The sequence below is a fragment of the Plectropomus leopardus genome, chromosome 15 (assembly GCF_026936395.1).
Source record: "Plectropomus leopardus strain MGB_pleo_1.0 chromosome 15, ASM2693639v1, whole genome shotgun sequence".
In the NCBI taxonomy this organism is placed as follows: domain Eukaryota; kingdom Metazoa; phylum Chordata; class Actinopteri; order Perciformes; family Serranidae; genus Plectropomus; species Plectropomus leopardus.
In genome coordinates this window covers 34,666,568-34,916,847 of record NC_142190.1, presented here as the reverse complement: position 1 = coordinate 34,916,847, position 250,280 = coordinate 34,666,568, and the positions used below count along the sequence as shown (strand labels likewise).

The 250,280-nt window shown below is 41.8% G+C and overlaps 1 protein-coding gene and 2 long non-coding RNA genes across 13 annotated transcripts; 1 reads left to right on the top strand and 2 right to left on the bottom strand.

Moving 5' to 3' along the window:
• Positions 1 to 59,392: 59,392 nt before the first annotated feature.
• On the bottom strand, positions 59,393 to 194,354 carry nrip1b (nuclear receptor interacting protein 1b). 11 transcript variants are annotated; one of them, XR_015779026.1, is made up of 8 exons: positions 112,629 to 113,110; positions 92,359 to 92,576; positions 75,407 to 75,501; positions 74,190 to 74,251; positions 62,243 to 62,319; positions 60,873 to 60,909; positions 60,683 to 60,765; positions 59,393 to 59,586 (listed from the first exon to the last, which is right to left on the bottom strand). XR_015779026.1 is itself a non-coding variant. In XM_088088949.1 (3 exons), exon 3 carries the CDS (start codon positions 153,073 to 153,075, stop codon positions 149,449 to 149,451), a length of 3,627 nt encoding a protein of 1,208 aa, XP_087945075.1. In that variant the 5' UTR covers positions 153,076 to 153,518; positions 174,700 to 174,766; positions 194,087 to 194,352; the 3' UTR covers positions 147,206 to 149,448. The 11 variants fall into 11 exon arrangements, 2 of the variants coding, with proteins under 2 accessions (XP_087945075.1, XP_042354910.1); XR_015779027.1 differs by lacking the exon at positions 112,629 to 113,110 and adding an exon at positions 96,567 to 96,903; XR_015779022.1 differs by lacking the exon at positions 92,359 to 92,576 and having other exon boundaries at positions 112,629 to 113,090.
• A 3,944-nt stretch (positions 194,355 to 198,298) lies between these two features.
• On the top strand, positions 198,299 to 215,448 carry LOC148187371 (uncharacterized). Its single transcript, XR_015778941.1, has 3 exons — positions 198,299 to 198,417; positions 213,747 to 213,952; positions 215,073 to 215,448. It is a non-coding gene; the product is annotated as an uncharacterized LOC148187371 (long non-coding RNA).
• A 15,506-nt stretch (positions 215,449 to 230,954) lies between these two features.
• On the bottom strand, positions 230,955 to 232,247 carry LOC148187370 (uncharacterized). The gene is made up of 3 exons (XR_015778908.1): positions 232,183 to 232,247; positions 232,031 to 232,095; positions 230,955 to 231,162 (listed from the first exon to the last, which is right to left on the bottom strand). It is a non-coding gene; the product is annotated as an uncharacterized LOC148187370 (long non-coding RNA).
• Between the last annotated feature and the right edge of the window lie 18,033 nt (positions 232,248 to 250,280).

The following is a 250,280-nucleotide window of genomic DNA, read 5'->3' as shown; positions in this document are numbered from 1 at the left end:
TCAGCTGACAGGTCATTTGACAGAATGGGGTTAGGTCATTGATGGGGGGTATGGGAATACAGGGTTGCTGGGGATAAAGCTGCATCTGTTCTGTTGACATCAGACCAAGGAAAAGTTTGATTAACGGCTGAAAGAGTAAAATGTATACAGAATTTTCAGTGCAGATATGAGCTAATTAGGGGAGCAAACGTAGCTGATTTCACTACAAACTAAACAGGTTAATTTCTACTTCTCATGGTGACCCACCTTTCTTTGTGAAAAACATACTGTCATTCTCTCTTTTCTCTTCCCTGTCTTTCTTTCAGTTTCTTGGTACCCAGACTTTTCTTTTGAAAGCTGACAGACTCATCTCCACCAACACTCCTCACTCTGCTCTGTTAGCAAGTACTGTATGCACCAGGTCTGGGGACACAAACAAACCATTTCACGAACATACAGGGGGGGAGGAAGCAGGTCAGAGGCTGTCTGGATGTTTACTCTTTTTTTCCCCCCCAAAAAACAGGAAAACGAAACCATTTGTATTAGTTAGCACGTTATAAAATATCAGATTCAAGATGACAGGTCAATAATCCTATGTTGAAAAAAAGTCTAATGTTCTCATATTTTTAGGACCCCTAAGGGCCTTAGAATCATCAGGACTTTTCTCTCCCATAAGGCACCCCTGCTCACACTGAGGCAGTTTGTCAGAACACTTCCAATGAAAAGGATGAGGTGTACCCAGTGTTATATGTTACCACAGACAGAAGTTTAAAGAAAGCTTACACACCTGTTCAGTATATGAATCTGAACAAAGACACTTTGCTCCTGCTTATAGTGTGGATGTGCAGACCCACCTCTTTAATTATTTCAGATGTAGACTGGAAGAACAGTGCCAACTGATGGTTGAATTGTGGATGACACAGTAAAACAGGCATCAACATTTTAGTCAATGGCATGCAACCCTTGATCCGCTTTCATTAACTGTACAAAAAGAACAACAAATCACTGCTTTCTTAAATGCATAATATTGTAGCCAACCTTTACTGCTCATATTTGAGTAGCCAAAAAACATGTCGTCAGTGTAAGTGTATGTTTATTATTTCCATTTTTTTTTTTTTTTAGCAAAAAAACAGACCCACTGCAGCACTTTCTTCCCAATGAGACCTAGTACAAAAAAGATGTTATTCAGATGAGGAAAAACACATATCAATGCAAGGTATCAAGGTATCATGTTTGAAAAGATTTGACTCACTATGTCTCAAGGTAGTCTGGCTCAATTCACACTTCATCCGTCTAATGTGCTTGCATTCGGGCCGTGCCTATACAACATCATCATTCTGCTCTGACCTTGAACAGTATACACCACTGAGCACTCCTTCTATTAGTTAGCTCACATGATGATAATTTTAAGAAAGTAGGTAGTATGACTGATTCATGTCCCTGGAGCCATCAGGAAACAAAATGCTTATTACCAGCAAAACTGGACACTTCCTTCAGAAATAGGTCCATATATAAAGACATATCAAGACAAATAGAAGGCATAAGGTACAAGGTAAAATTAATGAGTCATTTTTTGAACAAAGTTTTAAATATGAAATTAAAATTTGTCCCTGACCCTGCTACATCTTTGGAGTAGAAGGATGAGCTAATTAAAATCATTAGTTACTACGAAAATTCCATCCGGTTGCTTGGGCATGTTGCCTCTGACGGCATTATACAATTTCTGCTGTGCAGTATTTTGTCTTGTCAGCTCTGAACAAGGTCCTCCCATCCAGTGCAAGAGACCAATCCAGGATGTAGGGGGTTAACCATGTCTCTATGAAGATGTGCACAGAGCATTCTCTGATATCCCATTGCTGAGTGATCCTCAATCACAGCTCATCCACTTGATTCTCCTGTGACTGGACATTAGCCAGATGTAGGCTTGGTAGAGGAACGCTCTCCAAGTCGGGTCAGCTTCGCCCTGATGCTGGCTCTCCTCCCTCTCTTCCTCCGACACTTTCAGTTTCGTTTCTTCCCTCTGGTCTACCTGGCTGCTTGGCATTTGCTGTTGGTGGGGATCCTCTGATGATCTGATGCATTCAGTCCCAAACCCACACAACTTTTCCTAATGTTGATAAGTGCTTCTCTATTGTAGAAAAGTTGTGCTTCAGCAAAAGGGGCCATGGAGTCGAAAAAGAGAGGAGAAATATAGCAAAAAAGTAGCAAGGATTTGAGGAGCTTCTGGCTGCTGCATCTACATGCGCTGCCGTCATCATAGCAACGAACAGAACATTGCTAACAGAAAATAAAGCATCTAATGGCAGCTTATTATAAAGCCTTAAGGTAATAATAACAAAAGAGGGCTGTCAAGGAAAACTTTTCAGTTTTTGGATGAGTTGGACAAAGTAATGTCCAACCATACAATGTCACATTCTACTGTATATTAGCATTAGACAGTGCTGAGCCAGCCATCTAGCAATCTAAAGGATATTTTTCACTTTATTAATCCTCACAGGGACGGCTGTGGCTTAGAGGTAGAGTGGGTTGTCCTCTTATCAGAAGGTCAGCGGTTCGATCCCTCCTCCTCGGGGCAACATGTCGAAGTATCCTTGGGCAAGATACTGAACCCCAAATTGCTCCCGATGCTGCGTCATTGGAGTGTGAGTGTGTGTGAATGATTACTGAGTAGCAGGTGGCACCTTGTACAGTGGCCTCGGCCACCAGTGTGTGAATGTGTGTGTGAATGGGTGAATGTGACATGTAGTGTTAAAGCGCTTTGAGTGGTCAATAAGACTAGAAAAGCGCTATACAAGTATCGTCCATTTACCATTTACCATTCAAGGGAAACTGGTCTGCCACCATACAAATAAAGCACACACACACACACACACACACAAACAGCAACAGCTACAACAGAGCCACAAAAGACCAACAAGGTCGATAGTTAAAAGGGAGGGGTGTCATGCAAAGTGCAAAATACCATCATGTAAACGGCAAGCAGACAATAGCAACAAAAGCCATACCTGCATACACTGAATAAATAAATACAATAGAAAAAAGGAGGATTAAGAAAGGACAGTGCATCAATATTTTTTTGTGAAAAATCCTAACAGCTGCAGGCACAGATGATGTCCTGAACCTTTCAGTGGAGCACTTTGGCAGTAGGAGCCTGCTGCTCCTGTTGCTACTTATGAAGGCACTGTGTAAAGGATGGTCATCCCATGACAGGCACTCCTAAGTTTCTTCCTGTTCCTCTGCTCAGTGATGGACTCCAGGGAATCAGGAGTCAAGACAATAACTGATCCCACCTTCTTGATCAACTTATTGATCCTGTTCCTATCCTCAGCGGTAATGCTGCCACAACAGCATAGAAAAAAACACCTGCTAAAATGACACAGCGTGACTTCAGATGATAAAGGTGAGTAATCCTGCTTATACTAGCATTAAAATGTAATTGGGCTATTGGGTGGCAGAAGCTCAGTTCACAGGAACTTGGCTTGGGAACCGAAGTGTCGCCGGTTCAAGTCCCTGTCCGGACCAAGTATGGAGCATGAACTGGTAGCTGGAGAGGTGCCAGTTTGCCTCTTGGCACTGTCGAGATGTCCTCTGATGAAAACAATGAATCCCCAACTGCTCGGGCGCCAGTCCATGGGCAGCCCCCTCACTGTGACATCTTTCATTTAATGCATGTCCTGTTTAGTGGATATGTGTGAAAGAAATGTATTTCCCCTCAGGGATGAATAAGGTATATCTTCCTCTTTATCGTAACAAGATAACATTGCTAAAACAATATAAATACAAGTTTTACAAATTCTAATAGTTAAACTAAAAATGAATTATTGGAGTTGCAAAAACTATAATGACCTTATCTGAGTAAGGTTACCTTAACTACTCGAATCAGAGGATTTATTTACAATGCCAGAGTGATGTAAAAACTCTCAGGAGCATTGATGGCTGAGGAAATCACTGGCACAGAGCTTAATTGGATTCAAGTAACACAGAAAAAAAGTTTTCATGAGCAAAAATCCTGGTTGAAGAGGTCCAAATATAATTTTTCAGTCTAACATTCAACCTCTCAACTTTTTTGGATGAGACAGGGATGTTAAAGGTGAGAGGTCAACTACCAAATGTGAAGATGGAGCTTTGAACAAAAAGCATCCCTGTGTTCTTCCTGCTAATGAAAAGTTTTTTTACAGAGCCTCTGGTGACATTTGAAAATAAAAACAAATTTCATGGCCACAAGATAATAAGAAGGCATGGCCATAAGCTGATAATGGCCATGAGATAAAGTTTAGTTGTGGCCATGAGATAATTATTTCAGTCATGAATACATTTGAATTAATTTTGTCTTATCTAGGAATGAATTTCTATGACATACTTCAGTCACTTGTGGTTAGGCATGGAGTAATTCTTAGCAAATGACACTTAATTTGGCTGTTTAAAATCCATGGGCTTAAACACAAGGAATTTGCTGATTTTGGGGAAGTCGATGTCAGCATTCACCAGCTGGAAGGACATGGGAGACTACATGGCTGCAGGTGGATGTACAACTAGTGTTTGAAAGATGGCATATGTGCAAAAAAGGAAGATGTTAATTTGATTCTTGCATCTCTGTACCCTGATGCCTCAGCCATCCATCGTTCCAAGTGACTAAACCAGGCAAAATAAGGAGTATTTTGCTCAAAGCAGGGCCAGTTCTAGGATCAGACCTTTAGGGGGGCTCAGCCTCTTATGAGAATATGACATGCATACAGTGCCTATAAGTGTCCAATCACTCATGTGCCAAAATCCCAAATGTGAAGAATAGATTTTTATTCTGTTGCTTCAATCTTAAAGTGGCAGTTCAAGCCATGTTTGAATGTTATGAGGAGTTGGTGCTTAGACATGAAAAATGCTATTATACACATGCAACATCTTAGAGCTCAAACTGACTTGCCAATGTGCAGATAAGTAAAGGGACACTTCACAAAAACAACACTGATTTATTCTGGACATAATACCAAACATGTTCTAAAACTTCAAACTGAATTGCATGGTAAAAATTGTTTTGAGAGTTAAAGCTCTGAATTGTTCCAGTGATGTCATCAGGGTACACTGAATATTCATCTGTCATGTTGATGACAGTTCATCAATACTAAGCGTTAAACACTTTCACATTAATCTGTCATGTGTGATTTAAGATTTAGATTTGACATATAACATTTAGATTTAATATTTAAGATTTTGATTTAACATAACATTTAGACTTGACATTTAACATCTAATATTTAGATTTAATATTTAACATTTAGATTTGCATATAACATTAAATTTAGACAAATCTAAATGTTAGATTTAACATTTAGATATAACATTTAATGTTAAGATTTAATTTTAAACATTTTACTTTTTCAGTGACATTATCTTGAACATATTTTTTCACTGAAAAATAAATCTCTGTTAATCAGAGGTTGCAAATACTGCTCTAAATGTGATTAAAAGTGACTTTGAAAAATTTATGCTTCTTTTTAATCATGTTTTAGAGCTAAATGTGGAGAAATGTTGCTGTTTCTTTCAGAGTGGACAACTTTACAATCGGCGTCCCATACCAGACACAGTAAAAATTATAGCTGTAAATATATGAATAAGAACAATTAGAGAAACTGAAGAATTTGCTCCTACACAATCTTTAAATGAAATGGCAGTTTGTTTGTACCTGAGTATATGTTATATACTGAACAAATAATTGAAATATCATTGAAATCACGATATGGACTACTGCAATTCTCTAATCGCAGAAGGCACGATATTTGTTAAAGGAGAGCTGTGTCCATAGCATATTAGAGTAAATATTGTGTTGTTGCAACGATGCCCTGGCCTGCCACCACCTCTTTTTCTCAACAGCATCTTCCCCTTCTGTACCTCCTCTTGTCTCTACATCTCCTTCTCTCCTCTACCTACCCTCTCCTCTCCCTCTCTTCTCCTCTACCTCTTCTTCTCTTTTTCTCTCCTGTCCTTCTCTATTCCCTTCTTTCCCAGGAAAGAGATGTGTATTCTGCAACACTGAAGAAACTTCCTTGTTTGGTACAGATCTCAGCAACATTATGCCAGAATCGTTTTAATACATCTTTCAATTAAAATGAGAATGATGTAAAAAAAAAAAAAAAAAAAAACTCTCTGAATCATATCACAATTGCAGTATCTGTCAAAAATAATTGCGGTTAGATATATTTGTTAAATTGTGCAGCCCTATTACACAATTATGCAAACATGACTTTCAAACATCATGATTTGTAATCCAAAATAAAGAAATATTGTCATTTCAGTTTCTACCAACAATAAATATTTAGCTTTAGTAAGGTACAATTATACCAGATAACTACACCCTTTCTTTAGGCAAATAACTCTTATATTTTCTTACCAAATGATTACGTGTATTCTTCAGCACAGACAAACAAAAGGCAAACAAGTTGTAAAACTGTGCAGTCCCGGTGTATTAAGTGCTTCAGTGTGTCAATAGCTGTACACAAGCCTCTGTGACTTATGACTTATCTTGAAGATTTAAAAGACTAACACACAGACTTTTAGTCCACATATTTACAATTCTACAATTCTACAATTTCATTTAGCAGACGCTTTTATCCAAAGCGATGTACAACATAAGCAAGAATTTAGACTTAAGGAAAAAACCCTTAGTAAGTGCAAAAAGTGCTTCAGGTGTGATTGGTCACAGGTATTGCCGTCTAGTGGCAGAAGAAGTGCCGCACAGCCCCCCCATTTTTTTTTTTTTTTGTTTTTTGGAAACCAAAGTAATAACCAGTAGCGATCTCAGCATCTGAGATTCAACAATCTCAGTATCACTGTTTACGATGACAATCAACATACAACATCACACAACTTTGTCAGTGCTAGATAATCATTAAGTGCTGGGTTTTGGACCATCAGACTTACTCTACCCCAAAGGGCAAAGAGGAGAAGAGTCAGGTTAAGTGCCTAGGTGTTCTCGGAACAATTGAGTTTTCAATTGTCTCTTAAAAGTAGAAAGGGACTCAGCAGAACGCACAGAGTTTGGAAGTTTGTTCCACCATTTGGGAACAACAGAAGAGAAGAGTCTAGCTAGAGATTTAGAGCCGTGCTGGGCTGGAAGCACCAGGCGTCTTTCGCATGCAGAGCGTAGTGGGCGAGTAGGAGAGTAGACCTGGATCAGGGATTCCAGGTAGGCTGGAGCAGTTCTTGTGATTGTTTTGTAAGCCAAGAGAAGTGCTTTGAATTTGATTCTGGCTGCCACTGGAAGCCAGTGAAGAGAAATTAGCAGCGGGGTGACATGTGCTCTTTTGGGCTGGTTGAAGACCAGACGTGCTGCTGCATTCTGGATCATCTGAAGAGGTTTGAATGAGCATGCAGGGAGGCCTGCCAGAAGAGAGTTGCAGTAGTCAATGCGTGAGATCACAAGAGCCTGAACCAGAAGCTGTGTGGCCTGTTGGGTCAGGAAGGGTCTGATCTTCCTGATGTTGTAGAGGGCATAACAACAAGACCGAGAAACTGAGGCCACATGAGCCTTAAAGGTCAGCTGGTCATCAATCATGACACCCAGGTTTCTGGCTGAGTTTGTGGGCACAAGTAGGCTCGAGTCTAGTTGGACACTGATCCGAGGCTGAACAGATGGACAAGCTGGAAAGACCATGAGTTCGGTCTTAGACAGATTTAGCTGAAGGTGGCGTTCCTTCATCCATGTGGAGATATCAGCCAGACACGCTGATATCCGAGCTGAGACCGTTCTGTCATCAGGTGGAAAGGAGAGGAAGAGCATAGCAGTGGTAGGAGAAACCATGGGAGCGGATCACTGCACCGAGTGAGGTGGTGTACAGAGAGAAGAGTAGGGGACCAAGCACCGACCCCTGAGGAACCCCTGTCGATAGGCCATGTGACCTAGACACCTCTCCTCGCCATGACACTCTGAAGGATCTGCCTGTGAGGTAGGACTTGAACCACAATAGGACAGAACCCAAGATGCCGAGCTCAGAGAGTGTGGAGGATTAAAGGTGCAGGATTCAACAAGAGCAGAGCTTAATGTAATTAGGCTACAGCCCAGGCAAATGTTACTTAAGTTATTCAATGTTTTTGTCAACACATTAGTCAAATTTTCTCTGAAAACTAGCAGCCTTGCAACAAGTATTGTTACCATAGGCACAGCCTTTGGGTTTTGCCGTCTTGTGTCATCAACCCGCCGTAGGCTGGCTTCTTCCTTTTATCGTCATTCTGGTTGGTGCCAAGCATGTCTGTCCTGTTGACCTCTGCCACAGCGTCTATCTTCCTCTCAGCGCTGGGTGCACCCCACACACCTGTGTTGCATCTCCTTGATTGCTGTGAAGAGGGAGTTATAAGACCGCCATGGAGCCCCACGCACCAATCAGCAAAGCTGCACCCAGGTGTCTTTTTAGGTGAAATTGTCCCACGAGTACATAGATTGCCACAAATAGATAATAATTTCATGGGATTGTTTTTCTTTTCTGCACGTAGTATAGATTTCTTTTCTGGACGTAGTAATGATGTCCTCTGGATGTAGTATACATGTCTTCTCTGGATGTAGTAAAGATGTCTTTTCTGGATGTCATATACAATACATGTCTTTTCTCGACCTCGTATAGATGTCTTTTCTCAACCTCATATAGATGTCTTCTCTGGCTTACGTGCAAAATGAAGCAAGTGTGAGTTTTTTAGGTGTGAAATCTCATACTGTGGACACTTCATTGACGAGCATGGCCTGTACAAACCTCGAGAAAGGACTGAAGGGTGCTTCATTCCTTAAAACCAGAAACTGTGTCACAGCTAAGCTCATACTTCGGCCTTGTAAAGTACTTTCACAAGTTCCTCCCCAAGCTGGCTACAGCACTGCACCCACTGAACGCGCTGCTGTGAACAATAGTAAAATGGGAGTGGTCAGAGGACTGTTAAAGTGCGTTCAAGGAAACAAAAAGACTGATAACATTAGATGAACTGCTCACACACTATGACCCACCATGACCTATTAAACTGGCGTGCAACATTAGCCCCTATGGGACTGGTTGTGTCTTCTCACACATCATGAAAGATCAATGTGATTGCATTCGCTCCACAATCTCTGATGAACGCAGAATGCAACAAGATGCAGATTGATTGTGAGGCTCTCAGTCTAGTATGGGGTATCATAAAGTTCCACCATTACCTCTGTGAACAAAGGTTTACTCTTGTAATAGACCATCAGCCGCTTGTATAGGAACCAACTTGACATGATATGACATTGAGTTCAAAGGGACTAAACAACACTGCAATGTTGATGGCTTATCACGTTTACCGCTGATGATTACCGAGAAAGGAAAGATCTCCTCCATGTGGAAGTGTTTACTGCAGCTGCCTATTAAAAATGCTGAAATACAAGGTACAAGGTACAAGGTAGATTTATTGTCATTTTTCTTAAAGGTGGTTTAAGAAGAAATGGAATTGAAGTTGATCCTAAATCCTGCTACATCTTTTTGGCATTGGAGGAGTTGAGGGTGTCACAGCCTGGGAAAGAAGCTGCTCCGTAGTCTGGTGGTTTGGCATTGGATACTTCTGTATCTTTTTCCAGGTGGCTGCAGGGTGAACAGACTGTGGCTGGGGTGGCTATTGTCTTTCAGTATTCTTTGGGCTCTGTGCAGACACCTCACTTCACCGAGGTCACTGTTGCTTAGTAGATGGAAACCAGTGAAGTTCTGGGCAGTTTTAATCGACCGCTGTAGAGTCTTCTTTTCTTGGGCCGTGTACGAACCATGCCAGTTTGTGATATTTCCAGTCAGTATGCTATTATTCTATTGCTCCTCTGTAGAAGTTAACCAGGGTCTTGCTCGGAATTCAGCCTTCCTAAGTTTCTGTACTTATTTGACCTAGGTGGTGATGTGTGATGACCAAGATAGGTTCTCAGTGATAGTAATTCCAAGGAACCTATAGCTCTTCAGCTGCCCCACCTCAGCTCCACTGATGTAGACAGAGATGTGTGTCTTTGAGCCTGCCCCTTCTTTGTATTTGTTTGCCTGAACTGTGCACCAACTTGGACTGTCATTAAACTCTGCCTAACTCTGAGAAGGAGAACATTTCTCTAAAACATCCTTTTTGGACAACATCCTTTTTGTCTACTGAAACTCAATTCATGCAATAACCGTCAAAAACAGCTACAATGGTGCTCCTCAACAGAAACTTCAGATATATTCACCCTTTTCTTTATTAAGCCCCTCAGTAAGCTATGGTTCCATCAGTGGCCTTTAGAGGTCAGATAATTATATTAGGTCCCCCTGTAGTCAATCAAAGTGTCACGTGATCTGGGAAACTACCTCCAGCTGGGTAGATCTCTTATTCCGGCCATCTGTTGTGACCTCCTGTGGTTTAAAAGTTTGACGTGAAGTAAGACATGACATACCCTGTGCTACTTTATGAATTTCCAAACTAAAGTTCCCAATCTCTGTAAAATATCTCAAATACCCAATATCTTCAACTAAAGTAAAAAGAACTTTTCAAAATTTTTCCTGTCAGAACCTACTATGACCAACAATACTCAAGTCAAGTAAAATCAATTTTATTTATAAAGCTGTTTCAAAAAAATAATGATCATGACCTTGATTTAATTCATATGGAGGATGATCCTTTAATAAAGTAACTCTTTGATAATGTTTTTGCTGTCTGAATATCTCTTTAAATCTTGGGAAAGGAGGAGAAAACTCACTTATAACAGATAGATTTATCAGACTGTCCAATGTGAAATACTGGTTTATGAACTGGATCAAACGTACACCATTTGGAAGTGATGTATTAAGATTAGTCTATTTATTTTGTTATGTCTGAATCTGAGTTTTGTGTTTAGGGACTGTGTTGATATTTTGTTTGGTATTTCTGTCTGTATATATTTGTTGTTTCTTACCTCCTGGAATATTTTTATCTGGAGGTGGCTCATGCTTACTTGATGATGTTATTGTACTGTGATGTCCGATGCTGGCTGGATTCCGGAATGTTTACTGTTTTTCAGTTGATGTGTCCTAATAATTCCATGTGACATGGGTCATATAAGACACATAAATAACATATTTATTTATTCATTCATTCATATATATAGCCCATTATCACAAATCACAATTTGCTTCAGAGGGCTTTACATCACTGAAGAAACACTCCCCCCAACGGTTCATTGGTTGGGTGGTAAGGTGGTTGTCTTTCAGTGCAAAGGTTATGCATTCTATTCCCACTTGTGCCATCATGTAGGTGATTTGAATCGTTTTCTTTTTTAACCCTTTATGGTCTGTGTACGTTCAGGCAGTTTGTTTTTTGTGTTTAAACCACAAACGGAAAAACTGAAATACAGTAGATTTTTTGTTTCAAACCAAAACTGAAAACCAAATTCAGCTGATGTTTTTTTGCAAATTCTACTTTTCATTTTCCGGTTTTGAAAGGAAGAGTAAAGCAGACACAAGACAGATTAGTGACATCACCAGAAGTAGGAGTAGATATATCAAAATAAAAGCCTAGAAGAGTAATTCTTCCGAGCTCACACAGTGTAATGTTAGAAGAAAAATAAGTAAATATAGACCTGGAACAACAGAAGTAACAGAAGTATATATTCGAAACTGAGGGTGATTACATGCAGTTTAATACTGTCAAGTTTTCAATTAATGAGTGCACTTTTTTGTGCAAAAAAGTAATTAAGTCTATGGTACTGTAGTTTAACCTAAGTAATTATTATGTGTGCAGCGTTGTTACTGTTAGCGCTGATATTAAATTTGGTTTCCACCATAATGCCCCATAGCTTGAGTAAACGCAATGAGTATTTAAGCTGATGTTTATCCTTTCTACCAGTAGATGGCAGTATGAGTCTATTTAATTCAATTCAATTCAATTCAATTCAATTTTATTTATAAAGCCCATTATCACAAAAACACACTTTGCCTCGGAGGACTTTACAGCACACAACATCCCTCTGCCCTTAGACCCTCACATTGTCTAAGGAAAAACTACCCCCCAGAAAACCTGTAACCGGGGAATAAATGGTAAAAACCTCAGGAAGAGCGACTGTGGAGGGATCCTTCTTCCAGGATGGACAGACTTGCAACAGATGTCGTAAATAACATTTAATTACAGTAATGACAAAAAGGAAAGAGAAAGAGAGAGAGAAAGAGAGGGGAAGAGAGAGGGAGAGAGGGGGAGAGATGCACAGCAATAATGGTAACAATAGCATGTCATATAACAATAGTGATGGACGTAAAATTACTTAATGCAGTCCAATGCATATATTAATAATGGAGGCATGACTCATAATAAGCTTTAAACAGGACCACAGCAACAGCACAACCAAGACCACGATCAGGGTGCTGGAGGTACAGCATCAGTGCAGCCACAGCATGAGCACAGCCAGAGGCAGGGTCACAGCATCAGCACAGCAATCACCGTGATCCAGGTGCAGCCAAGACTGCAGCCAAGATCCTTGAAAACTACGAAACAAAGGAGCACGAATGTTCCAGAGAGGCAACCGAGTTAGTGTAACGCAGTAAAAGACAAGACGTTTGCAGATGGAGTAAGCAAGTGAAGAAAAGAGGAGCTCAGTGTATCATAGAAAGTTCCCTGGCAGACTTAACCTATGTCAGCCTAACTAGGGGCTACTGTCACTGCTCAGTGTGAATGGAATGGACAACTGTTAATTTTACTGAGACCATATTTTGTTATTTTATGTAACAAATGAATTGAATTGAATTGAATTGAATTGAACTGACGTGAATTGAATTGAACTTAATTTAGATTGTTCTCCATTTATAAAAGACTCTGAAAGGAGTGAAGCCATATAAAGAAAGGAGAGAATCAGTTGTATATTGTGGGTGTGGGTGTGAAGGTGGTAATGGAAAGGAACTGTTGATGTCCTCACATTTACCACAGGATGGCACCAGAGCTCTGTGGTAATAAGGCAGCACTGCAGGTCTTTTATCCAGTCAACTGACAGTAAGGTCTGCACATGAGCATCAGACCTGAGGATGATGAACTGTAGGGAAATAACATTCCAGAATCATTTTTATTGCAATAGTTTGTATTGTATGAAGCTGAGGAACATTTGAAAAGGTCAATTTTCAGAGGTTTACAAGCTGTGCATGTTATGTACATATTATATAGGCAGAAGAGAAGAGCTGTAAGTCACTTTTTAAGCCTGAAATGTTTACATCTGTGTTGAGGCTTGTACTAGCTTTTCACAGATGATACACCATCACTTGCAGTGGAAATGCTGTATCCTCCATCTCTACACTGATGGATGTCTGTCTGACAAGCTGTTGCCTGAGCAGCAGCAGTAGTGCTGTGTGTTTGCTGTCTTGTGTACAGGCTCCAGTGAGCCTGTGAGGGATGGATACATCTGTATATTCAAGTTGTCCATTCCTGCAATGTGCTGCTCAGTGTGCATGGCAGTACATGAGGAGATCTAAGCTCGCCTGGCTGTGTGGCGAGGCGTGGCCGACATCACTGTTGTGTGTGAAATAAAGATGAATCAGTAAACGGAGGTTGCATATATGTGTGTGCTAAATGTTGAGACTTATCGACTATATGTGGCCTAGTAGAGGGAAAAAGCCATTAAACATCTGAGCAAAGATCAGATAAAACAAAACTATATCCATATACCCATCACAGCCAGCCTGCTAAATGCTGACATCTTTATGCTTGCATGCTCAATGACAGAGCCATTATGCTGTTTAGCAGGTATGTTGTTTATTATGTTCACAATCTTAGTCAAGTCAAGTCAAGTCAACTTCATTTATAAAGCCCATTATTAAAAAACACAGTTTGTCTCAGAGGGCTTTACAGCCTATGACATTCCTCTGTCCTTAGACCCTCACATCGCCTTAGGAAAAACTCCCCCAAAAAAACCCTGTAACGGGGTAACCCTGGCTTGCACCTAAAATTTGCTTACAAACAAAATATGAATGGAATGGCATTAGCTGTGCAGGTATGTAGTCATAAACCATTGTCAAGTGTTGGACAAATTGAAATTTTGACCCCATGTTGGTGTACAATGAGCCACAAAACTATATCCATATATATCCACAATGAGCCAGCTAAAGTGGTTAGAATAGATCCTTAGACAAACATAAATGTACAAACTGTCATGGCATCTAATAGCCTCACTCAGAGCCGCAAACATTGCTATGGGTATAAGAGGTAAAGTCAGGTAATAATAGAGGTGTGGAGCATGGGTTGAGGTGTTGTCCTGCTTCCGAACCTAAGTTAGCAAATTAACTTCATTTCACTAGCAAGGACCACGCCACGGCAGTGAACTCTGGCATCCCAAAGCTACTCCCCCAGTGCCAGCTCTCAATGCTCCTATGCAGCCCAAACAGCCCTGCTGTCTTCAACAGACCCAGGCTCCATTTATGTGAGCTCCAGGTAGTGGCAGTGCCACCTAGCTATCACAGATATAAGGCTAAGCTAAACTACTAGAAAGCTATCACAGATACATGCTAAACTACTACAAAGCTATCACAGTTACAAGGCTAAGCTACGCTAAAATATGGCTATCACAGATACAAGGCTAAGGCTAAGCTATGCTAACCACATTAGCTAGGCTAGTTTTCACATGGCTATCACAGCCCAAACAGCATTGCCACCTTCAACAGACCCAGGCTCCGTTTATGCGAGCTCCCAGCAATGACTGTGCCGATGCTAGCTTCCCTAGCACATGCATCACACCTTCCTTACAGTTTGAGTTTGTGCAAGTTTCAGGTAGTCACAGAAACACATGGCTATCACGGATGCAAGGCTATGCTACTACTTGGCTACCACAGACACAAAGCTAAGCTAAGCTTACACATGGCTATCCCCCATGAGGCTAAACTGAGCTAGCTAAGCTAGCTAGGCTTACTATCATATGGCTATCACAGCCCAAACAGCAATACCACCTTCATGCTCCATTTATGCAGACACCAGGTAGTGACTGTGCCGATGCTATCTTCCCGTGCACATGCATCACAATTGCCAATATACTACAATTCACATACAAGACTCAAGCTAAGGGAAATAAGGATGAATCGGGTCAACAAACACACTTACTTGGATGGCAGCATGGTCTCACACAAAGAGCTTCAAACAGGCCAATCCCACTCCTAAATACCCTCACACTTCCTGGATTTTCTCCTGAGAGGACTGATTGGTGGATCTCTCCAACTGATCTCAAGGATTTATCCGTTCTGCTGGTCCCCAACTACCATTGTCTCTAGTGTAATTGATTTATACCGGAAATGTTAAGGATTTTGGCAAAATGTTTCTGGAACCAGAATCGAGTGGCCAGTTTCCCTGTTTCGGTAAGAAAGAGCGGATGTTGTGGTAATGCACTGGCTGCGTATCTTACGCTGATGTATCTGGTGAGTGGCTTGTACGGACTGAGATAGGTGTCAAGGCAGAAAATGTAGATGGGAGACGAAATGCCTGTCTGGTCTGTTTTACTCTGATTGAGCGTGTATAGTGAGTTGGTAGTGTGAATGGCAATGTTACAATCCGAGAACCGGTGGAAGAGGAAGGACCCAGGAGCAAACACACAGATAAAGGAAATTAGTGAATAAAGTGTTTAATGATAGTTGGTGGGGGAGGAATGGGAAATGTAAGGAATAGAAGCCGAGAGGGCGGTGAAGGCTGGCGAGGCTTGTGAGGCTGGTGAGGCTGGAGGGTGGTCTCTGGTTGGTGGGGCCCTGTGGCTGTGGGCTCAGATCGTGCCGGGGTTGGTGGCCTTGGGCTGGGCCGGGGGGCTTCCTGTCCCTTGTCCCTCTGTGGGCTTCCCCTGGCCGGTTGTTGATGTTGATGTTGATGTTATCCATGTCAAGGTTATTTTGGGTAAGTATTTATGCAATCTGTTTTTTTGTTTGTTTATTTTATTTCATTTTTTTTATTCATTTATTTATTTATTTTATTTTATTTTCCTCTTTTTTACTTACTCATTTTCTTCCTGCCTCCACCGTTAATACTGTGGTAAATATTTGCAGCTATCATTATTGAAGTTAGCATCGTTGTCATCGTTTTCATTGTCGTTGTTGTTGTTGTTGTTGCTGTTGTTTTTGTTGTCTCTTGTGTCTTCCCCTCCCTTCTGTGTCCCCCAACCTCTCTCTTTTCTCTCTCCCTATCCACTCAAACACTGTACTGTCCGGTAGCCTTGCCAATAAATCTCAGTGCAGACTGCAACAGGAAGAGGTATATCAGACTCCTCCTTTGCAGAGCAAATCTGTTATGGCACCTCAAGGCATCCAGACCTCTCATTCTGCATGCCTAAGCTGCGAACAGGACAGGTCATAAAACAAAAAAAGAAGCGTCCGCCGCAAACGCATCTCCATCTTGCAACCCTCATCAAGAATGAGATGATCTTGAAGAGAAGGGACAGTCGCAGCTGTGGCCAGGTGGTTGGACAAAAAGGGTTTAGCCTGAGGAATCACGTGGATGGCATAATTGAGGTGGCCAAGAAGGGCCAGAAGCTGGCGCTTGGTGCACCTGTCCACCAGGAGATAATTTGACAAAAGGAGAATGATGTGATCGACCTTCTCCAAAGGCAGAGGAAGGAAAGGCGATCAAGTCCAGGGTGATGCTCAGGAATTCAATGGAGATGCTGGGCCCTGAGATCTTCTCCTCGGAAAGGTGGATGTCTGAGAAGGCCCCTGTAAGGGTGGTTAGCCTGAAGCGAGGAGGCGAGGACGGTGGACCGATGACAAGAAAGTCATCGAGAAGATGGAGAACATAAGGTAGCCTGTAGTTGTTCACCAGGATCCAGCCCAGGGTATCAGAAAGGGACTCGAAGATCCTAGGACTGCTTCTTCAACTAAATGTGAGACACATGAAAAAGTAATAGGCACCTTTCCAGCAGACCCCGAAAAAAAAACGCCAGAAGTTGGGGTGAATAGGCAACACCTTGAATGCGCTTGTGATGTCCTCGTAAAGCGGATGAGGGTCATGGTATGATCGATCAATGCGTGCATCAAAAAACCTGGGCTGGGAATAAAGCTGTTGATGGAGGGGATGAGCGAGCCGTGCAGGGATGTCAGGTCAATGACCAACCTCCTCTTGCCCGAGTACTTCCATGGGGTGACGCTAATCAGGCTGATACGAAAGTGATACGAAACACTGGGAAGGGAGGACTGTCATATGGGCCAATCACTAAGCCATCCACGACTTCCTTAGCCAACAAGGCATCAACAGTGCAGGGTTCCGAGAGGGCAGACTGAAGGTTGGAGCAAACGAAGGAAGTGCCAGGAGACACGGCCAAGCTTGGATAGAAACAACTGTTTCAACAACAACTGCAGAACAAACCGTTTGTCTAAGTGGTGGTGCAAAGCAGTGGCAAGGACAGTTACCTTAATGGGCATGCCGAGATGCTGTGCTAGTCAGTCCGCCGGCGTGGTCGGATTGTGAGGGCAGACAGTCAAGTCAAGTCAATTTTATTTATAGAGCCCATTACCACAAAACATGGTCTGCCTCAGAGGGCTTTACAGTGTACGACATCCCTCTGCCCTTAGACCCTCACATCACCCAAGGAAAAAGGCATGATAACGGCATCAGTGCAACCAGGACCAAGACCACAATCAGGGCTAGTGGGGAGAATATTATCGGTGCTGCCACAGCATGAGCACAACCAAAGGCAGGGTTACAGCGCCAGCATAGATACCACCACAATCAGGCACAGCCAGGGTTGCGGCCAGGATCGGGGAAAGCTAGGTAGCAAGGGAGCAGGAATGCTCCAGATAGGCAACGGGATTAGTGTAGAGCAGTTTAACAGACCCAAGGTGGTGAGCAGTAAAAACGATAAGCACACTGAGGATCCTAGAGTCACTGATCAGCAATTAGCTGATTAGCAAGCAGTAATGCAGTGGCAGGTCTGAACGGACTCAAAACCACCCCTGCCGGATTGGGCCGAAAGCTTTGCCACCTCCCCCTCCTCCCCGTCACACGGACAGGGATTTCAACTGAACACAAGAAACTTGTGCTCCAGAAATATACACACTAACGAAACTAGGGTCACTAATCAGCTATTATGGCTAAAATATAAATTACCTGTAGAAAAGTCCCCCGGCAGGTTAAACCTATGTCAGCCTAACTATGGGCTGGTCCGGGCAACCTGAGCCAGCCCTAATTATAAACTTTATCAGTCTACCCTTAAAAGTGGAAATGTTGTCTGCCTCCCTGACCGAAACTGGAGGATGGTTCCATAAAAGAGAGGCATGGTAGCTGAAGGCTCTGGTTCCTATCCTGCATTTGGAAACTTTGGGAAGCACAAGTAATCCTGCATTTTCAGAGTGCAGTGATCTTGAGGGTTGGTAAGGAACTATGAGCTGCGACAGATAGGATGGAGCCTGACCATTTAGAGCTTTGTAAGTAAGGAGGAGGATTTTAAATTTAATCCTGGATTTTACAGAAATGTTTGAAGTCTAGATAGCTGATCAGTTTTATGTGGTTTCATAGATAGATACATTGCGTATCATCAGCATAACAATGGAAATTTATAGTGTTTTCTAATAATGTTGCCTAGAGGAAGCATATATAAAGTAAAAAGGACCAGTCCAAGCAGACCTTAGTATGCGCGAAGGATTGAACACTGATGCGAACAAATTGGGAACGATCTGAAAAGTAAGATTTAAACCAGGTTAGTGCTGTTCATTTAAGGCCAATTAACTGTTGCATTTTGTGCATCAAGATTTGATGGTCAATTGTGTCAAAAGCAGCACTGAGATCTAAAAGGATTAAAAAAGAGACCAGACCTGAATCAGAAGCATGAGCACCCCCCGCAGAAGGAGCAGACGTGCAGGAGGCGGCAGTTGGACAGGGCACAGCCGAGGTGGTTGAAGTTGTTGCAAACCATCCGAGTAGAGGATTGGCCATCCCTGCTTGTCGACCCTCTTAGGCACAGGAACATTGAGGGAGAGACGAACGTCCGCGGGCCGAGGGATGATGGCAGGAGGGGGTGCAGCAGTTGACAGACGGCTAAACACAGATGCAGTGTGTGAGGAAGAGGGGCGTGAACGCGGAGGCAGAGCGCTGACCGTGCATGTGGCGGCGGGATGAGGGGGCGCCGCACAGCTTGCAGGAGAGGGATGAGTGGACTCCCTTTTCACCACGAGCCCCGCTAACATTGCAGCAACAGGACTCCACTGTTCCCTGTGTGGATACAGTCGCTGGGCACATCGCTGACCACTTCAGCCAGCTCAAAGCTATGCTCAGGGTTCCTGTTAGCTCCACTCCGAGCCAGAAGGGGCCACGGGAGGTAGCTCGTAAGGGTAAACAAGGGCCACAGGAGATGATTTGTGCAATTTGTGGGATTTGTGCAAATTTTAAATTAGATCACTTAAAGATCATTTTATCACACACAAACCCTGATATGGCACAGCTTCCTCTCTCTGTCTTTCTTTTCTTTACTTTCTATTACTGCTCTCTGGCATTCATATTTAAGTCTGATGATGACTGATCTAACTGCTGATCAGTGAGTCTGGGATCCTCATTGAGTGCTTATCCTTTTTACTGCTCGACACCTTGGGTCTGTTGCCTCTCCGGAGTATTTCTGCTCCCTTGTTTCCTAGCTTTCCTGGATCCTGGCCGCAACCCTGGCTGTGCCTGATCGTGGTGATATCTGTGCTGGCGCTGTAACACTGCCTTTGGTTGTGCTCGTGCTGTGGGAGAACTGATAATGTTTCCCCCACTCGCCCTGATCGTGGTCTTGGTCCTGGTTGTGCCGATGCCATTATCATGCCTTTGGACACCTCCCTATCAATATATGCATGAGACTCTTATTAACACCCACAATATCATCATAGAGTGCATTTGATAATTTCACACCTATCATTATTGTAATATGACATGCATCTGTTTCCACTATTGCTGTGCCCCTCTCCCCCTCCCCCCTCTCTCTTCAATTGTATTTCATTTGTTATTTACGACATCTATTGCATGTCTGTCCGTTCTGGAAGAGAGATCCCTCATCATCCTCTGCCGCTCTTCCTGAGCCCCACCCCCCCCCCCACCCCCCTTTTAAGGGAGTTTTTCCTTGGGTGATGTGAGGGTCTAAGGGCAGAGGGATGTTGTACACTGTAAAGCCCTCTGAGGCAAACCATGTTTTGTGGAGATGGGCTCTATAAATAACTGTATTGAACTGTATTGATTGTACTCTCGACATCATTGGATATGAGGGCATGCCCTTAATGATATCCCAAGATTAAATAAAGGTTGAATGAAGGGACTGCCTTGACCCTTCAGGAAGTGCCCAAGTGTTGGGCTGGAAAGGAGGGCAGTCCATGGAAGCCCTAAGACCACGGGAAGGCTGTCGGCAGGACAAGTGATGGCAGTGGTTTCAGTGATTGCTCCAGTCCCTGCCATCGGCCCCACGGGAGAGGGAGAGGAGGCCGGAGACCCATCGAGAGTCGGGGAAATTGCAGTCAGTGAGGCCTTGCGGGAATGCCGATCAGACCGTTGCAAAGAAAACCACAGAGTGTGGGTGGCCACGCTGGGAAGCCTGGCTGTTTTCCGGCAGTGACTCAGATCTTATTAGATCATTCCTCATTTGTTCCTTTCACCCATTTTACTACTAACTGATTGATTGATTGGCTATTGCTAATCAATCAGTCAGTTAGTAAATCAATCCTATCTGGGATCCCACTGACCCAAGAGTAGAAGCTACTCCTAAGCCCCTCAACACCAGCCCGGTGCACCTTGTCTTGGCAGCGGGCTCGGAGTCATACAGACGTGACAAGGCGTCTGGCTTCGTGTTTTGTGACCCTGGCCTGTAAGACAAAACAAAGTTAAATGGATTGAAAAACAATGTCCACCTGGCCTGACGTGAGTTCAATCTCTTGCCCCCACGAATGTATTCCAAGTTCTTGTGTTCTGACCACACAATGAAGGGATGCTCAGCACCCTCCAGCCAGTGTCTCCACTCTTCCAGGGCCACCTTGACCGCCAGCAACAAGTAACAACTCAGTCATCACTAATTACTTAAACATTCCCGGTTTTGTTTCATGTCTAAGTGGTTACTGAGAGCTTGAACATTACTTAATTATTACCTTACCATTAGTTACCTGTTTTGTGTCAGCTAAAGTAAAGTGTAGCATCATAATGAGTATTTAATGAGCATGGAATCATTACTTATATGTAACGATGCATCATGGGGAAGTTAAAAATCAATAAAAAATGTATAAGATTCAAATCAGTGAGATGAAAAATGAACTGCGATATACTTTTTGAACAGCAGAGGGCGTAATCTACTTTTGACTTTGCTTGCTCGATGTGCCACGTCACTACGTCTTCACCGTCCTACATCATGTCCGAGACAGCTAGCCAATATAAGATGATGTAAAGGCTACATGAAAGGCATTATTGAAATAGATGAACCCTCCATTTCAAATTGAAGTGTGCCGGCATTTGAGCTTTCTACAATTATAAAGTAATGACAAGACTGAACTGGAATTGAACCCAAACACCAGGTATCAAAAAGTCAAAAAAACACTTTATTTTTAAAGGTAGCAGTGAAGTCTTTACAAAGGCAGAAGCCAAACTCAAAAAAACTCAGAGGAGGAATAGTAACAACAAAAAATCTCTCAGAAAAGGAAACAAAGTATCAACAAAAATTCACTCAAATGAGGTACATGAAAAAAAACTAGAGTTCAACAAAGTATCAAATGAAAATAGGTTTCAAACCTGAACAATGCAGTAGAGCGAGGAACAACAAAAACTTGACTTGGGCGTAAGAAAGGTGCTGGTTCACTGGCAGACGAGACAAGACGAACTGGCGCAAGACAAAGGGAGACGCGGACTATATATACACAAGGTAAGGGGAAACAGGTGGAGACTATCAGGGTGGGGCCGACAAGCACACTGGCGGGAAAACACACAAAGGGAAGAAGTAGGTGACCTGAAATGAGAGGAGAGTTAGGATTTCAAAATAAAACAGGAAATCACAAGACAACAGACAAGACAGAAAAACAACTTGACATAATTTCCTTGACATGACAGTACCCGCCCCCTCTAGGGACGGCTCCAGACGAACCAGGTAACTGAGGGTGACGGGCAAAAAAGTCTGAGATGAGGTCAGGGTCCAAGATGAAGCTGGCAGGAACCTATGAACGTTCTTCCGGACCGTAACCCTCACAGTCCACCAAGAACTGCCTGCCCCTGTTGCACACAGCCAGAAGCTGCTGCACAGAGTAAACAGGACCCCCATTGACCACCCGGGGGGCTGAGGGGGCGTGACGGCAGGAACCAAGGGACTCTCCTTGACAGGTTTCACCCGGCTGACATGAAAGGTGGGATGAACCCTCAGGGTCCGAGGCAGACGCAGACGAACAGAGGAGGGGCAGATGACCTTGGACACCACAAAAGGACCCACAAACCATGGAGCCAGTTTCCAGGAGAGGACATGGAGAGGCAAGTCCCGCGTCGAGAGCCAGACCTTCTGGCCTGGCCAGTAAGTCGGAGCAGGTTGGCGCCTCCAATCAACAGCCCTCTTCATGCGGTCCTTACTTCGTAGGAGGACCTTATGGGCGGCTGCCCAGATACGGCAGCATCGCCGGACCATGGTGTGAGCAGACAGGACGGTGATCTTCTCCGTCTCTGAGAAGACCGGGGGCTGGTAACTGAAGACACACTGGAACGGTGACACGCCGGTGGCCGAGGTGGGAAGCGAGTTATGGGTGTTTTCCACCCACACCAGATTCTTGCTCCAGGAGGCTGGGCGCTGGGACACCAAACACCGGAGGCAGGTCTCAAGCTCCTGATTAAGACACTCCATCTGGCCATTAGATTCCGGGTGGTACCCAGAAGTGAGGCTGACGGTGGCGCCGATGAGCTTGCAGAACTCCTTCCAGAACTGAGAGATGAATTGGGGCCCCCGGTCTGAAACGATATCTTTAGAAAACCCATTGATACAAAACACTTGAGTCATCATAACTTCCACAGTTTCTTTAGTGGATGGCAGTTTAGGCAGAGCAATGAAATGGGCCATCTTAGAAAATCTGTCCACCACTGTGAGCACAGTGGTGTTACCTGCAGAGACCGGGAGCCTTGTGACAAAGTCCAACGATATCTCGGCCCATGGACGAGTAGGGATGGGAAGTGGCTGCAACAGTCCCATATGAGCCCTTGGGGTGGTCTTGTTGTGAGCACAGATGGAGCATGCTTCCACGTATTCCCAAACCTCCCTCTCCATGGCCGGCCACCAAAACCTTTGGGAAATGACATAAACCGTTCTCTTGACCCCGGGATGGCAGGTGAGCAGAGACATGTGAGCCCAATGGATCACCTGTGGACGCATAGCAACAGGAACAAACAAGCGATTTTCTGGGCATCCACTATGTGTAGGGTTCTCACCATTCACTAGCTTCACCTCAGATGCTATTTGCCAAGTCCTACCACGCAGTGCAGTGGCAGGATGGGCTCAGGTTTCTTGGCAGCAGGCTCGGAGTCATACAGACGTGACAAAGCGTCGGGCTTCGTGTTCTGTGACCCCGGCCTGTAAGACAAAACAAAGTTAAATGGATTGAAAAACAATGTCCACCTGGCCTGACGTGAGTTCAATCTCTTGCCCCCACGAATGTACTCCAAGTTCTTGTGTTCTGTCCACACAATGAAGGGATGCTCAGCACCCTCCAGTCAGTGTCTCCACTCTTCCAGGGCCTACTTGACCGCCAGCAACTCATGATTTCCCACATCGTAGTTCCTTTCTGCCGGCGAAAGCTTCCGTGAAAGGAAGGCACAAGGATGGAGCTTGTTGTCCTTTTCAGATCGTTGAGGACTGCTCCCACCCCGTCGTTGGAGGCGTCTACCTCCACCACCAACTGCTGGTTGGGATCAGGCGCTGTGAGGATGGGCGCCGTCGTGAATCGTTCCTTAAGGTGCTGGAAAGCCTCTTCAGCTTGAGAGGTCTACTGGAATGGGGTCTGTGGAGACGTGAGGGCATGGAAAGGAGCAGCTATGGCGCTAACGTTTCTGATAAACCACCTGCAGAAGTTAGCAAATCCTAAGAATTGCTGCACCTTCTTGCGGCTATTAGGTGTGGGCCACTGAGCCACAGCGCTAACTCCATTTGTATCTTTCCAGGGGATATAACAAAGCCCAGAAAAGATACCGTGTGGGCATGAAATACACTTTTTTCTGCTTTTACATACAGTTGATTCTCCAGCAAGCGCTGGAGAACCTGACAAACATGGCACACATGGGAGTCTGGGTCAGAAGAAAAGATCAAGAAGTCATCGAGATATACATAAACAAACTGGTTTCAGTAGTCTTTAAGCACATCAATTATCATGGCATGGAAAACAGCAGGAGGATTGGTTAGTCCAAAAGGCATGACAAGGTATTCGTAGTGGCCACTAGGTGTGTTAAACACCGTCTTCCATTCGTCCCCCTCTCGGATGCGAATCAGGTGGTAAGCATTTCTTAAATCCAATTTTGTGAAGATTTTAGCCTGCTGAAGCTGATTGAAAGCTGATGACATGAGTGGCAGGGAGTAACGGTTCTTGATTGTAATGTCATTCAGAGGTGAGTAGTCAATGCAAGGTCTGAGGGAACCATCCTTTTTCCCCACAAAGAAAAACCCTGCCCTGGCAGGCGATGAGGAAGGACGGATAAGTCCTGCTTTCAAAGAAGAGTCAATGTAGTCCGTCATGGCCTGAGATAGCGTACAACCTGCCCTTAGGTATAGGGGCCCCTGGGATCAAGTCAATGGGGCAGTCGTAAGACCTGTGTGGGGGAAGAGATGTGGCCTTATTCTTACTAAAAACCTCTCCCAAGTCATGGTAGCTGTCAGGAACAGAGGATAAATCAGGTGAACTGATATCTGTGTCTGAAGTAACAGAAACAGTGTCGCAAGCAATTTTCTCACAGGTTTCTCGTTTTGACACAAAACATTGAGACTGACACTTTTCTGCCCAACTCAAGACCCTCCCGGTACCCCAGTCAATGTGAGGATTGCGTTCTCTCAGCCAGGGAAAACCCAAAATGAGGGGATGTAAAGAGGAGTCATACAAATAAAAACACATTAATTCATAATGATGTTCCACCAATACTCCCACAGGTTCTGTTTTATGTGTCACCTTGAAAATGAGCTCACCATTAAGAGCACTAGCCTCTAGAGGCTTATGTAGCAGTTCAGTTTGTATTTTGAGTCTGTCAGCCAATTTCCAGTCCATGAAGCTTTCATCAGCTCCAGAATCAATTAGAACCTGGAGTGGAAAAATAGTGTCGTGATGCTTTACCTTGACCTGGGTGGGTGCGCGGGGAGGAAAATCCACAGAGTAGAGACGACTCACCAGTATCCTCCCATTTACGGGTGAGTCTGCCCTTTTACTGGACAGGGGAGGTTTGAGTCGTGAGGTGTGTGAGAACCTGTTGGACTTGAGCAGACAGTAGATTCACTTGACTGGTCATGGCTGTCCGAAAGTCCTCCTGATACTTCACCATTTCCTGGACTCCGTGCCGCAGAGAGGAAATCTGATCCTCCTGTTGGTTCAGGCGAACACCTTGAGAATGAATGGCTGCCTTCAGGTTCTCTGAGTCGGCTGGGTTCATGCTGGCCAGTTCGTACTGACAAGACTGAACTGGAATTGAACCCAAATGCATGACACCAGGTATCAAAAAGTCAAAAAAACACTTTATTTTTAAAGGCAGCAGTGAAGTCTTTACAAAGGCAGAAGCCAAACTCAAAATCACTCCGAGGAGGAATAGTAACAACAAAAAATCTCTCAGAAAAGGAAACAAAGTATCAACAAAAAATCACTCAAATGAGATACATGAAAAAAAAACTAGAGTTCAAGAATGTATCAAATGAAAATAGGTTTCAAACCTGAACAATGCAATAGAGCGAGGAACAACAAAACCTTGACTTGGGCATAAGAAAGGCGCTGGTTCACTGGCAGACGAGACAAGACGAACTGGCACAAGACAAAGGGAGACACGGAATATATATACACAAGGTAAGGGGAAACAGGTGGAGACAATGAGGGCGGGGCCGACAATCACACTGGCGGGAAAACACACAAAGGGAGGAAGTAGGTGACCTGAAACGAGAGGAGAGTTAGGATTTCAAAATAAAACAGGAATTCACAAGACAACATAGACACAAGACAAAAAACAAATTAACATAATTTCCTTGACATGACAAGTAAAAAAGGCGAGAAGATAACAGAAAAGACATAAACAGTCTGCAAATATTGCAAGAGGAGGGTGTTGAACTATACAAACAGCACAACTAACATGATACAACATGTGAGCCGGCATCAGGCCCGTTTCATGCAGCATGTGTCAGGAGCACGAGACTTCAGCCTCGCTGAGCAGCAGCGTGTTTCATTCTTATGGTGTTCACACATGCTGCGTCGCTCCTGCGTTACTGCCCGCTGCTATTAGTACTGTATTTTCATATTTAGAAGCACAATATCCATTCATTTATGAAGTTGTGCAAGCTTCTGCACAGTCAACAACACGGTCCTGAAAATGTTTCAAAATAAAATGCATTGTATCAAATGATGGGATTCTGTTCAAAGAGATGCTTTCAGAGGGCTTTTGTTTGTTTTGAAAGGGAAGCAGAGAAGTTGGAGTAAAACCTCATCTCTGTGACAGAGAGAGACATATATACCGCAGTAAAAAGTGGTATAGAGTCAATAAAATAATCAAAACACCATCTTCACTGTCTATTTCTGCTGACAAACGCACGTGTTGTGTAAAAATTCGGCGAGCCACTGTTTCTCTAGATGTGCTGCAGCTGACATGCAGCCCAGATGCACCTGACAAGCGCTGCTCAGGGGAGCAGTGTACATGCTCTTGATAAAATGGATGCTGAAATAAAAAACAACACACTTGGCGCTGTTTACATGGTCCTGGTGCGCTCTGTGTGAAACGGGCCTCATAGTGAGAAGCTCTGATCAGCCCGCCCACACACGTTACTCCTTAAGGACAACTACAAGGCCAAACCACACTGACAAGTGCATTTACAACCCTGTATGCCCAAATGAGTAAGAGCCAACTTACTTCTTCAATCTCACCCTCTCTGCTTTCCCCTCTAGCAAAAGCATACGTTTCTACACCAGCTACATCTGTCCCAAGTGGAAGGGTCTGTTGTTGTTGTTTTTTTAACAGCAAGGGACACTGTGAATTCAGTATTTTGTATAATTTTTGTTTGGAATTATTAATAGAATATTTTCTGTCATACTTATTATGTAATCTCATCTTGCATTTTAAAGAATTTGTGAGAAAATCATATTGAGTGAGTTGAGCAAATCATTACATCCCTACTCAGTTATTAACTTCATTATGCCTTTTGTCAGTCTTAAGAGGGGCTACACCCTTATTCACAGCTAATTATTATCTTTCTGCCTTGACACATGGTTGGTCCTTCCAGTAATTACATGTCAATGTAAATCCGATTTAGATTTAGAAAGTAGACAAACAAGGTTATGGACTAGAGAGGCACACAAGACAGTAGATTCAGTTCAGATTCAGAGCCCAGTTATTCAAAAATAAATTAAAGAAATTCAAAACACAAATGTAGGTCTCTCAGTTTAATATGTTTCTAGAGTTCAGTGACTTTACTTCTCCTTCATTTCAGTTCCTTCAAAGTTCAAGTCATTATCCAAAGTTCCGTTCATCCTACCACACACTATGAAAGGAGCAGAATTCATGTGTTTTGGGTAGCACATCATCAAGCAAGATCATAGTATCATCACCGAAGTCCATCAAAGAACACCCTGACCTATGAAGAAGTCAAGTGAAATTGATATATTAACACATAGTAATTTTAGTTCTGTTGTGCAACATTCAGTCATTCATTCATTGTCCGTTACCGCTTGTCCTCGTAAGGGTTGCGGGCAGTGTGCGAACTATACTGCGGCTTTCAGGCTGGCTCACTTATATTGGGGTGGGGGGGGGCTTCAACAGCCCTTCTGTGTGCTATGCTATTGCGATGTTTATAATTTTTTTTATGTAACAGTTTTTGTGTGTGGCTGCTTACATCTCCATCAATCCGCTCTTCTAGTAAGTGCCAATTACCTTTTCAGAAAGCAGAAGAGTTTTTGTGTCTCTGCAAATTGTGCATCCCAAGTTTCCATCCTTAACAAACAGCCAGGTGTTGCGGGACTTCCATTCTCTCCACTGTTGGCTTGTCCAGTTAGCTGGGAAGAGAGAGGCAGGTGGAGTCACCGTCATCAGCGACCTCTGAGCTGTCATTAATCCCATCTCCTGCCTCTGTACTAGGCTCGACCTGTATTGTCACCACAGGCCCAGCTGTTGGCGGGCTTTCACCGGCAGCAGTCCACGCAGATGCAGCGGTGGTGTTGGTTGTCCTCAAGTTAGCATCTGCCGAAGAACTCGCCTGTTGCTGCTCCTCAGAATCACTCATCTTATTTTTCTTTGTAAATCCTTAATTTGTGAGTCAACTTCCCTGTTTTCTTTTAGACATGATGACTGCAAAACATGGCAGTAAAAATTATGCAGCACCGAAATTGAGCAGGTCCAGTGGCTCCAGGGCAAGTGGTTCAGAGCAGTATTTTTTTTTCGTTTCCGATGTCTGACTTAAAGTGATGTTTAAGACTAGCACCCCCACGCTTCAGTGGTGAGGACAAGAATTGCATTCAGGCCGGCATCTCTATTAAAGTGAAATAGTGATGCATCACCCTCATGCACAAAACATGCATTAAAAATAGCCTAATTTTACACATGATCCACGATTTAGACAATACAAAAAAAAAAGCGAACAAAAAGGAAATGCATGGGAAACAATTTTTTCCAATATTTTAGAGACCCCCCCCCCAAATTTCACAAATCATGTTTTCAGGTGAGCTCATGTCTCATTAAGGGGGCCTAAGACCCCCGTAGTTCACACCCTGGTGCGAGCCTATCCCAGCTGTCATTGGGCAAGAGGCGGAGTACACCCTGGACAGGTCGTCAGACTACCGCAGGGCTGTAGTGCAACAATAGAACTAAAAATAATCACTATATCCAAATAAAAATGATTGTACTGCTCTAATCTGAAACAGCAAGCTTAACTAATTTCCTTATGATCTCCTCCATTAAACAGGCTGTCTCCTATCGGGAGTCGATTGTAAAGTTGTGCAACATAATTAAAAAGAGATATGTATTTTTCAGTCACTTTTTAATCACATTTAGAACAATATTTGCACACTTTTTATTCTTTCATGACAAAATATGTTCAAGATAATGTCACTGTAAAATAAAAATGTTTAATATTAAATCTAGATGTTAAATCTAAATATTAAATATTACATCTAAATGTTAAATCTAAATGTTCGATATTAAATCTAAATGTTAAATCTTTATATCATGATTGTAAATATTTAGCTAATATGCATATTCACACTTCTGCTTGGCGGAGGTACCAAAATAGGAGCTATTGTATTGATGTTCCTTGAACATGGCAACGGACAGATTTTCAACTTGAAATTAGAAAATTAAGATCAATCAAGTTTTTATATCATGGTTCAACTCTGCTTCACTCCTGGCTTATGCAAGAAACTTTTGCTGTGAGGAGAGCAGCCCACACCTCGGGAGAGATGAAGAAGGACTCGCTGTAGCAGCTGAATTCAGCCAGAGCTAATCTGCTAACCCAGCGAGGGCTGTCACAGTGGGCGGCAGCACTGGGTGTAACCTGGGGAGATGAGGTCTGCACTGGCTGTATTCGAGCTGCTACTGCTACTGACTTAGGGACTGTCTTGCTGGCTCTGATTTCCCCTCTTTTTTAGCCCACTGGCATGCTGCTGTTTATGTGGTGAATCCTCCTGGGCTTTACGGCGTCCCACCTTTTGAAGACCATGCCTGGTGATCCAGCCACTACCTCCAAGCTAGTGTCCTTGTCCACGCTCCCCGGACGGATCCGACCGTCTATTTAATTACAATTTCACGTCCCCAAACTCCATACCCTCTGTATGGTCCTGCCACTTCCGCAATTTCCCACAACGTCATCACAACAAACAGCAAGTGAAAAAACACAGCCCCAACCTCTGTCACTTCCGCTTCATCCACAACTAATCAGAAAACAGTTGTTTCGTCTGGGGGCGTGTTTGTGTTTGTGTGCCCGATGCGCGTTCTCGTCAGGTCGCAGTGAGAGCGTTACTATTAAAGTCTACAGTCTACAGAATCATCTTGTCATCTGTTGGTTAAACTAGCAAAACCGTGACTTAACAAGTTGTTTATTAACCCATTATTATTCATTTGCCTTAACCCCAAGATTGAACTCACAGGAGACCTCACACCAAATATGACTTCAAACAGAGATGATTTTGAATTATTTTATAATCATCAATTTATGAAGAAAAACTAAGATTTTGGCTCCATGTATTCCATTTGCCTTTGTGCTTGACATGAATTAAATGAGCTGATCTCATATTGTACAGTAGATTTGGTGCAGCTCATATTTTACATATGTATGCAACGTTTTATTCAGTCTAATATTACCAAATTTTCAAAGCTTTACAAATTAAACAAGCCCAAACTTTGAAAGTTCAACTCTTCATTCTCATCAAACCAAAATGATCCTGAAGTTTTGCTCAGCATTCAGACAAATGTGCACACAGGTTTTCATGCAGCCTTCACTCAGTGCAGTGGTGGAAAGTAAACTACGTACATTTACTCAAGAACTGTACTTGGTACAAATTTAAGCTACTTGTACCTTATTGAGTATTACTGTTTTCTGCTACTGTAGTGAGTATGCTTTGTGTTAGGGGGGAGGTAATAATGAGGCAAAAGGGACGACCGCCAGTCCAGCAGCTCCACGGTCTTGAACCCCAAAAAAGCTAAGTGGTTTTAAAATGATCTTGTTAATTAAAAGTTGTTGGCTGTTGTCTTTAGTATTTCGCTGATAATTGTTAGGTTTTAAATAGCAGCTGGGAGCTGAGCACTGTGTGACCCATCAGATGCAGTCCACAGCTGGTCTAATACCCCGCCCAGTCTTATGGCTGAAACATTTACAGGTGCAGGCCGTGAGTGGTCTGATTGGTCCAAACAGTTTGACTTGGCGGCTGAGGTGAACCACTGGGATGAGGCACTTAAACTGAAGTTTATGTCTCGTTGGCAGGTCGTGCTAGGAACATGGATGGTGGTTTGCCAAGAGAGGCTAAGAACAACTACGTACTGTTAAAAGCAGCCATGACACAGCAGTTTGAGCCCTGTGACAGTGATGATTGGAGCAGAGCTAGCTTTACTGCTCATCGTTGTCAGCCTAATGAGACAGCTAGGGAGTCTGGGAATGCTGGGAATGCTTTGAGGAGGTTGGCCACTAGAGCATACCCCACAGCTGATGATTACACAGTTTCCGGGGTGCCAAGCCTAAAACACAAGAGGAGGCCATTGAGCTTTCATATGAAATGAAGCTGCTTAGAAACCTGGAGCAGTCTCATTTGGCTCTTGAGGCTAAGGTGATGGGGGTTTCAGTAGCTTAGTCTGACAGCAGCGGGCAGTTGGGAGTGTTGTTGGGGATGGTTAAGGTGTTGATACAGGAGGTGCGGTCTTGTCAATCTACCATTAAAAATATGCAATCTAGCCCCACAGGTACACAATACTTCCAAGCTCCCTGAAAATTCAGAAGGGGACCGCAGGGGCAGGGTTGCGCAAACAGCCATGGGCTTAGAGAAACAGGAGGGGGATGTTGGGAATGTGGGTCTAACAGACACCTCACATGTGAATTTACAGAGTGATTTCTAATGATGTTGCCTAGGGGAGGCATATACAAAGTGAAAAGGATTGGTCCAAGCACAGAACCTTGTGGTACTCTGAAGCAGAACTTAGTTTGCATGGAGGATTGAGGATTAATATGAACAAACTGGAAATTATCTAATAAGCGTGATTTAAACCAGCTTAGTGTCGTTCCTTTAAGGCCAATTAAGTGCTTACTGTGCAGTAAGATTTTTATGGTCAGTGGTGTCAACTGTGGCACTGAGATCTAATGGGATTAATACAGAGACCAGTCCTTTATCACAGGCAATCTAAGGTCTAACAGGCATGTTGATGGCTTGATTGCGGAAATCAATGCAGAGTTGGTGAAGGTCAATGGGGGAAAAACAGTCGAAATAAACTTTAGGCCCTACTGTTGGTTGAATGCCAATTTCAAATTTTCGCGATATTTGTTTTAATTTGCAGGTCTGGGGGTTAAACCATTGAACTAATTTTCAGATTTGTTTCATTATTTTCCTCTTAAAAGGTGTATCAGAGTCAAGAGCTGATCACAGTGAGCCGGTAGCACTATCAACAAGACAATCTATTTGAGAGTGACTTAAATTAGTAAAAGCGTTCTCAGTCAGATTGAGACATGGCAATGAGGTCATTGCAGATGGAATCAGTTCCTTAAATTTAGCTCCTGCACCATCTGACGGAGATCTAGAATAGTAACTCTTGCTTAGGGATGCATAATCAAGGAACAAAAAATCGAAAGTTATTAAATAACGGTCTGACGAAGCGGGATTCTCAGAGAAGACTCTTAAATCTTCAATTTACCATACACAAGGACAAGATCTAGGGTGTGGTTGAAGCAGTGGGTGGGTTTTTGTACACACTGACTGAAGCCAATTGAATCCAATAGTGTGAAAAATGCACCACTGAGGCTATAATTATTAATATCCAGCTGAATGTTAAAATCACCTGCGATAATAACTTTTTATGATTTAAGCACTAAACTTGATATAAACTCTGAGAATTCGGATAAGAATTGAGAATGGGCTGTAGAGTTTTCCAGGATGGGTGAGAAAGACTAAGAAAAAGGCTTTCAAATTTATTATGATTTAGTTTAGCTTGGCTGAAGCAATGTGAGTATTTACAGTATATGACCAGGAGGAGTGGACTCATTCAGGCTTATATAATCATCAGGACACAGCCAGGTCTCCATGAGACAGAATAAATCAAAATGATTATGTGATATTAAATCACTGACTAAAAGAGCTTTAGATCTGAGGGATCTGATGTTCAAAAGTCTGCATATAATTCTCCTCTCTCTCTTTTTTTTTTTTTTTTTTAGATTTTACAACTCCCCTTTTTCAAACAACAAGTTTGCATCAGTGTGGGCTAATACTGTTGTCTTTGTTGTTCTTGTTTGTGGAGGAGAACCAGGCTAATTGGGAAGTGTTGTTGCCTTAAATACAGGGTTTACGCCCTTTAAGGTTGTGTTAAGGCAGAAGATACTTCTCCCATTGGACATTATGTTGGGTCTCGGTGGGGGGAGGGATTCTCTGCAGCTACAGAGTAGGTGTCAAGGTCGGGTGACGCGTTGTCCACAGTGGTAGGAGCTTGTAAGGGCCCTCAGGTCAGGCAAGTGCCTCTGGTAGGCAAAAAGGAAGCCTTTGATGTGAGGGTCAGGTGGCAGTACTACTTAAAGAGGGAGCATGGGTCCACTCGAAGACTAGGAGAAGGGGTGTCTGTCCTAAGTTGCAGAGGAGATTGAAGGGCCCCTGTAGAGTGATTGAGAGAATCACAGAAGTCTTATATTGCATAGTGCCAGTTGAGGGAGGGACAGAGGTTACAGTGCATTACAACACACTCAAACCTTATCTCTCCCCTTTACAAGAGGCAAGTAACCAGGCGGGTCAACAGAGGTGGCTGGCTGTGTGTCAAGGAACAAGCAACAGCACTGGCTGGGTCTAGTGGGGAGTCCCAGGTTCTGCTGCAACATCTGAAGGTGGAGAGGCCTGTTAGACGGTACATCAAAGACCAGAGACTGTATCAGCCCCCAGCCAGGTGTTGGTGGAACGAAGACACCAGCACAGAGGACCAACTTGGAGTGACCAGCATCCAGCAGATCCAGGAACAGAGAGCGCAGGGACCCCCAGCTGAGGCTGCTGGGAAGGAGAGATGCAGATCAGGGGATCAACACTGACATTGCCCCCTCCCAGGTTGCCAGGGAGGGAAAGAGGCCAAGAGCACAACAGACATTGCAGGGGACACACCAAGGAAGGCAGAGGAGGCCACCTGTGTGGTCCAGGGACTGTGACATGTTTTGACTTGGGGACAAGGCACATTTCAGGGAGGAGTGAATGTAGTGAGTATACCGTGTGTTAGGGGGCGGGTAATAACTAAGCATGATTGATTGCACGTGTGGGAAGACGTGTTTGTTATTTGGAATACTGAAAGGAGCAAAGGAAGCGGGTGCATGTGTCTCTGGAGAGTGGAGTGCCCGGTGGACGTTACTGGGCAGAGCCTAGCCAAGCTAGCCGTCTTCGCACTCAATTCCTGGAGGGCAGGTGCTGTCCGCAGATCGGCTAGGACTGCCTGCAGTGAAGACAAGTAGCAGAGGTCAGGGTAAGGTTCCAGCGGGAGGCAGGGCGAGGGGTTAGATAGCAGGGAAAATAGAAGTGCCTTTGTTTACTCTGCAGCCTGTGATGAGGCTCTTCAGCCGCATGCAGAGAAACCTCACTGCGCTAGACCGGCGGTCGTCCCCACGGCAAAAAACATCGAAGCCAGATCAGCGCCAAAGCTGACACAATACAAAACTATCAATAGAACACATATCACCCAGGGAGATTTGTTTAAAATGGGATTAGCCAGCACAGACAAAATGCACTCTCCATTATCTTCTATAATTCTCCACTATCTTGGACTGCAGAATCCCATCATCCCCATTACTTTGCTTGCTGGGAGACTTAATACAACTCACCATCCCAACCAGATACGGACACCCATTACTCATTTCTCTAACTTTCGCCAAGAGAAAAGTCTTTCAAAACTGGAAATCTAAACAATCTTGTAATATTATGCAATGGATTAACTCACTTACAGAATACATTACAATTAAAAGAATGTCAGCATAACAAAAAACAATATACAAGTCTTTAATGAAACCTGGAATCCATTTATTCCATATCTAAACCTCAGTCACAATTAAAACCAAGCCATGTACATGTCCACAAATCCCATCCATAACAGACACCCATTACACTTCCACCATTACACATACACTATGATTATTATTATTAGGGTGCCTGCACTGTGTAGCAGTACAAGGAACCTGTTACAATTTGGCACAACACATGAAGTGCCTGGGCACATGCATTAGTGCAAACTAAACGTGTATACTAGTACCTCCAGACTGTCCCACTGCAACACAAGTGGCCCCACAGGGGCCACAAGTGGGCCATTGATTGGCCCTTGTGGCCCCTCAGGTGGAGAGGGCCCTTATTTGGCCCTTGTGGCCAATTGAAGATGCCACTTAATAATCAGTGGTCCACTTGTAGCGGTTATTAATAACTACGTTAGAATTTGGATTTTGCACTCGTTAAAGTAAAAGGGGCACCATTCTCCATTCAGGAGAAAATTAAATCTTAAATTGTGACAGTGTTAAGACATGTCATTACTTTAATCAATCTCACAATCTGTACCGTTTATCCTGTATACATTGATCGTGTTTCTCTCGTGAAATAATATCCACAGACAACGACTTGGCGATAAATGAGAATAATTTATTTAGGCTAATAAAATGATGAGTACATAGAGGAAATAGTATGACATATAAGGGACAGTGAACAAATGAAAGGGAACTTAAGTGATGTAAATGATTAATTATGGATGATAATGGATGGAAATACATGACCATCTAAAGCGTGGATGTGCACTGAAGGGTGAATTAGAATTTAGAAATTTGTCATTAAAGCTTCGCTATACGACATCAACTCTGATCACTAGAAAATGTTATGCCTACTTTTGCCGACTTGGCGGCAGCCGGGCAGGTGGAGTCAGTGTGCGGCGGTCTTTAGCCTTGGTGTTCGCCTTAGCGAACTGGTAAAAGTCTTTAAACAAAGTCCTTAAGGGCAGGCAACGGATGCTGATAGTTTGTGCAGCAGGTGTTGCTTCTAGATCCGTGGCAGAGTTGATGGCGAATCGCGGAGTGTCCTTCTCAATTAAAACTTGCAGAAAAAATCAAAAGTAGTCCCATTGGTCTGAGGGAGTCACTTTAAATTATTAATTTGAGTTTACTTAAAACGAATTACAAAAGTGTCTTTACTGACCAAAAACTGGTATAAAGAAAAGCGTCAAAGAGATTTAAAAAGAAAATGGTTCAGCAAAGCTCTGGTGAGCTGTTGCGGCTATGCTTATAAAATTGAAGAGAAAGAAAAAGTTGCGAGTGCGGATGCACGAGACGCGCTGCGGTAAAAGGGAGCGTAAAGAAGCACTGAATAGAAGCCTAAAGAGGCTTGAAGAAAAAACTTGAGAAGAGAGAACTGAGAAGAGAACTTGAGAAGAGAAAGCTGAGCTGAGAGCTCACTCAGTTTTTATCTTTCGATTTGGGGATGCGGATGGAAGGCGGAGTGAGCCAACTTTTGCACCGAGCGATCACACATCTGGCATTAGTTTCTAAAAGACCTAATGTAATTTAGGAGACATTTATGTCTCTGTACTTTATGACAAATTCATTTTCTAGTTATTACTGTTGTTACACAAATTTTTACTGAGAGGCTTCCTTGTTGCGGCGATAATAATGGTTATAATAATAATAATAATAACAATAACAATAATCATTCTTATTATTATTATCATTTTTGTTAATATTATTATCATTATCATTGTCAACATTATTGTTATTGTTATAGCAATGATTATTGGTACAATTGCCACTGTTGCTTCCAATATCACTGCCTTTGTTTTGTATTGGTCATGCTCTGTTGTCTCTCTCTCTCCCTCTCTCTCTCTTTACCATGTATGGTCATTGTTACTACTATCATTGTGTATTTATTTAATCATTCATCAGCATCCATTTGTGCTCCTGCCTCACAGGCATATATTATGCATGTATACACACACACACACACACACACACACACACACTTTTATCCTCCGGTTCTTCTGACATACACGCCAACAGCTCATAAAAACTGATTGCTAATTTAATCATTCACAATGGTGGTGGTAACAATCGCATTTATGGTATTATTTATTCATTATTGTTATATGTTATTATTATTAATATCTTATTAAGGAATGTGTGTGTGTATGGGTATATGTATATGTGTGTGTGTGTGTGTGTGTGTGTACAGTTACAGTTAAAACTGTATACATTTTGTTTTGTAAGGTATCTTCGCTATTTGTATGTGTCATTGTTTGTCTCTCTCTTTCACTTGTTTTGTTGTCACCACAATTCCCAATTTAAAAAAAAATTAAATTAAGTTAAAAATTTCTCGTATTTAGGCAAGGTTTATTACACTACTTTATACTCAAATACATTTCAGAGGGAAATATTGCACTTTTTTTTCTCTACCAATTAAATGTTAAGTGCTTCGTACGTTAAGGCCTCGTTCTAAAGAGAACTTGTCAGTGTAAAATTAGCTTGTTAACAGATGACATTGTTAGCTGGTAAATTTGATCAAATATTCTCATGGCACATGATACGGGGCGCATGTTACAACAGTTACATAAAAGTGAATGTGATGAATTGAATCGTTGAAAAAGAAAATTAAAAGAGGTAACCTATTTTGTTTGTACAAAAGTAAAGCAACTCCATTGCGGTAAAATCATAAGCATGCACTCTGAGCACTAGCTTAAAAGGGCTGAGACGGACACGGAGCTTGCAGACACTTACACTGCTCTGTCCTGCTAAACCACGCCCATTCAGGCGAATCAACACTTTTTTAGATAGTCCTCATCTCAGACTCGTCCTCCTTAAAACCCACCCCCTCAACAATAAAAGCCTCCTTCTAAATGAATTTATCACAGACATTAATTTAAATTTCCTGTCTTGCTGAAACCTGGCATAAACCACTGGGCTGTTTTACACTCAACCAGACCACTCCCACAGGATACTCTTACATGGAACAACCACATCCTGAGGGGCGGGGAGGTTGTGTTAATAGTATTTAAGAAGGATTTTAAAACTATCCCCAGCTGTTACTCCTGCTCACTCATTGGAACACCAGAGCCAGATCTCACTTCTTTTATTGTTCAGTTCCTCGCTCCTCGTTTGGACCGGGAGTCGGTTGATGCGTCTTCTTGAAGGACTACCAAAGCTCTTATTTGTGCTGAGGCCTGACAATCGAGGAGGGATCTCTGAGGAGTGATATGCAAGGAAACAGGACAGCAGCCTTTAGGGAAGTCTTTTATCGACCGACACCTCCGTCAGTTATTGATTGTCAGTTTCACACTGGAGTGAAGATAGATCAAAGATTAAACTCAAGTGTATAACTCACGTTTTATATTTCATTCATATCCTGATTCACCATCTAAAACATAATAAAATAACAAAAAAGGCCAAAAACAATTGTCTTCATTTATTTTTTCACAATCTGTTACTTTCCACCATCAAGGCTACTTTTGTAATGAAGACAGTTAAAGTCAGAGAGAGTCTGTCTGTCAGAAAGAAACACTTTTTACTCTAATACTCTAAACTCTAAAGCATGGTTATATGCGGGTGTTTGTTAAACAGAGAAACTCTGCTTCTCTGCTACTGATTGGCCGCACTTATTATTAGGCTGTTATTTATCTGCTCATTGTGCATGTGACATCAACTCCATCAAAAGTCTCTGCAGCTGTTAAAGCCAACTGACAGCTGATCCAGCTGTGATCAGGGCTGCCTGTCCACTTGCTCTGTGTGCGCGTTGTGTTGGGTTTTTTTTGTCTTACTATTTGTAGCCGCCTGTGTATATGTGGACTGTGGTGCTGTTGTCGTCTGACATGAACCACCTGTCATACCATGCAAGTTAGTGCCAGTAAACTTGCTTATTCGAGAGTTCCTCTGCTGGCGCTGAGGGAAGAGGGATAAGCCTGTAGACGCCATCTCATATCAAGGGAGCTAAGGAAGAAGTAATGTGGGTGCCGAGCCGGAGCAAAGTTTAAGGCTAAGCTAAAGGCTAAAGCACACAAACTGCGACGGTACAAGCCATCCATTCCCTCTGTTCTAATGGGGAATGTGAGCACGCTGTCTAACACAAATGGATGAGTTGACAACATCGTTCAAAAACCAGTGGAGGTACCAGGAGAGCAGCTTGATCATTCTCACGGAGACATGGCTAACCAGCTACATATTGGATGCTAACGTGGACCTACCCGCTTTCACCACTGTGAGTGCCAACAGGGACACTAAAGCTTGCAGTAAAGGCAAACAAATGGTGCAACCCCGTGCATGTGACTGTGAAAGCAATGATATGCTGCCGTGATGTTAAGCTGCTAGCTGTTAGCGTCCGGCCTTCTACCTTCAGAGGGTGTTTACACACATCATCGCTATCTGTGTTTACATCCTCCTGAAGGCTGATGCAGAGACAGCACTGTGAAAAAAACATCCTGCATCAGCCCTGTTCCCAAGAAGGGACATCCCAGCGAGTCCAACGGCTACAGGCCTGTGGCACTCGCCTACCATGTGATGAAGACACTGGAGTCACTACTGGTGCATCTTCTTAAACCTCATGCCCAGGATCCCCTCCAGTTTGCTTATCAGGAGAAGGTATTGTGGCATGATCAGGTGGTTAAAAGGGTTGTGACAACTCTACCTAGGGGGATTACACCCCCAGGAGAGTAAATTGTATTATGAAAATAATCATTAAGATCACACAAGGTTCATTGGATAACCATTGGGCAGAGACAATGAATATGTAAAGAAGAAACTTTATTTAACAGAAATTTAATCTTAACAAACAAAACAAATGTCAAGCACCAGGATAGCGAAACACAAGTCTAAAAGTAACACTCTGGATGAGGGACTGGGCAGTGCCAGGCTTACCGTGGCAGCAGAAACGAAAACGGAAAACATGAAGAAACACCACCACCAAGAACCGGGACCTGCCCAGAGAGAAGAAGAATTATTGAAACAAACCAAAGTGCAGTTATAAATCCTGATGCTGACAAAAATTACCAAAAATGAATGAAACAACTAATCAAACAATGTAATCAATGCAACAAACAATATTATAATAAATTGTTGATAGAATATAACTCAAAGAAAATAAATAACAAGAAATAAATTTCATATAATTCTCCTAGGAACCAGTCCTGTACAACAGTTCATTAGAATAGAATAGAATATTCCTTTATTGATCCCCCATTGGGGGAAATTCCAAATGTTACAGCAGCATGAAAAAAGAAAAGTGAAATGTAACAAAGAAAATAACAATAACAAATAAAAATAAATAAGTAATAAAATAAGTATGTACATAGAGGAAATAAGGTATGTACACATAATAATAAGTAAGTAATAGAATAGTATGTACACAAAAGATGGATTAGAGAATAGTACAAAAATTTGTTGTGCAAATTACTCTGGGATGAATTTTGGATGAAGCCAGTTTTGTTCCCATCAGCCAGTGATGCTGATGTTATAGTGTCTTATTCCAGATGGGATGAATGACCTGCGGTAGCGCTCCTTCTTGCAGGGTGGATGTCTCAGTCTGTTGCTGAAGGAGCTGCTTAAAGCCCCCACAGTCTCATGCAGTGGGTGAGAGGGGTTGTCCATGATGGATGTGAGCTTTGCTAACATCCTCCTCTCACCCACCTCCTCAATGGAGTCCAGGGAGCAGTCCAGGACAGAGCCGGCCCTCCTGACCAGTCTGTTCAGTCTCTTTCTGTCCCGATCTGTGCTCCCTGCTCCCCAGCAGACCACTGCATAGAAAAGAGCAGATGCTACCACAGTGTCATAGAATGTCCGGAGCAGAGTCTTGCACACTCCAAAGGACCTCAGTCTTCTCAGCAGGTGGAGACGACTTTGGCCCTTCTTGTACAGGACATCTGTGTTATTAGACCAGTCCAGTTTATTGTTAAGGTGAACACCCAGGTATCGATAGGTCTCCACCATCTCAATGTCCAGACCCTGGATGTTCACCTGTGTAGTCTGGGGTGTCTTCCTCCTGCGGAAGTCAATAACCATCTCCTTTGTCTTACTGGCGTTGAGCTGGAGATGGTTCTGCTCACACCAGTTGACAAAGTCCGTGATGACGGTCCTGTACTCCCGCTCGTCCCCCTCAGATATGCACCCAACGATGGCTGTATCATCGGAGAACTTCTGGAGGTGACAGCTCCCAGAGTTGTAGTGGTAGTCTGAAGTGTACAGGGTGAAGAGAAAGGGGGAGAGCACTGTCCCCTGAGGGGCCCCGGTGCTGCAGACTACCATATCCGACACACAGTCCTGAAGCCTCACGAACTGTGGTCTGTCGGTGAGGTAATCGATGGTCCATGCAGCCAGGTGACAGTCTACTCCCGCTCTTTCAAGCTTCCCCCTGAGCAGTGAAGGCTGGATTGTGTTGAATGCACTGGAGAAGTCAAAGAACATGACTCTCACAGTGCTGCCGGTGTCCTCCAGGTGAGTCAGGGATCTGTGCAGCAGGTAGAGGACTGCGTCATCCACTCCAATGCCCGGTTGGTACGCAAACTGCAGTGGATCCAGATGTGAGCTCACCAGGGGGCGGAGGTTTCTGAGAACAATCCTCTCCATGGTTTTCATCAGGTGAGAAGTGAGGGCCACAGGTCTGAAGTGGTTGGGCTCCCTGGGGTGCGCTGTCTTGGGACAGGAACCACACAGGAGGTCTTCCACAGCGCTGGGACCCTCTCCAGACTCAGGCTCAGGTTGTAGATGCGCAGAAGAACCAGGCAGAGCTGATCTGCACAGTCCTTCAGGAGTCTGGAGCTGATGCCATCAGGACCCGTGGCCTTTCTCGCCTTCAGCTTCTTCAGCTCACTTCTCACCTGATCAGCTGTTATGGAGAGGCCGAGGGTGGCGGAGGAGGGGCTGATGAGGGGTGGTGGTGGAGGTGATGGGGCTGACAGAGAGCTGAGGTGGTGTGAAAAAAGAGCCAGCTGGTCGGTGCTTTGATGAGTGGGGGGAGGAGTGGGAGTAGAGTCAAATCTGTTAAAGAACAGGTTCAGCTCGTTTGCCCACTCCTGGTCTCCTGCTTCAGGTCCCCTCACCTGGCCTCTGCTGTGACCAGAGATGGTTTTGAGGCCTCTCCAGACCTCCCTTGCGTTATTTTGTTGCAAGTAGGTTTCCATCTTGGTCTTATAGCTGGCCTTTCCCTCCCTGATTTTTCTCTTCAGCTCCTTCTGCACCCTCCTCAGCTCCTCTTTGTCCCCAGATCCAAAGACCCTCCTCTTCTCCTTCAGCAGGACCTTCAGTTCAGGGGTCACCCAGGGTTTTGTGTTAGAGAAACACCGTACCTTCCTGGTGGATACAGTGTTCTCAACACAGAAGTTAATGTAGTCTGTGACGCAGTGTGTAATGGTGTCAATGTCCTCATTGTGTGGGCCGCACAGTACATCCCAGTCCGTGGTCTCGAAGCAGTCCTGCAGCGCCTCAGTGGCCTCCTCAGACCACTTTTTCACATACCGTATGGTCAGGGGTTGTTTTTTCACCATAGGTATGTAAATGGGCTGCAGTCTCACCAGGTTGTGATCTGTGCTGAGCAATGCCTTCACTTACCTCCACTTCCGGGTGTGCTAGCTGTCTCCACCTCACCGAGAGGATCGCTGAGCTTGAGGAAAGAATCCACAAATTATACCAAATCCAAGACGCTGAAAGACTTCTGGATACGATTGTCTTTGGTGTGACAACACGAGTCAGTGCATCCCACTCAGAGGAGCGATCTGGTATAATCTCGTGCCCGACAGACGCTACATCCCCACCGGCTGCCGCCGGCTCACCGCTGGGTGCCGGTACCAGAGGAACCATCGCTGCGGAGCGGGCTGTTACTCCTCTCTGCCCGACTGGTACTGATTCACTCCAGGATTTTGTTGTTACACCGCCAGCTGCTGCTCCTCCACCTGTTGTCTCTGCTGTTGTTACATCTACCCCATCAGATCCATGGCTTCTGTGCGGGGCCAGACCGAAATCCCGGGCCACCAACAACAACACTTCATTACACCCGGAAAGTTGGCAGGTGGTTGGCGATCACAACAAAAAGAACCGAAGGCGCTCTGCTCTACACTCTCTTGCCCGCGGCACACAGTCCATCCAGCTGGGAAACCGCTTTGACATCCTGGACGAGGACTTTCCTGAACTAGCTGGAGTACATCGACCCTCACCTTCTTCCCATCAGACAGCACCGAAACACCGACACTGGTCTCCAGCCAACTTCACTGCACGCCCGATGTACAAGGAGGCAGCTGCAGCTTGCTCTCCATCCCGACTGGACCAGGCTGCTTCGGTGACCATGGAGGAAGAGCTGACAAACCGCTCCTCTGCAGGCCTGCGGAACAATCCAGCGGGTAAATCCGCCTCTCATCTCCGCGGGTTGGAGATGGAGGCAATAAAACGGTGCTGCGGTGGCCTTGCAAAATCTGTGGTAGTCTCCCCTCCAGGCTGTGCTGTCCCTGCTGCGGTGTCCTCAACCGGTGACTCCAACGCTCCATGGCACGAGAATTTCTGGCCTAACCTCCCCCGACAAAACATCAGGTGCACGGAGGTCAATCATCGGTCAGCTCTCCCACCGCTCCAGCCAGAACTCAGCTCGTCTCAGTCGCGCCCCTCAACGGTGATTATCGGGTGCTCCATGGTGAGGAACATCAGAGCAAAAAACTCCCACACTTACTGTTTTCCTGGGGCCCGTGTACTGGACATAATTGATAAAATACCAGCCATATTAGCGCGCCACTCTGACTGCTCCAATATAGTCGTTCATGTAGGCTCGAATGACGTCACCAATCAACAATCAGAAATCCTGCGTGCGGACTTTCGGGAACTTCTGTCTGCCCTAAAGGACACTGGGAAACGCAGTTTTATAAGTGGCCCAATCCCCACCTTGGGTAGAGGCTGTGGCCGCTTCTCCCGTTTGTTGTCCCTTCACACCTGGCTAAAAGGCGAATGTAGAGTAGCTCAAATGGATTTTATCGATAACTTTGATTTATTCTGGAACCGGAGACAACTGTACAGACCTGATGGTCTCCATCCTAACTGGCATGGAGCCAAACTGCTCTCTGCAAACACTGACTATGCACTGGTTCAACCACAGTGTCCCTACACCAAATTAAACAGAAGTTGTGACTCATTAAATGTAAATCAAGGATCAGGATGACTTATAGCTACTCATGATAGATTATTGTTCACCAACACAGACACTTCTTCCACAGCCACCATGTCAGCCTCACAAAACTCCTTTTGGCCCAGTAGTGCCCCCTTGCAACACCAGCTGCCCCCTACCCCAGATATCACCTCAGACACACCTCAGCCTACTGTTCTTAGCTCTAGTGCCCCCTGCTGTCTTCTTTCTGTTCAATCATCCACTAAACCCATCCAAACTGTCATTAGAAAGAGATCTCGCAGAAAAACCCACAAAAGTGGTGCAAATTGTCTGATTCCAGTGCCGTTACAGTCAGCTATGGAGTGCACTGATAGACCATCATCGATTCGGATCGCCCTGCTCAATGCCCGTTCTATAAGGAACAAATCCTTCGTTTTGAACAATCTTTTTATGGAGAAATTTTTAGACTTCATGTTCCTGACTGAGACATGGCAGCAAGACATGGAGTTTATTCATCTGAAAGAAATCAGCCCACCTGGTTGCTCTGTCATTGGAACCCCACGTCTTTCTGGACGTGGCGGAGGACTTGCTACCGTGTTTCAGGACAGATTTACTTGCAGACTGGTAAACTCTGACTCATTCTCTTCATTTGAGTTACAGATGATTAAGGTTGGTTACCCAAAGTTTTTCTACTGCATTTTGATTTATCGACCTCCTGGTGCTGCTGGAGCCTTTCTAACGGATTTTAATGAGTTTTTATCAGCCACTATTAAACTGGAGAATGTTTTAATATTAGGAGATTTTAACCTCCATATTGATAATGTTTCCTGTAATATGGCTGCAGAACTACTCACTATTACAGAGTCTTTTAACTTTAAACAACATGTCTCTGGCCCCACACGTAAGGGGTCATACGCTGGATCTTGTTTTCTCCTTGGGTTTAAACATAGATGGCGTATGTCTAGAGGATGTACATGTGAGTGACCATAGCTGTATTTATTTTAATCTATCATTTTACCTGGATCCTTTGCCACCCAAACCACTGATTCAAAGGAGAATCATAAACCAGGCTGCTGCTGAAAGGTTCTCAAACTTGTTTGATGCAAACATGGCTCATAGTGATGTCGATGTTTTGGTTTCATCTTTTAACAACCAATGTACATCTATTTTAGACAGAGTGGCACCTTTGAAACAAAACAGAGCCCAGCATTCAACTTACTGTCCTTGGATAAGTGAAAGTATCCGTCACTTTAGGAGATACTGTCGGAAAATAGAACGGTTATGGAAAACCACTAAACTAGAGGTTCATAGACTTCATCTTAAAGAATCGATTTTTTCCTTAAATGACATGATAAAACAGGCAAGAACACAATATTTTACAAATCTTATTGCCTCAAAAAAGAGAAATCCTAAAGTCTTGTTTGATACAATCAGTAATATCATCTCTCCTGATATTCCCCATGCACCAGTATACTCAAAGACTGAGTGCAATGAGTTTTTACACTTTTTTGTAAATAAGGTTGCTACCATCAGATCAGGTATTTCCCCTTTAAATCCTCAACATTATATCTGCAATTTGGTTACATCTGAAACTTGGTCTTCTTTTGCTCCTGTGACCCTACAGGACATCACCACTATACTTGGTCATATGAAACAGACTTCAAGCCCTCTTGACATCCTCCCTACTCCCTTCTTTAAAAATGTCTTTCACTCTATTGGGCCCTGTATTGTTGAAATCATTAATGTGTCTCTTCTTTCTGGCTCAGTTCCCAGCTTCTTTAAAAAAGCTGTTGTTGAACCTCTGTTAAAAAAAAACCTCACTTGGATCCATCTCTGCCAACCAGCTACAGACCAATATCCAAATTACCTTTCATGTCAAAGATCTTGGAAAAAACAGTAGCAGAGCAACTTTTATATTTTTTGGAAAAAAATAATGTGATGGATACTTTCCAGTCTGGGTTTCGCAAATTTCATTCTACAGAAACTGCTTTACTGAAGGTCTCTAGTGACATCTTGATGGCAGCAGACACTGGAGAGTACACAGTTCTGGTTCTACTCGATCTCTCCGCTGCTTTTGATACTATTGATCATGGTATCATGTTAAACAGGCTAAAAGATTTGTTTGGCATTACTGGTGTTGTTTTAGAATGGTTTACATCCTATTTATCTAAGAGATCTTTCAGTGTTTGCCTAAATGGAATAATGTCAGATACAGCGGACCTACCCTGTGGGGTCCCCCAGGGATCCGTTCTGGGTCCGATTCTGTTTTTATTATACATTTTTCCCCTTGGGCAAATTATAAGACGTTTTAATGCTATATCTTATCATCTCTATGCGGACGACATCCAGCTATACTGCTCTTTCAAAGCTTCTGAATTTCATAAATTATCTAGTTTAATACACTGCCTGACAGACATCAAGACATGGTTACAAAATAATTATCTACAATTAAACAATGAAAAAACAGAGACTTTGATTATAGCTCCAGACAGGGAAATCCCAGAAATCAAAAAACACATAAGCTTTTTAGGGTTTTCAGATAAAATATCAGTTAGAAATTTGGGTGTCCTCTTTGATAGATCAATGTCTTTTGAGCAACATTCTAAACAGCTGGTCAGAAACTGTTTTTACCACCTCAGGAACATCTCAAAACTCAGATTACTGGTGTCAAAAGCAGAACTTGAGATGATTATGCATGCTTTTATTTCTTCACGTCTGGACTACTGTAACAGTCTTTTTATCTGTTTAAATAAGTCAGCTTTAAATCGTCTCCAGACAGTGCAAAATGCCGCAGCCAGACTTTTAACTAGCACAAATAGAAGGTCACACATCACTCCAGTTTTAGCTTCTCTTCATTGGTTACCAGTACATTTTAGAATTCATTTTAAAATTTTAGTTTTAACTTTTAGGGCCCTACATGGTGAAGCACCACAATATATCTCTGACCTGCTGCAACCACATTCTTCATCTCGTGCTCTGAGGTCAGCAGGCCAGAATTTGCTGTTCGTCCCACGCACTCATTTTAAAACTCGTGGTGATCGGGTTTTTCAGGCAGTAGCACCGAGACTATGGAACTCTCTGCCACTGGCTCTACGCTGCACCAACTCCATTGACTCCTTTAAAATGCAGCTAAAGACACTTTTATACAGACAAGCTTTTAATTAACCTCTTTTATTAACTTGGTGTTTATATTGTATTTTCTTTTGCCTTATTTCGAAGAACTGTGTTGTATTTTATCCTTTGTAAATCACTGTTTATTCTGTTTGTGAAGCACTGTGTTTTTACTGTAAAGCACTTTGTGATTTCTATCTATGAAAGGTGCTATATAAATAAAATTTACTTACTTACTTACTTACTGAGCGACCCAGCGGGGGGAGGGGTGATGAGCTGTATGCATCCTTGGTGTTTGCATACAGTAGGTCCAAGGTGTTATTGTCTCTAGTGGGGCAGTCCACATACTGGCTGAATGTTGGGAGAGTGGTGGAGAGCGATGTATGGTTGAAGTCTCCTGAGATGATGATCAGAGACTGGGGGTGGGATGTTTGCAGCTTGGACACTTCACTGTGGATGATCTCGCAGGCAGCAGCAGCATCAGCCGAGGGGGGGATGTACACTGTAATCGCAATGACATGCGAAAACTCCCTCGGCAAATAATAAGGGCGCAAACTAACCGCCAGCAGTTCAACATCCTTCGTGCAGCGCTGCTCTTTAATGCTAACGTGTCCAGCATTACACCATCTCTCGTTCACATACATCGCGAGGCCCCCGCCTTTCTTCTTACCGCTCTCCCTCCAGCTCCGGTCCGCTCTGACAAGATGAAACCCGTCCAAAGTTATGAGCGAGTCCGGAGTGAGTTCGTTCAACCATGACTCCGTGAACATCATGAGGCTGCACTCCCGATACTCCCACTGCAGCCGGGTCAGCGCTGTCAGCTCTTCCATCTTGTTTGGAAGAGACCTCACGTTTCCCATGATGATGGACGGGACCGTCGGCTTGTAGCGTCTCCTCTTCTCCCGACGCTTCACTCCTGCCCTGCATCCCCTCGTCCTCCTACGGAGCTCGGCGGGGATGTCCGGTCTCTCCCAAGACGGTGTCCTGGCCTGGCACAGCGCCAACAGCTGTTCCCGTGTGTAAACAATGGAGCCGTGGCTGAACGGGTCTCCAGATGCGGACTTTAAAAGTCCGAAAACAAGTAAAAAACAGACTAATAGCGTGGCCATTTGTACATGCATAGTTGTGCTGTGCAAGTGCAGTACTACCAGTACTAAGAAAAAAATAAACAAGAAAAGAAAAACCACAATAATAGCTAAAAACACAGAAAGTGGGTAAGAGCCGCTGTAACTGGCTGCCGCACTCACAGCGCCATCTTGAATGCAGAGGGCCAGTTTCCGATGGCGAAGCTCCAGCACCCGGTATAGCTCTCTCTCTCCAGAAGAGTGTGTGCTGGGGTCCCAATAACGGACTGGTGTTCCCGCCTGAGGACGGCTCATATGTTTCAACTGGGAGAAAGAAAAACGGAAAAGAAATGTAAAAGAGCAAGAGCAAAAGATAAAAGAGAATCAAAGAAGATGACTAAAAGAAGTACAAGAGAGAGAGCCAAAACAAGTCAAGTCAAGTCAAGTCAATTTTATTTATTTTTTCCCATTATCACAAAACATGGTTTGCCTTAGAGGGCTTTACAGTGTACGACATCCCTCTGCGCTTAGACCCTCAACTCCCAAAAAAGAACCCCTGCAGACGTGCAATAGATGTTGTTTATAACAAATGAAATACAATTGTGGCAAAAGGAAAGAGAAAGAGAGAGGGGGGAGGGGGAGAGAGGGGGATAGAGGCTCAGCAATAATGTAAACAGACACGTCATAATACAATAATGATAGGTGCAAAATTATCAAATGCACTCTATGATGATATTGTGGGTCATTGTGGGTCTATGATGATGTTGATAAGAGTCTCATGCATATATTGATACAGAGGTGTCCAAAGGCATGATCACAGCATCGGCGCAACCAGAACCAAGAGCACAATCAGGGCGAGTGGGGGGTACAGTATCAGTGCAGCCGCAGCACGAGCACAACCAAAGGCATGGTCACAGCGCCAGCACAGATATCACAACGAACAGGCATAGCCAGGGTTGTGGCCAGGATCTGGGAAAGCTAGGGAACAAGGAAGCAGGAATGCTCCGGAGAGGCATCGGGATTAGCGTAGTGCAGTTCAGCAGAGCCAAGGTGGTGAACAGTAAAAAAGGATAAGCACTCAATGAGGATCCTAGAGTCATAGATCAGCAATTACAATTTAAATATGAATGCCAGAGAGCAGTAATGGTGACAAATGCATGTACTAATTTTTCAGCATCTGTCTGGGATAGGATATGTCTAATTTTTGCGATGTTGCGCAAGTGAAAGAAAGCAGTCCTTGAAGTTTGTTTTATATGGGAGGCAAAAGATAAATCTTGATCAAATAAAACTCTGAGGTTCCTTACTTATGTGCTAGAGGGCAAGGTAATGCCATCTAGAGTAATTACATTGTTAGAAAGTGAGTTTCTGAGGTGTTTGGGGCCAAGAACAGTAACTTCAGTTTTGTCTGAATTCAACATCAAGAAATTACGGCTCATCCAGGCTTTTACGTCCTTAAGACATGTTTTCTAGTCTAGATAGCTGATCAGTTTTATCTGGTTTCATAGATAGATACATTTGTGTATCATCAGCATAACAATGAAAATTTATAGTGTTTTCTAATAATGTTGCCCAGAGGAAGCACATACAAAGTAAAAAGGATTGGTCCAAGCACAGAACCCTGTGGCACTCAGAAGCAGACTTTAGTATGCACAGATGATTGGTCATTGATGTGAACAAAATGGGAACGATCTGATAAGTAAGATTTAAACCAGGTTAGTGCTGTTCCTTTAAGGCCAATTAATTGTTTCATTCTGTGCAGCAAGATTTGATGGTCAATGGTGTCAAAAGCGGCACTGAGATCTAAAAGGATTAAAACAGAGACCAGACCTGAATCAGAAGCAATCAATAAGTCCTTGTTCATTTTTACTAGTGCTGTCTCTGTACTATCATGAAGTCTAAAGCCTGTCTGAAAATCCTTGAATAAACTATTATCTTGGAGAAAGTCACAGAGTTGATGAGCAACCACTTTCTCAAGGATTTTAGAAATAAAGGGGAGATTAGATATTGGCCTATAGTTAGCTAAAATCTCAGAATCGAGAGTGGGCTTCTTTAAAACAGTCCTCTGTGTGTCTGCCAGTGACTGGCCAACTTAACACTAAAAATGAGAACAAATAAATTATTAATAAGTCAAAAGGCTAAGGTCACCGTGCCAGCTTAATAAGGATTTGTACCAAGCCCCCAGGAAGTGCGCCACCCTCTGAAGCAAAATTTACATAGTGGCCGAAAATGGAACTACAGCGTCACGTGATGCACACTGGCCCAGAAAGACTTTTCTCCATTTGTTAACATTGGGAAAGAGACCTCCTTAAATCACTGGATAATTTTTTTTGAGACATGTTGACTTTTCAGAACGCATTTATTTATAGTCATTATTAAAAAAAATTAAGTCCTAAAGACATAAAATGCGCTATTTTCCGAATCAAGATTTGGAATTCGGACATTTCTCCAGACATAAAATGAACATGTAACTCTAAGAGTTTCTGACAGCACAGGCTTCGTACCGGCCGTAGTAATGGATATTTTTGCTGTAATTCATCAGTTTTTAATCACAATTCATCATATTTAACATTTTACAACACATCCATACGCTGTTGGCTGTAAAATGTAGCGGTTATTAATAACTACGTTAAAATTTGGACTTTGCACTCGTTAAAGTAAAAGGGGCACCATTCTCCATTCAGGAGAAAATTAAATCTTAAATTGTAACAGTGTTAAGACATGTCATTACTTTAATCAATCTCATAATCTGTACCGTTTATCCTGTATACATTGATCTTGTTTCTCTCATGAAATAATATCCACAGACAACGACTTGGCGATAAATGAGGATAATTTATTTAGACTAATAAAATGAAGAGTAAATAGATGAAATAGTATGACATATAAAGGACAGTGAACACATAAAAGGGAACCTACATGATGTATGTTCAGGTGATGTATATAATTAATTATGGATGATAGTGGAGGAAATACGTGACCGTCTAAAGCGTGGATGTGCACTGAACGGTGACGTAGAATTTAGAAATTTGGCATTAAAGCTTCGCTATACGACATCAACCCTGATCACTAGAAAATGTTATTCTGCCTACTTTTGCCGACTTGATTAGACTTCTCCGGGGAGGTCCAGGTCCTTGCGTCACTCCAGGGGAGAGCTACGGCGCGTCTTCCAGACGAGGTGACACGCTGAAAGGCGGCGGCAGCCGGGCAGGTGGAGTCGGTGTGCGGCGGTCTTTAACTGGCCTCGGTGTTCGCCTCAGCGAACCGGTAAAAGTCTTTAAACGAAGTCATTAAGGGCAGGCAACGGATGCTGATAGTTTGTGCAGCAGGTGTTGCTTCTAGATTCGTGGCAGAGTTGATGGCGAACCGTGGAGTGTCCTTCTCAATTAAAACTCGCAGAAATAATCAAAAGTAGTCCCACTGGTCTGAGGGAGTCACTTTAAATTATTAATTTGATTTTACTTAAAAACGAATTACCAAAAGTGTCTTTACTGACCAAAAACTGGTATAAAGAAAAGCGTCAAAGAGATTTAAAAGAAAATGGCTTCAAAAGTTAAAGTTCAGCAAAGCTCTGGTGAGCTGTTGCGGCTATGCTTATAAAATTGAAGAAAAGAAAAGTTGCGAGCGCGGATGCACGAGACGCACCGCGGTAAAAAGGAGCGAAGAAAAACTTCAGAAGAGAGAAGAGGAGAAGCCTTGAGAAGAGAGAAAACTTAGAGAGAGAGAGACCACTTAGAGAGAGTCACTCAGTTTTTATCTTTCGATTTGGGGGTGCGGATGGAAGGCGGAGTTAGCGAACTTTTGCACCGAGCGATCGCACATCTGGAATAAGTTTCTAAAAGACCTAATGTAATTTTAGGAGACATTTATGTTTCTGAACTTTATGACGAATTACGCGATCTAACCCGTGGTGTATAAATTCACGTATCTCCTCACCACTATAGTCTCATCACAGTAACTTCAAATGCATGTTAGGAGACCTAAAGGTAATTTATAACGTAACACATGATTCTGAAGATCCTTTGCTCAATTTTGTGAAATGACCACACATAACATAACATTGTACCATGGATCCTAAGAAACTTGGTGATTACTTAAATATAGGATTACTTTTACTTTTAACATTATACAATGAATTCAAAATACAATGTAACCACAAAGTTGGTTACGAGCTTACTAAGACCACTAGATGGCAGTATAGCTCCATTATAACAAAGGGGAATAAAATGTACTTTACCTAACTCATTCAAATTACATGAGATGAAAAGAATGGGAGGTGCTCCTATCTGTTTACTGAAGCATGGAGACAACCTCACCCCCAGTCACAAAGATTAGGGAAGAAAGGGAAATTTTAACTTACAACCTTGGTCCAAGTCATTCTGTCAGATGTTAATCACAACACAGGGTTATATAATGGCTTTACCCAATGTTCGACCTTTTGTTATCTCAGCAGGGGAGGCAATACGATGGTTGCTTGGTATTGCCTGGGTGACCCCAGGAGGTCATTCAGACGCCTTACATCCTGTGATATGCTGATGGGGCCTTCGGAGTGCTTTACCTTCCACCATATGTCAGGATGGAGGGTGTCAGATACTGACACTTTCCTGTGGCTTAAAAGGCAGAGCGTGTTTGCAGACATCTACATGGAGTATCAGTTAAGTTGATTAACAACCCCCTGTTGGATGTTTTGGGTTCGTAAAACAGTGTCTCTTGATGTTTCCCCCACTTGCCCAGGGGACATTGAGCTCTGGAGTTCCTCAGAGGGAAAAATGTAATGACCACGCCAAGGCAGTCCACTACAAAAGCCTGTAATATGAATGAGGCCCCGCCCCCACAGCTGTATCCAGACTTCCATATAATACATCCATGATTTGTACATACCATTTTAATGGTGGAGTTATGCACAGCTGAGAAGAGCTGTGAAGGCCCGCAGCTCGGTCACTGCAGCAGAGAGGAGGCAATGAGCAGCCACGAATGCACACAGGACAAAATAAGCGGACAGCCACGACTCACCATTTGAAACGGGAACTGTACCCACTGGAGTCTGGTGGCTAGGCAGTGGATACTTCTGTATCATTTTCCAGATGGCAGCAGGGTGAACAGGCTATGGTTGGGGTGGCTGCTGTCTTTCAGTATGCTTTGGGCAGACACCTCACTTCAGCAAGGTCACTGATGCTCTGTAGATGGGAACGAGTGATTCTACTAATGTAGAAGGGGTGTGACTGCAAATTCGAACTCTCTGGGGTCTGCATGTAAGGAAGTCCAGTATCCAGTTGCAGAGTGTTGTACTGAAGCAAGCTTTGCCAAACAGCTTCATCGGAGAGATTATGGTGAATTCTGAGCTGAAGTCAACAAACAACATCCTGTTGTAGCTGTTCTTATTCTCTAGGTGAGTGAAGACTGAGTGAAGAGCAGTAGATATGGCATCCTCTATGGATCTGTTGGTTCTGAAAGTATACTGGTGAGGGTCCAGGCTAGCAGGGATGTTGTCTTTGATGTGCTGAAGAACCAGTTTCTGAAAGCACTTCATCAGGATGAGGGTAAGTACCACACAGCAGTAGTCATTAAGACTAGACACAGCAGACTTTTAGGTATAGGTACAATGATGGCTTTCTTGAGGCAGGAGGGAACAGTCTCTTGTGAGAGTGAGACGATAAAATGTCACTTGTAACATTAACAAGTTCATCAGCACAAGTTTTTAGTACATGTTCAAAAATGTTGTTGGGGCCGGCTGACTTGTTTATATTCATATTTATTTCTCACATCTGCTGTGGTCACTGATTGGCCAGTCCTCTTGAGGTAGAGAAGACGTCACAGCTGAGTCCTTATTGAGGAGGTCAAAGTAAGCGTAAAATGTGTTCAGCTTGTCCAGCAGCATGGCCTCACATATGATGGGGGCGCTCCTGCTTTTATAGCATTGAGGGGGTGGAGGTCGTTGGATCCTATAAGTACCTTAGGCTGGAGCTGGACAACAAGCTGGACTAGTCAGTGAACACCGACCGTCTCTTCAGGAGGGGACAGCACAGGCTGTACTTCCTGAGGAGGCTGGCATCATTCAACATCTGCAATAAACTCCTGCACATGTTTTACCAGTTGATGGTTGCCAGTGTCCTCTTATATGCCATGGTCTACAAGGGTGGCGTACAAGGAAGAGGGACACACAGCACCTAAATAGGATCATCAGGCGTGCGGGCTTGGCAGTGGGCTTGGAGCTGGACTTTGTGGAAGCAGTGGTGGAGTAGAGAACCCAGTCCAAACCTCTTGCAATACTGGACAATGACTGCACTTGGCACAATGGCAGTTTTTCACTGGAAATGTATTTATTATGAATTTTATTAGACTTTTATGCTTCTATTGTGTTTTTATTGTTCGCTTTTATGGAATGTGAGCAGCTGACTGCTGGAATTTTCCTTGGGATAAATAAACTGTCTATCTATCTATCTATCTATCTATCTATCAATCTATCTGTCTGTCTATCTATCTATCTATCTATCTATCTATCTGTCTGTCTGTCTGTCTGTCTATCTATCTATCTATCTATCTATCTATCTATCTATCTATCGCTATCTCCCACTACGCGCTGTGCATATAACACTGAAGGGTGCACCAAAACAGACCAGTCATAATCATAGTGAAGGCCCTCTCAGACCAAACGCTGCTGCTGGATCAGTGAACATAGCAGCTGCAGCTTGACTTCCATTTTTCAATTTATATTACTATAGTTATTTGGGCCTATACAGTCTGTTGCCTCTGCAGAGCAACGTGTTTTGAAACTAACGCTCATTGAAATCTACGTTCATCAGTGAGACAGAAACCTAAGTGGTCTTGCTGTCATCAGTGCAGAACTCTACCAGAAGCTGTCATATAATCATATAATGACGTCATTAATGACCTGGCAGCAGGTAATGCAGACATGTGTTCCTCTGCAGAGCAGCTGCTGAAATATGCCTGTTCTACAGTTCTACTGTAGTGGAACATATGCAGAGTAAAGTTTTGTGGCTTTTCTTCTGTTTTCTGTGAGCATCACATTATGCTTAGTGCACCCAAACGACCAGCAGTGGCCAGATCAGCTGATCAGCTGCTGCCGTCTTCAGAAATGTGTGCTTGTGTCCTCCCTCCTCTTGTGGTTTCCTTGTGTCTCTCCATGCATCCCTGTTGGGTGGATGTTAGACTCAAGGCAAAGAGGCAAGTGAGGGAAGCATGGATGCAATGTAAGGGATTTGGGATCCAGCCCTAGCCTTCAAACTCCCTGGTCCCACCCCCCGCTCACCACCATCATCTACCGCCCTCCCAACCAAACCCCTTACTTCTCCCACTTTGTCACCCAGTTATCTGCCATATCATCCTCTGTCCTCCTTCTTGGAGATTTTAACCTCTACATTGATGATTCAAACTGCCACCAACTTCCAGGACCTGCTACAATCCCTCAACCTCATTCAGCATATCAACTTCCCCACCCACAACTGTGGGCATATTCTGGATCTGGTCTGCTCCTATGGTCTCTCAAATCCCAAACATCTCTAGCCTCAATCTCCACAGCTCAGATCACCTGGCAATAATTATGGACATTAACCTATCCACACCTTTGCCCAAGGAGAAATGGACAATCACCTTCAGAAACATCATAACCATCTCCCCCTCAATCTTCACCAAATGAAATTCTGCAAGCAACTGCTTTTTTTAGTTCAAGAAGTGTATTTGCCATTTGTACATGTGCAGGCAGTACAGCTGAATAGGAATTAATTTTGTGCAAGCTCTGAGTGGTGAAAAAAGAAAAAGACAATACAAAAAAGAAAAACAAGAAACAGAGAGAGATACTAATACATATTTAAAAGAAAGAAAGCTACAGTGCAATTTAACACAGAACACATTATAAAATACAGTAAGTTAAAAATAAGTTACAAACTATAAAAAAGTATTGCTGTTGCTCATAATACAGTTTTTATTACACACTGCCTTGAGATGAAGAAGACATCCCCTCCCATGTCTTTTGCCAGAAGTCTGAATGTGGCTGCAAGGAAACTGTTGTAAAAACGTGCTTTGTGTGTTATGATACTGACTGGTCTCTGAAGTTGTTTGTGGAGTGTTTGTTTGTCCCTGAGGATGCTCTTTGCTTTCTTCCTGCAGCGTTGTGTGTAAAGTGTGTACATGGAGGGGAGGTCAGATCCAATGATCCTCTCTGCCACCTTTATGACCCTTTGGAGAGCCTTCCTCTCTGCCTGGGTGGTGTTTCCAAACCAGACAGTGATGCTATATGTGAGGATGCTTTCAATAAGTCCTCTGTAGGCCTGGATGAGAGGGCGACTGCCGAGTCCGGCCCTCTTAAGCAGTCTGATGAAAGCCCCTACACTTCCCTACTTCCTTTTCAAAACAAAAGCCCTCTGACAGTGTCTCTGTGCACAGAATCCCATCAGTTGCTCATAAAATGCATTTTATTTTAAAACATTTACAGGACCAGGTTGTCGGTTGTGCAGGAGCTTGTACAACTTCATAAGTGGAATTTGTGCTTATAAATATGAAAATACAGTACTAATGGCAGCGGGTAGCTGTGACGTTGCAACACTGATGTATGTGTGTACACCACACGCATGAAACGCAGCACTTCGGCAAGGCTGAAGCTTCGCGCTCCTGACGCGTGCTGCGTGAAACGGGCCTAAAACAGACATCTTTGCATTAATGTGTTAATAGCAGCTGGTAAAGGTAGAATTTATTTTAAATGTGGGCCTACTGCTGTACTTAAGTATAGAGTACTTGAGTAGATTACTTAGTTACATTCCAACACTTAACATGAATACAACTCTAGTTAATAAATGTTTAATTAAAGCAGTTTTGAAGTGCCCCCAGTTTTGACACTTTTTCAGGAACACATTTCAACTTCTAAAATTATGATGTGTACTTTTAATGTATATAAGGTGCCAGAGTGCATAAAAAAGCACCAAAATGGGGTTTGTTTATCAAAACCTTTTCCTGGGGGGGGATGCCCCCAGACCCCCCCATTAAGGTTAGGTCTTAGCATTAAATGTCCTCAAACTCTTATAAAACAAAACCAACTGGTTTTAAAGAAAAAACATGAAATGCCTTCGTCATAGCATAAAGTCTGAACTCATGTAACCCACCGACATCTCTCACTGTGCCCCCATTCAAAGCTGTCTAGAACCAGGCCTGGCACAGACAGTGGAACAGCAAGGAGCACAGGGAGAACAGACAAATTGACAGAATGGAGTACAAGAGAAGAGACAATACAGAGTAGAGAAGAAACTACACAGAAACTTTTGATATCCTTTACTATTTAGTAAGTAAAGGACAAAGACACAAAAATATTACCACATACCGCTAAGTATGTATAACCCATTGAGGCAACCTGTAAATAACATCGCTCCTCCCCTTACACACAAACACAGGTGTGAGTGCCACTGGCCTGAAGTCATTTAGTGTGGATGTGTCTGGTTTCTTGGGAACTGGTATGATGACGGAGGACTCGAAAATGTGTGGGACTACTGCATGGGTTAGTGATAGGCTGAAAATGTCTGTCAACATACCTGCCAGCTGTTTAGCACAGGCCTTCAGGACTCTTGGTGGTACGCCGTCAGGTCCCACTGCCTCATTGGGGTTTACCTGCTTCAGAGCCGTCAGGACCTGTGTGTGCGTCACCAGGAATGCAGGGAGATTTTGAAGGGGTGTCTGTGTTCAGTCTAACAAATTTGGCATAGAAACTAGAAACTGTAGTATAGTTATTCGTTCAGTTCCCTTAGTCACTATGAATAAACTACTTATTATCTAATGATTAGCTATTGTCATTTTCTTATTATAAAGTGTCCTTAAATATTTTTATATGTAGATTTTTACATTTTGGCAGGATAAAAGATCTACATGATATATACAGGTAGAGCGGGTCTTGCTCTAATTGGAAGGTCAGCGGTTCGATCCCTTGGGCAAGATACTAAACCCCAAATTGCTCCCGATGCTGGGTCATCGGAGTGTGAGTGTGTGTGAATGATTACTGAGTAGCAGGTGGCGCCTTGTACAGTAGCCTCGGCCACTAGTGTGTGAATGTGTGTATGAATGGGTGAATGTGACGATGTAGTGTGAAAGCGCTTTGAGTGGTCAATAAGATTAGAAAAGCGCTATACAAGTACAGTCCATTTACCATTTACCATTTGAACCCTCTAAATGGCTGCATCCTGACTGCCCATGAACATACCGCTGGAGAGCGAGTCGGCCTTTCTGTCAGCTGGTGCGTGCGTCTTTCAGTGGTTTCTTCTCATTATTCATCTCCTACTTATAAAGTCCCCCTTTCAAACCTGGTGTAGAAGTATTTGAATGAGTGTCTTAGCACTGCGTTGGAGGACAAAGATAGTAATCAGTGAAGGCACGTCATTTATTTCACCAGTTAAGAAGCTGAAATACGCATTCACCCAGGTGTTGCATTCCAATAATGCCGATCGGAGCCAGAGGCGATAAAAACCTGTGTCTACCGCAGAGTCATATGACCTAGGTGTAAATGCAGACTGTACGTACTCCAATTGCATTAAAAAGACAGATGTTAGCGGGTGATAGCAGGTTTTTTGTGAGGCTTTAGTCGGCCACAGATAGACTTACTCAGTCTGCATCTGAATGCCTGGTTTGATGAGGCTGGCTGCTAGCACTACCATCAGAGGCTAACTCAATCATCCAGGTTCACTGTTAAATGCTTGTGTTGAGATGATACCTCAGGCTTGACGTACTCCGATGGTACGAAAATTCGTGTTACAAAACCACTGTGGTCTACAATGCAAACTAGATCTAAGGGTGCAATTTATCAGCGTTAATTGTTTTCACACAATTAATTAATCAAAATTAATGCTTTATTTGGACAGACCCTATATATATATATATATATATATATATATATATATATATATATATATATATATATATATATATATATATATATATATATATATATATATATATATATATATATATATACATACACATTTCTTGAGGAGGAAATCATTTTACATTACCTTTTCTGTGTCTTTGGTTGTACTTCCAGCATGAACATTGCTGACAAGGAACAAATGTTTGTTTTGCAAAATTTGGCAATGGGATTAAAATTAAATTTTATACTGAAACTGTGTCAGTGAAGTAAGGTATCAGTTCAATTTCTGACTGAATGTCATGGGATGTCATATTTAAATAACACTAAGATCAATTAGCAAATTGAAATTGATAGAAAAAACAATACTCATCAAAAATATCCACTTACATAAATAATTTAAAATCAGTTTATGTTAATAGTTTCTCAATGTATATCTATATTACGTGAAAAAGTAAATGTAAGTTAACATTAAATATACTGTTTAACATGGGATATTTCAAGTCAAGTCAAGTCAATTTTATTTATAAAGCCCTTTATTACAAATCACATTTGCCTCAGAGGGCTTTACTGCATACAACATCTCTCTGTCTTTAGACCCTCACATCAACTAGGGAAAAACTCCCCCAGAAAACCCTATAACGGGGAAAAAAATACAAGAAACCTCAGGAAGAGCGACTGAGAAGGGATCCCTCTTCCAGGATGGACAGACCTGCAATAGATGTCGTAAAAAACAATTAAATTACTATTTCTACTGAAAATGTTTATATACATACCATACCTACTAATTTATATCTACCATTTCTCTATTATGATATATTCTGTTAGACTCCAATGAGTGTTCATTTAAAACAGAGAAGTATTATTTATGTTTATTCAACTTGAAAATGTGACGCAACACTTGACTTCATCTCCATGTCAGGAAAGATTTTTGATAGCTTTCCTTACTTTACTGAAACTACTAAATCAAAACAACAAGCAGAAACACAAGTTGCCAACAGTTACTCACGTTAATGAATACTATTTTAATGATCAAGGCCAACTTTATGTGATGTGGAGTACCAGGAATGAGAAATAGAAACATTTGGAAAGATGGGAAACGCTGGTTAGAAAATTAGGATGCCGCCTCTGTTGTCAGAGTCTGGGAGCTGTCTGCCAATTTCCCAGCAGCCCTTGGGCCGGTGACAGGGAGATGGATGATATCTGCAGCATGGCTGCACTGCTCCCCCAACACACACACACACACACACACACACACACACACACACACACACACACACACACAATAATGGAGTAGACAAAAACACAACTACACATATACACATATACTTTCTCCTCTCTTTCTAACTTCACCCCATATTCTCTTTTCCTCTGACACACATACACACACTTACAGAGTACGTTGCTGTTAGCAACAAAACCAATATCCCACATATCATGGGGAATAAAGGTTTGCTTACATGAAATAAATCTATATTTCTAAATAACCAAACACAGAACATATTCAACAGACATTTATTGAAGTCACTCTATTTACAATATGAAAAGCAGTTTTTTTTAAATTATTTTCCTCTGGGCCATAAAATACTGAGAAAAATATTTGTAAATATTGCATATCAGAAACTGCACAGACCAAGTACAATACAAAATATGTTTTTAACACAAAAAAACTGCATTACTTAACAGATAATGACAGTTATGTCAATTAAAGACAGCACATACTTTTACTGAAGTGTAGAAGGGTGTGTATGTGTAGGGGGTATTACATCTTTAAATTAAGTTGATCCCACCCATCACATTGGCCTTACCTGCTACCCGGTTGTCCACCACACCGCTGATGTTCCTGCAGTCAGGACCCAGTCCAGTGGCCATTTTAACTGAGCTTCTATTACTGACAGCAAGTAAACAAAACAACTTACTTACGCCCAAACACTATCCTCCACTCATATCTGCTAACAAAATGGATCATAGAAAAAAAAAACCAAAAGAAAGACTTACCTTCAAGTGCAGGGAAAGACAGACATTGTCAGGGCTCCTAAACAAAAAAGAGATAACGATATAAATTTAGAGTAAGTGTGGGTATTAGGAAATACAGGTGGGTTAAGCATATACGTTCACTGCCTTTTACAAGGATTGGAAACCCCTCTGGAAAACTCAGAGCAAAATTTTGCTGAATTTATCTCAGAAACATCAACTCTTTAGTGGTGGAATATTAAAGATGGCCCTGACAAAACACTGTGATTTTCCATGTGTCCTCCTACACAGGGGCTGAGCAGATGCACTTAAGGACACACTAGGAAATTGTGGTCATGTTTGAAGGACAAAAAAAACCCACCAGAATGTGACTTGTTTAGCTGAACATGTTTGTATGCCGTGACAAGTTTTAATTCTAACCATAAGTCAACATTTTTTTCTTAACAAAATAACCAAATGCAGCACTAATGCAGGACTGGTGTACAAAAGGAAGAGTCATAGAGAGGCTGAAAGTGTCATTTCTGGTTGGGCATATTGCCAAATGTACAACAATTCAACTGTCTGGTGGCCATAGGGTTGAAAAGCTTTTGCCTGTGGTGACCATGCTAGGCTAGTAAAAGGTCACAATCAAGTGCTAGCCACTGGATAGCCAACCTACAAGACACAGCATAATTATCCCAGTTACAGTTCAAGAACTCCATCAAGCTGCAGCCAGATAACAGGTTTCCCTGGCAACGCCTCCCGAGTCAATCACACATCAGAAAGAGAAAGGGCGATAAGACTGCCACCAGCGAGGACTGAGGGGGTATATATCCTGAAATACAGTGGACCTTCAAACAGACCACACATGTTCATACACAAACACACATACACACAGCAGTGGCTGCGCAGAAACCCGAGGCCTGCCAGACCGTCACTCTTCTCCCTTTGTTTTGTTGTTTGGTTTTCAATCATCTGTCCCACTTTCCAGACTGCTGCTCTGTGCCCACAGGCCTGCTGTAAAAATCTCAGCACTGCTTGACTGTCCTTTAGATAGACACTCCCACCTCCCATAGCACTTTCTATAATATAAAAAAGTTAATAGAGTTTATCTGTCATCCCCGTCTGCCAGAGAAACTTTTGTGCTGTCGCTGCACAAGGAGAATTACATTACGAGTGGCACTACATTTTATCCCCCTGATTGAATTAAAAACAAAATTGAATTGGGTTTGGGGGTGGGGAGTGGAGCTGTGCTTCGTGTATAAAATGTGCACCTGCGTATTTTTGCTTGACTGCATGTGTGTGTGTGTGTGTGTGTTCAGGTGACTATCTGGCCTCCTGCCGCAGTGTCTGGAAATTCAGACACCCCCCACCCACCCACCCCCAATTCCACTCTGCTCTGCTATCAGGCATACCTGACGCCTCCACCTGCTGCTCCTCCCCCCTCCTGCTGTGATAAGAGATCCTCCGCTGCTTCAGCTGACAGCACAACCTGGTAATCAATGCAGAAATAAAACAAGACCTCCAATTTACCAAATCCATCTGATTTCTGTGTTGGCTCCAGTCCAAATCCAAATGTGGGGAATAAATGTTAATCTGTTGTTATTACTTTTATCAGGGGGCAATGTGTGACAGCGCAGTGTGTTACACGACCACCTCTGAACAATGGAGTGTGATTGCTCACACACACTCGGGTCCATCAGCTGGAGTCTTAGGTTTATCGACACCTTTTCATGTCTTGAATCAATCTTTCCTGCAGGAACCTGAGTGTAGGAACCACACAGTGAATGCTGTTTATTTATTTTAGGACAAGTAATGAAAAAAGCCAATTATGCCATATTGACATTATTGAATACTTTGTTGCTGAGGCCTTGCAGTAGTTACACAAAATAAAGCATAAGCTGAACGTCTGCTTCTTGATCAGTTTCATGATTTCAGTTTTTAAGCAAATTTAACATCTCACTTTGATTTCACTCGGCCTTTTTTTGTCCAAATTGCCAACCAATTTATTGTTTTCATTTCAGTACAATAATTTGATTGGCTCTCTGTAAACACAATACATAAAGTGTTCTTATTGAAGGACATAAAATGTTGTTATTTCACTCTGCTGTTGAGTGAAATGACCTTGACCACTACTTCTGGATTTACTATGACTACATCATATTATATTAAAATTAAAAGAGTTTATCAAATTAGCATTTCCTGAATCAGACACTGCTTTTATTTTAGATGAACCCTGTACGTGTGTTTAATACAATTATTAGACAATAGTCACATTGGTAACACTTTCTATGAAGCAGATGCCTATAATGCATTATAAGGCATTATAATACCTCTATAGTCCTGTATAATCATAGTTATAAGCACTCATTATGATGCCAGTGTCTACAATGTATTATGGACATACCCATAATGTGTTATAGTGTGCATATAGTTTAGTATTTATAAATATTCAGAATACTTTATAACAATAGTCATAATAATGTATATTAGTTATTAATGTATAACTCAAGTAAGTGGTCATTGGGTGATTTAAGTAAAATAATGAAATTCCTGTGATTATAAGTCACTGTAAGTAGTCTTTGTTTTTAGTAAAGTGACAGTGAGTAAAGTGACAGTGAGTAAAGTGACGCTGATTCAGAGGCAAAACTACTTCTCAGCTCAACAATAAAATTGACTTGACTTGACTTAACTAGATAGTGGGAGACAGGGGGTGAGCGAGCAGCAGAATGAATGAAGAGAGCAAATGGCAGTCATGTCAATTAAGCAGTTATTAAGCAGTTACTTAAAGGAACAAAACAGTCTTTTCTAATTGTGTCACAACCTTAATAAATATAATATATTTATTTATATACTATATATTATAAATAATATAGAAATTATATAAATAAATAATATATATTATAAAACTTTAAAGCACAGAAACAATCCTGTATGAGGATGCCTTACTGCCAGATTTAGTGTGAATTCAGCCAGAATTTACACCCGTTTCATCCTGTTTACTGCAGGCTGCACCACCATGCCATGTTCAATCACACACAGACCTGTTACTTTTAGCAGCAGAGAGCTGGGGTCAAACCCAGAAACCCTGTATCATCTCATGTTGGAAAGAGTTTTCAGAATAAAAAAAAAATTCAGATTCAGAGAAACACTACTTTTAAGCTACAGAATGATGACTATTGTTGAATATTTAGAAATGCTTATAACTTTATGCACACTAAAACACATTATAAGTATGTTCATAATTCATTATGGACATTGGCATCATAATGAGTTATGATTATATTAATTAAGCATTATTATATGATATAATATGAGTGATACTGTAACATTTCTAATTCTGAATGTCCTCTAAAATGTTATTTACTTAGTAGGAAAGCAAACAAAACCTTAATCTTAGTATCAACATACTCAATGTACATTTTGCAGAGAAGGTCAAAAATGCAAGATTGAATTAAATAGCCAGTTTTTCCAAATAGGAGGGTTTTTTTTTAGAAAAAGCTTGCAGAATATCCCTGAAGGAGGTTTCCTTTTCTACTGCATAGATGGCACAAACATTATCAGCAATTGCTCATCAAGACATAGTTTGACTTTGAACAAACTTTGTATCCCCCATTCAACAGAGTTACAAACTAATAGGGAGCTGATTTTTACAGGGTGATATTTATTGGTTCCTTGGTGGATTGCTATGAGCAAGCTGCTTTGTTACTGTTGGGGAGCGGTGAGGGTTTCATCTGTGGGCTTGGGTTTTGCCAGACTTTGCTGCGTGTCAGACAGATCCTAATAAAACTGTCTGGCTGTTTTGTGGGCACCAGCTCTGCTCTGGCTGTGCTGCGTCTGACTGCTCAGCACTTGTCGCACTGTGCCTTGCTGTTTGGTATTCATGGGGCATAGCACTCCTTAAGCTGTTGCTGGGGGCTCTGTGGCATAGGCACAGACTGATTAGTTGGCATCGGCATTGTTCACTATAAACCAAATGGGGGAGACGGGAAGAGAAAAAAACATCATCAGGAAGAGAGGGAGACTGGAGACTGGGAGGGAGATGGAGAGAAGGGTATTAGAAAAAATCCATTGTTGGCTGTTGAACTGCATTCCATATATGGGTAATTTAGCAGAAATTAGGTTTCAAAAAAGCATAATGCTTTACGAAAAAACTGAAACTTAAAAAACCAGGTCAAGCTGTCCCGTTAAGTTACACCTTTTACACCTGCCATTTTTTAGCAGTCCTAATTCACTGTAAATGCACCTCTCAAGTCAGCCTCAGAAGAGACCAGTACAATATTTTCACTTTCTATTCAATGTTCCATCTTACCTTTTTACCAGAACTGTCTTACTGAATTTCAATGTCCATCTGAGTTGTCCTATACCTCCACTTTAAAAACTGATTTCAACCATTAACCAATTTGGTGGTGTCGTCTCATGACAATGGAAAATCTCAACAGAATGGTGCAATTAAGAAAGCAACAAAATTCCTGTAGAACTGATTAAATATTTGTTATGATTTTGAGTGTCCAGTTCTCTGATCAGCAACTTAATATAATATATTTAAAAAATAGAAAATGCATTTTGATATTGATTTCGACAAAATTGTCAAATACTTTTGCCCTCTCTGATTGTTGGATGTGAAATGTTAATGTTATGTAACTGAAATTAAAAAAAAAGATTAAGCAAAAAAGCAAAAAAGAAATAAGCAAAAAAGATTTTTTGTGTGTAAAAGAAACAAAAGGTACATAAATGTGTTAGCTGCTGTCAAGGTCTTCAGATATTGGGATAATATGCTTGGGCAACAAATGTCAAATGTCATGCCAGCCTAATGTATTGTATAGTGAAATACTAAAAGTAAAGGTGTGAAATGTGCGCTAGAATCATTAATTTTAAAATGTGTACAGAGCAGCAGATGTGGCAGGAGTCTCAGACTGCTTCTGTAGCGACTCAGTGAAGCTGTAGTGATCGCATTCACAGCAACTGCTTTAGTAATGAAGGATCAAATATATTGGCAGCTCTCTGTGATACTGTGCTGTGGTGTTGACAGGGGTTAATCAACGCCAGTGTGGGGTGTAGTGGTGTGGAGTGGTTGGTGTCCTCCATTTCCAATCAGATCTGGTGTTACTTGGATTGTATTCAAACAACATTGACACAAAGAGACATAGCGATGTCAGTGGACAGCACAGTGTTGTGTAGACCAGTGTTTTGATTATATAGTGATGAGACTGCTGCTATCATAAAAGGTGTTCATGATGGAATTAAAAAAAAACAAAACACAGCTATGCCAAACATGTCCATTCCTACATATGCAATCCTATCGGTGCTACAATCCACTTTCACCTTGTAAATTACGTGATAAACAAAAAACGTGACAACATTTACTCTTTATTACATTCAACCATTTCCTTTTCATGTCTCAGCTTCTCCTCCTTGTTTTACATTGTCCCTACCAAATATACATTTTTAACAGTGAATCATTTGATGGTTCATTCCCACTCCATCTCTGGAGCATTTGGTAGAAAGTTGATTGTGCCCTCCACCTGCGTCCCAAGAGCCTAACCTGTGATTTTTATTAAGACAGCTCACAAGTTAGGGTCTCAGGGAGTAGGTGAAGTACAACTGAGGAGTACTGAGGAGCCGCAGTCAGCTGCAGGGCACTGAGTGGCACTTACACTTTTCCCTCCCTCACACACTCACATACAAATGCACACACACTGTCTCTTACTCTATCACTGCCATTTGAAGTACATACTTTCTGCCCAAAGACATCCACAGCCACAGAGTGTTTGTAATTTATGAGACACGGGCTGCAATCAAAAATCAAAACAGTCCGTGTCCTGGACACATGTTTCTCCTTTCCTCCACTGCAGAAAACTCATTTTGTTCAAGAGCCTAAGCTTGGTTGTGCACACAAAGAAATGGCAAGGTAGAAACATTCTCAGACAAATGCTTACACAAGCAACACACCACAAGACAACCACTGTGGCAGCTAACAACAACAAGGATAAAAAAAAGAAAAACAAAGAAGTATATTTGTTGGATAAAGCAGTAAATTCATTGAAGGCGGCCAGACCTAAATTATCTTCATCGCAGCACTCAGACAGAAGCTGAAGCAGAGGCTCAGACAAACAGACAAGCCTGCACTGTCTGCTCTTTGCTAACTAGCCTTTGTGCTGGAGAGGGAAAAGCCCCTCAGCAAAGCAGTCCAACTCTTCTCTTTGTCCTAAGAGCATCGACTGACAGTCAGTATATATTTGTCTCTTCCAGAATGGCTGGATGCGGACCTGTCTGCTGGACTGTCGGTCTATTTGCACTGCCTCGTGAGCGCAGTGAGCCACCTAGCAGACTCAGCCTGTGGCTTATCAGCATAGGGGCAAGCACCAATAGTGTTAACTCGGATATCAAAAAAACACATAGCTTTGAGATACTGCTCTGTAGCTGCTCAGCATCAATGAGAACACAAGTGAGACTGCACGCTAACTGCAACATCATCACCACCAGACTCTACCACCTAACCGCAGGACTCTGCCACCAGCTTGGCAAGCTTGGCAAGCTTGGCATGTAATAAGTAACAACTTCAAAAGCAACAGTCAGACATAAAAGAGCTTTTATCAAACTCAAAAAAGCTTCAGACACAGTAATGAGCAAATAATCAATTTACTTAAAATACCAAACTGCAGTAAATATTAACAAAGTAATATTGAAAATATTTCCGTGAAATTTTTGCCTTTCATGTGCCCAACACATCACTGATTGCCCCCACCCTCTCCACCCCGTCCCCCCATACTGCCACCCACCTCACAACTCCTCCCCCTCAGACTCAAAAAAATTGGATAGATGTCTCTGACTGTCTCCTTCTCTCTGGGGAATGCCAGGCAAACTGGAGGCTTCCGGAAATGAATACTCCTCACCACCCGATGCGTTGCCTCACACACTCACTCTTCTGTCTGACATCGACGCCTTCTGCTATCCGCCTCTGAGATGAAGAAGAGGAAGAACAGAGGGAAAAAAGGGCAGTGGTAGAAGAGGGGCAAAAGAGGCTGAAAGAGAGATGTATGTGTGGGGGTGAAGCCAAGGTGTCCGCGGGAAGGAACAGCTGGATGCAGGTCAGTGAGGTGGTTTGCCCCAACCCACCCCCCTACACCCCCAGGAACAGAGCGTTGCTCCATCCCAGCGCTTGCATTGTCATCTCCATCTCAGCATCTTGAACCCCCACCACCACTCCTCATCCTCCTCCTCCCTGGTCCAGACACTAGGACATCAGCCATGTCGTGACACTGTCATTTACCCCCTGTACTTTTATTTTTCCACCTCTCCCTGTTTCCTCTTTCGTCACAGGTCCAACACGATGGGCTGCCATCACCGAAGAAAAAAGTGGCAAAAACATTTGCTTTCTCCTGCTGCCGACACTGCAATCCACTACCTTTCACTCTCACCCACTCCCCCTCCCACATTTGACCCTTCCGCCCCCCAAGCCCTGCCTCTCAGCATACTGCCCTCTACCACTGTCTCCACACTCCCAGCCCCCACCCATCCCCTCCCATCACATCAGGTCTGTACCTGTCTGCTTGTCTGGCTTGTCTGTTACTCCCTGACTGCAGCTGCTTGCCCAAAGTGAGATACTGCAGCAGGAGTCTGCAGCGACAGCCCTCGCTCTTTCTCTCCCTCTCTCTCTCACACCCTCCATCCAGCCTTTGCTGGTGAACACGTTCCTCCCTGTTCTGATCAATTTCTTGTCTTTTCCAGCTGCACACACACAAATACACACACACACACACACACACACACACACACACACACACACAACCACTGCAGTAAACTGGTTGGCCATGGGGAAGGATGTACTGTAGCGACCCCAGTGTAACATGAATTCAACACATGCAAACAAATACACAAACACTTACCAACAGATATAGCCTGGGATACAAAATTGTAAACAGTTATCTGAGTTGAACAACACACACATACACCCAAAACAGGTGGCACATGCACACGCAACAGCAAACAAGCTAACATGTCCACTCAGAAAAGACAGACACCCAACACGGCCAGAATGGAAAAGCAAGACAGAGGACACAGAAGGGCGCTACAGACACACACACACACACACACACACACACACACACACACACACAGACTTTGACACAGCCAGTGATGAGGTCACTATAAGCATGGACACAAACAGTCACTGTCACAATATTGTGACTGAGGCTTGAAAGCAGCAAGCCGTGGTGTAAGGCACATGACAGTCCCAGTTGAATGGGAAAGCCACAAGCCGTTTTGTTAAAACACTTTTGTTTGTCAACAAACATTTTCAATCATTAGTTCCAAACTTACAGTGCCTTCTTCTTAATGAGCTTACACACAAGTCCCTCCAGTTTAGCACCATTGTCAACGTGCCACCACACTATCACCTGCCACAATGTATACTTACAGCTATAAAATATTATACACATATGCTGATGATCTCACAGGATCACAAATTACTCTGGATGAATGAAATAGCGTGTTCATTTCAAGGCTGATTTACTTTTCAGGGGTCAATTTTCTTTTCTCATCAACTCAACATTCTTCAGATGGACTTCCCCAATAGGAATAATTTTTTTAATGTTCATCAAGTGCTGCACAATTGGACATGGCAAAAAAAATCCAGTTTTCTCAGAGACTGCTAATGTTATAAATGTCTGTATTTTTGACCGTGGGATATTTTATGTGACGATTGCCATTTAACTGTGGGGTAAGACTGCAAAAAGAACTACATAAAAAAAGAAGACATTTTCCTCATTCTCCTGTCTGAATGAGATGTGCCCTTGACAGCTTGTTCTAATCTCACTGTTTAATCACCCTCAACACTCTGGATAGATTAGGGTTATGACCCTGTGTGACACGGAGGGGGCAGGGAGAGTCTGCAAATGTTATCATTGATTGATTATGCCCTTTAAATAAAATGGAAAAGAGCAGCTTTGTAACTCCGCAACACAGAAAATGTCACTTCATCAAAGATGGCGAACGTGTTGGTGACTACTGAAATATATGTGAGCAGGGCGAGCCATGCACCAAAGAGATGTAGAGGTAAATCCTGCAGCCAATGTCAAAACCGTGGCCAGGTTGAAGTGTATGGGGGATGGTGGGTCTTTGCAGATTGGCTCGGTGATGGCAATGGCGACGTAAAGACGGGGGGTTGGGAGTTTGCTGTATACTAAAGCCAGCAGGGCCAGCAGGCATCTATATAGGTGATCAATCAGCTCCATTACAGCCGTGTCACTGCAGAGTCTGAAGCTGTGGCCATATCTCACCCATTACCCCTCCACACACACACACACACACACACACACACACACACACACAGACACGAAACCCCCCCCCCAAAAAAACAGTACTCGCTGCATTTCCATTCTAAATTGGGAATAAGACCTATTGGTGTGATTAAATTGTTCCCAAAGAGCAAATGGCATACAGTAGCAGATACACAATCCAGTCATTGTCATATACCAGTGACATATTTGCAGAGAAGCAGTGGGGATCGGGGGCATGTTGCAAGTTGCTGTGGCAGAGCTGAAGCAGATTCTAATTTACTCGCTTTCAATTGTATCAAGTAGAGATTTTCAAAGCACCCAATAATAGGACCGACCATTTGTGACTGGTAAGTAACATGCACAATGAGCCAAGAGACATTATGCAGCGACACTTCCAATGACACTGTTCATTTTTCTACAATATTCTCAAAATAGCTCCATGCAGCCTGGAGATGCATATCTGTGCCACAGATGCCAGGCAAGCATCAGACAGGTATCCAAACAATGGACTTATCTCAGTCACTGTAAGCAGCACAGAATGTGAACATGGAGCAGTCGAAGTAGGGAGGTAGGGGGACACCAAAGGAGGAGGAGGAGGTGGAGGAGGCAGCTGGTGGAGGGGGATGGGGACGGGAACAGGAGGCAGGAAATATGTGATGCACAGCGCCTTGCCAGCCAGCCAGCCAGCCAGCCAGCCAGTGGGACATTAATGACGATCATGTCTTGTCACACTAGCTGTCGGGCCAGTCAGCAGATCTTGCCCTTGTCCCTGCCCTTCTCCAATCAATGGCATTGATCCGTCCCAGGGGTCAAGGAGCAAGCGTATCAATAGGGGGAGAGTGGCTGATGCAGCAGGCGGAGAGGGGCTGACACCAGACAGATCAATGAAACCCCCGGTCTGCCATGGGTGTGTTATGATTATTCATTTGCCATTAACCTGAGCACATTAAGGAAATATGCTTCCTTGGGTAGAAATAGTGCTCGAGGCTGCTCGCTTGAATAGGGAAGTGAGATTTTATGAGTTGGGGAGCTAAAGTACTGCTCTGGCCAGAACTGTCAGTGGTCTCAGACAATTTGTTACTAAGGTATCCTCCTGTTGGTGACGTCAAGAGCAAGAAGCCAATTACTGCCTGCAAAGCAGTAAGAGATGTAAGTGGCAATTGGTTGATTTTCCAAGTGTTTGTGCCTGAGTGTCACTCCCCGTGATAGATCCAGATGGCACTTGAGGAAGAGAAAGTATCAGTAAGCAAGTGCCAGGTCAATTTCTGTGCATGTTGTTTCTATACAAAACAGCAAAAGTGTGATGTGATCTCAGTGTATACAATGGATCCACTCCACTGACACTGAATTAAATTGACATTGGAAACTGTGTTTTTGTTTTTCTAACTCAAGGGGATGTATCTTTAAATGGTGTTATAAAGTATTCTGACGCTTTTCAATGTCTTTTTCATTTAAACTGTACATACCATGGGAGACAATCCACTTTTTTGGCTTTGGTAGTCAGAGGCAGCAGGCTGACTAATGCATATTGAATTAACCAAGGAAGAAGAAGAGAAGAAGAATTTGAAAGGATTGAAAGCTTTGGGTTTTGTAGAATAGCTTTTATTTTTTATTTCATTTTTCTTTAATCAATGAGAAAGTGCAGTTGTAGCGTGTTGGAATTAAGGAAGATGTGATATAAAAACTAACTTTGTGCAATAGATATTATCTTTGTTGCTTGCCCTATATATATATATATATATATATATATATATATATATATATATATATATATATATATATATATATATATATCAGGTATCTGTTTTTGCTGTTTCTCATTAATGTAATTTGGTGTAAAGATGACACTGAGTGACTGTCGAGCTTTATAACATTGCCAGTACTTTCTGCTGCACATAATTTGGACTGTAGCATTCCTAATTCCTAATAAAGACAATCTTTATTTTATTCTTTCTTACAGTCAGCCGAAAACCTCCTAGCCAGATGACGTCATAAATGGGCTGTTATAGCTGTGGATTCCAAACTTGAACCGCCCATATCTAATCCAATAAATTATTTGTTCAACCATCCCATAAATGAAGGCCGAGCAGAAACCAATGACATTAAGCTGTGCTGCTGGGTCAACTGGACAGAGGAGTGCTGAGGCAGCATGATTCTCCGCAGTATTGCTTTCCTCTACACATCTGGAGGAATGACTGGGGCTCAGAGGTGAGAAAAGATCAGAAAATCACAGTTTTTAAAGTAAATTCTAGCAAGGCACATCTTGTCTCTCAATACTCTTAAATTTGTGAGAGCCAAGGAAGGGATGAGAATTTGTTATTGAAAAACTAAATTAATTATCTATTTTTCATTAAATGAAGCACTTATTCCAGCCTACATTCCCTTTTTAAGCTGAGTAGCATCGTGTTTTGTCTGTGTCACGATGTCTACTTTTCAGCATTTATTCTTACTTCTTTTCATGTGAGTGGGTCAGAGCAGCAGTGATGTGAACTGTGGTGACGTTGGGTTAATTGAGAAGGTGTGAGTTTCCTGACACTGAGGAAGCAAATAAGAAATAAAAGGAGTTCTTGGGTATCTAGGGATTTACCAGGATCAAATTCAACCACAGAAACTTGTTTGATGACCGTGAATTTAACCTAACCTTTACAAGCTACATTTCAAATGAAGTCCTCCTGAATAGTAACAAACTGTGGTAAATCTTGGGCTGATCTGCTGGGCCATTTTTTTCCTGTGTGCTGCTTTGGAGTCATTTTACAAGCTGTGGCGTAGTGCCAGGCAGCGATGAAGTCAGATGCAAGGGCCTCCTATGAAATGGCCATGCTGTTTTATCACTGCCAACATTTAGCCTAAATTTAGAGCATTATTTCACCCCCTAACTGAGGAGCTAGCATGAGATGGTTGATATCAGTGGTTTCCTCTGGTGTTCTTGTTTCATATGGTACCAGTATCATCACTTTGAAACTCAGCCCGGTACTCAAAGACAGGAATGTTGGCCAGCGATTAATGCAATTTGCAAAAAAAAAGTTAATTACGGACCTTCATATCATCGTCAATAATGCGTTAACACTGACAGTTCCTATATATATATATATATATATATATATATATATATATATATATAGAGAGAGAGAGAGAGAGAGAGAGAGAGAGGGGGAGGGGGCAGTGGATTGCAGTGTGGTTATTCCTAATTACAATATCTAAAAATTTAGAGTATGTCAAGTTTTTCAGAAGCAGCAGGTAGCCTGGCCATGGCTAAAGGTCAGCTCTGAACCTCAGGTGGGCAAAGGTTACATTAACACAGAGGCCTTTACCACTGCAGCTACAGAGGCATTATAACACGCAATGCTATTGAAAAATACCATGCTGTATTATAAGCAAAACTATTTTCTTTACACACTGATGTGATACATGTACTCCAAGGAAAGCTAGAAGGTTGTACAGTTAACTCCCAGGATGTAATTCTAAACCATACAACCTACTACCTCAACCCGGATGCACACATTTTCAACTGGGGCTGCTCTTTTCTAGTTACTAAACAAAGTTCATCATCCTGTAGCCAAAATGATTCTTTGTCCTTCTTATCTAACTTATCTTTGAGACAATGAAGGGAACAGTGATATTTAGTACTGCTGGAATGTCAGAGCAACATTTTTAATCGTAAATATATATACTGATATTACACATATTGAACATAAGTTATTAAAGCAAGAGGAAAACAGGTTAAAAGACGACGTTCACACCACAATGACAAAGACCCACAGAGGCGAGCTTGTGCTGTCAGATTTGCCACAAGATCGGATCTACGGGTTTGTGCCAAATGGTTATATTCAAAATATCAAAGTAACTGAATATAGGAAAGAACTCTAAAGGGAATGTGTTTGATTTGTCTAAGATGGTATCATTTAGAAAGAAATGCCAATCAAACAACAAGACCCGCCCTCAAAACTTCATACTGCTATATTGTAGAGCATAATGGTGACAGTGTGTTGAAAGTCTGGAGCTAAAAGTTTTTGAGTTCAGTTAAGCTGGTATGAAGAGACACAAGTTCATCAAACAGATAGTGAAAGGATTGTTGACTTACCCTTCATGAAAGCATCTTGCTCAGGGGCTTTTGCTGCTGGGGTCAATTTTTAGTTCACCTCTCTAAAAACAGGAAAGAGAAAGTGGTTACTATAAACCACAGCATGTGATGGCTGCACAGTTGCAGTGCTTATGAACAAACTACATAAGAAACCAATGTTACAAAACATGCCAGTGACTGTTCTGGCAACATCAGAGTCACATGGAGGAAAAAAAACATTTAAACACAAATCAATCTTAAGTTGCTGAGTCGGTTTTGGAACATCACATGCTTCAGCAGTTCCCACATATAGAATTAATTTCATAATAATAACTATCATAACTTCTCTGCTTTCCCAAACTACCCCTCAGAATTGCCATAGCAGTCCCTCTTCCTGACCAGCAGCAATGGAGCTGTGGTGAGAGGTTAGCTCGATTTAGTCAGGCCTGCAGAGAGCAGAGAGCAGAGCCTGAGAGGGATGCCAGTGTAATCAAGCATGCCACACTCAGCTACCATTAACTGTGCCAGTGCCAGAGAGCCACAACCAACAGAATATTCCTATAGCCGCAGTGCGACAAAGAGTGTGAAAAGGGAGCGAAAATGCCACTTCCCCAGATTTCTACTATCCTGTCTGACCATTATCTTTATTTTTCTCTATCCACACTTTTTACCTGGGTGTAAGAACTAATCAGCCAGCAGTACAAGCATTTTTGGGATTTTTTGCAATGAAAAGGATGATGATAAAAGTGAGAGACACTTTGAACTTGAGCTTACTGACAATACAGATTCAGAACTGGGACCTTGAGGTGAAGGAGTGGAGGAGTTTGAATTTGGAAGAGTTTGTTTAGTCCCCACCAGAGTTAACTCTATGGGTGTGCTGGTTGTTTGAAAACCACTGAACTATCCTTTTAAAGCGATGCACAAGGTACGCTGCCTCTCTTCACTTTTTTTAGATATGTGCTGCTTTCATTAACATGGATACTGTTTCACTTTCTGCTCCATAATGTGCGTAAAAGTTACAAGCCTGGTGGACCAGTCATGACGTAAATTTGACTTATTTTGTTTTCGTTTCCACGTTTATTTTCTTTTTCCTTTCAGGCAGACCATGAGAAAACAAACGTCTTTTTCCAATATGTAGTTTAAACAGAAAAACAAATAAATTAAATTCTCACCCTTTTTTTTTTTTTTTAGTTTTCCAGATGGAATTGAATAATTGAATGAACAGATTATACACTGACCCAACATCTTGGGGACGACCTTTCAGTGAATGCATGCTTTGCTCAGCATTTGGATGGGGGCGGGGCTTGGGGGGAACAGATCTCAACAGGCGCACCTGTACAGAGAAAAAACCATAGATGAAACAATCCAATTTATTGTTTTCCATTATGGATTTAAAGTTGAAAACAAAACAGAAGATCCCAATTTGTTTGTTTTTCTGTATTTCAGTTTTGTTTTTAAAACAGAAAATCAATATAACTAAGCTGTTTATTTGGGGTTTTTTTATTCGGTTTTGAAACAGAATAACCAAAGAATGAACCATACACAAATTGAATGACATAATGATGATATGATGACAGCGTTAACATACATCAAGCATCTCATATAACCAAATTACAACTGCTGAATGCACAGCAAGCCCCGATGGCTGAGACGTTCTGAAAACACCACACATTGCCCATATGTAGGAAAATAGACCGCAAGTCAGTACATCCTACATAGAGTGATGGTCTTTGTGTATATCTCAACAGCTATAGTTGTTTAGTGTTTTATAGTGAGCATAGACATCAATAAAGTAAGATAAGATTGTCTAGCTACTGCTCTAAATGCCACTTCACAACAAATACCATATGTATATACTGGCAGTCTGAATGGTTTTGAAATAAAGCAATTTTCATTATAATTTCACAATTAAAATAGAATCGTAGATCTCACAAACAAGTGGTCATGCAGCCCTCTGAGCTTATCTGCTCCAGCCTAAAGAGACCTATCTAAAGCAGTTCCCAACATTCTCCCACAGAGAGTGGTATTTCATATCCTGAGAGGCAGGAGAGGCCAGGGTCAAAGTTCAGCTCAGTATGGGACTCTCCTTGGGGATGGCATATACCATTGTACACCAGACAGGGGTGTAAAAATCAGACACAAGTGGACACAACAACCCATTAGATGTGAACAGAAAAAATGTGAAAAAAACATACAAAAAATCACATAAGTCTGAAGTGGGCTTCAAAAGTTTACCTGTGAATATATCATGGCATCAACATATATAACATAACATAAAACACTGCTAGAATAAATCAACAAATCTTAGGGAAACATGTTTTATGTCCTCATAAATAAAAACACCACCAAAGCTGAGACATACGTTGCTTTAACACAGGCAGATTGGTTAAATTCAGTTGATGTTGCCACTCAAGATAACAACACCAACCTTGGAGAATATGCATCTTCAGTGACATTATATATCAGCAAATGTGTTGATGACATAGTAGTAAGTAATATCATTCCCCAGCTAGAAGGCCTGGATGAATGGAGAGGTGTGGGGTCTTTTCAAAGCCAAAACAGCCTTTCAGTCAGTTGACAAGGACGCCAGACCACGACTGAGAGCTGGCATCAAGGAGGCAAAGTCGAGACATCAGCAGAGACTGGAGAGAGACTTCAACAGCAACAGCACAAAAGATATGCGGCAGATGATTCAACACAAGCAGGGGTTTCCCCATCATGTGTGAGGCCATGCTGCCGGATGAGCTGAACACATTTTATGCTCGTTTTGATCTCCTCAATAAAGACCTAGCTGTGAAGTCTAATCCACCTCCAGAGGACTGGCAACTCTCAGTCACCACAGCAGATGCAAAAAAATTCCTGCTGAGCATGAATTTAAATAAGGCTGCTGGTCTAGGTAATATTCCTAGCTGTGTACATGTGCTGATCAGCTAGCTGATGTTATAACTGACATTTTTAACATCTTACTTTCACAAGATAAGGTAAGGTAAGGTAAGGTAGATTTATTGGTCATTTTTTAAACAAAGTTTAAAAAACGAAATTTGAGTTGATTAGAATCAGCAGCTACTGTGAAGATTCCAGATGCTCTTCCCTCCTGCCTGAAGACAGCCATCATCGTTCCTGTACCTAAAAAGTATGCTGTGTCTAATCCTAATGACTATCACCCTGTGGTTCTTACACCCATCCTGATGAAGTGCTTAAAGAAACTGGTTCTCCAGCACATCAAAGACAACCTCCCTTCCATCCTGGAATCTCACGAGTGTGCTTTCAGAACCAACAGATCCACAGATGATGCCATATCTACTGCCTTTCACACAGTTTTCACCCACCTGGTGAATACATCACAGCTACATCACGATGCTGTTTGTTGACTTCAGCACAGCATTCTAACCCATGAAGCTGATCGGAAAACTTAACACTCTGGGTAATTCTTACAACACTCTGCAATTATATTATCGTTATATTGGACTTCCTCACATGCAGACCCCAGAGAGTTCAGATTGGCAGTCACACCTCCTTTTCATTAATGCACAACACCAGAGCCCCCCAGGACTGTGTGCTCAGTCCCCTCCTGTTCACACTGTACACCCATGACTGCACTCCCAGACATCGGGAGAACTCTGTTGTGAAGTATGCGGATGACACCATCATTAGCCGTATTATAAACAACATACCAGGAGGAAATCAACAATCTTGCAGAGTGGTGCACAGAGAACAACCTACCGCTCAACATCAATAAAACCAAGGAGCTAATTGTTGATTTTAGAAAGAAGGAGGCAAAGACACACACCCCTGTCTACATCAGTGGAGCTGGTGAACAGTTATAAGTTCCTTGGAATTACTATCACTGAGAATCTATCTTGTTCATCACACATCACGACCCAGATCAAAAAAGCACAGAAAAAGCTCTATTTTCTATGGAAACCTAGGAAGGCTAAATTCCAGAGCAAGACTCTGGTTAACTTCTACAGAGGAGCAATAGAAAGCATACTGACTGGTAACATTACAAATTTTAATTTCATCTTTTAAATGTAGTTTTAAAAATGACTTATACTGTATATCTTCCTTGTACCTTGTACCTTATACCTGAACAATAAGGTAAGAATACATGGAGCAAGTTATGATATTTATTATTGTTGTTGTAGTTTTTATTATTATTAATAGTATAATAATAATAATAATAATAATAATAATAATAATAATAATACATCATTATGAATTCCCCATCACATATTTTCTTCACCTGAAAATGTTTTCTATTGAGGTTATGGAAAATTGATTAGGAAAGGATTTTTTTTATTTTACTTTTCAACAGCAGCCAGGGTGACATTTTTGGCTCAAAGTTATTATCTCCATTAATTCAATGTTGCTTCATGCCATGACATAAAAAAAACAGTCAACAGGTTAATCCAGACAGAAGTTTATACAGCTGGGTATGATAAGAGCCATACCCACCCAGCCATTTCAAAGCATTACAGTGTGTGACATGACTTGCCAAGGACAGAATAACAAAGGTAGACCCCAGCAGAAATTTGTCATTTTGTAAATATTAATTTGGATAACTGTTTTGTGTATTGGAGAAAAACTACACAGAAGATTATAACTAATAATAATAGAGACAGAGCTGAGGCTGTTTCATCTGTAAAGAGTATTATGGTTTGGCCTTTCTTCCTCAGTGTTCAGCCATGAGCATACAGAATTCCCAAAAGAAGAGGTTGCATGAGATACATTGTTGAACCATTCACATAAATTTTGGAAATCTACATGTCATGCACAGCAAGCAGCATCTCATTATACAACCTTATGGTTCGTTTTGCCTTAATTGTCCTAGGCAAAACGGAATAATCCAGTCATGAAAGCAAATTAAGGTTTAATTAAGGTTTTTTCAGTGAGCATTTTCCTAAATCAGAGAAGAGACAGCTGCAGACATTCTCACAAATATTGACTAAACTGTTGAGGATGACAGAAATAATGTTTTGTGACCAGTAACCTAGAGTGTAATGTTGCTTTAAAAGCTAGCAGAGCTTTGCCGTGCAGCCAACCGCAGCGATGACTTTGTCTGACCCACCTGTCTGTTGATCTTGCTGCCTAGCACCAGACTAAACACTGAGATTTCCACCAGGGCTTATTGGCTACAGCTGACTAACTGGCAGCCAATCAGCACACAGGGAGGGGTGGATGGAGAGCCAGAATCAGACAATGAAAGCAGAAGAGAAAGGAAGAGGTTGTACAGAGACAACCAAACCTCATGCAAACTCCGAAGTAAGAAAGTCCAATAACACAAAAACTGCAGGAAAATTGCATCATTGTCTATCACTGAGCACAAAGGCTGATTTTTATGGCAAATATACAAAAAAGTTGCATCATCATTTAAAGAAACTCGGCAATAGAAATATAGACCTTTGGTGGGGTAACAAATGTTGATGCATAACAGTCACAAAGTAAAAGGGAAATCTGTTGCTGAATGGCACTGAATTGTTAGCTTGATTCCTGACAAGACAGCTATCAGACTGTGTTGCTAAAAGGGATCAATACCTAATGAATTCCACACAGTCAGAAACATACATGTATCCTGCACATGAGAGCAAAGAGTGAACTCTACAGATCAATGAATATGACATTACACACAGCCAGAGGAATGCATCTTCATTGACCTGAGCATTTTCAAATGAATTCAAACAACAATTCAAATGGTGGACTGTGTGGCACCTTTGTCTCCTATTAGGCTGCTCAGGCAATATGTAAAAAACAACAGAGAAACAAAAGGCTTAGTCTGAAATTTACGTGATGATGGATGGAATTAGCATACAAGAGAGATAAGGTTACAATTACCAAATCAAATTTAATCAAAAAGTACACAGTTGCTGCATAAGAATGTGTAGGAACTAGAGACATTACTGGAACCAGTGATGAATATCAGTCAGCATTCGAGATGTGTTTGTGTGATCTGTTGTTTATGTGCAGTATTTTAATAATTGAGTGTAAAAGATATCACATCAGTTTGAAAAATGCAGATGCCAAAACTGTCTCTTGGGGAACCGCCTACTTCGTTAGGTTTTTAGAAGTAAGTAACTGTTGTTTTAAGGTGCAATAATATTAGAATTTTCCATGTTCCTAACACCAAAATAACTATAAATTATAATTTAAGTTGTCACAACAGCTTCCATGATCATGACATGCACATGTGAGCAGGTAGGTAGATGGTTTGGATTTGCTGTTATTCATGTTTGTGGCGATAAATAACAAATGCTCTTGACATAAGCCTGACTGAAAAAAAGCCAAACAACATTAATTTCGAGGCTGAAACAGCACAGTGTTTTACTTCTATTAGTTCATTTTAGATCCACATAACATTGAAGAGGATAAAAAGCAGATGAGTTAAAACTCAAGGGGCTTACAAACACAGTTGTGTTTATAAAAACACAGAAGGAGACACAAATAGTTATGCCATCAAAAATATGATTTATAATATCTGTCTCTATTATTAAAAGGTGCACTCAGTTATTGTTGAAACTGCCTTACACAGTCTTCCATTTTAATCTGGTAAATCTCTAAAGGTTATTGGAGTAATCACTAGACATTCACCCTGTTTTCTGTTATTCTCCATATTAGTAATATTTTCCAATTCTTTCTGCAATAAGATCTTTGCAACGGGTGTATTTCAAAGAAACTCAGAACATTTCATAGCATAAAGTACTGTACGCAGACTATCTCCAGAGGAGTGGACCATATATGTCTATATTGAGATGACTTGTCATTTAGAGGGCAGAGAAGGCAGTTATCATAATGATACCTTTTCTCTGCGTGTCTTTACCAAATGCTTTCACAAAGATAATCCCTCTGCACAACCTCTCATTATCAAAGCAATCACCTGACAATGGGAGGAAGAACACTGGAAATTAGGTGAATTAGCATCGGGCTATGGGAAAATGATTGCCGATTCAAGAGTTTAATTAGGCTTTTGCAAAACAATCAGACACAATTAGGAGGTACCAGTCAAGAAGCTAAAATTCATAAGCAAGAGATGAAATCATATTCGCTGATTTTTAAATGGTTATTTGAGCTCAGATGCTGTTCGCTCACAGTCCACGGCTCTTATTGTGACTTGCAGGTGAATCAGCACTGCCTACCAACTAAAACCAACATTTGCTTGTAAATGACTGGCTAAGCACCGTCTGAGTGGGTCTGGAAAAATGCTCTGAATTCTTACGACATCCACAGTGCACCATGTAGATTTCACTAAGGTTAACTGAATAATTTCAACACTGAAATTTTTATGGAATCAAACATTTTCAAATTCTATAATTTTCCCTCATGAAACATTACCATCAATTCATTTGACAGGCCAGAGTCATTTTTCAATGATTTAACATTACAATTATTCAGGCATTTCTTCAGCTACACATTTGTAATTACCTTCTGTGAATTTGAACTGTCTACATACTGCCCTAAATTGTTTAAAGCCCTTTTACATTCATAAACTTTGATATTAATGAAGAAACCTACAACCACAGGTAGGTTTTGACAAATGCTGGAACTGTGTGGTTTTATCTGGTTATTTAGAAACATCACTTAAGTTTTGATTAATGCTTGATTTGCAAAAACATGTTGAAGAATGAGATTTGTTAATAAGCCTTCCAACGTCAGTGCAAAGCAAGCCTTCTTAAAAATATTATCGAAATATTTTGATGATTTTAATGATCATGTCCCCAGTCAGCTTGGACTAAATAAATGAAATATCCTCATAGAGCCTGTGTGTGTGTGTGTGTGTGTGTGTGTGTGTGTGTGCGTGTGCGTGCGTGCGTGTGTGTGTGTGTGTGTGTGTGTGTGTGTGTGTGTGTGTGTGTGTGTGTGTCTGTGTGTGTTTGAGCGAGGGGCTGGGAATTTCAGTTATAGTGTCTGTGTATTACTTAAATCTTTGAGGCCAGCTTTGCCTCAGGAGATCACATACCCAGACACTTGACCGTGAAAATACTGTGGGACATTTACACCACTGTCACAATCAGTGTTAATACTGATTAGTGTTGGTGTTACGTGTACACAGTTGCTGCCTTCACTGTGTTGTGTATGTGAGTGTGTGTGTGTGTGTGTGTGTGTGTGTGTGTGTGTGTGTGTGAGAGAGAGAGAGAGAGAGAGAGAGAGAGAGAGAGAGGTGTGCTCCAGTTGAAAACATGTGGCTCCTCTCACCCCAAAGCCATGGAGTCCATTACAGAGCACATGCCAGTCAACCACGATTGCAGACAGATCCAATGGGATGGGACTGAGCAGGGATTATAAGGAAGCCTGGTGTTTCCACCGGGGTCTCCCCTGCTGGGCTACATGGTCCCAGCTCCCTTTGTCTGCTGTTAACCCGTTAAATCCCATGGAAGAGCACATTCAGAAATGTGTCACACACCCCAGGGGGCCATTTTGTGTGTGGTAATGATCTTAAAGAGGTTACACAGCAATCCCCCACCACCACACACACTCACACACAAACACACACACACACACACACACACACACACACACACACACACATTTGTTTCCTGGCTTGTCATGGTTTCAATTATTGTCAGCTCTTAATATTCCTTAATTTCCTGCTAACGGCATCATACGGTGGATATTTCCATTTGTATTTTATGTGAGAATATTACGCCCCTTATTACTCAAGACATGGGTTTGCAGCATTTCCACAATGCTAGGCAGAGCAGGCACTTCTGCTCTCTCCTGTGCTGTGTGTTGAGAATACTTTGTAGCTGGCTGTGTGTGTATTTGCGTTATGGACAGAGATAAAGAGTGCACAAGCGGGTAATGTCACCAATACACTTAGAGACAGTGTAATCACACTGCAGTAATGCCCTCTGTGATTAATGATGTAGGCCTCTGAAACCAAACCATCGTGCCAATGGCAAATTACTGCTATAAAAATAAACCGTGATGTGAACAGGTCAGTGAGGCCAGAGCACAAAACGTCTTTCAGTGTGTATTTATACACAGTGTATAAGCGAGTGGGGAATGAGCTTTTGTAACCCAATTAGTGTTCATCCACTGACACAAACTGACTTCATCCTCATCAGTGTTATGCAGCTCTGCGATGTACAAAAATCTTTCTTTTCTGTGTTTTGCATTGAGATGTTTGCGAGTACCTGAGATGAGCTCACATGCACAGAACTAGAGGGAGAAAAAGCTGGAGCCTAACATCTGTTTGAGTCAAAGATAAGGTGAACACCTTTAGAGATAAGAGGAAAAAGAAAAACAGACATTGTCCCATCATCAGTGCTCTGGTAGGGAATTTGGTGAAATTTTTAACTGTATAACCTAATCCCTATGGTACAAATCATTCCCAGAAAAGAGGCAGCTTCAATTAAATCTGAATTAATTTACCACAATAAACCCAAAACTAAACTGCTCCATGTCAAAGTCCTGAAGGGTCTCTTAAGGATCACAGAGTCAAGTTCACATTTCTTGTCAAACATTGACTATACCGCTCTGCACACAGCTACATTTGATTAGTTCTCCACAGCCTCCTCAATCCAACAACACATGCACACCCTTCTCAGATGGAGAGCACTTGACTCTTACCCAGATTGAACTCTTGTGTAATCTACTTGATAATGCTTTTTTTGCAGCCAAACTGCAATAAAGTATTTCATTGAGAGCATGGTACTCAAAGTAGCAGAAAAGCATCAACATTTGGAGACACCTGGGCTGGTGTTATAAACGTGACAACTATGCAATTATTTGCCAGTGCACAACAAATGCTTGACAAATATATTTTCTGTATTTTTCACAGAGTCGGTACAGGGGCTTAATCTGAAGGAGCAATATAAAGGACTTACATTTTTTTTTTTTTAAATGTGTAACAGATCATGGAGGAAGTGAAAATTGTTGCATCTGCATAACATTGTCAACACACACACACACACACACACACACACACACATACACACACACACACAGAACACATACACACACACCATCCTCTGAATTTTAAAGATGAGTTACAGTAACAAGCCTTTAAAAATCATGTCTAATCCAAGCAGAATATGAAAGGATATATCAAGAGTGTAAGAGATGGTGTTTCATCTACACTCAGATCACAGAGGTGGGACTGCATGCCACACTGATCACTATCCCAAATACAAAAGTGATGTTTTGATAATTATTTTGTAGGACTGAAAAAGAACATTCACATTTGTCAACACACCTTTAAGTTGCTTCTCTATAATTTCTGACATCCACACACTAAATGAAATGAGCAAAACACAATATTTCTGTGCAGGCAATTCATCTCATTTTATTGCACATTCAAACTGAAAACTGATAATTAATGTTCCATTAAATGCAAGGCCTGTGGTTTCTGGAGTAAGAATTTGAAGTATGCATGCATCAGACAGAGCTTGACAAACAGTCCCATTTTTTTTAATAACAATAAATCAAAGCATGCACATGGTCGTCTCTCTGAGATAGAGATAATCAAAACCAGAGAGAGAGAGACGGTCAAACATCATGTCTAATGTCCCAACAAACTGAGGGTCAGCTGTTTCCAATTAGGATTACTAAAATACAAAAAAAATGAATGAACCCATCCACCCTATCACACAAAAAAGACGTTTCTTTTAAAAAGCCATGTTTTCTGTTCTTTCAAAATAAATGTAAATTCAAACTGTAAACCTCTGTTTCCCCAATTTTCTCTCTTTAACAAGATATGAGAAAATGCTCGCACTTGCACAAAGCCTTGTGCATCGTTGTCCTTGTTAGTTTTCCTTTCTCTCGTCTCTCATTGCTGTTTAATCCAGTCCCATCAGCTCCCCGAGCAGGTGAAGTCAGCCAAAGACTTTCCCACGGTCTGAGAGCAAATCCAACGCCCCGAGCCCTTCCTGAGGGCCGGCCATCTGTCCGTTCTGTTTGGAGTGTGTTAGAGGGTAAAGCGTCAGCTGCACAACCAGATTCAACGTTCCAACACACCCCTCCTTCGTGAAGAAAGTCCAAAGCATCCATTCAACTCAATGCACACACCAATTCACACACACACACACACACACACACACACAGCTTGTGCCCAAACACAAACAAATCAACAAACAAACAGACAGATGTGACTCCTCATATTTGACAGATTTGCAATTCAAAGCCCTCATACACAGGCTCTGTTATTGTAACAATTATGCACAGTTTGCTTCAACTGATCTATTAAAATGGCCTTTAAATGCTGATAAATACTGACATTTCTACCACAAATATAAATGACAATAAAGAAGGAATTCCAGTGAAAAAGTAAAAACACATTACTTAATTTCTCTCCTTCCTGTTTTTGTGCTTAAAACAGGAAAATTGCTGCTTGTATAAAATCCTCATTAAGATGATCTCTGCATTTCAACAAAGGAGTTCACCACATAAACCTTGACCTTTGCTCCCTTCGAAGATAAATCATCTGTGCCACTGACTTTCACAGAGAAAATACAATTTCACCACAAAAGCACCTCAAAAATTAGATCCAGCAAATTTCACAACATCAGTGAAGCTCGTGAAAATCTTACTTTAAATTAGAATTTGCCACAATCATGAGATGCATCCCCCTACTCCTTTTTCTCTCCTAAAACTGACATGCTATCATTTTATTTCCCCTCTCAAAGAGCGACTATACCGCTGGTGGATATGGTCTTCGCCCCAGCCTGACGCATTTTTAAAATGCGTGACATTGCCTCTGTGGGAGCATGAGAACGGAGCTTCCTCAATAGTAGAGTCCCCATACCCAGCCCGTAACCATGGAAGCAGATGCCTGCCCTCCCGGCCCTCCTTACCTCCTGTCGATCGCAGGCTGTGAGCTGCTTCGGCAGTGAAAAGAGGCTGTGCCTGCCTTTCTCCTCGCTATGACCGAACTTGCCCCACTCCTCAAAAGGAGCCATTGAACAGGTCACTGGTCTAGACTTGTTTGCACGGTCCAAGGAGCAGCCTTGATGTAACCCCTGCTCTCCTCTCGCTCTCTTTCTCTCTGTGCCTGCCACACCAGCCGCCCAGCGACTGCAGACTGTGGAGGGGTGGTGGGGGGGACATTGGAGACGTGGATTTGAAAAGGAGCCCGTCTGATTTTGCCATTGTGCCTTTTCATTCATCGATCGAATGAATATCGAACCTTCTGTCCCTGCGTATGTGAAACGGATAGCTTAGCAAGCATTTTTCCCTCTGTCTTCTCAGGTCTGTGTTGTGGGCCCAGAGCTGTATTTCTTTTCTCACTTATTGTAAGAATGTCCTTTTTATTTCTAACATATTTTCTCCCTTAATAATTTCTGCTAAGTTCAATTTTGAAGTTTCATGAGATTTTGAGAAGTGATTGATGCAGAAAAGAGGTGTGGTGGATTTTACCATTCTAAAAATATTCTGATGAATATGATTTTCACTGTATATTTTAGAAAAGGTATTTATTTGTTAAATAAACGTCTACATGTGTGCAAAGAAATACACTTCTTCTTTTCTTCTACTGAAATCAAGGAGGGCACAATCAGAGGAGTAAAGCTATACATTCCATTTCTTGCATTTGCTTCACATTAAAATAAATTGGGAAACCTTAGTATTGAATACCTAAAATAGATAAAAAACTTTAAACATAAGCTTGAATTCTAACAATAACTTCTTAGCAATATTTCATCATTTTCATCAAAGAGAGAGAATAAGGATTAATGCATACATATTGCATTATCTGACCCAACCAATTATTTTTAAAGTAGACAATATCACATGGAAATAAGCAGAATTATAATAGTATTCAAAATACACTTTTTCAATTCCTGGCATCAACCACCATCACTTAAATATAATCATTATTTTAGGTCTAGTACAATGATATCCATTTCTAAAACATTAAAGTGTGTGTCTGTTTGGACTCTTGCAGTAAAAAATGTATGGATGAGCATACATTAATTTGTCAAGTGATAAAGAGAGAACGCAAGCGAGAGCTTTAATGACAGCTTTAGTAAAAGGTGAGGTGATCAGTATCAACATATCAATATTGCTCAGTCAGGGCCGAGGCCCTGAAGAAGGTGACCATAAAGCAAAAGTCCATTTACGTCTATTACACAACTTTTTAAAATTCTATGACCTTCACTTCCTCTTAAACTGGTTTCTTTTCATGACTTTTCTTACACAGTCAATTTTGTAACATAAATAGGAAATATAATTTGCAAACACTTACTCATGACAACAAATAATGATAAAATATTTGTAATATTTTAAAAGAATATCTTACAGAGATCCAGTACATTGTAGGGATGAAATATATTTCAACTGTATTTAGATGCATAATGAGACTTAAAAACAAAACAGCACACGAGGTGAAAGAAATTGTAAATAAAGAGAAATAACAGCAAAGCCTGGAGAGAGGAACCGTTATTTCTTCCATGCTCCATGTGACAAGTTGCTATGCAGGGGCCAATGGAAGGGGGCAGACGGGGAACAAAACGGGGCAGAAAATGAGCAAATTCAAAGGCAGAGGAAGGAAAGCAAAGGAACCAGTGAAGTAAGAAAGCAAAGGCATTGTGTTCACACAACAATCGAGGCTGCTCCCACAGTGTGGACCAGGCCTGTCTCCCAAAATATTGCTACCACCACAAGCCAAATACAAACAGTACAAACGGTCTGCTACAGGTTCAACCAAATGTGGCTTGATGTGAAAATAAACGATGTTATTAAACATAAGGAAAAGCATTGTCAAAAAAGCAGCAAAAAAAATTTAACATTAGCATTTAATTACTTTGACTTTCATGTGATCAACATTTACTGAGATTATAATGTAATTAAAATCATCTTCACAGTCATAAATAATTCAGACAAATCTTAAGATAATAATAATAATAGAGTATGCATATGTGTGTGTGTGTGTGTGTGTGTGTGTGTGTGTGTGTGTGTGTGTGTTAAGTGATTATTTCATTTTATTATTCTTTGCAATCTCTTGTAGTTAAAAGGGGAAAAACTTAAAACTGGAGATGGAGCAAAATCTATGTAAAATACAAGAAAAGATACCCCAAAATACTGCAAAACATTATTCCTCCTTTTGGTGAAGACAAAGAGAAAGCTGTGATAGACTAACAGTAGAAGCACCATGTTGAAAATGAAGCTGGCTGATTTGAGCACGAACAATGGTGGAGATGGGGGGTGGAGGGTGAGGAGATGTCTCGACTGAACCAACATAAATCACAGCGACAGGGACAGACCTTCCTGTCTCATATTATGTACCAGCAGAAGGCCATGTTTTACTGTTTTAGATATACAATATTAAAAATACCATTATAAAGTGGTGGTCTTCATTTGAAATAAAATACAATAGGGCACAATAAGCATATTTCAATTATTTTTTAAGCCACTGCCATTTCCACATTGTGGTTAATTTTTTAACTTGTCCGACAATACAATGTGGCCATATGAATACAGGAAAGATAATCATTAAAAAAATATAAAAATCATCTCAGATTATTCCGGAGGGGCTCCGGAACTGACACTCACAGATCTAGTATTGTTCAGACTTGTAACAGTTGCATTTAGGTTGGAAGTGAATGACTGTAAGAATATCTACATCTAAATTGTCTATGCCACGCACACACACGCACACAAACACACACCAGAACAAGAGTTTTAGAAAATATTTCCTGGGACATGCAAGCAAAACAGCAGCCATCATCAATGCCATCTTTCCTGGAAACAGCAGCAGCCAAATGCCATGCAACTCCATTCCTCCTGCTGCCGCAAAGGCACAACCCCGTGTCAGCAGCACACACCCATCATTACAAGGCAGCGGAGTCAACCAAATGCATGGCAGCATTTGCAAGGACTACAAGTTTCAGCTCCCACTCTGTGATTTTTGCATTGCTTTCTTTTTGTCTCTGAACTGATCCACTTTCAGTTTCCTGGATGCAGATTGGGCAGCAATCTAACAAACAGACAATGTTGATTACTACTATTCTATTATTGATTAAATTTTAATAAGAATATAAAAAATCCCTTTAGTTACACATGATATTCAAAATTCCTCATGTATATAAATATATATGAATATATGTACATGTACAATATATGCAGTCCTCATTATTTCTTAATCCAGGGTTTGAAAAATGTTCAAAGTCTGTGAAACAGCATTTAGACCATTGTGAGACACAAAAACAAAGCTGATGTCCAAACTAATGAAATTCTGTTAGGGTTGTCAGGGTGACACACTACACCAGTTCAAAGGCATGAAATTCCTGGCAGACAGCATGTCTTTAAATAAAGAATTTAAAAAAACAACATAACAGAATGTGTGAGGACATGGCAAAATCTTAACAGCTTTTATGTGGCTGTGGTCAAAGAGGAAGCTCTAGATAAGATGGCAGGCTGAATTCTTATATTTATAAAAGGCAAAAGTCAATCCAAACAGCATCAGATCAGTGTTAAACACACACAAAGAAAGATCTAAGATGAACTAAAATTATTCATGATCTGTTGTCCCTTCTTGAGGCCAAAACGGCATGTGTCTCCATCGCTCAGGTCAAGCCAATCGGTTGCTACACAAAACCCAGACAGTCTCTTAATGTTCTCCTCACCCCCTGCAGTGCATCCTGCTCATAATCCATGATGCTAAGCACATCCCAAACATCTTCACTGCATCGTCTTCCTAACACTGTTTGAGTGCATTTGGCTTCTATGTTAAAAATCCTCCCATTTCAATTATGATCACTATGATCACACACAACATTTTGGAAAGTCCAACACATTTTGGAAAGTCCCCTGTAGATCACAGTGTGAAGAGCTGTGATCACCATGCAGAGAGACAGCTCCTGTATCCGTGCACCATCACTGTCAGCCGAGTCAAACACTAAGCTTTTGAAGGAGCTTCAAAAGGTGAATTGGAACAAAGCCCTCTCACCAAAACCACAACTCAAAGCACTGTTTAATTAGGTAGAGAGCAACAAATCCTCGCCATTCAGTGGTCGGACACTTGTGTATTTGAAGTGGAGTGTATTGTCTGTGAAAGACTCACATCATAACATTAGAGGAGTGTCCCCTCCCTCACAAAGACACACACTGATCTGCTAATGCATGTGTGTTAACAAGCCCATCGTCTGCTTCTCCAACTCATTGTCTTTTGAATGGGTGCTAATGGAGAGACAAAACAGTATACGCTCGTGCTGAGGCCCACCTGCAATGCACTGCTCTTTTTATGACACTTATGCCTGGAAGTTGAGGGAAGACATACCATGTTTCAGCTCGTCAGAAATTTTGCTCCCACTCAACATAACAGCAACCAGAAAAACTCTCAAATGATATTAAAATAATACCTAAAGCAGGCAACTGTGTCAAAAAAAAACAGAGTGAAAATCTAGTTTTTTGTATTATTTGTAAAATCAACAAAAATCTACTTTCTTGAAATATGCTCTCATTTTTAAGCAGCAGTTTGATATTTAATTAATTTTTTTAAGAAAAGCAATTCTGCAATTTTTATTTATTTCACAATATTTCTATTATGAATTTTAAAAATGGTTCGATCTATGAAATAGCCCAAATTGCCGAGATCATTTTAAAAAGCTTGGAAACAACAAAAGGCTATTTTTTTTCTATGTTAATTTAAAATACTTAAGGCCCATGTTAGGTCACTGTCTGTTTGTATCAAAGATAAAGTATCTCAGACTAACGTTGAATCTGGGTGGTGGGCTCTTATCCTAAAGGACAAAACTAGAATATCCACCGCGACAAATCTTGTTTGATGGAGCCCTGCTGCTCGATCTAGCCGCAGCCATCCGGCCTGGGAGGCCCATTGTATCAGCGACGCTCAAGAAGGAAGCACACTCAAAATTTATTAGAAACGGCACTCCAGAAACACAATATTAATTCACAGACAGCATGGTAAAGCAAATCATCTTGCATTCTCTCACACAATTATAATATACAGTATGTATCTACTAACACAAAACCACAAAATAACAAAGATTTTTTATTAAACTTCTATTTTTTTAATCGCAGCTTTTTACATAAAAAATAGAAAACTTTTTTGACATTATCCCAAATGTAGACAAACAGATAATTGTCCAATTGAATTGTTCAATGTAATGAAAAAATGTAATAAAAATACAAATGTACCATTCTTGGCTCTTTAAATGTAAGGTGCCTCCTTATATTGCATCTGGACAGTTTAACAATAAAACTCATTTAAAAACAAACAAAAGCATTAATTAAAACCACCAGTCAAACATACTAAAGGAGTACCATCATGTGTGTATAGAGCTGCTTTGGGTGGGCAAAAGAGAGAAGTGAGGGTTGATAAAATAAAGACAAGATCTGAGAGTGAGAGAGAAAAAGAGTCTTGCAACATCGACATCTCCCTGTCACTTTCTGTCAGAAAGTGACAGAAAATAAGGTTGTTCTCAGCATTCCCGAGTGCTTAAATGTATCTAATTGTGTGAGTGCAATCATGAGCATCTGCTTTTTCCATCTTTAGTGTGAGCATATTTATGTGAGCACAAACACACACGTGTGTGTAAATGCGCTGGGCTCTCTGCTCTGTGGTCTCAGGACAGAGGCTGGGCCGTGCCTTTAAGCCAGCTCTGGGTCAATCCCAACACTGGCAGCTATTCATGACTAGATCAAGTTGATGTGAGATTCTGTCCCTCCTCTGCCCCTCATCTCCATATGAATGTAGAATATAAACAGCACAATCCTTGTTTCAAAAAGCCTCTGCAGGGTGAGAAAACACACATTTGCAGGGACGGCTCTACATCTTCCCCCGTGGCAAAAAAGCCCCCAGAAATGTTGGTAAAAAGCACATTTACATAGAATATTTAATAAATATATAAGTTGGACTCTCTCTCTCTCTCTCTCTCGATATATATATATATATATATATATATATACCTCCTCTCCACACACATTTACACCCCACCAAGGTCAACACTGCAATCAGCCTAGCAGTTTAAAACTCAAAACACAAATGGAGGAACATATTTAGAAATGTTTTATCATGAATGGAGAAGCACACACATATACACACAAGCAGTGTATGCAGACTTCATCCCAGCCATCGCTTACAGACTTTTGCTAGGACAAAGGGTTTGTCTTGAAACACAAACAGCAACCTCAAGAAACAGCAATGAATGTGATACACATATACATGATGTTGGAGTAACAGCAGTGGAGTGAAAAAGACACGAGCATCAAAATGAGCAATTAGCAGAGATCTGCATACCATGGATGTCCCGTATCCTCTCTGCTGCCTAGCAGGCCCCAACACTATGCCATCACCTGCTTTCACGTGCTTCAGACAGACGCACAGGCAATGTCACACGCTCCCATTGTTGGCCGGAGATAGCCCGGGTCTTGTCTAGCTGCTTAAAGCTGGGCTTAAACCCGCCGCGATGAGGCCATCAATTACAGAAGGGATGAGGGGAGGGAAGACACAGAACCCTAGATAGGGAAAATGCTCAGTCAGTGAGGTGTATAACTACAGATGAGCCCGAGGACCCCAAAGCCTGCCTTCTGACCACCACAGTGTCCTCACACAATGTCCTCAACAGCGTTCTCAGACATCAAAACATCTTTAAAGGTATGATAATTTTTATTGCGCTGACACCTGAAATAAAAAAAGCAATAGAGACTTTTGGGTTTTTTGTACTTTGGTCATAGTTAGAGATGTTAGAGATGTGCTGAGTCATAGATAATATATTGCTACCTTTTAAAGCTTTCCCAAAGTCCAGAGTCCAGAGGAAAACATGCACATGTGAAGAAACATGGTTGTTTAACCCATGTAAGATAATTAATGAATAGATGTTTCATAGATCAATTTTCATTTAATCTAATAATTTTGTATTTCTGTTGTTGTTTCTTTGCATTGTGATTATCAAATCCATTTGGTCTGGTGATTGATTATTGTGACAGCAATAAATAAAAACGATACATATCTGGTTTAGGTGGGCAGGTAGGTTTAGGTAAAATGAGAATATAATTAACTGGCTGTATACATATTTCATCCATTTATTTAAGGAAAAGACCTTCTACTTTTTATGGTAAATGGACTGTACTTGTATAGTGGTTTTCCAGTCTTTTTGACCACTCAAAGTGCTTTCAGACTACATGTCACATTCACACACACAAGGTGCCACCTGCTACTCAGTAACCATTCATACGCACTCACACACAATTTGAGGTTCAGAATCGTGCCCAAGGATACTTTGACAGTCTATGTCAATCCCTTGAGGAGCCAGGGATCAAATTGTTGACCTGCTCTATCTCTAAGCCACAGCAATCCTCATTAAAAACATTTAACAATTTCCTTCATGTTGATGTTTTTTGTTTGTTTGTTTTTTCAGGCTTACAGGCAATAACTGGGCTCAAACTGGAACTTTTCAGACAACATGTAGATTTTTTTGTATTGTGTGTGAATGCAATCATAATGCACTGGTCAGCAATGTTGATAAAATAGTTATAAGACAAATGTGTTCCAGGCCATTCTTATGGCATACAGCTCAATACAAAAAATACTCATTCAATTGTAACCATCCCATGTGCAAATAAGTGCACAAAATTAAATTCATTTGGTGAATGTCCCTGGCAGGGGAATGACTCTCACTCTAGCTTTCCTTCATTATTTTCTTTTCCCTGACTCTGCACTCCATTTCACAACTACTGGGGTCTCATGAGTTTGATCATTTTTCATATTTATAAAGAGCCAGTCAGACAGCATGGATTCCCACCCCCCAATCCCACAATCACCCCTTGTAAGAAACAAGTGATATATGTTAAATTAACACTGTACACAGCCTGTGGAGTTTCACTAAGTTTGACTCTGCTGTTATGTTGTAGTATTATCTATTGTATGTTTTGTGATATTTGGGTGACCCTAATGTAGTTTTAAAGATAGATTTTTGCTTTCTGTTAGATTACACTAATGATTCATTTCGACATGCAGACATCAATTCGGTCTGGTTACCATCAGCCCAGTGCCAGCCAATTCGGTGTCCATATTAGGACATCCTCAGGTGTCAGGGTTCAGAGTCAGACCTTAGATGAAGAGGCATCAGGACTCAGGAAAACCGCCATCAGGTCTCAGAGAAAACACTGTCAGACTTCAGAAAAAAAAAAAAGTCATCAGACAAACAGCCTCAGAAAAAAAGTCCTCAGACAAAAAGTTGTCAAAAAAAAAGTTGTCAGACAAAATGGCCTCGGAGAAAAAGTCGTCAGACAAAACAGCCTCAGAAAAAAAGACATCAGACAAAACGGCCTCAGAAAAAAGTCGTCAGACCAAACGGCCTCAGGAAAAAAAGTCGTTTGACAAAACAGCCTCAGACAAAAAGTCATCAGAAAAAAACAGACTCCCGGAAATAACTGACTGGAGACAGTAAATACGTCACCCAGATGCAACTTCAACAGTACTGATGCAGGCGCCGAGTACATGGAAGAAACCGAGTGTAAGTTTTATTCATTCTCTTTCTTTTGTCTTATATCAGCCACAGTTGAGATATGTTCTTTCGTAACGCTACGTTTCTTAACGTTAATTATTACAGGAAATGTCCAGAAATATGTCCAGAGTCCAGTAATACGAGGATCTAAAAAAAGACCTCGAAAACGGTAAGTATTTTAACACGGTAACGCTAAGCACTAATCGCTTAGCTCATGATAGGTCACTTGTACTGATGTTACCAGTCTCACTATTGACATTTTGTTATTCGACAGTCCTATGTAATTTGCTGCACCATTACACTTCACATACATTTAAACGTTTACGTGTACTTTTGCTGTAGCCTTTAGAATTTGAGCTAGAGTTGTAATTTTTGAGGTGTATATTTTTTGGCAATCTCAACTGATCTAATTTTTCTCAAAAACCATGCTTTTCACAAAATCCATGCTGTTAGCGCTATAAGGCAGCACTTACATGTAACTGGACATTTCCTGTAATAATTAATGTTAAGAAACGTAGCGTTCAAAAGAACATATAATAAATAAAACTCATGCTAGGTTTCTTCCATGTACTCAGCGCCTGCATCAAGTCGCATCTGGATGACGTATTTACGGTCCGCAGTCAGTTATTCCCGGGAGTCCTTTTTTTTTTGAGGCCGTTTGGTCTGACAACTTTTTTTTCTGAAGTCTGACATTGTTTTCTCTGAGACCTGATGGTATTTTTTCTGAGACCTGATGTCTTTTCATCTAAGGTCTGACTCTGAACCCTGACACATGTGGATGTCCTAATATGGACACCGTACAGCCACCTGTGTACAGGCCCTCCTGTACACATGTTGGGATAATCACAAAAAAGGGATCTCAACCAGATTGTATTTACAGTAAGCACTCGTTGTAGATTACACACATATCTCTTATCTACAAAGAGCACTCACTCCCATCCAGATCAAAAAGTAACAAGAGACTGAAACAGATTAAAAACATGGAATGTTGGTGCAAGAATTCAAATCTTTCTTAAAAACAGAATCAGAAAAAAAATGAAACTCACAAAGAAATAAGTTGATTTTTTTTGGCAACAGGGACAAACAGGGTGATTTGATTTTATCCTAGTTTTTGGACAATGTCCTACTGGGCTGTTCTGGTCTCGACCGAGTCATAGTGCGCGACCCTCTCCAGCAGAACGCCGGCCTCTGCCAGCTACACAAACAGTGAGAGAGAACATGACATCACCCCTCTATCATCCACTAGATGCACTCGAGGTTCAGCCGGTTCAAATGCTCGATGCAGATGGAGGCTAACGTTAACTTACTGAGCGAGGAATTCAGTGCCGGTTGACTATTAATCACAGGGTGCACATCTTCCTTTTCCAAGTGACACTGAACCTCAAGTTGCTCTTGATAGCTCTGCTGTCATTGGTGTGTGAGTGTGAATAAAAGCAAAAAATGCTTTGTCTGTTTACGGAAGAAAAGTGTCATCTTAATTCCACCATTTTACTTTTTTTTTTTAAAACTTCCTGCTGAACAGACACTGAAAGTAATTCCGAAGGGAACGTGTGACAGCATGGCCCGAAGCACATTTCTAACTGCCCCTCCATCCTCCCCAAAACACACCAAATTCATAAAAGAAGGAGATAACACTTTCACCATACTGGATGTGGATGTAAAAAGAATCGGCTACAGTTTTTCTGCAGGCATTTGGAGGATGTTCCTTCCAGACAGTGCCCATTGTTATAAGCAGAACCAACCTAAGCAGGAGTGAACAGAGACACGGATCTAGCTGCCCTCTGGGTGGTTCAGCCAAGACACATCAATTCCCAACAATAACTGCATCTTATACTTGGCAAAGAGAAACAAGTGCATTGTTTTGTTTTTTTTGGGGTTTTTTTTGAGTCAAAAAATGAGGGGTCATTATCACAGCATAAAACAGTCATGACACTAAAGCGTATTTTTCAGTTTCCCTCACAATATGATAAACATCAGATTCTGACAGGCAAAATACCACCTTGTCTTAATGACGAAGCGTGAGGGCCGGTGAAGAAGAAGGAACAAGAAGAAGAAAAAAAGCATTCGTCCACCATTTGGCTCGGGATCTATTCGTTGCTCCCATTTAATTTCTTTTGGGTGCATAATCCTTTCAGTTTCAATAGCAAATTTAACAGTCCCCAAGGCCTAAGCACCAGACTGGTCAATACAAAACCAGACAACTAATTACTGAGTGCACCACACACTCCTCCCTTCTTCCTCTCTTTTCTCTCTCTCATTCCTCTCTCTCTCTCCAGCAGCTGTGGGGTTCATGTGCATAAGAGCAGCAGTCAGGCAGTATTAGGTTTCCACTTCCCAGATCTCCCTTAAAAGCCTGTCCCATAATGGCCCTTCAGTCACACCAACACGCATAGGGTTTCATACAAAAAAGGACATTGTTGGACAACCAAATGTGAATACATAGACATTCACCTCAGCCATTGTGAAGATTTATAAAATAAAGTTATGTTTGTCTTCATTTACTTTCTGGTCGCTGCTCTCTTTTCTTGTTTCTAAAGTAATTTTTCTTAATTCGATACAAAAAGTTTAATTGTTCTGGTTAAATTGTTTCCTTGAGGCATATAAACAAAAGTAAAGCAGTAGCTTTAAGAGCTTGTAATTACCATGTAATTAATGCCTTGTTTTCAAGTAATAAATTAGAGCACAACCTGACAGGCTGTTCAGCTAATAAAACAGAACAATAGCAGACCTGCATCTAAGGCAGTAAAGTGGTTAGTAGAGCTGAAATGAGTGGTCTATTAATGCATTAGTTGATTGACCGAAAATCCTTAAGCAACTATTTTGATTAGGGATTTATCACTTAAGTCATTTTTCCTCTTACACTAAACATGAATCAAAATTCTGAATAGAGAGTTAGCATCATTTTATGACTCATTTTGACTAATTTAAACAGTAGTGAATGCATATGGTGTGGAAACCCTCTGCTGACCTGTGACATATGGTGCTCATGGTGTTGTTAGTGAAGACGAAAAAGAACTTATCCTCTGCTTCCCATGAGTAAATACAGCGGCTGTGACAATCAAAACATGGTCATGATCGCACGCTCAGTGCTAACCCAGCCCCATGTGTCGTGTTGTGACTGCTGTCCTATGCTTTACAGCTGTCCCCTGGAAACACACACTCTCCAGGCTTTGATCATGACCCATCACACACAGCAGCTAGGCACAGCCCCTAATTTGCTGATGGGTTTAAAAAGTCCCTTAGTTAAAATAACTTTCATAGACAATGGGAAGAGACCTAAGTGGAGTGTCCTTTGTCTCACTCCTAATGTTTGCCTTAGCCCTTAGCCCTTTGTTTCCACATTATCCAGCATGTCCACCACTCCTCACAGCACAGCTTTGACAGGACCGAACCACACCGGACTGCTCTCATAGAGGAAATACTAAATGTATGGAAGTTATTTCCCAGTGTTCCCCTGAGCTCTGTAAAGTTGTCTGAAGATAGGTGGGGAGAGGGGTAAAAAGTATATATCCTTTCATCCACATTCCTTCTGTTTGCCTTACTCTTGTCCTTACTTTCTTTATCTCTGCTTTGTTTCAGCAAGGACAGCTGGACAAGAAATGGATCACTGGTAAATGGACACAATCTCCACCACAGACATGACATCACCCCCTTTATAAGCAACCCATTGGGAGCTATCTGTGCTGGAATTCTATGTTGTGTATGTGTTTGTGTGAATGCGTCCTTGTGCATGTAAGCTGCAACTTAAATGTCGTTGCTATATATTTTTATATCACTTTAATTTCAGACACCAACATGTTGTTTTATTTTACTTAATCATATTTTATTAACAGATTTAAGCAAATAGGTAGCCAAAGATATGGCACAAACTGGACTGTAGGTATATTCTGAATGCTGTTGGATCCAGCTGTCCTTGATACTATTAATCCAAGAAAGTAATGCTAATAACCAATGATGTCATGATGCCATGAGTGCTGTACAACATCAATGGGACTTTTAATTTATTTTTCTTAAAGATATTTTTGGGGCTTTTAATGGATAGAACACAGTTAGTGCGAAAGGAGGAAAGAGAGGGGACGACAAGCAGCAAAGGGCCAACACAGCCTCTGTCCATGGCATACCCACCCTATCAACTGAGCTATTGGGTGCCCCAGGGACTGTTAACTTAACAGTCTTAACTCTGCATGTATCACTCCGCTTCACAGCCATAGTGTAAGAGTGAAAGTGGGATATGTTTTAAAAGTGGGGTATGTTTATAGTATGGTGAAGACATAGGTTCAAAGAGCTAGTGAGCGTTGTTCACCTAGCTGTCAGTTGGTCAGGTTGAGGGAGGAGAGAAGAAGAGAGAAAAGAGGAGTTGGGGTCGAGTAAAGGACGGGAATTTTGAAGTGTGGTTTGAGCTGACTGGACATGCATTAGAGTTACTAAAAGTTATGAGGTAAACCGAGGAGGAGGGCAGCTATGACGGACGGGTTTTTGTAAACTTTGTTCACTGGGAGTAAACCAGCTGTTATAGATATTATAAGGATATGCAATGAGACAGGGACACACTCGTCTGATACTAACCACAGCCTGAGCGACACCGACACACACACATACGCTGTCTGATACAAGGTGATGGAGATCACGGCAGTGAGTGGACACACACTGGAGTGACGAATTGTCTGATCAAACTAACTCATCTGAATCACACACTCTGCCAAAGTGTCTGTTAACACACTCTGATTTCACTGAAAACACAGAGATAAATGTTCATGATACTAAGCGGCTGGTCTGTGCATAAAATGGAGACAGAGCTAACACAGATTGGCAAGCAGCGTGCAGGAAAATGTGTATGTGTTGCTAGGCAACAGCTGTCGCGTCCAGCGGCTGCGGAACTGTTTGTGTCGGCGGAGCCAAAAAAATCATTAAATGAACAATTTGTTGTCACTTGTTAATATTAACAAATGAAAGACGCTTGTAGAACTGTTGTATAAAAGCAATATCACACTCGAGGTCGTGTGTTGTGCTGTACATCATCACGGCTGTGATTATCTACGACCGAATCACAGCCGTGATGACATAGGAGCACAACATCACTCCCTCTCGTGTGATATTGCTTAAGTAACTCATTATGATTCCATTGTCTGTAATGAATTATTAACATACCTATAATGTGTTATAGTGTGCATGTAGTTATAAGTCACTATAAGTAGTCTTTGTTTGCCTTAAGTAAATTGACATAGAATAAGATAGTCAGTGCAAGAACAGTAAATTATATGCTGTCAAATTTATTGTTTTAAACAGGGATTAACATACAGAATGAACTTTGTGATGATGAACATTCGAAATAATGCTTATTGTCTCAATGTGGAGATAATAATACAGATATGAGCATGAAGAAGGACGATTGTCTTCTGTATTATTAAAATTTGATTCAGAGGCAAAACTTCTCCCCAGCTCAACAAGGGAGATAGAGAGAGACGGGGCGAGCGAGCAGCAGAATGAATGAAAAGACAGAGTGGTGGTAATGTCAAGTAAGCAGTTAAGTACAGGAACAAAACAGTGGTTTATGGTTGTGTCACAACGGTAAAACTCTAAAGCAAAAAAAAAAAAACAAAAAAATCCCATATAGCTGCCTTACTGCCGGATTAAGAGTTGTGAGCTGGAGTCAAAGTCATCACCCAGAAACCCTGCATCATCTCACGTTGGAAAGAGTTTTCAGAATAACAGCTTGAATTTTTCGGACACATTAAGTGTGTTCATAATTCATTATAGACATTTGGCATCATAATGAGTTAGGATTATTTTTATGAAGCATTACAAATAACCATGAGTGTTTATAACTATGATTATACAGCTCTATAGAGGCATTGTAATGCATTATAAGTGTGTTCATAATGTGTTATAATGCATTATAGACATGGGCGTCATAGAAAGTGTTACCAAAAGTTTTTTTTTTTCAATCATGTCTGTTCAGAACATGCTGGTTTATACTGGTTAATGTCATCTTTGTGTTAGTTTATAGTTTACACCATCAGTGAGTTGGCAGAGGTGGCTCAGTGCTGTATTAGCTTTTTTTTGTAGCTCTTTAATATGGATGGTATCAATCTTGTCAGTGAAAAACCCTTCTATTCTCACCTCCTCTTGCATCTCACCTCCTCTTGCATGTCAGTTCTCCTCAGTAAGCCTACACAATTTTAAACAAATCCGATCCTGCTGATAAAACCACAGTATTACTGTAACCTCTCTGACCATTCATTTAGCATCAAATACAAATAGAAAATAAGTAGGCTTATATAACTTGTGCATTTAGTCTGACAGTTTTTTCTCAGACCATCACACACGCTCTGTTAAGTATATACCAATTTATATTCTTCACCGAGCTCTATCAGCAGTTTTTTTTTTCTGCCACTGAGAAGAAGAGGTCAAAGTGCTCCAGCAAAACTTGTAGCTTGAGGAACAACTTTATTTGACCAGTGTGTTTCGGCTTGTGGCCTTCATCAGGGTCATCAAGAGACACATTACAAACAAACATAGGCAGACTGCCTATTTAAATGATGTTGGTAATGTGTCTCTTTGATCGCTCTAAGACTCTCTTCATTCTCCATGCACCTTGGAAGTTGGTGAAATTGTGCCAGAAACCTCCACTCTGCCTCTACAGTGCCACTGAGAAGAACAAAGCTCTCCTTATTCCCTTCCTTTTGTGACATCATATCCTCTTTTAGGAAATCAACTGTTTGGGACTGCTAATGTACTTCATGCATGCCCTGAGTTGAAGCTTTTCCAAGCCTGGCTACAGTTAACGCTGATTAGATCAGGCTGAACCGTGTTAGTGGACATTAAATAGTTTTTTTAGTTATTATAGTTACAACTAGGGTTGGGTACCAAAACCCGGTGCCAGCATAGCATGGTTCTCATAAGATCAATAAATGGCAGACAAAATCATAACACAGATTTCAGTGCCTAATTTCGGTGGCACATTATTGGATTAGTGAGACAGTGAGCAAGCATGAGCAAGAGCAAGAAAGATGGAGCGAGTAAGCGTGTGTGTGCGTCTGTATGTGTGTGTGCCAGTAATAGTGAGGCAGCAGCAAGCGGCGCTAAGAGTATTATGGGTGTTCCATCAGTGGCCTGGTTTGGCATTACCCGGTCCGAGACTGGCCTGGCCAGGGAAGCACTGCAGAGATTTGCATTTCCTTTACAACATGGCTAGCTTCTTGAAGGTGTGTTTTTAACTGATGAGGTCTTTCGTGATAATGTGTAAAAGCAACAGGCGTAAAGTCCCCCTTTGTTTTTGTTTATAGTATTTTTTTATGTCTTCATGTTTCACAGTCACACAGCAGGCAGGTAAAATAAGCTGACCTGTTGGAGGTGAGCTGTTTGCAGAGGTGCAATAGGAGCCTGTTGTCTGCAGCTCTTTACCTCACTGAAGCTGTTTCTGCCTTTACTCTTCTCCCTGAATAGGCCAGTAACATATTGCAGCTAATTCTGTGATAAACATATGTAATTTCCTAAAGACTCTTCGCAACAAAAGTCCACCATTATTTTGTTATGTAAACACTTTTATTGTGAAGTTGCAAAATAAGGAAATGTTGATTTTAATGGCTGCAACTTAAAAGACTTCTTTTATATTTAATATTTTTTTATGGGAATTGTTTCTTTATTTGATAGGACAGATTGTGTGAAAGGGGGAGAGAGAGGGAATGACATGCAGCAAAGGGCCAAGGGTGGAATCTAACCCACAACCACAGCAGCAAGGACACCGTCTTTGGTACATGGGGCACTCGCTCTATCAGGTGAGCCACTGGACACACCCTTAAAATGTTTTAATATGAACATGAAACAGTAAAATAAAGCATACACGCATGAGGCAGGAGAGAAACTAAACTCCAAGCTACAGAGAATCAGTAAGAAGTAAAAGTATTGAGAGCTGAAACCACAGACACTTTAAAAACATCTGTGCTCTCCTGCAGACATAAGTGAGTGGAGTCACACACGTTTTAAAGAGAAGGGGGCCTTCGAGGGTTAGCTGTGGTCCAAGAGACATCACTGCTACCTCCTTGAGGGCAGGCGTTTGAGTTTTTGGACCTACTCTGGAGAAGGTCCATCTTGGGCGTGGTGTGGCGTGGCATGGAATGTTGCATCAAAACTGACAATGGAGGGACGTCGGTGGCTCAATGGATAGAGCGGGCACCCCATGTGCAGAGGCTGGGATGGGGGTTAGACTCCGGCCTTGGCCCCTTGCTGCATGTTGTTCCCTCTCTCTCCCCCTTTCACACGTACACTCAAAAAACGGCCAAAAAATATCTTTGAAAAAAAAAAAAGGAAATGCAAATCGGCATTGCATGGATAAACAGCATCTGATGTTAAGTAGCAGTGCAATGTGTAAAAAGTTTAGGCTGTTTGTCAGTGAATAAATGCTACAACTCCTCAAGACCTGAGCCAAGCTCCCATACCTTGCTTGTCACCTGCTGATGTAGGTGAAGGTACAAGGTACAATGTAACTTAATTGTCATTTTTCTTAAACATAGTTTAAGAAGAAATTAAATTTTAGCTGATCCTAAATCCTGCTATATCTTTTGGCGTTAAGGGAGGAGTTGAGGGGTCTCATAGCCTGGGGAAAGAAGCTGATCTGTAATCTGTCTATCATATTACAATAACAATAGGTGTTAAATTATCAAATGCACTCTATGATGATATTGTAGGTGTTGATAAGAGTGTCATACATATATTGATAGGGAGGTGTCCAAAGGCATGATCACGACATTGGCGCAACCAGGACCAAGACCACGATCAGGGCGAGTGGGGGATACAGTATCAGTGCAGCCACAGCATGAGCAAAACCAAAGGCAGGGTCACAGCGCCAGCACAGATATCACCACGATCAGAGCACACAGCCCTGGGGGGCTCTGTTGTTGAGCACTAATGTAGAGGAGGAGTGACTACCAGTTCAAACTCTCTGGGGTCATCATGTAAGGAAGTCCAGTATCCAGTTGCAGAGTGTTGTATTAAAGCCCAGAGTGTTAAGTATTCCAATCAGCTTCATGGGAGAGATTGTGTTGAATGCCGAGCTGAAGTCAACAAACAGCATCCTGATGTAGCTGATCTCATTCTCCAGGTGAGTAAAAGCTGAGTGAAGAGCAGTAGATATGGCATCCTCTGTTGATCTGTTGGTTCTGAAAGCATACTGGTGAGGGTCCAGGCTGGCAGGGATGTTGTCTTTGATGTGCTGGAGAACCAAATTCTCAAAGCACTTCATCAGGATGAGGGTAAGAGCCACAGGGCGATAGTCATTAAGACTAGACACAGCAGACCTTTTGGGTACAGGAATGATGATGGCTGTCTTGTGGCAGGGGGGAACAGTCCCTTGTTAAAAATGTCAGTTATAACATTAACAAGCTGATCAGCAAGTTTTTAGTACCAGTACTGGTATGTTGTCTGAGCCTGTGGCCTTGCAGGAGTTTCCTCACGCCTGCTGTGGTCACTGAGAGTGGCCGGTCCTCTGGAGGTGGAGTAGACTTCACAGCTGAGTTAAGGATTCAGCGGAGGAGGACTCAGCAGAGGAGGTCTCAGCGAGCGTAAAATGTGTTCAGCTCGTCCGGTAGCCTGGCCTCACATATGATGAGGGCGCTCCTGCTTCTGTAGCCTGTGACATTTTGAATTGCCTGCCACATATCTTTAGTGCTTTTGCTGTTGAGGTCTCTCTCCAGTCTCTGCTGGTGTCTCCTCTTTGTCTCCTTGATGCATGCTCTCAGTCATGCTCTGGCGATGATGCATGCCTCCTTGTCCCCTGACTGAAAGGCAGTTTTTTTGCTCTGAGAAGAGTCTTCACCTACCCATTCATCAAGGCTTTCTGGCTGGGGAATGATCTCACCATCTTTGTGATCACCACGTCATCAACACATTTGCTGATATGTGATGTCACAGAAGATGCATATTCTTCAAGATTGCTGTTGTTATCTTCAGTGGCAGCATCTTTGAACATTTGCCAATCAGTGTGAGGAAATCAAATTCAGCTGACTGGCAGCACTTGAATGCTTATAGAGTATTTATATTTATTATCTTTGGTGTTGCAAAGAGCTCATAGAGAAATGATAAAACTAAATGTAGCATGTAGTTGTTTCTTAAGTAGCAATGATGTGTGGAAGATGAAGAAACCTCCGCGGACACTGACTTGGTTGCATAATAATCAATTTATTACAACAAAGTTCAGCATCCACCAGGCACCATGGTCTGCCCTGGAGAGGATTCAGGACCAATGCGAATCTCTCTCTCTTACAGCTCATGCAAGTCTCTTATATAGGTACAGGCATCAATACATTTGTCAGTAAAGCAACTTCTCACCAGCTGTGATCAATCACAAGACCCCACAAATATGTCCTTTTATGAAAGGAGCCTCATTCCATGTTACTTTTAGCCTGGTGCCAGTATTCTGCACACTTGGCTTCCAGGCCTAACCATCCCTAGACCTTTGACCTCAAGGCCTCCTTGCCTAACCGAAATAAGAACCTTAAGAAACGGAGCATAATACACTACAAGCACTATCAGGAAGCTACTATTAGACTGCAAATCGATCAAAAGTTATCTAGGTGAATGTGACTGCACTGTCTTAATTGCTTCTTTGTTATGCTCACACATTATAAAAGAAAAAAACACAAAATTTTATAAACTCTGCATATCAGTTTCATGACAGAAGGACAGGCAATTCTAGTAGCAGGGAGCTCTACAGAGGAACACATCTGCATAACCTACTGCCAGGTCCTTCATGAGGTCATTATATGACGGCTTCTGAGTAAGTTCTACAGTGATACCGATGACAGATCAGTTAGATGTCCCTGTGCAGCCCGTCTCACTCCAAAGTCATCATATAGCGCTTTCGGTGGACTAGTGTGATGCCAAAGCCACCTTTCGCATCCAACCCAAACACGGCTGGGTGGCGTGAGCTGACAACACGCTCAGACAGAACCTGTGGTGTTATTATCATACGCTGGCAGAAGTCTGGATGGCACTGGACATGTCCGCATGCCACGCGTACAGGCGGCATTACTTGAGAACATGGATGGACGGAACAGGTGAAGTGCACATGAAACCCTGTGTGCCCTCATAAGAAGGCGGGCGAACAGGGAGGTGGATGGGTCTGACTTTTGTGTGGGAGTCCGGAGTTAGCCTCTCTGTGGATGTGTGTGTTTATTTTCTTCATCTTATCATGTGCCTCTTTTGCTTGTGTAAATATAAAGACCATGCTGTTTCATCGCACCATGTGCATTTGTTGGCATCACCGTAAGGGCATCCAGGAGAGTAAATAGCTGCCAATGAAGGATAAAAATGTCATAAGTAGATGCGGAAGGTCACTGACAGAGTGGCACCATTTGACAAGTTGGGATGAAAACGAGTTGTATTGTCCTCCTTGTTGAATGCAGGTATGTTTCAATAGGCTTAAACTTTGAAAAACTTTCACAAGGCAGAGGCATCTGACTCTATTAATAACTAGTAACAACTATTAATACTACTACTACTACTAAGTAACAATAAAAGGGCATCTGCCCTGCTGCGCTGCTTTGCCTGCCCGTAGCTGGCCTTTATCAGAATCAATTATGACACCCCAGACAGATTTGCGATCAATAGGTGGTTTTGTTATTGGTTTAGCTGTTGAAATCATCATAATATCACATATCAGCTATCATGTATTTCCGTTGTTGGTTCATTTTCTTTCACAAACCACACCAAAGTGTGTTTGGGAGCAGGCTGAGACCCACCTTTTCAGGCGATATGACAGCATTCACACCAGCCCAAACGAGACATACAAAGCACACACCTAACCTGAGTTTGTTTTAATCAAACCAAACAGGGTAGGCCTGAAAGCACTTTTAGTCTTTACTACAAATACTCACCGGAGTGACTTTGCAACTTTCTGCAAGTCGATTTGGTTGTATGGAAGTTTATATCGAAGATAGTCTGCAACAACAGTTGCAATGGCAACTATACATCTGAAAGTGGCTGCTGTTCTGACCATCCAGCTACACTGTTTTGAATGGAAATATATGTTCTTCTGTCATTCTATTTGCAAGTTTCAGATCCATCTTGATTTTACTTCTAACTACGCTACTTCAGCATTTTTAGAATGTCATTTGACATATAAATTCAAATTGCAGCATCTCTATGGTGGTGTTACATTAAATGTGTCAACCTGGTAGTGATGTACTCAGAGGCTGTATGTTCGTTAGATCCACTGAGAATCTGCTCAGTATACAAAGAGGCTTCCATAGTTGTGCTGTGAGCACTGCTGTAGAGTCTTGACAACAGAAGCTTATAAAAATGTTGACAAGACAATGGAAAACACCCAAACAAGTTTCTTACCAGCATAGCACACAAAACTTAAGTGGTACCACATCCCAGAGTTTGGTACATGCTAGAAGAGCAAAGAGTTTTGACTGGGCATAAGGTGAGCAGAACCAGTTTCAAACTTACCATTTCTTCCCTAGCTTTTGGAAAAAAAGCAATCCAAACAAGACAGCTCAGACACTTAACCGACTAGAGAAGATGAATGGTTTCCTGACATCTCTGTGAATAATCTCAACCACAGAAGATGAGTCAAGCTTTGAGCAGAATAAACCTAGCGTGTAAAGGCACATCAAACTATAACACATCTCCTTTGCCATCCAAATTCTGGCTGGACCTCCTGCTTCAGTACAATAGACCAGATCATCCATATAATAATCTGGTTTGGAATACTTAAGTTTATTCAGGAGCTTCATTAACCACCTGAGGAGGTCTCTAAGGAAGTATTGATTGTGCCAGTCAGACCTGCCCAAGCACTGAAAAGCGACAAGGGCACTAGGACATATAATCAGCCAAGCGCCTGTTCTCCTGGACTCCAGGGTTATAACTTTTTAGGTTTAATCAGTTGCCTTGGTTGACCAGTTTTTCATAACTACTCATCATATTCCTTCCTGGTACTGGATGGATTCACAATCACTCTCTGTGTGCCTACAGTCAACAAAACTCAACTAGTGGCATATCCCTTTGTCCACACTCAAGAGCGTAACTTGTGTTTGCCAAGGTCAGGGGTGTCACACACACCCACACACATGACGATGGCAGCACATGCAGATGCAGCAGCCAGTAGCTCCTCAAATATTTGCTACTTTTTTTCAACTCTAAAGCCCCTCCAAGCACGACTTTCCTACGATAGAGAGGCACTCATCAACATCAGGAAAAGTTGTGTGGGTCTTGGACTGAATGCAGTAGACCACAAGAGGATCTACACATATGCTGAGCTGCCAGTCAGACCAGAGGGGAAAACCGAAAGCAAAAGTGATCCTTGATCCTTAACATCCCGGATCAAGCTGTTGCACTGGATGGGCGGACTTCAGAGCAGACAGGTTGTAAGACTCCGGTAAGAGGAGAGGAGGAGGTCTTTGTGTTTATATAAATGATGCTTGGTGCTCAAAAGCAGTTAAGGTAGATGAACTGTGCTCACCAGATGTTGAGTTTTTGGTACTAAGATGTCATCCTGATTATCTGCCCAGGGAATTCACAAGTGTTTTTATTGTTGCTGTATACATTCCCCCAGATGCAAATTAAAAAACAGCACTGCAGGAATTGTATGATACTGCCAGCAGCAGCATCACCAAGCAGCCAGATGGAATCATCATAGTAGCTGGTGATTTTAATCAAACAGACCTCAAATCATCTTACCTAAATTCTTACCTAAAAGCTTGTCAATGTAATAAAATGCTTTGAGAAACTGGTTCTCCAGCACATCAAAGACAACATCCCTGCCAGCCTGGACCCTCACCAGTATGCTTTCAGAACCAACAGATCAACAGAGGGTGCCATATCTACTGCTCTTCACTCACCTGGAGAATAAGAACAGCTACATCAGGATGCTGTTTGTTGACTTCAGCTCAACATTCAACACAGTCTCTCCCATGAAGCTGATTGGAAAACTTAACACTCTGGGGTCAGTACAATACTCTGCAACTGGATACTGGACTTCCTCACATACAGACCCCAGAGCGTTCAAATTGGCAGTCACACCTCCTCTACATTAGTGCTCAACACCAGAGCCCCCAAGGGTTGTGTACTCAGTCCCCTCTTGTTCACACTGTACATCCGTGACTGCACTCCCAGGAGAACTCTATTGTGAAGTATGCGAACGACACAACCATTATCGGCCGTATAACAAACAGCGATGAGAGTTCATACCGGAAGGAAATCAACATCTTGCAGTGTGGTGCACAGAGAACAACCTGCAGCTCAATGTCAGCAAAACCAAGGAGCTGATTGTTGATTTTAGAAAGAAGGAAACACACCCCTGTCTACATCACTAGAGCAGAGGTGGAGCAGGTGAGCAGGTTCCTTGGAATTACTATCACTGAGAACCTACCTTGGTCATCAAATCATCACTACCCAGGTTAAAATTGCACAGAAAAGGCTTTACTTCCTACGGGAACTTAGAAAAAGATACAGAAGAATCAGCTGCTCAACCACCAGACTAAGAAACAGATTCTTTCCCCAGGCTGGTAGGACTCCTCAACTCCTCCTTCGACACAAAAAAGATGTAGTAGGATTTAGGATCAACTTCAATTTAATTTCTTCTTAAACCATGTTAAAGAAAAATGACAGTAAATCTACCATGTACCTTGCACACACACACACAAACACACACACACAAATGACATAATGATGCATCTTAAAGTGAAAAAGTATTCAATTTTCCAACGCTCCTGAAAATAGGCAGCACTCACTGTCGACTTTATGTTTTTTTTGCTGTGGCCATGTCTGTTACCTTGCAGGAAAAATCTGGTGCTAGGTAACCATTCAATAGCTTGATACTGTCTGTTTATGAAACACACTAGTTTCGCCTATATAGTTCCTACTTGGTGCCATGACAAAATGAAATGTGCTCTTTGGGGCAACAGCAAATGTATTTGCAACTGCAAGTAGCACTGCAGTTAACAAAGATTGTGCTCATTTTACTTAAACATTCCTATGTTTTATTGCCCTGTAGGTCTTCTCAGATTTTTATGGCTGGTAGCTATCAAACAGCTCATGCGGAGTAGGGATTGGTACTATTAGTATGCTCTCTCCATGACAAAAAATTTCCTTGGAAGGAATACTAAAAGGTAAATCATACAATGTTTCTTCTGGTTGGGGCAGAAAAGAAAACCACCTCCTATTTCCAGAAGAAGTCGGATCCTGCCTATTTTCAGAGTCTCTCTTTTCATGGCACCTCTGTCATTCACAAGGCAGCAGGAGGCTAACAACTAATTAATCACTGCTACTAAGTAAGCTTTTCCTTTCACTGCTTGCAAACAGCAACTGGGCTAATTTATAACCAGAAGAGGAACAAGTGAGAACCTAAAATTGGCTATGAAGGTCAGCCAGGTTATCTTTGCGACATTTCGCCATCTGGCATATAGGACAACAAATGACTAACATCAAATATAAAAATGCATGACCTGAGCTTTATTTATACAACGTGAAATACCTCTTAGAATTGAAGAATCAAAGCTTCTTGGAGAGAAAGAGGATGGCATGTATTGTACCACCTGACTTCATGGTGACCCACAAAACACTGTACTCCTTTTCTGTACTCTTTTACCTCACCTAAAATGTGTTTGTTTTTATTAAATCTGATAAAAAACTGAATGAGCTCCTTGCGTAAAAATTGCATGTTATGATTTATGTAATGCAGTAGATGAATATTACATTGAAACATTAAACAATTTACACAACAATACATTCTGGTACTAAAAATTGACACAATTACCTACTACACAACATACAGAGAAAATATCTGAAACTCTAAAAAGCTTTTGATGAACAAATACATCCTCTATTTCCCAGTGCCGAGAAATAGGCCTATATGCTTCTTTATTTTGTCATGATATATGGCTGAGGTTGAACTCAGCAGTCAACCAACACTAAAACTTTTCGAATGTAATTTTACAAGTCCTCATTAAAAAGGTGCGTAGGTGCTGCTTCATTAGATTGTGACCCACATGCCCAAAATAGAGAACTAGATTCTGCAGCAGGCACACTTTGTGTGTATTTATAAAGGAGTGATCAAGAAAAGCATTGTTTTTGTAGTTAAAAAGACATTATGCTGAGCAAAGAGCAGGCTAACAAAAATTCATACAGACACAGCTAAACTCTGTAAGTTTTGCTTTTAATGCCACCATTCACAGGAAAAATTAGTCCAGTAATGCCGTTCAAGACACTTTCCCATGTTACTAAAGAACAGAGGGGGCAAGGGAGGCACAGAATGAGCCAAACAGAGTCCAGTTGTGAGTCCCTTAAAGAGACAGGAGAGTGAGGTCAAAACTTCCAACTGCCAATGAACCATCAAGGTGATACACATCAACAACAGCTCTCAAGTTCAATAGCTGCGAAAGTTCACCCACTCACTTTCTCAACTCAGCTGTCAACAGACTCACATACTTGAGTTCCTAAAGGATGCACATATATGATACCAACCCTAAAAATAGGTGACTAAATAGACTCTTTTCCAATTGCCAGTAGACCAGAGCTGTATACACAGCTCTGCAGCAGATGAGCATGCCTTTGTTTTTTCTTTACTTGCATGTCACATTCGATGTCACAGACAGGCCAGCAAGCAAGTTAGTAAACATTAGAAAGCAGCAAGAGGTTAGTATAAATGTTCCGATGGTTACTTCTGTGTTTCAAACTCGGTGCAGACTAATTTGAAATGATGTTTGAGCTGTTTAACTGCTGATTAGAGCTGGAGCCGATTAAAACCTGTGACTACTGCAGAGATATTTGACCCAGGTGGGAATGCTGATTGCAACCTTTTCCATTACATACAAAAGCCATATGTTGGCATGTGTGGGTGGGGGGCATTTTTGCACAGGAGAAAGCGGCTTAAGAATAGAATTGACTGTCCAAATTTGCAGTGTATTGGAATTGTAGAAAATTATATTTAATGTTATAGCATATTGTTATACTCAGCAAGGGACAAGCTTGTTGGGAAATCAGCATGGTCGGTTGTTAACCAGTTCTGTCTCATGTTCTGTGTGTGCAACCTAGTCAAAAACATTACAGGTAATGCTATATTATTTGTTAAATGATAAGATTTATTGGAAATGGTACTTGCAATAATGTATCATTACTGTACAATCTACCATAAATATTCAACTAGAACCAAATGTCAGGTCCAGTGGTCAAGAGGGATCTCTCTCATTTATGAAATAATGGAGTCATTTAGTTACCCGGCAGTAATTCATTAGTTTGCACTGCCAGCATCATCCACCATGCAGTTTCTACAGAGATGCACCAACTGCTTATAGCCTGCAACAAGCAAGCTTTTAACTATGCTATCCACAAAACCTGGATTCATGAAGCAATGTATCCTGTGCTGATGAAATCTGCAATGTGGGTTAGTAAGCAAAGCATTTTTCATCTTTGAATGTCATTTAATGCTGATATGCTGTAACTTCTGTAAAAAAAATTTATATATATACTGTGACATTAAAAGGGTGTGTAAAAACTTCAGTACTTAATGTCTCAAAACTGCATTCAATCCAGACTTAAAAATTCCAGGTTCACAAAAACATGAAACCACTGAGCAATTGAGCAATTTCATTAGCTAAGTTCAAGGCCTCGACAACAAAGCTCCTATGAGCCAGCTCAAACATGCAGTAGTTTCCAGGTTTTGAGGCAGGCACATGTTCCGCAGTGACAACGTCATACTGTAAAAGTGTTCAGAGCCAAGTGCCATTCCCTTCGACCCCTTCAAATTCCCTTCCCCCAGTCAGCCTCCACTCCACCTCCCTTCTCACTCTACCTTGACCCGCAAAACTTGGTACAAATTCAAATGCTCTAAGCCCCTCTTATCACCAGAGCTGATGAATCTCATGTAACAATGAAAAATGAACTCATCAACGCATTGAAGGGAAGTGGAAGATTGTTCTAAATTTTGATGCTAAAAAGCTGAACAATAAAACAATAAAAGGTAAAAAAGGTAACCAACATGGAATCAAAAGCACTAAGTGCTCAAACACAGAGAGAATTAAGATCTATATTAATTTTAAGAGAAAGAAAGAGAGGTACTTACCAGATAGATCGTGACATCAGAGCCCAAGAATGACAAATTCCTTTCTTGTCTATCTCTGATCCACTTCCATTTTTCTGAGCTCCCACATGGCACCCCCACCCCTCAGAGAGGCGAAAGCACAGAGTGTGCGACGGAGGAAGAGTCAAACACACGGGAAGAGGGGTGTGTGCGTGGGGGGGGGGCATTAGTCTGAGAGTGGAGATGGAGGGGATTGTTGCAGCTGTGCGTCCCCGTCACTATCTCCTCAAATCCAATTCTCTCCTCCATGTGTGTCTGCAGCAGCGCGGAAAAAGGCAACGGAAACAAAGTGATCCTTTTACAAACAGCCTAGAGAAAAAGGAAGAGCTACGGGGAGAGGGAACAGCAGGGAAAGAAAACAAGGGAGCTAGAGGGCCGAGGCAGCTGGAGAATAGCAGGTTCAAGTTTTCAGCTTTTCCCTTACTGTGTCGTAGAAGTGGGAGGGAACAAGCGGCATAATACAGGAAATAGTGCATAATACCTTCCAGCTTCTTTCTGCCCCCCTACACACACACACACACACACGCACGCACGCACACACAGTCTCTCTCCTCCCTCTCTCTATCACTGTTTCTCTCTGTCTCCCTCTCTGGAAATGTGCCTGGCTTCAATGACCCCCTCCTCCGGGCGCTGGAATGCAAGGAAAGAGTTTCAAGAGGCCCAGTTAGACAACCCTCAGAGTCACTGCACCTTGACCCCCGGGTCAGACGCAGTGTATGTGTGTGTGTGTGTGTATGTGTGCGTGTGTGTGTGCATGTGAGTGAGGGGCGGGGAATTTCAGCTGTGTCTGTGTATACTTAATTCTTGAGGCCAGCTTTGCCTCAGGAGATCACATAACCGTACCCAGACAGCCACTTGACAATGAAAATACTGTGGGACATTTACACCACTCTCATAATCAGTCTCAACACTGATTGGTGTTGGTGTTACGTACACACAATTGCTGCCTTCACTCCATAACAGGAATTTTAAAAAGCTGTCAGTCTCTGCAAATTTACTACACAGCAAAAATACTTGTGATTGCATTGAAATCAATGCACAGAAAGAAGAGCTGAAGACAAATTCAAACACTGCTTGTAAGCTGCTGTGTAAAAATAATAACTTAATGAGCCTGTTAGCAGTTCAGACATACTGACAGATTTCAAATCAGTGGCCAAAAACTATGACACAACGGGTCTTGGTTTTGTTTGGACGCTCTGCTGAAACAAGTTTTTGAATCCATTCAATCAGGCACATCTGCGTCATTTGAATCAGAAAAGATGGTCCTATCTGCCTGTCAGGGCCCAGTATTGTGGTCCGCTCTGCATGTAAAAACCTATTCTTCAAATTACATACACATTCTTTTATATAGTAGCGGTATAGTATAGTAGTGCATATATATACTGTATATATATACGTATATATATAAGTAGCGGCATTACCTGGAAGGGGAAACCTTTGATATAATCACTGACCACAATGCTTTGGCCTGGACCTTTAACTGTCCCAAGACATCATCCTGCCTTATCTAAAATCATGTTGCATATTTTGATGTTTAAAAGAGTGGGATTTTCTGTTTAGATTTGAAGATATAGCTCAGTATTCACTTTATTTAAATCAATTACCGCAAGACTAATCAGCCGTAAACTGTTTTGTAGCGTATGTATCTTTTTATCTTCCGTTGTTTTTTTTTTCAATTGTTACAAGTGGGGAACAGGATTGATTATTAATTGTCTGTGGTTTAAGCCAGGGTCCAAGCTGTAGGAGATATTTTGGGCTCATTTAGAAATGAGTTTGCAGCTGCAGTGGTGGCATCAACACATTTGTTGTGTCTTATTTATTCTTATTTTTTATTGGTCAGGGAGGGTATTTAAATACAGCCTGTTATTTTGCTGTTTTTTTTTTTCAATTTTATTGTAGCTTGCTAAAGTATATCTTGTGATTTCTTTTTGTTTTTCTATAGTCATTGTGAAGCGTGAGTGTACGTAGCGGTAGCCTGATACTAGGCATAGGCTGCTAGCGCATATACACATAACACATTGCCCTACCCATAAAACCTTCTCCTAAAAATCATGTCCAATAGTAGCCAGCAGGGGTCAGCCGTGGGCATCGACGAACATGAAGAAAGTCCTCTCCCTCTTGTGGAGTTGGCCTCAAACCCCATCCCTGACTCTGGCCCCCACTATCATGTCACCACCAGACATGACAAAAGAGGCGTTAGGGAGATAACCAGGCTGCTGGAATCCATGTATCTAGAACTACAGGAGGAGGACAAACAAATGTCGGGTGATGATCAAAATGATGTGGTAGGCACATTGACGGAACAGATACAGGAGTTACAATTGAGATTGGAGGCTTTAGAAAATATGCAAAGAAAACGCCTAAGAGTATATCCATGCAAGGCTGCAGGTCTTTGACCAGAGTGTCTGCAGTGGAGGGATGAACAGTGGGGAGACAAATAAAAATAGGTCCAAAGCACAAATCAGACCTGTTTGAGGTCCCCTAGTTTCTCCATTCCTGCAGAACCTTCCAGTCATTACACATCTGACGGTGATGCCACAATCCGAACTTTGCAGGCAGCCACAGCCAAGCCAGCCATTAAAAGTTGTTTAAGATTAAGAGTTTCCCCAGTTTGGTGAGTCAAGGAGTTCCACAGATGTCAATGATTTCATTGAGCAGTGCGAGAACTTTCTCATCCTCAGACCGTTGAGTGACACTGAGCTCTTAGGTACACTCAATGCTGTTCCAAAAGGGCCGGCCGGCAGCGGGTGCTTAGCTGCCCGAAACAAGATATCCAACTGTCAATGTTTAAGGAGGCTTTTCTGGAGGTATTGCTGTCCACAGCCTGTCAGTCAGAGGAAGAGGAGCAGCTCTGGTCAAATATCCAAGCACCCACACAATGCCTGGGGGATTTTGGACCAGACATGAAAGAAGAAGAGATTGTGAGGTAAATCCTAAATGCATGTAATCTAAGATATGCTAGTGGCTTGCATGGAATTGTGTTCACTGTTGACTAAGTGGTCGAAGTGGGGTCTCTGAAAAGAACTGGAGTAATTCCAAAGATTATTGGAGTTGTGTACAACAGACCAGCCATATAGACTGCACCACCTAAAGTCTAACACAAAAAACAAGCATGGTCAGGGGGGGGGCTCACTGTGGCTGCTTTTCTGTCCTTCCAGGATGCCGTGCACTTTTACATGGCAGTGATGGTAAATGGTAAATTGACTGCACTTCTATAGGGCTTTTCTAGTCTTTTGACCACTCAAAGTGCTTTCACACTTCATGTCACATTTACCCATTCACACACACATTCACACACTGGTGGCCAAGGCTACCATACATGGTGCCACCTGCTACTCAGTAACCATTCACATGCATGCACACTCCGATGATGCAGCATTGGGAGTAATTTGGGGCTCAGTATCTTGTCCAAGGATACATCCACATGTTGCCTGGAGGAGCTGGGGATCGAATTGCTGATCTTCCGATTAGAAGGATGACCCGCTCTACCTCTGAGCCACAGCCACCCTGAAGACCTCAACAACAAGCAGTCCTCAACCCCACTCCTGGAAGTTCAGCCTGAGGTTGTCAGGCCATTGCAGCAAAAGCAGCCCACAGTCAGGACAGAGTCCACCGGTGCCACTGAAATAAATAATAATAAAACATACAAAAATAATGTTTTATAAACATACAAAAATAATAATAATAAAACATACAAAAATAATAATAATAAAACATACAAAAATAATAATAAAACATACAATGAGCTGCCAGTGCGGAGGAGAGCATACAGAGTTTTGCCGCAAAAACAAGCAGTCATTGAGGAAGAACTAAAGGAAATGCTCAGGGATGGCAGCATTGAGCCATCTGTCTGCATGGGCATCCCAAGTGGTTCCAACAAAAGACAAGACTTCTGGCCTGGATTATTGGGGTGTCAATGCGAAGAAACACCATGACACATATCCCATGCCACTGGTGCATGAAATCCGTGAGTCCATGCAGGGAACCCAGTTCTTCAGCTCCCTGGATCTCAAAAGTGGTTACTGGCAGGTGGCTATGGATGAGAAAAGTAAACAAAAAACTGCAATGACCACCCATTTGAGTCTATTTCAATTCAAGGTCATACTGTTTGGCTTGCGGAATGCTGGCACCACCTTCCAGTGGCTGATAGAACATGTTTTGGTGGAATTATATGGGCAAAATATGTTTTGTCTACATCGACGACATCATGGTCTTCTTCAGGATTTGCCCATCTAACCTACAATGTCAAAAAATCCCATCTTTTACAAACACAACTTACCCTCCTCTGTCACTTGGTCTCTGGTAAAGGAATGGAAGTGGATCCAGAAAAAGTCAGGGCCATCGCACCTCCCCAGCTCAACAGATCTGAAAATTCTCCAGAGATTCCTGGGGGTGGTGGGCTGGTACCACAATTTTGTCCCCAGGCTGGCAGACATTGTGGGTCCACTCAATAACCTCAAGAGGAAAGGGGTGCAATGGGACTGGTCAGGGCAATGCCAAACCACTTTTGAACAGCTTATGGATTTGTCACAGGCACCACCAGTGTTGGCCTAGCCAAGGTCACACCTTGGCTTTCAGGTGAATTGTGACTATGACTGTAGCAATGTGGGTTTGAGGGCTCTCTAAGTACAGATCATTGATAGTGAAGAAAGACCCATTGCTCTCCACAGTGTTGCACTAAGGTATCCTACTTCAGAAAAGGAATGTTTGGCTGTCATGTGGGCTGTGTAAAAGCAGAGGTATTACCTGGAAGGGGAAAACCTTTGATAAGACATCATCCCAATTTACTAGATGATTTCTAAGGCTGCAGGGTTTTACCTTCTGGGTCCAGTATAAGAAAGGATGCCTTGACGTTCCCAGATGCCCTGTTCAGCAATCCCCCCCCTCCCACAAAAAAAAATTAAATCTTCACATGCTGGGGAGTCCCCACCTACCTGGTGTCTGACTGTTCACTATCCAACTAATGGCCAATCTGTGTGACACATGGGGCGTGACCCAAAAGCTCACAACCACATACCATCCACAGACCAATCTGATTGAGCGTGTAAATAAAATTTGGAAGACAATGAGTGCAGCAACCGAAAGAGTCCTCTGAAGCGTCTCATACACAAGGCTCCTGCAGCCAGTTCATCTTCAGGGATGTACACTTTGCAGTTGGGGATCTGGTTTGCATCCCGATGGTCAGGGAGTGTCAAGGTAGAAAAAAGGTAAGGTCCTATAAATTATGGTGTCTGGCAGTTAACTGATAACTAAGGTAGATACTGTGAATGCAGTAGACATGAAATCCTATTTGATAGAGAAGTGTTTAGTTTTTTTCTTGTTTTGCTATTACCTACCTCAGACTATTTAGTTGTCTATTTATTTAACAGGGCACAGTTGGACATAGATTTTATGTCATGTTGTAAAGTATTTCTGTTTATTCATATTATGTTTATTTGATTATTTATACTCACCTGAAGGGGAATTGATATGGAAGAGTGTGAGGTGTCTGTGTGAGGAGTCTGTGTCAGCAGTCTGCATTTGGGAGGTTGGCAATAGGAGCTCCAGATTGCTTCTTTTTTTCTTTTTTTTTTGTCAAAGACTTTCAGTGGCAAACTGGCAAATTGTGGATTATTCTTTAGAAGCAATTGTGGATCACTTTGCACCACGACCTGTGCTTTCAATAGGATATGTGATAAGACGGCGTGGCGCCATTATTTCTGAACAGTGACATCTCATCATGCACTGACCTGCCTCACCAAGAGGATTTTTTTTTTTTAATTGATGCCTCCTTTTCTGTCTTTTGCTTACTCGTGGCACAGTAAGAGAATTGGACTCATTCAAGTGACTGTTTTGGGAACTTTGGGGACTTTGGGTTCAGGAGTTATTGGGCTGAGTAATTGTATGAATGTTTGTTTGAAGTGTCCACTAATGTTGCCTGTTGTCTCCGCCTGTCAGCAGGCGCAATTTAATTTGATTCATTCATTATAAGGTGATTTAAGGAACAAGTTTTACTCTCTTTTGTGAATCTAAAATCATGTTGCATATTTTGATTACTGAAAAGAATGAGATTTTAAGTTGTAGCTGAGTATTCACCTTATTTCAAGCAACTAATTACCACAAGACTAATCCACTCGTAACAGTGTATGTATCTTTCTGATTGTTACTTTAGCTTCGCTGAAGCCGATAAGTGGGGATGCATTATCCATCTTTATATACAGTCTATGGTGTGTGTGTGAGTGTGTGTGTGATTGTGTGCATGTGCGTGTGCTTGTTATTCTTCTCAGTTCCATTCATCATGATCAGATCATTTATGTTACATTTGATATATCCTATTTGTTGGTCATAATAGATTATCAGAGTGTTTTTTTTTGTTTGTTTGTTTGGTTGTCTTTTTTTTTTTTTTGCCAGATTCACTCACGGGTCATGGAAAAAATAGACCAGACACATAGACTTTCGCTGCAGATTGCTAGCCAACCATGGACCTGGGGGCTGTGGCATGTAGTGTGTGAACAGTAAAATTGGTTAACATGAGTGCTGAAAGGGGGCAGAAATTCACTGCACTACATAGTGCCTCTGTGTCCAGTGTGGACAGAGCATGAAGAACAAAATTTAATATGACTTTACGAACAAAAATGTGTCAAACACAAAAATTTACTTCAAAAACCTTTATTTTAGTTATTTTGTTGTTGTAGTAGAACCCATTCTTCAGTCTCTCCTTTACAGACTCCTCCACACTGACACAGAACGGCATTTTATGGAAGCATCTTTTTTCTTTTACTTTTGCAATGTAGCTGGCATCATTTCTTGCAGCCGTAGCTTTAGAGTTCAAGGATGTGCTGGCTTACCTGTGGAAGAGTTTACTACAATGGTCTTCATTGCCCAGGTCCATCTGACCTCGGTCTGTTGGAGATTACATATTTGGTGCCACCTCAAGTGTTTTTTCCCAACAGTGTTTCCTTGGTACACTTATCTCTTGAGGTGATTCATCTGTGCATCCTTAGGGGGGTTAGCTCCACTCATGAAAAGGTATCTAAAGTTGTTGCCATGTAGTACCACAGCTCTTCAGTGACCATCTCTGACACATGTTTTGTGGTTGAGAGTGGATGAAAATTAGTATTAGTCAGTGTAGTAACCATTAACTGACAGTTAACGGATGTGTCAAGTAATGACTTAAAATGAACACCTAATGGCATTCATTTAAATTATGGTATGCATTACCCAACAGTTTATTAAAAGTAACCACCATAACAAGGACACATTAATAATCATTAAATGATGTAGTAATAACCATTAACTAATAGTTGACTGATGTGTCAAGTAATCTTTAACTAGTGGTATTCATGTTATTTAATGTGTTATTTCATACAGTAGTCAATAGTTTATTGACATTAACAATAATAAGGACATTTTTATCATGGTATCAAATAATGGAGAAATAACCATTACCTAGCCATTAATAAAATTAACTAATGTGTAAAGTAATAATCATGACTGTGTCATGTCAATTAGGCCTATTTCATACGTTATTATGTTATAATAATAATAACATTAAACGCTCATCCATTAAGTAACACATACTGATGCTGATAAGCATCACCTAACTATAATTAACCATTTATTGATGCTGCTTGTGACCCTTATTATAAAGTTGGCAACATTCATTGCTTAAGTAACACTTCATAGAGTAGAGCAGAATAGAAAGCTTTAAATTGTCATTGAAAATGATAGAATGACATTTTGACTACTACTACTGACAAGACATGTGCAACACACATTCAGCACAAATATCATAAAAACAGTACCCCATTCCCACCCACATAATTCCTAATAGCAAAACAGAGCAAATATATAATAATAGCAGTGCCAAGATAAACAGCAATGTAGATTGCACTGATGGCTCATAAACAAATACTGATGCTGAATAAGCATCACTTAACTATAATCAACCATCTATTAATGGTCCTTGTGACCCTTTTTGGAAAGTTTAAAACATTCATCCCCCAAGTAACACTTCATTGACACATACTGATGCTGAATAAGCATCAGTATGTGTCATGTAATTAACCACGTGTAATTAACCACTTATTACTGCTCTTTGTGCCCCTAATTGTAAAGTTGAAAACATTCATCCCTGTTATATTTGCACTGTTTTAAGGAATGTGTATATTATGTGGGGGAAATGGGGTACTGTTTGTGTAATATGTGATACTAGGTCCCTGCTCCTGATTTTTTTCCCCCTAGCCAGCTACACACCTATCCTGTATTAGCCTAGTTATTCCTTCCCTGCTTCTTAGTTTTCCCTGCCAATCAGTTCCCTGCCTGACTCATGACCTTATTCCCCTCACCTGAGCTTCCCTGCCCTTTTTCTCCACCTGCATGTCATCCCCTCGTAAGTCTAGCTTGTATTTAAATCCTGGTTTTCACTTCTGTCTTTGTTGGATCCTTGATTTATTTGTGTGATGTTTCAGTGATCTTTGGAGTTGCTGTCACCTTGCCGTGTCTTGCATTTCTGTTCCACATGATATGACAAATCCATTGTTTTCATTATAATATCAATTACAGTGGTGATTATTACTATTATTATTATTATTATTGTTATTATTGATGATTTAAATTTTTTTGATGATGATGATGAAAAAAATGTTATTTTTTATTATTAATTATTATTATTCATCATTGTTGTTACCATCATTGTTACATTTATATACTTCCTTTCCCTCTCATAATAGAGCATTAGCCCCACTCAGTGTTGCCCCTCAGAAATGATTTTTAATAATCTTTTATACTGCATTGTTGTTGCCACTGTTATTATCATCACAATCACGTTTTTTTTTTTTTTTGCTTTTAATTTTTATCTCATTTGTGTTTTGTTTCTCTCAATACATATGTACACTCTAAGTCACATGCACGCATACACACATACATACATATATGCATTAATGCATATAAGTATATGCTTACATACATACAAATACACACACATGCATTCACATACACAAGCATAGGCAAATTATGTCCCTGTTCTGTCTCTGTATATTGTTTAATTCCCTATATTTCTTAGATCTATATCATATCACCTTAAGTTTTTTTTTTTTAATTCAATTTTTTTTTCATTTCTTATAATAACTGATAATATTAACAGTATCATGGATATCATGGATATCATATCACTATCATCATGGATAGTGTTGTTATTATTATTGATACTAATATTAAACACTCGCAAACATACATCCACAACCTCCCCAACACTAACAACCCACTGTCAGTCCATCAACTAGTGTCTATCAATCCCTTTGTTTTCTTCTCCTTCACAATTTTTCCTATATTTTTTCCTTTTCTATTTTATTTTATTTTACTTTATTTGTTTTTTTTTAGCTATTTCATGATTAATCCCCTTTGATTTACCCTTCCACTACTCTAATAATATCAAGGCACACAGAAACTGTCAGAGTGGTGCAGCTTCTGTTCCCTGGCAGATGGAACTCATTGGGAAGTTCTGATGGATTTCATTGGAACAGGCAGCTTGAGAAAGGAAGGTTGGTCATCATATTCCCACCTATTATATATTAATTATATCATATGTCAAATGACTGCCATTCCCTTTTTGGGGATCAAGTCCACAATGGGCCAGCTCCCTCCAAGGGTCTGGGGGCAATCAAACACTGAACAGACAAGTCAAAATTAAGAAACAAAGAAACACCAACACAAACTTGGTTTATTCTGCTGGACTGTTCCTGCTGACCCAACAGGCCGGTACTCTCCCTGACTTCATCACTATAATATTTATTATTATCTTTACTGGATCTAGCAGATAATTGCAGAACACCAGCAGGCTCTTGGTAATAACATCTGCTTCTGATTTAAACATTTCTGTTTGAGATCTGTATCATGATTATCAAAACTATAGTTTTACAGGTTTATCATATCTTGCAAGACAATAATTTTTCCATGCATTTATGGATAATGTTGGGAATACAGAAATCATACAATAGCACTAGTACAGTACTAGCATGTAAGTATATATATATACATATATACATATATATATATATATATATATATATATATATATATATATATATATATATATATATATATATATAATATTTTCAAAAAAATATCAGGCTATCAATGAAATTTTCTTAAGAAACCAACTACAATCTTTAAGAATGTAAGCCTACCTAGACAGACCTAAAAGGCATATTGGAAAAACTGAATCTGAAAAGCATGTCACTGGAGGTTTACTAATTACTACCACTACCAATCATTACAATCATTGTTTACTCGCTCCCTCAGCCCTCTGAGAGTAGATTTCACCAAGTTCACGTCAGTTATTTAGACAACTGAAACAACACATCAGCATGCTGACCGATTATTTAAATGCAGCAGTAGTTGGTTTTTGTCATCCTTCTTGTTCTTCTTTTAACACTACATACAATGCGGCTGCATCTCAAGGCCACTGCTGCCCTCCACAGGAAGTAAACAGACATAGCTACTCAGTTATTGGTCAGTGGAAGTCAGATAAGTGTATGCACTCCTTATTATGCATTTTTTACATCTGTTTCAAAGAAGAACACACGCAGAACATCTTCAGTCCCATGAACGTGATTGGATGTGTTTATGTCTGGGAAGAGTTTAAATTTAATTTAAATTTAAATTTAAATTTTTATCTTACCTTGTCGAGCTTTAACATAAAATTATATTTATTTCCAGGAGAAATGAGGGCAGATTTTTTTTTAATTGCAGAAAGGCAGGAAGAACTTGCCTTTTTCTGAAGACTCTAACCTGTCTACACAAACCCATCCATCTGCATGACCCCAAAACCCCCTACAGTAGGCTCTGACAGGACACAGGACACGGTATGCAGAGCTGCACCATCAGGAGAGGAAAACCAGGAAAATGGCTGGGCCCTCCCAAACAAACTTGGGGAACGCGCCCCCTGACGGCTGCTAATAATGGCACATTTTGTACTGACAACTACTGTGCTGCGCTCACCTGGAATCAGGCAAACGGTAGACAGGGGACAGTAAAAACAGCCTCTGGACAGCAAAAACCAATAGTATGGACAAAATATATAAATACACATGGCGATAATGAGAATGACATCATATGATGTCAAAGAATGGAATAGAATGATTTCACTACTTTTATTTTATGTTTATTCTTATAATCAGAACCATGTTTTGTTTTTTTTTTGTGTATGTGTGTGTGTGTGTGTGTGTGTGAGGGAGCTATGAACATTAAGCTGTAATTCTGATAAAGAGTGGTGTCTCACTTTTCCAGAAACAATTCAGCATTATCGTGGACTCACTTGACATGGGAGGTATTAAAAACAAAGAAAAGCAGTGAGAGGGGGATACAGCAAGCTGAAACAACACACTGGAATACAGGGATTTCAACATGAAAGCAGTTACTGTGGAAATTGGATCATTTAGCAGCATCTGAGATACACAAGGAAAAATAAAATGCTTATTAACCCTAAAAGATGGGTAAGATGGATTACAAGATCAACCTCTCCCCATCATAACATGACCGGTGTCACGTCTTGTCTTTCTAGCTCTCGCTTCTTGTATTAAAGATTATCCAATAAAGTTTGTTAAACAGGTGGTTTAGAGGTGGAGTGGGTCATCCTTTAATCAAAATGTTGGCAGTTTGATCCCTGGCTCCTGATGGCTGTTCCATTGTGTAAAAGTGTGTGTGATTGTATAAAAAACCACAGCAAAAAAAATCTAAAAATTGAGTAGCAGGTGGCAACACGTGCCGTAGCCTCAGCCACCAGTGTATGAATGTGCATGTGAGTGGATAAATGTGAAAAAACCCTTATGTTCTGAAGAAGAGGTGCTTCTGCAGAGTGAAAAACAAATGTGATGTTATATTTAGTAGCATCAGGAGTGGATATAATGTCACACAAACAATTCATGGGATGCTGAAAATATTTTGTTCATCAATCATTCACCACCTGCAAACTGCAAACTTAGAGTAGCACAACTGCCACTCGAAGAAGTGCGCTGGGAGGGGGGAGGGACAGAGGGGGGAGGGCGCATTTTTTTTGCAAGATATTTACTTGATGACTTTGTGAATTTTTATCCAATCTGTCTGAACCGCCCAAGATATTTTCTAGTATGATCAGTCACAAATTATATACATAACTGATGTGAACTGAAGTGTTAAGGTTTTGAGACACCAAGTCAGCGGTTTGCCATCGACTCATGTTGGGCCTGACAAGCCCGAGGCCCTCATTGCCACAGTGTTCCCCACACCACTGACCCTCATCCACCCTGGTTGGCTTTTTTTTTGGCTGATTCAGCATGTTAAATTGGTGGCGTGGAAGCCTTCAGTAGATCACTTTGACTTTACTCAAGAAAGGCGTCCGAATGCAGCACAAGAAAAGTGATGCAAATCCAGGTTTCAAAGGGTTAAATAACACCAGAGAAATGTTCCTCAGATCAGTTCAAGTGTGAGGAAGGTCAAACTGTTTTTGGTGAGCATGTGAGGGAAAACCGTCAGCTCTTTTTTTCAATTCTGTCAGTATGAAATAATAAATAAAAATAGTTGATACACTTTGAAACCCGGAGCAACATCACCAATCTTGTGCTGCTTTCATATTACATCCATGAAATTACAGAAAATATTTAAACCTTTTGAAACTTGAGTGGCCACTCAGATTAGCATACAACAGAACAGAAGTGAAAAATGTAAGTAAACTGCTTAAGTTGAAAAGGAATGAGGTTAAAACAAACTTGGTATATGAGGTAAGATTGTTTTTTTTCTGCCAGTGTGTTTTTAACAAACATTTTCTGATGAGTTGTGTTGTTGTTCACTAGCGCACAGTAGATATACCTTTTTTTTTTATATTTAAGGCCCGAGCACCAAACGGTGCAAGGACCCACTTGGAATGTAAGGAATTATCAGGCCCGAACACCGAATGGTGCGAGGACCCTCCTGAAACTGAAGGAATTATTAAGGCCCGAGCACCGAATGGTGCAAGGACATAGTGGTAACAGGAAGTTATTTTTCTTACACTTTGATGTTTCCCCAAGAGCAGCTTAACCCCAGCAACCTCATATTCACTTATAAATATTGCAAAGACTTTCATGATACACATAAAAAAAACTGAGTTTTCATCAAACGCTGCTGCCATAGGCACGCACTATTTGCCATAAAATAGGAAGCACTTTTTGAGGGGCAAGGCATGCACAGAAACTCACCAAATCGGACACAGACATCACAAGTCTTAAATTGTTATATCTGATAATTTTTTTTGCATTTATGTGCCAAAATGGCTTTGTAGCACCCCCTAGCGAATTTAAACAAAGCAGCCCCACGGATCATTTAACTTAGAGCTACGAAACTTGGGAAATGTGTATCAGACCAAAATCTACAAAAAAAGCCTCTTAAAGCCATGCCCTAAACCTAACAGAAAGTCCGCCATTTTCATATTTTTTGTAATTTTAGCCTCTGTTTCAAAACGAACTAGTCCTACATATATCATCTGATCAAATTCACATCCGGACACCAGTATTTCCTAAAGTTGGTGATGTTATATTGCGACCAGTTTTTTATTTCATCTAACACTGTTGCCGTTCTTCGCCATTAGACAGGAAGTTGTGTTTGAGGGGCTTACGATGCGTAAGAGCTCACGAAACGTGGCATATACATCGAGTCCTAAAATGTGATATTTGATATACTTTTTTTTTAGCTTTGATGTTTAACCTAGAGCTATGAAACTTGGGAAACATTTGTAAAAGCTCAAGACCTACCAAAAGGCTTCATGGAGCCATGCCCTAAACCTACCAGGAAGTCCACCAATTTTAATTTTATTTAAGTTTTTGGGCAAATATTGTGCAATTTCTGACAGAGCCCGACTGATTTTTCAATATGCCTATATTATCACCTGATATAAGCCTTTTAAAGACGTGCCAAAATGGCTCTGTAGCCCCCTACAGATTTCAACAAAGCAGCCCCTGTGGTGCATTTCACCTAGAGCTACAAAAGGCATGTGTAACAGCCCAACACCTAAAAAAAAAGCCTCTTGGACCCATACCCTAAACGCAAAAGGAAGTCAGCCATTTTGAATTGAATGTGCAATTTTGGCATATTTTTGGCCATTTTCAGGGGTTGCAATTTTTTTGACTTCTAATACAGATTTCATCCAATTGACTTCAAATTTTAAATATCCTCTTAGAAGGTGTGGAACATCAAAAGTTAGTACATTTGTGAGTTTTCGTCACACCGTGTGGCCATTACTGGGCGAAACATTTCCATGTCTCGCCATTAACCAGGAAGTAGTTTATGGACATGACATGGTCCAATCCGCACCAAACTTCACATGTTTGATGACAGTCTTGCCCTGAACACATCTACATGACAACCGTTACCATCACTTATAGCGCCCCCTACTGGCAACATAAAATGTCATGGAAATTACATGCTTTCTTCTTTGATGGACTGCTCCTACAGATTTTATCCAATTGACTTCAAATCTGGTGACAAAACCTTTAAGACCTTAATGATGCCTCCCTCTAAAGTAATTTTCCCATGAACGCCATGGAGACCCAGTGGTTGCCGCCAAAGCAGAACTTGTTGTAACTTCACTTTGCAATGATTGATTGGCCCCAAATTCACAGTTGTGATCAGGCTGCAGCCCAGCCCTCAACATGTCATTGAACTATGATGCTCACTGTGCCACCTACTTCCAACAGGAAGTATGGCTTCTCACTCAATTATCCTTACATTGACATGAAGTTTACATGGTTTGGTCTATAAATGATGTAGACCAGGATGACATAGATTTTATGTGTCCAAAGAAAGTAATTCATCATGTGGAATAATTCACTCAAGGGTCCAAACTCTCTGCGTACTTTTTCCAACTTTCACTGAAATGGATAATTGCGTCACTCAGAATCCCGCCTGTAGCCTGGACTTGCGTGGGTATGCGAGGGCCTGTTCATTGCTGCTTGCAGCTTTTATTTGGGCCTGAGCACCTAACGGTGCAAGGACCCTATTGTAATTGGTCCGTTTATTATTATCATTATTAGGGCCCAAGTACCAAACGGTGTGAGGACCCTATTGTAATTGGTTTGTTAATTATTATTATTTTTAGGGCCCAAGCACCGAACGGTGCAAGGACCCTATTGTAATTAGTTTGTTTATTATTATTAGGGCCCAACACCAAGGGTGCGAGGACCCTATTGTAATTGCTCTGCTTTTTGTTAGGGCCCAAGCACCGAATGGTGCGGGGACCCTATTGGAATTGGTCCATTTATTATTATTATTATTATTATTATTATTATTATTATTATTATTATTATTATTATTGTTATTATTATTAGGGCCCGAGCACCAAACAGTGCAAGGACCCTATTGTAATTGGTCTGTTTATTATTAGGGCCCGAGCAATGAAGGGTGCGAGGACCCTATTGTAATCCAAAGGATTATTATTATTAGGGCCCGAGCACCAAGGGTGGTCCTATTGGGTGGCGAGGACCCTATTGTAATTGCTCCGTTTATTAGGGCCCGAGCACCGAACGGTGCAAGGACCTTATTGTAATTGCTTCGTTTATTAGGGCCCAAGCACCAAGGGTGCGAGGACCCTATTGTAATTGCACCGCTTTTTTTGGGCCTGAGCACCGAATGGTGCGAGGAACCTATTGTAATTGGTCCGTTTTTAGGGCCCGAGGACCCTATTGTAATTGTAAGGATTATTATTATTATTAGGGCCTGAGCACCGAATGGTGTGAGGACCCTATATTAATTGAAAGGATTATCAGGGCCCGAGCAACGAAGGGTGCGAGGATCCTATTGGAACTGTAGGTATTATTATCATTAGGGCCCGAGCACGGAATGGTGTGAGGACCCTATTGGAATTGGTCCATTTATTAGGGCCCGAGCACCAAGGGTGCGAGGACCCTATTGTAATTGCTACGCTTTTTATTAGGGCCCAAGCACTGAACGGTGCGAGGACCCCATTGTAATTGCTTCGTTTATTAGGGCCCGAGCACCAAGGGTGCGAGGACCCTATTGTAATCGCTCCGTTTATTATTAGGGCCCAAGCACCAAATGGTGCGAGGACCCTATTGTAATTGTAAGGATTATTATTATTGTTAGGGCCCAAGCACTGAGGGTGCGAGGACCCTATTGTAATCCAAAGGATTATTAGGGCCCGAGCACCGAAGGGTGCAAGGACCCTATTGTATTCTAAAGGATTATTAAGGCCCGAGCAGCGAGGGTGTGAGAACCCTATTGTAATTGTAAGGATTATTATTAGGGCTCGAGCACCAAGGGTGCGAGGATCCTATTGTAATTGCTCCGCTTTTTATTCTTATTGTTTTTCTTCTACCTAATGAATCGCTTTTTTGAGGGCTTTGTCATACTTGAAAACTCATGAAACTTGGCGTGCTTATGGGGACTTATGGGAAATTTTTGTATTTTATAGGTGTCGTGTATAGGTGTCAAAAAATGAGCTCAGTAGTGCCCCCTAAATACCAGCCCTGCAAACCATTTCATGTAGAGAGATGAAAATTTAGAGGTACATAAAACATGTCACAATGGACAAAAAAGCCTCTTGGAGCCATACTCTAAACCCAACAGGAAGTCAGCCATTTTTAATTGAAATGTCATTTTTTGCGATTTCATGGTGATGGAATTTCAAACAACAGTCCTACAGATTTCAACGGATTGACTTCAAAATTTGGAAATCCATCCTTCAGATGTGGGCGACCCTAGTTTGCAACCAGTTTTCGTTTTTGTGTAACAGTGTGGAAGTTATGGGGCCAAAAAGTTACATGTTTTGCCACCAAATAGGAAGTAGTTTTTAAAACTATTGTACATGATCCAAAATGCCCCAAACTTCAGATGCTTGATAAGAGTCCCGCCCTGAACACATCTATATGAGAATTTTCATCCATACTGAGAGCATCACCTATTGATACAGGAAAGACAAAGTTTTACACTAAGAGGTCCAGCTCCTACCAGGTTGAATTGATTGATCTCAAAATTGTGTCAAAAAATCATTAAGATGTTGGTGATGATGGAAAATGAGTCCATTTTTGTTGTTTTTGTATTTTTTTAGATCCATCAGAAATCCTAAAATGTGATATCTGATATGATTTTTTTGAACTGATGTACCAAAATGGCTCTCCAGTGCCCCCTACAAAAATTTCAACGAAGCAGCCCCCGCAGACCATTAAATCTAGAGCAATGAAACTTGGGAAATATGAGTACAAGACCAAGACTTACAAAAAAGCCTCTTGGAGCCATGACCTAAACACAACAGAAAGTCCACCAATTTTAATTTTATTTATATTTTTTGACAAATTTTTGCAATTTCTTCTAGAGCCCGACTGATTTTTCAATACACCCGTAATCACTTGATACAAGCCTTTCACAGAAAAAATGGAGCAAATCAGCCTCAACTCATATTTTTCCCAAATGCGCTGAGAGGAAAACTCTGTTCACACACCATATAATGCAGGAAATGATACTGGGGGTTTTTAGAAATAGCTGTCTTCTATAGCTGTCCACTAGATAGAGCTCTTACTCCATTGTTTACCCATTGTTTGACTCACACTCACACACACACAGAAAGAGAGAGAGACAGCGAGAGAGAGAGAGAGAGAGTCAAAGTGCTCTCTTACTTCATTGTTAAACTACTCTAAACACTCAAGGACATTGTGACAGAGCCTTGCAGAACAGTGGACGAGTTTTTATACAATACGCAACATTGAAGTACATACTGTTATGTTAAAAAACAATGGCTTCATCTTCCTAATCTTCCCACCAAATCAGAAACAATTACATTCTCACAGGCTCTGGATGTACAACAAAAGATCATTTAGAAATTAATCAGGTATTCAAACAATTTTATATTAAACTATACATCAGAATCGACAGAGGCTGACAAGCTTTTATGGGATTTTTTTGATAATCTGAAGATACCTCCCATTATCAGGACGACAAAAACTTGTCAGAAGAACCTATTACACTGGAGGAGGTTACTTTAGCAATACACAGCTTACAGAGTTCAGAAGCACCTGGTCCTGACGGGTACACACCTGAGTTTTATAGAATGTTTACTACAGAAATTGCCTCTCTGCTTATACAGGTTTTCAATTAATCATCTGAAAGGGGCCTTCTTACAACAACATTCTACCAGGCATCAGTTTTTCTGCTACATCAAAAAAGGGAAAGACCAACCTCTCATCATACAGACCAGTGAGTCTTTTGAATGTGGACACTAAAATTTTAGCTAAAATAATGACCACTGGAGAAGAGAACGTACTCCCAACAATAATTTATGAGGATCAGACGGGATTTATTAAAAATAGACAAATGATTTATAACATTTGCTAGATTATCTGATATTATATATATGTATGTGTAAATCAAATTCCCACAATAAAATATAGGCTCCAAATTAATTTCATGGATCAAGCTTTTACGCTTCTCCAGTGGCTTCAGTACAGAAAAATGAGCTTAGTTCTTTCTGACTATTTCAATTTAATGCAATCAACTAGACAGGGCTATCCGCTTTCTTCGCAGCTTTTTGCAATAGCAATCGAACCTCTTGCAGTCTCCTTACGAGGAGATGAGAAGCATATTGTCTCACTGTGCGCAAATGATTTATTTATTTTGAAAAACCCATCTAAGTCAATCACCATGATAACTTCTATTTTAAGTCAATTTGGGTGGGATACCTGATGGCTCAATGGATAGAGCAGGCGCCTCATGTCATGTACAGAGGCTTTGTCCTTGCCGCAATGGCCATGGGTTCAGTTCTGGCCCCTTGCTGCATGTCGTCCCCTCTCTCTTCCCTTCTCATGCTTAGTCTGTCTTACCAATAAAAGGCATGACCCCCCCCCCACAAAAAAAAATATATGTTTAAGTAAATTTGGGCGAATTCAAACTCAGTATTAAAGCTGCAAGCAGTGATGAAGAGTTTGGACCCTGGAGTGAGCTACTTCACATTGTGTAGTACTTCCAGCAGCTACTAGGTGGCAGTAGAGGAGAGTCAAATTCCACGTCATCTTTGTGTACATCATTTGTTGACCAAACCATGTAAATATCATGTAAATCACCATGGTACCCTAATAAAACCTGAGGTTTCAGGCAGATTGGACAATGTACACCAAAGTTACAACAATGTCCAGTTTTCTTGTGAAACATAAAAATTGTATGCCAGATAACGGGATAACCTTAAAAGTTTTGCACGAACCATTGATAACTTTCAGTTGGGAAGGTCTTAAGATCATACAGACAAAATTTCGACTGGATCCCATTAATTGTGTAGACCAAGTTGATAAAAGTATTTAAAAAAGTTATTTCCTGTGGCCACTAGGTGATGCTATCATGACTAGTGAATATTGTTATACAGATGTGTTCGGGGCCCTAATCAAACCTTTGAAGTTTCAGGCAGATCAGACAATGTACACAAAAGTTATAACAATTTCCTGTTCTACAGCAAGACATCAAAATTGTACGCCACATAATGGTAAAACCAGAAAAGTTTTGTGCAGACCTGTGATAACTTTTCATCACCAAGGGGTTGAGAATGGACACACCAATTCTAAAGTCAATTGGATGAATCCTGTAGAACACAATAGCAAAAGTAGGAGCCCGAAATGGCCAAAAACCAGCACAAAATTCAAAATGGCTGACTTCCTGTTGGGTTTGTGGGGTGGGTCCAAGAGGTTGTTTTGTGCGTCTGGGCATGATGTGTGTCGACTTTCATATTTGTAGATGAAACCAGCCAATGGGGCAACACATTAGGGGGCACTGTGGAGCCATTTTGCCACACCCATTTGCGAAACCACAAAAATACAAGTTTTTGCGAGGCCGGACGAGCATACCAACTTTCATGAGTTTTTGAGCATGTTCAGACCTGCAAAAATGTGATTCTTGGAAGAGAAAAATAATAATTATTAAAGGTGCAAGCCACGACGAACGGGCCCTCACACCCCCACTCAAGTCAAGGCTACTGTAGGGACTCTGAGTCATGCAATCATCCATTTCAGTGAAACTTGGAAAAAGTATATAGAGACTTTGGACCCTTTAGGGAGATATTTCACATGGTGAATTACTTCCTTTGGACACAAAATCTGTGGCATCTTGGTCTACATCATTTGTCGAACAAAACATGTAAACTTCATGAAACTCAAAGGACAGTTGTGGTACGAGGCGTCCTTCCTGTTGACAGTAGGTGGCTCAGTGAGTACCATATTAAAGGACATGCTGATGTGTTAAGGAGCTGCAGCCTGACCACAACTGTGAAATCTGGGGCCAGTTGGTCCATGTAAAGTGAAGTTACAACAACTTCCTTTTAGCGGCCACCACTGGGTCTCCATGGCAAGAGCGTTCATGAAAAACCTATACTTCAGAGGGAGGCATCATTAAGGTCTTAAAGGTTTTGTCACCAGATTTAATGTCAATCGTATACAATCCGTAGGTGCATTCCATCAAAGAAGAAAGCATGTAATTTCCATGACATTTTATGTTGCCAGTAGGGGGCACTACAAGTAATGGTAATGGTTGTCATGTAGATGTGTTCAGAGCAAGACAGCCATCTTCCATGTGAAGTTTGGTGAAGATTGGACCATGTCCATCAGAGTGATAAACTACTTCCTGGTGAATGGTGAGACATGGAAATGATTGGCCCAGTAACAACCACATGATGTGACAAAAACTTTTGATGTCCCAGGCCTTCTGAGAAGATTTTTATGGAGATTTTTTGGAGGTACTGGGGTGTTGCACAAGCCTCCAAAGTTTCACAGCTTTAGGTAAAACATGCTGAGGAGGCTGCTTTGTTGAAAATGAGTAGGGGGCGCAAATGATACATTTCCTCCCACCCACGCACGAGACCATTAAAATATCAGATTTTTCACCAGACCTGGTAAGTCTGCAAAGTTTCATGACTTCTTGAATAGGTTAAAGCCCTCAAAAGGCAATTCATTTGAGAGAATAATAATAATAATAATAATAATAATAATAATAATAATAATAATAATAATAAAAGCCTGCTACAGGCTTACTCACAGCAAAAAGCATGGGAAAAATTTACAGTATTTCTCCTTTTTCCCTGATGATTACAATAAGTCCCTAAATGTGTTTTCTTGTTGCTACTTAAATATAATTCTACTGAGAGATTCTGAAAAATTGCTAAGTACAATAAAGTCAGCATGTTCGTAGTCCTCTCCTCCTGTACCCTGGAACCTTAGATCAGTTTGTATCAATATCCTTCTGGCAAGTAATGCAGGATTCAGGAAGAGATTCTGCCTATTAGTGATCTAAGTCTGCGATTTGTTCAGTTAGTTTTTGTTTTTTCTCCCTATTGTTTTCTAGTCAATTGTCCACAGTGGGTGATAATTTGTCCCTGAATATAAGCCTTTAATGCTTCCCATAATTAACATTTTTGAAACATCTGGAGTTTCATTAGTTTGCATATAAAAGCTAATTGGGATTTTATGAGTTCTATGTTTTTCATCAGCTAGTAAACCATGATCCATTCGCCAGTTCTGGATGAATGTCTATTGGGGATATGTAGTTGCAGATTTAGTGGGACATGGTCAGATAAAACAATGGCCTCATTATCAATGTATTTTACTGCTATGACCAGTTTAGAGTCTATGAAAAAAATATCAATTCTGGAGAAGGAATTGTGTGGCTGAGAGAAAAAAACTATATTTTCGTTGACTTGGGTGTATGTATCTCCAAATGTCTAATATCTTAGCTGTACTTAAATCTGGATGAGTTTGGCTGATTTGGACATAGAATGGTGTTTGTTTGATGATCAATTTATTACTGGATCCTTGTGAGAGTGAAAATTGGGCAAGGAGGCTCGCACTGAACCCATAAACTTCTCATCATCATAGTTGGGGGCATAGATGTTTGCAAGCATTACTGGAGTATTATATTTATATTTCCCCAGTTACTATTTAATATCTACCATTTTGGTCTGAGATTATATCTGTTGGAGTAAAAGAATTATTTTTAAAATGACAATAGCAGTTCCACACAACTTGGAGTTAAAATGTGAATGAAACACGTATCCAACCCAATGTTTATGCAAATTCTTATGTGCTTGGTTTTTCATATCCCTATCCTGCAAAAAGGCTTGGTCTGGCCCAACCTCACCCTATCTCTAAGGCCAATATGTTACCTCATTTCACAGTTTCATTCAAGCCTTTGCAATTCCATCTGACAAACTTCATCACACTTTCTTCACTAGTCTTATTAGATTCAGTCAAATTCCTGTCAATGGTCTAGTTTAGTGAGGGATAGAATGATGAGTATCCTTGCATCCACATAACAAACAACCATCCAATACAATTACAAAGACATATATTATATAAAGAATGAAAACAAATAGGCTTACTCACATTGTCTGCTTGTATGAGATGCATCTGAACTCAATAACTCAACATTTAACTTTAAAATGTATACCAGTAATTAGGTGTGTAGCTAGAATTAAGAATTATCTGCAACTGATTTTTTTGTCATTTTTTACTCATGATCTGTAGAATCCATCCACGCATCCATCCATCCATTTTCTTCCGCTTATCTGCGGCCAGGTCACAGGGGAAACAGGTGGAGCAGAACATTCCAGATGTCCCTCTCCCCAGCAACGCTTTCCAGCTCGTCCTAGGGGGTCCCAAGGCGTTTCCAGGCCAGATGAGATATGTAATACCTCTAGATCTGCCCCGGGGCGGCCTACCAGTAGGATGTGGAATACTTTCAACGGGATGCGCCCAGGAGGCATCCTAATCAGATGCCTGAAGCACCTCAATTGGCCCCTTTCGACGCAAAGCAGCAGCGGCTCTACTCAAAGCTCTTCCCGGATGTCCGAGCTCCTTGGCTGCAAACTGCCCCAGTGCATGCTGAAGGTCACGGTGTGATGAAGCCAACAGAACCACATTACCTGCAAAAGCAGAGATGCAATTCTGAGGTCGCCAAACCAGACCCCTTCCTCCTCCTGGGTGTGCCTTGAGATCCTGTCCATGAAAATCACGAACAGGATCAGAGACAGGCCAACACCCACTGGGAATGTGTTTGACTTCACACCGAGTATGCGGACTCAGCTCTCACTTTGGTTATACAGGGACTGGATGACACGCAGCAGTGACCCTGGTGCCCCGTACTCCTGCAGTACCCGCCACAAGACTCCCTGAGGGACAAAGTCATAAGCTGTCTCCAAATCCACAAAATACATGTAGACCGGATAGGCAAACACCCATGCCTCCTCCAGCAGCCTCGCAAGGTAAATAGCTGATCCGTTGTTCCACAATCAGGATGGAATCTGCATTGTTCCTCCTGACAGTCATTGTACCCGACCTTCACGTGACACTGAAAAGGCGTGTAAGCCAAGACAGCCCAACAATGTCCAGAGCCTTTAGCATCTTAGGGCAAACCTCATCCACACCTCTGGCGCCTTGCTGTCAAGAAGCTTTTTGACTGCTGCCCTGCTTTCCCTTCCGGAGACGTCTCACGGTTTGCTAGAACTTCCTTGAGGCCGACCAAAAGTCCTCCTCCATAGCCTCCCCAAACTCCTCCCAAACCCGAGTTTTAGCTTTGGCAATCACCTCAGCTGCAGCGCTTCTGGCTAACTGGTAACTGTCTGCTGCCTCAGGAGACCCCTTGGGAAAATAATGCCAGAGATGCCTCCTTCATCAGCCTGACAGCCTCCTTTGGCCGCCACGGCAGGCACTGATGACCTTCTGACTACAGCTTCTAGCAGCCGCCTCCACAATGGAGGTTTTGAACAAGGACCACTTGGATTCCATGTCCCCAACCTCTCCCTGATGCACGAAAAGTTCTTTCGGAGGAGTGAGTTGAAGACCTGGTGGACAGGGGCCTCCGCCAGATGTTCCCAGTTCACCCTCACTACACGATTGGGTTTACCGGGTCTGTCCTTCAGTCTCCCCCGCCACCTGATCCAACTCACCACCAGGTGGTGATCTGCTCCTCTCTTCACCCGAGTGTCGAAGACATACGGCTGCAGATCAGATAATATGACCACAAAGTCGATCAACGATCTTTGGCCTAGGGAGCTCTGGTACCAAGTACAATTATGAACATCCCCACGCTCGAACATGGTGTTTGTTATGGACAGTCCATGACTAGCACAGAAGTCCAATAACAAAACACCACACGGGTACAGATCGGGCAGGCCGTTCCTCCCAATTATGCCAGGTCACTCTATTATTGCCCATTATTGAGCGTTGAAGTCCCCAGTTGGCCCCCTTTTCAGGACACCGCTGAGAGACTCCAAGAAGGCTGGGTACTCTGAACTGCTGTTTGTTGCATAAGCACAAACAGCGGTCAGAGACCAGACAGACTCCAATGTTATCGTCCATTAGCTTGTAGAAAAGCCTGATACAAGACGTTATCTTTGGTAGAAACAGTTGAGTTTGAGAGAGACTGAGAAGATGAGACAGAGAGGAGAGAGCTCCAGCTGCAGTTAAGTAACAGTAAGAGCGATGCGTGAGGTGCTCGCTGTCCCACAGCCGAGGGACAGAGTCAGGCTGCCAGTGAGAGAGACGACAGAGAGAGACAGTGAGTGTCACAGTGATGCAGGAGGGGCCCGCTGCTCCGTCGGAGGGTCTGAGCAGACTGGATCAGAGACTGATCAGACACTTGATTTCAGCGATCCTGCATTTTGGTCAAATAAAGTGACAGGAATAGCCAGCAGATGCAGAGGGCAGAGAATTCCCAAATTATTTGATATTTTCCACATCCTACAATGGATGGGAAAAATCGATAGGGACTGGAGAATATATAGCATCTTAAAAAAGGCCTTATTTTGCATACCATGCTTGCTCTTCTTCTGTGAAGTAGAGAAAAAGAAACTGGACTTTAAAGACATCATAGACAATTTTGCCACAGGGAAAGTTCGGCGCATGGCATTTGGAGTTCACAGGAACAGGAGAGGAGAGGAACAGGAGATGAAGAGGAGAGGAGAGGAATAGGAGAGGTCTGGGCATGGGGGTGGGGGGACCCATCTAAGATATCTCATCCTGGGCCCCAGCAAAGCTGTCAGCTGGCCTGCTGCTGCCTAGCACATAAAGCAGCCAACCCTGATTTCCAATCCTGCAGGTGGTGGGCCAACAGAGTGGTAGCAGCATGTCATTCCTTTGGGCTGAGCCCAACCAAGCCTCATGGCCAAAGGCCCAGCCACTAATATAGAATGATTTAATTTAATACAAGACATGTTCTTCACTGTCAGGTGATACCGAGACTATGTCAGTGCTCCATTCAATTCCAAATATTTTTAGTCATTATTTGTAAGTCACATGACAGCAGCAGGTAGAGAAAAGAGGACAAAAGCTCTGTCATGAATAGGTGTCAGTTTAAGCAATATGGGTTTTGATGTCTTCATATTCACCTGTGAAACAGCTGAGTGCTTGGTCACTGACCTCAGAAAATGTTTATTGGCTCTGTTGCCATTATCTTTTATTTAGTGTTGTTTGTCATAGTTTTTCCTGAGCCAGTTAGAGGCTATACTGTACAGCCCCACTGTAATGGCATGCTCAGCTATGACCTCCTGCTCTTTGAAGCCAATAACTGTCATTTGGCCTCCAGGAGGTGCTATAACAACAGTACAAACTTTCTCCACACCACTGTCATGTCATCGCTTTACCATTTAAATACATTTGATTCAGTATGGAAATACAGACCCAGTATGCAGTCCCTGATGATCATTTTTGTTAGACAGTAGTGGTAAGTAACTCAGACTATTTACTCAAGTACTTAATGCTATGTTATACTCCTACTTCACTTCATGTCAGAGGGAAAGGTTGTACTTTTGAGTTTCTATTGTTGATAAATTATCTGTAATTGAAACACTTTAGAAGCACAGTGGAGGTTTCTGGCACAACTTCACCAACTTCCAAGGTGCATGTAGAATGAAGAATGTCTTGAAGAGGTCAAAGAGCTCCAGCAACACTTTTAGTTTGAAGAAAAGTTTTATTGGACCGACGCGTTTCGGCTTGTGGCCTTCATCAGGGTCATCATCAGTCATTTCAACACTGCAAGAATTGTAATGTGTGTCTGTTAATGACTCTTAAAAGTATTTTATCACAAAACGATAAATATTCCACTGTTGTAAAATAATAATAAGTCTATTTTAAATAAAAAATAAACTAGTTTTATGAATTTCCCAGATTAAGGCGGCATCCCTTATTCTGTCTTCTTGCAAAATTCTCACTCTTATTTCTAAAAGGTTCTTGAACTGTGTCTATTTTAAAAAACAAAACAAAACAAAACAAAACAAAACAAAACAAAACAAAACAAAACAAAACAAAACAAACAAAAACAGGTTGAAATAATCAAACAACACTGGCAGATAAAACAACAACAAAAAAAACAAACTCATTGTGAGAAAGAAACACAATATGGTCATCATAAAGAATATTTCAAATCAACACCTTGATGAGCGATCATTGAAATGCTGTTTACATAACTGGAAATATTGAAACACACATTATAATACATAATGAGTATTTATTTTCAGCTGATAATTTAAATGCAGAACTATTTCTAATACTTTCATACTTGTAGTTGAGCATTTACACACAGCGGTTGGTACTGCCTTCTGCCACCACTGAATGTGGTGAAAACGATGAAAAGTGTTTCAAAGATAATTCAATGTAAATTTAATTCTCAAATTTAACACAAGCCACCATGTGCTCTGGGCCTATTTAAAGGTCTCAGTGTCATGAAACTGTGGCCCACTTGTGTCTGGATATCACATTGAATATGATGTGGTTTTGATAATCTTTAGTTGAAATGCAAACTGCTTTGAAATCTACTGACCAAACCAAATATACCTAATTCCAGGTGTGTCCATTTTGGGACAGCTTTACAGTGTGCACCCCAGAATCATCACTTGGCGTGGCTGTTCTGTACACAGTGCAAATGTAATATTTGGTTTAATACTTAAACAACTCAGGCTTGTCATTTGTTGGGAAAGGGAGTTTATTCAGTTGTTTAATTTCTGGCCTAATTGTTCCGACAGATAGAATAACACCTACATCCAAACACCTGGCCTTCAAATGTGTCAGCTGTTATTAATTCAGTGCAAGATGGAAGAGAACAGTCCTCTCACACAGAACTGGGTCATCCTTTAGATGTTCAGGAAGAGCATATTTGTAATAGTTATGACTGAAGCAGTCAGCATGCTTTGTTAACATGAACTGTGTCATCTAAGTAGTACATTTAAATATTAATGGCAGCAGTCAGAACTTTGTGGTGTTATTGGAGGAAGAATTTAGCAACAGCAACAGATGTTATGAAGGAAGATTTCATGAAGGTTTATTTTGCTATTTCTATACAAGCAGAATGGTTATGACAATCATGAGTGCCATTTTATTATATATAAAAAAACATGTATCAATAGATTTGTTTTATTTTGTGCAAACTTCAACTGCTCTGTGTTGCACTGTCGTTCAGCCTTTTTCCAGCAGATGGCAACATCCTCTTTCAGAGCACTAACTTGCAAAATAGACCTCCACAAAAGCAGCAGATATGTCTAAAATGAAATGATTAATGAAAATGATCCCACTTGGAAAACTAAGAAGCATTATAAAAAGTCATCTAACTAATTTCAAGTTGTCAGCACCAGACTTTCATCATTTTATACTTGTATGAGCAGTATGCTGAAATGTTGACCAGCCAAAAGAGAATGTGAAGGTTAACGTAAGCACACAGAACACCTCTTACAACAACTCTCTTGTTTGAGCAGACACATCACACAGTTTGACCTCAAAGGCAGGAAGTGGAGCTATCAGTCAGAGGATCTGGGAGGCTGTCAGGAAACTAATCAGAAAATAAGTTGATGAATCAATTGGCAAAGTCAAACAGTAGCTGCTACAGTCTGAATAGATCCTTGGCTGACAAGCTGACATAAAGAGCTCACAGTTGTTTGCTGAAGATCAAAATGGATTCTGAAAGCGAGCCTGAGGGCTGTATGATAATAGCTCCACTCACACCAGGACATTTCAAATCCTCCTGCTTTCTGTCTCATTCACTGATCCACTACAAATGCAGAGTAAATCATAATTGTACTCCCATGTAAATGTAGGCAATCAGTGATAATAAAAATCACAAAACAAACTTCATTTGTTACAAAAGTACTCTTTTGATAATTTCACATTACATTTCATGCAATGAGGGGTAAGATGACATTACTTGTTTAAAATGATAACCAAGATGGACGATAACCAGACTGTATCCTGTTGTATAGATGCAGCTGATCATTTCTTAACATACACATTAAAGGCACATACTTTATATTGTGATTCAAATGTAATGGTCAATTTCAAATGTATCTTCAGTGGCTGTATAGTGCCCCAAGACAGCTTTATCATGGGAGCAGGGATTTCTGTCTTGCATTAACAATTTAATTAGATACATGAGTTTTAGCTGATATTTGCTGTTTGATTTCCTGAATCCTGAGTAAGAATTAGTAGCTACAGAAATTGAACAGATGAAAATGTTTTGAGAGGCAGAGAATTCTCTTTTTTTTTTTGCATGTGACTAACCATGGAACCTGGTCTGTCACTATATTAGGACTCTTTCCTAATTGAGCAGGCTGAATTGGCTTCACACAGACTCTTTGTCTACACTTTATATTGTAACAGTGTTTTGCAAACAAAGACATGAAATGTATCCATGGTCATCTCCTTTGTGCTGCCCTCTTGAGTTTGTTTGTGCACTTGTCTGGTTTCTACTCACCATCTGTGTTTTACTCTGGGTTTTGAGAGACAGGCCAGACTCCAAGGCTGCAGATGGATAGTTATTGATGAAGAGTTATTGTGACTAAAGCCTTTAAAAAATAAATAAATAACTACAGGGTTTGCAGCAATTACATGTCTCTCAATCCAGCTGACAAAGCATTATCCATTATCATTCACTGGCTTTTAAGTAGACCATTGTGCTAGTCACTATAAAAATTGAGTTGTGATCATTTTTATGAATGTAGTCTGTCACATAATGGCTTAACGTCCAAATGAGTTGGCACAGTCACTATGAATTTGATATAATTGTTAGGAGCTCTTCTTGAAGCAGGCAGTTTCTCCAAGCACTGCTAAAACTCATTACCTTACACTAAAGGGCAACTGCTTAATTAGTAAATCTAAAAAATGATTATCCATTTACAAAATTCTGATGTCATATGCTCAAATACAAGGTTAGTTTATATACAGAAAATGAAAACATTAAGTATGTACATGTGGATTATAAGCATCACATCTTTAGAAGTTGCCTATGTATTACTCAAATTCAGCCACTTTCTCAGAGCAGACCCCAGTGGTTATTAGTTAAACTGCTGACCTTTCCCAACAGGATATTAATCCGTCATAATGCATGAAACCACAAAAACAGTTATGTCACCTGAAAACATGTTTTTCTTCAGACGACTGCATGGGACCACCTCTTAGTATAAGCAAGTTGAGCCTCAGTGTCTTTTGCGGCCCAGGGAAATACAGAGTTCAGCTAATCCTCATATTTACTATCAAACATAGACATGGACGTCTAACATAGATGTTAATATGTGATAGAGAAAATATGAGCACAACATACCTGAGAGGCATCACAGCATAGGAAGGATAATAATCAGTAAACACATATCAGTGGTTTTCATTGGAAGCAGTCATGCTAGCAATAATACAACACTGATTGCTCCCTTTTCCTTCGCTGTTGTTTTTCCTCTGAGGGCAATATGAGTATTAAATTGATGACAGTGTTAAGAATGAAGTAGCTGAACCCTGTGTGGCTGGATGTAGCACGTCCTGACAGGATTTTTCTGATGTTCCTGTTCTTTTAAGTGTAGACGTACAATTCTGAAAGCAATCCATTTTCAAAACGGATTATCAACAGCCTGAGATGTCTTTAGAAAATAAATGCATTTTAAAGTAGCAACGTCTCCATCAAGTCTTTTTCCCCCTGATCCCTATTTGAGTTATTTGATATTGAGTTTCTGCCAGTACAGAGTCCCTATCCATTTGTTGTATATACCTGCACAGAGCACACTTCAAGTACTTTAAAGTTATTAATATCAATCCAGTATTTATACCGACAGTTTAATAGCTCTGCAATTCAATACAGGAACAACTGTCTGCATCTACACAATTCCTACTTTTTGTTCCTAAACTAAAAATATTTTTATATAGCTCTTATCACAATTCCACTTAATGCAGCAATCAACGTTTTTTCAACAAAATGAGAAATTGCTCTCAAATCCATGTGCAGCATTGTACAGAGCACTATGAATTAATGACATAATCAAAGTCGTGTTATAGCTGAACTTAAATATTTCCTGTCACAACAAATAAGAATCGCTCACAGTTCAGCTTATTACAGCGTAATAGTAAAATAGTTCACCAAAAGTGAACAACAGAAATTTTAGTTCCACTTTTAGTGGTGAAGCAGCTTCATCTGAACATGAAAAAACAACAAAAACAGTTTCTACTTATTGGAGTTGCAGCATTACAATAAAACCTGAATATCTGCTGCAAATCGTGCTCTGCATAAACCACGTCTGTGTAATGTGGACATAAACAAACTATTAGTCAGGGCACATGTTTGAATGACTGATCCTGATCAATAAAAAAAAAGGAAATGTTGATCAGGCCCAATACCAATCCTTCAGTTCAGTGCCTAATTTAAACAATATGTATCAGTTTTCCATATCGAGTCAATCTGCTACTCACCGTCTTTACATGTGCATTTTTCCCATACATTTCTACCCCTGTGTAGTAGTGTTGGCCTTGTCACACCAAACTAAAGTGGACATTACTGAAGAAACAGGTTAAGAAATCCCCTGCCTTACAAACTATTTACAAATGTAAGGTTTTCACAGTTCCTCAGCAGCAGGGTCCACCAATAATGTCGAAGCAGAAGTCTGATACAGACTGTTTGTGGTGAAGCTGCTGATTGTCAATATTTTGTACAGTGTTCAATATCTTTAAACATGACCACAATAGGCATTCACTGTATTGTGGTCAGGGTGGAAAGCCCTGGAAGCAGCATTTTACATAAAGTAGGCCACTAACTGTTTAACTTGTTCCTGAAACCTGACACCTCTGAGCCTTCATGTGCTTCAGTAACAACAGGAGGCTACATTTCATAATTAATGCCCCAGAGCAGAATATGAATTTACGTTAAATACCACAGTGCTGAAGAGAAAGGGAAATAGCAGTGATAACACGTGGATGATACCTTATTATCTCTTGTATTTTGTATCATGCTTCTCACGTCGTCATCTGTGTTGAGATAAATTGTTAAAGGCAATAGATCCTGCATCCCTTGAACTAATTTAAAAATCACACAAAAAGTAATTTCAAGAATAAAATACACAGAAATCCTGTTTTTAGAAGCTAAGAGTCTCTAACCATGCTAATGGCTCTGTGAAGCTGCTGTGGGCTAAATGCTAAAAGCATTGGCAACATGCTTACATTATAACAAAGCTAACATACAGATGTTCAGCATGTTTACCATTTTATTTTAGCATGTTAGCATGCTAACAGTTGCTAATTAGCACTGAACACATGACATATCAGCTGAGGCTGATATGTCATGACAGGCACAGGTAACCTATTGGGCTATAAACCAAAGAAGAGGAATATTTGACAATTTCACCTATAGTTGTCAGATGAGGAGGATCACCATACCACAATGCATTCTGAAGGGAGCAATATTGTCCTCATTAAATGCCATGGCAATCCAGCCAACAGTTGTCAATATATTTCAGTCTAGACCAAAGTCATCCTTAGAGCCACACAGCTAGCATGAACCTCGGGCAAAAAAAGAGATATGAGCAATGCCAACAGTTACATGGCAACAACTGTAATAAGGATTTGTAGCTTCCATACTGCTTCTTAGCATTACAAACTGTAGGCTTATAAAACATATTTCTATGTCCTTCTCATGTCGTCCAATGTAATTGCTTAAATGTGTTGAGTGCTCTTAACACTGGCTTTAAGATATAGATTAATCCCTTGTGAATGCCAGATAAAGCTTTGTTTTTTTTTTTCTGTATGACTTCAAACTGAGTGGAACATAAGAGCAGAATCTCAAAGGAGTTAAATTTGGCATGCTTGGTTCTAAATGGACCTTAGCCCCCACAGCACAAAGTTGACATCCTAAAATGGTCTTAGCCAGACCATTTGACACTGAACTGCCCTTTCTCATTCTACTGGGGATTTTGAGAAATGTTTACTCTGAAAGTTCATGACCCTGTAGATCAACCGCAGTGTCATCATTTGTGATGAAACATACAGGAAATTAGTGGTAAATACATTTCCTGCAGAGGAGATTTTTGAGAGTTAGAATTTGGTGAAATGAACATTGCTCTCTGGGTCTAAATGAGTTATTGTCAGAGTGAAAACATCAAGTAGCACAGAAGAGATTTGTTGGATGAGCAAGAACTTAAGTGTCCTTTTTTTTTTACCCTGTTTTTTTGGAGTTTTTGCTTATGTGTATTGACAGAACTGAGGTTGTGATATTGGGCTGACTTGAAAAAATATGAGGAAAGAATGCCTCCACTTGTCAGGAGATGTGTCTAGGCAGAAGACATCGACATGGCTAGTGACCCCTAGCAAGTCTGTAAAACATTTACCCTTGTGCTCTGACATGGTAAATATCATCCATATTCTGCCAGTGTCAGCAAAGATCCCTGGTGAAAAGGAGACAGGCTGCACTGTGTGTGGACCACAGGGACACTCACTCGTCATCATAAATATTATATAGTCTGTTTACTTGGCCACCAGTGGGGAAGATGGACAAAACAGCATTCATTGATCTGAACTACTATTAAAAACTATGTATGGGTATGGTCTTTGTGTGTATATGTGGACAGGAAGGAGGGGGGTGCCACAGCTGCAAGCCAACAGTTGATCCTGTCCCGGGAAACCAGATGAGCCAGGTCAGGGCACTGGGCGGGGGGTGGGGAGGGGAAAAAGGTTGTGTCCTCAGGGGTTAAGGAATAGACTTTACAAAGAGGTACATCTTCAGAGCAAAAGCCTGACTGTGGGAACATGTATAAAAATGGAAAAAAAACAAAACAATTTGACCTCCTTTCTCTGAGCAGGAGTTTCTCCAGGTGTTTGCTTGAACCTTTTATTGTTGTGTGACTTGTGATGCTGCTCTGTTTGCACTGCAGCAGCGTTACTTTTTACACATATCTTTCAGGAAGAAAGTCTGGTATTTTAGCATTTTTTTAATATACTCTGCCTTCAAATGGGGCCATGTATTTACATAACATGAGGTCACACCATGTGCTCAGAGTTCAAACACTTGCATGAGGAGAGGGTGACTGAACATCTGTGAGGATATTGATCACACCAATCACCATGACTAGTGAGAAGTGTTTACTCTGTATGGCCTCCATGTGAACAAACAAAGCACTCTACAAGACAGTTTCTTGTTACCACTCCAGAGTAGTGGTGTTTGAAACAGTTAATCTGTTCCCATGTAGATAGGCTCTTGATGGAGCACATTAAGTGCCGCGATTAAGTTGTTTTTCAGAGAATGAATGTCTGTAAGACCAGGAAATAGTTTTTGGAGGCTTCATAGCTATGAAATGCCTGTCATGAGACTTCTGAGTCCTTGGCCTCTGGTTGAGTCATTGGTGGCCTGGTGTACAGTGCTCACATCCTTTTGGCCTCGTGCTGAGGTCAGGAAATCAAAGAGAGAAGCCACAGACAAACAGCCGATTGTCAAGTTTTACACCTTGACCTCAGCTTAAACTTGTGACTCCCTTCTGCATGCTTGCCACTGCTTCAGCAATCAGAGGAAATCAAGTGGCTACTGGCGGTCTAGCCTTGATATGAAGAAGTTCACGGAGGGGAAAGGTTACCAGGAGTTTAAAGAGTGCACTCAGTCATGGGGAGCATTAAATAAAAGGGAAGTCAGGGCTGAGGAACTGCTCTGCAATTTTAAAAGTGCACTGCAGACAAAAAGCCGTCTGTTCACCCACTGGACTTCATATTCAAATCCAGTGAGGGAAGTTTAACTTGAACTCATCTTCACCTTTAAGAGCTCTCACGCTACAGGCTATCTTTGTCAAGTCAAGACAATCATTACAAAATGGACAACTTTCAAGACTGAACACAAGAATTATGGTTTTGTATTGACTGAACAATGAGATCTATTTTGTGTTGGAATTAAAAGATTCACGTTAAATTTTGCACAGCAAATCCTTGGGCATCCAGTGTACATCTGCTGACCTCCGTGTGTCCTCTCTCCTTTCAGTGTCTTTCCTTCTTTTGTTAAGTCTTAGCACTGCAGGGAATGGCAGCCAACTCAGAGGCAGAAGTTTTAGGGCAAATACAGGACATCCTTTAACTCTGCTTTAACAGACCAGAGTCATTGATTACACAAAGTGGTGTCTGGCTTTGATGTCATTTTTAAATAATAATATCCCTTATTGTGAAGCAACCCAGATAATTGGATGTATGGTGCCAAAATGTTCCTAGGGGCTGCTTTACTTTACGTGGATATGTTCTGGAAAAGTGACCACTCACATGAATTAAACCTTTCTGAACTGCAAACTAGAATAAGAGGAAGACATTCATACGAGGTCATGCATTTTAGTACTTTATTCTTGAGATATCAGTGCAAATGAACACCAAAAAATGAAAACATAAAAAAATGAAATAATGTTTCAGGTCTTCACATGAAAAAATGAACCATCTTTTTTTTTTAATCTTTGCTGCTACAAATGTATTTCTCAGATGCACAATTCAGATCTATGATTGTACGTCAATCCCCCACTATAGCCCCCAGCTCTTTCACAGAGCTTTGTTAAACAGTAACAGAAAAGAAAATCACAAAAACAATTAATGCACGTTTATTTTTCACACATTTTAATCAACTTGCTCAACAGTCTGTGGTTATTTAGGGACTGTTCATATTCTAAATCTCTCTGTGATAAAAAAAAGACCTATTTTAAGACTTGACATTTTCCCCCATCACCAGTAGGGATACACAGGTAGTTCCCATGCGTCTGCATGCAACAGGCAGCAGTGAGGAGAATCAGACATTATTACACAACACAGCGCAGGATAGATTATCATTTACCACACAGAGACACATGCAAAGAACAAACCAACCAAAAAAAGATGGGCATAGCATCCTCTGCCTTTGTATGTACACTTTTAAGCATATATTCATATTTACATATCGGGGCATTAAAAACTAGGGTAATATATTTTCTTAAACATTACAAAATAGTTATCTTTCATACTGAAAGTACTATTTACACAAATATATTTAACCATTGTGAAAATGTATTAATAACCCAAGAGACATATTTCATAGGTAAATGTATTAAAAAGATCACAAGACTAAATGGATAAAGCAGTGTGTGACATTAACTGAAAAGAATACGGTACAATCAAAATAAAGAGCTAGATACCAGTTATCCCTCAAGACACCAAAATGTCTTGGTGATTATTGGGGGGCAGTTACACTTATCCAGCTGCTCTGAAAACAAAAATGTACCTGTGGTCTTCTCTTAATTATCATGCAATTCTTTTGACATTTTATGAGTTAAGAGACTGCCACAAACATGAATGAAAGCTGTCCATAAGCCACAACAGTTAAGAAATGATTTTTAAAAAATCACAAACTGTCAAATTCTCAACAGATAACAACACTGACTTTTTTTTAATACATGCCATTCAATTATTCTGAAAAGGTAACCGAGGACTCAGCTTTGATAGTGCAAACTCTAGGTGGTCCTTTATATGAAATGAAAAGAAAAAGGCATGTGCTTCACACTTGAAGTGTTTGTGTATATGAAGAAAAGAGGTGTGAGTTTACCCAGGATGGTAAGATAAGTTTCTCAGACACTACAGCCTTTTAACTGTTGCTCTAGAAACCTTTTTACACAAAGTTACTCAACTGTAAGCACCACACATGCTCTGTTGACCCATCTGCTCAAAACTGCACAATCTGCAAACACACCACCATGAATTTGCACTGTCGAATATTGCCCTTAAAAGTTCAATTCAAATAAAATAATTATTAAATGAACTGTGACTATTCAAACCTTCAATGATATATTCTTTCTCAATTCTTAATTATACCACACTGCGAATCTTGAGGAAAAGCAAGACAAAGCATTCATCATGGTAAGATCCTCACTGAACCTATTGAAGTGTGAATGTATTTTTCAGGGTCCTCTTCTGGATGAATTTATCATGTACATTGTTGTAATAGACTGCTGTGTCCGCTCTAGAATGACTTTATTTGGAATCTTATCTAAAATTGATGGGACTGTCTATCTGAAAATGTTCTGATGGAGAAAATAAATAAATGTCCACTGAACTGAGCGCTAACATTTTTGGAGTCATCAATAATGAATGTTGCCTGAAAGGTTCTTTCTAAATGTTTTATGGCAGGAAACAAAGGGAACATGGAATAGTGATACTGGTACAATTCAGATACAAATAATATATGTAAAACAACACCAAACTGTTACAGACTTCATTATTGACAAAATAAAACATGTAGTGAATGATAATCACTCATGGGAAAGGTTATATTTGTGACAAGATAAGTAGTTTTGGTTGAGTCAATTCGACATTTTGCTAAGATAGACCTGATCCGTACCATTCTATGAACTCACTATTTAAAATTGAGAGTATGCAGGAAGTATGCATTTGAATTTGAACTGGCTCCATTTCACAAACAACCAAAACAAAAAAAAACATTTCTTTGTTATTTGTCCCATCAAACCAATTTGGCAAGTCATTAAAAAAGGGAAAAAATATGGATTCAGTTCTGCTTTGCATTTTTTGTTTTTTTTTAGTTGATACAACTTCTACTCATATGATTGGCTCAGCCTCTGGCTCTCATGGCTGTGCTTGTCACTGTGGGTTGGGGACTGCGGGATGGAGCTCAAACTGTGTTCATAAGCATGCATGTCACTGACTGGCTCTTCTTTAACTCTGACCACAGACTGGGTTCCCTCTGCCTGATCCCTTACTTCCTTTCTCAGCTGAATGCTGCCCTTCTGCAACATGTAATACAAGATGGGGTTGGAGCGCGAGAGCCGTGGAGAGTCCAGATTTGAGTCACAACCCTCCTCCTCCTCATTTTCCTGACTACTCCATCTTACAGGGCTCTCGGGCTCCTGTTTGACCAGAGTAGGGGGTTCCCGTTTTTGAGTAACTGGCCATGGAGCTGGGTGGCGGCTCCAGGGGGTGCGGATAGGGTTGTCACAAGCAGGAGGGGTAGGCTGTGGTCTGAGATTACTCGGAAGCCCTGAGTTGAGGGAACCATGGGGATGCCAACCAGGCAAGTGGAGGAAGTTGTGATTATGGGCAGGTTGACTGAGAATGCTGCCATTGGCCTTGCCATTGGTCTGAAGGACAGAGGGACTGGGCGTTCCCCGGGGCTGTTGGGACAGCTCCTTCAGGCAGTTGTCTGAGAGCAGCAGTTGTTTGAGCACATTAAATCCCCGACTCTCTCTGGTGAGGGTTTCACTTGGTGGGCTCTTTGGTGGGGCCTCCTCTACCTTTACACTCATCTGTTTGTCAGGCTCTTCCTGAACAGCTGAAGATGCGAAAATGTCCATGTCACCACTCTCCACTGCTCTTGGAGAGCTGGTGTTATTCACCCCATCAGTCCCATCACAGCAGAGTCGTCTCTTCTTGGGACTCGGGCTTGGATACTCCCTCTGTTCCTCTTTAACCTGTCTGGGCTGTGACTCCGCCTGTGTAGCAGAACTGGTATAGTAGGTAGCAGTCTGTTGTTTAAGCAGCTGGCTGAGGAGGCCATATTTTGCTATGACCTCTGCAGGCCCAGGCTCTGTTTTTACGTCCTGCTGCGAATCTGAGAGGGGGGTGTTCTTCTCATAGCTACTCCGTCTCTTTCTGCCACTTGAGTCCTCAGGCATGGCCACGGACGGTCCTACCTCCTCCATGAGCTCAGTTTTGACCTTAACATCCAAAGGTGTCCCATTGGAGCTGTCACAGATGATGGAGGCAGTGGGGCTCTTCTCATAGCACCCCCCTGCAACCTCTATACTCCTCCTGCCACTGCCACTGGGCCTATCTTTGCAGCTGACTGTGACAGTCGCAGAGCCTGTTCCTAGAAGGAGCTGAAGCACAGTGCGCCTCTCAAGAAGATTCTCAATCTGTGATGAAGAGGGAGAAGCTTCCTTCTGACTGAAAGGTGTGCCACTGCCAGAAGGGCCATTGGAGAGTGGAGTGGTGGTGGTCCTTTGGATTGGAGCATTGAGCCTTTCCAATAGGGCAATGGGCCTGCTGGTATCAAGCTCCTGACCCAGCCCTTTGCTTGAGGGGATGGGTGGGGAGGATGAAACTGTGCCACACTGAGCCAGATTTTGCAACAATTTACTGGCACTGAAGGCAGGCTCTGAAGCCTTCTCAGCAGGGAAGGCTTTAGACTTACACAAATCCAATGGGCTGGACTGGACGTGTGGGGAGGGGTAGGAGTATGGGGATAGTGCGCCACTAGGGTCATGGCTATGTGAATAGAGGGGCTGGGCTGGGGCTACAGGTCTATCTATTGGGCTCTTTGTCCTGGACTCCTCCCATGGCGCGAGTCCCTTTGGTTGGTCTCGAGACATGGTGGCCATAGTTATATCAAGTGGCAAATCCTGGTTACCTACACTTTTATTGACAATCTCATTATTTCTGCGCTCAAGGAGAAGCTGCATAAGTGTGACCTTAGAGTGTAATTTTAGGTCTGGGCTCATTTCAGGCTCCTTGTTCTTGCACACCTTTGATCCTGATGGCTCTGGCTTCCACTTGTTTATTAATGATTCAGTTAATTTGTCCAAGGAGGAGGTAGAGACGGAAGACGAAGAAGTTGTAGAAATAGCAGTGGAAACAGAGGACACAACAGTAGAGGATGGTGAAAAGGTTGTGGTGGAAGGTTGAGTTGAAATTTGAGGAGAAAATGCAACTGGGGTGGAGGAAAACACTGTGGTGGAAGAAGAGAGGGTAGAGGCAGAAGAGGAGAAGGAGGAAGAGGTGGTGGTAGTTTTGGGCCCTGTGTCTTGTGTGCTTGCCCGGCTTCTCATGGAGAGGTCAATGGGAGAGCAACTTGAGTAGGAACTCTCTGCATCACTGCTGTCCTTGGTCAGGCTCCTCTCCTGGATGGAGCACTCGCTGTCCGATGTGACTGAAGAGGAGCCACTTGGCGGCAGAATGCCACAGCTGTCCTCCAGGTGCCCATTCTTGGTCAGCTGCTTCTGGTTGTTGAGTAGCAGCAGCAGCAAGCTGCTGCATGTCTGAGGGGGACGGGTTGGCCGAGAGTCAAAGCCTCGCTTCTCCCTAGGTTGGTGGCTGTGAATGGGGTTCGGAGCATGTGGGGGAGTGAGTGGGGAGCTTTGGCTGTGGCCACGCAGCAAAGAGGGGCTCTGTGGACTAGACAGGGCCGTTCGAGGGAGTGCTGTTGTCATTGTGGTTGTTGTTGTCATTCCATTTTGAGTTGTTAAGGAGCTTAGTGTGTCTGGGGCTCCTGGCAGAGTCCCTCCCACACTAGGTGGCCTTTTGTCCTGGCCATGCTGCTGGTTTGCCATGGCAGCCAGTCTCTCGCTGGCAGATCGTCCTGACAGCTGAGCTTTGAGTGCATGCTCTCTGGAGTACTGCTGGAGATGGGCTTCACTGGACAGCAGCAGGGCCAGTTGACTGCAGGCCACACTGGGCTTGGGTGACGGTGCTGGACTAGAACGGATTTTCACCATGTTGGCCACTGCCTTCAGACGCTCTGCACAGGACACAGATTCAGCAGTTGCAGGAGCAGAGGGAGGCGTGGCACTGTGTGCTGACCGAGGTGATTCTTGGGGTCTGTCTTGACTATGTCCCCGGCGACTGTAAGGTGTGTTGGTGTGATTTTGAAGTTTGCTTTTCCTCATTAGGCCCTTAAGGCGACTTGAGGCTGTCCCATACACAGGAAGTGACTCTTTGTCTGCAGGTGGTGCTTTGGAGGGAGAAGAACACTCACTGGAGGGTTTATTAGAGTGCTGAGACATTGCCACACTCTGAAGCCGTGAGCTGAATGACTGAAGCAGGGAAGCCAAGAGGGTGCTCTCCCCAGCATGAGGTGATCCCTCTAGTGCTCCATTTTGCATGCCTCCCCCTTGGCCATTCAGCTCCATTGGGGGTGAACTCATCCGCTGATTCCCTGGATCATTCCAGGCTTCAGAGCGCAGTAGGCGAGCCTTCTTCAGGTGCTGCGTAGAACCTAATGTGGGCCCGTTGGTTCCGGCCTTTGGAGCTGTGGGACCATGGTTGGGCAGTTGGAAAGGCCCACCCACCTTGTCACCTTGCTCCTGGTTGTCGCGGGCAGCCTCAGACCTCCCGCTTGCCGTGGCCCCAGGCCCGGCCACTACTGGATGCATCAGTAAACCTTCCAGATAAGTTAGAACAGCTGAATCCTTGTGTGTCTCAGGGCCAGGCTCCTCCCCATGAGTCATGTTCAATACTAAGATCCCCTCGTATGGTTCAGCACAAATGTCCACTAGGTCATCTGGTTGACAGTGGCATGTACTTCCTAAAAACCAAAAAGAGAGCAGGCAATTGCACAGAGTGAGTCTGCAGGGGGCTGAAGGATGCACTGGCCAGATGTGATCCCTGTCTGTCGTGGGCACAGTCAGCACTGTGGTGAAACAGAAACCATAATTGGAGGCAGTCTGGGGCAGGTGGGCTTCCCAGACATTGTTGTATGCCTTTAAACACTTGAGGACCCCAGAAGGCCCAGCTCCAGGCTTATATGAGAGGCAGGAAAGGAGTCAGCAGGATTTCACCACAAAGATGTTGACACATTCCGTGGCTGTGGATGTTTGGGATGTCTGTCCTGAGGCCTTGCTGTGGTTCTTTCAATGGCGCCTTTCAGCTTTGCAGATCTCATATGGGGGACCTATAGGAGTGAATGAGAGTAAAAAAGAGGGAGGGAGAAAGGGAGGAAGAGAGGGAGAGAGAGGTGGTTGGGTGGAGAAAAAGAGGAGAAAAAAGAAAAAAGTGTGAAAAACAGGGATTTGCAGAGCACTTTACCACCTTGTCTGCCATCTCTGTTACTTAGCAACATTTCAGATTGACTGCACACAGCTCCTTCTCCTCTCTGCACTCTCCCCTCCCAGCCACCTAACGGCAAATGTAGATTAGGCCTGATTGGATCCAAATTGAAAATTCAAGCCCACTACCTTGAAAACATTCAGGTCTTGAGCTGTAAGCCCCTAACAGAGATGTCTTTCAAAAGTGAAGGGCCTTATGAGAGCTGTGAATAATTTCTTATGCAGCTTGTCATTTCAGTGGATTATCCCCCCTACCACCTCCTGCTCCTTATGCACTTGAGCAGCATTTCACATGATGCAACCCTCAGTCTACACAAAGCAGGATCCACCCACCCACAAGCACAACAGTAAGTATTTAAGCATTCACACCTAGACTCAAGCATGAATATGTGCATGAAGCTATACATACATGTACATGCATACTCTTGCATGGATTAAGCATAAACTGGTCGGATGGCTATGGACTGTCACCACTGCATTATGTGTATTAGCACCTGGCCAGCTGTGAATCTTTCAGAAATCTTAGCTCTTTTGAGCCACAATTGTTTTTATATCAGAAGACCAGAGCAAAACATGAACTGCCTTGATGTGATGTGACTCGTGTTTACGGGTACAGTACAAAGGCAGGGGAGAATCACAGACAAGCTGTACTCGACTGTCAAGTGTGTATGTGTGTGTATTGAGGGGTGGGGGTGGCTTAAGGATCAGGTGCACCTGTCACACCACACCACTGTCAGAAGAGCAGAGTCAGTGACACTGGGGTGAGCATTGTGCCAGTTGCCATGACAGTGTCAGTGGTGCTGCCCTGGGAGACCTCTGCTCTGAACCCTGTCAGCGTGGTTTCCGTGGATACAGGACACCTCTGACAGTCCTGGCCACATCCCATAAAGGTTAATTAATACAGAGTTTCCACCTCGCCTCAGCTGCTGTCCGTGTCCTTTCCTGATGCGGTCCTCACCTTTGGTGTCCGCTGAGTGGACCAACATAGCAGGTCACACAACACGACAGCAGCCCTTGATTATGACGAAAGGCCATGGCAACCCACATGACCACCAGCCTAAATACTTCACAGAGAGCAGTAGCAAGGTCCAAAAAAAAACCCCCACAAAACAAAACCTGAAACAAAGCAAACAAAAAAACCTATACTGTAAATGCGCGACTTTGTTGGGAGGCATTTATGTAACATTATGGCTCAACAAGTTGTATCAAATGTATTTATAACGTTTTCGGCTCATATGCTGACAGTACTTATAGAGTGACGCTTCTCAGAGGAGCTGTGAAAGATGCTTTTCAGCTGATTTCAAGCTTACACTCAGAACATAACCTGGTCGGGAGCCATATGAGTTACCATAGTGATCTAGCCAGGAAAAAAGAGAGCCACTTTTGTAGTACAGGAAACCCTGGCTTTCGACTCAACAGACCTCACTAAGGTACTTCTCTCACTTCGTAGTATACCCCCCAGGGTTCTAATCAGGCTGAAATCCACAAGTTGCCATGAGGGCCTTGAAAATGAACCTTGAAAATGTGCTATGATCTCAATTAAATCTGAGTATCAGTAGGAAAACAATCAGTTTGGCAATTTCAAGACAGTACAGCGTTGTATAGAACAGAATAATTAAAATAAGATCGGCTCATCAGCGTCAATTACAGTTCAAGGCCATTTTTAAGCTGATGACCTATATCTGACAACAACAAAAGCCAACCTGATCATACTGGGCCATCTGACGTCTACTGTCATGCTAATCTTAGATGCTCAGGATTAGGGCTATTTTCCCACCAGTGAGTTTAGCACAATTATAACAGAATACCCTTTAAAACCAAGTTTGATAAGCACTGTAAACATGTTCACAGTTTACCTTCAACATGGCTTAGCAAAGTAATCAATGCCGCCCTCCAGTTAGTGAGAGAAAAAAATCTAAATGGGAAAGAAACACTGACATGGTTTCAACAGGGGGAATTTTGTTAATCTCTATGCTGCTGGCAGTGAACCTTTGGAATTACAGTTGACCTTGTTTATGTTTTTGCCCAAAGAAACTTCAATGCAGAGCAGACAAGGCAGCACAGGGACACTATGACATGGCATCATATTAGTTTATATACAACAGAGCTAATGCATTCACTATTTCACATAAAGTATAACTCTTTAAACAAAGTGGGGACCTTCAGGCTCTTGAGAGACAAGTAATGACAGATTCAGTGTAAAAAAGCTCTGCTACAGCAAGGGCAAGAAAAAAAGATATTCTCCTCAGTGACAGAGCTCTGTTAACAAATAAATGACCTTAATATAGGGAGAGCTATCCTCTGTTTGGAGCCCCTACAGCATGCAACCCCTCTCCTTTCCTCTCTCAGAATGTCTGATGTGTGCTTTACTATTACATTATCTCCCCTGGTGTATACATTGAAAATGACCTTACACATCTGTTAACATGTCATCTCATTGGTGGTGGCACCCAAAAAGCCTGACCTCCACCCACCTCCCCACCATGGGACACCACAGCACCAATGAGCTGCTCTATAGTTTCTGTGGTGATTATCCATTATCCTTGACAATGTCAGCCAATGACAGCGCAGGCGCCATTCTAAAGTGACGTTTAGCCGTACAGTCGGCCATGTACATGTGAGAAGGAGGGATGGGGAAGGGTGAAAGCTTCAACATCCCCTGACTGGCGATTCCCTCTATGTTTCACTCCTTTTGTACTTAAAGGACACTAGGAACAGGAAAGGTCACTGTACTCTCAACCACCACCTAAGTTACACAGAATTACAAGACGGCAGACATAAAAATGTGCTGACGCAGATGTCATGGATTAGATCCCAATATGTGACCTTCATCCCTCCACTGACCTCCAGATTACACCCACCCCACCACCCACTGACACATAGGCATCAACACGTTTGCTGGTAATACAGCCTTTTCATAAGGGATGTAATGATATGTTTTAGCAACTATATGATTGCGTGTTACAATACATGGTTGGCAACATGATACAAGAACGATACAGGCTCATTTAGAGTGATGTGACATGATATGATTCAATGACTAGAAACTGATATAGTAACTTTTGTTGCCAAAATCAGAGGAAAAGAAAATACCTATTTCTATGCAGTAGTAGTGGAGGTTAAACACTGGAAAAGTGTGATACACTGAATGACACACAAACATTCAGTGCAAGGCCTCTGTTCAATGCGTGTGAAATATATACTTGAATACTTCCTAACAGAGGTCAGGATTCAGCAGTTTTTTTTGCAATAAATCAAAACAATAATTTAAATGGCAAATGGACTGCACTTGTATAGTGCTTTTCTAGTCTTATAGACTAGAAAAGTGCTATAGAAGCGCTAGACCACTCAAAGTGCTTTCACACTACATTGTCACATTCACCCATTCAAACACAGTCACATACTGGTGGCCAAAGCTACCATACAAGGTGCCAACTGCTACTCAGTAATCATTCACACGCACTCAACATTCTGATGACATGGCATCTGGAGCAATTCAAGATTCAGTATCTTGCCCAAGGATACTGAGACATGTTTGGGGATTGAACTGCTGACCTTCCGATTAGAGGACGACCCGCTCTACTTCAGAGCCACACCTGCCCCACAACAATTAAATGATAAAGTTCAATTGTATTTGATGTCGCATCTGCGTATTTTGCCTACAGCAAGCGTTTCATCAACTGTTTTTACAAAATGTGTCCAAACCTTGGACCGAAAACACGGACTAGAAATCTCTCGCTCTCTGTTGACCTGGTGCTTCCCTGCCATGATTCACCAATATCTGAAGCAACGCTGCTGAGTGCTGAAGCTCTATGCATGCCCAGAATGTCAGAGAATGAATGAACGACCTGGAGTAACGTTTACCATTATAAGTGCGAAAAATACATTCACATACAAGGCATGACACTGACTTTTTTTTTTTCCCAAGGAGCACGTGTTCCAAAGTTAAAAAATTTTTGTAGTGCGTAAAGAACTTTAGGGGCGCAATGAAAAAAACTCAATCGGCTGTGTAAGCAAACACTGCTCCCAAAATGTGTGGATTTATTTTTTTTTTTATTAGTAACACTTGTTTTGTCAGTTGCTGAAATTAGTAAAATTATTTTGGATGCTTACATATGATCACCTGATTGCGATGATGCGATGATGTTAAAAATTAAAAATTGGGGTGGTAAAACTTTGCTCCCCCTAAACTGCATAATTGGGATGCATTTCATTTTTGCTGTGCATTATATTATTGCTGCGCTGATAAGGTAGTTTGCGTGTGCAGGACATGCACACTGTCCATACTGAAACATCGCCAAGGAGATAGACACCCTGTCTGCTTTGTGTTGCAGTAAACACAAGTTTTGCGCTCAACTCATTTTTAACCCAACTATAACAATCCACAGACGGAAGGGAAATGAGGCTATGCGCTAAGTTCAAAACGAAACATTTTAGTAAGGCTATATCTAAAAACCCATTCATTCTTCATCAGATTTTTGGGTGTGCCAGCTGCCTCTTTGGTTGGAACAGGCACACCTTGGCAAACCTGCAGTGATTTGCATGAGTCACACAAGTGCTCCTAAATACATTTTACAATTTGCACACAATTTAATTGTAAAACGAAAGTGAAACACAGGCACTGACATATCAACATTTGCAAGCTAAATACAAGGCAAAAATTCTTAGACTTGATACAATTGATTTATGCCTTAAAAATGATTTTTAGATCGATACAAGTCACAATATAAGGACAACTTGCCTTTTACCTATTGATGTAGTATGATCGCAGGAATATAAATTGATGCATCGATATAATGGATGTATTGTCCCTACTTTTAGTCTTAAAAAAGTGACTTCCTGAATGACCTTCAATGTCTGGAATGGTAATCCATTTAAGCCATTTAAAATGTATGAGACCAAACAAAAGAATTAAAAAGGGGAAGAGCCAAAGGAGCGGTAGTTAAAGTCAAGGTCATTCATTCTGCCAAGGCTTTTCCACTTGATGCAACAGCTGGTGTCCATGCAAAGCTCTGGGCGTTAATAAAAAGTGACAATGCTGTCCAAGCAGTGTGTATTACTAATGTCTGACACCAGCCTGGCAGATGTGTTCTCTCTGCATTTAAGGGGAGTCAAGGTTAAAGGAATTTAAAAGGGGAGACGATGCCTAAACACTATTATATCATGTAATCTGCAGCCCAGCTCTGCTGCACATACTCAACAGGGTAGCTCACTTACACATGCGGCGTGACCGCTATTTGCAAATTCAATATAGCCTGACATGATTAAATAAGACAAAACATAAGCTACCTGACCAAATACAGTTGTTCCAAGCCTTCCACAAGTGATCAAGAGCACCAAAGGAAAGTTAAATTAAAAGCTCTTGTTCACCTTGAGAGAAGTAAACAAGAGAATAACAAGCTCCCAAACAACAGGAGAGCTAGAGCAAGAAAATGTTTCTGCAGATAAGTCAGTCAGGACAAAATAACAATGAAATGCAATACACAGACGCACGCCCACACAATGAGAACTAGGGCACTCTGACCCACTTCTAAGCATGCACTGACCAAACAAGTCATGCATAGCACACATGCCTCCATGTGCACATACAAAAAGCTATGGATGACCCCGACAGAAAGGAAATCTGATACATGAATGCTGAAAAGTCAGACCTGTTGTGTTAGTAGCACAGGCAATGCATTGGGAAAAAATCATCCTACTCAGATAATCTGAATGTGAGGAACAGTGTGAGGTGACTGAATGCTAACATTTTAGACTCGGACAAAATGGGTTCAGAGTGTAAAGATCTTGGCCCGCATCTGGCCTTGGATGAGGAGAGTGGGGGAGGATTTTAACTTCATCTGTCCTCATCAGTACAAAGAGTTCTAGGGGTTGAGAGAGAGAGAGAGAGAGAGAGAGAGAGAGAGAGAGAGAGAGAGAGTAGAGGAATTCATGCACACTGATGAGTCATCTAAGCAGTTCAGAGTCCAGCTGACTGGCGCAGGACCCAACCAAAGCAGCCAGTGCAATGATAATATCACTGTATCAAAGACACGTTTTCCCCTTAACTTCGATGCCCAGGCCCGTGCGTACAAAATGTTTGTGTCCATAGTAAATATTTGTGTGCCATTTGGAAGACCAACCCAAGGGTAATTTCCTGAGAGGCTGAGAATTAGTGCCCCCCCCCACACACACTTCCTTGATGAGCCATGGCTGCCCCCTCAATCTATACCTCTATTGGGCTCCGAGGTAATCTTCTGCATACATCTTTCTGTCCAAAATGTCGTTCATTTCCCTCCCGAAACAACAACACACATTTTCCATTTGTAAACACTGGGGCTAGAAATAGGAACAGATGATTGCCCCATAGCCAGCATGCCAACAGGCAGAGCTGGGCTCTTGAAACAGACTGCAGTGGTGATGTCTGGGGGAAATGGGCCACTTTGCAATTGAGATCAAATGTCCCACTGTCAGGCTGCCCTGAAAGCTGGATAAAACCAGCTAAAAAAGCTTGGCCCTTAATGAATCATTTCCATAATATCCTTGGCATCAGCCCTAAGATGGCTATTGCTGTGAGTCAGCAAGATGTCTGCCCTTAATGGGTTAAAAGAGCACTGCTTTTTTTCTTTTAACTGTGAGTAATTTGGGATGTTTTGGAGTTATGTGGTGTGTGACAGAGCTCTAAGTGACAGAAAAAGAAGAGGACATATCCCTGCTATCATTCTGCCTTTCATAACGCTCCCATTGACCCACTTTCTATTTTTTAAATCATCCTAATGCTTGCTCTGACTCATGAGGCTGGAAATGATATTACAGGGTACAATGGGACATTCCATCAGTATTACCCAAAAAACTCTTTGTGTTCATTTTTAAAGTTAAGCAGTTAAAATAATCTTTTTAGTTAATTACATACATTTAATTCTATAAAGAACAAAACAATTTGGTGTAACCTTTTTCCAAGCACCAGTCCAGTTGGCAGGGCAGAGCTGACTACACGCCATTCAACAGGAGACTTCAATAAGATTAGTCTTACACCTGGCCTCCGTGCCTCCGTGCCCAGCCTAGTGCTCACAGAGCAACTGCCGCTGCAAGCCACACACACAGCTTTACTCCAAAAATTCCTGACACTCATACAATCTATATTAGCATCCAAAGCAGGGCTGGACAATAAATTGATTTTATCTATTAATTCGAATTTGTGGTTTAAGACAATTTTTTAAAATGCAAATCTAGATTTTTTCCTCCTTGGACTCCCTTTGGGCTTCCGTATTCACAGTGGGCTGCACCCTCCCCCTGCACTTCCCTGCCAGACATACACACACAACAACATGATACAAAGCAGTAATGACAATGAAGAGTATGTTCTCAAAAAAGGCACAGTCTTATCAATCTCTTGGAACTGGTTTCTGTTTTGCTGCGTTGGATCTGGAACAAACCACGGTCCGCTGCAAAGTTTGTTTGAAGGCTGTTGTTACTAAAGGCAGCAGCACGACCGATTTATTTCAACATGTGAAACAGAGCCATGCAATCGAGTAGGAGAAATGTGTCTCACTCCAAGATGCACGAGACCGCACCAGCCCACAAACAGCCGGTGAAAAGCAGCTGACATTAGTGAAATAATTTTCCCGTTGTGTCCCGCATGACAGGAAAGCCACCCGCTGCAAAGCTGTTACTGATGCAGTTGCGCTGCATATCGCTAAAAATATGATGTAAATAAATTCATGTAAATGTGTTTTGTGAAATTACTGCAGCCTTCAGTGCAAATGTAAACAACTCCCACTCCCCTAAATCTACATAGTGCACTTTTAAAGATGAGTTTACAACTTAGACTTTAACCACACAAGGGAAATTCAGTTTACTTTATTAACAAAGGGAAAAACAAACTACAAACGACAAAGAAATTACTCAAAACAAGTTTTGTGTAATTTCTTTGTCGTTTGTAGTTTGTTTTAAGGGGGAAGAAAACGACTTGAATCAGGTTTGGTGTGAAAAAAATCAGACATTTTATTTTTGGGCCATATCGCCCAGCCCTAATCCGAACTCCCTGTAAAATACAAGTTTGTCATATAGCAACCCACTGATGGGGGACCAGACATCAAAACAAATAAAGCACACTGACAATTAATAACTAACTCTTGGCAGATTAGCCTTATTAAGAGTAACAGTGTTTGAAAACAAAATGAGTAATGCTGCTGACTCTACTTCCCCGCAAAGCAAGGATTTTCGATAACACTGACAAAACAAGCCACAATATGCTTGCCGTCCTGCCAACCCAAATGACCGAGTGGCACCTTGATCCCTGTTGATACACAAGCTGGAGAAGACCCAAGTGTAAGCTTCAGGCAAGCAATTCAGCTATGCAAGTTAGTGGCACAGGCCTCACATGGTTTCTTTTCAAGCAAAACACTGGACAAAACTAGTTTTAACCAGTTATCAAGGTCAAATAACACGGAGACTAGAATGGAATATCACTGCTGCATGGTCTAAAACACAACTTCCAAAAAGCTTTTTTAAACAGCAGGTGTCCTAGATGCATGAAGTCTTCCATGAGGCCATGATAAGACACATTTACTTGTAAATGATAAAATGATAAAAAAAAAAATTAAAAAAACACACATTCACTACCTTTGTTATACACGTGGGGATAAGAAATGACAACAAGGGTGAAGCATGATGACCATAAAGCCGTGGTCCATGTTACATAAAGGTTGTTACACTACTTTCAGTTGAAAATATGAGCCTTGAGTTATATAACATGAGTTATAGAGAATAAGGGAGAATAAAACAAAAGAAGAGAATCTGTTCCACCTGATCTTTTCGTCTGCCATAAAAACTCTTAAGACAAAATATCTCTCTTTTAAACATCTTTCTTCTTATTGATTAGAGTATGAGTCAACTCTACTGCTGACTTCTGCCAGTCCAGTATTTAGAAAGTGACTGTATATCCAAAAACATTGTAATATAGTGTCCTAATATTAGACAAGCCACATACAAAGTCCACATCACCTTTCACCTTTCGCCTTCTTCTCCGCTTATCTGGGGTCAGGTCACGGGGGCAGTTGCATAAGCAGAGATGCCCAGACTTCCCTCTCCTCGGCCACTTCGTCCAGCTCTTCACGGGGGATCCCGAGGCGTTCCCAAGCCAGCCGAGAGACATAGTCTCTCCAGCGTGTCCTGGGTCTTCCCCGGGGGCTCTACTGGTGGGACGTGCCCTGAACACCTCACCAGAGAGGCATCCTAATTAGATGCCCGAGCCACCTCATCTGGCTTCTCACCTTATCTCTAAGGGAGAGCCCAGCCATCCTACGGAGGAAGCTCATTTCGGCCACTTGTACCCACAATCTTGTTCTTTCAGTCACTACCCAAAGCTCGTGACCATAGGTGAGGGTAGGAACTAAGATCGACCGGTAAATCGAGAGCTTTGCCTCTCCACTCAGCTCCCTCTTCACCACGACAGATCGGTCTGATACCCCATACTCCCGGAGAACCCCACACAGGACTCCCCGAGGGACACGGTCAAATGCCTTCTCCAAGTCCACAAAGCACATGGGGACTGGTTGGGCAAACTCCCATGCACCCTGAAGGACCCTGCCAAGGCTCCAGAGCTGGTCCACAGTTCCACAACCACGACAAAAACCGCATTGCCCCTCCTGAATCCGAGGTTCAACAATCCGGCTGACCTTGCTCTCTAGTACCCCTGATTAGACCTTACCAGGGAGGCTGAGGAGTCCACATCAGAAGAATCTATATGTAGCATGTTATAAAAAGGTCCCTGGTGATTTTCTTCTCTACAGGATAATGGGAAGTCGACTCGCACCCCCAAAACACTATTAGGCTTCTAAACGGGAGTCAAAAAAATGCTGCCAACAAGGACTGTGATCTCTGTATCACAGCCGGTTCTGGGCTTGAGAGTGAGGTATGAAAAAACATTTTAAAAAGACAGTGTTTAGAATGTATGAAAATATCCATGATAAGATAAAATCCTGTATCTACAATGATTAAATTCAGAAGGAAGTGAAAGTGAGACTGAACTCCAGACAAATCCATATCTTAAAAACATCAGGGGAGAACCCACTTTACTTAGCTTACCCTCCTCCTTGTATTTAAGCCTCCCCTTACATGTGAGTATTTAAAGTTAACACACAGTGGTCAACAGTATTTACTCAAAACACCAAAGTTATTAGAGCACTACAAAAGACAAGGCGTGAGGCCCATGTGAGCTTCTCTCTGTCCTGTCTGTGTGTTGGTGAGCTGCTCTGATCAGGAACATGTTATTACAAAGATTCACGCGATATCACCTATATCACCTTAGATAATATCCACTTTATCCCACTTCTTTACATTACTACCTCCATATTGGTCTACAGCAGCCATGTCTACTTAGGCAGGGAAATTTGAAAAGGGGAAAATAGGTCAAATAAACGACTTAAATGGATATTCGAAATAGATTTAGGCAGCACAATGCACGCAGTTTGGTTCAGAAGGAATATCATCATCATCATCATAATCATTCATCACGTCAGATGTTGGTTATGCAGCCTATACATTTGGATCACCACTGATAACCATACCAAAACAACAGAAAATGCAGAAAAGTATATTTTTTGAATAGATACATGGTAAAAAAAAATAGATACATGGTGAAAAAAACATGGTATCGCCATAATTCTTACTGGAAGAGTGAAGGCACTCAAAAAGCTACTGGCGTATAGTCAATAAGAGCAAAATGCTGAACAAAAATATATAAGACAAATGTTTGTCATGCTCCATCATAAGACTCTGACCTGATGAGAATTCCTGAACTGCGGCTTGTGCTCGTTAAACAGGGAAAGCACAACTTTAAGCGGTATTGTCAACAACTGAGTACGGTCACTGCATGTGTCATTCCACTGACAGACACATGCAGGTGATGCCATCATGAATGAAAAAAGCCGGGTTTACACTCCCAAGGCAGGAATATCACACTGTTGTGCCACCTCGCTGTTCTGTACATAACGTCCAATTGCTGAAAGGGTGGACGGCATGATCTCGCCTCTGAGCCGTGACAGGCGGTAGTAACAGCCCCAAAACGTATATATATATATACATATATATATATATATATATATATATATATATATATATATATATATATATATATATACATACATATATATATATATATATATATATATATATATATATATATATATATATATATATATATATATATATATATATATATGTGTGTGTGTGTGTGTGTGTGTGTGTATATATATATATATATATATATATATATATATATATATATATATATATATAGCTATATCTCTGTTTAAAAGCGGCTGGAGGCTGTGGATGTTTACAAACTTTATGAAATAAAAAGTCTGGATCCCTTTTAAAGAGGTGGACTAGGTAAGATGATCATTCTATGTCAGTGAATGGAGGGTTCATGATTTGTCCAAGGTCAGGGAAAAGCGGTGGATATAAAAATCTTTTCAGTGATAACAAAGTGCACACAGCTGATGAGCTAATGTCATCCCTCTAATAGTCTTTGAACCGGAATTTCACAGTGAAAGACATGTTATGGACTCAAAGAGTAATCATTTGGAAGTATCTTTAGAATGTGGTTAATTTACCATTGACAGAAGCTGAGGGGAAGACAAACAAAGTATGTATCTAGTCAGTGAGTCTCAGCTCTGGTTGTCATTAGTCAAACTGCTAGCTTTTTTTAAGCAGACTCCACTACATTTACTATTTATATTTTGTTATGAGTCTGCTCTAACGGTGCCTGAGACTTCACCTCTCTTCTGATTACTATGCGATGATGATGGAGCAAAGCCCAAATTAGGTTTCCAGCAACAACAGTTACATGATAAACTGCTGTGACTTCCAGAAAACGCTGAGATCTCTGCTCGTCTAACCTCCAACAGCACATTGAAATAAGTTACACATACTGTTGGTAAAGATGTAGGTAGCTAACATTAGCTGTCAAGTTTTCATGTGCAACGTTAATCTTTGAAGTTCTGATGAGGAGGAGAGGGGTGGAGAGGCAGAGATGGAGAGAGTGGGAGATTATACATATTTCTGTTGCATATGCTACAGTATGAACTTGATAACTTTGTCTCTGAAAAAATCTAGGAAACTGCCTTGGTAGGTAAGAAAATACAACTGTTAGTCTTAAGTAGTGTGTAGGTTATGTCTCATTGTTCAGTTAACTTAAACTTAAGTTGTATTTATTGAATTTTGTGAAGTTGTTGCAACTTGAAAAAGACAAGTGAAATTGGCTAAAACTTAATAAGTCTAAGCAACTTCAGGAAACCAGGTTGTGTTATATATATGTATTCTGCTGGTTGCAAACTAGTATATAACATTATTATTAAAATAATATTTATATATATATTTAAACATGTTAAAAAGACAGAACTTGAAGCTCTCCTAACTCAATCGTTAGTAAAAGCACCTTCGTCATGACCAAGTCAAGTAAGATTTTAATTAACTGAAGTTGCAATGTCTTTTTCACAAAATTATGTAAATAAAACAAAATTTAAAGTAAACTTATTATTTAGATAAACTAAACATAACTTAAGATTAACAGTTTTATTTACTTACCTTTTTCCTTATCAGTTTCCTAGATTGTTTTTAAGTAAGGTTAACTCATCAGATTTTACAGTGTATCCTTATTAGTCTGATTCACTGACCTCAGTCAGCACCAAGACCTATACTTTGAGTAATTTATTTACCAGGTACTTTTTTACTGTTACTTGAGTAGATTTCTTAAATGGTAATGTTCACCTTTACTTGAGTCATTTTTATAGGATTAACTGACTTTTACTTGAGTGTAGATTTTCAGTCCTCTACTCACCACTGAAGCACAATTACACAATTGCCTTCACAGAGGCACAGGGGTTAGTAATCCCTGACTGAGGAGCCACAATGACAAGGAGCAGGAGGCACAACACCAGAACTGCATCCATCTTTTAAAATAACATGTGTGTTGATAGAAATTCCAAACCAGCAAAAAAAAATCTCTTGAATGTCACAATTATTTTGTTGCCTGGAAATTGATCAAGTTGCTTTTAACGAAGAAACACAGTCAACCTAGATGTAGACAAACACGGGGCCAAGGCCCGCAGGAAATGAGCCTGCCTTCTCCCAGTCAGCCATCGACTACTGAGACAGACTAAGAAAGAGACAAGGCCAGCTCCAAATGCAACCAGCCTGTTACTTCTCTGTGATAAAGGAGATAGAGAGGACAGAGAAGACAGTCCAGTGGTAAATGGTGTAAAAAGTTCCCAACAGAGTAACAAAAAAATCTACACTAAGGCAAATACTAACATGCTGCTCTTGTGCTGTGGTTGGGAGGTGAACACATGCTCCTGCACCTTGTCATCCTTAGCTGTGAAGGCTGAAACAGGTAAAGTGCAGTAATCAATTTGCTCTACTGGCAGGAGCGCTCCTTTGGAATACTAATAAGGCTTCTGCCCTCCCCTCTTCCCTCATCCTTGCCATCCCTCCGCCACCGCCCGCTCTGCCTTTCTCCTTCCTCATTCACCTTTCTCATGACTTGACACCCCCCTGTGCCCCAGACCTGACCAAATGCTAAAGGAGGGCGAGTTGTCTTCTGCACAGATAACTGCTGCCACTAATCAAGCCTACGTGCACCAGGGCGTGGGATTAAAAGAGCTTGCACAGCTTGACTCAGGCACTGAACGGTATTAACGCACACACACACATACCGGGTCAAAATAAAAAAACCAATAGGGAAGCCAGCAGCATCTCGTCTTAGAAATACACACACACACACACTCACACAACACACAAACACACACCGACACAAGCCTCAGAAGAGCAAACAACACAACAAGGTCAACTTAAAAGCTGATGTTAGGTGAACATTCTCAGGCTATAAAAGAACACACACAAGAAGATTAGATCTAAATTTACTCTGCCAGTCAAAACAGGACTCGGTGATGAGCCACCCATCTCTATCTCTCAGAACACATATCACGCAGGGAGCTGCAGTGGTGTGTGCATCTAAAGCGAAAAAAGGAACAAACTCGACTGTGAATTGACAGGGCCTTAATTCCAATTCCTTTTTCATTTGGAGAGATGGCTTACATGGGGGTGTCTCTACACTATATCAAACACATACTGGAGTTGCCTGGAGGCTCTAACAAAGCATCCTCAATGTTACACTGCGCGCACGCACACGCGCACACACACACACACACACACACACACACACACACACATTCCTTTTGCCTTTATGTGTGTGTGTGTGTGTGTGTGTGTGTGTGTGTGTGTGACAGGGCAAGAAAGAGAGAGACAACGCCACCCTATGCATCAGCAGGGATATTTCATTATGTACATAACGAGTGCCATTAATCGCTCTTAACAAGAGGACACAACCTCACCTTGGCAGTCTCATACACACAGCAGGAAGGTGGGGAGTGGGGGCATGGAAATATCGATGGTGCACTCAGAAATTAAAATTCACCACACTCAAGGAATGACGCCTACTTTTGACCGACCACATCGCGGCCTGGGGGTGTGTGGAGGCGCGCCAGCAGTGATATAGAAGAGGCTTATCTGATAGACACATAAAGTCACATCAAATAGTAAAAGAAGGGATGAGCAGGGGAGGGAAAAAGAGGAAATAAATAAATAATTTTACAAAATCGGGGCAAATGCCGCAGTGGTGGTTGCCAGCAGGGCTCGTGCCCTTGACCACTGACACTGGTGGAGATGTGACACTCATTCAACTGATCACCCGCCTGTACACCCGCCTGCCTGCCTGGCCACCTTGCAAACTCCATCAGCAGCCCCCCCACCCCCACTCCCTGTCCCAATATCTTGCCCACCTTCATGTGACCTCATCCTATGCTGACCTGACACCCCCCCACCCCACCCCTGACTCTGCCCCTCTGCAGTCCTGAAACCCCGTCCACCCCACCCCTAGTACTCTGTCTCTCCCCCTCTACTCTCCCTCCCCCGCAGCTGTGCAGCAAGGTCAGGCAGGTCACTGTGTCCTCATCTGTAATCCGCTGCCATTCGTCAGCAGCCCCGGCCCAGGCTGGAGGCGAGAGAGGAGAGGCAGGCGCTCCGACGAGGGAGAATGCCCAATTAGGCCGCTGTCACACACACACACACACACACACACACACACACACACACCACACACACACCACACACACACCACACACACACACACACACACAGAGCAGAGCAGAGCAGAGCTGGAGAGAGGAGAGAAAGAGAGGAAGGGAGGGGAGTAGTAAGGCTGCAGAATCAGCCTACTGTCCACAGGCACGGACAGAGGTGGAGTTGGGGGGCTACACTAACCCTTTCAGCTGTAAGTGTCTGTAGATGTTTTTGGTAAGTTTGCACCTCAGTTTTGGGGTAGCAGGGTGTGTAGACTTTTGAGAATATAATTTTTTGAAAGGGAATCTGTTCCTGTCTCACGTGAGACAGGTGGTGAGTATTGTGTTGAGTATGTCTCTTATCTGTAACCGCAGCATTGATGTGATGATCAGGGAAAAGTGGCTGAGTGCTGACAGGGAGACGTCACAGGGCACGCTCTGTCTTAATCCAAAGGCCAGGTCAACATGTTCCTGTCCACAGTGGACTCTGGACTTCAGTGTTACACCAAACTAAAACTCTTTAGAGAACCAAAGTAGCAGCAGCAAATATCAAATGGGTGACAAATATGCCATTACTGGATCATTCATCAGCAGTGAACACATCTGTTTTGAGTAATGGGAAAACTAATCAGCAAAAATGATACAGCAACGACTCCACACCAGGCACCACAGAGATTTATGCTAGAGTGATTCAGGACTCAGCCCTGTACCTATCGATTGTTTAGTTAAAGTGCTTTTTCATTTGATCAAAAGACAGACTCAAAATGGTACCATGCCAGTTGGGTGATGAGCAGGTATGATCAAACACCCCAGGGACATGCAGCAGTGAGGAAACCCGTTGCACACTTTTTTCTTCCACTTTAAATGTCAAAGTTCAACTGGGTTCAGTGGAGCTTCAAATCCAGCTTTGAGTGGTTAGTGTTCTAAAGGATTGCATCACAAGTGCGAGGGACACTTATCCACTAAATCCTGTCTGAGAAGAAAGTACAGTTCATAGAGACTTAGACTAGATGTCATCAGGCTTCATACATATGTTCCTGTATAGAGGAAGATTTTCACTGGGCTACAGGCGGCAGACAGTCATCCCACACAGACTCGGAGGAAGGGAGGATAGTATTAAAAAAAATTCACAAAAAAAAAAAAAAAATTCACAGTTACATTAATATTGTAGGAGAATGCAAAGGGGATTTATCCACACCCAAAGGACTTTCTCTGCTGCAATTTAAACTTCAATTTTTCATTTCTGGAAATGACTTTTTCTGAGACAACACTCTCATTTTGTTTCTGTATTCTGTGGCAAAGTACGAAGCTCTTAGCTGTTTACCTGAAGAGTTCGACAGTGACACAAGTTCCAGTCATGTACATGTGTACATGTACATGTACACGTGTAATGTAACTAATTACAATGTGAAATACAGTAATGACACTACAGTTACTAACCACAGTAATGCTTCCGGACACACTAGTCCAGGAAATGCTAACTTGATGTGAAGTCCTTAATCTGTAAAATACAGTATGTGTTTCAGAGTGTGTTTCATGGTGTGCAGATACTAATTGTGATTTCTCACTGACGTCCAATTATCTCCGCATAAAGGTACAGCATGTGCTCTTTTCAAGATGTCCAGTTAGGTTTTCTCTGATCCATGCCTGTCCTGTATGTGCGAAACTACGGAATGGCAAAACATATGCCTGGTGACAACATGTCAACCTGAGGACATTCCCTAGACCCAAATCTTCCACCATGTTGACTGCTCTGCAGTCAGTTTCTACCCATTTAGCAGCGCTGTAGTTATCTGCTTCAGTTCAGTTTCATGCACAGGTCTGCGGTGATACACACTCTCCAATATAATGCTTTGCCTTCTTTGGCGATGTGGTTGCCCTCTGACATCCATCAGATTAGCTGCACGTATGTGCTCAGCTCGCAGGTGGGAGCTCAAACTCAAAGTACTTTGGCAATATTTAAATTCCTTTTAACACAAGGTGCATAATGCTTTTGACTTGTCAGCTGAGCCATCTGGGAGTTTCCTAAAGTGAAAGCAGTTGTTCAAACGTGCAGTGGCCATCACTTGTAGTTAATATTATCTTCACAGCGGACCAAAGATGGTGTCTATTTATTCCTATGGAGTTGCTCGCTTGGCGCTTATGTCAAAAAAGTTTTCTATTTTTAACTTCCTATATGCAACCCACTGAATTTGTGCAGTAGTGTTCCTCCTGCTGGCCCCGCCCATGAATTCCTTCTTGCCTCAGAGACTTTACATTGTAATGATGTCATGGATTTTTAAATCGCTTTTCTCAACTTGAGAAGAGTTTACCAAATATAAACCACCATGGCTCCAAAAGTCAGAATAATTTGCAGTTGGAGATGACCTCTCAACAGTTTGAATGATGTCTCTTTCACAGTGGCCAATAGAGAAAATGCTTCCTGGGCTGCAGGAGATATTTAACTGCAATACTGTGAATAGCCATGAGAAAAATTAGCTGCAAGGCTACGACCTTAAAAAGTAGATACACAACCTTATACAGCATTTATTTTACAGTACATAACAATAACTCCAGCTGTACTCTGGAACTCCCCTGTACGAGAGCAGATATTCTAAGTTTATCAAGGTCACTGTAAAAACCCACAGACACACCATAAGTCCCTGTGGGAATACCTTACTAATTTCTATTGGGCTGTTTCACTGCATGACTCCACCCATCTCTGTGATTGTTATTATAATGACTCAGTGTTTTGTTGGCCAGTTTCTTGCTCCGTTATTCCAGCACTGAGAGTACCTAAAGTGCTCCCAAAGCCTAAAGATTGTAATCTGTGATGTCATATTGATGCATAGCCTGAAGCAGCTCCATTAGCGCCCTGCGAGACTGACTTTGTGGACCCATACATTGTCTGCCTGTACTTTTACATCTACTAGGAAATTTCAATGATGGGCTACTACTTCTGCTCCAGAAAACTTAGTCTTATTTTACCTGATTGACCAATAAACACATGACTACAATGAGTTTGTTTACATGCACAAATTAGTTAGTTTTTGCCGTTATTCCATAAAAAGATAATATTCTTCTAGCTAAATTAATATTCCACTAGGGCTGCACCTAACGATTATTTTTGTTATCGATTAATCTATCAATTATTTCTTTCGATTTATCGATTGATTTTTTTTTACTTGATTAATATAACAACAAATTTTATTGTCATTTATATTTCAATATTTTATTCAGTCATCTTCAATCATGACAGAGTATTCACTTATTCCCCAACAAAAAATAGCCCAGTCTTAACAGCTAATCTGTGTTTTACAGTCTGATAAAGTGTCTCCAAAATAAAATTAATGGAAGAGCTTGTTCCATTCAGGTAAAAGGAATGTAGTGCAATCTACATTTAGCAATCCAACAGCAAAATATATAAAACAATGTAAAATTCAAGTCACTTTTAGGAGGAGTAACAAAACAGCTACACTTGTTACAGTAACAAACCTCAAATCTAGCAGTTCAGTGGCAGTACATTCTTTATTGGCTATATTCCAACAGTGCTCCTACTGAACAGTGCAGGGCCAAAAATAAAAATCTATATGTGGTAGGGCTGCACCTAATGATTATTTTTCAAGCCACTTTTAGGAGGAGTAACAAAACAGTTTCTCTTTGTTACAGTAACAAACCTCAAATCCTGCAGTCCAACAAAACATCTGACAGTAAAATAAGCGCAATTTGAATAACACTATAACTTTTCTCTAACAGAAGTTATTATAACTAGTACCTTCTTTCTGCATCAAAATAGTCCAGCCTTAACTGGGCCTTAAGGCATATTGCTGCCTGCTGATATGAGTGCTGTATTTTCATATTTATAAGCCCATATTTCACTAATTTATGAAGTTATACAAGCTCCTGCACAGCTGAAAACCCTGTCCTGTAAATGTTTCAAAACAAAATGCATTGTATCAGCAACTGATGGCATTCTGTCCACAGAGACACAGTCAGAACGCTTTTGTTTTGAAAGGGAAGCAAGGAAGTTGAGGTAAAACAGACATCTTTCTATTTCCTCATCTCTGTGACAGAGAGAGACTTTAGACTGTAGTATAAAGTGGCAGAGTCAATATAATCATCAAAATACTATATTCACTGACCATTCCTGCTGACAAGCATGCACATCACGCATAAAAAAAAAAACAGCGAGCCACCATTTCTCTAGATGTGCTGCAGCTGACACGCAGCTGAGACACACCTAACAAGCGCTGCTCAGGCAGGAAGTGTGCATGCTCTCATTTCATAACAAGCGCCGAAACAAAAAAACGACACGCTCAGCGCTGCCCACGCTCTCATGAGGACTAGTGAACTAGAATAGAGTGGTGAAGTAATGAGTCCTAAAACGCAGAAGTCCATTAGCCTCGTAGCACTCCCGGTTCCATCGTCCAAAAGTCTATAGGTTTTTTGAATGGGTTTTTGTTAAAATGCCCTAAATAAAGTCTGTGGTTAACACAGACTAATGATATTTAGACATTTTATTTTGCAACATAATATACATCTGCTTAAACACGATTTTCAGACTTTTAAGGTTTTACTCGCCTTAAAAAAGGCGATTGCTAACGCCGACGTATCAACAAATCGATGTAGTATCATTGATTATGGCGACGCATCATCCCAGCCTATATTCCACTAACACTGCCGTTTACATGCAGCTCTGCATACTCTGTTTAACGTGCACTAACATCATCACGTCCAAATATGGGGAAGTAGAACAGCTGGAGCTGCTTGTCATTTTGCTTCTTTGTATAAAAATAGTATATTTTCATGGTTTCCTCCTGGTGATGGACTATTTCTTTTCTTCCTTCACCTTCTTGAAAAGGTTTATGCTGCAATATCTGCACATATCCAAAAACCTGTTGATATCCAAGTCTTTCAAAAAGTTTGAAAGCAGATGTGTTTCTCCTTCTTACCACAAATGTGGGATTTTATTTTGCATGTATCTCTACCTTACAGCTCTGCAAAGTGCTGGTGAGTTGGTTTGTGTACATCGTATCCATGACAACACACAGAGACAACTGTAGACAGACGAGAGGTCGTGTGTCACAAACTGAAATAAAAACCCCAGTTGAGATGCATTTTCCAAATGTGCTGTATCCATGCCCAAAAATGCTCCTAAAATCCATTTAATACCAACATATCCCTTATGTCTTAATCACAAAATGCTAAATTGGAAAATGACCACATGATCTATATTAACAGCATAATGCACATTTAATGTGTGATTCATTTTCTTATTATCAAATATGTATTTATCATGTATAAACATAAAGGCAAGCAGGCACCATTACCCCAAAATAAATGATATATTACACAAATCTCCATTTAGAAATTGTACCTTGTTTAAGGGAAAAGTCACTGATGACATTATCTGAGGCTTTTTTCTTGTATTCAAGTGTCCCAGTAGACCACGACAGTGTGACAGTGAGCAGCATGCACAACACCAGGACCCGAAATATATAATAATAATGTGTGTGTGTGTGTGTGTGTGTGTGTGTGTGTGTGTATAGGACTAGTTTGCTTGTACCACAATGTCTCTTTGGAGTGAAGGCTAAAACACTTTAGATTCATTTAAGCAAAAAACACTCTTTAGTCTCACCCCTCAACTGAAGAACATCTGGAAGCATCTGCCACTGCTTCACTGTCCTACAAAGCAGTTAGCCAAGGATCTCTTGGCTATGTGCAGAGAGAATAAGACACTCTCATTACTGGCCTTAAAAAGCTCTTGCCCTCACAAACCCAGTGCAGACCCAGACACCGGAGCACAAAGTCACAGGAACGATTCAAGGAATGAGAGCCTACTTTTTAGTTACAGCTCAATTCTCTGTGTGTGAGAGAGTGTGTGTATGTGTTTGCCCCCCCCACCCTTCCTGTTCCTCTTTAATGTCACAGGGCTGGCTCATATGACCTTGAGCAGCAGCGTTGGCACGACAAGAGCGAGAGCTGCCTCGCCTGCAGGCGCCCTTGAACTGGATCTGCAAGACAAAAAAAAAGAAAAACCTTCACGCAGCCTGATAGACATCTCAGCCCTTCTCCTACAACCCCCCCCCTTCATCCTCCCCATTTCTCCTCTGCTCTTTTTTTTTTTCAATCTACGCCACTCCTTATCTGTTCTGTGGGGAGAGATTTATCAGAATGCTTTAACTTTAACCTCTCTGTCAGACTGAGATAGAAACAGATTTTCAAAATGTCTGATGACACAGTCTGCACAGATTTATTTTTAAATGACAAGCTCTCCCTTCTTCATGCACAAGCCCCATGTCATGATGGTGGTGGTGTGTCTGTGTGTGTGTGTGTGTGTGTGTGTGTGTGTGTGTGTGTGTGTGGGTGGGGGGGGGGCTGTATGCTACACCTGTTTGATGAGATGGTCATCCACTCCGGAGGTGCTGTTTACGTACAAGGAAATTCCAGAGTGTTTTTCCTCCCAGCTCTGCTGAGCCTTTGGCACAGAGTGACCTGGAGCTTCAAAACAAATATCCCAGCCTCTGTTTCAAGGATGAGCAGCGGCTTAGTGCCCAATCAAGGTTCTCTGACTGAGGGAGGGGGTGGTGCCTCAGAGCCATGTTTTGACAGGTTGATGATGACCTGCTGGTTCCCAATGAAGACCTCTGATTTTCCAAAGTAAACATTATGGTCCCAAGTCCAAAGTCTGGCTATGCACTGTCAAACTCCGCTCTCTCATGAGAGCTGAGTGTCGTCTGCTGTAAAAGCACAAAGAAGGCTTTTATCAGCATGCAAATATTGCGGCACCCTCCTTGCGACTGTGACTCAGGCCACCATGGTTCAGTTATACAGTAAATATTTGTATTCCTGTTAGAAGCAATTTGTTCAATAAGGAGTGTTGGAAAATTTATGGAAGGCCTTTCCTTATGACAGAACACACATTGACTGCACAATTGTGTATGTGCAGAGACTGTACTAGAGGTTTGAACACTGTGAGTCTGGCTCAGCCCTCCTAGTGGTTCTCTTCATGCCTGACCTTTCCAAACTGTAATGTTATCACATGTCATATACACGCCTGCTGGAAACCATCTGCTAAAGGCACTGTGGTGGCTCCCTGTCACCAAAAATGAGAGAGAAAAAACAAAAACAAAAACAAAAACACAACACCACAACACACTGACCGTAGTGGCCAACTGCTTTACTGCTCAGCATGTCTCACCTTCACACACACACACACACACACACACACGGAGAGGGAGAGGGAGAGAGAGAGAGAGAGAGAGAGAGAGAGAGAGAGAGAGAGAGAGAGAGAGAGAGAGAGAGAGAGACAGACGCACGCATACACCCCCTCAGAGGCTGTTGTTGAGCGACATGAACCCTGAGCAGTCTCCTCAATTAGTGTTAAGGGGCTTTTGCACAGAGACATGAAGTTCTGGGGCTAAGAATAACGTTAGAGGTTTGCTGGCCGGCAGTGGCAGGGTGCAGGAGCTGTGGCACTGAGGAGAGCCAGGTGTGTGTACTAAGCGGAGTCTTACTGATAATCCGATCTCCCGCCATGTTTAGCCCAACCTCAGGATATTGTGTTATGTTTGTTAGTCTGACACCTTGGCTAATAAGGCTGGTTTTACATGGAGCGAAACCAATATGATTACCATCAGTGGGGACAGAAAGTAGACACAAATGAGAAATCCCTTTCATCAAAAAACAAAAATCTAGCTTTTATATCAGGGAGATGGGTGTGTTGAAATATTAAAACAACCAACTATGTTTCTCTTCCTCAGTGCATGGTGTTGCACTGCTCCATCTGTACTCAGAGTACGCTCTTTATAAGCCTAAATTCCAACAGTGCTCCTACTGAACAGTGCAGGTCCAAAAATAAAAATCTATATGTGGTAGGGCTCCACCTAATGATTATTTTTTTTATCGATTAATCTATCGATTATTTTTTCGATTAATCGATTAATCTATCCATTATTTTTTATTGATCTAACCATTATTTTTTTTTGTTACTTAATTAATATAACAATGAATTTACCGAAAATAACATTTTAAAACTTGTCATACACTGCAGGGCATTATTCCGCAATAGCCCAGTCTTAACTGGTAATCTGTGTTTTACAGTCTGATATAAAGTCTATCCAAAATAAAATTAAAGCAAGAGCTCGTTCCATTCAAATTAAAGGAATGTAGTGCAAACTACATTTAGCATACAGCAAAATAGATAAAACAATTTAAAATTCAAGCCACTTTTAGGAGGAGTAACAAATCAGTTACTCTTTGTTACAGTAACAAACCTCAAATCCAGCAGTCCAACAAAACATCTGACAGTAAAATCAATGCAATTTGAATAAAACTATAACTTTTATAGTTTTTAACATAAATAATTATAACTAGTACTTTCTTTCTGCATCACAATAGTCCAGCCTTGACTGGGCCTTAAGGCATATCGCTGCTTGCTGATATGAGTGCTGTATTTTCATATTTATAAGCACATATTCCACTCACTTATGAAGTTATACAAGCTCCTGCACAGCTGAAAACCCTGTCCTGTAAATGTTTCAAAATAAAATGCATTGTATCAGCAACTGATGGCATTCTGTCCACAGAGACACAGTCAGATAGCTTTTGTTTTAAAAAGTTAACAAGGAAGTTGAGGTAAAACAAACATCTTTGTATTTCCTCATCTCTGTGAGAGCGAGAGACTTAAAACCGCAGTAGAAAGTGTAAATAAAAAACAGTGAGCCACCATTTCTCTAGATGTTCTGCAGCTCACACGCAGCTGAGACGCGCCCGACAAGCGTGGCGAGCAGTGTGCACGCTCTGACTCGATACATGAGCCTTAACAAAAACACAACGCGCTCGGCGCTGCTCACGTTCTTACTATGCGCGCTGTGTGAAACAGTGCGACATGTCAATGCACGTTACGTGAGTCGATGTTTTCACGTAATCGATTACGTCGACGCGTCGCCCCAGTCTAACATGTGGCAGCAGAGACGTTGTCCCAGCAGACAACGACAATCATATAAATGTGTGGGAAACCCATGAATACAGGTGGTGCAATAAAATAAACTCAGTGCTGAACTCCCTTGAGTTATTTAGGGTGGAGCTGTGGAGGAGAGAGGGCTAGATCTAAAATATAGCTTGTAGCGAGGCCTCGCTGACAGCCTGTCACTCATTGCCCCACTCTTAAATATGCATAACTTTAAGATTTAATAGGATGTAAACAGATTAGTTATATTAACTTCACTGTACAGTTACCATGAATGTTGAAATTAGCTATAGAGACCAAAACAGTTTTTGCACCACTTTGTAAACATGTATTTTTGCTGTCAAGTTGGGCATTTAAACATGGGAGAATAACTGTTTTGGAATCAGCCTCAAGAGGACATTAGATTAACTGGAGTGTTTGACTTCTGCACTGGCTGTCTAGAATATGCAGTAAATTTACGCAGTTCTAAAAAGCTTTCATTTTCTTTCCATAAAAGCTCAGAAGTGAAGTAATGGATCTTTCTGGTCTTATGTACAAATGCTTGCAAACCTAATTATTAGCAAGAAACCTAATGTTCAAAAACTTAAATATAGTAGAAAGCCTGTAGTTCTGCAACAACAGCAGCTCAAGAGCTTTACTGAAACAGCCAGTGAACATTTTTGAATAAGCAGACCTTTGAAATATTGAGAAATAGTTAATTTAAGTGTAAAATAGATAAATCCCAGCTGGTTCCAATTTCAACCTGAGGCATAGCCAGCTGCTGAAGTTTTTTTCACTTACATGGGCCAAAACAGTAAAAAGGGGATTTTTAGATTGATTTTGTTCAGTGTAGATACCGAACAATCCAGAGGAGCAGAAAGAGAGCAGAGAGTGTTCAGCTGGATGAGAGAGAGAAGGAGGGCAGAGGAGCAGCTCGACCAGGACAGTCTAAAATATTGTTGTGTTTTTTTCGATGTGTGTCTTTTTCATTGTATTTGTGTATTCTATTTTTACACATGTGAAGCAAAGGATATGTATGTTGGATTACTTGTTGATCACTGGCAGCAATTTCATGTTGCTAATAAAACTTTTACTGCAGTAATTCTGTCACATTTTCTACTCAACATACCATAAATGTGAGATGGCTCACCCCTTTAAGATGGTATGTTAGCAAAAATGCACACATTTGACCCTTAACCAAAAACAGAGTGTTTTACAGTAAAAGGAAAGTGAATGATAAAGAACAGACTTCATACTGTCTATTGTATGCAGGCAGAAGTGAAACATGAAAAATAATGCTGTTTTTGTAATGCCATCAGCTGTTGTTATGCAATGACAAACTATACCTTCCTCTTGGACAGAATTTCATAATTTCATATCGAGTCGGCTTGCCTTGTGTTGATTGAGCTACTGCATGCAGAGAGCATTGTTGGTATGTAATAAACAAAATGTGGTAATGAATACAAAATTAACCATTTGGCTAATTGTGTGATGTAGCTGTGTTGTTATGTTAAGAGAAAAAATGTTAGCAATTGTAAAAAATAACAAGAAGAACAACAAAAAAAAAACTGCAAATAAAAGCGTTTTTTGGTCAGAGAAAAATAATGTCTCATGAGGGCTCATGTAGGCAAATTATTTATTCACATATCTGGCATTGGCACAGATGATATGCAAAGAGGTCATTGCAATCGAAAAAGCATCTGTATTGCTAATTTAAAACCACAGTTGAACTTGGTACAGTAAATAACCTGACCTGAATAAAGTCGAGCAAATCCGGGAGAAAGCGGCCTATATTTAGAAAACAGCGACCCGTGTATCAGAGAAAGAGAAATGTGAAAAGATCCTTTTTATAAGCGTGTGTGGCTGGGGCTTTGAGCTTGTCAGGTCTGACTGCAGTAATCAAACGCTATTACTGGATACTGAGAGGGGGAGAGAGGAACTTATAGGAGGTGACAGTGCTTCCAAGACTCCTGCACTACTGTATGGCTTATATGTGCATGTGTTTTTTGAAGTGTGGGGCTGGAGAGTTAGGAGAGACCTCAGTGCTCAGCTTGGGGCATATAATCTATGGGTCATTTGCAGCTTTTCTCTCCAGTATGACAAGCCGTTTACAAGACGTAGCCTCTGCTGCTGACCCAGTTCTGAGTGGCTGCGTCTCGCGACAAGGCCCTGCCTCCCCATCAGGCCCTGCTCCTCGTCTAACTGACGATAACACCGCCACCCTCTGCCTTCGTGAACTGTGGGAAAAAAAATAGGTCGCCCTGACCCACTTTTCTTCTTTTTTTTTCTCTCCTCTCTAACATCATGCAAGGAGTTCTGCAGAGCATGATTGAGGGAGACAGTAAAAGGGAGAGAGAGAGTGAAACAAAGGAAGAAAAGTCTGTCTTCACAACATCAAATGATGCAGAAGTATAAATCCCTCTGTAGCCTGGCTGACTGAATTGTTGGTCAAGACTATTGTTTTTTCGTCATCTGTACAGCTTTTGCACTGACTAGGCTACCTGAATTAATTACTTTTACTGGTTTTTGTCACACTTGCAGTGGCGTGGTCAGTGTGCTTGTCGTTAGCTTTCCTCACCATGAGCTATATGTGACAGCAAAACACAAAGACTCATACTAAGCTGAAATAAAACGAGTGTTTATAAGTTTTGTAAATCACAAGTTAGTCTCATACAGTGTTTTTTATGGCGTGTGGTGTTTGGCGGTGAGCGGAGCTCAGCTGCTACCCTTGCACACACATGAAACTCAGTGAAGTATAGGAGAGACAGACAGTGGAGAGTTGGTGAGTTGACAACAGCTGCATTTGTTGCTTTGCTGTGCATGAAAGCTTAGTGAGTATAAACACAAGCGTGACAGCTGATGTAAAGAAAGGCTTGGATTGGCTGTACTGTAGCTCAATGTAGCTGATAATGATCAGTTAAAAATGTCGTCATCAAACCGATCTTTGAGATGGGATCGGGACATCCCTGGCAAAAACCCTACCATGCCTTGATACAACAGCTGCTTCCGAGGTTAAACACCATCTACAGGCCTCATCAGTGCAGCACACCTCCTGTGTTCTACATCTCCTCTTCTCAGTGGCCATCAACTCACATCTTACTCAGAATGCTAAATGGGATTGTCGGCCTTATTTAAACACAGACATATAAACTGCTTTTTGCCGTCATTTAACACCCATGAAGGTAGGACATGTCATCCAGCCAGAAAAATGGTGAGCCTGTCTTGGCTAGAGGAGATATTATGGGAGCAGCTGATCTGGGAGCTGCCCTCGTGCCTGGTAGCATGACACTGACCCCCTCCAATGCCTCTGTGTAGGGAAGAACAGCTCATGATATATGTCAGATCACGCATGGTGCTCTCATGCAAACCCTCCCCTCATTAAGCTGTGCTCACCCATGCACTGCTTTAGTAATCTTTCCATACATAAACCACAGCTCTCCTGGATGGCCACACTCCTCCGACAACAGCTCTGACTTTCATTTATAAAACACAGTTTATTCTGCAACACCGTCTCTATCCTTGTTGGATTCCTGTTGAAGATACGTGAAATACCCAATCAACACATACCTTTGACAGCTAATTTAAATATTAATGCATCAGCTAAAAATCATCACTCACTGGCGCCTTGGTGTTGCTTAGCAACCATTGTTTAACTTCTGTCTGAGAGCTATATTTATGGGAGTGAGAGTGACATTTAATTATCACCTTTTGGAAACCTTTGACCTTTAAAGAGACTTACCAAAGTGAATAATTGTACTTCAACTGTAGTGTGCTCGCTCTTTTCTGTAGCAGTAGCTCCTTATCACTGTTCATCACAGTGCTGTTCCACATCTTATTCCTTTGAAACCATAGAGTGTGACGTGTGCAGTTTTAAAATTTGATTTCATGATGCTCTTACAGACAGACAGACAGACAGACAGACAGACAAAAAGCTCTCTGAACACCAGCGTACCCCTATGGTAACACCCTAGTGTCACACAGTTTGCCCGTACAAGAACATTAGTCCCAACAGATGCTAGCCACTACATGTGTTCATATGTGTACTCATTTGCATTAGCCACAGTCTGACACGGCACTTAAAAAACAGAGGAGGGCTGACCTGCTGCTAAACTCTCACCAGCCCGGTGCTAAGCCCCTGCGTGCTAATGGTGACCTAGTGCACACAGATATGTTGGTGCCTCAGAGACGAGTCATGGAGCCGCTGCTCCACTTTTCTCTGCTGCCAGACACGCTGCAAAAACCCAGGAGCTGGGATCTATCTTACTGTTATGCGTCAAGTGCAGCAAATATGATCACAGACAGAGAAAATGGCCACTGGATGAAACAGAATAGGGTGTCAGGTCTCTTTATTTGGCGGGGTGGTGGAGGTTCTAGTTCCAGTTAAGGGGGTGGATTTAGGTCAAGCCCTGCCTCCTCATAAGCACCAAGGTCAGCGTGAAATGGAAGGGAAGGTGGCTTAGAAAGAAAGAGGCCCTGGATAAACCACATTCGTCTGGCTCTTGTGCCAGCACAAGCCCCAGACGGGTAAACACAGTTACACAAGCACGTAGCTCCTCTGTGCTAGCCCTAGGTGTGTGTACGTGTGTATGTGGGTGTTTCTACAAAAAAGACAATATCTCATGTGTTATACAAGCTTCACTGGAGCTTCCATAACCTTTTACAACCCAAACAAGGCTCAACTTCAAATGACAAATGAGTCAGCGATACCTGTGTTGTGCTTCTCTCTTTGGACATAACACAGCGTACAAGAGGATCAGCTCTGAAGGGCCCAGGCTGAAAATCACCATCCAAATCATACAAGCAACATGTTCTTTCAGGCTTTTATGTGTGTGCATTGTGTGAAGGTGTATTCAGGCAGGCGACAAATGGTGTCTGATTTTAAATGTCAAATCCTAGCAGGCGATCACCTTTATTTTAGCTGTCTAACGAGACAACACACATAATCAAGAAAGCTTCTGAAGTGCTGGGACCACAGGGGAGAGCACTGTGCTAATGATCCCAGGTTTGGAGTTTGATTCCCACTAACAAGTACTGAATAAAACATGCTGTATTAATGCAAAAATTTAAAAAGTACAGACACTTTCAATTAAAAAGTATGAAAATGACAATGGGGCCTGTTGAGGGAGAGCTAAGCATCCAACCTGGTCCAGAGTGCTCCATTTTAGCATTAGGCTGCACAATACACAATAACATGAAAAAAAGTGAAGGGGTCTGAATGCTTTCTGAAGACACTGCATCTGGATCACTTTACTCCCGTGATAGCTGAAGTAAGCCACACTTGAGTAGAAGTACAGATATCCTACCAGTAAAATAACTTTTATAAAAGTTAAAGTCACCTATTAGAATATTACTTGAGTATAAGTCTTCAAGTATCTGATATTTACTGTACTTAAGTATCAAAAGTAATTTTATGATATTAAATGTACTTAAGTATTAAAGGTAATTGCTGAAATTAAAAAGTATGTGGTCTGAATTCTGAGGAGTATGAAGTTTATTGCTTTGTAACACAGACCTTAAAAATAGTGTATACATTATACTTACAATGAAAATCAAGGTCTTTTTTTACAACTTATAGCATTTACAGAATAAAATCCAGTTTGTCCTACCCTTTAGCTCCTTCATTTGTCCGTCCCTCCCCTCCTCACCCATTATCGACCTCACACAGTATTACGTTCATATTAGGGGATAGCTTAAGAAATAATCAGATTACATTTTTATTATGATCTCAAGAACAGAGTTTACAGTCGTTACACTGATGCTATTTTCATGACTTGACAAAATGCCCTGTAATTTTACTGAATTCTATTAATTAAACAGGATTTAAGTTCACTAACTACATAAATCATGTTTCACAAATAAATTTAAAATAGAAACAGAGGCAACATATCAGAACGGAAATTCCTCCCACACTGGGAATTAAAGGGATACTAATTTTCAACCAGCTGTGTATGAAAACAATACGGGCAATTTGTGGTAAACTCCAAAACCTTCATCTAACCAGACCTCCCAGATAACGTCAAACTAGGCAGTGCTGATTGAATATAAATCAAGATTATGTTGATGCACTGCCTATTTCTTGACTAAGATGTTTTCGGGAATGTATTTGAATGAGACCTGCAACAACAAAATGATAAAATTGACAGAAATCCATTATTAAAATAGCTGCCAATGAATGTCACTATTGATTTGATTTGTTGTGTTGTATGATTACTGCGTCACTAGCTCTGTCTTGGAGCTTTCACATCACGTGCCGTAGAGATTGAGTGAGCACAGCCGGTAACTTGAAAAAGAAAACATTTGAAACATGGTCAGAAGTAGAGAAAACAGTTCAACTGGAAACATCAAAGTATGGCAGCACTTTGCGTTGAGTACCGGGAAGAAACCAGGGAGTGTGTTAGCTACACACTATGTAAAAGTGATCTGGCATGGCACAGGAGCACCAGGGTAATGATATGGCACCCCAAACAAAAACATGTTGGAGCTAAACAGTAGGGTTAGTCAATGTAAAATCCCATTTATGTTCCGGTTTGAAGTGAGGAAATGTGAGGTTAGTCTCTCAACAGGTAGTTCGTCTCGGGCAGGTGTTTCCTTTACTCGTGACCAAGCTTGACAAGCATGTGAAGAGTATTTAACTAATGTTAACATAGCTAGATCACAAAAGTGACAGAACAGAATGCCATTTATGTTCCGTGTGTGTGTGTGTGTGTGTGTGTGTGTGTGTGTGTGTGTGTGAGAGAGATAGTGCCATGCAAGATCATTTTACATAGTTTGCAGCTCAAGTGTAGAGAGAAAGTCCTGTGGAGAGTATATGATTTACATTTTTTTTATTGGTTATTATTGTTTAAGCAGCTCATGTCCCTCTTCAAGCGACATATATCTCATTTGCACTTTAAAAAGTCAGTATGTTTTGCAAACGTAGAACAGCATACTTTTTTGTTCTTGTTATTCCATGGCCTGTTGTTAAAGCTATTTGATGTAGCAAAGCCTGTTTACATTTAGTTTGTGTTTCAGTTTTTAATATTAGTTATCATTTAATATTATTTTTAAAGCTCAGGTATGAACATAAAAAAATACCTTTTAGTGCACTTTCTCACTTATATTGTCAATATGAAGTAATTCTTGAATCAAGAATTAGAAATATTAAAAAAAACGTATTAATGAGATTCATTGATCAAGCCAATGACCAATTAATCTATTATTTACATAATTGTTAGTTACAGCCCTAATTTTATTGTCCCCTTTCGCTGTAATGGCAACAGTTTGTGAACAGAAAGTGGGCGCCAAAAAAACGGAGATCAAACAGAAAAACTAAGCAGCACTGATCAAATAAAAACCAAGAGTCTGTTACTGAGTTGCATATTCCCCCCACTTAAATGTTTTCAGAAACATGTTTTAGCTCACTGTTGACACTGTGTAGCACGATATCTAGCTGGCTGCCATTGTTTTGCACAAACCATTCCACCTTTCATCACCCACCAGTGGAAGCATCTGATAAGGGATGTAGCATTCTGGTAGTTGTAGTTTTTCTACCTCTTGAGCAAAGGCACCTTTTTCTCTGGTCATGTAGCACAAATTTCAAAAGTATTTTGTGTCTTTCTACTGCAGAGACAACCTAGTTTTATGAGAGGGCTTTCTTTATATCGGTGAAATACTTCTTTCAGAAATAGATAAAAACAGTCTTATTTTCTGTCACAACACATGCTATATGGAGACATGGGCATCACTATAGGTTGTGGCAGCAGGATTTTAATTTACCCAGCCATATGGTAAACATATTCAGAGGGCAGAAATGTTAACATACTAGCATAAAAATACTCTGAAGCAGAGACAGTAGTGTGCTCTAAAGCGAGATGGTGAGCCAGCATGGGGCAGCTGTAGGGAGTCAGTGAAGGCAACTGCATCAACACAAATCCTAGCAGCCAGCTCACTCTGGACATGAATCACTGTGGACATGAAATGACCTTTGCCTGACATATGCTGGTATCAGTGATTGAGAATTGAGGGGGATGACTAAACCTGCTGCCTTCGTCACTGCAGTCAAACATGGTGGAAACTTGTGGCCAACTGTTCCAGGACTCAGACGGGAGCAGTGATGGTTGGAGCTACACCGCTCTCTCTGACACGACCTTAACCCGGTTTGACCTTGGAGTGATTACCCAACTGAATGACAGCCCCTGCGGCTGCATGCACGCCTTTGGAGAGTGTCTACACCCCCCTCATCTTTGAAGACATACAAGGTCAGGAGAGAGGATAGAGGGTGAGGCTGGGTGAAGGGTGTCACATGATTAGATCTCCTTCTGGAGGGTTACCTAAAAAGCCTCCGCAGCAATCAGGTCAAGGTCATGCTCTGCCAGCTTAATGCCACAGGAAAAGAGAGAAGTCTGTGACTCTCTCTCTCTGTGTGTGTGTGTGTGTGTAAGAGTGCAAAAAGAGAGAAGAGAGAGAGAAGGGCTGACTGCAAAAAGTTCTACATGTTCAGCAGTCAGGCTCCTTGATAACTTGAAAACACAAGCTATGATTCTATTAGCTGTATTAATCTTCCTGCTTAGTGGACACTTTTATTCAAAGTCACTTACATGATTATCACTCTTGCACATCTCTTCCCATTCCTACAGCTGGATTTTTACTGGAGGAATCCAGGTTAACTGCCTTTGCTGAAGGGCAGAGGGTGAGCAGAGTATGAGCCAGCAATCTTCTGGTCACCAGTCCATTTTCCCAAAGTAATAGGTCATATGGCTGCCTCCAGTCATCAGCCCAGTGCTCTCCATCTCCTCTCAAATGGCTTCTCTACTACTGGCCGCCTTCTCGTAGTTATGAGAAAGCTGCACTTGTGAACCACAGTCTTTCAGTGTGTTTACCCAGCTCTGGTGAGGACACAGTGAATAACGCTCCCTCACTAATGGATTTACAAGTTGGCTGGAGGTTCACAAAAGGACAGCATGTTTCAGAAATTCAAGAGACCACTTTCAGTGAAAGAGGGGGGCTGGGGTTATACCAAAAGTCATTGGTCCTTGCTTTGTGGTGTAGGAGTGCATTCTTTTTTTTTTTTAATTTAGAGATGTGCTGCTTATTTAACCATGTCCTCTTAAAAGATGTTTACTAGAAGTGCCATGAGTCATTTATGTATTCACTGACAAATATAAAATGGAGTGCAGGGTATGTGTAATGTCATAGCCATTCCATGGCTTGTCTTTGTGCACCTTAGAAGACAGACTCTTCTGGATGAACAAAAATCATCTAGCTTTATATAGCTTACAAAAATAAGGATTTCCAGTGGAATTAATGACATTCCTCTTCTGGAAACCTATATCATGTGCAGAAGATCTATGTGAACTCACATAAATCTGACTCTTTGCGGCCACCCGCACAGGTCCCTTGTTGCCCAGCAACCAATTCATTTCATCACTAAGAGTCAAAAAGTTACATAATTACAGTTCAAGCAAAAATGATTTGGGGTGTGCAGCACAAAACATCATTCAGCAAGTTACTGTATATCCAACCTCTATGCAATGTGGGTTTACATCAACCAGGAAGTGGGGAAACCCCAGGTCTGGCAAGTTCCGCCCCTCCAGCTAAACCAAGCAATGTGAGAATATGTGAGCGTTCGCAGTGACACTGAAAATAACCTAAATATTGCCAGTAGAATGGAGAACTATAATCTGTGAAGTGTTGCTGTGCTGGTGGCATAAAAGTACAGCTCTCAGGCACAAAGATGTTCATGAATTTCCCCAAACTTCACCCATTTTGGAATGTACAGGGCCCTAAACAGCCACTGTGTGCCCAGCGCCACAATGATCAAAGTTTCTAACAAAGAATAAGGAATATGCATAGCTTTATAAATCTGACCAACAGAATATAGGTGCATAATTCTGTATTTGTGCTGCCCATAGACTGTATACAAAGATGGACAACATAACAGCTTCCCCTAAGTGTAATTTTTCAATCTGGATCACCCCCTGCTGTCTGACTGCAGTATAGGTCATAAAGCCTGCCCCTCCAAGTGAATGTGACATAGGCCAAACTAAAAACTCAAAGTACACACCAAATAAATTTTTCCTAAAAATGGTTTCTGACACTGAAGGTAGTTCTCATCACCCTGATGCTGGGTCAAGTATTTGTTTTTATGATAAGTTCGGTTTTAATGAGTTATTCCATGATACAAAGGGGGATTTTGTGTTTTGACGGGAACTCCCCCATCCGCGGATATCGCTACTGCACAGACTACAATTCTCGATGACATCACCACCGCAACACCTGTATCGCAGATATTCTAACCTCACTGAGGCATAGCAGGGGTAAGTGGGGGCATGTCTTCCATCTTTATATACAGTCTATGGTGTGAACACAGTTTTAGTCCCGGAGTCTACACAGAGTTTTATGCATCTGGGTGTTTTTGCAATTTCAGTATATGAGACTGTGATGTTTATTACAACAAAAGTAAAACCTGCTGCCTTGTGCTGGTCACACAGCTCTGCTCGCTTGCAGCAGCTCCAGTCTCTTGGTCAGTCTGTGACATGGCAGCCTTCACTGTTGATAGGCTGTTACTTATAAAATGTAAACAATCAGATAGTGCTGTGGGCATATATATATATGATTTAGATAATAATAATAACAAAAAAGGTGCAAATCATGTGCTGGTGCAACAAACTGAGACAACTGCTAGCCCCAGTGACACCAGCGGCAAGTTAGCCTGGAGCCCTGAATGTAAATGAATTTCAGACACAACCTCACAGCATGCATCTCCTGCTCCAACCCCCATTCCCCTGTCATCCTGTGCAATATATCAATCATTCATTCATAAATTCTAAAAACTCCTCTTTACTTAATTGCCTAGGAAAATTTAATTTCAAACAAAAGCTTTAAAAAGAGAAAGATATAATTAAGTTGAAGGTATCTCTCTGCCCCCCCTCACTCGTCCGGAGGTGCAAGGGGACATGTGCTGTGAGCTGTGCAACTCTGCACCGCACTGCTCCGTGTCAGGGAAGTCATACACCGATGTTTAAAGCAGAACGTTACGTAAAGCCTCCCCCTCTGCACAGGCTTACTGCACCAGACGCTGTGTCCTTGCCTGGGCCGCTCAAGGTTCCCAAAAGGACAGGCTGCTAAGAAGTTGAGAAGGACGGGGCCCTGTGATAGCCTGCAAAGAGAGAGAGGGAGGGAGGGAAGGGGGTAGTGGGGAGAGAGCTGCTGCCTGTGTGGCAGCTTTGGACTTTGAATTCAGCGCCAGACAGGCTCATGCATCAATCCCTCAACTTACAAAGACAAGCCACTAACCTTGACAAGTCCAGGGACTCTTCAGGAATGAGTGGCATTTTCACTTAGCCCCAGCTTCTCCCTGCACTCCTGCCACATAACCGGGTTAAAATAAGACACAGTTGAATGACAGCCGACCTCAGTCTCTGGACTTTGTGACCGCTGTTCTAGCCTTCAACCCTTAGGCTTCTTAGACCATTTCAGGGGCACATGCAATAATACACAAATAGCATTTAGCACACAAGGTACAGCAGGCATGTCTGCGGCCTGTCAGAAGCTGTTTTGTTTGAGTGTGGCTGATGCAAGCTCATTTGAATCCATGTTTGCTGTGATCCCTGGGATTAACAAAAGTATTATCACAGTCTTAATAACGTACATGCTCTGTCTCTCACAGCTAAACAAAATCTACGATAGACATGAATCTGCCATCTTTGTCCTCTGTAAGAAAACAAGGCAGACACCCTCTGTCACAAGCTCACACGGACTAGATACTCCTTCTATCTATGAGTGTCTGTCCTCATTCCCTTTGCAGCCCGCCCACTCTGACAGGCCTGTGACATTGGCCTGCTTGTGGCAAAGCAGAGACTTTGCCCTCTGTCTGACTGTAGCATCTTGGCAGCACGCTCACCACAATGGTAGAGAAACCGTCCTACTGCACCTCTACATCCTGGGGGCAGCCGCTCTGCCACAGGAGCAAGAGAGACAGAGAGAAAGGGAAGGAGCAAGGGAGGGAGTCAGTTCCACTCCGCTCCTCAGCTGTGACCAAACCAACCCAGCCAGGAGAGGAGTCAGGTCCTCTCACATCACCCAGGAGGTCCGCTTCTCCACACTACATCTCCTCAGTCTGTGCTTAGCATTTCAGTGAGGTACAGTGGAGACTGAGCTGCTAGTACCACAGTACCACAGTACAAGGTAGCTTGCTGCTGTTTCCCTGCTCGGCTTTATCGCCACAGTTAGGCTTCCACAGCTTTTGTTTATGAAACGGGACGATACCACTTGTGGGTACCATGGAATTTATTTGACCCACAGTATCTCTCTCTTTCTGGCCCTCTCCCCTTAAGTGAGCAATATCTGCAAAAACCTAAATAATTCACTGCAATTGCAATCAGCAGCGATCAATTGGTGGAGATAATTGAGGGGCCTGTCTTGCACCAAGGCCAAGGTAAAGCATGAGGGCAGTTGGCTGGAGAGTTGGAGGTGAGGGTGAAAGGCAAGGAGGAGCAGGGGGAGGTGGGAGGGTAGTCACTCAACAGATGAGATCTGGTTAGTATAGCACTCAGTTGCAATGGAGGCATCCATCTTTCCTCCTTGCATTTCGTCATTCCAGCAGCGATGGCTATAAAAACGCATTTAGCAGTTCTTGCTTTGTCATCAAAATGAGGCCCATTGACTTTGGTTGCCTTCTGATCATGACAGAAGCACCAACAGGAGCCGGAGTTATTGTCTCTGAATGAGATAGTGCTGCTGTAACTCAGAGCCCTGACCAAACCTTATTTTCCAGGCAGCCCACAGTGGGAATACTCCAAAACTGCCCACACACTCACTGGATTTTAGAGAATTTTAGATTTTAGAGAAAACTGATGTCAGTAGTTTTTTGTCTTGTTTTCTGATGCTGTCTCATTCTTGGTGTATTCTAGTGGCAGAATATTCTGAGAAAAAGAAATCAGTAAACAGCACGTTTCTACTTGATGTATGTCCCTGACTAATTAAACAGCAGCTAAAGATGGAAGAGCTCCACTGCTAGTTTTAAAGTCTGGATTATATATTCATCGTTTATTCAATTTTGTTTTGGCTTCACACGCTGCATTGGTCTGTGTGTGATTACACTTTAATAGCTCCAACCTTGACATTTTAGCCTCTTCTTAGTCATATCCATTTCAGGACATTTTCCATTCCAAATTTATGCAAGCTCACCCTGTGGTGTTATCAAGACTTGGTTGTATGGTACTGTAGTCTGTATAATATTTGTGTGTGTGTGTGTGTGTGTGTGTGTGTGTGTGTGTGTGTGTGCGCGCGCGCATGCAGTGCGTGTTTCTGTGTGAGTGTGTTAGCAGTGTGGTGGAGGTGGCATGGAGAAAAGTCAAGAAGCTAACATCCAATTAATAGTAAGAAACTAAAAAAACGGATCACTCTGATCAACTTTGACTTATCTTGTCTTGCCAATGAAAACGAAATGTTTTCATCTGACTATGAAATTCACAGCATCATTGTTGTTGTGGTATAAATCTTTTGGGCTGTACTGAGTATAATTATTAGTGGAGAGTGTCTACTGAACAAACAAACAATAAAGAGAACAATAAATGATTTGGCTTAATGCATGCTCTGCACAAACATTATAGAGACCAACAATTAAAGAAATGAGCTTGTGGCCAAAAGGTCTCTGGTTTGAATCCTCAGTGGGCTGAAGTACAGGCCTGGAAGTAGATGAGAGAGGCTTCTATTCCTCAACATCTACTGTCAAAGTGCCCTTGAATAATGTTCTGTAGCCAACAACACAAGTGCTGGGCAGCTCCCAGGTCTATAATAAATCAAAAACTCTGCAGTAAATGAATGACACTAGTTCTGGCAGACTGAACATTAGTCTGTTGTTTTTGTTTTTTTTCAGAATATCTCAACAATCAAAAACCAAGATTCCAAGATTTTGTCTACCCCGTGTCTCATGCTGTTTTGATTGACAGATTTACAAACAGTGGGGTTTGAGTTGGCACAGTGGTAGTAGTTAGAGACACTGTCTGTTAGAAGAGATAACTGCTTGGGAAGGTACTCCTGTATCTGTGGCATCACCCTGCAGAAAACTACACCGTCCAGCACATTACTTAAAGGGGAAAGGAAAGTTACTAAGTAACAACAAGCAGTGTGATCTGGTATTTGGCATGATGCACAATAGCGCATGCACACACATTCATACAGCAGCGTTTTGATGGCAGATAAGATTTGCTGTCATGAAAGGCAGCCAGTGGATAAGAGAGAAGAGTGCAGAGTCCAGTCTTGTGACTATTCAGCAGCCTCAAAATCATTTGCATTTGGCCATTTGAATGTCCTCTGGTTCTGTTGCAGACTATTGCACATCACTCAACAGCAGCTCCCCGGACAATAGTAGATGGCCCAGTCAAATCAAGCTCCATCCAACACAGAGGATCCTTTGAGCTCCAGCACACTGGTCAGACCACTCAAACACAAGTTCTTTTAAAGTGCAGGTTGAAAGTTGGGTTATAAATGGGTAGGTTTATTTATCTACAGCAAAAGAGGACAAGCTGAACTACCTTGAACATCTTGTATAAGTTCAGGTCAAATAATTAAGCAGCTTAAATGCTCAACAAAAGAAAGGCTAAAAGGCAGACCCCTAGACAGAGACAGTATTTAAAAGGCTTTGAAAAGGTTTGCCTTTTCTCCATCTTACTTTAAGTGTTCATCTAAGTTACAGTGGTTCTGTGAAGGGAAGCAGATTAACTGAACACAGCGGTTTTTGTTTGTTTTATCCTCATATCACGACATCCAATCAGGTTGGTGCTGGAAAGCTTTATAATCTGCCCTTTTGGAACCTGAACTGAAGTTCTCTGCCCTCTTTCCTGTAACTCACAGCAAACTTCAGCCCCTGACCTTTTGCTTCCACACCAATCCAGAGTCCAAAAGGAACACCTCCGCAAAGGCCATTCAAAAAGACCTAAATAAACATAGCGTTGCACACATACAAAAACTGTTGAAGGCAGGTACTGGACCAATAAAGATAGCAACATGTTGCTTAGTGTATTCAAAAAGACCTCCCTGGCAGTTACTGAAAAACATCTAAGTCTTTGTCTTTATCAAAACATATGTGACCTGATGACATGATGAAGTGACACACTGCAATATAACAACTTCAACTCAAGTGCATTTTGGTGAGACTGCTTGAAAGGACCTACTAGTGGTTCGGACAAATTGATTTTTTGTAAGAATGTGGTTGAGAAAATAACCACTGATGGAAACCATTGACTAAACCAAGATTTCTGGTCATGGCTGTTTGTGATGCATTAATAGACCATATGTTACCGTCTTACTGGTTGTAATATAGACTTATTGTATCAACAGACAATGAGACAATGCTTTGTAACATTTCTAACTACCTTCCCCTGCTACACTGCAGGCTTGGGGTTAGTGCCACTGCCACAGACTTCCTCTGAAAGGCACAGCGAAGAATAACACAAAATGACACTACAGGACACTACTACAATAAATACAAAGCAAGGCAAATGTAAGACTATCGGGCATTTACATACAGGTTTAACCAAAAAAAAGGAAGACCAAAAAGCCCCCAGTGTCTGGGCAATCAGGGTGGTTTTTTATGAAGTTGCCCTATGTATCCTGGACAAGCACAGCTATAGATTGTATTAATATAACATAAAGCCAATTTATGACTCAATCTCAAGAGATTACTTCACTTAGTCCTTCATGATCTTTACAAGGACCAGGACTTGCCAATAGTAATTTTCATAACAGTGCAAGTGTTAAGTATTTCCCATTGGTGGTGCTAAAACTACTTCAGAACAGGAGGCTGTCTCCTGTTTTGATCCGATCTGTGATCACCTACAACGTTACATTTCGACTTACTTGACACATACAGCCCTGCTCTGAGTATTGGGATTAAATTAGCCCACGCGATTACATTATGAATTCGGTAATAGTCTGACAATCGCCGAAAATACACTCGGAAAAGAAGCAGGGCGGTTTCAATGGGCTTAGCTGCTGATGCTCCGTTTTAGGATAAGGATCCCTGAACTGCAGCTGACATTCATTTCAGCAGATTTTCAGACGGACACACACTTCTGTTGTAGGCCTTACTCACTGCTCGTACGGCACCCAGGAAGTACAGACAGCGGCCGATACTGAACGAGTCTGTGGGCTAAAACAGAACCCGTTAGTAGCGCACACAGCAGCTCTGTCTCTGCCGCTTTCTGCAGCCTTTCCAGCGCCAGTGCCGAGCTGTGGCCGCTGCGCCTCTGCTCGCCTTACAACACACACACCGCATCTCCTCTCCTCGACAAAACACAATATCGTCTCGTATAATCCTCGACACCGCGCCCCCACCACCCAGTACTGATAATAATTGTGCAGATATGACAATGCGTTTGTGTGGAGCACGTAGATCTCCTACCTGCGTTGTCCACCCCACAAGCAGCCGGAGAGGCGCATCGTCAGGCTCTTATTCGACAGGACGAGGCAAATCCAATGAATACGTTTGCATCTGTATTGACAATTTGGCAGGGAAAAAACGCTTGACAAAAATTGTAGTCCAAAAAATGCCTCGGCTTTTCTTGTCCGGCGACTGTGATCGAGCTGAGGCGTGTAACGTGCAGTCTGTGGAAATTGTTTATTCTCGAGTCTCCTCGCTGGAGAGCAGTGAACGGAGACAACCACACTCCTCCTCCTCCCCCGCCCGCCGCTGACACCACCCTTAAAGGAACAAGCCTTCACTCAGCCTGCCCACACACTCCCACCGCCACTACAGCCCAATGGAGATAACTACATAACAAATAATAATAATAATAATAATAATAATAATAACAATAATAATAATAATAATAATAATAATAATTGTATTATTATTATTATTATTAGTAGTAGTAGTAGTAGTAGTAGTATAATATTTTAGTTTACGTAACGAAACACAATCTTTCGCATTGCCATTTAAAACTGACCGAAAGTGAAACTTGACTGTGCCCTTTTAAAAGCTCCAATACTAAGTTTTATCAGTGAAAAGGCATGTGTCTGGGAAGTACTGAGTGTGAAGAGATACCGTGATATAGTTTTGCTGTTATTAAATGTGGTCCCCAATCAACCAATCAATCAATAGTGTGCTGTTTTCCATGGAGGCATGGAAGAAAAAGATTTCTTCACGAAACTGTCGCTCGCCGTCGGCCCAACGTGGGCTTGATGTGTCACAGCCTTGGAGAGAAATTCCTTTATTACTTGTCCCTGTGGTGAAAAGAGAATCATAAAATGAAAAGTTATAGTAACTGTAACTGTTGTCAGCAGTCATCTGTACATCAATACTTTTCAGAAACACGACAATCTTCAAAAAGTGCTCCACAGCAGGAGATAGACAAGACAATTTTAAAAGTTCAGTGGTTCACAAACTTGCCTAAAAATGAAAATAAATAAAGGGTTGTACCAACCTATTGTACATATAGCCTTCAGTCTCATATGGTTGTCAGAGGGAGTACCACTCAGACTGTAAAAACAGTTGCATGTCATCGGAAGCTCTGGAGGAACTTTCCTAAGTCTGGAAAAAATAACCTAGATGACCCCCTGGGGTTGTGTATTTTTAGGGTCAGCTCAAATATAAAATTGACTGTAACCTGACGACCAGTGTTGTACGTGGCATACCAAGATTATCCCATACCCTTTTTCATTTCAGGAATAAAGATTTTTCTCATTGTTTGGCAAACATAAAACATAAGCGTAACAAATATACCACAGAATTGCCTAAAAATGAATATAAATAATCGACCAAATGTACAATTGTACTGGAATTTTAAATTATATGCACACAGTCTCCACATGTTTGTTTCATAATGAACAGTTAAATAACCTACAAATAATAGGCAGTCAAAAATCCAAAAGCATAATGGAGACTACTATACTATACTATATACTCGGATCAAGCTATTGCACTGGATAGACGGACCTTGTTGGGAGCCATAAGGACACAAGATTCCGATGCTGTATTTAATCAACTCATCCCTCAACTCTTAAGGTGTAGAAGGATCAAGGACAACTTTAATTTTGTTTTTTTTTTAACTTTGTTTAAAAAATGAGTAATAAATCTACCTTCTACCTTCTAACAAAAAGTTGTAGAGTACTTATGTTCAACATGCAGCCTGTTTGCCACTTGTTAACTTGGTTGGTATGTGATGTAACAGGTCAACAGGAAGAAGATCCAATAGCAACTAGCTGAAAGGGGACATATCTCCACCTGCCGTGGAGAAGTCGGACATACCTCTGTCAATAAATGGATTCTCCCCCGCCGCTTGTATACTGGGACAAGGACAGATGTCATTTTATATGGTCTAAGCAAGCTATAACCATTGCTCCACTTAACTGTGCATGGAAACATACTGAGTGACCAAGTACAAGGGACAACAATAACTGTGTGGAGCAGGCACTCATTCAAACACAGCAGATGTGTTGATGAAAATTTTCTAAATGACTCCAGTTGTCATGATAAAGAAATAATTTTACAACCCATAGTGGCATGAATAGAAACTTTTGTGCCCAATTAATAATTGTGCCCAAACGCTTCGAAATAAATTTCTTTGTCTTTCTATTCTGACATCTAATGCACATGCTAATCTGTCCTGTCAGGTCTGCTGGCCTTCTTAACATGGCCTTGAACAAAATGTCTCTGAGGACCTGGGAACATGAGTGCTCTCATGAATAAGAACACAACAACATAACCTACTTCCACCCATCCCTATCTCTGTTTCCCTAGCCACGCTATCCCCCTCAAATCCAGTATCCAGTATGGGGTTTAGCGTGTGTGCTTTGTGTGTGTGTTTATGTGTGGAGAGGGGCTGGGGGTTAGCTCCTCCTCCTCCTCCACCCACTGCTCTGCTATCATATCACGTTGTGTTATTGGCCACTTGTATTCAGCCAGTTGGATATTGTGCCTTCTAACCTGCTGCAACCCTCCATGCTGTTTAAACAGTCATTCAGTTCACTGCCAGTGGTATAAACAGAGGCGGCACTTAACATGTCAATCAGCTAAATTATATAGTTTTCTTTTTCAAGGCTGTTTTTCACAATAGGTGTAACCTGCAATTTACATTTTAAGTACAACAGCAGTTAAAAGTCTGATCAAAGTCCTTGCCAAAGTGCTATTCATAAAAAGTTGATGCTCCTGCATTTACTGTTGTTTGATTGCACCACACCTCAGGATATTTTCTTTGTGTTCAGCCGTTAACATCAGCCTTAACTTAGATGAGCAGACTGGCTCAGCAATCTGGAAGGTATCTCACCTTGTAACCTCTGAACTGAAGTGACCTTTCATCTTTGAACTCTGAATCCGAATGCCACATAAATGGAGATACAATATCCTCCTTTCATTCCTTCCCCCCACCCACAACATGCTGAACTTTGTCCCTGTAGCTTTTCACAGAAAAGGAAACTCTGTCCTTTGACCTCAAGTATATGGACATACTGTGGCTAACAAAAAGGTCTGAGGCCTGTTTGATTTCATTTATGGATTTGATTTGACATACTCTGTGAGGAAGTGCAGAAAAGAAGGCTGATCCCAGATGTTACTGGGCTGTGTGGCTAGTGACAAAAGAAGTGAAGAAGATGGAAGAACGTTGCATTATAAGAGAGAAGGTTAACGGGCATTTAAGCATCATTAGAAAACAGACTGTGTTGTTTTACAAGACTAACTTTTTACAATCTTGTTAACATAGTGTCGCAGTGAGTTAAAGTGCTGGAATGGGATTTTGTGACTGCAGTTGATCAAAATATACAAAAGCTGTACAGTACAGTGAAAAAGAAATTGTTTAATTTCCGGTGTTTTTCTTTTGACAACAGACAAAGAGGGCCAAGTGAAACGCATTATTCATCAAAGGAAGCATATCCTCATATTGTATATTCTTCCTCTACCTAAACAACTTTGACGTCATATTTGATTAAAACAGAACACGTACACTGAACACGTAAGCAACATCCAAAAGCCGACATACTTCAGCTGACAGACACTTTTCAAAACTACGTGACAGACTTTTTGTCTGTTAAATCTGTAATATAGTCTGTTCAACAGACTCACCTTCCATGTCAGCCTGAGTTCACTGAGCGGTTACTAGGGCAGATTATCATTCAAATCTTTGGATGGGATATGCAGATTTGATTTGCCCCTCCGTCTGGAAATAGAGGGCTCTGACACCAGCCCTCTTTCAAATTAGTTTTCGATACACTTATACTGTACTGCACTGAATGGTAGGTAAAGGTAAAGAAAAAAATAGATGGAAATGATTTGAATGCGTAGGCAAAGGTCATCCATGCAGTGGCGTTCTCTTGGCCCAGCAGTGCAAACAGGGGAGAGTTTAGATTCAGACGCCTGACTGTCTCAGAGGGTGGGAGCCGGAGTGTCAGCAGACATTAACCCTCCACCTTTGACCTCTACTCCCCAGTTTCAGCTGCAGTGTCTCCCAAGGTTTGGAGTGAAGGAAAGCCCTCTTGGGGAGGAGGCAGGTGCGAGCTGCAGTGGGAGGGCCTGCTGGAAGTCACACCATACTGTAACCTTTGAACTGAAATGAGTATGGGATGGTTGTGACATTCCCCACTTATACAGCTGCAGGGAAGTTCTACTAAAAGCATATGACACAGCAAACCCTGGCAACAGAGGCACATGAGGCGTATTGGGATTCTTCAACTGTTTTGCTTGAATATAACCCTTCAGAGGCCACATATTTAATTCAACAAAATAAACAAAGGAATAAGCAGGTAAATCTACATTCACTTTTCAAAGTATTTTTGACAAGGTCAGTGCCTGAACTTGCAAAACATTGAGCAACGTCATGAAAGTGTTGCATTTTTACAGACTCAACACTGGCCTTGTGATGAGTGGATTATTCATTAATGAGTGAAACTGTCTTTATTGGCACAACAAGCTATGGACATAGAAGAAAATGCATGACCTCTGTTCAAAATAAACAGACAAGAGTGATTATGACTGGATTATGGCAGACATGCTAAACAGCCATCTCAGTCGTCTCAGTAAATATTCTACTTTTGTCCTTGAAGTGTGTCAGGGAGCTGAAACTATGTCTGATAGACAAGATAGATAATTCCACTACGACGCATTACTGCAACAGAGAGGAGATATATAAAAGCAGCTGCCACTGTCGCTGTGCCAAACTACTGATTCAGTATGATGACCCCATCTCTCCCTGGTCACATCATCCTCTCATCAGACTCACGTCAGTATGTTTAAGTTTGTGCTGCCAGAAAAAAACGTCTCCCAGGAAAACAACATTAAATTTGACTGAGGTCATCATGGGATGTTGAGAAATGTTTTCTGGAGTATTGACATTCAGACAGTTGATATCACACTCACTGTTCAGGTATGTCAGTGATCTGCAGTGCAGCATCTCCATGTTTTTTTTCTTCAGTCTGCTATTAGTGCAGAGAAGAATAGGCCTCACAAACACCTATGGTCTGATTAAGACAAACAAAAAAGAATCTCCAAGGCCATCCAGACTGGAGCTGTTTTGGTAAGATGTGACTGTATTCTACATGACCTGAACACACATTTCATGTAAAGTTTAGAGCTGAAACAGCTAGTTTGCTCCAAAAAGAAAACCCTACCTTTATAAAACAGGTCATTTCATCATTTCATCATTTTACTTTTACCAGGCAAGGCAAATGTTCTGTCAGGGAATTGATTGTAAGGCTGCTGAGAGCAGTGGGAATGTTTACATCTCCTCAGCCTGTCCTCATAGCTAATGCTTAACCCATACCCACATGCTCTGAAATAGAAAAATCAAGAGGAATTTTGGAGTTGTTTTTGGATAACTGTCAAAGTATAGGAAAACAGGTCACTGCCTAAGTGTGGTTGCCTCTGCACTGTGTGCGTGTGTGTGAGAGAGACACACATTCAGATCACACGTGTGAATAGGAATTCAGGCAAGACTAGGTCAACTCCTGTGTGGGTGAGTTGTCTCACATCCCCCTGAACATGCACTGGCCCTGCATCTTGTTGACCTAGTTGGTGCTCTTTGACTAATCCCTGACGATTCTGCGGGTGGTCTGGGAGGAGCTCTCCTCCAGTTTCCTCTGCATTTGAATATCGGATGACAAACACAGAGCCTCGTGAAAACCCCCATCTCTGAACTGCCAAGGGATTTGACTGAGGCGCCTGCCAACACAACATGCAATGTTTTTTCCTGCTGCACCTCTCTCTCTCTCTCTCTCTCTCTCTCTGGTCTTCTTCTTTCATCCATTTGTCAGACATTAAAGGGCACCTATATATTTTGGATCATCACACCCAGTGGTTCAAAGTAAAGCTGATACTGTAATTGTGATTGTGTGTGTGAGAATGTTTCCTCTGAGCGATGAGAGGCCTGCAGCCTTCACACCACTCAGCTATCAGTTCTAGTCTCTCACTTTACACATGTTAAGCTGTGTGTCCATCAAAAGCTTTTGGTACAGTACCTTTGGAACCAAAAGTAACTCCTATGAACATGTGCCTTGACCCTAGATCTGTTTAGTGCTTCCACCGCAGACATTACTATTGCATGTGGGCGGGGTTGTTGTCATAAGTTGTATTTCCTTGTTCGCCGCTGATAAAGAGTAAAGTCTGCACCATGTTTATTGTGCACAGACTGGGGGTGCACTGTGACGTTTTCAGAACAAAAAGAGCAGACTGCAGTGAGAGTCTCTCTCAATGGGATTTTTAAAAATGGCGTGTTTGTGCATTGACTCCTTGTCAGGCAAGAGCGGGGGTTTAGTGCTGCTGGCGCGCACAGGAGTGATGCTCTGACACATGTTTTTCTCTAAGGGAGGATTAGAATATATGCAACTGACGCAATCCAGTTGCATTTAATAAAAAATTTTTAAACACTTGAAGATCTGCTTATTACTAAAAGTTTATGTCATCCAAGAGAGAATATAAAAACAGATGGCCATATCAGAGTTGTCTTATCAAAATGTAAGGTGTGTTGATGGATTCACATTGTTATCTCATGCATTGAGTAACACTACAAGTAAACATTCCACCTTAAAAGTTGCTGGCAGTTGGCCCAGTGAATTAAATTATTTTTCTCAGTCTGCATCTGCTGCTAGAGGCTGCAGAACATCTTTTATTTTATAGTTCTAGTTTATTAATGTATGAAAAACTTGTCACCCCCACCAAGCAGAGTGGTTGTGACAACTTTTTACAACTGAAATGCAAATAAAACCCAAAACAAAACAAAGCATACCAAACTGAACTGAACTGAGCCAAACAGGAGTTCTCTCACTGTCACATGCTATCTTCTTGTATGAGGTTTTTTTCCTGTGTTTGGGTGATCCAATTACTCTTTGTTCTTGTGGTTTATGGCTCTTCTAACCCACTCATCCACTCAGTATGAGCCATTTGCAAGCCTAATGAGTCACAGATATGCTAGTAATGCATACACCTTCAGAGTGAAGAGGCTGGAACTCAAACTTTATAAGCAAGCCTCCTTTTGCAGCTATGATCAAGTATCTAATATTGTTTTTGATATAACAGTGGACATGTGATGAGCATATTTGTTAACGTGTGTGACAAAGGCAGCAGTAGAGCAGTGCCCAACCAGTAGTCAGAGCTACTGTGTTGGTGTGGGTTTTACACTGGACGAACTGCTTTGTTTGACTGAGGCTTTACTGGGAGGACACAGCGGAGGCTCAGCTAGAGAGTCATATATCAGGGACAGAGGCATCTTACTATCCCGTCTGCACTCTCTCTCACACACACACATACACTCACAGGGTGGTGAATGAGGACAGTGAAAACATAGCTCAGTATCCGTGGGCCCTTCCTCCACCAATACACCACCAGGCGTTCCCACGGGGCCGTTAACATCCTATTGACTCTGCTCAGTCATTATCAGATCAGCATGAAACACACTGGGGCACTTTAACCCACTCTGTACACACAATCACACACACACACACACACACACACACACTGGTTGCAGATTACTCTGCTCTGAGAACAGTATTTTGGCCTGCTGCTTCATAGCAACCCTACCTTTAAACCCACAGTAGGGCACTAAGCTAGCGCCAGTGATTGCTCCTCAGTGTTGCATTACGACAGAGTGCTTCACCAGGAGCTCAACACTTGTACGTCTTCTCCACAGATGCTGGTGGGTCCCGTGGGACAGCCATGGCTACCTACCATCCCATCACTGATTGTCAGCAAAAGGGTTGACATAAATGTAGTGTGGCTACTAATGAACTGCCAAGCAACAACCACTGTCAGACCTGTCAATATGAGACAGAGGCTGATTTTAGCTCATTACACTAAGATGTCTAGCAATAGATTAATACATAAAGATCACAGTATTTTATTCATTTGAAGGCCAAATCATTAGCTGGGGAAATCTGTCAGACATTTGAATGCAGCGTGAACATGTGATGGCCCCTTCCAGGCAATTGAAATCCATGACAGGTGCAAGGTAGTGTGATACTCATGTAGACACAAAGCCTGCACATCTAATGTTTATTGATAGCAGAGCCTACATAGGCTGTTATTATTTCAAGGCAGTATGGGAAGGCTTAGTTTCAGTGTCTGCATGTGAGTGCGTGTGTGCTGCCTGTGTGCATGTGTACACGGCCTCAGTGTTTGGTTGTGTCACACAAAAAACAGATTAGTGAAAACACTGAGGTAAAATAAGCAGCCTGACCTTGCTCTGAAACTGAAAGGCAATCCTTTGAATGATCCGTGGGTCAGTAGCTTTGTCCTTCAGACAGTTAAAGTCTATCCTTCTCATCCCCCCACCCCACCCCCTGCCTGTCTCACTGTTCTCTCCTCTATCTCTCTCTCTTTGCCTTTCTTCTCCAGTAGTTGCATTCACATTAAATCTCTTTTTTCTGCACCTTATGTAAAACCTATCCTCCTCTGTTCTCCATTCCTGCAAAACTGTCTGTCTTAATGTAGCACACACACACACACACACACACACACACACACACACACACACACACACACACACACACACAAAAACACATTCAGAACTCTTGATATGCATGTCATCTTTTCATGTCTGGTCTTTGAACACAGCTGTTTGTGTTATTTCAAGACGTGATTGTTCCTCATGACAAGCTGTGATGGCACTGATGTGTCTGATCTGCCGCTACACCTCAAAGGCAAACGAGCACGATGCAAAGGCGGCAGCAGATACCAGCCGTATTAAAGACTTCCCCCGCAAACTCTTTGAGCTGTAAAATGTTTGACGCTTTAAGAGCATAGCCAAAGCAGGTTGCCAGGTGAGCACTGCCCCCCCCCCATCCCTTCACATATAGGATGCCTCAAGAGTTGCTGCATTTACTGGAAATTGCAAATGTGTCAGCAAGTTCCAGATGTTAGTTATGCAATGTCGAATTAAAGCAAGAAGTGTAGATTGTGTTGTGTTATTTAACATATATGTATGTTAACATTTTGGTTTTTCTATGTGCTGTGTTTGAAATAGATAGGCTTCTACAGTATCTATATTAAATGTCAGGGCCATTACTCAAATTATTTATAGCATTTTAAGTATGCTGTAAAATGTTGTCAAATAATTGTCAATCAAATTCAGTTAATCAAATGTGTTTGAATGTTTGTGCACTGCAAGGTTTTCACAAGCCATTTATCATCTCACAGATTTGTTCACTTTTTTAAAGATAAAAGTTAACATATTACAGAATATATCCTATAACTTGCTGGAGCAACTTACATTCATGTTATTCAGGTCACTAAGTTGGCACCAATTTACATCTTACAACATGCATCTTTACATCTTTAATCTGCTGGTGTAGTTGCTGTGAACCTGAAAGGCAAGAACAACTGCAAGACTGGTTCAAGTTTTTTACTTATCATATTCACAACAATTACAGAGAAGCAGATGTTGGTCTGAGGCTCCCTCTAATAATAATATTTCTATGAAAAAGGATTTGCAAGTAAAAACAAAAAGGGACTTTTAATATTAAATTGTGTGAGTTCAATTAAAGAATAAAATACAACATGAATAAAATAAAAAAATATATATATAAACCACAAAATAGTTGCAAAATATAGCATGGACTGTTACAAGACCTTTGGCAGTTTTTTATACCTGCATTAAAAATTTATATCCAAGTCTCTGCCAGGCCATGCTCTGCCTGTCATCCCCTATTGGTCACATGCACAAACATTTTGGGAAAGTGCTCCAATAGCTTTATGATAAATATCCACCAAGTTTGGTGATACTTGGACAAATTGTCATTAATTTATGTCCAGCTTTGTGCAAGGCCAATGGACTTGTTTGGAACTGGTGAAGCCAGCTATTGAGTGATTTCAACATTGTTTTGAAACATGTCTTGTGAGTTTTAAATTGAAACAATTTCTGGTTTATAATCTGGTTTGTCTTATGCCACACCCATTTTTCTTGCTAGTTGTAGCACCCCACAATTGGCCAAAAAGTCACGGAGTAAGGTCTATTTATATGCTGTGCCATGGCCCTTTTTTAAGTTTAAAGTGCTGCAGTTTTAAATAACTTCAAAATGCAATGAGATTTTAACAGGCCTTTTATAGCTTTTGATGGACATGGTCCAATAATAATCCACAGAAAATGCGATTCAAATCTGGGCTACCAGGGCTTGGTAGGAAATGTCAAATACATATATTTTTAAAAAAGCATCAATTGGTATGGTGGTGCTCCCTATTGAGTGGTTTCAAAATAATTTCACAAACAAGCTCCAACATTATTATTAAACACATGCTTGAGTTTTTTAATGATTGTACAAACAATTATATAAAAAAATAAAATATAGTCTGAGATGTGTTTTGCTACACTTATTTTTTTTTTCTTGCATCTGTAGCACCCCATTGTGATTGATTTTAATGAAACTTTGATGATTCGTTTCGTGCAGTGATGGGCAAAAATAGAAGAAGAAATAGTTCTGAATTAGTCTTTTTAGTGTCCAGTATATATCGTGTCAGTCTGTTGAAAGTCTGAGAGCTTACATATCTTACCCACTGGCCCACTCACAATTATTGTGGGGTACTGTTCATGCTGCCTGCTTTGGTGAGTGAACAAGAAAGCACAATCTGATATGCCCACAAAGTGTTTTCCCTGGATCAATGACTAACTTGTTTGTCCAGGATTCAGGTTACAACTAACCAATCAACAGCAATTCTCGATTGTGATGTCATTTACAGTGCATCAGAAGTGCAGAAACCCACCCATGAAGAAAAAAGAAACTGCCCATTTGAAAGCCATTCAAGCAGCAACCGCATGTAGAGATTTCCTTGGATTTTCAACACATTTTATTACTAAATATATATTTAACCTAGATTTTACAGGACTTGTTGTAACATTAGATCTATTTGCTGAGCTACGCTAAATGTTAGATCTACCTGCTGAGCAAAGCTAAGCTAAACTACACAGGCTAAAATGCAGCTTCCTTCAGGCTGCAAATAGTTTTGGGCTTGGGATATTATTATATGTATATAACCTTTGTGGATTGTATTTAATGGTAAAAAATATGTGTGAAAAACAGATGTTACAGGTCTTGTAGTACAACTACAAATAATTAAACTCATTTGAGACAACTGGGATTTGTACCCAGGTTCACTACAAACTCTGACTCATTGATCTAAGTGTTAAGAAGCAGAAAAGTAACTTAATTTCAGCCAGAATTTCTTCTAATTGTGCAACATGTTAAGTCTAGAGCTATAAACTTGGATCCTCTTACAAAGTTACTGATTAAAATTAAACTTGTAACTGTCAGAAAAAAAGTTCAGACTGTTTACAGCAGAGCTCCTCTCACAGCCCGCTGTGGTTCAGTGGCTAACAAATGAAGCTAAATGCTAACAGTGTCAGCTACAACTAACGGACTCCACAGATACAGATAACGGCTCCATCACCCACAGTCAGACACACACAGCTGCTTATTTACTACTAAACAACTACAGCTCACAACTCACACCATCTGCTAACGCTGCTCCACTGAGTTTGCAGGCTAGAGAAAATTCCTGGTGCTGACTATTTGCTGGAGTTTACAGCCAGCTGTCCAGCACTCCGATTTGATACTGTTGTTCATAAGGCTTGAGAAAAAAAATGCATGCACCACCATTGTTGGCTGTTCTGTTCTCCTGTCCTCTCATTTTGAATGAACGATAGTCCACTGAAGCTTTCATATCGTCTCGTCTCATCAATGAAAATGTAGACCTAACTTAGATTTCACCATAGCTTCTATTATTACAATCTGTTTTTAGCTTGTCATCGTCTTATTCTCGTCATGGAAAAAAGTCACTGATGAATCATTTTTGTCAGTTTTCATTAATGAAATCAGCACTGCTCAGCGCCTCACACTATCTATAAGGCTGAGCCTAGACACACTACGTAAGGAACCCATTTCAGCTGCTAGTGTCTGCAATCTCATTCTGAAATCAAAACCCAAAGCTCATGACCATAGGTGAAGTTTGAAACATAGATGGAAGAGTAAATCGCCTTCTGCCCGATGACAGCTGGGATGGCTCCAGCCCCCCCGCGACCCTTGCAATGACAAGTGCTTAAGGACAATGAATGAATGAATGAATACATTATATTATACTGATATTAGGCTTATTAGGCTATTAGTGCTGCTGTGATAGGTTTGGCCACGTTGTCAAGTGATGCCACCCGTACGCATATTTGGTGCACATGTCAGGTACTGGTCAGCCATCTAATGGCGTATAATAACACTGTGACCAGTTCTGTCCGGTGGCCCTCTCAGCAGACGCCTTCCAGTAGTGTCCCGTGTGCACAGTAGAGGTCCCTCTTAGCGATGAGCATCCATGCCGAAAGCACTGAGCAGCACTATTTTTATCAGTTTGGTACGAGAACAGGCTGGCCTACTATTTTATGTGCATGAGGAGAATTGAAAGAGGCACCTCCCCAAAACATTGGGGTGCCCTGTTCAGAAGTAAACAAAAACTTCATGCAAGCCTGGTTTTAAGCAGCGACAACATTGTCAGAAAAAAAAGCTTCAGGTGATGGAGGTAAAAGCAAGTCTAATCATAAACTTGTAAAAAAATGCCCTTGCAGGACTAAAATTGCATCAACAAGCAGACACTCACAACCACCTCTCGAGAGCACCTCAATGCCCCCCTCTCAAAAATATTGCTTCCAGTGCCCCAAACGTCCTCTGACCTGGGGGCTGTACTATCCCCACTGAGAAATGTTAGTTTAGATAGTCCATGGTTGGTCTGTCCCATCCCTTCACAGCACTTCACAGATCATAAATAATAATTAAACTGCACTAATAATACACACACACTCTGATGCATTTATTACAGTTTGTGTTCAGCCACATGCTCATAAAGACACACACAGATATACACACACGCCTGCAGACATATCAGACAACACTGTTTGCCGAAGAGGGCTTTACAGCATCTGACACCCCTCTGCCCTTAGACCCTCACATCACCTAAAGAAAAGCTCCCTAAAAAGAGACCTTGTAACGTGGGAAAAAAAAGGAAGAAACCTCAGGAAGAGTGGCAGGGGATGATTAGGGATCCCTCTTCCAGGACGGACAGACGTGCAATAGATGTCCTAAATAACAATTGAATTACAATAATGACAAAAAGGAAATAGAAAGAGAGAGAGGAAGAGAGGGGGAGAGAGGGGAGAGAGGGGGAGAGATGCACAGCAATAATGGAAACAGACGCATGTCAAATTACAATAACGATAGGTGTAAAATTACTAAATGCACTCTATGATAATATTGTGAATGTTGATAAGAGTGCCATGCGTATATTGATAGTGGAGGCGTGGCTTATAATAATGGCAATAGAAGGTTGTGTCAAGCACAGTCACGGCATCGCCGCAACCAGGACCCACAACACAGGCGTAGCTTCAGACAGGACCATAGCAATGACAAAACCAAGACCATGATCAAGGCGAGCCAGAGGTACAGTATCAGTGCAGCCACAGAACGAGCACAACCAAAGGCAGGTTTAAAGCACCAGCACAGCTATCACCACGGTCAGGCACAGCCAAGATTGCAGCCAGGATCCGGGAAAACTAGGATACAAGGGAGCAGGAATGATCCTGAGAGGCAACGAAGTTAGCCTAATGCAATAAACAGACATAAGCGTTTGCAGATGGAGGGAGCAAGAGAAGGAAAAAGGAGCTCAGTGTATCATAGAAAGTCCCCCGGCAGATTAAACCTATGTCAGCCTAAATAGAGGCTGGTCCAGGCAGCCTGAGCCAGCCCTAATTATAAGCTTTATCAAAGAGGAAGGTCTAAGTTTACCCTTAAAAGTGTAAACGGTGTCTGCCTCCCTGACCGAAACTGGAAGATGGTTCCTTAAAGGAGAAGCAAAGCCAGAATTTTACAGGGAGCCACTGCAAAGAAGCTAAAACAGGAGAAATATGGTACCTTTTCTTGGTTACCGTCAGAACACGTGCAGCAGCATTCTGTACCAGTTGGAGAGACCTAAGAGATTTACTGGGGCAACCAAATAATAGGGAGTTAGGGTTAGGGTTAGTAATCCAGCCTAAAAGCAACAAATGCGTGTACACACAAACACACACACACACACACACACACGCACACTGAGACACAGTGTCAGAACAAAATCTGTTGAGAGTATTTATTTTATCTTGTAACTTATAAAGTGAATCACGTCTTCATGTATAATTGATAATAAAGTTCCTTATTGCTACATCTGGCCTCATGTTTAGCTAAAACGTCATGCTGTAGCAGGATTCAACAAACTGTTGGAAAGTGGCTGTGCTTATATCAACATGTTCTCATCCCCACTTGTCGCATGTGGCAGCTCTGTTGTTAGACTTTTGTGCCTACATATTACTTATTAGGGATCCTTTTGCGTCAGCTGTTTACACTCCAGGATGCCGCAACTGTGATGTCAACAATTGCACATGGTTGTGTTTAGGCAGCAGCAGCACATGCAATAACATCATGGATGGTTAGTTTTAAGGCAAGGAGGCACATGGTAAGGTTCAGAAAAAAACATCACATTCAAATGGGAAGCGAACACCTGACTCTCTCATCAAAGCCTGTGTCTTATATTATCAGCAAGACCAAAAGCTTGAAACAGAAAATATGTCTTTGTGATTTTGTAGCAGTAGAAGTAGTAGTACTAATAGCAGTGGTAGCTTCTCACATACTCGTAAGCAGGGGTGAAAATAGTTTTAAATTCTTGCTGGTACTATTACCAAAACCTTCATCTCTCTCTCACTTCATGCATTTTAAAATAGCAAAGTCAAAACACGAACAAATAAAAACAATTCAATATTTTACTGTAGGTTACCTGTAGGCCCATGGAGTAGGCAGGAATTAAAAACACTTGACAATATGGTAAACTATTTCTTTTAATTGAAACATTGATAAACATCCAGAATACAAGTCTCTAAGAACAGATCATGAGGTCACGAGCAAAAACTCAAAGTGGAACTACCACCATTCATTTTTGCTTTTGAACTGTTCATATTGATCCTTTGTCCAAATGGAAGGATAAGCAGGAGGCGTAGCATCATCATCACCTGTGCTTTTTTCTGGTGGTCCTGCAGCTGCTTCTTTTCCCTGACATGGTGCCTCCTCACCCTGACTCTCAGCCTGCTCAAAATCTTCATCACTGGGTTTTTTTGTGATTTTCTGTGGTAACCCATCTTCAGTGTCCCTGTCTTTTCTTTTGAACAAAGAAGTTATTTTTCTCTGCATTATTCCTTTAACATAAAAAATGACCGTTTTGTAGTGTTTCTCTCCATTTTATTTAAAATGATAACTGACAGATAAGATGATAACTGACAGATATTTAAATCATGCTGAAAGTGTTTCAGCCAACCACAAGAATTTGGAATAAGTTTGGAATTACGTTGGTGTCTTTTATTGTTCATCCTGTCCCGGCGCAAGCGGCGTTTCTTGACGTCTGTGCACCAGTTGTGGAAAATGTCCCAGTGCAATAAATCAAACAAACCCATCCCCATAGCAACCGCTGTGTTTCGGAAGTAGACGCGCATGCGCACTCACGTACTGCTGAGTGAAATCTCCGGTCGTTAGGTCACAAGCAGTTTCTTTTCCAAGCTGTTCTGTATCATTGAAATTGAATAAAATAACACGAAACACAACTGCTTACTCTCCAACTGATTTTAACCCTCTATGGTACAGCGTTGCCATATGGCAACAACCCCATTTTAAGCCTTCTACACACAGATAATACATCCTAAGTTATGGTGCAATGCATTAAAAAAGAGGTGGGGTTCTAAGTAAACCAATAGCAGTGTTTAAATTTGTGACATTACTTTCTATAGGCCATTTTGAAACCCTTTTCTGCAGACATCAACGACAGGAGGAGCCTCACCATTTGACGCCTAAAAATTCAACAAAAAAAGTGTTTTTTTGAAGTTTTTCAACGGGAAAAAAAATATACACTCAACAATAGGTTAGTTAAGTTCATTATCATGTAGTTTCTTGCACTGTAGTCAATCAATAAATAATAGAAAATGTTAAAAATGTGTACGTTGCCATATGGCAACACCGTACCATTATGGATTGCTAGCCAGGCATGTTGATAACATTTTGTATATAGGCCTACTTTGCAATTGCATTGGTGTACACTGATCTTCTATAGTCTATAAACTATAATAATGCACTTTGTGAGTCCTTTCCACATTGCATATGATGATATTTGACACATCTTTCTTCCATTTACAGAATGATTGCAATTTTTTTTTTATGGTACATCGCGGAAAAAGGCTGAACTAGCCCTCCCACTAGATGATAGTGAAGATGACAAAGAATTCAGTGACGAGGAAAATGAGCTGCTGGAAACACAGAGTGAGAGTGATGAAGACAGTGAGACGGATGAAGATTATGAGCCAGAGAATGAGGACAGTGGGGACAGTGAGGACAGAGACAGTGAGGGCAATGGAGACAGTGAGGAGAGGGAGGACAGTGAGGATGAAAGTGAAGTGACAGGTATTACCAGTAAGAGAGTGTAAAATGGGTAACACTTTACTTGACACCTGTTCAGGCTACTGGGGATTGTTTATATTATAACATGAGTTTTAAAATAAATGTTACATACAATTTTAAACAAAACTCTCATGTTTTCATTACTTTCCATTATGGTACGGTGTTGCCATATGGCAACGAACCCTAAAAACTACTAAAAAAATAATATTTTTTGAAAATGTCTCTTCATTATGTTTACTTGGTCTATTTTAAGACAAAAAAACACCCCAAACATTTTTTTACCAACTGGGATCATAGTGCGTACCATAGAGGGTTAATTGAGACACATTGCAACGAACGTAAAGACATTAAACGTGTGGTACACGTTTCGAAGGCTAGGCGCAGAGGAGACCACCGGGCTCTCTCCGAGGGGAGGGGGAGAGAAGCAGGGCAAGAGCCTTGAGGAAGAGAGGGAGATGTCCGGCCAAGGCTCCGTCCAGCCAAGGCTCCGTCCAGCATGGACTAAAGCACATCACGGACAGTTCAGAAACAATTCGGAATGAGTTAAAAGGAATTTTAAACAGACAAAGTAGTTTTCAAGACTGCATATTGCTAGCGGATCTATTTTCTGACCCAGAGTGCGGCCGTGACTAGTTCTGAATGAGGGCTTTATAACAGGCAGCCGCTCTACCATTTTCCTGGTACTGCGTACCGCCACTGAATCTTTTAGTGGTACGCAGTACCGGACCGTACCGGCTTACTTTCACCCCTGCTCGTAAGTTATATTAGTAACAAATCTGACATCATTGGTTTTTAGTGACATGTCTTGACAATCAATAAATTGCCTTCAATACGTCTTTGGTAATCCTCTATTTTCTGTCAAGCACCCCATCAGGAGTCATATTCAAAAACATTCAGTCCTAGTTTAGGATTGATTCAGGAAAATTCTCAGAGCAACTCTGAGCAAAGAAGGGACAGAAACTTTTATCTTAGTGAGGAGGTGTGCTTGACATGGCTGATAGGTATGATGCATTCTTTAAAAAGATGTGATTGGTTGTCACTGACAAGTCCTGTAGTGAGTCTGTAACATACACTCTATACAAAGATGGACGACATGACCCTCCATGTTAGTGAATGTACATAGGCCAAACTAAAAACAAAAACTACACCCCAAATCAATTTTTCTTAAAGATGGTGTCTGTCACTGAAGGTAGCTGTCATCACCCTGATGTTTTTGTTTGTTTTTATGATAAGTTTGGTTTTAATGAGTTAGTAAATTATACAAAAGGGGGCTTTTCCACCCATGATTGACAGCTGTGCGCTAGCATTCAATGGAGCTGTTCACGATCAGTTGGACGGGTGTTTTGGCGGGAACTCTCCCACCGCGGATATCGCTACTGCGCAGATGTGGGCTCTCAATGACATCACTCTCACAAAGACTCATTAAGACTATAAGCACTTTTTGTGTGATCATATTGCTGCACTGTTGCATTTTCACAGTTGCCAAATCTTAGTGTTTTGGTCACTTTATTTATGGTTTTGGACTGTTACTGCATTGGGTAAGAGATGTAAGCGAATCTGTTTTTCACCTTAGGAGCTCTCTTAAGGGCTAAGATGTTTTGTGAATCATTTTTCTCTTTACCAGAACCCACTCTTAACTTCAAGGTGAAATTTTCGAAATACATCATAATTCTAAGAATTTTCTAAGAATTTCGTCACTAGGAGCAACTTTAAGTGCTGGAAAGCTTTGTGAATATGGTCCCTGGTCAAAATTTCAATTAAGTAACTGCAAAATAAATGTAATTCTCATATCCCTCAGGTACATGTTGTGTTTAAAGTGCTAATTAATGAATGTTAGCATGCTAATATTCTAAACCAAGATTGCAAACATGGTAATCATTATACCTACCAAACCTCAGCATGTTAGCATTAGTTCAGGATTTTAAATTTATTTTTTATTTTTTTCCAAAGTGCGAAACGTTTCCATAGTATCAAGTGAAGAGGATACAATTATATTGTAGCACTTGAAATGAAAGACTTTATCTAAGTTATTTGTTGAGATATGTCCTTTGATACAAAAATACCAGACATCTACAAAGCTTTTAAAAACGTATTGCTGGTAATTGGGAACTGACACCAATGTATGTATTTTAGATTTATTAAGTGACTCCCCTCTCTCCCACCCTGGTAATGTTTCTTTTTCTAACTGTGACTTGTAGTTGTATCAGGTCTGCCTCTTTCCCACAAGAACAGCCTTACATGACCCTTCACAAACAGAAGACATTTTCACTCTGAAATGCCTATAAAAGCTGGCTTTGCATAGAGCAGGCATGTGCTACTTCATGAGGACTTTGTTGAGCAGAAAATCATATTCAATAGGAAAAGCTATGCTTTAGACCAAGCTGTTTCCCCTTGGGTTTCTTCAAACAGGGTTATTATATATATACAGCTGCATGTGCTGTTATGGAAAGGCTACCGTATCATTAGATCATACTAACCCCCTTCCCTCCTGGCTAACCCCCACCACCTCTACCACTGCCACAGAATGACGGATCGATTGAAGAGTGACAGCAGTGAGGAAATAGAGAGAGATTCAGGATTTACATCATCCACTGACATGCTCATATAAACACCCTCCAATGATAAAGAGACTACACTCTGACAAGGACACCAGTCCTTGTTTAGCTGCTCACAAGTTAAAAGATTTACCATCTCCCCTCCCTCTTTCACTTTCTTTCTCTCTGTCGCGCTCTCTTTTAGCAGATTTCAGTGCAAAGCATATAACCTTTTTGAATTATTTAGTTTATTGACCTCTGCAGGGTTTTAATATGAAGGTCGTTTCCTGCTGGCAGAGCTAGTGCCGGCGGGGTCCTCAGGTGACATGGCCAAGGTCGCTCGCTCCCTCCAGTTAATAATATATTTGTCACATGCAGTGTGTTAGCCCCCGACACAGCGCTTACTGCCTTCCACTTGATTAGTGCAACCAATAAGGACTGCCAAAAATAATAAAGTAGAGATTGGCTTAAGGAGAATGTCCACGGCATCTCTCTCTGTCTCCCCTCACACAGACCCTCAAAGCGTTTACACACACGCACACACACACCAAAATTCACACCCTCACTTTTCTTCCTCCTCCCCTCTGTTCTTGTTTTATTGTTTCCTAGATGAAGGTGAAAGGGAGATGCTGAACAGACAGAACAGCCTAAGGGCCGTGAAGGGCCATGAAGGGCCTGGCTGCTTGGCTGCAGCAGGCAGTGCTGTGGGTACCTGCAGCAACCAACGTCTGCACCTCCTCCATCCCTCCACAAGGCCATGCAGTGCATTTGTGTGTCAGAGGAGCAAAGAGGGTGATTCGGTCTGAGCCACAGGGGCAAGTATCTGATGTACTTGGGGGACTGTAGAGAGCTGCTGGTCCCTGACCGTGCCTGTCACTGACAATCACAGAGAGCAAGCACTGCCATTTGGCTGAGACAAAATGGCGCCCCTTAGATGAAACCCGGTGAATTATAGTAAGAGAAAGGAAAGCATTATACTGGAGTGGTAAATATCTGGCACACAGCCTTAAGCACAACGTTAGCGATTTGATTGTGTGAGTGCTGGTAATGACGGAGACTAGAGGACTACCAATGACTGGTAGATGATGATGGTTGAAAAGGTACTGCAGTTAGGGTACTGCAGTTAAGGCTGAGCTGCAGACTGTCCCCCATCTTTCGTTTTTTTGGAACAGTTTCAGTCTAGAGGTCACTGCAAGGTGAGTTCAACAATCATAAAAGGCAGACAACTGCAAGTTACAAGATAACTACTGACAATGTTATCACTCAGGTATTACAGACACTGTATGCACGGTATGCAAACAGCCACACTATCCTTCAGGGATTGGAAATAATAACAGAATAATACACCAAAACCACAACCTCAAAAACAGCCATAGCTTTGTCAAATGAATAAAACTGATGTGCTTTGTTAAAGGTAATTGATTGCAGTGCAGTTTCGTGTTGCATCCATCCTTTGCACAGAGTTTAACTATATTTTGTTATGTATACATTTTTTGTGTAGGGAAAAATGCTCCAAAATAGTGCTTCAACTATTATGCATAATCTTTCAATAGCGGATAAAACTGTTTTTGGACAGATAGCATAAGCTTTAGGACACCGATGTGGCGTTTTCTTGTAGTGTTTGACTCAAACTTGTTTGTAGTCCCACTGCCATTTTATGTGGTGTGCTAGTAACCGCTAAATTTCTGTGTTGTGTAGATAAGATAATAAAGATGCCATGATGCCTGGATCTCTTTATGGATGACCTTGTCACGTCTGCTCCTCTGCAGCCTCTCCTCACACACCTCTCTCCTAATCAGCCTGATTTCTTCCACCTGCAGTGCTTCCCTCTCTCTCTCCCTCTGCCTGGCTGCACCCTCGTCAGCAGTAACCACCTCCACCTGTTGCTCATTTCCTGTCTCCGCCTATATAACCTGCTCTGTGTCTCACCCTCAGTGCCCCTGCCTGCCTGTTGCTGACTCTGTCCGTCCCCGATTAACCTGCTTCGTCTCTGTCCCGGTGATCCAACCTGCCTTCCGATTCCCGACACCGAGTCTGATCCGCGCCTTCCTCCCTCCTGCTCCCTGAGACGTGGAGGAATTCAGCGAGCCTGCTCTCTGGTGAGATCCGCCATTGTTGGGGTTGATTCAACTGCTCTGCTCGACTCACCTGCTCCGTTCTTCCAGTGGGTTCCCTGCCTGAACCACGTCACCAGTTTGGCCAACTCTAAGGTTTGGCTCGGTGGATCACTGAAGTGGACTTTCACTCCCGTAGACATTGTTGAGACTGTGATTATCTTCGTTTGTGCCAATAAAGCCCCTGAAAGACTCTGTCCGGTCCCTGTGTTGCTTTTGGGTCCTACCACCAGCCCTGACAGACCTCTGTTTATTCTGGCAAGCACCGAGGGAACCAGAACCTTCATGTCAATTATACTGCTCAGTCCAGGTCCTCTGTCAGGGGAAATTGTACAAAAGGCACAGCATTTACACATTATAGGTAATACTTTATAATAAGGTCACATTAATTACTATTAGTTAACGTCATAATAACCATCAATAGTTTACTAATGTGTCAAGTAATCATCAGTAGTCATTAACTAATGATGATCATGTTAATTAAGGTGTCAAGTTATACATTATTTAACAGTATATAAACAGTCTTTTTATGGTTACAATGATAACAAGGACACATTAATTAACATTAGTTAATGTAGTAAGAACCATTAACTTACAGTAAACTAGTGTGTTAAGTACTCATTTATTAGTGGTGTTAATGTTAATTAAGGTTTCATTCCATACAGTAATTAATACTTTATTAACACTAACAACAATAACAAGTACACATTATTTAATGTGAATTATCGTAGTAATAACCATTAACTAACAGTAAACTAATGTGTCAAGTGGTCACTTCTTAATCGTCTTCATTTAAATTAAGGTTGTAATTCATACATTACCCAATAGTTTATTAAAAGTAACAACCATAAAAAGGAAACGTTAATAACATTACTTAATGTAGTAACAACCACTAACTGATAGAAGTATAGGTTTGTAACGATGCATCGTGAGTCATATAAAAATTGATAAAAAAATATGTGAGATTCAAATTGGTGAGATGAAAAATGAACTGCCATACTCTTTTTGAACAGCAGAGGCCGTAATCTACTTTTGCCTTTGCTTCCTCGACGTGCCATGTCACTTAGTATTCAGTGTCCTACGTCATCTCTGAGACTAGAGACAGCTCCCCAATATAAACAAGACGAAGCAAAGGCTCCACAACATGCTATATTGAAATAGTAGGTGAACCCTCCAGTTCTAAATTGAAGTGTGGCGGCATGTGAGCTTCCGTAAGTCACAAAGTAATGAGCAAGAAGATAACAGAAAAGATAAGAACAAACATTGGCATTTACAGTGGCGATGGAAGTAATTATCAGGGCATCCAAGTAGGTTGTAGGTATAGAGAGACATCAAAAAGGGATATGTCTTCCACCAAATAGGGCTTACATGGATGACATGACAATAGTTTCTAGAATGGTGCCTTGTACAAAGAGGCTACAAGGCACAAGTGGGCCAGCATGAAAATCAAGCCAAGTATGTCTAGAAGTATCTCATTATGTTTATGTAGAGGGAAATTAAATTATAGGAAATTTATCATAGATGATGAGGAAATTCCAACAATTAGGGAAAAGTCAGTGAAGAGCCTAGGTAGGTGGTACAGTGTGGATTTGAATGATGTTGAGCAGGTTGTGCAATTTAGAAAAGATGTCGCTTAAGGACTGGATAGAATAGATGAATCAGGGCTCATTAAGTTTCAATCATCAATTTCAAACATCAAGTTGAAATTGTCGTGTTTGCAGTTTTGGTTATTTCCTAGGTTAATGTGGCCACTGTCAATCTATGAAGTCCCAGTATCTATTGTGGAGAGAATGGAAACGGTAGGCGCTCGCAGGTGTCTAAGTAGTGTGGCATTGTATGGGAAAGGGATACTTCAGCTGCTAGTATCTAGCTTAACAGAGGAGTTTAAGTGCACCAACATTAGGGCAGAGTTGTTGTTAGCTGGGAGTAAGGATGTAATAGTTAGGAGTGTGGTTCCAAATCCATCCAAGGGGAGAAAATCGAACCCAAGAGTGGCCAAGAGTTCAGAACGCAGAGGCTGCTCTTAGGCATGCAGAGATAGTAGGTAATGTTCAGTGTGGCCAGGAGGCTTGGGGCTTGGGCCAGGCAAACTGGTGTGGAATACAGCAGGCCCCAAGGATAGAAGAAAACTGACAGTGGAACAGGTACATAGGCAGGAGGAGACTGTAAGGGGTGCTAAGGCAGTGGCTCAGGCTAAGTAGGGTCAGTGGTTGAATTGGGAAAGTGTAGAGAGGAGGAAGCTTAGCTGGAGGAACTGTGGAGTATGGAGGAGAGCCACATTAGATTTCTGATAGGGGCTACATATGATGTGTTGCCAATCCCCCAGAACTTAAAGCTCTGGGTAAATGGCGACTCATCATGCCCATTGTGTTCTGGTACTGCAACTTTAAGACATATTTTGTCAAGCTGCAACATTAGTTTATCACAGGGCCATGGTGACATAATCAGGTGCTGAGAAGCTTAGCTGCAGGTGTTGAGGGGAGACGAAGACGTGAATTCAGGAGGCTTTAAAAAGGAGAGTCTAGATATCCAGTTTGTACGTGAGGTGGAGAAACATCGAGGCAGTAAGTTAGGGAGGAGGCAGGGGTGTGGTTGCCTGGAGGGAGCTTGTGATTAGGAAATTCAGGTAGATTTAGGAGGAAAGCTTGTTATTCCCCAGGGAAGCTTCAGTGGAAGAAGCCTATGAAAGGAAGAAACTGAGGTGTAGCGACTTTACAAAACAAAGAGTCGCTGAGAGGCTGAGGCCGGGCCTTTCCTTTGTCTGATGAGCGCATAACGGAAAAGATCACAGAGATGAGAAAAATAAGTTTAACTTTTTATTAACGAAAAAGAATAATCAACTCATGATACCGTGCACAAACTCATAATCTAAGTAATCACAGTGATCAAAGAAAATAGCGGTCAACAAAAAATACGGCGACCCCGCTCACCCTCTCCCTTTGTCCCTGGCCACACAGGTGAGCAGGGGCCTATATTAACGTAACATCCCCGCCCATATCCATTTGACCTACTTCCCTTATCAACATGATCACAAAAAAAACCTAAATAATATCATAAACGATAACAAACACCAATATTTAAATTTAAACCATCATACACCCACAAAATAGCTCTAAATACATTCATGGCTCCTACATTCCAGCCCCTAATTATTAGGTTATTACATATAATAATTACCCACATTCATATTGATAGGAGACATGAAACAATTAAAAACTTAATATTCAAAGTCCATAACACATATATTGTCTTCTGTCTTCTTTCTTCTTGAGTCAAAAGTCAGTAAAGCCAACAATCAGGCTCAGTCAAAAGGATTTTTTTTTTTAACCATTGATTCAAAATCAAAGTCAAGCTGGAGGTCAAAGTGTCACAGTGTTCATGAGCTGCTCCTCATCCAGCTTCAGCCTCCTGTAGTAGGCAGATCTTTGTTATTGGACGATCCAGGCAACTGCTCTTTGTTTTAATCAGCACAATGCATTAACTCTTTTTGCAAGGTATATGGTTTATTTGATCCATGGAGATTCATAAACCCAACCTCCAGGCAGTACTCCTTTTACTCTCCACCACATCGGACGTATACTAGAATTGACTACTTCTTATTAGATAATAAATTGACATCTATAGTAACACATATAGAATACTCTGGCATAGTAATATCTGATCACAGCCCAGTCATATTGAAACTTAATTTCCCTGGGAACACGTCACCTCAGAGAATGTGGCGCTTTAATAACAGGCTATTGGCAGATGATGATTTTACGGAATTTATAAATTCGCAAATAGACTTTTTCTTAGAGCTTAATGATACCCCTGATATAAGTAGTGGCATTCTGTGGGAATCCTTAAAAGCTTATATACGGGGACAAATAATTTCGCATAATGCAGGACAAAGGAAAAGAAAGATGATACGAATTACAGAATTAACAGAGGCAATAAAGAAATTGACATTGGAAATTCTACAGCTCCTCCGAGGAGCTACACAGAAACGGATCCTGCTCCAGACCGAACACGATATCTTTATTGAATCAGCGTGAGGCGGATCTATATCTTAGGTCAAGACAGGATCTCTATGAGCATGGTGAGCGTGCAGGTAGGGCTCCTGAGCCACCAATTCAAAAACAGTCAGAAGCGGCTGGTATGATAGTGAGTATAGAAGACAATCTGGGAAATAAAATTATAGATCAGAAAGATGTCAACAACCAATTTAAGTCTTTTATAAGGATTTATATACCTCAGAAATAAATGACAGGGAGCGGGTGAAAACCTTTGTGAAAATCTGGAAATGCCGCTCCTAGAGAGGGCAGAGAGGATAGATTAGAGGGACCGCTGACTGCAAGTGAGATAGAGAATGCAATTGAATATGAAGACGGGTAAAGCACCGGGCCCAGATGTTTCCCGAGTGACTTTTACAAAAAATTTGCATCCAAACTGATACCCCTACTAGGTAGAGTATATGAGGAGGTTCTTGATAAAAGTTTTACCTCAAACTATGTCACAGGCTGTGATCTCTGTGCTCCTTAAGAAAATAAGGATCCGCTTAAATGTGAATCGTAGGCCAGTGAGTTTGCTTGGCTGTGATTATAAGATATTGACCAAAGTATTGGCAGCTAGGATTGAGCCTGTTATAAGTAAGATAATACACCCTGACCAGACAGGGTTTGTTGCTGGTAGGCAACTCTCCAGTAATCTCCGTCGCCTTTTCAACGTGTTGTATACTGTCAAGATAACATTGAACCTGAGATTGTGATATCCTAGATGCTCACAAAGCTTTTGATAGAATAGAGTATTTCTATCTCTTCACAGTTCTTGAGAAATTCGGATTCGGTCCTAAATTTCGTTCGTGGATCGAAATAATATATGCAAATCCCCAGGCTATGGTGAGAACAAACAATATAATATCTGAACCTTTTCCTCTGTTTCGGGGAACAAGGCAGGGGTGCCCCTTGTCACCTCTGCTCTTTGATATGGCAATTGAGCCCCTTGCAATAATGCTGAGGAATGCTGCTGGACTTGGGGGTATACACAGGGGGATGCAAACCATAAACTCTCGCTTATACGCTGATGACCTCCTTCTTTTCCTGTCAAACCCTGCCACAAACATCCCAGTGGCTCTGAATATTATTGAAGACTTTGGGAAGGTCTCGGTTATAAAGTTAATCTAACGTGCGAATTCTTTCCCAATTAATAAGCAGGCGAGAGACTGTCATTTCAGTCCTTTCCTTTCACAACGCACAAAGATAAATTCACTTACTTAGGTGTCAATGTAACAAGTAAATACAAAGACTTATTTAATCATAACTTTAAAGTAACATTGGATAAGGCAAATTAGATATGGAGAGGGTGGTCATCTCTCCTATCATTAGCAGGGAAGATTAATTCTGTCAAAATGACTGTAATGCCACGGTTCCTCTATTTGTTCCAGACAATTCCAATTTTCATCCCTAAATCATTTTTTAAAGAATTAAATAAATGTACATCCACCTTTATCTGGAATAAAACAGTCCCCCGGATAAGAAGAGAGTTCCTTGAGAGACAGAGAGAAGAGGGAGGCCTGGCTCTACCAAATTATATGCACTATTATTGGGCTGCCAATATACATAAGCTGTTGTTTTGGGTCTCACAGGTAGATGACGATGAAACCCCAGTTTGGGTACATATGGAAAGATATGCATCTAGCCCAGTGTTCTTACGCTCCCTGGTCTGCGCCTCTCTGCCCTTAAGCAAACACCTGTACACAAACAACCCTGTTGTACATGACTCTATCAAAATTTGGGTCCAGTTCAGAACACATTTTAAAAACAGAAATGCCCCTCCTCTGCTCCTGTCTATGGCAATCATTTGTTTCCCCGGCCCTTGGGGGAACAGCATTTAAGGGAATGGTATAGAGCTGGGGTGGAATGTGTCAAAACCTTTTTAAAGATGGGGTATTCATGTTCCTTGGCTCAACTGGAGAAAAGAGTATGGAATCCCTCAAAGACTAACTACCTCAGATATTTTCAGGTTCGAGAATTTGTGAAAAAACATTCTCTTCATCCTTATGCTACCGCAAGGCGGATGGATAGATGAACTATTGGATATGAATCCGACTTTGTAAAGGGATGATTTCCAGGATCTATGTGAATATCCAGAATGTGGCTTCCCCACCCCTCGATTACATAAAAACGAAATGGGAGGAAGAGTTAGAATTGGACATATCGGAAGTTGACTGGAGATGGGCAGTAGAACTAATACACTCTTCCTCTGTATGTGTTAGACACGATTGATACAATTTAAGGTGTTACACAGACTTCATTTTTCAAGGGACAAACTAGCAAGAATTTATCAGGGGGCTGATCCGACTTGTCCTAGATGTAAACAGGTGCCAGCCAACATATGTCACATGTTCTGGTCTTGTTTCACAGGCTGAAAGAGTTTTGGGCCAAAATTTTCAAAACCTTCTCATCCGCTTATAACAGAAATATAGAGCCCACCCTCTGGCAGCCATCTTTGGTGTGGCACCAGGGGAAGCACAACTAACGACTGCTCAAAGGAAAGCAATAGCATTTTTCTTCGTTGTTGGCCAGAGATTAATTTTATTTAACTGGATAAAGGCAACACCGCCATCTCAATGAACGATGGATGGAGGAGGTGATGGCACACCCGAAATTAGAACACCTTAGATTTACATTGCAGGGCAACACTAAGAGATTTTCTAAGGTCTGGCAGCCTTTTATTTCTCACTTGAACAGGAGCTTTCAGCTGCTCCAACATAATTGGCAGCTTCTTGACCCCTTCCCCCCTTCCCCCTCCCCATCTCTCTCTCTTTTTTTTTTTTTTTTATTTATTCATTTTTTAATTAATTAATTTATCTTGTCATCTATTTTCTTCTTATTATCATGGGTGGTGGGTGTGTCTGATGTCTAGTATTAGTATGATTTGTCTTGTCACTGTTTTGTCTGTAGTTTAGTTCTACACTTGTGATGAATAAGTTCAGTCCTATTATCTTGGTTTGAATGGAGGTTTGATGTCTGAATGTGAAAATCAATAAAAACACTTTGATTATTATTAATCCGCACCTGCCGCACAAATTCTCTTCTGTCTGGAAAGGTCTGAAGAACTTTTCCCATAACCCAGGAATTTCAAGGTGCTGTGTTGTCCATGATAAGCACTATATCTCCAGGGACAATGTTGCGCTTCACTCTGGACCATCTCTGACGCTCCTGCAGTTGTGGTAAGTATTCTTTAACCCACCTTTTCCAGAATAAATCCGGTATGTATTGAACCTGCTTCCATCGCCTGCGAGCATACACGTTAGCCTCCTGGCAGTCTCCTGGTGATAAAGATGGTAATCGGCCTGCTGTTGATGATGAACTCCACCTCACAAAGAAGTGTGTGAAGGCCCTCTTCATCCAGATTTTGCACATTTAAAGTAGAGTTTAGGACTTTCCTCACAGACGGGATTAACCTCTCCCAAGGTCCTCCATGATGTGAGCCAGCTGGGGGGTTAAAGGTCCATTTTATTCCTTTCTGAAGAAGTGCATTATTGATCTGTGACTGATTCCATTGTTCAATGGCTGTTCTCAACTCACGCTCTGCTCCGATGAAGTTTGTCCCATCGTCTGAGCGCAGTTCCTTTCCTTGACCTCGTCTTGCTATAAAGTGTCTGAGTGCATTTATGAAGGAGTCAGTGTCCAGTGAAGGTGCCACTTCAATGTGAATTGCACGTATGGCCAGACAGGTAAAAATAACGCCATACCTCTTTACAACACTCCCTCTGCTCTTCACTTCAAACGGTCCAAAATAGTCTACTCCAACATGAGTAAAAGGCGGCTCATCTGGAGTCACTGTTTCAGCAGGTAGGTCTGCCATCTGCTGGAACACTGGCTGAGCATTCAGTCTTCGACAGATGACACACTTAGACAGAACTCTCCTTATGGCTGTACTAGCCCCAGTGATCCAGTACCTCTCCTGCAGTTTGGCTAGCATGTGGTTACGGCCACCATGTCCCACTTCCTGATGAATATGCCTCAGAAGAATATCTGAGATATGGAAATCTTTTGCCAGTATTATGGGATGTTTAGCCTCTGCAGGCATAGAAGACCTGCTCAGCCGACCACCAACTCTCAGAACACCATCTTCGACAAATGGGCAGAGTTAATAAATGTGGCTGTGGCCCTTAACACATTTGCCTTGTTGTAGCCTGGAGAATTCCTCTGGAAACTTCTTCCTTTGGCAGAACCTAATGATTTCCAGCTCGGCCTTCTCCAGCTCCTCCACTGACAGACAACTTGAACCTGTCTCCCTTTTGAAAGCATCCATATTCTTCTTCAAAGAACGTCCTTGTTGTATCACATGCAAATCAGACTGTGCAAGCTCGGTGCTCAACTGTTTCCTCTTCTGGCAGCAAGCCAAAAGCCAATTCTTGAATCTCAACATCCAAGCTACAGACTTTTTCAGACCAGTCCAAAATGAGAAATAACTGATCATGCGAAGCATCAATCTCTTCGCTGGCCTGTACAGCATTCACTGCAGCGGCTTTCTTGACCTCGGGGTCATCTGATGGAAGCTGATGAACATCCTCAGGATTAACAGGCCACACACACTCAGGTTGACAGAGAAAAGGTGGACCTGACACCCATGTCAGATTTTTGAGGAATGCATCCACTTTCAATCCTCTAGAGGCCGCATCTGCTGGGTTGCTTGCAGTGTCTACATACCTCCACTGAGAAGACTGTGAAACTTTGAGAATTTCTGAGACCCTGTTGGCAACAAAAACTTTGAACCTGGAAGTCTCATTCTTGATATATTTGAGCACAGATGCACTGTCTGTCCAAAACATGGAATCCTGAAGATCCATATGTAGCTTTTTCCTCCACAGAACATCAATACGGCTCGCCATAGTGGCAGCGATGAGCTCCATACGAGGGATGGTAACAGACTTAAGTGGAGCCACCCTAGCCTTTCCCATGACAAAAGCACTGTGTACCTGTGAGTCTTTGCTATGCGACAGCAGGTAAGTCACTACTCCGTAGCCATCTTCACTTGCGTCACAGAAATGGTGCAGCTGTGCTGTGGTCGTCTCTCCAAAGCTTAGTGATTTCAGGCATCTCATGATGTTAAAATCCTCTAGACGGCACAGTTCCTGCAGCCACGTCATCCACTCATTAACAACTGGTTCAGGTATGATGTCATCCCAGCCAAGTGATCTCCTGCACAGATCCCTTAAGATTTTCTTAGCCGACAACACAACAGGGCTAAGGATTCCAAGAGGATCGTAGATGGAGCTGACAGTTGAGAGAATTCCTCTCCTGGTGAGTGGTCTGTCCTTGATGATGACCTTAAACTTAAAGGTATCAGACTGAATACACCATTCCACAACCAGCACTCTCTTCACTTGTAGCTGATCCTGATCCAGGTCCAACCCTTTCATGTCTGTGGCTCTGTGACTTTCAGATATTGCAACCATAACCTCACGTCTGTTGCTTATCCACTTTCTTAGCTTGAAACCACCCTTTGTGCAGATGGAGACAAGATCATGATGGAGAGATACAGCTTCCTCCTCCGAAGCCACCAACACCAGACAATCATCAACATAGAAGCAATGTAAGACCTTATCAATCACTTCTTAGCTGAACTGTTCCTTATTATCTTCTGCACATCTCCCAGCAAAATTGGCACAGCTGGGAGACGAAGTTGCCCCGAAGAGATGCATCATCATCCTGAAGTCACTGAGGTCTTGATTTAAATCCCCATCAGCATCCAAATCAGCATCTTCAGCTGGTACCTTTACCTGGTGAAACATGGACTCAACATCTGCATTGATCACCACTGGTTCTTTCCTGAACCTGGTTACCACCCCAATCAATGAACTAGTCAGATCTGGTCCTTGTAGGAGCTGAGCATGAAGAGATGTTCCTTGGAAACTCGCTCCACAGTCAAAGACGACTCTGATTTTCCTCTTCGTTGGGTGATAAATGCCATGATGGGGGATATACCAAACTTTGCCATCACAGCGTTCCAACTCCTCTTCAGGCACTCTTTCGGCATACCCTTTGGCAACCAGATCATTCATGAAGGCTGTGTATTCTGCATGGAACGATGAGTCCTTCAGAAGCCTCTTCTTCAGGTACCTGGAATGTTGCTCAACAATTATCCTATTATTTGGCATGTTGACTTCCTCATTCCTTAATGGTAACCTGATCTGGTAATGGCCATCCACTTGCTTTGTTGAGTTTGTAACCAAGTCCATAAACTTCTGATCCTCTCTTGACATTCCAGGTTGCTCATCCACACTACATTCAGGGAAATCCACTTTGAACTGCTGCTGCCAAAGTTCATCCAAATGCACAACTGACACTCTGTTCACTGACAACTCTAGCTGCTCACAATCCATTGCTTCCTCACTTTTTCCATTTAGAGGTCCATTTACGGTCCAGCCCAGCATTGTCCTGAGTGCATAGGGCCCACCATTTCCACTGTGAATGACTTGGAATGGTTCCAAGGCCTTAGGAACATTTGTCCCAATCAGCAGCTCAATCTCTGCATCCATCTCAGGCAAATGAACATGTTTCAAATGAGGCCATCCCTCAAGATCCCTCTGTCTTGGAATATTCCCACTGTGGACAGGCATAAGCTCCTGTGTGAAAGTTTTAGGCAGTTTGCAGAAATGATCACAGTTTAAGCCAGCCATCTCCAGTCCTGACACAATATGGCTGCTCACCACCCTTTCTTGGCCCATAGTCCGCAAGAGAATATGTGCCTTGTTTCCTGTGAGGTCCAGCTTGTACATGAGTGCCTCTGTGCAGAATACTGCTGTACTTCCTTGATCCAAGAAAGCATAGGTGATAATGACTTTGCTGCCCTTCTTCGACTTAATTTGTACAGGAACTATGGGAAGTTTACAATCACGATCACCAGCCCCAGTGAAACCACTTGACACCAAGGTGCTGTCCACTACTTTCTCCGATTTCCTTGATCAGAGTCCTTAACCTTTGCCTTTGGAGGAATATGAAGAATATTTGGATGTAAGAGACCACACTTTGCACAAGAAATCCATTTTCTGCAATCCTTGCTGATGTGTCCTATACACAAACAGCCAAAACAGACACCTTTTTCTCGTAAGAAGCCTATCTTCTCCTTGTGGGGTCTTTTCTCCAACTGAGGACACAAATCCAATGAGTGTCATCTGTTGTATCAAAAGCGTAGTTATTTCATTTTGCTTCCTCATAATTCCCAGCATATTGTTTTGATCCTCATTTTTTAATTCAAATCCTGTATTCCATAAATCTTCATTTCGAGTTTGGGTGTTCTCATTAGCACGGTGATTCAGTGAATGTTGTCTGGGTTCATTAAGTGACACAGGCTCAGAATGAATGAACTGAGGTGCAGTTTCCTCCTGAGGCCTTGCTCCCAGATCCATATAATCATGTTTGGTTTCCTTTTGTTTCAGTGACATTTGTGGAATAAATGAATTTGCATTAGCATTAAGAGCTTTTGGTTTTGATTTTCCTTTCTCCAGATAAGAGTTCATTCCGTCAGAGCACTTGGATAATAAATTTATCCAAGTGCTCGACATAAATTTTACACAATCGGACTACGGTATGTTTTAACGTTTTTTAAACCGTTATTTATTTATTTCTTTTTAAAGTACGATTAAAGAGCCATTGAAGTATTCTGACATGACTTTTGAAGTAATTTTTTTTTTGTCGATGTATGTTTGAGTAAAGCAGTACGTTTGTAAAACACTTACTGACAGACTATTTACTTACAGATTCCATGGACCAATCTTCCGCAAACTATTATCAGAGCAAAAACAGGAACCCGGCCGTGTATTTTGGAGATTTCAGCGACATTTCAGACGCCGAGGAGGGGCCGGATGAAGCAGAAAGGGTCCCTGTAGCAGGAGGCATTCTCCCTGCAAGACGTCCAGAAACAGGAGGAGAAATTCACGCCACTGAAGACGGACAAAATAATCCTAAACGAATTCACGTTATGTTCCAAACTGCTGTGGCTCCAGCCGGTCCGTCCGGTGAAAGTATCCCTCAAGCCGCTGTGGCTCCAGCCGCTCCGTCCCATGAAAGTAGTATAGTATTAGCTATATATATATATATATATATATATATATATATATATATATATATATATATATATATATATATTAATATATATTTTCTTATTTTTATTTTTTCTGTTTTACAACAGAAGCAGTACGAAGACGTCGTCGGAGATTGTCGTTGATCAACCAACATCAAAGGAGACTGGGAAGGAGACTGGCTAGAGCAAACAACAACGACCACAACAAGGACCGCAAGCAGATATTCCTTCAAGGAATCGTTGATATGTATAATGCAACCATCCAGGCATTAGTGACAATAGCTCAAGACACATAAGGTGTGACATTTCTCTTTTTTCCTGTGGGAAAAAAATCATGTCTGACCAACACAGTATTCCTGAAGTGTTACTTAAAGCTATTAATGAATTAAATCACGACTCTGACCAACACAGTATTCCTGAAGCGTTACTTGAAGCTATTAATGAATTAAATCGTGACTCTGAACAGCGAGGTATAATTCCGTTTGCATTGCGTGAAGCTGTACAACATGTTGAACAACCAAATGAACATAACTCTAACCCTGACCCAGTCCGACTTATAGAAGATGCTCTCCATCACGTTCGTCACACCTGTCAAAGTGTTGAGACTGAGTCTTTTCAACAGCAACAGCAGCAGCAGCAGCTGCAGTCTGAACCTTTGTTAGAGTCAGATTCTCAAAATCAGAATGGGGGGTCTCTGGTAGGGACAGAGTTTCAAAATCCTTCACAAAATCAGTATGAAACTGTAACGCGTCGCAAGGGTTTTAACAATCTGGAAATAAGAAGCGTCTTTAACATTCCTCCCCTCGGAGATGTACCTGATCTTGCTCAATTTTATTTAGACATTGTGCAAAACCTTACAGATCTAGCAGAGAGAGTCAGACCCGAGGTTAGACGTAACAACATCATACAGCTAGAGATAATCGGTGAAAACGTGCGAGATCACATTATCATTAAATACGATGATCAAGACGATAATAACATAGTGTCGGCTTTTGAAGGCTTGTTAGCGAGGTTGATACAATCTAATGGGCAGATCAACGAAGGCTCCCGTCTAGAAATAGTCGTTCAAGTGATGCGAAATCCACGAGGCGGTGCTAGATGAAAGCAGCATAAACTGTTAGATAGCGATCTCACCTGTATGTGGTAAACAATGAAAATGACCGTCTCTGCTTCGCCGTCAGCTTGGCTCATCTCACAAATCCCAATTTTACAGATAGTCAAGCCCACGAACGCGGCAGAGAGTTGCAACGTTTGGCAGGCCTGAACGATCAGACGGAAGTAACCCTTAGCGACATAGGCAGATTTGAACAGATACTGAATCGTAAAATTGTGGTGTATTGCCGACGATATGAGGATCGAACTCTTTTACCGGTCAAAACAGATTTTCCCAAGTCACCTCATCCCTTGTATCTTTTCTTGTTTCAAAACCACTACTACGGTATAAAAAATCTAAAAGCTCTTTTAGGAGTCCCGTACATATGCAGTTACTGTCACAGGGGCTACAAGTCCCACAAGAAACACTTCTGTCTCGATCATTGCAATCTCTGTCTCAACCCCGACTGCACTACTCATTATTCTGACGCTGTATTCTGCACAGACTGCAACAGGACTTGTCGTACACGAGCCTGTTACTTGAAACACAAACAGCCTAGACCTTTCTCTAATTCTAATCTCAGTATGTGCCGACAGATGTACAAATGCCTCGGCTGTAAACATCTCATCTCACGCCGCGAGGAGCAGCACAAGTGCAAAGCTGATAGATGTAGAACCTGCTGGGGGAAGCTCAAGGACTCTGAAATTCCCTCAGGCAGGCACCTGTGTTACATGCGACCTCTGAAGGCTGAAGAAGAATACACAGACGCTATATTCTTCTACGATTTTGAAACATACGTCTCCCCACAAGGTGTACATGTACCGTATCTGGTATGTACAAAATCGCTTGGCGGTGAAGAGTGGAACGCCTATGGTCTAGACTGCGTTGAAAAGTTTGTCAAACATTTCAGGCGGGTCAAATACAGAGAGGCTACGTTTATAGCACACAATGCTAAAGGATTTGACAGTTACTTGATTCTTATGTGGCAGGATAGCGCTGCGCTCCCTGCCGTGAGGGGCAGTGTGGCCGACAATTGCGCATCACCTATAAATAGACCAGGTCGGACCCGTCTCGTCCTTTCCGCTTCCTCTTCCTCCTTCACGGAGCCGACAGCGTGTGTGGTGGCGTCTCGCTGGTTTGCAGGTTAGATCTCCAAACAAAGGTATGCATGCTCTGTGTCTCCTCAATCTGCTCAAGTTATTCTGTGTTGTGGGCCTGGCGCTTACCTCAGTTTCGCTCCGTCCGGCAGTGCGGTGTTACCTGGAGCCGGGCTGTCTCCCTCGGGTCAGTGTGTGTGTGGTGCACTCTCTGCGGGTAAGACGCTCAGTTCTCTGTTTTTTTTTATATATTATGCTGCCGATGGTCGGGTGAGGTGTACTGATTTGTTTTCTCCCGGCTGTCGCTGCTAGAGTCTGGGCTGTGCGCTTCCTCCTCCTGCCACGGTGACATCTCTGATCCTGCTCTCCGTACGCGGCCGTCACGCGCCGCTGTGAGCCTTGCTGCTGTCCTGGCTCTTTCTGTGTCCGGGCTCTTTCTGTGTCCGGGCTCTTCCTTTTGGCCTGGGTTTTTTTTTCTCTTTTAGTTTCGTCTTGGCTTCGGCGTTGTCTTGGCTCGTGGCTGACCCTCTCTCGTCCATTCTGCTGGTGTAACTGTCCTCCGTGTGGCTCTTCGTGGGACTCCAGCCGCTTTGACTCGGCGCTCCGGGTCGGCCTGCATTTGACTCTCTGATCCGGCCCTGTTGACTGCAGCCAAAGGCTGTGGCAACACAGCCTAGACAAAAGTTGCCGGCGTGCGCCCAGAGAGGCGTCCTAACTTTTATTGCCACAGAGCCATACCCGCCAAGACTGTTTTAAATTAGAGTGGCAGACATTTATTGATTGTTTGGGTTTATTTCTTTTCTATTTCTTTCCATCGGATTATTATTGCGTCTCAGTGTTATATTGGATTTATTGTTTGAATTTATTTATGTTATTTCTTTTCATTGAATTATTATTGCTTGAGTTTCTGTTATATCGGATTAATTGTTTAGAAATATTTCTTTTCCTGATTTTGATAATTTGCGATTTAGTATAGCTTCTTTTGGCTTTGGGGTGTTATTTTGATTATGTTGTGTGTGAGGACTGCCTTGATTTTATGGTTTTAATATTGTTTTCTTCCTGTTGACAGGTGCTGAGGCCCAGAGCGGCAGCGGTTTCCCTGGTGGTGGTTCCTTTTTCACGTTTTGGTTTGCAGTGTCACGGGTGATTGATTGATTTATTTAGTCTGTTACTCGGTTAAAAATAATTGTTTAATAAAATATATTTTTATAATTGGAAATCACGCTCTCGTCCTTTTTATTCCGCTCGCCTTGCCATAAAAAGGTTGCTGACAACGCCACCTGGGGGCTTTCACCCCAGGATATAACAGGACTTCATAAGTTACCAGTTTTCGATTTGAAACAAGGCACGCAGTTCAAAAAAACTCCACAGGACGAGAGCGTGATTTCCAATTATAAAAATATATTTTATTAAACAATTATTTTTAACCGAGTAACAGACTAAATAAATCAAAATAAAGACAGTAATAATGGTGAGAAATGATGTGAGGAGCCACTTAAAGGAAATAAGGGACAGGGCTGGGGCTTACCACGACAGCAGTAACAAAAAAAGGAGGGATCCAAAACTACACTTCACCCGTGACACTGCAAACCAAAACGTGAAAAAGGAACCACCACCAGGGAAACCGCTGCCGCTCTGGGCCTCAGCACCTGTCAGCAGGAAGAAAACAATATTAAAACCATAAAATCAAGGCAGTCCTCACACACAACATAATCAAAAATAACACCCCAAAGCCAAAAGAAGCTATACTAAATTGCAAATTATCAAAATCAGGAAAAGAAATATTTCTAAACAATTAATCCGATATAACAGAAACTCAAGCAATAATAATTCAATGAAAAGAAATAACATAAATAAATTCAAACAATAAATCCAATATAACACTGAGACGCAATAATAATCCGATGGAAAGAAATAGAAAAGAAATAAACCCAAACAATCAATAAATGTCTGCCACTCTAATTTAAAACAGTCTTGGCGGGTATGGCTCTGTGGCAATAAAAGTTAGGACGCCTCTGGGCAAGACGCCGCAACTTTTGTCTAGGCTGTGTTGCCACAGCCTTTGGCTGCAGTCAACAGGGCCGGATCAGAGAGTCAAATGCAGGCCGACCCGGAGCGCCGAGTCAAAGCGGCTGGAGTCCCACGAAGAGCCACACGGAGGACAGTTACACCAGCAGAATGGACGAGAGAGGGTCAGCCACGAGCCAAGACAACGCCGAAGCCAAGACGAAACTAAAAGAGAAAAAAAAACCCAGGCCAAAAGGAAGAGCCCGGACACAGAAAGAGCCCGGACACAGAAAGAGCCCGGACACAGAAAGAGCCAGGACAGCAGCAAGGCTCACAGCGGCGCGTGACGGCCGCGTACGGAGAGCAGGATCAGAGATGTCACCGTGGCAGGAGGAGGAAGCGCACAGCCCAGACTCTAGCAGCGACAGTCGGGAGAAAACAAATCAGTACACCTCACCCGACCATCGGCAGCATAATATATAAAAAAAAACAGAGAACTGAGCGTCTTACCCGCAGAGAGTGCACCACACACACACTGACCCGAGGGAGACAGCCCGGCTCCAGGTAACACCGCACTGCCGGACGGAGCGAAACTGAGGTAAGCGCCAGGCCCACAACACAGAATAACTTGAGCAGATTGAGGAGACACAGAGCATGCATACCTTTGTTTGGAGATCTAACCTGCAAACCAGCGAGACGCCACCACACACGCTGTCGGCTCCGTGAAGGAGGAAGAGGAAGCGGAAAGGACGAGACGGGTCCGACCTGGTCTATTTATAGGTGATAGAATAGAATAGAATAGAATAGAATATTCCTTTATTGATCCCCCATTGGGGGAAATTTCAAATGTTACAGCAGCATGAAAAAAGAAAAGTGAAATGTAACAAAGAAAATAACAATAACAAATAACAATAAATAAGTAATAAAATAAGTATGTACATAGAGGAAATAAGGTATGTACACATAATAATAAGTAAGTAATAGAATAAGTATGTACACAAAAGATGGATTTGAGAATAGAATTTACAAAAATTTGTTGTGCAAATTACTCAGCCAGTGATGCTGATGTTATAGAGTCTTATTGCAGATGGGATGAATGACCTGCGGTAGCGCTCCTTCTTGCAGGGTGGATGTCTCAGTCTGTTGCTGAAGGAGCTGCTTAAAGCCCCCACAGTCTCATGCAGTGGGTGAGAGGGGTTGTCCATGATGGATGTGAGCTTTGCTAACATCCTCCTCTCACCCACCTCCTCAATGGAGTCCAGGGAGCAGTCCAGGACAGAACCGGCCCTCCTGACCAGTCTGTTCAGTCTCTTTCTGTCCCGATCTGTGCTCCCTGCTCCCCAGCAGACCACTGCATAGAAAAGAGCAGATGCTACCACAGTGTCATAGAATGTCCGGAGCAGAGTCTTGCACACTCCAAAGGACCTCAGTCTTCTCAGCAGGTGGAGACGACTTTGGCCCTTCTTGTACAGGACATCTGTGTTATTAGACCAGTCCAGTTTATTGTTAAGGTGAACACCCAGGTATCGATAGGTCTCCACCATCTCAATGTCCAGACCCTGGATGTTCACCTGTGTAGTCTGGGGTGTCTTCCTCCTGCGGAAGTCAATAACCATCTCCTTTGTCTTACTGGCGTTGAGCTGGAGATGGTTCTGCTCACACCAGTTGACAAAGTCCGTGATGACGGTCCTGTACTCCCGCTCGTCCCCCTCAGATATGCACCCAACAATGGCTGTATCATCGGAGAACTTCTGGAGGTGACAGCTCCCAGAGTTGTAGTGGTAGTCTGAAGTGTACAGGGTGAAGAGAAAGGGGGAGAGCACTGTCCCCTGAGGGGCCCCGGTGCTGCTGACTACCATATCCGACACACAGTCCTGGAGCCTCACGAACTGTGGTCTGTCGGTGAGGTAATCGATGGTCCATGCAGCCAGGTGACAGTCTACTCCCGCTCTTTCAAGCTTCCCCCTGAGCAGTGAAGGCTGGATTGTGTTGAATGCACTGGAGAAGTCAAAGAACATGACTCTCACAGTGCTGCCGGTGTCCTCCAGGTGAGTCAGGGATCTGTGCAGCAGGTAGAGGACTGCGTCATCCACTCCAATGCCCGGTTGGTACGCAAACTGCAGTGGATCCAGATGTGAGCTCACCAGGGGGCGGAGGTTTCTGAGAACAATCCTCTCCATGGTTTTCATCAGGTGAGAAGTGAGGGCCACAGGTCTGAAGTGGTTGGGCTCCCTGGGGTGCGCTGTCTTCGGGACAGGAACCACACAGGAGGTCTTCCACAGCGCTGGGACCCTCTCCAGACTCAGGCTCAGGTTGTAGATGCGCAGAAGAACCAGGCAGAGCTGATCTGCACAGTCCTTCAGGAGTCTGGAGCTGATGCCATCAGGACCCGTGGCCTTTCTCGCCTTCAGCTTCTTCAGCTCACTTCTCACCTGATCAGCTGTTATGGAGAGGCCGAGGGTGGTGGAGGAGGGGCTGATGAGGGGTGGTGGTGGAGGTGAGGGAGGGGCTGACGGAGAGCTGAGGTGGTGTGAAAAAAGAGCCAGCTGGTCGGTGCTTTGATGAGTGGGGGGAGGAGTGGGAGTAGAGTCAAATCTGTTAAAGAACAGGTTCAGCTTGTTTGCCCACTCCTGGTCTCCTGCTTCAGGTCCCCTCACCTGGCCTCTGCTGTGACCAGAGATGGTTTTGAGGCCTCTCCAGACCTCCCTTGCGTTATTTTGTTGCAAGTAGGTTTCCATCTTGGTCTTATAGCTGGCCTTTCCCTCCCTGATTTTTCTTTTCAGCTCCTTCTGCACCCTCCTCAGCTCCTCTTTGTCCCCAGATCCAAAGACCCTCCTCTTCTCCTTCAGCAGGACCTTCAGTTCAGGGGTCACCCAGGGTTTTGTGTTAGAGAAACACCGTACCTTCCTGGTGGATACAGTGTTCTCAACACAGAAGTTAATGTAGTCTGTGACGCAGTGTGTAATGGTGTCAATGTCCTCATTGTGTGGGCCGCACAGTACATCCCAGTCCGTGGTCTCGAAGCAGTCCTGCAGCGCCTCAGTGGCCTCCTCAGACCACTTTTTCACATACCGTATGGTCGGGGGTTGTTTTTTCACCATAGGTATGTAAATGGGCTGCAGTCTCACCAGGTTGTGATCTGAGCGACCCAGTGGGGGGAGGGGTGATGAGCTGTATACATCCTTGGTGTTTGCATACAGTAGGTCCAAGGTGTTATTGTCTCTAGTGGAGCAGTCCACATACTGGCTGAATGTTGGGAGAGTGGTGGAGAGCGATGTATGGTTGAAGTCTCCTGAGATGATGATCAGAGATTGGGGGTGGGATGTTTGCAGCTTGGACACTTCACTGTGGATGATCTCGCAGGCAGCAGCAGCATCAGCCGAGGGGGGGATGTACACTGTAATCGCAATGACATGCGAAAACTCCCTCGGCAAATAATAAGGGCGCAAACTAACCGCCAGCAGTTCAACATCCTTCGTGCAGCGCTGCTCTTTAATGCTAACGTGTCCAGCATTACACCATCTCTCGTTCACATACATCGCGAGGCCCCCGCCTTTCTTCTTACCACTCTCCCTCCAGCTCCGGTCCGCTCTGACAATATGAAACCCGTCCAAAGTTATGAGCGAGTCCGGAGTGAGTTCGTTCAACCATGACTCCGTGAACATCATGAGGCTGCACTCCCGATACTCCCACTGCAGCCGGGTCAGCGCTGTCAGCTCTTCCATCTTGTTTGGAAGAGACCTCACGTTTCCCATGATGATGGACGGGACCGTCGGCTTGTAGCGTCTCCTCTTCTCCCGACGCTTCACTCCTGCCCTGCATCCCCTCGTCCTCCTACGGAGCTCGGCGGGGATGTCCGGTCTCTCCCAAGACGGTGTCCTGGCCTGGCACAGCGCCAACAGCTGTTCCCGTGCGTAAACAATGGAGCCGTGGCTGAACGGGTCTCCAGATGCGGACTTTAAAAGTCCGAAAACAAGTAAAAAACAGACTAATAGCGTGGCCATTTGTACATGCATAGTTGTGCTGTGCAAGTGCAGTACTACCACTTGAAAGAAAAAAATAAACAAGAAAAGAAAAACCACAATAATAGCTAAAAACACAGAAAGTGGGTAAGAGCCGCTGTAACTGGCTGCCGCACTCACAGCGCCATCTTGATGCGCAATTGTCGGCCACACTGCCCCTCATGGCAGGGAGCGCAGCGCTATCCTGCCACATCTAGTTACCTGGTGGGAGAGGGTTTGACTCCTTCTATAATAATGCAAGGTAGTAAAATTATCAGCTTCACAGAATCTGATTTCCAGTTAAGGTTCATCGACTCTCTGTCTTTCCTCACCATGCATCTCAGAGCTATGCCCAAGGCGTTAGGTTTTGAGGATAAATCCAAGGGTCATTTTCCTCACAAATTCAGCTCGCAGGAGAGATTAAACTACACAGGTCCTTACCCGCCTCCCTCCGATTACGACGTAAAACGCATGTCCTCTGCTGAGCAGGAAGAGTTTTACAATTGGTACAGAGAGGTCTCTCAAGGTGTTTTTAACTTTGAAAAGGAGTCTCTGAGACCAATTTATCAGTGAAACGCGTGTGGATCCTTTTAGCTGCGTTACCATAGCCTCAGCATGTATGAAGGTGTTTCTCACCAATTTCCTGCCTGAAAAAACTCTGGCCGTACCTTCGCCAGACAACTACAGACGTCGATCCAAAACATACTCAAACGCATCCATCCAGTGGTTGGAGTGGGTAGCGCATTCTCAAAAAATCTCCATCGATCATGCTTTAAACCGGGGGGAACATCAGATTGGTCCATACTTTGACATAATGAGCAATGGGTCTGGGAGTTCCAGGGGTGCTTTTTTCACGGCTGCCCGATGTGCTACAGGCCCGATGAAATCTGTCCTCTGACAGAAGCTCCCTTTGGAGATCTAGTGAGGCGAGATTGCAGGAGTTGAGGAACGTTTATGGTGTCCGTACAATAGTGATGAGGGAGCATGTGTGGACGGAAATGAAAAAATCAAACGAGGCGGTAAAAACGTTCATGAAGAGCTACGTTTTTCCCGAACCCCTCTCCCCTTGCTCGGCTCTTTACGGAGGTCGAACTTCAGCCATAAGGTTAAGGTACAGTACACAACCCGACGAAAGCGTGCATTATGTAGCTGTAACCTCCCTCTATCCGTATGTCAATGCCACCTGCTCTTATCCTTTACATCACCCCGTCATAATCCACGAGGATTTTGATGACCCCCGCAAGTATTTTGGTCTGATACGCATCACTGTGTATCCGCCTCAGGGGCTCTTTTTTCCTGTTTTACCTTATAAAACATCTCGAGGTAAATTAGTGTTTACCCTCTGCCGAACCTGCGCTGAAATCAATTATCAGAGCGGCTCTTGCACTCACGATGAAGAGGCCAGAGCTCTGACGGGGGTCTGGGTGACCGTCGAGTTAAACAAAGCCTTAGAGCTGGGTTACAGGGTGGGTAAAATCACAGAGGTGTGGCATTTTGAGCAGAGTAGCAGCAGCATCTTTGTTGACTACATACACTCCTTTCTAAAAGGTAAGCAGGAAGCTTCAGGATACCCTTCCGATGTACAGAATGATGAGGCAAAGAAAAAACAATACATCGCAGAGTACGAGAAGCGTCAAGGCATCCGGATCCTGAAAAAATTCAGGTAAACCCTGCCAAGAGGCAGGTGTCTAAGCTGTGTCTTAACAGCTTCTGGGGTAAGTTTGCACAGAGAACCAATCTGATGTAGCTCTGATTCAGTGAAGTTATAACGAACGCAGCGTCGTACCCTCCGGTAGGACAAACAAGATCTTTAAAGCTGCATTTACCACCGCCTACGGACGTCTAAAGTTGTACGATTATTTAGAAAGGTTGCAACAAAACGTATTATATACTGACACAGACAGTCTGAGCTATGCATTGAAAGATGGAGAGACCCCTCTGGAGTTGGGTAATTATTTGGGGGATTTGACGGACGAGTTGGGGGGTGACGCAATTCAGGAATTTGCAGCGGCGGGTCCCAAAAGTTATGCCTACCAAACCAAAACAGAGAAAAAAGTCGTAATGAAAATTAAAGGTATAACCCAAACTCGGGAGTGCTGTGAACAGATCAACTTTGACAGTGTGAGGGGGTTGGTGGAAGGGTACCTGGATGGTATGAAGGAGGAGGCGGTGCTTGAGACCCCTCAGCACAGCATTAGAAGGGATAAAAAAGGGTTTCTGTTGAAAAACACGGCATTTCAGAAAAAGTTTCGAGTCGTTTATGATAAAAGACGTCTCTTCCCTGACGGGAAGACTCTGCCTTTTGGTTATAAGATTTTTTTTTTTTTCACAGAAAAAAAAAAGAAAAAATGTCACACCATGCCATGATGGAGGAGGTTGAATTTGACCCTAGACTGAAAGTGCCATTTTCATGTCTTATAGTGGGCCCCAGCGGCTGTGGGAAAAGTTATTTTGTAAAAACTGTACTGGAAAACTGTGAACGTGTGATGAATACTGTACCTCAGAAAATTGTGTGGATTTTTACTTCATTCCAGCCTATGTACGATGAACTGCAGAAAATGAATAAAAAGATTAAATTCATCGAAGGGCTGCCTGATTCTTTTGAGGAATTTGACGATACTCTGGTCATCCTGGACAATGTTATTTTTCAAGCCTCTGATCATCCTGAGGTGGTTAAAATTTTCACACAATACCGACATCATAAAAATATGTTGGTCATGATGTTGACTCTGAGTGTATTTCATCAGCGTAAATACAGCCGTACTATCAGTTTAAACAGCAATTATATGGTGTTGTTTAAAAACCCCAGAGACAAATTACAGATGAATATTCTAGCTCGTCAAATTTTTCCTTCACAAAAAGCCTTTTTCTTGGCAAGTTTTGAAGATGCCACCAAAGAACCCTACGGGTATTTAATCCTGGATCTCACACCATCCTGTCCAGAAAGATACAGACTGAGGAGTGCCAAGTAGGTCATCATGTCACAGCGTATAAAAAGGAACGCTGTCTTACTAAAACCTTTGTACCACGCCACGCCTCAGAAACGTAAAGATATCATAGCCCACTGCTCCCCCGACTTTCTCCAGGCGTTGTGTGAGATAGCTTTAAATCTTTTAAAGGGGAACATTCCCCTCTCTACTTCTCAATACAAAAAACTGAAATGTCAAAAAAAAATCAAATCATACGATACCGTATTTCCGCATCAGAGCCTTAAAACTCTTGTTGAAAAATTCTTTGCCAGCGTCTGTTTGTAGCTTTTCAGGTATTTGACTCTCTAGTAACACAGATTCGAAAGCTTTAACCACTTCAGAAGCCGTCTTCTTCTTCAAGACGCGCGCATAGGCTTTTTTTGAAAATACGTCTATAACGGTCAATAAATAATTGAACCCGTCATTATGTTCAGCCAAGGCTTGCATGTCGCACAGGTCGGCTTGAAATTGTTTTAACAGTTTTGTTACAAAGACTCTGTTTCTCTTGAAATGTACTCAGGCTGGTTTATGCAGGGTATAAGCGTCCTGCTCTGATAAAAAATCTTTAACATCCTCAACACTGACTTTTTCACCCCTTTCATCTTCTACACCCTTACGAAGTCGTTCTATCCCTCCAAAACTACCCGGGTGAACTGGGTCGTAATACAATTTTTTCATAGCCTCTTCCTCAGCCATCCTGTCTTCTAAAACATTCAAACACCATCTGCTCTAATGCTCTGTGTGAGCTAACTTTTAAACCTTTAAAAAAGACATAAAACAGACACGTTTTACTTACGTATTTTATTTTTACTCGTTTGAATATGTCCGCAAGTTACAAACGGATTACATGATTTAAAAAACATTTGGTTACATGATTTAAAAAACATTCGGTTACATGATTGAAAAAACATTTGGTTACATGATTTAAAAAACATTTGGTTAAATGATTAAAAAACTTTTTTTTAAGAAAAATTTAAAAGTTACAAACTCTAGAAATCAAGTTACAAACTGATTACATGATTAAAAAAACATTCGGTTACATGTTGTTTTGCTTATTTTTTTTTTAAGTGTTTTTTTTTTGTTTGTTTTCCAAAATCCTAAAGTTTCCAAAAGTTCATTTCGGCTTAACAAGCTCCGGTAAAACAGTCACCGTTGATCTGCAGTTGGTTGATTTTCGCTGGATCCTGTTTGGTCAGATTTTCATACATATCAGAGAGAGTGGCGTAGATTTTCTTGACCGATCTCAACTCATGCAGGAGAGTCTCTGCCACGGCCTGGACTCTGAAATCAGTCATGTGGACTTGTTGGTTCATGAGCAAACGTTGAATGGAAGGAATAAAGCGAGGGGTAATGAGTCTTTTCTTTAAATGGTGATAGTGTTCCAGAAAAAAATCGTCCTCCAACACCTCCAAGCATTCGTGCTGTCTCTGGCTAGGATGATTGATCTTACACCCATAGCACTGATCGATGCGGTACTTGTGAATAGTCAGGTTGAGCAAATGATAAACGGCAGATTTGATGGTATCAACGACCCAATCAGCCATCCATCCATCAACACCGTCCTCATTGTTTTTGTCCTCCTCCTCCTCCTCTTCCTCTTCCTCCTTCTCCGAACATGGGGGCGTCTCAGGCATCATGTGCTCGTCCTCCCCAACCTCGACAGAAGTCTGCTCGTCCTTCCCGACCTCGTCAGAAGTCTGTAGACTTATGCTTGTAGAGTCCATTGAGTCGAGGTAAGTAAATTCGGAAAAAGAAGAACGGAAGAGCGCGCGAGGACGGAGGAAGTGCTTCTGTCCAGTGCTGTCCATCTCAAACACTGCCTCAGCAATGACCGTGTTCTTTATAAAACCAGAAGGAAGGTGTGGCTTGAAAGTGGAAGGCGTGGTTCGGAAGTATAACACCCCCTCCCCCTTTTTTTTTTTTTTTCAGAGAAAATAAAGGGCTCAAAACTTTAGAGATTTTCTCACCACCACCGCTTCTTTCCAACTGCGACAGCTCTGAAAAAGGGTTGAAATCCTCTCCTTTATCTCCAGCATCCTGTCGAGCCATTCTGTTGCAGGTATGACTAAAACGGTGCGGAATAGTCCGCAGTCGGGATTAAATCTCTCCAAAACAAAAATGTTGGCTGATCTCCTCCCTTCCTGATTGTCTGAACGCACACTGGCATGAGTATACCATTTGGCCAAGAGTGTGGTTTTGGATTGCCACAATGACCCTAACATGATTTTCGTCTTAGACAGTTCGTTGTCATTAAACTGAATCCCGCGTTGAAAAATCTTCAACATCCTCTTCCTCCCCCTTTTCCTCCTCCTCTTTCTCCTTCTCCTCCTCTTCCTCTGAACCATACCCTGTCTCAGACATCATCGCATCAACATCCTCGTTCTCTTTATCAGACACCCCCATCGCATCAACATCCACGTCCTCTTCATCACGCTTCTCCACACTCACATCTTTGTTATTCATAGAAATCGCCATCCTTAACATCATCTTCATCACCTTTCAACACCGTCATGTTGGTTGAAGGACTCAGACTTTCCCCGTCACCCAACTGGTACAAACACAGCTCGCCCACCTCGTACTTGAACACATAACCCCACGATCCAGACATCTGTGGTCGTAAAGACCATTCTTCATGCAGAGCTCCTGACAGCGGCATCTGGGTATGGCACAGATACATCAGACACCTCTTCTTCTTCTTTGGAGCGTCCGGTACCTCAGTAACGTCTTGATAGACCGTTACAGGCATATGACTGAGCAACGACGAGGACCAATTGGCAGGCTGCTCCTCATCTTCATCCAACGGTCTAGAAACCGCGTCGTCCATTCGAACCGATTCCAGTATTTGCGGATCCATGCTGAGTACAAAGTAAAATGAAAGAATGAACAGAAACCCCTTTTTTATCCGCTTCTCAACATCTCCAAACACCTCCCACTGTTCTCATAGGCTCATCCTTAACCCCACCCCCTCCCCTCTCATTGGTTCGTCTTAAGGAGTTTGAATGAACAAATACTTACTCTTTCCATTTACTCTGCGTCTGACTCTCCACCCCGGACGTCCACTCATCTTCCTTGCTTTTCCAACTCAAATCTTCCATCCTAATCAGCTGTGCTTGACAGTTGCAACCGATCACATTCAACGTCTGCGCAGCCACCTCCATAGCCCCACGATCAGTAAAAAATGTAATCAGGAACTCGGCCATGTGCAAACGGTCTAGATCCTCCACCATGTTTCTTCTAACCTTAGGCTCATCCATACGGTCCAGAAGATGAAGCGAAAAGTTGTACTGCTCTTTCGTCAAGTTACACAACATGTTCGTTAAAACTGCTTTTATAAATTTATACGCCTTTTTTTTTTTTAGCTTTTAGTTCCCTGTTTTCTTCAAATCCTTTCTTTCTCTCAAGATCTGTACACTGTACACAACAATACCGCAAAACCGCACCATTTATTCGTCTCTCCAATGACGTCACTCGCTTACTCGCTTCTCATTGGTTCAAACCTAAAACCCCACCAAGGATAAGGGAAAAACATAGGGTCACCGTGGGAAAATGGGCGGGGAAAGCATGGGAAAAAGAAGGACCTGCCAACGGAAAGGGGGCGGGGAAAGGGGAGGGGACTTGATGACGTGGCGACATATCATTGGATGACGATTCGTTACACCTGTCAAAATTAGTTTGACATGAAGTGTACCCCTATATCTCTCTGAGGATAACAAACGGATGAAGGAGTCCATCCTCGATATTCAGGCGCGCAGTATGCGAGACAACCTGGTTTTCTCCGGGATCCCAGAGTGGGCAGAGGAAGATCCCGAAGCGTCCATCAAGGAGTTTCTCCAGAAACAACTGAAACTCCCAACGGACACTGTGAAGAACATCACCTTCCATCGGATCCACCGCCTTGGAGTGAAGAGACTGGATTGGCCGGCGCCCGAGACCCATTGTTGTGAAGTTTGAACACTTCAAGCAAAAGGAGCTGGTGAAGAGCCGAGGCAGGGAGCTGAGAGGAAGAAGTGATCCAGAAGTCACTCCTTGGCTCTACTGAATGCACGTCTTCTCCCACACTTAAAGGTAGTCTCCAAGTAAGGTAACACAGAACATTGTTACAGAACAATTCCTCCACTAACTTCCTTTAGGGCCTTTATTAACTAAAATCACAGTGCACGTCTCATAATGTACTGTTTTCCTTCCAGACTGTTAATCTGTATATTTGTGTTACCTGTTCTGTTTGTTTTGTTCCCTGTGGTAGTTGTTGTAATGGGTCACCACTTATGCTTAAATCTATCGTGTTTCAATGATGTTCAGTTCGACCACATATTTTACAAGGATACACTTGTCACAGACATACACGCACACACACAAGAAAACACATATACAACAACTTGTTTATGCAGGTTCTTCAGAAAGGCAGCTGCACATATCTAACCCACACACACACACACATACACACACGCACACCTCCACTTATTTAAATTACAATTTATACTCCATAAGTTGCAAAATTTTTCAACACCTTAATAACCTTCAAGCAGACATTGTCCTATTGCAGGAGACTCACACATCCAAAGTAGGACATCATAAACTTAGTTCATCACAGTTTCCTCACACATACTTAGCTAGCTATAATACCAAACAAAGAGGCGTAGCTATTTTAATTAGTAAAAAAATAAATTTCACTTGCAATAACACTATCACAGACCCAGAAGGAAGATTTATAATAATCAATATATCGACACATAATACAGAGTTATGCATTGCCAATATATATGGTCCAAATGTTGATGACCCCTCCTTCTTTCACAGCTTTTTCACTGCACTTTCGGCACACTCAGACACAACACTTATATTGGGAGAGGACTTCAACTTGGTACTCAATCCAGAATTTGACAGACTTAACAGAGCAGGTAGTTATTGCCACTGGCAATCAAGTGATATAATAAAACAATACATGAGTGATTGTGGTCTCTGCGATGCTTGGCGCTGTTGTCACCCCACGCTCAAAGAATACACCTTCTTCTCACCAGTCCACCACTCTTATTCCTGTTTAGACTACTTTTTAACAAGTCACTCAATTATGATGGACATCTCTGACACACAGATTCACCCTATCACCATCAGCGACCACGCACCAGTCACTCTGACAATCACTAAGAAAACAGTCACACCACCATCTAGACATTGGAAATTTAATACATCATTGCTTAAGGACCCAGACTTTATTAAATTATTTTAAAAAGAGTGGACAAGGAGTCACGTGGGGATACCTGGGAAATGGCAGCGCTCTAGATCCGCTCCCGGTCCCTGACCATAATTAAAGGCAATTAAACCATGACAACTCTCCGCAACTAATTCTAACTACGCTAGGTAAGTTGTGGCTTTATCTACTTACGCAGAAGTTCTGGATTTTGAGATGAATCAACCCAAACGAAGTGTGCAGACTCGTCTGAAAACTACTGTCCCCGTGGATGCTAGCTCGGCTAGCCCCGGAACTAACCCGAAAAATAGCATGGAAGATCTTTTCTCGGAGATCACGAAGCTCGGGGAAACTTTAAATCAAGTGGCGACTGATGTGACCGTAATACGGGCAGACACCACCGAACTCAAGAACTCGGTATGTGCGCTCCAAACAAGAATGGATGAAGCTGAAACCCGCATTTCCAATGTGGAGGATAGCGCAGCTAACATGGCCAATGATAACATGCGGCTAACAGAGCGAGTGGATAAACTTTGGCAGAGAATTGAGAACTATGAGAACCAAAGCAGACGAAATAATGTCAGGCTGGTTGGACTGAAGGAAGGCAAGGAGGCTGGAAGTAATATGAATGATTATGTCAGGAAGATACTACGAGATGGTTTTAAACTGGATGGAGAAGAATTTGAAATCGAAAGGAGCCATAGAAACGGAGGACCACGGCCGGATGATAATGCAGCCCCACGTATCATACTGGTGAAGTTTTTACGGTATACGGCCCGAGAGAAAGCTCTTGCTGCTGCTAAGAAAATAAAAGGGCTGAAATGGGAGGGATGCACCATCTCGATGTTTGAGGATTTGACCAAGGAGCGCTCTGACCGGTGGAGGCTGTTCTCTCCCATCATGAAGATCCTGTGGCAGCACCAGGTTAAACACACGCTCGCACACCCAGCAACCTTGAGATTTACGTGGAAGGGGAAGAGATGGAGCTTCACTGACCCGGAGAAAGCTGAATGCTTTATACGGGATAACATTACTACCGTGGAACAAGAGGACTAAGTGATATACGCAGCACGGAGAGTTGAACTTTATTCTGAAGGAGGCGTCGGGACGGGACCAGCTGGGAGCTGTCATGACCAGGGGGCGAGGAGGAGAATGACGGTGCCACCCAGAGGATCAACACGGACCGGAATCAGCAGAGAAGATGCTTACACTGTCAGGTTCTGTTTTGAGACAGTGTTTTTTGAGTTGAAAACGTTTTTCTTTTTGTTTACTGTTTTTGCTGATGTGGCAGGACTTGGATTATGGTTAAGTCTAAATGTTTGTTATTGCAAAGGCAAGGCATGGATCTATTACACTGAAATTTGGAATAGTATGGTTTTACTTTTGAAGAGAGGAAAATATTGTTTTTATAAACTTTATGGGTAGTCAGTATATCAACATTGTTTCATGGAACATTAATGGTTGCAGCACTCCTACCAAAAGGAAAAAGATACTTACATATCTAAAATCGAAAAACACAGATATTGCTCTTATACAAGAAACTCATTTTAAAAAAGGAGAAGAAGCTCTGAAAATGAAACGTGATTGGGTGGGGAAAGTATTTCACAATTCTGTATCTAGTAAAAGCTGCAGAGTTGCCATTTTGGTAAACAAAAAGCTTAATTTCATATTTTCAAAAGAATTTAAGGACTCTGATGGACGTATCCTGTGTGTAAAAGCTAAAATTAATGGAGTAATGGTTATATTATGTAATATTTACGCTCCCAATAAGGAGAGCCCAAATTTTATTTCTAAAGTCTCTAAGATGTTGGGAGGCCTGGATGGTCCACTTATATTAGGGGGAGATTTTAATCAAGTAATAGATGACCATTTAGATCGCAGTAAAATTAGACCTTCCCTATACTCGAAAAAGAAGGAAAGGAAAGGAAAGGAAAGAAATGCCATACACAGTCTACAGGAAGATCTGAGTTTAATTGATATCTGGAGGCTTGTTAACCCGCGGGAGAGGGAGTATTCTTTTTACTCTCATTCCCACAAAACTTATTCACGAATAGATTTTTTTCTAATTTCACACTCTCTCATAGATAAGGTTATAGACTGTAATATAGGAGTTATAGCAATAACGGATCATGCTCTGGTGGAGCTACATTTAGATCTAAATGTTGATAAAATCAAAGTTGGAAGATGGAGAATGAACACGTTTATTACAGGATGAAGAAGAATGAAGAAGATGAAGAATTTGCTAAAAAACTTGGGGAAGATATCTGTAAATTTCTAGAGTTAAATATTGGTTCAACAGCGAGACTAGCTACAGTATGGGACGCTCTCAAAGCATTCGTAAGAGGAAAATTTATTTCTCAGAGTTCCTTCAAGAAAAAGGAAAGTCGTAATAAGTTACAATCATTAGAAAAGGAAATAATTGATTTAGAAAAACTGTTAGCGGAACGGTTCGAAGAGGAAAAATTTCATAAAATCTGTCAATTGAAATATGATTTACATGAAATTTATAATAAAAAAACAGAATACGCATTGTTTAGGCTTAAAACTAATTTTTATGAAAACGGAGAGAAGACTGGACGATTATTAGCGAGACAGTTAAAGTCACAGGACGCAAATAACACAATTATGACAATTAGAGAAAATAATGAACTAATCACATCCACAACTGGCATTAACAAGATCTTTAAGAGTTTTTATGAGGAATTATATACATCTTCAAATATAACAAAGGAGGATGATTTGGCCACTTTTTTTGAAAACATCACGCTGCCACAGGTTCCTCAGATGGAAAGAGATCATTTAGAAACCCCCATATCAAATACAGAGGTAAAAACTGCTATTATGGCTATGAAATCTGGGAAGTCACCAGGTGTGGATGGCTTCCCAGCTGAATTTTATAAGAAATATCTGGATGTGCTATGCCCATTTCTTACAAAGGTTCTGCAGGAAGCATTTGAGTGTGGATCATTACCCGACAGCTTTAATGAAGCTATTATAACCCTACTACCAAAAAAAGATAAAGATTTAACAGACCCTGCAAATTATAGACCTATAAGCTTAATTAATGTTGATTGCAAAATATTATCAAAAGTATTAGCTCTGAGATTAGACAAAGTTTTACCAAAAATAATACATAAGGATCAAGTAGGCTTCATAAAAATAGAACATCAACTGATAACATGAGAAGACTCTTGCACCTACTTTGGTTGAATAAATCTAACTTGCAACCTGTTGTTGCCTTATCCCTTGATGCCCAGAAAGCTTTTGATCGGGTGGAGTGGGCCTTTCTTTTTGAAACACTATCAAGATTTGGGTTTGGCTTTAATTTCTGCCGATGGGTGCGGATCCTATATTCAAATCCGAAAGCTGCTGTTTTTACAAATGGCATGATATCTCAGTTCTTTAAAATATCTAGATCAACACGCCAGGGGTGTAGTCTTAGTCCATTATTGTTTACAATATTTCTCGAACCTTTAGCTGTAATGATAAGAGAGGAACCAAGAATTCGAGGAGTTACTGCGGGGGGCAGGGAACACAAACTTTTTCTCTACGCGGATGATATTCTGGCACTGTGTCGGGATCCAGCTAGTTCTGTCGCACAATTACTAGAAACTATTAAAACATATTCTAAAATTTCAGGGTACTGTATTAACTGGCATAAGTCAGAGGCCATGCCAGTTTCCCTGGTATGCTCCCCTACCCTACTTAATTCATTTAATTTCAAATGGCTCCCAAAAGACATGGAGTACTTAGGAATAAAACTAAATTCAGATATAAAAGAAATTATTACAACCAATTTAGAAAAACTATTAAACAAAATTAAGACTAATCTGGAGAAATGGGATAGGTTGAATTTAACACTATGGGGGAAAGTAAATACTATTAAAATGGTCATTGCTCCCCAAATTAACTATCTTACAGGTATGCTTCCTCTATGTATTCCCCCACAGCTATTACTCAAATATAACAACATGATAAAATGCTTCCTTTGGGGTACGAAGAAACCCAGAATCAATTTAGATAAATTATACCAGCCAAAGAAAGATGGGGGGCTATCCCTACCAAATATATCCTATTATAGCTATTCTTTTGAAATGGCAAAACTTGCAAAACACTGGAATGTAAAAAATGCAGACCTAGACTGGATCTTGATTGAGCAGGAGCTCACGTTCCCTTTCAAACCCACAGAGAATCTCTCACAAACAATTAAGCAAAAGGATGACAATATGATGAACCCAATTTTAACTCATTCAAGGAAAACTTGGCGGGACATGCATAAAAATTGTAAAATCTCTCATAACACCCAAAAATATGCATCTATTTGGCACAATGCTAAAATAAAAATAGGTAAACAAACCATTTACTGGGCCCAATGGTTGAAAAATGGCATTAGAACATTAGATGATATTTTTGAGGAGGGTAATTTTGTGTCCTATCAAACATTATTAGAAAAATTTAAACTTAAAGGAAGAGCCCATTTTTGGAAATATTTACAACTCAGACACTGCATTAAAGATAAGATACTTCTACATGATGATGCTAATATTATTGATCAGTTCTTAAAATTACCATCAAGACTTCAAACAGCCTCCAAGTGGTATGAGATATGTCCCTGGAAGACCAGCAAAGGGTGTGATTATTTAAGGAAGCTATGGGAGAAAGATTTGGATTGTCTTTTGGATGAAGGAGTGTGGAAGGGGATTCTTTCCGACACTGAAAAATATGTCAGAGAAGCAAGGAGCAAATATATTCAATATAAAATAATACATAGATATTACTATACCCCTACTAGACTGAATAAAATGAAATTAATAAATGATGACTTATGCTGGAAATGTAAAACACAACGTGGTACATATCTACACGCAATGTGGGAATGTACTCAAGTTTTCCCATTGTGGGAAAACGTTTTGAAGGTAATAGGGAATTGGCTAGGATGTATTCTTCCAATCTCACCAAGGCTCTGTCTCCTTGGGGACAGAACAAAAGTACCAAATTTAAACAAATTTAAATATCGAATATTAAAATCTGCTCTATTAACTTGTGCTCGTCTGATTTTGAGGTGTTGGAAAGAACCCCAAACCCCAACTATGGAAATGTGGAAGGTTCAAATGATGGAAACGGCTGCATGTGAAGAAATGTTGATGAGACTGAACGGTGGGAATGAATCTGCTAATGAACAATGGGAAAGGTTTAGAAATTTTGTATGTACAGGAAACTGAAAAGTAAATATCTATCTGTCAATGTGACTTGATATGATAGTATTCAGGGTGGTTCCAGGTCTCGAAGAGTAAAATTTAAGATTTTTGATGCCTTGGGGCTTGGCAAGCCAATAATTAATTAGTACTTTGAGAACCTGCAACTACCTTATACCACACCTACTGAACACCCATTATTCAAACCTTATTGTTGAACCTCTCAGTTTTTATTTTAGATAATTGGTGATAGACATTGCCTGCTGGAACCTGCCAATTTGTTCTGTTTTATTGTATTTGTTGTTGTAAAAATTAAAATTCAATAAAATGTGAATTACAAAAAAAAAGAAAGAGTGGACAATATTCTCTGAAACAAATGACCTGCCTGACATCTCCTCATGTGTTCTCTGGGAGGCGGCAAAAGCAGTCATGCGAGGTAAAATAATTTCTTATTCCGCATACAAGAAAAAAAAGGAGAAAGCTCTTGAGATAGAATTAGAACAGCAAATTAAAGCTTTGGAGACAGCTCATGCCGCTTCCCAAGACAAACATTTGTTAAGTGAATTGAGAAAATTAAAACTGGAATTAAATGAATTGCTTGACATAAAAACACAATTTCAGCTACAGAGATTACGCTTGGAGAACTTTGAACACAGCAACAAATCCAGTAGACTCTTAGCAAACCAACTAAAACAGAATAAAGAAGATGTAACAATTTCCTCAGTAAAGAACTCTGCTGGGAAAACAACCCGTATCCCAGAAGAAATAAATAATACATTTAGGGATTTTTATAAAAACTTATATTCATCACAAATGAATCCATCAAACTCTAGCATAGATGCATTTTTAAGTGCAGTTGAACTACCAAAATTAAATAATGAACACATCATGGCTTTGGAGTCACCTATTTCAATAGAGGAACTTCATGAAGCCCTCCAGCATATGCCGAACAAGAAAGCCCCAGGACCCGATGGTTTTCCCGCAGAATTCTACAAAGAATTCTGGCCAATGCTCGCACCAATTTTCAACAGAATGGTTGCTGAAATTAAGGAAACTTCCATACTCCCTCCTAACATGAACCGTGCAAACATTAGCCTCCTCCTTAAACCAGATAAAGACCCATCACTCCCATCTAGCTATCGTCCAATATCACTTATAAATGCAGATCTAAAAATCATTTGCAAGGCGCTGGCTAGAAGACTTGAAAAAATAACACCTCACATAATACATCCTGACCAAACTGGATTTATCAAGGGCAGACACTCTACAAATAACACACGCAGACTAATCAATTTGATAGACTACTGAAATATTCAGAATAAGTAAGCCATAATAGTCTCACTAGATGCTGAAAAAGCTTTTGACCGGGTGAATTGGAAATTTCTCTTTGCTATATTAAACAAATTT

Coding starts and splice junctions, on each gene's coding strand:
- nrip1b (XM_088088949.1), bottom strand. CDS start 153,075: ATGACTCATGGGGAGGAGCCTGGCCCTGAGACACACAAGGATTCAGCT.